General features: G+C 39.8%; 1 protein-coding gene across 3 annotated transcripts; it reads right to left on the bottom strand.

The window, feature by feature from the left end:
* Positions 1-45,808: 45,808 nt before the first annotated feature.
* Positions 45,809-270,706, bottom strand: pcdh7b (protocadherin 7b). 3 transcript variants are annotated; one of them, XM_062993266.1, is made up of 3 exons: positions 267,391-270,706; positions 163,097-163,313; positions 45,809-46,245 (listed from the first exon to the last, which is right to left on the bottom strand). In XM_062993266.1, the coding sequence occupies exons 1-3, from the start codon at positions 270,475-270,477 to the stop codon at positions 45,809-45,811; spliced, it is 3,741 nt and encodes a 1,246-aa protein (XP_062849336.1). In that variant the 5' UTR covers positions 270,478-270,706. The 3 variants fall into 3 exon arrangements, with proteins under 3 accessions (XP_062849336.1, XP_062849337.1, XP_062849338.1); XM_062993267.1 differs by having other exon boundaries at positions 163,121-163,313; XM_062993268.1 differs by lacking the exons at positions 45,809-46,245; positions 163,097-163,313 and adding an exon at positions 255,346-255,503.
* Positions 270,707-288,358: the final 17,652 nt, after the last annotated feature.

The following is a 288,358-nucleotide window of genomic DNA, read 5'->3' as shown; positions in this document are numbered from 1 at the left end:
ATCAGCTCCACTTACCATATAGAAGCACTTTGTGTTATGAGGTGGGGAGGAAGGACCCAAGGATGCGGAGGTTTAACTGAAAAGGGTTTTATTTATTAAATCATAAACATAATATACATAAAATAAAAGGAATAACAATAACAAAAAACACTTCGGGGAATCCCGAAGGCAGCCGGACGTCGGGGGCTGAAAAGGAACAAAAAAAGCATACAAAAGAAAAGGGGAAGCGCGAGGCGCGAACCCAGGACTCTTGCCTCCCGACCGGGAGCTTTAACAGCCTGCCACAGCGGCGCTAGTGGCAGACTCGCTCCCGGCGCTATTGAAGCAAAGAGTGGGTTCGCGAGATGGAACACCTCGCGCTGTTGGCCGACGAAGGGGGGGTAACACCGATAATAGCTGCGTGGCATGGCGCTTTCCAGCAACTTATGCTGGCTAGAGCCATGCCAGCTACCGGGTGTGATTGATTTGCGGGTTTCAAAAGTTAAAGGCAAAGGCGCTGTCACCAGCCAGGGTGGCTGGGAAGTGGCCATTTGCTCATGCGCTCCAGAGGGCGGAACGTGACGCTGTCACCAGCGGTAGCTGGGAGGGGGTCACGTTCCTCTGGGCGCAATAATGGGGTCTCTAGGTGGCGGCGGCACGGCGGCTCGACGGCTCGGCGGCAGCGGCCCGACGGCGACCTGAGGGCGGTGGCCAGGCGGCGGCGGCGGCACGACAGCGGCGGCACTATGGCGGCAGCTTGGCGGCGGCGGCGGCCTGGTGGCGCCCACTAGCGGTGGCCCGGCGGCGGCGGCACGGCGGCGGCGGCACAGTGCGGCGGCACAACCTAAAGATAAAAAACAACAAACATAAAAGGACACCGCAGTGCCAAACAAACTCAAAGAAAGAAAAAAAAATCAGCCAACAAGAGCAGAAGGTGCGACGGCTACAGCTCTGCACCTATCCCTTAAATAAGGGAAGGCACAGGTGCAGCCAATTCGCCCTAACGAGCTGGCCAGGTAATTAAAGGCACAGCTCGTTTCTGCTCTGTAAGGCCTGTGGCGTCAGGGAGAGATGGTACATTCCCCTGATGCCACAGAGCCTAACACTTTGTAGTTCAATAATTACTGACTGTAGTCCATCTGTTTCTCTACATACATTTTTAGCCTGCTTTTACCCTGTTCTTCAATGGTCGGGACCCCACACAGAGCAAGTATTATTTGGGCGGTGGATTATTCTCAACACTGTAGTGACAATGACGTGGTGGTGGTGTGTTAGCGTGTGTTGTGCTGGTATGAGTGGATAAGACACAGCAGCACTGCTGGAGCTCTGTTAGACACTCCTTTCTAGTTGGTCCACCTTGTAGATGTAAAATCAGAGACGATCGCTCATCTATTGCCGCTGTTTGAGTTGCATGTCAGTGTCACTGCACCACCCAAATAATACCTACTCTGTAGTGGTCCTGGGAGAGTCCTGACCACTAGTCAGAGGGGGCTAACAAAGCATGCAGAGAATACAGTGAGTGCAGAAACAAGGAGGTGGTTTTAATGTTATGGCTGATCGGTGTATGTTTGCAAGTTTGGGTCACCTTGGATCAGATTTGTTTGTCTAGCACATCCCACTGATGCACGATTGGCTTGAGATCTGAGAGATTTGTAGACCAAGTAAAAAAGAAAATGAACTTTTTGCCATGTTTCTTAAACCATACCTGAACATTTTTCAGTGTGCATTGTCCTATTAAAGGAGGCCACTGCCAGTCTTCTCATAGTGCATACTGGTGCCATCTCTTCTCCAGTTAAACGACACACACACACCCGGCCACATAATGTGAAAAAAAACATGATTCATCAAACCAGGCCACGTTATTCCACTGGTCCATGGTCCAAATCTGTTGCCAGATTTTATTGTTTTATCTTATTTTGTACAATTTGTTGTGTAGTGTGTATTTGACTTTAAATGGATATAACTTCTTACCCACTTCATTCTTACCCACTAATCTACACCTAACTAAGCATACTGTCAAAATGAAAACATGGTTTAAGAAGTTTCAAAATGTAAATTAAACTGAAAATCTCTTTTAAAATAAAATGAATTTATAATAGTTAATACTTATAATACAGCTGCAACTCTCTCTAATCTGGATTTAAGCAGTTTATCCCATTCTTCTTGGCAGATCTGCTCAAGGTCTGTCAGGTTGGATGGCAAGAATCTGTCAACTGGTGTCTTCCTTTCTCTCCACAGATGTTCAGTGGGGTTTAAGTCTAGACTTTGACTAGGCCACCCAAGGGCATTCACAGTTTATTATCATATTGAAAGTTGAACTGTCGTATGTCTAAGTTTGCATGCACTATGGAGGAGTAAGTTTCTGTATTTGGCTTCATTCATCTGTCTTAGCCAGGAGATGTGCAGTGCCTGGTTTGCACCAAACATATGACTTGATGCTCTACCCAAAAAATGTATGTCATTAGAGCAAAGTAACTTGTTTACCATGTATCCAGCAAAATCTTAGCAGGCTATCATATGCCTTTTACTTAACAGTGGCTTCCGTCTTGCCACTCTACCATGAAAGCCTGATTTATGCAGTGCTGCAGAGATAGTTCTCCTATGATTAGTCTAGACCTGCTGCTTTGTCATTTTTCAATGATTTGATTAGTTGCTTAACATCTTCTGGTTTGATTTTTTCAATCAGTACATCCAGGTCTTCCAGCACTGCTGGAATAGTACGATGATTCTGGGCTTGGTTGGTGTAGTGTTTCTGTGAAATGTTCTACCCAGCCTGCACCCTGTTCTTCTTTACTGGTTAGGATCTTGTTGTTTTTATTCGTAATGGGCACGTTGGAGTTGCTTCTTGCTCTTTGCTCATGGCACTACTTCTCTCCTTTAACAAATTTACCTTCTATTAATTAGTTTCCATAATCAGTTGGTTTTTGTTTTAGGTCCATCATTCTTTTCTGTGTTTTTTAGCGTTGTCCTGTCATTTCCTCAGCAGCATTTATCAAGACTTATTTAAAGTGTGTCCATTGATCTTCGATTGCATTGATTTACATTGAGGAAATTGATTCTAACGTTGCTTTCTTTTAATTGTTCGACTATGAAAAGACATTGTGTTTTTGAAGGTTAATCCACTATGCAACGCCTTCAGTAGTTAATGTCTGATCCAATATTGGCTCCTCTGCATGAACTTAAGTCAATAAAGTCTGATTTCCAGCGTTTATTGATACAGACATAAATTATTGGAACTCCATTGGGCAAATGCCATGTTCTTTTGTGAATATTTTTGTGATCTGATTGGTTTGAATGGCCTGAGGCTAACTGTATTAGCTTAGTAATCAAAAACTGTGGTGACATAATCACCGTAATTGCTGTCTAAGTAGTTCGTCCAAATAATCTGCTCTATGAGTTCGATGTCTTATTAGAATCCTCTCCACTTAGACAGCTGCCTAGGTAGGCCTAATCTTTATATTGCGCAACATCACTGAACATTCAGTAGAATTTCAATGACCACATGTTATCAATTTCACTGACTTCCATAACGTGTTTGACAGCATACACCATGACTCACTGTGAAATATTGCTGGAACATATGGCATCTGTAATCACTACATCAATATATTTAAAAGCCTTTACCAAACTCCAGCTGCTGCATAAAAACAGAAAGTATCACCCTGACTTCTTCCTCCTCAATACCGGTGTACGTCAAGGATGTATCCTGTCACCTTTCTTATTTCTGCTGGCTGCTGACTTTGTTATGACGAGGGCAATGATATAGAGAATGCTGGCATCCCAAAGACTCAACAGACACGACTCATAGAGCTTGACTTTGCAGACGACATTGTACTGCTGGCAGGAACAAACAAGCATATACAAGATGTCAAGAAAATTGAAAGCAAAGGTGGGTGAAATTTGTTTGACAATTATTAGCGACAAAACCAAGTCATTCTGATCAGCAACCACTCAACGACTCCTATTATGGTAGGAAACCATGGAATCACCATTGTATTTCAGTTCACTTGTCTTGCCAGCTTGCTATCACAAGATGAAAATTTAGAAGTTACCAGAAATTTATGGTTACATAAGGCTTCTTTTTTCGCAAAGTAAAGTTTTAAGTGGTATTTGTAAATGTATTGTAGTGTTTGACAAAGGTTTGCCAAGGTAACCCCTTGCCCATGTGATTTTATCAGCTATTGATGAATGATGGTTCTTGATGCATTGCTAGGAACCGATATAATGGGTGACCATCCAAGGCTTGTGCCCTTGCTCTTTAAGCACTGAAATTCCTCCAGAATCCTAGAATCATTTTAATGATATTATGCACTGTAGAGGAAAAAAAAAATTGCAAATACCTTACAATCTTTCTTTGAGGTACATTGTTTTTTAACATTTCAATAATTTTCTCATTCATTTGTTGACAAACTAGAGATCCTTTGGGAGATCTTTGCTCCCAGCCTTTCGTTTGTTTGTTTATTAGGATTTTAACATCATGTTTTACACTTTGGTTACATTCATGACAGAAGCGGTAGTTACTCATTACACAAGATTCATCAGTTCATATATTAAGGTTATATCGAACACAGTGTTGGACAATTTTGTATCTCCAATTCACCTCACTTGCATGTCTTTGGACTGTGGGAGGAAACCGGAGCACCCGGAAAGAACCCACGCAGACACAGGGAGAACATGCAAACTGAACATGAAAGGACCCGGACCGCCCCACCTGGGGATCAAACCCAGGACCTTCTTGCTGTGAGGCGAGAGTGCTACCGACTTAGCCACCGTGCCGCCCCAGCCTTTCATAGCCAATTGCTTTTGTTCCAAATCATGACAACAGTCACCTGTTGACACTACCTGCCTGAAATCCCACCATTGTTTAGGCTGCATTTTCCATAATGTCTCAACTTTTTTCTGATTTGGGGTTGTACTTCATGGCTGGAGTTTTTGGTCTACCTGTGCAGTAAAAATTATGGGCCCTTTAAATGCCCTTTAAAAGTTTGGGCCTTTCCAACTAATCAAATTAAGAGATTTCAGTTTTTGATTTTAATTAAACTCATCATTATGGACAATCAAGTGTAAATTCAAGATCAAAACAACAAGGTGTGTAAAAAGAGAAGGGGTTTCTTCATATTTAAACCATATGTCGACCGGTTTGGGGCAATAACATGTCATATCTGCACATCAGTGGTAAAACAACATAGTTTATCCAACAAATGTCAGTCTGACCATGCTTCTGTAATATTAATACATTTTCAACGAGTTACATGAAGTTACACAATCGCGGTTACAGAAACCCATGACAGAGAAAGAATTTGTGAGTTGAGAGGGAGGAAACAATGTGCTCTAACAACAGCCTAACTTGCCAGGCTGCTAAATTGACAGTTCAAATCTGACAGCTAAGATTATAGTGGGCCTCCAGCAGGAAGGCATCTTACATGACCAGCCTCTGGTGCAAAACATGGAGCTATGTTATAATTAACTCTACTGCCAAAAGATATATCATCAGCCATTCTCAGGCCAGGGGAAACACATCAGCTGTACAGAAGAAAAAAATAGCTGTGCATTGATAAGAGCATAATGAGGTCATTGTTCTGGCAACTTGGATTATGGACATGTTTCTTGTTATTTTTATGATAGGACCTGGTCATGTGTCAGCTTGATGTTCTGGTAGTTATTTGGTGTTGTGTTGTGGACTGGCATACCACATAAGTGAGTATTTATGATATTTATGATGACAACTAATCAATAATGAATGAGAAGATGTTATTCATCAAAATTCCTGTCATGAAACTACACTGAAAAAAAAACAGTGAACTTATAATTAAATTATAACAGTGAATTACCACAGTTTGCTAGCTATCAATCACTTATCACTGTTATTTGTTTCATCAAATGAGACTTGTGGTCACTGTTGCCTCACAGCAAGAAGATCCTGGGTTTGATCCCCAAGTGGGGAGGTCCAGGTCCTTTCTGTGTGGAGATTGCATGTTCTCCCTGTGTCTGTGTGGGTTTTCTTCAAGGGCTTCGGTTTCCTCCCACAGTCCAAAGACATGCACGCGAGGTGAATTGAAGATACAAAATTGTCTGTGACTGTGTTTGACATTAAACTAGTGAACTGATGAATCTTGTGTAACGAGTAACTACCATTTCTGTCATGAATGTAACGATGTAAAATATGACGTTCAAATTCTAATAAATAAATAAGACTTGAGGTGCTTCATTCTAAAAAAACAGTAGTTTCCCCAGTTTTGTCTGTGCCCCCTGTACTGCCCACAACTTATACCATCTTAACATCGACAAAAAGTGGATACACCATATATCTGACAAAAAAATTTGAACATTACTCCCTACATTTTTTTATTAAAATTCATATTCTAAAAACCAAATCAAATCAAGGCTATATGCAATACAGTGGTACCTTGAAACTCGACGTCAATAGGTTCTGGGAGTGGCGTCCAGTTTAAAAGTGTTTTTTTTTTTAACATAAGGATGTATGGGAAACCTGTTAATGCGTTTCATGGTCCTGTGGAACTGCATATATTTTAGTTTAATGTAAAATAATGTGGTTGTTTTTGACACTTATACACTAAAAATAACACAAATATAATATAAAAAACACAAAAAATACAATAAAATCTGCACTTTACCTTTACTTCTTTATTGCTCCCTTATGCTTCTTAATCATGGAGATGCTTGGTCTTGAAATACCGAATTCAATAAAGGTGCATTCACATGAGAAGCTTCAAAATCGCTTTAGTGCTGACTGTGCCGTTGTTCCCCGTGGAGTGTGTTGGCACACAATTGTACTAAAGAAAGAAAGAAAGAAAGAAAGATATCCTTTATTTGTCATATATACATATACAGGTGTACAGTACAATGAAATTCTTTCTTCGCATATCCCAGCTGGTGTTGGAAGCTGGGGTCAGAGCGCAGGGTCAGCCAACTTACGGCGCCCCTGGAGCAGACAGGGTTTAGGGCCTTGCTCAAGGACCCAGCAGTGGCTACATAGCAGAGCCTGAATTTGAACCGCCAATCTTCCATAAATCTATAAAAACAGCGAGCAATGAATTTCATTCAACTTATGAGCAGTAATAATTAACAGAGGTTTCGTGTTCCTGTGTCGTTCTTTAATACATTTAGTCACAGAGCTTTTTTTTTTCTCTCGGAAAAGCTGATTCTTACCATTTTTCAGAACCCTGAGTTATAAAACAAGTTTAAAAGTGAAACAAAATGAAAATCCAGCTAAACACAAATACATGTGGAGCTTTCAGAGTGGATTTGACAGTTATTCCACACAAATGCAGATTTGTCTCATATTGATGACGTTTTACGAATACGAATACGAATCCTTTATTGTCATTGCACATGTACTTGTACACTTACACAACGAAATTAAAATACAACCCCCCCCCGTGCAAGAAAACAACAACAGCAAACAATAGTACTACTATATACAAATATAAATATAAAAAAGCACTTAAACAAAACCGAAGCAGGAAAAGAAGCTATTGCACATGTCCAATAAATGTCCAATTTAAAATATAATTTTAAGTTGCACATGTCCCATTAAAGTGAAATGAAATTGCAATTGCACAATACCCGTTGAATGACACATGTTGTGTCACATGTTTGTGTTTAACAGGACTATGGCCCTGTTGTAAAAACTGTCTCTCAGTCTATTAGTCCTCGTTTTGATTTGCCTGTACCGTCTACCTGAGGGCAGCAGTTCAAACGGTAGAAAGCAGTCAGCAGTTCTTTCCTCAGGTTGAGCCTCCTGATGATCCTCAGAAAGTGGAGGCGCTGCTGGGCCCTCTTCACTACCGCCGAGGTGTTAGAGCTCCATTGGAGGTCTGCGTTCATATGCACCCCCAGAAACTTGATGCTGGGTACCCTCTCCACACACTCCCCGTTAATCCAAATTGGATGCAGTTCAGACTTATTCCTCCTGAAGTCTACAATCAGTTCTTTGGTCTTGGAGGTGTTGATGACCAAGTTGTTGTCTGCACACCACCCCACTAGCCTTTGGACCTCCTCCTTATTACTGCACTGCTCCAGCCATGTGCTGGACAAAACGGCAGTTGCACACATATTAAGTTTAAGGTAAACATCGGGTTTACGGGTACAAATTTCTCTATGAAAGGCATCAAGTTTCGAGTTTAGTGGACGTCAAGTTACAAAGGAACCACAGTATTTAAATAAACAATTTGCCTGGCACTTGTGAGTACAAGTTTAATCACCTGCTCTGTTCAGTTGACGTGAGAATTTTGGCATGTTGATTTTTGTTGTTGTTGACTTTCCTCTTGGTATTCTGGTAAATAGGGAGTAAGTAGGAAGATTTTCTGCTCTTAGACTTAGTCTACTGTAATGGAGCAGGTCACACATGCACAATCGACATCGTCACGAATAAGGCATTTGACATGGGAATTTTTGGTGGTGGTTATTCAAAGCTTTTGGCTTACTGGTGTACCTATAGTGTATGCATACTTATGAATCTATTTGTCCAGCCTGCCTTGCCCAGCTGATAAAAATGTTTAAAAGCCAATGCCTTATGGAAACTGTGCTCACACAACATTATTGTTGACAAAACAAGAAAAAATAATATATCTAGCACTATCTGGCATCTGGTCATACAACCTGCTTTACTGTGTTAGGAAATAATTAAAGGACTACAACTGCTCATAACACCAGAAAAAAAGAAAAGTTTTTTTTTTTTCTATTTTAGTAGCTCTATAACAAACTGTGATCAACTCACTTGTGCATTCCAGTATATCTGATTAGATTAGAAGTAAAATATTTGTATTCACCTCTGAATCTCCTCCAGCATCTTCGTCCACCAGGTTGTCTGCCCTAATGTGTTCACATCACCCTATTTTCCTCTTTTGACCAATTAGCCAGGTGTGAACACATATCTTCTTGTCTTTTGCCTCCATGTTTAATGCAGCTGTTCTTGCTTTAGCCAAATTACCTGCCATTTTAAAATGAAAAAATAAAAAATAAATGAAATCAGCCCTGTTTACCACTCAGTGTGAATAATGAATTTGACAAATGGGATTGCTCAGGAGTAATGGTATGACTGGCTTTGAGCCTTGTTTCGTTAGGCTTGGCTGAGTTTTTTAATTATGTTTTCTCCCACTTTTCCTTCCTCTTTCATTCTTTCTGTTTGGATTATTAAAAATCACACTACATTTGAAATGTATTCATTTAAAATACGACACATTTTTATATTGAATACATTACTTGTCGTTGGCAATTTCACGTCTGCCATAAATAAGCTAAAAGCTCAGAGTGTGAAAACGGTGCATAAATAAAGATGTTGGTTTGGGTTTATGTTGGAATAATTCATCTGAATTATCTTGAAATTGGTTAAAAAATGTATACGAAGCAGTGCATCAGAAACGGATCTCCTTGTCATCTAGAAATTGTAGGTTCAAGCCTTATGATTAAAGGTCTGAGGCAAAACTTGTCTTCCGCTTTGTATGCTAATGATGGTCTTCCTGTCTACATTAATTGTATCTGCCACCATGATGTCTTAATTTATTTATTTATTCATTTATTTACTTCACTGTACGAGTGTTTTGAATCTTCCAGCTCAATAGATTTCGGAAAAACTTACCCTGCAAGATGTTGGCCTCAGTAGTACCTGGAAATTGTACTAGCAGTTGAATTTCCTCAGCTTTTTGTATTAAACTGCCATATGAGCCTAAAGGTATCATTTTCCCAGCATGTACAAAGCTAAACTTCAAATTGGATAAGAATGGATAATAAATAAAAAGAATCAGTGATTTGTTAATGTTTATTAAGCTTTTTGTAAACTTTATTTACCGCACAAAAGTACAAAGAAGTGTTTTGTCTTCCCAGTAAAAGATGGGACAGATAACATAGGATGGTTTAATACAGGTCTTTTACCATCTATCATGTCAGTTTAGGCAAGATCAGAATCCATTGTTGAATGTGCATGACTTTCAAACTGGATTTCTATTGGGCAAGTCATAGCCTAGTGGTTAAGGTACTGGACAAGTAATCAGAAGGTCACTGGTTCAAGCCCCACCCCTGCCAGGTTGCTGCTGTTGTGCCCTCAAGCAAGGCCTTTAACCCTCATTTGCTCAGACTGTATACTGTAACTGTACTGTAAGTCGCTTAGGATAAAGACGTCTGCTAAAAGCTGAAAATGTAAGTATTATGCAACGAGAGACAATCATGGTAAAGGAAGTTTCTAAACAATGAAAATATTATTTATAAAGATACAACAAACACCCAACAGCACCAGTAAACCTGCCAGTTCAACAGCACACAAGATTTCAGTGACTTCAAGACACGTTATATGGTGACCTACAAACAGCAGGACCAATAAGTACCCAATGAACAGTAAGAAACATAATGCACTACAATCATCACTGTTCCCACACCACAAGACACTTTCTTCTGTTGCATCAGTACCAAAAACACCATATTCAGAGTGGTTTTTCTGTTTTTCTTCAAATAAGAATTAAAACACCATCAAATGTAGCATAGTGTATATAAAAGACATAACGAAGGACAGTTTATTATCCTCAAGCAAGAAAATAAATCAGGATGACAACAACCCAAGCCATTTAAGATCGTACTTCAAAAATGTAAAGGTGTTTGCATAGCCTATCTCTTCATCTTTAGCCTGATCAAAATTCAAAGGACATAAAAATCTACCTTTGGAAATTTAAGACAGTTTGCCAAGATAGTACAATTTTGCAAAAAGTGAATTATTATTATTATTATTTATTATAAAAAGGAGAAAAAAATCAATAGCAACAAAAAGTAGTTGAATTTGTGTTTAGCTTAACTGCATGTATTTGTTAAATGTATTTATCAATGGCTGCTCTGGTGGCACAGTGGTGAAAACACACACTGGAACCAGAGCTGGATCTCGAATACATCGTATCGAATCTCAGCTCTGCCTGCCGGTTAAGGCTGAGCAGCCACATGAACAATGATTGGCTTATTGTTCAGATATGGGCGGGACTAAGTCGGATGGTGTCTCTCTCCCATGACTGGTGCAATTACGACCTCTGCTGGCTGATTGATGGCTCTGCACAGAGATGAGAAAAGAGTGCTCTCAGGGTGTGTCTGTCTGTACACAACACTGAGCTGCACTGCACTCGTCAAAGTGCAGGTGATAAGATGCATACGGCATGCTGCCCACGTGTAGGAGGGGGCGTGGGTTAGCTTGGTTCTCCGCAACTGGAACAGGGATCGGCATTGGTAAAGAGGAAGCGTGATGCAATCGGGCAATTGGACGCGCTAAAAGGGAGGAAAAAGGGAGGATTTATCAATCATCCAATACTCTCACTCACTTTCTTAACTGCTTATCCAATTATAGTCGGGGGAGGGGCTGTCCCAGCTTTTCAATGGGCGCAAGGCACACAGTAATACCCAGGGCGGGGCGCCAGTCTATCACAGGGCAGACACACACACACACACACACATACACACCCATTCACCTGTAGGGCAATTCAGTGTCTCCAGTTAACCTTATGTTTTTGGACTGTGGGAGGAAACCGGAGCCTCCGGAGGAAACCCACACAGACACGGGGAGAACATGCGAACTCCACACAGAAATGACCCGGACCGCCCCGCCTGGGGATCAAACCCAGGACCTTCTTGCTGTGAGGCGACAGTGCTACCCACCGAGCCACCGTACTCATCCAATACTTAAAAATAAAAACAGATGAAAGAGCAGTGATATTAATAATAAAATTAATATTTGAGTACGATAGTGTTAACCATTCTGATTATTAATAATGTCTTTACATACACAAATTTTGCGTATTGTGAAAGTAGGACATTACCATATACTTACTGTGACTTTTTATTTTTGATTTATTATTTTTTTTGTAATGATGGGTGTAGATGATTGACTGTGAGCCAAAGCTCCAACTTATCATTTTAATTATAACGCATACTTGCTAACAAACATAAATAAATAAATAAATACTCACTAAAATTCATGGAGTAGGTGGGGTGTGATTTCAGAATGAGATGTAGCAGGGAGAAACCTTGAGGTGGAGTACTGATGGCTAATTAGTGAGTGGGCACCCCTGAAGGTGTAATTAACATTTTTACATGCCAAAAGACTTCAGCACCAGAAACAATGCCTGTCCTACACCTAAGGCAACGCCCCCCAGGGCTAGGAAAAAAAATGGACGGGTGACTGAAGGGAAAAGTGCCCCCGAATGGAAAAACCACCCTACCTGCTGCAATTCATTTAACACTTTTATATATTGTCAAAATACTGAGTATTGCATTATGGTAAGTATTATGGTATGTAAATCACAGGTTCATGGATGTGGTAAAGAGCGACAGGCATGTGTTTGGTGTAACAGAAGAGGATGTTCAGGACAGGGCAAGATAGAGATGAACTATCAGCTCTGGTGATCTGGTGAAGACACTGCACCACTACATGGTACCAATAAACTTGCCAGCTAGCTACCAAACACAAAGTGACCAGCAAAGCGGTCACTAAACTCCTCTTTGGGTAACTCAGTTATGGATTAGGATGTTTTAGGATTATTTTCCCTCAATGCATGACCTACACTTGACTTTAATAAGTTGATACATAAATTAAAACATGTGGGGCAGAACTGTAAGATCCAGCCACAATATGAAAGTTGTGAGGTATAGAGCTGGGCGGTTCCTGAATCACCAGGGTTAATGATTCGAATCTTCGTACTGAATCAGGAATCACGAGTCCGAAAACTCAATTACCCCGGATCCTATGAGTCCTCTGACTGGCTGCCGCTAAGTACACAAGGCGAGTGAGCAGGCTCACCGAAACACTCAGATGATTTGGCTGAACCGACTTTACTCCAGTCCGTGAATCTAAGTAATAAGTTAAATATTCCAATAAACAAGCAGTTAAACACACTGGTGTTTGTTATGGGGCTGATTTTATGCACATGCTATTATTATTATTATTATCAGTAGTCAAGGTATAGATTAGTAATACAGCATATTTTCTTGTAAGCAAAACAACAACAAAATATAGTTATATTATAATTAAAATGCAAATGCTTACAGGCTACTTTAGTATTGTACCACTTAAGGAGTATCATAGCCCCCATGGTAATTTTAAACCCTTGACCCATTAATATACCCATCTGATTGGTAGGTGAGTCCACCCCCCTCTCCCGCATGATCAAGATTCCACTTAGAAAAAAGTGTCAACTTGTCACTGACAAGAGAAGTGTGAGGTGCCAGGAGAATTGAGAGAGAAGGATTTATTTACAGAAGATGAGTGCATGGAAGACAAGTGATATTTGAATGCATTTTCATGCAGTAAATCAATCGCAATCAGAATGTCAGTACAAGTGACTCAACTGATCCAAGTGAACCAGATCACATTACTGAGTGACTCAGATTAACCAGAGTTCATAAAATGAACCGAATTTACCACCACTAGTGAGGTATGGGATTCTTTTACAGAGTGACTTTTGCAAAGTGCTTAATAAAATTTGGCAAAGACTAGGACAGCCTGCTTAATATGAAGCGTGAATCATGCTTTAATTACCTACATTGTTAATTTTGATAGGTGTGATTGTGTATCACCTTGTCCACTCTAAATGCAACAGTTTTTTTTCCAGCACAGAATGAAGATCTTCTGTCATTCACCCTTGGGTGTTAGTGGTCTTTTTATCTCTTCCTGTGTGTCCTCACCCTTTGCACTTGAGGTCAAGCAGAGCAGTTTATTTCAATCTGTCCCACCGTCCTTCTCTTGTCCTCTTTTGCTCCCCACTGGCCCTTGAAGACATCTGCTCACTGCAAAATCAGTGCTCGTCCCTCCCGCCATGCTCTGATGACTTACTCAGGTGCTCTCTGATCACCCCTCGCAGAGATCCTGTCACTTCAGTGTCCACTACCCGGCAGGATATGCCATCAGACACAGGACCTGTACTGCTAACAACCCAATTAGCCAAATTAGATTTTTTTTTTCCAATTCCCCTCTCCAAACTGAATCTAATGGATCTGATGATCTTCATAATACAAGACTGACACAGGCAGAGTGGTTATCAGGTAATTTATCTGTGCTGAATTTTTATCATTAATAGAAGCAGACAGTCATGAATGAGGTATGACTTTTACTTCAGTCAGCCAACTGCACACAATTATGCTACAGATATTTTCTGAGATATAATGTCTAGGCTGTATTTGATAGTGGAAGATCATGCTGTTGTGATGATAAGGTGATTTATTGATAAGACAATTCTATAATTTTGTAAAACATGCCCAAACTTAAAAATTGCTTGGCCATGAAAAAAGCGCTCTATATTCAAGCACAAACGGAAGGGGTAGAAGTTAAACAGTTGATAATTTATAGATGATTTATTACTGGGTTGTCAAGAAGGGTGTGGCGGACTGTGATTTCTGGTGCTGTTTCCTGTATATCTTTTCTAGTAAATACTTTTACTATAAAATACATAATGTCAGTAGTGCACTGGTTTGACATACAGCAAATTTCTAATATATTTTAATAAGTATATTTCAATATTAATTAATTTAAATTCATTACTTTAAAGTATTTTTTCAGCTTTTTATGAACGGTCAATGATAGGTATTATGATATTGTGCTAAGGACAAAAATTAACAATGCATTCAGTTCAATCTGGGTGTCACAAATCAAGCCTCTTTGTGCCACGCTCATCTCTCCAGGAGCACATGTTGGAGGTCATTTGTCTAGGTTTTTTAAACCAACGCCTCCTCTTTTGATTGGTCAATGAAGCTAATGATCCACAGCTGCTCCTCATTGCAGGTAATGCTCAGGGCGTTTAAGGGAGTAGCTGTGGATCCTTCAGTGGAGACTATTTTTGACTTGTCATGATTTTGGAGTGGTGTGCACGCCCCTGTCATGTTTGGGTTTCATGTTCATGTTTGGTTTTCGTAGTCATGTAATGGTTTGTCAGGGTTTCATGCTCTAGTTCTTGCTCATGCTTCTTGTTTACATTTACATTTACATTTTCAGCATTTAGCAGACGCTTTTATCCAAAGCGACTTACACACTTTGTTTAAGTCTTGTTTAGTCTTGTTCATGTGTTGTGCTAGTCAGTTCATGTTCAGCATTGTTAGCTTAGGTTCAGGAGAGTCATGTTATGTGTTTAGATTAGCGTTAGTGGTTATAGCTTAGCTTTAGCATTGTTCATGTGTGTTTAGATTAGCATTTAGCTTAGGTCGTGTGCTTGTGTCTGGTCTTGTGTTCCCCTGTTTTGTGTCTTTTGTTATTTTTAAATACGTTTTGTTAGAACATCTCTGCGTGTGTGTCCGCCTCTCTTGTCACATCTTAGCCCAAATCGTTACAAAATAGTCTCCGCTGAAGGATTTACTGCTGTTCCCAATAAATGCCCTAAGCATTACCTGCAATGAGGAGCAGCTGTGGATCATTAGCTTCATTGACCAATCTGAAGAGGAGGTGTAGCTTTGAAAAACCTAAACAAACCACCTCCAACATGTGCTCCTGGAGAGAGGGGTGTGGCACATAAACATGGCTCCAGGAGCACAAAGAGGCTTGATTTGTGACATAATTAATAAATGGATGAATTAATGAATTTGAAGTATGGGATAGTTCAATCATTTTATCAGCTTTTTACAAACGGTCAATGGTACGTATTATGATCATGTGCTAAACAATAAAACAATCAAACAATGTATTCAGTGCAATCTGGGTGATTTTGATGAGCCCCAGAATTCAATAACAAATGTAATGTAAGATAATCCAATACCATTGTATCACTGTTTAGACCGAAAAAAGCATCAGTCAAATAAATGAATAAATATTTGTAACAAAAACGGATAGTTATATTCATGCTGAGTTTTAAACTGATTAATAAAACACTATAACATATTAACTACAAAGTTGTTACAAAAAATCTATTTTTCAGCAGATCATTCTGGTCTTTTTATTAATTAACTAGCAAGACCGCTTTGAACCGATCATCATTTTACAGCCTTTAATGACTTCTCAAATAAGAACGGTTCTTTTATCCATTCAAACAGCATGATAAAAGAGCTGAGGGTACAAGGTCATGGACAGAACCATCTTCTCTGACCTTTCCACTTCTGATATTAGTCTATGTTTTATGAGCACCCCTGCAGAGAACATAGAGCAAAAATGATCTGGAGCACAGTTTCTATGTATGTATGTATGCATGGCTTCCTCCTGCTCCTCTGCTGCATTTCCTAGTACTAATTAGTTATTAAGAGGGGCTTGGAGTGGACGTATCTAGCTGTTATAACCAGATGTTAGTCTTGTGTTTACCCCCAGGGATGCCTTTTGTTTACTACAAAACAAGAACACCATGGTATCCTCACTTCAGTTTGATGGCTTATTTATATGTAAAGCCGTTTATTTTATTTTGACTAAGGATGTTTAACCAGACATACATAAACTGATCAGCCATAACATTAAAACCACCTCCTTGTTTCTACATTCACTGTCCATTTTATCATCTCCACTTACCATATAGAAACACTTTGTAAATCCACAATTACTGACTGTAGTCCATCTGTTTCTCTACATGCTTTGTTTCATGCTGTTTTCCAATGGTCAGGACTCTCCCAGGACCACTACAGAGTAGGTATTATTTGGGTGGTGGATCATTCTCAGCACTGCAGTGACAATGACATGGTGGTGGTGTGTTAGTGTGTGTTGTGCTGGTATGAGTGGAACAGACACAGCAGCGCTGCTGGAGTTTTTAAACACCTCACTGTCACTGCTGGACTGAGAATAGTCCACCAACCAAAAACATCCAGCCAACAGCAACCCGTGGGCAGCATCCTGTGACCACTGATGAAGGTCTTTTGTTTGACCAACTCAAACAAGCTGACGAGAGTTCAGGAGTGCCATCGGGATGCGCCAACTCGGGAACAGGAGCGCCATCGGGATGCGCCAACTCGGGAACAGGAGCGCCATCGGGATGCGCCAACTCGGGAACAGGAGCGCCATCGGGATGCGCCAACTCGGGAACAGGAGCGCCATCGGGATGCGCCAACTCGGGAACAGGAGCGCCATCGGGATGCGCCAACTCGGGAACAGGAGCGCCATCGGGATGCGCCAACTCGGGAACAGAAGCCAGCTGCGTGGAGCCTGGCGAAGAGGCTTCGGGAGTCAGCTGCGTGGAGCCTGGCGAAGAGGCTTCGGGAGTCAGCTGCGTGGACCCTTGAGAAGAGGCGTCCGGAGTCAGCTGCGAGGACCCTGGCGAGGAGGCGTCCGGAGTCAGCTGCGTGGACCCTTGAGAAGAGGCGTCCGGAGTCAGCTGCGTGGACCCTTGAGAAGAGGCGTCCGGAGTCAGCTGCGTGGACCCTTGAGAAGAGGCGTCCGGAGTCAGCTGCGAGGACCCTTGAGAAGAGGCGTCCGGAGTCAATTGTGAAAATCCTTGAGAAACATCATTAACCAGCTGCGAGGACCCTAGAGAGGCGTCCGAAGTCAGCTGCGAAACACTGGAGAAACGTCATTAATCAGCTGTACAAATCCTTGAGAATCTCCTTGAGTCAGCTGCGAAAACACTGGAGAAATATCGCTCAGCTGCGAGGACCTTGGAGAGCTGTCCAAAATCACTTGCGAAAACACTGGAGAAACATCATTCAGCTGCGAGGACCCTGGAGAGGCGTCCGAACTCACTTGAGAAAACACTGGAGAAACCTCACTCTGCTGTGAGGACCCTGGAGAGGCGTCCGAACTCACTTGAGAAAACACTGGAGAAACGTCATTCAGCTGCAAAGACCCTGGAGAGGCGTCTGAAGTCAGCTGCAAAAACACTGGAGAAACCTCACTCTGCTGTGAGGACCCTGGAGAGGCGTCCGAACTCACTTGAGAAAACACTGGAGAAACGTCATTCAGCTGCTTGGACCCTGGATATGCGTCAAAAGTCAGCTGTTTGGACCCTGGAGAAACTGGACTCAGCTGCAAAAACACTGGAGAGGCGTCCGAAATCAGCTGCTTGGACCCTGGAGATGCGTCAGAAGTCAGCTGTTTGGACCCTGGAGAGACTGGATTCAGCTGTGAAAACACTGGAGAGGCATCCGAAATCAGCTGCTTGGACCCTGGAGATGCGTCAGAAGTCAGCTGTCTGGACCCTGGAGAAACTGGGCTCGGCTGCGAAAACACTGGAGAGGACTCAGAACTGGTTGACCGACACAGGCAAACATGAACACAACCGAACTGGCAGGATACAATCATAGACTTTCCTAACCAAAGAATTAGACTGACTACGAGCCAAGGAAACAGACGGACTTGGCAAAGGACTCACTCGAACCCGAGTACCTGAAAATGGAGGCGGCAAACAAACAAAAGGACCCCTGGAGCCCTTGGGGTCAGTACGAGGCACAGGACTATACAAACTATCCTGAGTGGCTCCTAACAAGAACTTGGGACGGTCACGAGCAATATGAGCAGGCACTGGCACCCGGACCACATCTGCAGTGGGCACCGGGGAAAATTGAGGTTCCCCAGCAGGCACTGGATGCCGGGCATTAGCTACAGTGGGCGCTTTGCTGCGTGGAGCGTCACCAATGTGTACAGGAGGTTGGGAAAACCTCCCTACACCAAACCCGTAAGGGTTTCTACCAGAAAATTTGACTCTCATGAGGCCCTCAAACTCTTTAACCGTGTTCAGCTCAGATCCCCTTTCAGACCAAAGCTTTCTAGCCCACTCAAGAGCCTCACCACTCAGCCGAGACATCATAAACATTACCTTTTGTGTTTCAGTGGGCTGAGGGTCCAAAAGGTGCTGCAGATAGAGATAGCACTGCATCAGAAAGCTATCACCACTAGAGTCCTTTCCATCATAAGGATCTGGCCTACAGATAGGGATGGTTTGAGGAAACCTCAAGGAGTCAAATTCTGGGAACGACATCTCGCTGTGTCCCTTTTTAGGAGAACTATTATGTAACGAGGGGGTCTAGGGACAAGACAATAGGGGTGGACACAAACGCAGAGATGTAAAAACTAACAAAGGATATTTATTAATAACAAAAGACAAGACCAATAAAGCAGGGCTAAACAAAACTAAACACAGCTAACTAAACATAAACTAAGCACACGGCTAGTAACATAAACTAAGTACACGGCTAGTAACACAAACTAAGTACACGGCTAGTAACATAAGCTAAACACAAAGCTAAACACACGGCTAGTAACCTAAGCTAAACACAAAGCTAAACACACGGCTAGTAACATAAGCTAAACACAAAGCTAAACACACGGCTAGTAACATAAACTAAGTACACGGCTAGTAACCTAAGCTAAACACAGAGACCAAAACAGAGTTCCACACCATAACCCAGTTCAGAAGAATAGTTCTCAGTGTCTTTCGAGAAGCTGCCTCCCTTTATTAGGAGCAGCTGGAGCTAATTAGCCCAGAAGATCCAATCAGGAACGGGGCGTGGCAGGAGACAGTGTGCTCATGGAGAGGGGGGCGTGGCACCTCAGGAGCACAAGAGCACACAGAGGCTGTCAGCGTTACACTGATCAGTGTATGTTTCTGTACATTAACACTTTCCTCTAGAATAAGCCAATTTAAACAGTAATAAATGCTCACCTTTACCTTGTTAAGCAACATTTTAATGTGCTAGAATTTGATGAAATACATCAAATACATCAAACAAGCTGCTATTCGTGCTACTACTGACCACATAGACATGTCACTGCTGCACCAACAGATAGTTTGTTTTATTAATGATTAATTATTTTCTCACATGACCTTACATGTAATCTATGTTAATGAATGCCTGGCACAGGAGGAAAGGAAGAGGGGGTAAACATGCTTACATTTATGTGGTATGAATTGTGGTCTCAAAACATTGGCATCTCTGTCTTAATAATTAAAATTTTGGGTCGATTGTTCTAATATCAAGCGAAGACGTACACTACCAACTTGATAATGCTGAGGGAAGATCACTCCACTCTGCCAGTGATCCACTGTGTGATTTATTGGTTAGTGCTCTATCTTAGATCAGCTGAAGTGAAGTCAATGAAGTCATTAATGAAGAACAGTCCCATGGCTTCCAGACAGAGATGGAAAAAAAGATGGATCTAGCAAAAACTGGTTTGTCTTCCTATAATTTTATATAGAAGTTAGTTAAACTTTTTTTAAAAGTTTTTTTTTTTAATTTTCTTTAGTTAAATTTATTTTTTTTCTCTCCTTTCCTCCAATTATTTCTCCCAATTTTCTCCCCTAATCTAGTTGTATCCAATTACCCTGATTGTGTTACGCCTCACCTCTACCGATGCTACCCTCCACTGCTGACTAAGGAGCTTTGCAACACCCTAATCAGCATTACTCCCCAACGCTGCGCAGGTGCCATCAATCAACCTGCAGAAGTCATAATTGCACCAGTTATGAGGAACCCTGGTTCGGGTTGTCCCACCCTGTGAATGATAGCCAATCGTTGTTCATGTAGCTACCCAGCCCAGCCGGATGGCAGAGCTGAGATTTGATACAATGTATTAGAAATCCCATATTTTAATATAAGAGATGTAGTAAGGTCCAACTGTCACTCAGTGAGCCAGTCCTTTTAGTGGCTTAGTACACAATGTCCCAGCATAGGCATAGTGAAGAGCTATTGTACAACGTGATCACTGTTGGTGGAAACAGAGCTGCATGTCTGTTGGTGAAGGTACTGCAGTGTCTGACCATTATGTCATGGAAAGGGTGTGATGTGTTTTCCAGAATTCACCACCACCTCAAAACCATCCAGAGAGCAGCCCAAGACTGAGTCAGCTATTCTGATCTGTATGATAAACTCTAACATATTAAAATCAAGCTTAATGAGCTAAAGAAAATGATTTTATGAGTGGTGAGAATTTCTTTAGGAGACAATTTATATACAAGTTGCACAAAACAACATTGATTTACAGCACTTTCCATTTAAAACAGTAACTGATTTGTAATTGTACAATTTGTGCTTGTTAAGTCAAGCTTTAAATCCATGTGAAACAGAATCTTAAGAGTTTTCTATTCAAAACTTCACAAACTAGTTCATTCATGTGGCTTGTTCCTGCTAAACCAAGCATTTTAACTTTCTGTAATTAAACCAGACCCAAATATATTCATTTTTCTTCTTCCTTTCTCTCTTTTCCTTCTGTTCTATTTCCATATCAGCGGCAGATTATTTATCTAAAGACCGTAGTCTCCAAGTGCTTTCTGTGGCCTCGCAGCTATTTTCCACTCCGGCAACCGTGAAGTCATATTGGCACTAAACATATGGTGAGTTCTGTGTGGAGATACACTTGCAGAATCCGACAGTGTTTCAATTCAAAAGAGTGAATAACATGGTGGAATCAGTGGTGGATTTATGCCTGTGGGTATGAATTAATGCTTCCATTCTTTCTATTTGACCAGTGGAAATGTGATGGTTCGGCTACACTATTAAGAATGGAACTGAATGAGAAGGTGAAATATTTGTTTACAACTAGACCATAAAGATGATCAAATAATGTTATATAAAACAATCATGTATATTATTATGCTGTGATTTTTAGGTGTTACTGTGATGCAGCTGGTACCACAAATCAGAAAATTTAAAATGATTGAGTCCAGTGTGGTCCTGGGAACTTTCAAAGCCTTAGATATTGTTGAATATCCAAATCCTGATCTAAGCCTTGCCACAGCTGGATCATGGAGATCTGAAGACAGTTCCTTGTACAAGACTAATTACATTTACTTTTATTACATTTACTACAAACAAATTTGAAATGTAATGCCTGCAACACAATCAAAATAGCTACCTTTACTCTTTACTCTAAATTACTCTTGACTATTTAGGAACTGGCGACACTAATTGTTGCAGTATAGCGCAGAATTTTTGCCCATTCTTGCTTGATCCAAAAATGCAACTGTTTAACATTCTGTAGTTGCCGTTGTCTGATTCTCCTTTCCTCTTGATGCACTATACCAGAAAAGTCTGGACTGCAGACAGGCCAGTCAAGCACTCGTACTCTTTGTTTACAAGACATGCTGTTGTAATGTGTGCAGAAAAAGGAGTGAGAGTGTCTTGCTGAAATTACCATGGTCTATCCTGGAAAATATGTCACCTTGAAGAAAGCATATGTGTCTCTAAATTTGCATCAAGGTTACCTTCACACATTTGCAAGTTACCCATTATGTGGGTGTTGTTGCACCCCATACCATAACAGACATTGGCTTTTGCACATTTTGCTGATAACAATTTGAATGGTCTTTTTTGTATTTGGCATGGAGAACTTAATGTCTGTTTTCCCTACAAAACATGCTGAAACATGGATTCAGTTTAACCACAGCATGTTTCCACTGTGTCCCAATCCATTTGAGAACTTGTAGTGTTTCTGCATAGAAGTATGTTTTCTCCTTGCATAGTGTTAGGTTGCCTTTTTTTATGCCTACAAGTAGTGGCAAAACTTTTTTCATGCAATGCTGTATAATTGGCCTTACATGGATTGAGATTTCTTATGACACTTGAAACTTTTTACAAAATAATGTTCAGTAAATGGCGAAAGATCTTAAATATTTGCAGTCTTTCACTGGGGACTGTTTCCTTTTGATTGATAAAACTGATGATTTTTTTTAAATTTAATTGGTGAGAAACAACCCTCCCATCCATGTTTGCACAGATTGAGCCTTAAATGGATCCTCTTTTCATTTACATTTTAAACATTTAGCAGACACTTTTATCCAAAGCGACTTACAGTACTGTGACAGTATGTTGACTAAGCAATTGAGGGTTAAAGGCCTTGCTCAAGGGCCCAACAGTGACAACCTGGCACTGGTGCACCTTGAACCAGTGACATTTTAATTGCTAGTCCAGTACCCTAACCACTAGGCCACAACTGCTTTTTATATTTTATTATGATACCCTAAACTATTCTTACTTTACTTGCTTACTGTGCTTACTTGCTTACTTATTATTTATTTATTTTTATTTATTTATTTGCATTTATATTAATTTAAACAATTTAAGAATTAGGAAATCATATTTTTTATTGTATTTCACAAAATGTCCCGTGTTGCAACAATAATTTATTAATGTATTTATTTATTTTTAAGGCTCTAGCATTGCACAAGATGACAGCTTCCCTTATTTCTGAAATGACAAGATCACTACCTTTTCATTTATTTATTTATTTATTTATCCAGAAGTTAGGTAGTTTATGTGAGACTTTAGGCTTGTTTATTCAGCTTCATTTCATATGCTTTGCTTCTATTTGAGGAAAGCTCAGTGTATATAATTATAAATATGTGAACTGACACCAAACAAAACTTAATGTAAGAACAGATGATCCTCTTCTCCCAACATCTGCTGCTCATGAGCTAAGCAACAGAAGTCATGAAGTCAGAAGCCTGCATATGTTTAAAATCACACTGGGGACTTAAAGTAACTCAACAGCAAACTAGTAGGTAGGTTATTTACATTGGAACATGACAATAGGATGCTCTAGGTGACTTTATGCAATTAGATTCAGTGACCGCTGAACTAATTATGCCAGCGAAAGGAAACAGTGAGAAACATTTTGCATGAATCAGCGTGGAAAGGTGAAGGAGAGAACAGGGAGGCAGATGGATTGAATTGAATCCAAAGTTGGAGGTCCTAGTCATTGTCCTCCGAGGTATTCTGCTGTGCTCCTGGACGTTACAGCAAAGTCACACAGTGGAGGGAAGAAGAGTTTGGACCTGGAAGGTGGGAATATGTAAGCAGTTGGCAGTAAGTAAAGTTCACTTCAACAATCTGCCTTGGTTTTGGGTAGACAGGACTGTTTTTAAGTAAATACACTATATATACACCAATCAGCCATAACATTAAAACCACCGCCTTGTTTCTACACTCACTGTCCATTTTATCAGCTCCACTTACCATATAGAAGCACTTTGTAGTTATACAATTACTGACTGTAGTCCATCTGTTTTTATACATGCTTTGTTAGCCCCCTTTCATGCTGTTCTTCTTCCCCCACAGGACCACCACAGAGCAGGTATTATTTGGGTGGTGGATCATTCTCAGAACTGCAGTGACACTGACATGGTGGTGGTGTGTTAGTGTGTGTTGTGCTGGCATGAGTGGATAAGATACATAAATGCTGATGGAGTTTTTAAACACCTCACTGTCACCGCTGGACTGAGAATAGTCCACCAACCAAAAATATCCAGCCAACAGAGACCTGTGGGCAGCATCCTGTGACCACTGATGAAGGTCTAGAAGATGACCAACTCAAACAGCAGCAATAGATGAGCGATCGTCTCTGACTTTACGTCCACAAGGTGGACCAACTAGGTAGGAGTGTCTAATAGAGTGGACAGTGAGTGGACACGATATTTAACAACTCCAGCAGCGCTGCTGTGTCTGATCCACTCATACCAAAACAACACACACTAACACACCACCACCATGTCATTGTCACTGCAGTGCTGAGAATGATCCACCACGCAAATAATACCTACTCTGTGGTGGTCCTGTGGGGGTCCTGACCATTGAAGAACAGGGTAAAAGCAGGCTAAAAAAAGCATGCAGAGAAACAGATGGGTTACAGTCAGTAATTGTAGAACTACAAAGTGCTTCTATATGGTAAGTGGAGCTGATAAAATGAACAGTGAGTGTAGAAACAAGGAGGTGGTTTTAATGTTATGGCTGATTTACGTATAACCTGATCTTGTTGTGAGTCTAAAATGCTAATCCTACCTTGACATGGATTTGTGAGTGCAGCAATGTTCAGCTTGGTCATCTGCAGCTGGCCTGACAGGATGCACACACTGATTAGTGTGCAATACCAATTGTGGTAATTAATGTCCAGGTTATATGGAGGGGACGGGACAGGCATATGGGTCATTCATCACTCCCTGTGCTTGTTTGTTCTCAGCCCATTGAACCAGCACTCTGGCCTTGATGAGCTGAATTCTAATGGCTGCCAATGAAAAATCTAGCGGTGTGTTTGGTTTAAAATATTGAATGTGAGACCTTAAGGGATTGTCTTTGTTTTTCTCATTTCTTTTAAAAATATTAATACTTTGCTTCTGATGTTGTAGAAAATGTAGAATTTCTTTTATTTATTTATTTATTTATTTATTTATTTATTTATTTATTGACATATGTGATGTGGATATGCATGCATGTTCATTTCCACCTCACAGACACTTAATCCTCTAGGTTACACTCAGTTGGAGTCTCATGAGATTATCCACCTCCTGGTGTAAGCACTCATACTACCACTCTGATCCTACTGCTCATCTCATGCAAGAAATACTGTATTTATCTGCTTCCTTGTGTATTAACTAAAGATTACAAGGTAAAAAGATTAATTGTTGCAAGTTATGCGACCCCAATTTAAAACTGTTGGAACGCATCTTTTTTGGGGGGCAGTTTGGTGAAGCAGTGTTGAGTACTGGGTTAGGATTTACCTATTTATCATATCCATTAAGTGTGGAGTGTATGTAATATTCTCTCTGTACACTTTCTCCTACACATTCCAAAAAACTTAGGATGGGGCAATTTAAGGCCAGTAATAAGGAAAAAAACTAAAAAATAATAATGATGTGATTTCAAACAGGTGATGGGCAGAGGATCTCCAGTTTGTCAACAAATGCGTGAAAATTATTGACTTTTTAAAAAAAACTATGCGTACCTTCTACAGTGCATAATATCATTGAATGATTCAAGGAATCTGGAGAAATTACATTGCATAAAGGGCAAAGGCACAAGCCTAAGGGGAACAACCAAGATCTCTGATCTCTCAGACAGCACTGCATCAGTATCCGTCATTCTTTTACATTTTCAGCATTTAGCAGACATTTTTATCCAAAGCGACTTACAGTACAGTAACAGTATATTGTCTAAGCAATTGAGGGTTAAGAGCCTTGCTCAAGGGCCCAACAGTGGCAACCTGGCAGTGGTGGGGCTTGAACCAGCAACCTTTGGATTACTAGTTCAGTACCTTAACCACTAGGCCACAACTGTCCCTTTAATAGCTGATATAACCACATGGTCAAGGGATCACTTTTGCAAATCTTTGTCAAGCTCTACAATACGGAGTTACATGCACAAATGCATCTTAAAACTTTACTAAGTTAATAGAAGGCTTCTACAAAAAAGAAGGTTAATGTTAACCATGTCCAGAAACGTCGTTAAGTTTTCTGGGCTCAGTGGCATTTGGGATGGGCCATCACACTTTGGAAATGTGCACTATGGTCAGACAAATCAGTTATACAGATCTTTTTCGTAAGAAATGGATGCCTTGTGCTCTGGACCAAAGTGGAATATCCATATTGTCCAAAATTCAGGGGTCTGCCATGGTATGGGGTTGTGTCAGTGCCCGTTGGCAAAAAAGATTTACGCTTCTGTCATGGCAGCATTAATGCAGAAAAGTACATTGATATTTTAGAGCAACATATTCTGCCTTCAAGACATCATCTTGAGGTCCAGCAAGTAGATTAGTTTTGATAAAGTGCTTAGGGCTAAAGAAAAATCATAGGAAACAACTACACCCAGAGAGAGTAAGACAGAGAGAAAGAGAGAGAGAGAGGGAAGGAGGGATGAGTCGTTTTTGCAAACAGCTAATTGAAAACATAAATGTCAACACAGAGGCGAGACAGGATGTATTGAGCAGAGAGGGACTTCGGTAATACCAATGAAGGTTCTCATTATTACCAATGTATTTACCCAGCCAATTAAGACTGAACTTGTGTGTGAGTGTTTGTTTGTTTGTGTGTGTGTGTTTGTCAAAAATACAATTGTGGTAATATATATACACCACAATATCGAAACCATTTGAAACCATGCTAAAAAAATTTCTTTTTTTTTTGTAAAAATAAGTAAATAAATAAAAAATAAAATAATTATTTATTAAAAAACATAAATAAATAAACAAATAAAACATTGGATTTCACTAAAATTAGAAAAATGTACATTATAGTTATACCTTGTGTTCATTAAAGTGTACAAGTTTGAAGAGAAATTCTGGATCATAATCTTAGTCACAAGTAGGGCCTCTGCTCCTGGAGTTTGTATGTGTGCCATGCCCCTCTCTCCAGGAGCACATGATTGAGAAGGTTTTTGTTTGTCTACTCCGCCTCATAAGGATTGGTCAATGATGCTAATGATCCACAGCAGTGGATCAGTCAGCGGAGACTATTTTGCTTTTGGCTCCTGTTGGTTGGCTCCTGTCCGTTTTATGTTCTGAAGTCTTGCTGAGTCTGGGTCCTGTTTGTTAGTCTAAATTCCTGTTTAGCTTTAGCGTTCTTTGCTTAGGGTCTAGTGTAGTTTAGTTAGCTTTAGCATTGTCTGTGTATTTAGATTATTATTACACTTTGCAAAACATCTCTGCGTGTTTATCTGCCCCTCTCTTCTTTAGTTAGCCAATACGTTACAATCTTGTATGTAAATAACTTTAACTGACTAAATACTCATATGTTTTCATTCCCTGAAAGATTTGTGTACCAGTCTTCAAATAAAACATGATTATTCAGGAAAAACTGAAGACATTTCTTTTATTTTAATGAGATATATTTTAAACCATCATTAAACACAGTAATATGGAGTAAACAGAGATGGTACTCCTTAAAAGTGTGTATACCCATCATTTTTAGTGTTGTGTATGCTGCCCTTTATTTTTTGGGATGGTAAACCTCCCCATTCTTCTTGGCAAAAGCCTCCACATCTCGTAAATTGTTGGGTTGCCCTGCATGAATTGTACGTTTGAGAGCTCCCCAAAGTGGCTTAATAATATTGAAGTGTGAAGACCATGATGACCACTCTAAAACCTTTGCTCTTCTCTACTGTAGCAAGGTTTAAATCGGCCTGGTGTATCGGATTTTGCTTAGTTTCCAGGCTTACAAAATTTCCTTGTGCCACTGGAGTTTACACACCTCCAAAACAACAGAGATTCACTACATTGCTTCAAGAAGTCTCAATTAACAGAGAAAAATATTTATTAATTTAATCTATTTTTATAACATAGGTTGACAATTTTGTGTTGAAATTAAAACTTCTAGTTCTCCTGACAAATGGCAATGAGCGTTGTTATTCAACCCCTAGTTCCAGTACTTGGTGGAACATCTTTGGCCTTGATAACCTCTAATAAGTGATTTCGGTAAGAACTAATAAAGTTCAGACACTGAACAAAGAACCAAAAGAACCCTAAGAAAAGAACCAATGGAAGAGGACAAAAACTAAGTCACCACAAATTCTAGCTGCTAAATGCTAAATCCACCAGTAAAGGGACTCATGCTCTCAAGAAAAAAAGAACAAAGGCGGACTGCCACTCCTAAGCCTGACCCTACCTGCACTCAGGAGGGATCTTGTGTGGCAGCCCACTTCAATGACAATATGCCATTGGCTGATTTTACAAAAAAACAATTAAGCCTACAATAAATCCTGGTGCCACCTCTTCCGCAGTTAAACGTTGCACACATGCCTGGCTGTTCACATGATCCATCGAACCAGTTGACCTTCTATTGCACCAGTGTCCAGTTCTAATACCTGCATGCCCATTCTAGTTGCTTTCAATGGTGGATAAGATTAAGCATGGGCACTTTGACTGGCCTGCATCTACAGAACACTATACACAAATGCATTATAGGTTTGATGCATTGTATGATTGCATGCTGTGACAGTCACCTCGTTAGTGCAAATTTTTTCATAATATTTGATACAGTAGTTCTTCTGTTGGACCATACCATACACTACATACTTGATTTTCTCTGACATTAGTAAGACTTGGCCGCTCAACAGACTGTCATCTGTTTGTGGCTTGTCCCTCTTCAGATCAATGTCATTGGGTCCTCACTACAGCTGTCTATCAGCATTCCTTGCTGTTTCAGAGAAACTTAAACCCAGTCGTCCAGCCATAATGATCCAACCCTTATTAAAGTCATTCGGGTCTTTAAGCATGTCTATACGTACTACCTGTATAGCCTGAAAGCCTGTATAATACTTAAATGTTACAAAACAGACATTGCTATGCACATATTTGAGAAGTAGTCCCAATGTTTTGGCTCATCAGTGTATTTTGTATTGTCAGCTGCATGAATATGCATTACAATATGTAAAGGCAATTAGATTTCTGTGCATGCTTTAAGTTAGATAAAACGTTCTAATGATGTTAGAATTGAGTAATGTTCAAAGGAAATGACCAATCAGTAATATATAAAAGATGATTAGGTTATATTTCAGATCAACTATGAATGCTGATGTTCATGTTTCTTATAGAGGCTTCTACTGTATAGAGACAGTCACTGTGAAGATTTGAAGGAAGAGATGTAAGAGAATATGGCAGACTGCTGACCTTTCAGGCTGATCGTGGCAGCAAATGCAGATGACAAATAAGCCTTTAAGTCAAGCGAAAGTGCTGACAGAGAGTAATACACAACTCCCCTTTCCCTCTGATTGTCCCTTCTCTATTTTCTCTTAACTCTTTTCTTTTTTATCTCTTGCCCTGAGGAGTTCCTTCTCTATGGTAGAACTTTCTGGAACATGTTCAGGGTCACTTAGATGTATAAACCAAAAGAAGTTAATTCAAAAGACACGGAACTAACAAAACTTTAGGCTTAGATGAACTACTTGGAGATTTCAATATAATAATCATGTTCATACAGCCATAGATTCGACATGGTAATCAGACAATTTCTCTTAATTGAGCACTTTATTAATTTAGGGATCCAAATTTTGCCATGTCATGACAGTTATCCAAGAGCTAAGTCACAAAACATGCAGGAAAACAATGTGCAATGTGAATTTCTTCCATGTAAGACAAATATCGTTTCACCTGTCTGAATCCCATGACAAGGCTACATGATGTAATAAATACACAACGATTCAGATATCAAAAACCAGGAAAACAAACCCTTGTTATGTTGTGGTTTGTATCTTGGCAGACTGGTCTAATTTTTATCTACTGCTTCTTTCTGTCTCAATTCTGCAGAATGGTGCACTATTTATGAGAGATTGCTGGACATTGTATCACCATGCATTGTTTATTTATTTATATGTGTGTGTGGGGTGTGAAGGGTGGAATGGAATACAAATAGAAAAGGGGTTTCCAACTCCACCAATGTCAATGTTTGTGTCTTTCTTCAAATAAAATGTAATGTCCCATTTAGTAATGCTCCCACCACCATACTTCACTGTGCATATGGTGTACTACATGCATTTGCATCTTTCTAGTTTTTGTGTATGATGGAGATAATTGCAATGCAAACCACCTGTATTGACATAACACATAGTTTTGGTGTTTACTTTTCCTGTAAATTGATGTTTAATAACCTAATGAAACCTAAAGCAATATGTACCAGACTTGAGTAGTTGTTTTCCCTCTCCATTCTTAAGTGTATGTATGTAAGGAAATAAGTTTTGAGACCAATATATGTACAGTAGGTATTCAGCAAACTATCATTCAATAGCAAAAACTGTAGTCAAATTTAAGAACACAAGTCAACATCAACTTTATGTAGCTGTATGTACTGAATGTAAAAGAAATATACCCTACTTTAATTATATGTAGTCTATGTGTGGTGCTTACCAACTTCTGTAGATTAGAAGTTAACCAGTTCCTGTGGCTGTAAAACAAGCCCAAATCATCACGCCTCTACCATGTTGGTTCGTTCCTGATGACCAAACATCTTTACCTTTTTCTCTTCAGTCCAAAAGATACTGTTTCATAAAGTTTGTGGTTTGTTCAGAAGTCATTTTTGCAAACCCATGTCATGCTGCCACATTCTAGTAAGATAAAAACGGCATTATTATCCTAGCCATCCTTTCATTAAAGCCATACATGTTCAGTCTATTTTAATTGTGTTGTTACAAACAAACATTATAGTCCTCACAAAAGTAAGTAGGTATAGCTTTTGGGTTTTCCTTAATGTCTCTGAGCATAAAACAGCTTGATCTTGGAATGCATTTGCTGGCACGTCCACTTCTGGGAAAACTGGCAATTTGAAGGCTCTACATTGTTAACACTCTTTTCTTATGTAAAAATTTAAATTGTTTGAAGGTTGCTTAATTACCCTTCCCAGATTGATGACCGGCAACAATTGCTTTCTCTGTAGTTATGGCTGATGTCTTTTCTTCTTGTCCTTTCTTCTTGGCATGATGTAGACACATACATCTCAGTTCTCCAATACTGGCAACATGGCAATATTGTAGTGAATGCTGTTTGTTAGGAGAAACTACTGATGACATATGATTTTAATGACAGGTTTTCCAGACAAGATTCTAAATGTATGAAGGTCTGATTCTGAAAAATGTACACAGAATTTAAACACAGAGGGTTTACTCAAAGTTTTTAGACCAACACATTTAATCTGTAATGCATAATGTTTGCTGGTGACAATGTAAAATATTACTATTAACAATAATGATGGGTTGTTATAAAGATGGAAATCATGACTTGGACTTTTGGCTAAATAGTCTACATAATCTTGAAAACTATAACTATAAAAGTATGTCTAAGTATTCCTATATTCATTATCCACCCAAAACCCATAATTCCAACAGATCAATTAAAGCATTGGTAAATAAATAGGCCAATTAAACTTCTTACCCTGGTGCCCCACAGTCTCTAGAACTACCTCTGTATTTTGTGTTGTTTCATCACTGGAATGGACACTAACTCTTGCTGCCAACCACCATTTTCCACTCTAAACTGGTAAGGGGCCCTTTAGTGGCCCTGCAATTGGCACAGAGAAAATACTTCAAAATTAAACACTAATCATTAGTGTGTGTGCAAACATTAGTTCTCTTCCTATGAGACTCTCAAGCGTTCGTATTGTCTGCTTTATGGCTTTCAATGATCCTTCAGAAGCTTAATCCAGTGTGCAGAGAGCCACACCACTTCAATTAATTGATCCTTATACAGGATCCAGTGGTGTAATTAAAGGGGAAAAGAGGAAGATTTGTTCCCTTTAGACAGTTCATTGAGATTTAACTCTCCAACACAAATCAACTAATTAATTTCCTTATTAAAGCTATAGAACCTCAAGATATATGTTTACATTATAAGTTAGAAATGACTTATAGTTATGAAGTAATAGATTTACTCAGTGCACATGCTGACGGTGAGCATCTTATATGTGAAATGAGAAAATGTCAGAGCTTAGTGCATTTTTGTAGTTGCCTACAATCAGTTGTCAACAAAGATGCATTTTTAGTGTGTGTGTGTGTTAGTGCAAAATGTCTGCATTTCTTATAAACATTTCTATTGTGAATTATGGTATTTTAAAGGCCATTTCAAGATTGAACATATGGCTTTATAATGCATTCCTAGCTTTCAGAACAGTGCTTACAATAAGGTTTATAAGAATACTTTTGGAATACATTTCAAATACATTTTGTGGGAAAACCAACATCAACACCAACAAAAAAAAAAAAACCCTGTTACCTTGAGGGGGGATTGCTGTGTGTCAAACCAATTAAGACTACAATGTAGATTTTTTTTATATGTAATCTATAAACTGAAGAACAAATTCAAGTACTCCCACAAAACACAATGAGGACATTCAAAACTAAAAATAAGTAAATAAATAAATAGGGCGGCATGGTGGCTTACTGGGTAGCACTGTCACCTCACAGCAAGAAGGTCCTGGGTTTGATCCCCAGGCGGGGCGGTCCGGGTCCTTTCTGTGCGGCATTTGCATGTTCTCCCCATGTCTGCGTGGGTTTCCTCTGGGAGCTCCGGTTTCCTCCCACAGACCAAAAACGGGCAGTCAGGTTAATTGTAGACACTGAATTGCCCTATAAGTGAATGAGTGTGTGTATGTGTGTGTGTGTGTCTGCCCTGCGATGGACTGGAGTCCTGTGTGATAGGCTCCAACACCAATCCCCCCCCCTCTTTGTGGTCTGTTTAGATGTAATTTTTGCAAACCAACATAATGCTGCCACATTCTTGTAAAATAGAAGCAGCTTTATCCTAACCACATAAATGTTGTTACAAACAAACATTTATAATCCTCTCAAAGGTATGTAGGTACAGCTCTTGGGTTTTCCTTAATGTCTTTAAGCATAAAACAGCTTGACCTTGGACTAAATTTGCTGGCACGTCCACTCCTGGGAAAACTGACAACTGCCTTTAAGGCTCTACATTCTTAATACTCCTAAAATAATTAATTTAAACTTGTTTGAAGGTTGCTTAATTACCTTTCTCAGATTGATGACCGGCAACAATTGCTTCTCTGAAGTTATGGCTGATGTCCTTTCTTCTTGGCATGATGTAACATACATCTCAGCTCTCCAATATTGGCAACATGGCAGTATTACTCTTATTTCATGTGCACAGTATTAAAGATGGTATAATAAAATATAGTATTATTATAAAATGCCTGGCAATTTGTAGTGAATGCTCCTCATGTCTGAATGTATAAAGGTCCTGAAAATGTACAAAGGATATAAACACAGAGGGTTTACTTAACGTTTTTAGACCAACACATTAAATGCTGCAATGCTTAATGCTGGTCACAATTTAAAATATTACTAATAACTATAATAATGGGTTGTTATAATGATAAAAAGCATGACTTGGACTTTTGGCTAAATAGTTCACATAATCTATACATGTTGTAATTTATTATTTATAATATATTATTATTATGTATTATTTATTTAAAGTGAATCCAATAACTTGAAAACTATAACTATAAAAGTATGTCTCAGTATTCTTAAATTCATTATCCACCCATTATCCACCCATAATTGATGCTAACTGGATAAGCGGATAGGGAAATGAATAAATGAAAGAATGAATGAATGAATATATGGATATATGGTGTGCCTGCTCTCTCCTGTGCCTCCCTGTCCCTAGGTGGAGCTTTGACTAAAATGGAGTACTTAGTTGTGCTTCCTGCTGGAAACTTATAAAAGAGGAAGACAAACTCTAAGACTCCTTTTGATGACCTGAATTGTTTAACTTTCCAAGTTGAATTAAGTATAGCTTGGCTTGAACAAAAAGACTTTTGTGGATATAAATGAAGACCTGAAGACCTAAATAGATGCAATAACCACAATCACAACATTACACAAAATAAAATAATTTTAAATAACATACATTAAGTCTAAGTGTAATCTACTATGCTAACAATGCTATATTAAAAGTAAAGTTTATGCTGTATTCTAGATAAAATAAACATCTGTTACCGCCATCATTAAACAACACAGGTGGTCAATTGTACAATAACTGCAACGGCTGGGTAATTCTCACTTCCTTTCTCATTGTTTGACTCAAAATATGTCTTTGGAAAACTAAAGTCCCTGTTTTGGCTCAAATGCAAACTTTTTCCAATGATGTTATGTCACCTGTGCCTTGGCTTGTACAAAAGTCTAACCATAATGCCAGGTTGGTAAACAGAGCGGAGTACCTAACAAAAGGCAGAGAGAAGTCCTGAAATAAATCAATAGATTGGCCAATAAAGCATTTATTTATGTTAGCAGTAAGCTTAAACAAGCATATAATAAAGCTTTTAGGTCAGATATTAAAATCTGAGAAGTAAATACTAATTATACACTGATCAGCCATAACATTAAAACCAGCTCCACTTACTATACATACCTTTTTAACCTGCTTTCACCCTGTTCTTCAGTGGCCAGGAACCCCACAGGACCACCACAGAGCAGGTATTATTTAGCTGCTGATGATTCTCAGCACTGCAGGACCAATGACAAAGTGGTGGTGTGAGTGTGTGTTGTGCTGGTATGAGTGGATCAGACACAGCAGCGCTGCTGGAGTTTTAAAATACCAAGTCCACTCACTGTCCACTCTATTAGCCACTCCTTCCTAGTTGGTCCACCTTGTAGATGTCAGAGACGATCGCTCATCTATTGCTGCTGTTTGAGTTGGTCATCTTCTAGACTTTCATCAGTGGTCACAGGACGCTGCCCACAGGGCGCTGTTGGCTGGATATTTTTGGTTGGTGGACTATTCTCAGCCCAGCAGTGACAGTGAGGTGTTTAAAAACTCAATCAGCATTGCTGTGTCTTATCCACTCATACCAGCACAACACACACTAACACACCACCACCATGTCAGTGTCACTGCAGTGCTGAGAATAATCCACCACCCAAATAATACCTGCTCTGTGGTGGTCCTGGGAGAGTCCTGACCATTGAAGAACAGAGACTATTGAAAAACAGATGGACTAGCCTCTAGCCTTAGCCTAGTGGTTAAGGTACAGGACTAGTAATCCAAAGGTTGCTGGTTCAAGCCCCACCACTGCTCGGTTGCTGCTGTTGGGCCCTTGAGCAAGGCCTTTAACCCTCAGTTGCTCAGACTGTATACTGTAACAGTACTGTAAGTCACTTTGGATAAAAGCGTCTGCTAAATGCTGAAAATGTAAATGACTACAGTCAGTAATTGTAGAACTACAAAGTGCTTCTATATGGTAAGTGGAGCTGAAAAAAGGCTAGAAACAAGGAGGTGGTTTTAATGTCATGGCTGATCATGTATGTTACTGTATATGTTACTGTAATGCTCAGGCTATATAAAGTTCTTCTCTAAAGACAGTAAGGGAGGAAGGATTGATTTTTTTTCTTTTATATTTATTTATTTATACATTTTTCAACATGATCAAATGCTGCATTTTGTAATGTTGCAAGGGGTGGGTGGTGAATGTGTGATTGTATCTCACTTGTAGAAGTGTTGTCTACTCATAATTGCAAATTATAAAGGCCGCAAGCTAGCAAAGCAGCCCAAAACTATATTCTCACTTCACCATCCTTCACATGGAACATATTGGTTCAAAAACATAACATGGTCCCAAAAACACTGTGCCATTACAACTTGTTTATTTCAAAACTTAATGCATGACAGGAGCAATTTTCTGTGGTTACAGTCAGTAAACAGAATTGAATTTCTTTTTTTTTTCTGAGGCACCAGCTCATTGCAAAAAAAAAAAAAGTTCTGAATACTCTGTACTCACTATTTGTGGGCTTGTTATTACACTATGGATCAATAAACACTTTGGTCTAATGCTTTTTTTATAATTTTTTTTTTTTTTATTCCTTTACAATTGTTATAAATATATCTTAACAGCTGTGCTATAACTGCACTAATCTTAGAATCTTATTAATATATAAACAATAACAACATAATCTATTGATTAAAAATCATGGGAGGTTTTTAATGATAATCCATTTAAAAACAATGAAAATTGTAAAACTACATTACAATTGTAAAACATTTTACTTTCGTCAGACAAGTAATATTGTTTGACTAATTCTATAAATATTTGAGAATATGTAGAATAGAATGCCTTCATTTGTCATATATACACATACAGATGTACAGTACAACAAAATTCTTTCTTCGCATTTTCCAGCTTATTATTATTATTTTTTTTTTTGGAAGCTGCGGTCAGAGCGCAGGGTCAGCCATTGTACGGCGCCCCTGGAGCAGAGACTGTTAAGGGCCTCGCTCAAGCGCCCAACAGTGGCTGCATGGCAGAGCATTCAAGCTCTCAACCTTTCAGTTAATAGTCCAAAGCGCTAACCACTAGGCTACCACTGCCCCCATGTCGGATATACAAAATTATTCATTTTAATTACATTTTTACTTTCCTTTATCATTGTATCAAACACAATGTGAACTAAAGGTGCATAACTGTGTTTATCACCACTGGAGTGCCACATATCTGCACATTTAAGGGATTACCATGCTCTCATGTTAAGCTGCAGTTTGTAATGAACTGAAATGAAATACATCAAATGCCATAAAGACAAAGAGTGAGTGGAAAAAAGGGAATGAAGCAATGTGAGAGAGAAACCTGTATCTGCATGACAAAAGTGAAACCTGAAACTCTACAGTGAGAGAGAGACAGATCTTTCGCTGTCAAGAGGAAAGAAAAAAGAGCATAGCTGAAGATTTGAATCTCCTCATTGCCAGCAAGGTCAAGTGGTATATGACACTTTTAGTACATAGACACTGGCATTCAGATCATCTTCCAGAACTCGGGTTAAATTGAATGGTAGTGAATCTTATTTCATTTTCTGGCTAGACATTCCCAGTGCAACTTGACTAGACTCCTGGGGCTTGTTACAAAGTGCAGAATTTTGTATACTCTCAACATGAATGCTAAAATGCTTCTTAAGCTGGTAATACTTGGCATGAATAAATATCACAAACCCCACTGTTGAACATCTGGACATCAAAGAAAATAAATAGTGGCCGGACTATTAAAATTTCACAAAGAACACATCGACTCATCCGGGTAATCACAAAAGAAGCCAGGTGCACCTCTAAAGAACTGCACAATAGGAAAGACACTGAGCAAATTGGCATCCATGGGAGAGTAGCAGCGGTGCAAACCACTGCTGGCCAAAAAGAGCACAAAGACTCGTCTTGCATTTGCCATCTAGCTGAACCCTAAGTCTAAGAGAAGTTCAGCAGAACAATTGTTGTTGGATATAAAATGCAGCAATGCATATTAAGCTGGTCATTAATTCAGGCATGCTAATCAAGCTAAACAGGGATCTTAATTTTTATTTATATATTTTCGGGAAGATTGGCCTACATGCTGAGACACTTGGCCTATCTAGTTCTGTCTTTCCCCTGTGTCTCAATGAGAACAGTGACTGACGTCATCAAATAAGGAGGATCAACACTTGTAATAAAGTGGATCTATTTTACACACACACACATGGAATACAAAATCTTGAGTACACTGTATCCTCAGCCAATCAGTGTTCTAGCTAGATGAGTCACATGATATTTGTAATTCAGGTCATAAATGTTCAAAAACATCCCTTAAGATAGTGTGGCTATCATGGCCTGCTACAGTAGTGGAAGATGAACTAGAATCACTGCTGTGTGTTTAGCAGACATGATGCAGGGGACTTCAGTATAGTGTAGTGTGGAGATGTTTCAGTATTTGGCTGCATTTATTTGTCCTTTCATTCTTATTACTCTCACTGTCCATGCAGCTGATAAATTTGGTATAGCATGATGCTGCCACCACCACATTTTACTGTAGGAATAATAGTAGCAAGGTGATTTGCAGTGCTTTCCTTAACAGTAATTTTTACTTGATGTATGGAGTGCTGCCAAGAGTTCTTTCTGATCTTCCTGTCTGAGGTCTAATTTGACTGAACAGCCAACTCTAGGAAGGTGTAAACTTGTGCCAAGCTTCTTCCATTTCAAAATTGATACCATTGTGGTCCACCCAAAGCCTTAGATATCGTTTCACGTCTTTGCCCTGATCTATGCTTTAGACTTTGACTTGGTTTTATCCTGACAAAGCAGTATAAATTGTGAGCTTTTATAGATCAAGGTGTGTTTCTTTCAAAACTATGTTCAGTCAGTTTAAATTGTGATAGGTGGACTTTCATTATTTCAAAATAATTGAAGCAAACAATGTACCTAACCATAATTCTGAGTGCCAGAGGTTCTGAATAATTTGTGAATACGAGGTTTTACTTTTGTCATTTAGGGTGGTTAAGAGTAGATTGAAGGGTAGAAATGGCAATTTGATACAATCAAAATCAAATCCACAATACAATGAATTGTGCATGATGTCAATGAGTTTAAATACCTTATTAATTAACATTTGTTGTTTGTATAATTAAAATCTACACCATTCACAAAAATTCAGCATGTTTTGTCATTTTGTACTAGACAAACTAACATTAATATAAAAATGATAAATATGCTGATACTTTTTCTGGCATGTACTTTAACTAAGAGACTTAAAACATAGGAAAATATTTGTCATCAAAAATATAAAGAAATGTATTAATATTTGCAGATAATTCTATCAGAAACCAGATTTTAGGAATTACATGGAATGATATAGGTTTATATGGAAGTGTTAGCCCTTCTTTAATTTAACTTACTATTAGATAATGTGACTGCACATATTTAAGTGGGCCGAAACACTGACATAGACCTATTTCTGCTTAATTTTGATTGTATATATTATTGTAAAAGAAATCGAAATAGTTACACGTCATAAAGGCACGTTTTGGTGAATTACTGTTTATGTAGCTCCTACTGGTAGAACTGCTGGACAGTGAAAGTGTTTTCCTGTATTTTTGAATCATGCGTGTGCTCGATGCTTACTTTAGGATATTTTCTCCTTCTAGCTCTAATACAACATAATTTGCTGTACCAATATAATCTCCTGGGTCCTGTATCCCCTCAAATAAGCCGTGATACAATTTATATGGTCTCGATTAAATAAACAGTTATTGCAGGATTTTTTTTCATCACTGTGTTTATTTGTTCATGTCAACAGCACATAAAATTTTGATTTAATTGTCTAATCTTATAATGGAGGAAAGATTGAGAATTGGCTGTGCACACAAACACTTCAATTGACAAAGTCAATTTTTACAAAGTGGTAAAGTGGTTTTTTAAATTCAGAGAATAATGTAAGAAAACCATAAAACCTGGAACACAGAAAGCTTCAAACTCTAATGGTCTGAGGCTGTGTATTTAAGCATTCTCCAATGCTTTATTAAATTCTCAATTAACAGATGACATTAGCAGAGTTTCAGATGAGAAGGAAATTCATTTTAAAAAGTCATTGCACGGCCACTGGTTATAAAAGGTAATCAATAGGATTAGTCATTCTCTAGCATGGTTTAATTCTGCAAATTATTGACCCAATGCTTTAGCATTTTCTCTTTTTTCAGCTCATTTAATGTGTGTGTGTGTTTTGTAATAAACACTAATTAGCAGGTTGCATAACATCTTATACATGGAAAAATCCTTTGACACTCCATTGTTTATATTTTGCTAGAGTAAGTAAAGCTTTACATTAAGAATCTTTACATTGGGTGGGGATGATGACCATTTGTATCCAAAACAAAGGAAATAATGTACAAACCCAATTGGGATATTTTGTTAAAAGCAATAAAAACAAGAATCTGTGATTTCTTAATTCTCTTGACTCTATTTACACTGATCAGCCATAACATTAAAACCACCTCCTTGTTTCTATACTCGCTGTCCATTTTATTAGCTCCACTTACCATATAGAAGCACTTACTGACTGTAGTCCATCTATTTCTATACATACTTTTTTAACCTCCTTTAACTCTGTTCTTCAATGGTCAGGACCTCCACGGGGCCACCACAGAGCAGGTATTATTTAGGTGATTGATCATTCTCAGCACTGCAGTGACAATGACATGGTGGTGGTGTGTTAGTGTGTGTTGTGCTGGTATGAGTAGATTAGACACGGCAGCGCTGCTGGAGTTTTTAAATACCATGTCTAATCATTGTCCACTCTATTAGACACTCCCACCTATTTGGTCCACCTGAGACAATCGTTCAGCTATTGCTGCTGCTGTTTTAGTTGGTCATCTTCCAGACTTTCATCAGTGGTCACAGCGCCCTATGGGCAGCGTCCCGTTGGCTGGATATTTTTGTTGGTGGACTATTCTCAGTCCAGCAGTTACAGTGAGGTGTTTAAAAACTCCATCAGCGCTGCTGTGTCTTATCCACTCATACCAGCACAACACACAATAACACATCACCACCACGTCAGTGTCACTGCAGAGCTGAGAATAATCCACCACCGAAATAATACCTACTCTGTACTCTGACCATTGAAGAACAGAGTAAAAGGAAGTTTAAAAAGTCTGTAGAGAAACAGATGGATTACAGTCAGTAATTGTAGAATTACAAAATGCGTTTATATGGTAAGTGGAGCTGATCAAATGGACAGTGAGTGTAGAAACAGGGAGGTCATTTTAATGTTACGGCTGATCGGTGTATCTGACAATAGTACAATGAAAATGTGTCCAATGTTTTTACTGACCAACTTAATTGTATTTTGTCAATAAAAATACATTTTTAATTTGATGCCTCCAGCACACTAATAATTAGACTTTAATTTCCTAATAATTAGACTTTCTAATCATCTGGGAATTGAGTGAACTAATTGTTGCAGTTTTGCAAGTGGAAATTTTGTCTCTTCATGCCTAATATGCGGCTTCAGCTCCTTAACAGTCCATGGTCTCTATTGTCTGATCTTTTTCTCCATCATGAAATGCATAAAGAATGAGGCCTGTCATTATCTTGCTGCAATAACCATGGACTTTCTATGAAAAGATGCCTTGATTGCTGCAAATGCCTCTGTAAACTCTGTATATACAGGTATGCCTCAATGGTACCTTACACATATGATGGGCAAAAATTTTACTTGTCTCTGGCATCTGGCTTTGGCTGTATGGCTACATAAACAATGATTGGCTGTTGTTCAGGGTGGGATGAGCTGGACCAGGGTAACTCATAACATGAGTGCAATTACGACCTCTGTTGGCTGGCTGATGGTGCCTGCGCAGAGTTGGGGAATAATGCTGATCAGGGTGTGGGTCTATGTGCACAAAGCTGATCCGCATATGAACTCGCCTCGTACAGGTACTGGAGCCTATCCCAGCTTTTCAATGGATGCAAGGCACACAGTAATACCCTGGACGGGGCACCAGTCCATCGCAGGGCAGACACACACACACACAACCACACACACGCACACGCACACCCCCATTCACCTATAGGGCAATTCAGTGTTTCCAATTAACCTGACTGCATGTTTTTGGACTGTGGGAGGAAATCGAAGCTCCAGGAGGAAACCCACACAGACACGGGGAGAACATGCAAACTCCGCACAGAAAGGACACGGACCGCCCCGCCTGGGGAGTGAACCCAGGACCTTCTTGCTGTGAGGCGACAGTGCTACCCACCGAGCCACCCTAATAACTGTGGAACATTATTATTATAAACTTTTATTTACTGTAAAGAATTTAACTAATGATTAACTGATTAACTAATGCAAGTTTTACTTTTGCTACATCTGCTGTGCTATGATCAAATGAATGAACATCAAACCAGGCACGTTTTTATAGTTACATTTTAATTTCTGCAGAGACAAAAATGACAAGCAATCTATTTACAGAAGTACCTGTACAAAAGCAAATAATAATAATATTAATAATAATAAAATAAAACAGTTCATAAATAGAAGTGGACTTCAGCGTTCAGTACATTTTGCCAAGTTCAGCTAAGCTGCGTGCATAGTGACTCCTAAAAAATAAAAATTAAATAAAAAAGAAAGATTTATACTGATCGTCAATTCTACATCAACATCCAAGTCGCAGGACAAATAGAGTATGATTAATATTACAGATCTCTCCATTAGCAGTGAAATGTTGGACAAATTCATGTTCAAGTCCAAAGCTGGCAGTACACACACCTCAACCGTTCAGAGGGTTTTAAAATACAGACCGTCTCCTCTCAGAAACGCTGGGTGTGATCTTGTTCTGCTTCATTTGCTACTAAAGGTATAATTTTGTTTGCTAGTAATAATGACAAGAATATCTATTTCTAGGTATTGCTACCATTGCCCGTTTTTCAACCCATCATTACAAGGTTCATCATTTTCTTTTATTTCTCATTACTTGCTTGAATGTGCAAATTGAGATGATTATTTAGTGTAACTGGTGTGTGTATGGGCGAGAAAGAGAGAGAGAGAAAATGCAAGTCTCTCCATTAGTATCTGCTAGAACTGCATCTACATTTTCTCGTAGCTCGGTGTGCCCATCTAGGGCTGAAGTTCGTAGGCTTGGTGATTTCCCTAATTTAACCCATGTTCTAAACCTGAAGCTGGACTCTGACCTTTTAAGTCATCTGTGGTGGTTATCAGTCTAGATAGCGGTTAGCGATTGTGTTGAATCTATAGTAGACAATCAGTCTAGCTCTTCAATCTGCTCTGAGCGCTGAACTAATGCAGCATTTAACTCACTGATGACTTCATTATCCCTAATATAATGAGTGTGATGAGCCGTTATTAACATTATGTATATAAATCGTGGTTTGGTCAAGTAATCATGCTAAATTTGATGGACTTGTATTCTAGGAGATCATCTAAAACATGTACAGTTGTTACCTATTGATAGACTTGACAACATTTGACCGATCTTACATGAAGAAGTCACAAGATAAAAGCTTTTGTTTTTGTGTTTTTGTATCATATAAAGTTCACTGGAGACTGTAATTACCCCCAGAAAGTACTCCTGGTACTCCTCCTATTGGTTTTTATACTAGTCAAAAACGACGAGTCATACCAATAACGGTATAAAAAGGCACGGTTGCATATTTTGCATTCACTCTATAGTTTTGTTTAGATTTTTTTTTTTTTCTTTTTTTCTTACAGAAGCATTCTAAATATACAAAGTGGCACTGGAAATCGAATGATTTGTGAAAAAAAATGTGAACGAAGCAAACTAAATGTGTCTAATGATTTATATGTCGAAAAAAACAACTAGGCAGAGCTTCAGAGAATTTCATTTCGGATTATGACGTAAATAACATAAATATAAGTAATTCTTCATTGTGCCAGTAAAAAAGAAATAAAGAACAAAACTGTTTGTTTCATTGTTGAAATGAAGACTTGTGAAATGTTCGATGCTAAATAAACCAATGAATCATTATATACATATTTCATTTTCATCTTCGTTAAACCGATAATCTAAGACAAACTACATTTGTTTATAATGTCTGTTTATAACAAAAGCAAGCAGTGGACCTTATAGATCACAGGGTAAGATTTTTTTTTTTTTGTATCCATTTCTGTTTTTTTGTGTTTTTTTTTTGCCTTCATAGTATGTGAAGTAGAATCCTTTTAAACGTGCAATAGAAAGTACATTTCTGTATACAGTTAATAAGCATTAGAGCACTTCTTTTTTTAACAACGAGTGGTACACATAGACTACAGATTCAGAATTCAGGATTGAGGCTGCAGAAAAAGTGCAGTCCATCTAGACCAGCCTTTCCAATGTACAAAAAGAATAAATCAATTGCATTTAATAATAATTATTATTATTATGATATTTACTTTAAAAGGCAGAATTTGTGCCTCGTCAGCATAGGCAGCCTTAAATTAGATGTACTTGTGGTTGGTAAGCACAGGATCTCGTGTGTATGAATGTGTGAGTGTTACAAAGGACATCATTCATATATTCATTTACCATCCATCAGACTGTACAGTTTAACGTGCATATATTTCACTTAACATACAACAACCAGAAAGCTTTTCAGAGCACTGGTTTCTTTATGTGAGATTTTTTTGTCATGTTCCTCCAGGACTTTGGTTTTTCATGGCGACAAGTGCTCAATCAGGCATGTGACATCTTAAAAATATCTGTTGTGATTGTGCAAATCCTTTTAGCTGGTGGATTCACTGAACGATTTAATAATTTAGACTTGTCATTTGATGTGTGGTGTCAGTTCTAGGTAGGTTTGAGTGAAAATAAGTACTCTTCTGCCCTGTGGGTTTATTGCTCAAATTAACACTCGCACTAAGAGAATGTCAGGCAGCAGGGCCAGCCCAAGCAAGCAGTGACAACTGTTCCCATAACCACTGTCTTCCCTTTATATAGACGAGGGTTCTTCAAAAAGTTTCCGCACCTTTTTTTAAATTATATTTATTAAGAATTTCAAAAAAAATTTACATCACTTTTCTACATAATCACCTTCCTTTGTGATGCATTTTTCCCAGCGTTGTATCAACTTTTTAATGCCATCAGCAAAACGTTTTTGGTTGAGCGTGTAGCCATTGATACACCACTGCTTTCAAATCATCATCTTCCCCTTAAAGCTTCTTTGAGCGGTCCAAAAAGGTGGAAATCAGATGGCGCTAAATCCAAACTATAAGCTCTCTCTCATTCTCTCAGACATGACTGATTACTTCTCCTCCCACCCTCACCATATCCAATAAAAATATAAAAGTGCGGAAACTTTTTGAATATCCCTCGTATGTGTACAAAGGACAGGTGGGTGTCCTTTATGTGTCTAAGGTGCTATGTTTGTGTGCATGTATAAATTGTACTTATCACTAAGGGGTCAAGAGTCAAAGCAAATGTCAGCATGATACTTCTCCAGGAAACATCCCCAAAGGTTGATCATATTAATGGTACTGTATATAGTGGACAGTCTTGCTTACGTCAGCAACTCCCGTGATGCAGTGACTTACTGATGTGTTGTCGGGTGATTGACATCTACACTTGTAAAGCATGTATTTAGCATATTTTATACAGCATAACCCACATGAGAAACTGTGAGCAGTAGCGTATGCATGTATTTGTAAAGCAGGTAGGCACACAGGTAAACTTGCAGTTTAAGTTCACCGAGTACAGCATGTATGCCAAAACACCAGTTTGGACATCAATAGACCACTTGGAAAATATTAAAGTCATTAGAAATGTCCTAATACGTAGGTGAATGATCCGGACGTCTTTCCGCAGACGTTCAATGGTCCAGACGATTTCACTTTATCCCTCCATGCCTTGACAGATAAAGTTGATTCTTCTCCAGCTTTGATTAGCCAGTTTTATTGTTTTTTTGGTGTCTTTTTGAATGTCTTTTGTTGTCCACTGATCTAATCCTTGGACAGATTGCATAATTATATTATAAACAAAACTAAAGTTGTTTTAGTTTACAGCAATTAAAAGGTTATATATATATATATATATATATATATATATATAATCAGTATCTCTTGCTGTCATCTATTTACCATTTAAAAAAAAAAAGGAGCAATGGAAAGTTCTTCTTCAGAGAATAGACTACACATGCATGTTTAGCATTTTTTTTCCACACAACCAGGCAGCACTTAAAAATATATTTAAAAAAAACCAAACAAATCAGAGCACCCGAAACACTAGCAGCAAAGTAAAACAGGACTCATCCACCAGCATCCCCCTCTCTCCACATGTCCTTCCATCCTCCTCCAGATCCTTCCTTCTTACTACGAGACCCTTTATCCATTCTTTTACTTATAGATTAGAGTCTCTGAGAAATATTTCACACCCCGGATCCATTCGCTAACTTTAGCGTCCCTTAAATCTCAGTATGGAATAGTGACTCATTCGTAGACTTTCTTCACAGGTAAACCTCGCGCCTCGTGAGCGTTCCACATTGCGTGGGCTTATATTCGCCCGTAGGAGCCAACGGGATCTCTTCGACGGATCGAGACGTCTCCTCTCTGCCAGAGTACGCGGCTGAGCCGAAAGCGTCGTAGGCCGAGGAAGAGGATGAGGAGGAGGCCATCTTCTTGTTAAGTAGGTTGCGGTTGCGGTCACCGAGCAAGTGCGAAGGTTCCCCGTTGGCCATGGCGAGCGACTCGGGGCTGGAGCATGGCTCGGCTCCGCTGCAGCCAGCTGAGCTTGAGTTAAAAGTGGAGAGTTTGGGAGGGGTGGCTTTGGGCCTGCGCTCGGGTGAAGTGCGCACCGGCATCCAGCAGGCATCTGAGTGGCCGTACTCGTCACACTCGCGCGTACACTTCCCCGTCATGGCTACATCCGGCAGGGGCCGAGAATCTGCACAAACGGAGACAAACATGCTGTTATGGTGGGAAATTTTAAAAAAGGTAAATATAAATGTTATATTGAATTTTCAATATACTGTACTGTGATATGTGCCTCATGAAGCTTTTTCATTATCCCATATTACATTTAGCACAAACATAAAACCTATTTTTTTGTAGATTTTTTTTCCTCCCCTAGTTGATTTGAAGTTTGAGCTTCATTAATAACACATACCACATAACATAAAATGATACACAAACGTCAACACTAAAAAAAAGTAAAGAAATAGTGACGTGTTCCCCAAAGAACACCATGCTTTAAAAGAAATATGGGAGCAAATCAGCTATTCTATCATATCTTTTTTTTAACACAAGTGTGTGTGTATGTGTGTAGAAGTGCATTTTTGTTTTCTTTGTACATACCAGTAGGAGTGCATATTTTTCCTCAATAAATTACCTCAGTCTACAGTATAGCAAGTCAAACAATGTCATTTCCAGCGAGCATATGTTGGAAACAGCAGTTATTAAGATATGTTTTAATTGTTTTATTTAATAAATGTTGTATTTAGTCTGCTTATTATACAAAATCTTCATTTAGCCACTTCCTACAGTCTAAAACTGTAGTATATTTGTCATACTGCACCTATAAACAATGCCTTTGTTTAGATTCACAATTAATGATTCCAAAATTCTGAGAATAGCAACAAGAATCAAAGATATTTATGGCATGTACTGGACTGTGCGTTGTGCAGCCGTAGCGCATATAACAAAATAAAAACAAAATGAAACATCACGAAGTGGACAAAGTGATGAGACCAAACTATTTCATTTGGACAGGCAGCTGAATGGAAGCACACACAGAAGCTGTCTCCCATTAGCTTAGTGGTATCTAGTGCCGCAGTGCCAAAGCTTTAATGTTAAATGTGGGGTATGACACAAGCAGAAAAGGGGTGAATGCAAATCTAAAAAAAGCATGCCTGTGGCAAAAAAGAGGAAAATTAGTTTTAACCATAGCTTACTTTTATTGTTCTTTTTCTCCTGTAAAGAGAGAATGAGAGAATCACTGTTTGGTTTCTACACAGCGGTTTATGTTTGTAAGAAGCAGACTGGCTCAGTGCGTCACAGCAATTTTGATCAAGTTGATCAACTAGTATCCGGTAACTGTAGATAAACCTTAAACATACAATATACAGCATATTGTATGTGGACACTCGTTGTTACACACAAATATTAAAACTGAAGAAGGCACAACAGTATAGAATTTAACACAGTGTTAATCATTTTGCCACCTTTAAATCATATATTAAAAGTAAATTATTATTTACAAATTGCCGATTTAAAATGTTCATATATTCATGTTTTGTATTTGGTGGGCATGAATATTAATGTATTTTAAATATGAATAGCTCAGTTTTAACTGTAAGTCTATTTTGTTGAAAGGCGTACCATTAATTTGGCTCTCACTCTAGCCCACCATTGCTGAGCTCAGGGTTCAAATCTTAGTAGGTGCTATTGACCGGCTGGACACCTACACAGACATGATCGGCTATGTCTGAAGAAAGGGTATGGCCGAAGCCCCACAATGGATTGGTGACCTGTCTGGGGTGAATTTCTGCCTTGTGCCCCAAAAAATAAATATTACTACTACAACTACTAGTACCAATAATAATAATATTACTAATACTACTACTACTAATAATAACACTAATAATATTACTAATACTACTAATAATGATACTACTACTTCTACTACTACTACTACTACTACTAATAATAATAATAATAATACTAATACTACTACTAATAATACTAATAATATTACTAATACTACTAATAATAATACTATTACCACTACTACTACTACTACTACTACTAATAATAATAATAATAATAATATTAATAATACTAATACTACTACTAATAATAATATAATACTAATAATAATATAATACTAATACTACTACTACTACCAATAATAATAATATTACTACTACTAATACTAATATAATATTAATACTACTACTAATAATAATAATATCAATAATACTACTACTACTACTAATAATAATAATAATAATAAAACTAATAATACTAATAATGCAGCTAATACTACTACTACTACTTCTAATAATAATAATAATAATAATAATAATAATAATAATAAAGCCTCTTTTAAAGTAAAGCAAGAGCTACAGAAAAGTGATCAACCTTTATAGTGGCCCTAAGTGACAAAATAAACAAAAGCATAAGCACAATTTAATTTTAAATATATTTTTAAATCTTATAATAATTTTGGTTTCATTTAATATCTTTAATATTATTTTATTAATAACAGTAAGTTTTTGCTCTTCAGAATCATTGTAGTTTCTAATTCAAATTCCTTTTTTTTTCTTCACCATCCAATATTGTCACAACCAGACAAATCCATGTAGTGGAAATTACATTCTTGTTATTGCCTTGAAATGATCTCTGGTAACCTTTTTCCCCCCTTAAAAGTACCAGTTTAGGTCCCTTGCATTAACCTCCACTATCACTGAACATGTTCTCCTGACCTCACTCATTGTTTCTCACTTGTTTCTAACTTGTTCCCCTGTGAAATCCTATTAGCCCCTGATTTGTGATGGCTTGAGTTAAGGTTAGCTGGAACTGCATTTATTTCTGGAGTAGGTCATTAGAGAGTGGACCTTTTGAGGCAGCAGCGCTCATGCTGGGTGCTCATTAGGAGAGTGAGGCTGGGTGGAGGTTAGTCAGGGTAGATGGAAGATTATTAAGATGAGTCATGCTCTAATGCAGGCCTCAGTCCTGCTATGCTGTGTTTACAGTCGGTCATGTGCTAATGCAGACTTGGATCATTGTCTTGTCAATATGCCAATGTAGTGGCAATGTTTCTAAAACTACATTGTTTGATTAATTAATGGCACATATCCACATTTGATGATGAGTCTGTAATGCCAAGCCTTAATAAAACTAAATAAATTGCACATGATCAGTCAGACACTACTTCAAGACTAGACTAAAAACTATGCTAACATCCATACAGTCAATTCCCAGAGGCATGAACTGAACTAAGGTAACCAGGAGCCTGGAGCTATGCAGCACCTGCACTGCCTTGAGATATATGCATATATACACACTGATCAGCCATAACATTAAAACCACCTCCTTGTTTCTACACTCAGTCCATTTTATCAGCTCCACTTACCATATAGAAGCACTTTGTAGTTCTACAATTACTGACTGTAGTCCATCTGTTTCTCTACATACTTTTTTAAACATGTTTTCACCCTGTTCTTCAATGGTCAGGACCCCCACAGGACCAACTCAGAGCAGGTATTATTTAGGTGGTGGATCATTCTCAGCAGTGCAGTGACAATGACATGGTGGTGGTGTTAGTGTGTGTTGTGCTGGAATGAGTGAATCAGACACAGCAGCGCTACTGGAGTTTTTAAATACCGTGTCCACTTATAGACAGTGCTACCTAGTTGGTCCACCTTGTAGATGTAAAGTTAGAGATGATCACTCATCTATTGTTGCTGTTTGAATCTTCTAGACCATCAGTGGTCACAGGACGCTGCCCAGAATGTATGTATATATATATTTTTATTTTCAGTAACTCCCATATCTACACCGGATACCCTTCCTGGTGCGACCCTTCTATGTTTATCCAGGCTTGGGACTGGCACTGAGAGTGCACCTCCCAATGTCTAGGCTTTTTCTGCCACTCTGCCTTTACTCTTGTAGACACTCGACCGGCCGATAGCACTGCTTAGCTTTGTTTATTCATTTATTTATTTCTATTCATTGCTTTATCATAATTAGGATCAAAGTGTGTACAAATCCTTTCTATTTCCTAGTCGGTAACATTTCATTTAATAGTTTTTAGGGATGCTGTCTCTGCTTTAATTAAATGTCAGACATGTAGGCTGCATTCCAAACCACTTCAAACTAAATAGAAATAAGCTAGCAGCTAGATCTATGTCTTTATGTTGAAGATTTATGGATTTGTACATGGTCCCTGACAAAGTAAATAAATAATTAAATAAGTAGTGTGCCAGATTAGCACACAATGTGGTTACTATTGATTCTGCACATACTATTTAGTATGTGTAGGCAGTTTGGGACACAGCCTTATTTTAGTCACTGTGGTTAATGTTTCTGCACAAACGGAGTTAAAGAAAGATCAAGGATTAGGACGTTGTAGCCTAGAGGTTAAGGTACTGGACTAGTAATCAGAATGTCACTGGTTCAAGCCCCACCAATGCTAGGTTGCTGCTGTTGTGCCCTTGAGCAAGGCTTTTAACCCTCAATTGCTTAGACAATATACTGTCACAGTACTGTCAAGTTGCTTTGGATAAAGGTGTCTACTAAATGCCGCAAATGTAAGGATTAAATAGCCTGAATAATGTGCAGAAATCCAGATGCCTTGCTTCTAGTTTTTATGGAAAAGCCAATCGTGTCCGTGCAGACGCTTGACCGGCTGATAGCCTTGCTTTGCTTTGTTTATTCATTTTCATTGAATGCTTTATCAATGGTTATGGTCACTGTGTGTTCAAAGCCTATCCTTTTCTTAGTCTAACTATTTATTTAATAGTGTTGTAAGAATATGACGGACATTCAATCAAGTTTACATGCATAACGTAATCTGAATAATGCGCAAAACTCCAGATGCCTTCATCTAAGTTCTTATGAAAACGCTCTTTTTATATGAGCACTAATAATAATTAGAACCATTAGTTTAAATGCACTTTCTGCAGCAGTGGACGAAGCTCAATAAGATGTCACTTTCACCTCTCTGCCTTGACGCTTTGCTGTCAGATCTGTAATGACCATCAAAATAAGGGCTTGTCTTGTCTAGTCCATACCTTTGTCTCCTCCATCTCAGTCTCTCTCTCATAAACTAACACATCAGGCACCTATCCTACAATTAAGCCATCAGAGCCCTGCTGCTGTTCTCAGCCTCTACCCAGAATGCCTTGCAGGCTCTCCGGGGTGCACCAAATCGGACTAAACCGCTGGCTGTTGGTCAGGGTTCAGCTTGTGATCACATCACCTCAATCATTCAATCTGACCATCTCACCCCCCTTCCCATTCCTCCCCGCTCACTATATCCTTCTCTCACTATATCCTTCTCTCAACTTTCTGCCCCGTGGGTCTTTATTTCTGCTTTCTTTTACCAGCCAGCACTGACCACATCTGCCTCCCCGGGAAAGCAATGGTGTGTAGGTGAGTGGGAGTTTATTAGCGCTGCTTGTTGGCTGGCCATTTGATGCACAGTGAATGTGAGCGTCGGCAGGAGTATGATTAATAGCAGCCCTTTTGGTTTAATCTCAGCTAAGCAGAGCCGTTCAGTCCCTCTGATCAAAAAACAGATGAGGCCAACATAATAATTTCTCTTTTCCCCATTCGAAATGAGCACTCCGGTCACTGCGGCAAAACCAGCTGGCCGGATTGAAGCAGCAGAAAGCGAAAAGAAATTTGAATCATTAAACACAGCATTAAAAATTGCAATTAGCAACGTTCTGAATCTACACTGTATATCGGAGCCATTACTGACCAGCAAGTTTAAACAGGTGCTGGATTTTTACTATGTTTGTGGTAATGTAAACTACTTTATTGTTATAACAATTAAAGATTTGTCTAGGGCGCTCGAGTAAAGTAGTGGTATATTACGTTTACCCACTTCCACTGGGATCAAGGGTTAGAATCCCCAGCACTGCTACTAGCTTTCCGGTCGTCTATATATAGACATGATTAGCCATGTCTCAGGGAAGAGGAATGGTCAAGGCCATGTGATAGATTGGCATCCTGTCTGGGCTGTGTTCATTCATTGTGCCCATAGATTCCAGGGAAACCAGACTTAGCATGACCCTGACTTGAGTAAGACAATGGTAAAACATGAAAATAATGATGACGATGAAATATAAGATTTGCCTAGATTTCATATGAATGGTGATTTCATTTTTCTTCATCTTTAAACCGAGTACTATGATGAGCTTTGACTGAGACAACTTAGTGGCTATAGTAGGTACAAAGGATGTCAACAGAGGATGACGCTTTGTTGTTGCAGAAGGGAAATCCCATTCGATCTAACTTCCTTCAGACACAAGCCCTTTTGCTGAAGCTAAATGCCCCCATAAAAATATACACTGATCAGCCATAACATTAAAACCACCTCATTGTTTCTGCTCTCACTGTCCATTTTATCGGCTTTATTTACCATATAGAAGCACTTTGTAGTTATACAATTACTGACTGTAGTCCATCTGTTTCTCTGTATGTTTTGTTAGCCCCCTTTTATGCTGTTCTTTAATGGTCAGGACTCTCCCAAGTCCACTACAGAGCAGGTATTATTTGGGTGGTGGATCATTCACAGCACTGCAGTGACACTGACAATGGTGGTGGTGTGTTAGTGTATGTTGTCCTGGTACAAGTGGATAAGACACAGCAATGCTGATGGAGTTTTTAAACACATCACTGTCCCTGCTGGACTAAGAATAGTCCACCAACCAAAAACATCCAGCCAACAGCACCCCCTGGGCACCGTCCTGTGACCACTGATGACGGTCTAGAAGATGACCAACTCAAACAGCAGCAATAGATGAGCGATCGTCTCTGACTTTACATCTACAAGGTGAACCAACTAGGTAGGAGTGTCTAATAGAGTGGACAGTGAGTGGACACGGTATTTACAAAAACTCCAGCAGTGCTGCTGTGTCTGATCCATTCATACCAGCACAACACACACTAACACACCACCACCATGTCAGTGTCACTGCAGTGCTGAGAATGATCCACCACCCAAATAATACCAAAATAATACCTACTCTGTAACTCTGTCTTGGGTGAGTCCTGACCATTGAAGAACAGCATGAAAGGAGACTAACAAAGCATGCAGAGAAACAGATGGACTACAGTCAGTAATTGCAAAACTACAAAGTGCTTCTATATGGTAAGTGGAGCTGATAAAAGGGACAGTGTGTAGAAACAGGGATGTGGTTTTAATGTTATGGCTGATCGGTGTATAGCCTGCACACACTACAATTGCATTCTATTATTTAACATGGTGCCATGTTTGCCTGATAGAACAGCTCTATTTTAAATGCAGGTCATTCCAAGGCTATGGTGGAGCATGTAATTGTAATTTTCTTCATCTACGCTCTGTGTATGTCTATAGGACTTAAAAAAATGTAACTAATTAAATGATCTGTTCAAACATCACTGAGGTTAATTCAATCACTACTGACCTGACGTTCACTCTGAACCAGTGAATTAAGAGTAAGAATAGTACTGGGCTGATTGTACATTGGACTGTTGTACATATTATATTGTACACCACTGCAGTGTGCTAACTAGGTCAATAGAACCTCTCTAATAAACACATCTCCAGGGGTAGTCCCTGCTGACCAGCATTGTTACACTTACAAAGTATGACATTAGGCAGTCACCCCATTGAGGAAAACGCATGCATGGAGCTGACACACTTGCTTTTCATTAGGATTCCGAAATCACCCTGACCACAAACAAATGGGGTTATGCAGGGGCCGGAAATGGCAGCAGCTTTGCCGCATGTTAACTGTCATGCCACATAGCGGGCTTTGTTGCCAACAGGGGTTCAGCGCATAATGTGTGCCATTTTCCAAAGTCAGTCCCTTTGAATACACTCAAAAGAGGTATCAACTTGTGCCCGCCAGAGCGAGCGAGCGAGAATGAGGGATGAAGGATGGAGGGCAGCGGAAGAGATGGCTCTGAGCTATTCTGCGAGTTAATTACATACAGACAAAAGTGGATTCTTGGGCACAGTCGGTTTCCCGCTGATGCAGGGCTGGTGACGGAGTAACTGCCATGTTGTATGTGGGCCAAAGACCAAAGTGATTGACAGCTGGATGTGTGTGTATGTGTGTGTGGTGGTATTAAAGTTAAAGTGGATGTGCGGGTGCATTCTTGACTGTTAGATCAAGCTTGTCCAGCTGAGAACAGATTAGGTCAATATTCTTGTCTTTTCATCAGAGTTTTCTGGTGGGTAGATTTAGCCACAACGCTACTGCAGTACCGCAGGCAAATCCTGACCTCTCTATCCACTGTTCTATGTATGTGTGGAAGGAAAGTAGAGTAATTAAAATAAATAAATAAGTATGCAGAATGGTTTTCAAACTCTATTAGCTTGGCTTAACCTCATTAGTTGGTAAATGATGTTGCTGTAGGGTCGCACACATGATTTTTTTTTTATTTACAGCATAGATCGACCAAGGACCAAAGGTTGTGACCCCCTGGGTTGGTAAAACTGATAAAAAGAGCTATATTTGTCATGGGCCTTTTTGGACTGGGGAAAAGTATGCTGTTATGTGAATTGATGATGATGAATTGTAACTACAGTGGTACCAAAGCGCAAACTCAGCTTAATGTGACTTAATGTACTAAAACAACAAGTGAGGAATTTCATTAGTAAAGAGAACTTATGAGCATTAATAATTAAGAGAGGTTTAGTGTTCCTGTGTTGTTGTTATTTTAATACAGTAAGTCTTGTTGAGCTTTTTTTACGATAAGCGTTTAGATTCTCACAATTAACACAAGTTTAAAAGTGAAACTTTCAGCTAAATTCAGCTAAACTTAGAGTTAAGAGTGGATTTGACGGTTATTCCACACAAATGCAGATTCGTCTCATATTCGCATTTTGATGACGTTTTACCGCATTGCTCAAGCCAAGCACTGAACAAAGTGGCAGTCGCACACACGTCGAGTTTAAGGGAAACGTCGAGTTTAAAGGTGGAAGATTTCTCAACAAAGGGCGAAGAGTTTCAAAGATTTCGATTTTATGGGATGTCTAGTTACAAGGTACCACTGTATAATAATATACACTGATCAGGCATAACATTATGATCACCTTCCCTAATATTGTGTTGGTCCCCCATTGAGGCATGGACTCCACTAGACCCCTGAAGGTGTGCTGTGGTATCTGGCACCAAGATGTTAGCAGCAGATCCTTTAACTCCTGTAGGTTGCGAGGTGGGGCCTCCATGGATCGGACTTGTTTGTCCAGCACGTCCCACAGATGCTTGATTGGATTGAGATCTGGGGAATTAGGAGGCCAAGTCAACACCTCAAACTTGTTGTTGTGCTCCTCAAACCATTCCTGAACCATTTTTGCTGTGTGGCAGGGCACATTATCCTGCTGAAAAAGGTCACAGCCGTTAGGGAATACTGTTTCCATAAAAGGGTGTACATGGTCTGCAACAACGCTTAGGTAGGTGGTACGTGTCAAAGTAACATCCACATGGATGGCAGCACCCAAGGTTTCCCAGCAGGACATTGCCCAAAGCATCACACTGCCTCTTATTTACTTCACCTGTCAGTGGTCATAATGCTATGCCTGGTCAGTGTATAAGTACTGTATACACTGTGACTCCTGGTCATTGTATGTGAAGCTTTTGACATGTCCTTTCCACGCCCGTATAGTTTTTCTCTGTTAATTTCAGTTTGGTATACAAGATTGATTTAGTCGCCTAGTTCATACAAGTATGTTGTATGTAAGTATAACAGCATGAATGTCTAAGCACAGTGTTTGCACACTGAAACATCTAATAAGAAACAGCATGGCCACTCGAGTCAATAAAACAAACTGCAGCAAACACACAGTCTCTAATATCCTCATCCAAATAAAAATACACACAGGCAAATTTGCTTAATAGCCTGCAACAGTTTCCCATGCTCATTGCATTCCACTTTCACAAAAAAGATGCTTGTGCAATTCATTCACTGTCTATTTTCTCTGATTCTGTTTGTGCTCTGTTCATTAAATTACTGTAAGGAGATGCTTCACATGTTTTTCATTTTGTTAGAATAGAGAAACACTGTCTGAAAAAAATGGCTTACTTCAGAGAGTCGTTTCTGTTGTGCCAAAGGGACTACTGTACCTGTGTGACCATGATATTTACATGATCCCCCTATGCTACCTGTTGAAAAATGCTGTTTGCTATTGAAAGACATCAAATATTTTTGAATGATTGGCATATACTAATCCCAGTTAGCTGACTTATTCCTGGCAATAAAGTGTTGCAGTTTCTCCAAACCCTATGATGTCTAGAAGCCTCACATCATGCTAAAGAGAAATGGCTAAAAGTCCTCTACAGTCAGTGTCAGCAACAGTGACAGCAATGTATTTCACATGCTTTTAATATTATGCCGCTCTGATGTCTTTTTTTACTGTCTAATCTGTGTCTAAGTAGCACTAATATAAATCTGCTTTGCATGTAATTATCTGATACATGCAGTCTAATACCAGAAACCCAACTCTGCATAATTCATGCACAACACATTTTCATTTTATTAATGCACCATTATATGATTTAATACATTATGTAAATTATTTTTGGCTGAAGACATTTATTATGAAGGTACTAGTTTTTAATGAGCCCACTCTCATCATTCTATTCCTAATGTAAACATAAATCTTCATACTCTTTTAAAGCTTTAGAAAACTATATCAATTAGATTAGATATCTATTAGATGGATGGATGGATGGATGGAGGGATGGATAGATAGATGGATAGATAGATAGATAGATAGATAGATAGATAGATAGATAGATAGATAGATAGATAGATAGATAGATAGATAGATAGATAGATAGATAGATAGATAGATAGATAGATGGATGGAGAGATGGATGGATAGATAGATATACACAAGGGATCTTAAAGTTTCCGCACTTATTTTATACTGCTTTGGCAGCATTTTATACTTTATAATTTTATGCTGCTGAGTTTAGCAGCATTGTTTTGCTGGAAGGTAAACATCCTGCCCCTCTTCAGCTGTCTAGCAGAGGGCCACATGTTTTCCTCAATAATTTTGATGAACTTGGCATTATCCATTTTCATCTATATCCTGACCAATTGCCCAGTTTCTGCTGAAGAGAATCATCCCCATAACATAATCTATGAAGTATTTCTGGCTTACACCCATGTGACCCTGACGAATTCATTGGTTGACGAAAATGAAATGAACAAAATTAAACACTTTAACCAGAAAGCCAAACTGCTGCCCCCATCCCTTGCCAACACCTGTTATAATATGCCAAACATGCATGTATCTCACTTTACGTTAAACCACAATGCCAAGGTTTTTTGGGGCGGCACAGTGGCTCAGTGGGTAGCACTGTCGCCTTACAGCAAGAAGGTCCTGGGTTCGATCCCCAGGTGGGACGGTCCATGTCCTTTTCTGTGTGGAGTTTGCATGTTCTCCCCGTGTCTGCGTGGGTTTCCTCCAACAGTCCAAAGACATGCAGGTGAGGCGAATTGGAGACACTAAATTGTCCATGACTGTGTTTGACATTAAACTTGTGAACTGATGAATCTTGTGTAACCAGTAACTACCGTTTCAGTCATGAATGTTACCAAAGTATAAAACATGACGTTAAAATCCTAATAAACAATAATAAACAAACCAAGGTTTTTTGTAATGTAAAAGTATAAAAATGCAAAATATCCAGATCATTTTTTTATAACCATTAAACAGATCAAATGTATTTTTTATATTTTAAATAAACCTAACATGCATAGAATACTGCCTATTTCTACCAGTACAGCTACACTAATGAATAGAAAGACATAGGATAGTAGGATATCAAGACCCAAGAAGCCAGTGCTGACCTGGTTTGCTTCAGTAAGCTCAGTATCCAGCTGCATATGCTTTCACTGGCATCGCATCAGTAAGTTGGAGCAATAGCAGAAAACAAGCCATCCTAATACAATGCAGCACAACACAAGAACAAGAACTGTGTCTGACATGCTACAGTGAGCACTGGACTGACAGGACTGTATATTTCTCTTGCTATTCATTTGCCTGGGCAGTTCAAAACACCGCTTTAGAAAACCCTTTTGCACATTCCAACCAATTCGTACAATTTAAAGATGATTATTATTTAACCTGTGAGAGTTTAGAATAAGTTGTTTACTAAAAAAATGCTTCTGTTAATGTGAAACTATATCAGTTAATACAGGATATTCAGCTCAGGCAGATGCTCCAGGCTGCTGAATAGGCAGCGATGATCCTTTATGATGGTGAATAGCACTTGAGAAAATAATTAGTCTATGGCTAGACCACTCCAACTGTGATTAATTGGACAAGGATTAGCTAGCAAATTTTCATTCTGGTGAGAATGTGGCTGCCAATGACCTAACGATTCACACACATTATTATTTCCCGTGGTTGGCTTTTTTTTTTTTTTTACTATTCTACAGGTGGGTGCCATTAAAATGAACAGGAAGGGTATGCTAAAATACACCAAAGATGGCTAGGGCAAATGTGTCAGTGGCAACCATCACTTATCGACCAAGGACTTTATGGCAGAACTCCCCTATGCATGCAGCTCATGACCAAAAGCACAGGAAGGGTATGCTGGAATACACCAAAAGGAATTTGAAATTTGGATAGGCCTGCAGAGTTCAGAAGACATTGCGTCCCACAGCTTAACAAAGCCAACAGATCTCTTACCATAGGGGGCAAACACCCAGGCCTAAACTGTTCTCTTGGTGTATTCCATACATGCATTCTTTAGGCTTACAGGAAGATGGCTAGGGCAAATGTCAGTGGCAACCATCATCTATCAACCAAGGACTTCATGGCCGAACTCCCCTATGCATACAGCTCATGACCAGAAGCACAGGAAGGGTATGCTGGAATACACCAAAAGGAATTTGGAATTTGGATAGGCCTGCAGAGTTCAGAGGACATTGCGTCCCACAGCTTAACAAATTCAACAGATCCCTTACTATAGGGGGCAAACACCCAGGCCTAAACTGTTCTCTTGGTGTACGTCATGCATGTACTCTAGCTTGTCAAAAATATAGTTAAGGATGACTCATTGGACTATCAGTATTTCCCACTTCTCTGTAGGCTGGAGAGTATGGTTTTTGCACCAAACAGTCTTTGTGAGTAAAGCTTGTACCATCCATGACTTAAAATATCATTTCAAAGTCACTTACATCTATTCCTTTTGCCATCTTAATTTAAAATTAGTCAGCAGGATCTGCTCAGCATTTTCTCCACACCTCACAGAGCATGGTATGACATTAATTGCTTAACATTATCTTGCTGTACACCTGTTTGGCATCATGTTTGTTTAAAACTAGTTAGTTCAGTTAGTTTTAAACTAATTTATTCATGTTTTCTTTTATTTTTCATCAATCTGTATCTCTTTCTGTTTATCTTGAATTTCTGTTTGTGCCATGACAACCTGTCTGTATCAACCAGCCTTCAATAACCTTGACTGCCATCGACTACTGAGAAAAATACAATGCATAGCAATAAAACAGCTAATGCTTCCCCCTCACATCTATCTGCGGAAGTAGGGAAAAGAGAGAGATACACAGCTGAAATTGGAAAGATTCAACCCCCCAAAGAGAATAAGAATTTTGAACTCCAAACTTTTCTGCTGATTTTTGTCTTGTATTGGCATAAAATATATGTCTATCAATAATTCATAGAGCACATACACAAAGAAAAAGAATGATGTAGTGTTTGAGTAGCAGGATATTTTGTTAATATTGCCATGTCACAATTATTCAACCCCTGCATAAAGTAACTGATCTTCTGTATAATAAAGTTGGGTTACAACATAATTAAACCATTGGGAACTCGATAACAACACTAAATTTGCTTCAGCTGTGGTGTGTTATATAAACACCACCCAAAGATGTGTTCAAGAATTTCAATTTTGGTGAGAACTGAGAAGCTGTCACAAAAACTGAGAAATTAGATAATTTCATTGCACCAAAAAGCAATGGGTGAAATATGATTTTCAACACCTTGAATATTGCTAGAGACACAATTGGGAGTATTGTCCAGAAGTTCCATACTGATGGCACAGCAGCAAACCTGCCTGGCAATGGGAGAGGGCCACAATTTTTTTTAGAATCTATTCTGTTAATGCTAAGGCTTACAGGAAGACAGCTAGGGCAAATGTGTCAGTGGCAACCATCACTTAACAACCAAGGACTTCATGGCCAGACTCCCTTATTCTTGGCCAGAAGTACAGGAAGGGTAGACTGAAATACACCAGAAGGAATTTGGATAGGCCTGCAGAATTCCAGGACACACTATGGTGTGACAAATCAAACCTGAAACTGATTGGCAGTATGGTTTGATAGTTTGGGACAAGAATGGCAAAGCTTATAACTGGTCACACATGGAGGTGGGGCAATAAAGATGTGCTAATGAGCAATTTCCTTGCTAAAGAAACTGTCAGTCTTGACCATGTGACCTGATTCATGGATATACAGAAATACCAAGGCATTCTGGGGAGGAATTTTGAACCTTTTCTGAATTGGTCAAATTGAACCTTGGTGATAACTGGACTTTCCAGCAAGACAATAAATCTCAAGCACTCCTCCAATCGAAACAAAGCTTGGTTAACCCTTTAATGGTGTAATTAACCATTTGGTTGAGCCTACCTTGCTTCCTCTCTACTGGTGCTGAACTCCACCCCTGATTGAGAGCGAACTGACACATGCACCCTCCGACACGTGAGCAGTAGCCGAGTTCATATGCAATCAGCCCTGTGCACGGAGAGCCTCACCCTAATCAGCATTGTTCCTCTACTCTGTGCAGACGCCATCAACCAGCCAGCAGAGGTCGTAATTGCATCAGTTATGAGGGCCCTGTCCGGCTCCCTAACCCTGTATGAACAGCCGAACATTGCTTTATATATACAGTGGGGCCAAAAAGTATTTAGTCAGCCACTGATTGTGCAGGTTCTCCTACTTAGAAAGATGAGAGAGGTCTGTAATTTTCATCATAGGTACACTTCAACTATGAGAGACAAAATGAGAAAAAAAATCCAGGAAATCACATTGTAGGATTTTTAAAGAATTTATTTGTAAATGATGGTGGAAAATAAGTATTTGGTCAATAACAAAAGTTCAACTCAATACTTTGTAAAATAACCTTTGTTGGCAATGACAGAGGTCAAACGTTTCCTGTAAGTCTTCACCAGGTTTGCACACACTGTAGCTGGTATTTTGGCCCATTCCTCCATGCAGATCTCCTCTAGAGCAGTGATGTTTTGGGGCTGTCGCTGGGCAACACGGACTCCACAAATTTTCTCTGGGGTAGAGGTCTGGAGACTGGCTAGGCCACTCCAGGACCTTGAAATGCTTTTTACGGAGCCACTCCTTCGTTGCTCGAGCGGTGTGTTTGGGATCATTGTCATGCTGGAAGACCCAGCCACGTTCCATCTTCAATGCTCTCACTGATGGAAGGAGGTTTTGGCTTAAAATCTCACGATACATGGCCCCGTTCATTCTTCCCTTAACACGGATCAGTCGTCCTGTCCCCTTTGCAGAAAAACAGCCCCAAAGCATGATGTTTCCACCCCCATGCTTCACAGTAGGTATGGTGTTTACTCAGCATTCTTCTTCCTCCAAACACGACGAGTTGAGTTTTTACCAAAAAGTTCCATTTTGGTTTCATCTGACCACATGATATTCTCCCAATCCTCTTCTGGATCATCCATAAGCTCTCTGGCAAACTTCAGACGGGCCTGGACATGTACTGGCTTAAGCAGGGGGACACGTCTGGCACTGCAGGATTTGAGTCCCTCTCGGCGTAGTGTGTTACTGATGGTAGCCTTGTTACTTTGGCCCCAGCTCTCTGCAGGTCATTCATCAGGTCCCTCCGTGTAGTTCTGGGATATTTTGCTCACCGTTCTCATGATCATTTTGACCCCACGGGATCGAGGGAGATTATCAATGGTCTTGTATGTCTTCCATTTTCTTACAATTGCTCCCACAGTTGATTTATTCACACCAACCTGCTTGCCTATTGTAGATTCACTCTTCCCAGCCTGGTGCAGGTCTACAATTTTCTTCCTGGTGTCCTTCGACAGCTCTTTGGTCTTGGCCATGGTTGACTGTTTGAGGCTGTGGACAGGTGTCTTTTATACAGATAACGATGTCAAACCAGTGCCATTAATACAGGTAATGAGTGGAGGACAGAAGAGCTTCTTAAAGAAGAAGTTACAGGTCTGTGAGAGCCAGAAATCTTGCTTGTTTGTTATTGACCAAATACTTATTTTCCACCATAATTTACAAATAAATTCTTTAAAAATCCTACAATGTGATTTCCTGGATTTTTTTTCTTCTCATTTTGTCTCTCATAGTTGAAGTGTACCTATGATGAAAATTACAGACCTCTCTCATCTTTCTAAGTAGGAGAACTTGCACAATCAGTGGCTGACTAAATACTTTTTGGCCCCACTGTGTATATATATATATATATATATATATATATATATATACAGTGTATCACAAAAGTGAGTACACCCCTCACATTTCTGCAGATATTTAAGTATATCTTTTCATGGGACAACACTGACAAAATGACACTTTGACACAATTAAAAGTAGTCTGTGTGCAGCTTATATAACAGTGTAAATTTATTCTTCCCTCAAAATAACTCAATATACAGCCATTAATGTTTAAACCACCAGCAACAAAAGTGAGTACACCCCTTAGTGAAAGTTCCTGAAGTGTCAATATTTTGTGTGGCCACCATTATTTCCCAGAACTGCCTTAACTCTCCTGGGCATGGAGTTTACCAGAGCTTCACAGGTTGCCACTGGAATGCTTTTCCACTCCTCCATGACGACATCACGAAGCTGGCGGATATTCGAGACTTTGCGCTCCTCCACCTTCCGCTTGAGGATGCCCCAAAGATGTTCTATTGGATTTAGGTCTGGAGACATGCTTGGCCAGTCCATCACCTTTACCCTCAGCCTCTTCAATAAAGCAGTGGTCGTGTTAGAGGTGTGTTTGGGGTCATTATCATGCTGGAACACTGCCCTGCGACCCAGTTTCCGGAGGGAGGGGATCATGCTCTGCTTCAGTATTTCACAGTACATATTGGAGTTCATGTGTCCCTCAATGAAATGTAACTCCCCAACACCTGCTGCACTCATGCAGCCCCAGACCATGGCATTCCCACCACCATGCTTGACTGTAGGCATGACACACTTATCTTTGTACTCCTCACCTGATTGCCGCCACACATGCTTGAGACCATCTGAACCAAACAAATTAATCTTGGTCTCATCAGACCATAGGACATGGTTCCAGTAATCCATGTCCTTTGTTGACATGTCTTCAGCAAACTGTTTGCGGGCTTTCTTGTGTAGAGACTCAGAAGAGGCTTCCTTCTGGGGTGACAGCCATGCAGACCAATTTGATGTAGTGTGCGGCGTATGGTCTGAGCACTGACAGGCTGACCCCCCACCTTTTCAATCTCTGCAGCAATGCTGACAGCACTCCTGCGCCTATCTTTCAAAGACAGCAGTTGGATGTGACGCTGAGCACGTGCACTCAGCTTCTTTGGACGACCAACGCGAGGTCTGTTCTGAGTGGACCCTGCTCTTTTAAAACGCTGGATGATCTTGGCCACTGTGCTGCAGCTCAGTTTCAGGGTGTTGGCAATCTTCTTGTAGCCTTGGCCATCTTCATGTAGCGCAACAATTCGTCTTTTAAGATCCTCAGAGAGTTCTTTGCCATGAGGTGCCATGTTGGAACGTTCAGTGACCAGTATGAGAGAGTGTGAGAGCTGTACTACTAAATTGAACACACCTGCTCCCTATGCACACCTGAGACCTAGTAACACTAACGAGTCACATGACATTTTGGAGGGAAAATGACAAGCAGTGCTCAATTTGGACATTTAGGGGTGTAGTCTCTTAGGGGTGTACTCACTTTTGTTGCCAGTGGTTTAGACATTAATGGCTGTATATTGAGTTATTTTGAGGGAAGAATAAATTTACACTGTTATATAAGCTGCACACAGACTACTTTTCATTGTGTCAAAGTGTCATTTTGTCAGTGTTGTCCCATGAAAAGATATACTTAAATATCTGCAGAAATGTGAGGGGTGTACTCACTTTTGTGATACACTGTATATATATATATATATATATATATATATATATATATATATATATATATATAATTTATTTCTTTGCACTGTTACTTATTCCTGACGTTGTCCTGGATAACCAGCTGACCTTCTCTTCTCATGTAGCAAACATGACAAGATAGTGCCAGTTCCTCCTCTACAACATTAGGAGGATTCGGCCATTTCTCCTCATGGAAACCACTCAGTCTTGTCCAGTCACTTGTAATCTCTCAGCTGGACTACTGCAACTCCCTCCTGGCAGGTGCTCCAATGTCCACTATTAAACCCTTGCAACTCATGCAGCTGCCTGCCTGGTTTTTAACCAACCTAAACACTGCCACATCACCCCACTGCTGTGATTTCTTCACTGGCTTCCTGTAGCTGCACACATTCAGTATAAAACACTGATGCTCGCCTACAAAGCCAAAAATGGACCAGCTTCAAATTACCTTCGAGGTCTAATCAAACTGCGCTCTGTACCACGCAACCTCCGAGCCACTAGTCTCGCTCGACTTGATCCTCGACCCAGGACTCGAGTAAGACACGCATCAAGGCTGTTCTCTGTACTTGCACCCAAGTGGTGGAACGAGCTTCCCTTGTCTGTCTGAACATCTGAGTCTCTCGCTGTCTTCAAAAGGCGATTAAAAACCACCTTTTTATCAAGCATTCAAGCTGACATGTACTTACTAACGCTTTTAATCATTTCTTGCAAAAAACAAACAAACAAAAAAACAGGGGTTGGTTCTAACAGGGGTTTCAATAGATTTATATTATTGGACTGTTGTCTACTTAAACTAGAGTAAGGTAATGTCTACTATGGAAGCACCTCTGTAAATCGCTCTGGTTAAGAGCGTCTGCTAAATGCTAAAAATGTAAATAATTTTTTAAACATTATTTTCTTTGTGAGACCATTACAGGGTTAAGGAATCCTTTCTGGAATACCTTGGATTTAAATCCCATACAAATTCTTTCTGGGATTTAAAGAAAGCAGTTCAGCCGTTATCAGAATTGTTAGTATGTATTAATAAGTATTCTTTCTCTGTTTACTGACACTTATTGTTGTATATTTTCATTCATTTCAATACACATTACCATAATACCTTCATGGGGGGTTGAAAATTTTCAGTTGTGTATGTATGTATAGATCACAAAAGGCACTAGCATTATTTTTACATATCACATATCACATGACAAACAGATGGCAAGAACAGTATGAAGCATTCAAAATTTAAAAGACAGACATTGTGAAACAGACAAACGTGTGTAAGAAAATGGTAGGGCTTGAGCTAGGACTCTGCTGAATGATGCAGAGTGTATAAAAGTGGAAAATAGGTTCAAATTTAATGTGTGCTTGTGTGCGTATGTGTGTTTTTTTTTTTTTTTCCTGTCAGCGTTGTTTTATTTTTTCCTCACTACCGGTCTTTAGACTGCATCTCATTGGCTCAGAACTGTTTGCCTTATCGCTCGCTCCCAGACGTGCACGCACAATAGCCTATTTTACACCATTAAATGTGTATTTGTCAAAATACTATTTCAATTAAATCCCGCAACCCTACCACTGTGTGCTCTGCTCTACTTACTACTAAGAGACAGAAAAGAGGAAAAGGAAATGCTAGAATAACTCTATCTCAATACAAACATAAGGAAATAGAAACGTCAGATTGTTTGAATCATACAATAAAGTAAAATTCTAAAACTTGAGCGGGTTCTGTTCCAGTTTTACACAAGAAGAGACTATTTCAAAGGCCTGTCTGAAGCAAAATGTATTTTCATGCTAAACAAACCCATTTGTTGATATATTTATTTATTCATCTTTAGTAACCAATTTATTCTGGTCAGGTTTATAATGGGACTGGTGCCTATCCTGCTGTACAGAACTAACACTGCCTGTGGTGCAACTCCTACAAAAAGTTTAATAATAATAATAATAATAATAATAAAATGTTAATAATATAATAATAACAGTAAAACCATAACCAACAGTAATAATAAAACTACTATTGATAACAATAAGTTAATAATTGTAATATGTTAATAATATAATAACAGTAACACCAACAATAATAATAATAATAATAGTAAAATGTTAATAATATAATAATAACAGTAAAACCATAACCAACAGTAATAATAAAACTATTATTAATAACAATAAGTTAATAATTGTAATATGTTAATAATATAATAACAGTAACACCAACAACAATAATAATAATAGTGTTGGTACCAGAGAGATTTCTTTCTCTGTAAGCATGAATCGCTTATTAAATGTATTAAAGTTATTAAATTATCAATAACATCGATAATAGTAATAATAATAATAGTAATAATAATAATAGCAATAATAATAATGATAATAATAATAATAAATATAATAATAATAATAATAGTTATAATAATAATAATAATAATAATAATAATAGCAATAATGATGACAATAATAAAAAATATAATAATAATAAGAGATTTCTTTCTCTGTAAGCATGAATTATTTATTAAATGTATTAAAGTTATTAAATTATCATTATTTAAGCCATAGTGCCACAATCACTTGGGTGGTACAGTGGTAAATTATGCTAACTCACTACTGCTTGGATCCAGAGTGCTGTTGGTCATTTGGGCAAGACATTATTGGCTATGTATGAAGGGAGAGGTGGTGGCTGAAAACCAGGGATGGATTGCTGTCCTGTCTGGGTTGCATTACTTCACTGTAACCAGTAATTTCAGGGAAACCAGACCCAGAACGACCCTGACCACAATAAAGCAGCGATAAAATATGAAATTAAAATGAAATAATGCCACCATTTAATAAACGACACATCAGTTCCACATGCCTCGCTCTACATCTAATCTACCACACAATTTTTCAAAGGTCTTTGAACCTATAACCTCAAAATTACTTTGCCCGGCTACCCACGCAGCGCTGTGGTCCACCAGAGCAGCAGGTATACTAAAAGCCATGCATGAATTCCTGATGAGTGCACGGTAAGCCACAGCGTTAAATTCCCAGCATGCCCAAAGGCGTGAGATGCTAATTAAGTTCACCGGAGGGACTCACGGGTTGCTCAGGGTCTCTGACAAACAACGAAGTGTGCTGGTCCTGAGGGCCTGCTGAAATTGAGCTAAAGCCTTGTGAAAATTAGTCCCGTTCATATTTCCTAAGGATTAGAGCCTTGGGGCTCTACTAGGCTTCCGCGAGATCTTTGGTCCTGCACCTCATCAAAGTCGGCTGAACTTTTACACCCTGTTAGTTCTCAGCTGCTCCTAGGGTATGAGTAAAAAGAACTAAATCTTTGAATATTTGTCTGAACGGTCGTTCTGTGTGGAATAGTTATGAAAATTATTTTACATGTTAGGCATGCGGGTTAAACTGAGGGCGCATGAGAACCCTGCATGCTGTTTTTCATCAGGTACTCAGATGTGGGAACAGATAATTGTGAAAGCACTCCCTAGGCCAATTAAGGCTCATCATTGAGTCCTGAAAAAACTTTTCTGTGCTTCCTTTGTGAAAAGTAGAGACGCTCTTTAATTAGATTAAATCAAAGCAATGCCACATGAAATATGTTTTTTGCTGAAAGACGTTGAATGTGGTGCCAGGATTAATTTATTACATTTTAATTAAGTACAATTTGCTACACAATATTTAGGTAAAGAAGTAAAACCATCTTTGAGGAATTTCTTCTAAAGTTAACCTGTAACTATTTAGCAGCTTGAGATCATCTGTAAAGATGCCACTCACACAGGTGAAAAAAACCTTTATTTTCTCCAATTTCTCTAATTTTCCCTCCAATTTTCTCCCCTAATCTAGTCGTATCCAATTACCCTGATTGCATTACACTTCACCTCTATGAATACAACCCTACACTGCTGACTGAGGAGCTTTACAACTAACACATGCCCCCTCCGACACATGTGCAGTACCGACTGCCTCTTTTCACCTGCACGAGGCGAGTTCATATGCAGATAAGCCTTGTGCATGGAGAGCCACACCCTGATCAGCATTATTCCCCAACCCTGCGCAGGCACCATTAATCAGCCAGCAAAGGTCATAATTGCACCAGTTATGAGGAACCCTGGTCCGGCTTGTCCCACCCTCTGAACAACAATCATTGTTCATGTAGCCGCCCAACCCAGCTGGATGGCAGAGCTGAGATTCGATGCGATGTATTCGAAATCCCAGCTCTGGTGTGCTAGCGTGTTTTACCGCTGCGCCACCTGAGCCGCCACCAAAAACCTTGTATTTTAGTCATGTTTTATGGTAACTGGTTTATAGTCCTAAAAATACTGTTTACATGCTTTGTGCATGCCAGGATGCAAATCATACCCATATGCAAAATAAGAAGGACTGAAATAAAGGTTGGAAGTCCATGATTATCAATCAGTTAAATTAGTCATTGGTCATGGTTATTACATGCAGATATTGTTTACACAGCACATACAAGGGACCTCACCACAAGTGCTTTATAGTGTGTAAGCTTGGAAGTAATCTAGCTAGGTATACTTTTTGCAATTTGAAACAGAGCCCAGTTCAAATGAGCTTTGCCTTAAAGAGGCATATGTTTAAACTGATTGCAACAACCTAGTAAAATTTATTATTATTATTATTATTAATCCAAAGCAACATATAATTGTGAACCTATACTATGCAAAAATTTGAGTGTTAAGGTCCTTGCTCAAAAGCCTCACATGGGCTTGAACAAGTGACCTGATCACTAATCTACTACCTTTACTGCTGAGCCACCACTTGCCCAAAATACATCAAGCTGTTGTAATGTCACAAAAAAGGACACACTAATGCCCCTTTTTCCCTGCACAGTATGCAGTTACATGTATGGCAAATAGGAGACGCTATCTACATTTTTTAAAGCAAATTTCAAATGTAAGGGGCCCAGGTAGTGCAGCGGGATATTCCGCTAGCTCACCAGTGCTGAGATTCTGAACACCCTGGTTCGAATCTCTGCTCTGCTACCGGTCGGCTGGGCGCCATCTAGCGGGCACAATTGGCAGTGCCTCCAGCAGATAAAATTGTCCGAGTCTGCTGGGTAGGAAAAGACTGTACTAAGTGAGTGAGGTCTTCAAAAACATTGTGCAAAGTCCCTGGTTAGCAGACCTCATGTGTGAATCCACCGAGACACGAGCGAAAATGAAGGGGTTGAGAGGGGGTTTGCACGTGTCAGAGGGGGTGTGGAGCAGACAAATATACTCTCCTCTAGCACAATCAGGATCCCCAGGAGCGGAAGACTAATTGGCTACACTAAATTAGGAAAAAAGGGAAAAAATTGCATAAATTAATAAAAATAAATTAATAAATTGTGACTGGACACAATCCGAGCAATTGAGGTTTAAGGGGCTTGCTCAAGGGCCCATCAGTGGGAACCTGGCATTAGTGAGTCTTGAACCAGCAAGTCCTAATTGACGGATTAATCAGGCAGAGGCATGATTTTGCAAGTAATTGTATTTAATTTTTATTCATTGTAATTATGAAGCAATGTAGTAGAGTTTCCAAGGTAGTTAACAGCTTTTTTTTTTTCCCGTATCCCTTCGTTTACTCTAGTTAAAGTCGATTGGCTCCTAGGCCATCTTGTACACAATGGGTGCAGGACAATATTCAAAATAAGTTACTGGCAGTTTTGGACAAAACTGTCAATCAGGTCCAGCATTTATCTGTGCCTCTGCATGGCGGCTTTGCAAGTTGGGCCATCTTATCAGAGATGATTGGGCGCGTGGCAGTGTCTCTCCCCTTCACAGCAGTGGCCCGTGGCGCTAAATCAAGGCTGTCTTCATGGTGCATTGTCACTGCGGCGCTCTTCTGGGCTGGAACTAAACGATCGATAGCCTCTTTACTTCACCTGAGGCACGGCAGGGGAGGGAGTGACATGAAACACTGAGGCCACCCGCTTTACTGTGTGGTGGTACCTCGGTGTGTATGGCTTTATCTGTAAAAATAAGCCAAGATGAGCGAGTGCTCCCTTGGTACTCTGTATGCAGATGTGGCTCTGTAAAAGCATGTAGCATTTATGCACTTACATTAGCATTTTCTCACCATGAGTGTAAATGTATGCTTCACTAAACAAGGTATTTACACTTTTTCTTTATTTTAGTGTACAAAAAGGTTCTCCCTGACTTCATATATACCTACACAGGACTGCAGTTTTTGAAAATACCACTTTTTTCTGTCCAGAGCAGGAATTTTCAACCCTTTTCCAGGTCAAGGCTGACTTATCACTACTGTTCATACAGTCCCACAGCTGTCTTTTAATTTTTTGAAACAAAAGAACAAAATGAAATCATGAAGATTAAAAAATAAATAAATACATAATAATAGTAATAATAATACAAATTACTGTGTCACTAAAAAAGATAATGGTAATCATCAAATATTACTATTATTTTCATATTTTATATGACATGGGCATTGATGGCTTAATGTTTAAGGCAATTGACTAGTATTTGTAAGGCTATTGGTTTAAGCCCCACCACCAACTTGCTACTGTCGGGCCCCAGAGCAAGGGCCTTAACACTCTTGCTTGCATTGTAACTGGTTAGTGTAAGTCGCTTCGAGTAAAGGTATCTGTTTAATGCCATACATATGGGACAGTGGTAGCCTAGTGGGTAGAGCTTTGTGCTATCAATTGAAACGTTGAGAGTTAGAATCCCAGCTCTGCCTTGCAGCCATTGTTGGGCCCTCGAGCAAGGCCCTTAACACTCTTGCTTGCATTGTAACTGGTTAGTGTAAGTCTCTTCGAGTAAAGGTATCTGTTTAATGCCATACATATGGGACAGTGGTAGCCTAGTGGGTAGAGCTTTGTGCTATCAATTGAAAGGTTGAGAGTTAGAATCCCAGCTCTGCCTTGCAGCCATTGTTGGGCCCTCGAGCAAGGCCCTTAACACTCTTGCTTGCATTGTACCTAATTAGTGTGAGTCGCTTGGGATAAAGGTATCTGTTTAATGCCATACATATGGGACAGTGGTAGCCTAGTGGGTAGAGCTTTGGGCTATCAGTTGAAACGTTGAGAGTTAGAATTCCAACTCTGCTCCTCAAGTCAGCCAATTTTGGGCCCTTGAGCAAGGCCCTTAACCCTCTTGGCTCCAGGGGTGCCGTACAATGGCTGACCCTGCACTCTGACCCCAGCTTCCAAACAAGCTGGCATATGCAACAAAGAAATTTAGTTGTACTGTACTCTTGTTTTTGTATATATTACAAATACGTAAAGGCATTAATTTGTTCATTCTACTTGTAAAAGGTTTGGTCAGGTGGCACAGCTGGTAGAGTGAGTGGGATACAGCAACACAGGGAACTTGGCTAGTTTTTCCTCGCCATTGTCACCCTTAGCTTGCTCAACAGGGGTTTTTGGTCTGTTGGTCTTGGATGCTATAAAGTTGCTTTGAAACAATGTATATTGTAAAAAGCACTATACAAATAAATTTGACTTTGCTTGAATCATCACCCCTGGTCTCTGTTTGCATGTTCTATTTCCATCCTGATTGACTTTCCTCCATTTACTAATTTTTCCTCCCCAAAAAACATGCAAAAGCTTTGAACTGCACCTAGATGTAAGTGATTAATTAAATGTGTCTGTCTGTTTCCCTGAGATAAAATCAAACCCTATCCACGGTGTATTTCTGCTTCGCTCCAGCCGCTCTGGTCTGCTCATTAAGCGGTTAGTGAAAATGAATGATTTATGAGCAGTGGATGACATAAGGCCCACTGGTAATTCCTTAGTGGAGTTCTGGGGACCACTGTAGGGCGGTTTGGGATCTATTTGTGGTCTGCAGTGCTGTGCTTAAGAAAACGTGGTCTACATCAGGGCAGTTAAGCGGTACAGGCTTCTAACTGGAAAATCCCCAGTTCTGAGTCAGACTAGCGTGTAATGCTAGCTAAGCTTACAGCAGGCAGGGAAACACAGAGTGCATTATTAAACACAGGCGGGTGGCTTTTTTTTCCCATCCTCATCAGAAAGAAGAGCATGCTTTATTAAATGCACTTTCACGAGGGGTTTATGCCAGTGTCTCTGTCGCGATCAAAGCAGCGCTCTATGCCGCCTTCCTCCGCTTCACTATGATTCCTCTTGACTAAGTTATTCGATTAAATCCATCTCTCCTACACAAATAAACAGAGGAAGGAAGATTGAGAGGAAGGAAGACAGAGCAGGTCTTGTCCCCTGTCTATAATGGCTGTAGGTTATATCAGAGAACAGCAATCTTGTTTTTAGTTTGTTTATTTTTCAAAACCTAAAAGCTCAGTATATTTCAGCACTGTGCTTTTGTTTACCACCGCTGTATATCTACACTTCAATCCATTTTACATCCTTTAACCACCAATGCTGTACAACTCTGCACCACTCACTGCCAAGGCTTTTTAAAAAGTAGCCCTGGAATGGGATTCTTTCTGCAGAGAGTTTGAAAGTTACTCTCTCCTTTGACAGATTGATTTTTGACCCTCCCCTTATTGCAAGTGCACCGCTGTGTCTGAAGCTGATGGCTTGTGGGAAATATTTATCCATATTGATCGAAGAGGCTGATGAGTCTGTTATGAGAGCAGCAGTTCAAACAGTTTGGACCCCTCAAATGTTTCTAAATATCAATCAGCTAAGGGTGGCGCAGGAGCCAATACGCAAACCGTTAAGTGAATGCCAAGTGGATCTTTAAGTACATTCTAGGAAGGATGGCACATTTGTGGCAGTAGGGTTGCTTTATCTGAGATTATTGTCCAACATGAGCTTGGGATAACACTAAACCACTAAGCTAATGTTTAAAAGAAGGCAGTCTGGTTAAATATGGAAAGACCCTGACAAATAGATGCTTTACTAATATATTGGCACCCCATTTACCCCCATGATAGCAGTTTTCAAGGTAGGCTAAATCCTGAATGGCTTTTGCATTTTATGTCCATGCACTTCATTGTATATAACACAACATATTATAGCTCATAACTGGTGCTCTTTTAGCTAGAGATTTCTTTTTTGTGATTGCTGTGATGGGATGATGAACATTTATTATTGTATTAAGACCAGTTAAGCACACACATAGTGGGTCTTTCTAAAAACCGAGTGAGCTCTCTACATAGACAGCATTTTACGTCATCCTACGTGTGCTCCCGAGAAGAAGGCTGTCTAAATTCTTACATACCTTAAAATGCTGCCTACTAAGATGCCTTATTTCAAAGCTATTACCTGATTGAATAAGGCAGTAGGCAGCAAGGTAGCTCACTAGGTTTTCAGAGAGACCCTCTGTGACTGGTTGTAGAGAGTACAGAATGAAGCTTAGCATCATCTTGCTGAAATAGTCATGTACTTGACGTACATAATGTGAAGATGTTGCCTGGATGGCTGCATGTGTCTACCTAAAATTCCAATATACATCTCAGTGTGACGAGTTCACACAAGAAACAGGTAATAAAGTGTCCTCACTACACTCAGATAGAGCAGCTATATGCTTACAAAGTAAAAGAATGTATACATAGGGTTAAGCTGGCACATCTCTGACTTAAGTCTGACGTAGCCACACGATGAGTAATCTATGGGCAGAACTTAACAGCAGGATTCTACGTCAGATATGATATCCTCTATTCTGTCCTTTTTTTGCTCCAGCTCAATTACACACACACACACAGAGCACAGAGTTGATTTAAGCTTTCTGATCTCCAGCGTCATACTTCTTTAAATCTCTGGCGGAGCAGAAAAGTCAACAAAGTCGATCATCTCTTAGCAATAAAACCATCCACAAGTTCCCACTCGCGCCACTATATAAAGCACTATATAAAGCAAGGTCGTATGTAAATCTGTCTCCTCCCACTGCACTGCCTGTCACATCAGCATAATAAATAACAGTAAAAAAAAGAGCTCGAGGAATTCACAGGAGCATAACGCTCTGAAAGTTAGCTATGCCCAGGGCAATCCACTAAGTAAAAAGTGACTTTAAATCAATAGTAAAGGGACTGTGACAGTGTTGTGTGTGTGTGTGCTCTGGTTAGTGGTATAATCCGATACTAGCTGATATTTTGCTGTGACGGTGTGAAGTTGGACGGTATGGTGTTGACATGACCTGTCTCATGCAGGTAAACATAGGGCACTAAGACCATGATTTACAAAGGGCTTGACATTTGACACTAGTAAACAATGTGCGAGCTGATTTATTAACCATGGCTAAAGAAGATTGCATCTTTCAATTGAGAAAAGCTATGTTTTGCAAGTTTGTCCTAAATAATATGGATATTTTTCAATCAGTGTTATTTTATTAGGCCGGGAAAAATCTTAGAGAGTGCTTGTAAATAGTAGTGTGTGAATTAATACCTAGAAAGGGCGAGTAATAATCTGTTTCACAATCTGCACAGTGACTGCAGTTGTGTTATTAATTCGACAGTGAGAAATGAGAATACAGTCAGTCTAAATTCAAGACAGATGCCAAGAAATAACTGTTTAAAACTGCTGGAATGACAAAGGATGAATTATTGGAAACATATAACATCAATATACTATATTACATTAGGATGGTCCTTAATCATGTAGTATTAAATATTTAAGGTTAATGTGTTATTTAATTTACTTTAATTCTAACAGCTTTGCTGGATAATTGAAAAAAAGTTAATAAATAAAAAAAATAAATCACCATAGAGAAAGAAGTTATGAGCATTCCATTACAATTTGCAATTTTTCTCATTTTTCCGAGGACAAAAGAAGTCGCCCAACCCGAGATTGAATGCCACATGAATCAGAAACGTAGCTATTATGATTCCATATCTTTGGCACTGCATTATTTTCTATCAATAACAACTCCTGTCTTTCAGGACGGAGGGAACAGAACGAAATGGCATCTGTAAAATGACACACAAAAGGGGAAAGCCTGGCATTATAGAAAGCAATAGATTTCAATACAGTGGAACCTTTTGAAAATATAACTCACTGCATATTTCCCCGCATAGCAGGAGCGGCATGGAAAAAGCGATAGACGGGCTGGTAATTGGTAAAGGAATTTAATAAGACTTATACCTCTGTAATATGTAAAGGTCTGCAGGGTGCAGAAAAGAATAAAGAAAGAGAACAAACTTTATCAAAAAAAAAAAAAAGAGCTCATCTTATTTCTTCAGGGCTGAAATTCCTATTCACTATTCATATGCTGCAGCTGATTTTACCTGATGTTCTCCCAGATGTCTCTGTTTTTTTCCTGTTGGTTCAGCTTCTCAGCAGAAAGTGAACTGTTAAATATTAAAGTTGCACAAACCGCTGGTGAATTTGTGAGTACCGCATAGGTCACTCCTCGCTGTATGAAGTTCATACTTGGCCGGCTCTGTCTTCTGGTCTGTTGCACTTACTGACATTTACAACCCAGTGCTAGTGTATAAATCTTCCAGGCCATGACAGAATGTGGATTTGGGACAAGTCCATCTCAGTCAACCATCAAAACATGCTACAGTACAGCACACCTAACCAGAAGCAAGGTCCAAGTATCTACATATGATTCATGGTACAACAAAAGCTCTGTAGTAAATGGTTGCTTCAGATTTGTGGTATTCTTTTTACATTTGAGACAATTCAGTGATGTAATAGAGCTGTGGACCTATGGCAAGTCCCCAGGTCCCCGGTGTACTGTTGTACAATCCTACATGGGTTTTCTTCAACCTCCCAAAATATGCACCTTTGTCTACTCTTAGTGCCCTGTCCAGAATTTTATTCCTATTTTTTGAACCCAGTGATGTCAGACCTATGTAACACTGACCAGAACAACAACTGGTCACAATGAAAAAAATATACTTCATTAAATGCATTAGTGACTCACCAAATTTTGTGTTCAGAGTTTCAGTGTCTCAGTACTTAGACAATTATTTATATTTTCCCACTGCATTGACTTGAAAGAGAATACTGGCTGCTACCAGAAATACATACAGCGTGTTGGATTAAATATAGAAATGTATATGTTGAGAAAATGAAATGATCAGGCATTTATGCATGGTGTTCTGCTACTCGATCGGACCGATAAAATAGTTTAACTCCTTATAAAATGTAGTAAGGCTAAACGCTGTGTGTCAAAACCATCTCAAACTATATTTACATTTACAGCATTTAGCAGACGCTTTTATCCAAAGCGACTTACAGTGAGTGGAACACAATGAGCAATTGAGGGTTAAGGGCCTTGCTCAGGGATCCAACAGTGGCAACTTGGTGGTGGCGGGGCTTGAACCGGCAACCTTCTGTTTACTAGTCCAGTACCTTAACCACTGAGCTATCACTGGCCCATATATAATAAATCAGATTTCAATATAGTAGCACAACCTGATATTGCAGAGTGAGATGTGGCCCTGAGTCAACAGGGGAGGTGCTTCAATCGAAATTGTTCGACCAATCACAAACTAGCTGCTGCTATGACATCACCACATTTGCCGGGGCTAGCTAGTCCTAACTAGGTAATGAGTATGCAAGCTATCCGGCAACTGTGTTACTTTCAGTATTTGAAAGAATGTTGGAAATCATTGTTCCAAGCAAAATATTGACAGTGTGCAAGACATGAAATACATTTCTCAGATTTACCATTAGGTTAGCCAGCTAGCTTAACTACTAGCTAGCATAGCAAAAAGCTATGAGAGATTAGCCAAGCCAAGGCTAGATACAATATGTAAAATATTATTCTGTGTAAGCAAAAAAAACGGTACTACTACATGTTAAGCATGTATTATAACAAGGGGATTCAGTGCGTTTGTGGCACAGAGCTTTTTCTCTGGTTTGAGTTTAGGAAAATAGGAAAAAATAGAAAAAAAAAAAGGAGAAAGGCCCGGCAAATGTGGTGATGTCATAGCGGGCAGCTAGTTTGTGATTGGTTAAACGATTTCGATTGAAGCACCTCCCCTGTTGACCCAGGGCCACATCTCACTCTGCAATATCAGGACGTGCCAATATAGTAAGGACACAAATGGTGGTGTAGTAATTCGGTACACCATATGCAGCTGTAGTCTAGCGGTTAAGGTACTGGACTAGATCGAAAGGTCGCTGGTTTAAGCCCCTCCACTGTCAGGTTGCCACTGTTGGGCCCTTGAGCAGGACCCTTAACCCTCATTTGCTTAGACAATATACTGTCACAGTACTGTAAGTCGCTTTGGATAAAAGTGTCTGCTAAATACTTATACAATAGTAAACACAAAACACAATAGTTCATAATTCTTTACTAGTTCATATTTTCAAATGGAGAGTTTATAAGCTCTTGTTTTGGATAGTGACTACCAGGCTTTTATACCTTGTTTTTAGAAGAGGATAAAACATGCATCCAATTAAGTCATGTAATGAATCCTAATGTTGCTCAATTACCAAGTTCAATTAATAATGAAATAAACAATGAGTTTAAATATTGTACTATTCATTCATTTATTGTCAGTTTTACCACCATTTTATTCTTGTTTAGGTTCGCGTTGGGTTCGATTCACTGGGCAAAAGGCAGGACGCAGTCTGTACTCAGTCTTAGCTAATAGCTGTAAGACGTTTCGCGTCAAAGACCACTGCACAATCCCCATTTCATACTTTACAAAATTATGCATTTAAAAGTAGAACTGCAAAACCATTATTGGGATAACTTACAGCCTTGCAGACCTCACAGTCACACTTAATTAACAAATATTCTGTACGTCTTCAGTTTGCCATTACAAAGTGACGTCAGTTTAGTCAACAGCACCTAAATACACCATCTAAAGGTTCCCAACGATCACAAGTTCTAGAACATTGACCATTTTGGTTGTGTTCTAAACTGCACTGAAATGTAGTGAACTGTGTCAAATTAGAGCACTTCTAATAGCGTCATTAGTATTCTTTTTGCACTATGTATAACACAGTATGCAACTCAAGACACAGTCTTTAGATTTGAGGGCATAAACACAGGGTATAAATGATTGGGATTTTCTCCTGGTCTGTTGCACTTACTGACATTTACAACCCAGTGCTTAATGTAAATAATTAGCTTCATCAAACTCAATGACAGAGCAAATGATAAAGCTGCCACAGCACTTGTGGTTGTTAAATAACAAGTCTTCTGTACTCAGTCTTAGCTAATAGCTATGAGAAGTTTTGGAGCAAAGACCACTGCACAATGCCAAGTTATGCATAAACTGGCTTGCAATAGGTTTAGAGCTTATCTTGGAAGCAATGGGCACAAGGTGGAAGTACATTGTACAGCAGGGCGTTACACACATACTCACACCCCAGGCAATGCAGATTAGCCAGTCTACTTATTGGCATGGTTTAGAATGTGGGAGAACCCAAACTGTACTAGTAACCAGAGGCATATTGCATTACCAATACAACCTGTTGTGTTACCATGCCACCTAGTCTGATTTTTTTTTTCCTGTTTAAGCCAAGGCTTATCTATAGCAGAGGATATTGTTTTGGTGCCTCATAGCTCCAGGAACCAGGCTTTAATCCACACCTCCATTCACTTTGGCTCATCTATTTCCGACACTCTATGACCCTGACCTGGATAAATAATTTCTCACTTGTTTACATGCTAATCTCTGTTTATCACACTCCTCATCCTGGTGGAGGTAGTGAACTACTTCCCCTCACCTGACAGGTACATCTGTAGACGTGTAGAAAGAACAGTGTGGAAGAGACTATTAATGGGCTAGAAGGAGACCAAAACGCAAGCCTAAATCCTTGAACACAGAGGACCAATAGAAGACAAAATCCATTAAGTATAGAGAGGCATTTAAACTTAATTCCAGCCCTGAATTGACAATAAGGGGAGACTGACAAGCAGACCAGGCTCACAGGAATGCTAATAACTTTAGCGCAAAGACAAAGACAGTACCATGGAGGGCACTGAATAAAAAAAAAAAAATCACCACCACAATGCTTTTTACATACAGTGTATCACAAAAGTGAGTACACCCCTCACATTTCTGCAAATATTTCATTATATCTTTTCATGGGACAACACTATAGACATGAAACTTGGATATAACTTAGAGTAGTCAGTGTACAACTTGTATAGCAGTGTAGATTTACTGTCTTCTGAAAATAACTCAACACACAGCCATTAATGTCTAAATAGCTGGACACATAAGTGAGTACACCCCACAGTGAACATGTCCAAATTGTGCCCAAATGTGTCGTTGTCGCTCCCTGGTGTCATGTGTCAAGGTCCCAGGTGTAAATGGGGAGCAGGGCTTTTAAATTTGGTGTTTTGGGTACAATTCTCTCATACTGGCCACTGGATATTCAACATGGCACCTCATGGCAAAGAACTCTCTGAGGATGTGAGAAATAGAATTGTTGCTCTCCACAAAGATGGCCTGGGCTATAAGAAGATTGCTAACACCCTGAAACTGAGCTACAGCATGGTGGCGAAGGTCATACAGCGGTTTTCCAGGACAGGTTCCACTCGGAACAGGCTTCGCCAGGGTCGACCAAAGAAGTTGAGTCCACGTGTTCGGCGTCATATCCAGAGGTTGGCTTTAAAAAATAGACACATGAGTGCTGCCAGCATTGCTGCAGAGGTTGAAGACGTGGGAGGTCAGCCTGTCAGTGCTCAGACCATACACCGCACACTGCATCAACTCGGTCTGCATGGTCGTCATCCCAGAAGGAAGCTGACGCACAAGAAAGCCCGCAAACAGTTTGCTGAAGACAAGCAGTCCAAGAACATGGATTACTGGAATGCCCTGTGGTCTGACGAGACCAAGATAAACTTGTTTGGCTCAGATGGTGTCCAGCATGTGTGGCGGCGCCCTGGTGAGAAGTACCAAGACAACTGTATCTTGCCTACAGTCAAGCATGGTGGTGGTAGCATCATGGTCTTGGGCTGCATGAGTGTTGCTGGCACTGGGGAGCTGCAGTTCATTGAGGGAAACATGAATTCCAACATGTACTGTGACACTCTGAAACAGAGCATGATCCCCTCCCTTCGAAAACTGGGCCTCATGGCAGTTTTCCAACAGGATAACGACCCCAAACACAACCTCCAAGATGACAACTGCCTTGCTGAGGAAGCTGAAGGTAAAGGTGATGGACTAAACCCAGTTGAGCACCTGTGGCGCATCCTCAAGTGGAAGGTGGAGGAGTTCAAGGTGTCTAACATCCACCAGCTCCATGATGTCATCATGCAGGAGTGGAAGAGGATTCCAGTAGCAACCTGTGCAGTTCTGGTGAATTCCATGCCCAGGAGGGTTAAGGCAGTGCTGGATAATAATGGTGCTCACACAAAATATTGACACTTCGGGCACAATTTGGACATGTTCACTGTGGGGTGTACTCACTTATGTTGCCAGCCATTTAGACATTAATGGCTGTGTGTTGAGTTATTTTCAGAAGACAGTAAATCCACACTGCTATACAAGTTGTACACTGACTACTCTAAGTTATATTCAAGTTTTATTTCTATAGTGTTGTCCCATGAAAAGATATAATGAAATATTTGCAGAAATGTGAGGGGTGTACTCACTTTTGTGATACACTGTATACTTTAAATTACCACTTCATTTCGTTTTACCACTTGAACGTCTTCGTTTCATCCCGTCTGCGCCTAAGAAATAGACGGATGCAGCTCTCGATAAATGCATTCTGATCCCCCAGGGACTAAGACTAATCCATTGTTCGGTGTGAGAAGCCGGTATCGTGGGATGCATGCGTTAAAAGAGCATGGGATGTGGGTGCATTAGCATTATTAAAGGGATGATGAAAAGTGACTCCCTAGCTTGCTATTGACAAAGCGTTTGGCTGGCTTAGCGGAGTGGAATGACAGTGGCTGGAGAGAGTCCAAGTGATCCGGTGTGTGAGGTGATCTCGCAGCTTGTGAGATGTGTGGCATCCTTGCAATTTCTAATGTTATCTGGCACCAACACTTTTCCAAGGTCTATAAAATATGAAGGAAAGAGATGCAAGCACTTGCTCATTATAGCACTTTTTGTGAGGAGTGTCAAAAGAAAGAAAGCATTTTTAACATTGCAACTGCTGACTAGAAATAAATGCGAAAAAATAAATAAATAATAAATAAATAAATAATGAAAACAGAAAGCATGTGTGAATGTGTCTGCCTGAGTGTGAAGAAACATGACCCAGAAATGGATTTTGCTTCTTTATAGTGTGAGTAGAAACAGCTCTGTAGAAAGAGAGAGGGGAAAAAAAACACATTCATTTTTCTTTTCTAGTGATCCAATGGCATATTCGATGTCTAAGCAGATTGACTCTATGAGTACTACACTGACAGACCAGACCCTTTTGAAAGTGTGTGCTTACCTAGTGGTCATTATGACCTATGTGAAAATCTTTTCTATTTAATGGGTTCGGCTACCGTGTTGAAACAGGTGCACTAACAATCCTGTCAGTCTTAAATAAGAATTTATTACATCATAAGTCTAAATGGGTATTTAGTTGTGTGTTCCAGCTGCATCTTAAACTTCTTTATTTATTTATTTTTTAAGTTTCTATGATTTAATATTCTCCTGAAGCTAACCATTAGTATACGTAATATAAAGCACACTAACATTGGACTTTGAAGCAGTGGAACTATGTTCTATGCCATGTCAGGACACACTTTACCATCTGGCAGCGTGTGGCACAGTGGGTAGCACTGTCACTTCAGAGCAAGAAGGTCCTGAATTTTATTCCCAGGTGGTTTGGTCCAGGTCCTTTCTGTGCGGAGTTTGCATGTTCTACCTGTGTATGCATGGGTTTCCTCCAACAGTCCAAAGACATGTAAGTGAGGTGAATCTGAGATTTAAAAATTGTCCATCACTGTGTTTGATATAACCTTGAGAAGTGATGAACTTTGTCTAATGAGTAACTACCGTTCCTGTCATGAATGTAACCAATATACAATATATATATATATATTTCCAGTAGTGTAGAAGCTGTGCTGTTACAGCCACAAAAATGCAACCTTATCCATAGTAATAAAGGCCATGGGCAATTCCAGAAACTACATTTAACAACCAATCAGAAGGTGATGTTTACTCTGTGTCCATAAACTTTTGACCTTGAGGTGTAACATTAAAACCATTGTTTTCAGTAAAGAAATAAAGCATCTAATAAACACTGGTATTGTCCAGTGGTTATTAACAATGTGCTTATGGCCTGACTGTATTATTCCTTATATCCAGGTGGCTATGAAATTATAATGGGCAAAAATAATGAACTTACAGCTTAAGTGATGTCAGCCTCTCAAATCCCTTCGTTAATAACCAGCTCTCAAAGAAAAAGAATTACAAAATTAAGGTTCTACTACATACAATGCACACAAGGGCTATAAAATATACTGCTGTTGTCTGTGTCCATTGTAAACCATATATAGTAGACCCCCGAGTTACGAACGGTTTACCATACTAACATTTTGGGTTATGAATGATCTTTTTCAACTTAATGTACGACCAAATTTCGGATTACGAAACAATTTGACTCCAACCGTCTCTCTCTCTCTCTCTCTCTCTCTCTCTCTCTCTCTCTCTCTCTCTCTCTCTCCTCTGTCTCTCTCTCCCTCTCTCTCTCTCTCTCTCTCTCTATATATATATATATATATACATATACAAATATATCTATACCATGAGTGAACATTCGGACAGTGGGCTGTGTTTTTTTGGGGTTTTCTCTATATTTTGTAAAATGCTTTATTAAAATGGCCCCAAAGAATGTGCAGAGAAAACTTAGTGGTGAGAAAATGAACAAATCTATTACTATTTGTTGTGTTGTATAATTACTCCTGCCAGTAGATGTCACTATGTATCAGACAAGAGGGTACAGTGAGTGAGAGAGAAGAAGGAAGTTATTCTTTCGTGCAATGACACCTACAAAATACTACACTATTGAAATAAAAAGGAGATAATACATAAATTATTGTTGTTTCTGGTAAATACATTTTATAAAAAAAATGTATTATGGTGTATGGTACAGCACACGTACTGTACTGAAATGTGATTTATGTGTTTTATGTAAAGTACTACTGTGTATTGTTGTTCATTATTGTTTATTACAGTATTATCTATTCTATAATTTAAGATTTAAGGGAAAATATACTTGTATTTCAAACAAAAAAAAAAGCATTTAAGACATTAGAGAGGTTAGGTAAGGAGGTGGTTTGGGAGGTCGGGCATAGATTAATTCTATTTACATTATTTCTTATGGGAAAAATAGGTTTAAATAACGAAAATTTTGACTTAAGAACAGCCCTTTGGAACCAATTAAATTAATAAGTCAAGGGTCTACTGTACATATGGTTAGTTTGGCTGTTAGTTTGAACATTAAAAAGAGAACCCAAACTGTCACCTTATGCTAAGAGAAAAAAGTGCCAGCTGAAACGAGCATCACAACATCTTTCACAGTCAAGCAAGCTTTAAACTTCCTTGAGCTCCAAAACTGGTACATTAAAATCTGACAAAAATTTGTTGGAGATCAATGAAAAGTGTACAAAGTGGATCCATGTTCAGACAGCTTCTTATTCGTGGTGGTTCCTGGATTAGATCTGACCACCTAAACACATTTTCTTTCAGCCTAAGGTGAAATTTAGAATTTTATAATTGACCTAGGCAAAAGACGACGATTGGACATACATTTTAAAGGTGGAGTCCTGTTTATGGACATTGAGACAATACTAATTACAGTGGATCATATTGATGTACATTAAATCAGGAGGCCAAGACACAAGAAAGTGTAATTTAATTGTAGAACTTTTAACACCAACCAATGTTATTATTATTATTATTATTGATATTATTATTATTATTATTGTTATTATTATTTTAGCTAATCTAATCTTTGCCAACATTATTGCAGTTCTCTTCTTGTTTGTACCACCCCCACAATGGCTGAGGAGAGCCAAGACTATCACGTTCACCTGCCAGTGGCTAAGTCTTACAGAGAATGCCCTCAGAGAATATGCCACCACTAATTCTGGATCAACCAGACCTCAAGCAAAAAGCAGAGTTTGCAATCATACAGCAGCAACGAAACCAATTCAACCTCCCCCTCAGACACAGCCAATCCTGTCTGTTTGGGTGCCCACTCAGGTCAATAGAGAATGCCCGCCCGGATTTGTACTTAAGCTGTTTGGTTTTGTATAAACTACCATGTTAATATTTGCAGGGTAGGCTTTGCCCATGGCCATTCAGCCATAGTAATTAGCTGAGGCCAAGAACAACAGCAGTACAAAGATATAAAGATGCTTCTCATGCTTGTTAACCCCCAAGCAGTGTGCTATTAGCTGAGGAAATCTTTTACACTTCTGGTTCCAGGAAACACGGCAGTGAACAGAAAAGCCCACCTAGCTGGCATTAATAATGAAGCAGCAAGAGATTTCCTGTATGCATTAGTCCGGGATTTATTGACGGCTTTGCGCCACAGACGTGGCAGGTGCACATAGGTATTTATCAAAAAAGAAACGGGAGAGCACCCGCTGAATGCTCTGCCAGCATTGTGTGGAGGCTGGCGGAACACTCGCTAAGGTTTTTATAGCACCCTGTGTGGCAGAAAAAACACAGAGCTAAAATAGGAAGTCATATAGGAAAAAAAATATTTGTTTACTAGTATTCAGGATTATTTGAACAATTAAATAAAGATTCAAAAAAATCACATTCTAGTTTTTATTTTTTTACATTGGGCTTTGTATATTTATTATTATTATTATTATTAATTTATTTTTATTTATTTATTTATTATTTTTTTATATTTTAATGTTCTCCACCGCTGAGATGTGATAGCACTGCCAGGTTTGATGCTATTGGCTGGCCGGAAATCTACACTGATATCATATTTGGGAGGTTGATGGCTGAAGCCCTGTTATGGTTTACCAAGTTGTTACCAAGTATTCCAGCATTGAGCCCAGTGTTTCCTGGTAAAACTGAACCCACCATAACCCTGACCAGGATAAATCAGCTGATAAAATTTTAGTATATTTATTTAACTTGACTGCATGTCTTTGGACTGTGGGAGGAAACATGAGCACCTGTCGAAAACCCTTGTGGACACGAGAACATGCAAACTCCACACAGAAAGGACCCAGGCCGCTCTACCTGGGAATCAAACCCAGGACCTTCTTGCTGTGAAGCAACAGTGCTACCCACCTAGCCACTGTACCACACTACTTACTTAACCAAAAGTAATTTATGGAATGTGTTTTTATAGAGTATTTGCATAACCTATATGGACAAAAGTATTAGGACATCCCTTCTAACCTGAATTCGCGGGTTTCAGCCAATACAATTGCTAACAGGTGTAATAAATCAATTATATACATACAATTATATGAAAAATATAATTAGTAGAAACTCAAGTGGTCTACACAGAGTCCTGACCTCAGCCCCACTGAGCAGCTTTGGAATGAACTGGATCATCAACTGAGGCTTTCTTGACCAGCATCAATGCCCAGCCATACAAATGCTCTTTTGACGGAATGGTTACAAATTCCCACAAACATATGTCAAAGTCTCGTGAGAAGCCTTTTTTTTTTTTAGAAGACCACAAAGAGGTCACTTCATTTTAATATAACATTTGTGTTTGCATTTGTGTTTGATATGTCCGACAAGCTCACGGTCATGTGTCCAAATACTTTAGTCTGTATGTTTTATTTCTTTTCCTTTTATGTTTACTAAATGACATGGGCTCATTCAGGCCACTGGCCGCCCCTGCACAAGCTAATGGAGAAAAGGCACCCTTATAAATATGCCATGTTAGTGCCCGTTTCACACGCCCACGCCAGACACAACATGGATAAATCCTAGCTGCCTTACCCTGCAGGCCTGAACCATGACCGTCTATCACAACACACACGACCACACACACACACACAGGGCTTTCAGACACTTGCTCTTTTCTAACCTTCAATCAATGAAATTAAGCCCGGCTTTTTGTCAGCGTTTGTGCCTGCATTCTAAGTAAGACATCACCCCACAGGAGTAAAGAGACTGGTACAAAATTTCGTTCCTACTGCTCCATTATTAAACAAGGCTGAGTGCTTACTAAACCCAGCTATCCTCATATGACTCTGAAAGTAAAGGTAAAAACAATTCACGCAATCCTTTATCACAGTGACTACCCATGAACAAAAGCACCAGGCTGCTGTGTCAAAAGATCAATCAATTTTTTTTGAGGAGCAAATTGGCTCACAATAGCAGCTCATTTAGTTTTAATTGTTTTCTAATTCAAGAAAAAGATAAGAGTCTAAATCAGACTACAATAATAACAATCCACACGGGGGGTGGCAGTGGCGCGTTTAACGGTTGGGAGTGCAGGGGTTGTGAACGTTTCGGTCATGCATATAATAACAAGTTAGCCTGTTATTATGCTGCATGGTTTCATAATGAATAGAGGGTGGAATGTGATCACTGATGCATTCAATATTGCAGATTGAAAATGTTCCCAAGCCACAATTATATTCTTTAGACCAAGCGGAAAAATAGAAGCTAATTTGTAGTGTGCACAAAAATAGTGAGAGAGCCTAGCCATTGTGGGTGCACATATTAGTGCACTGCTAGTGCTGGTCCCAAGTCCAGGTACATAGGGTGGGTTAGACATTCAGTGTAAAAACTGTGCCAAATCATGTATGTGGATTAAACGGCAATAAATAAATAAATAGTAAGATATAACGTTTTAAAAAAATTTTTTATGGCTAATTCATGTAATTCAATTAAATTATATTCAAATGAAAGTATATGACCATTATACTGTATATGAATTATTATCTATGAATATTATTTTATATGAATAATAAAAATAAAATATTAATAAATATATTAAAAAAAATATTAAAAATATTTTTAAAATATTTAAAAAATAAATAATAAAAACATAAAAAAAATAATAATGTCTATTATTATTATTATTTTTAATTTTACAAGATTTGTGATTTATAAAGGTGGCATCGTGCCACAGCTGGTAGTCTAGGTGCTGCAAAGCAACATATGTCCTTGAAACCTTAAATTTTCACCTCTAGTGACTGTCAAAGAAGTTGGGCATGTTTCTCTCAGGTCTGACTGTTTTTTCGTTGGTATTGATTTGCCTAAGGTGGAATGTGTGTGTGTGTTGCCACGTGAATGTGTGTTAGTTTGGAGCCCGGAGTGTTTCTGGGTGGCAACAGCCTCACCTCGACCCCAACTGAGATCCTGTGAAAAAAGTGAGATCTATAGAGACAAAGGAGGGAAAACCTTGGCTTTAAGAAACTGAACAGCTTTGGAATGAATTGGAACATCAGTGTCCAGCCATACAAATGCTTTTTAGACTGAATGGGCACAAATTCCCACAGGTATACTTTAAAGGTTTGTGAGAAGCCTTCTCAGAAGAGTGACTGTTATAGCTGAACTGATCACATAGAGGTCATTTTATTTCAATGTAACATTTGTTATTAAAATAGGATGGGGTGGGATGAAAAGAGAGGTGGGCATGTTCTTCTGAGGTCTGACTGGGTTTTCCTTAGGTATTGATTTATCTAACGTGGACTGTGTGAATGTGTGTTGCCAAGTGAATGTGTGTTAGGTTGGAGCCCTGTCTACCTGCACTGGGTGTTTCCAGGTGGCAACAGCCTCACCTCGACCCCAACTGAGATGCTGTGCACAAAGCAAGGTCTATATAGACAAGGGGGAGAAAACCAAGGGGCCTGAACAGAGCCTTGACCTCAGCACCACTGAACAGCTTTGGAATTAACTGGAACATCAGTGTCCAGCTCTTTAGACTAAATGGCACAAATTCCCACATGTACATTTTAAAGGCTTTTAAGAAGCCTTCTTAGAAGACAGGCTGCTGTTGTAGCTGAAACAATCACATATAGGTCATTTTATTTTAATATATTAGTTGTTTTTGAAATGGGATGAAATAGGAGTTGTGCATGTTCTTCTCAGGTCTGACTGTTTTGTTCTTGGGTATTGATTTGCCTAAGGTGGAATGTGTGAGTGTGTGTTGCCACTTGAATGTGTGTTGGTTTGGAGCCCTGTCCACTTGCACTGAATGTTTCCAGGTGGCATCAGCCCCACCTCTATATTGCTTTATTTCATTTACATGTTTTATCACCACTTTATCCTGGTCAGGGTTGCAGTTAATCTGGTTTCTCCGGAATCATTGGGCACAGTCCAGTAGCCAATCCATCACATCCACACCAGCCATTCTATGTCAATTGTCTGTATGTAGACGGTCAACCGGCTGGGGATACGAGCCCTGGATCCTTGCAGTAGTGGGCCCCCTACAGCTTGGTATTATCATTAAAACTAAATGGCAAATGCCAATAATAAAGGCAAACCCTATACAGAAACTACAACCAGTCAGTTACACACATACTATAGAATAAATGATGACTTCCACTTCAGCTAGAGTTTTAAACAAAAGCTAAATTTTTTTTTTTAACAATCTGTCTCTTATTCAGGCATTTAATCCACCAAAGCACTACCTTTTCCAGGAGTACCTGCCAATGACCTACCTAGCAATCATATTGTGCAGATGAAAAGGGAGAACATGCTGGATTGTATTTGAAACCTCTTACATTTTCACTGCTTCGCAACTGGCTCCTAAATTAAACTGATGTACCATGAGAATTACACCCAGACTCCAATCAATGATGGCTACAAATATCCCAACAGCCTCTCCGCCCAGGAAATGAGCTGTTTGTGCAAGTTTTGTTGCCCTAGAGACAGAAAGAAGGGTGCCTGACATTCAAAGTGTTGGAACAAATGTTGTGTTGAAGCAAGACTGAGAGGAATAGGAAGAGGCAGCAACAAACTTAAAACTTGACTATTTTGCTTACCGAAATATGTTGTTCATAAGGTCACATGACATCTACCAGCTACTTTCTGAATACTCACGGTCATTCATTTTTATGCATTCATTCAACTCTTTTTAACTGCTTTATAGAAGCCTATTCTGGGAATACTGGGTGCAAGGACACACAGTCCATTGCAGGGCATCAAACATACAGTACACACTATCTTATTCACAGCTCTGGAAAATTTAACTAGTCACATGTATTTATTTATTTATTTGTTCAATTATATTTATTCATATTAAGAATTTGTGAGGTTAAAAAAAAAAAACATAGTATGAATATTGGATTGAACCCAGATCACTGGAACACCAACACTATATCCTGCACCACCATACCACCCTGACAATAAATAAAAGCCTACAAAAGCATTGAATGGTTTACTTCAACAGGTGTAATCTGTCAAAGACATTTCTCATCAATTTTCATGTCGACGTGACATAACACTGAGTCAGGTGACAGATTTTTTGTGGACATGAGGTTGTTCTGACACTTTCTGGGTGGCTTAAGCTGGAACATTATGACAACTGACAAAGGCTAAAGATGTGTAGACATCTCCAGAACTCCAGGAGAAGAATATTTCTTTCTTTATTGAAAGACACCTCAGAAAATAAACACCGCTCTGTACATTATATAGCCAATCATATTTGAACACCTGACCATGAGCTTGTTGGGCAGACTATTTAAAAAAAACAATCTTTTCTGCTATACCAACAGCCAGTTTTCTAAAAAAGACTTTTTACAATAGAGGTACAGTGGGGGAAATAAGTATTTGATCCCCTGCTGATTTTGTAAGTTTACCCCCTTACAAAGACTTGAACAGTCTATAATTTTTATGGAAGGTTTATTTTAACAGAGAGAGACAGAATATCAACAAAAAATCCAGAAAAAAAAACATTAAATAAAAGTTATAAATTAATTTGTATTTAATTAAGGGAAATAAGTATTTGATCCCCTACCAACCAGCAAGAATTCTGACCCCCACAGACCGGTTATGTGCCCATGAGGCACACAAATTAGTCCTGTCCCTGTATAAAAGACTCCTGTCACAGAATCAGTTTCTTCCGTTCAAATCTCTCGACCACCATGGGCAAGACCAAAGAGCTATCAAAGGACGTCAGGGACAAGATTGTAGACCTGCACAATGCTGGAATGGGCTACAAGACCATCAGCAAGAAGCTTGGTGAGAAAGAGACCACTGTTGGTGCGATAATTCGAAAATGGAGGAAATACAAGATCACAGTCAATCACCCTCACTCTGGAGCTCCATGCAAGATCTCACCTCATGGGGTAAGAATGATTCTGAGAAAGGTGAGGTCAGTCCAGAATTACACGGGAGGAGCTTGTCAATGATCTCAAGGGAGCTGGGAGCACAGTCACCAAGAAAACCATTAGTAACACACTTCACCGTAATGGATTGAGATCCTGCAGTGCCCGCAAAGTCCCTTTGCTCAAGAAGGCTCATGTACAGGCCTGTCTGAAGTTTGCCATTGAACACCTGAATGATTCAGAGAAAGCTTGGGAGAATGTGATATGGTCAGATGAGACCAAAATTGAGCTCTTTGGCATCAAATCCACTCGCCGTGTTTGGAGGCAAAGAAATGCCTGGTGGGGATGGTGTTCTTGGGGTCATATCCAGCATTTCTCTGCTCCCAGCTCCCTTGAGATCATTGACGAGCTCCTCCCGTGTAATTCTGGACTGACCTCACCTTTCTCAGAATCATTCTTACCCCACCAGGTGAGATCTTGCATGGAGCTCCAGAGTGAGGGTGATTGACTGTGATCTGGTATTTCTTCCATTTTCGAATTATCGCACCAACAGTGGTCTCTTTCTCACCAAGCTTCTTGCTGATGGTCTTGTAGCCCATTCCAGCCTTGTGCAGGTCTACAATCTTGTCCCTGACGTCCTTTGATAGCTCTTTGGTCTTGCCCATGGTGGTCGAGAGATTTGAACGGAAGAAACTGATTCTGTGACAGGAGTCTTTTATACAGGGACATGACTAATTTGTGTGCCTCATGGGCACATAACTGGTCTGTGGGGGTCAGAATTCTTGCTGGCTGGTAGGGGATCAAATACTTATTTCCCTTAATTAAATACAAATTAATTTATAACTTTTATTTAATGTTTTTTTTCTGGATTTTTTGTTGATATTCTGTCTCTCTCTGTTAAAATAAACCTTCCATAAAAATTATAGAGTGTTCAAGTCTTTGTAAGGGGGTAAACTTACAAAATCAGTAGGGGATCAAATACTTATTTCCCCCACTGTATGCCTGTGGGAATTTGAGCTCATTCTGTCAAAAGAGCATTTGAATGGCTAGGCACTGATGTTGGTCAAGAAAGTCTTAATTAATGTTCAATTTAATTCCAAAGCTGTTCGGTAGGACTGAGGTCAGAACTCAAACACTGGAGGTCCCCCCCCCCTTCCCCATTTTGCTCCCCTAACTGACACGCTCCCTCAGACACATGAGCAGTACCGACTGCCTCTTTTCACCTGCACAAGTTCGCAAGTTCATATGCGAATCAGCTTTGTGCATGGAAAGCCACACCCTGATCAGCATTATTCTCCAACTTCTGCGCAGGCTCCATCAATCAGCCAGCAGAGGTCGTAATTGCACCAGTTATGAGGAACTCTGTTTCGGCTCATCCCATCCCTGAACAACAGCCAATCGTTCATGTGGCCGCCCAGCCCAGATTCGAGTTTCTGGAGTTTCTTTAAACCAAACTTTTTTTTATGTCTTTATAGATTTTGCACAGGGGCAGCCATGCCATACAGAAAAGGTATTTTCCTAAACTGTTGCTGCAAATTTGGAAGCATATGATTTTATTTTATTACACCTGTTAGTAATTGTGGCTAAAACACATGAATTCAAAAATATATAAGGGGTGTCCCAATAATTTTGTCCTTCTTTTGTAGATTTATTGACATAAATGAAAATGAAAATGTGTTAAATAAATAAATGATGTTTTTCGGCTGTTCCCATTAGGGGTCGCCACAGTGAATCTTTCAAGTACATGTTAGATTTGGCACAGTTTTTACACCAGATATCCTTCCTGATGCAACTCTACTATTATTGTTGTTGTTCTTGTTATTATTATCATCATCCAGGCTTGGAACCAGCACTAAGATTGCACTGATATGTGTCCCTCCAATGGCTTGGTTCATGTAACCCATGCGTCTCCTTTGTTTATGAGCCCAGCCAGGGATTTAAACCCTTGGCACAGCTGTTACCAGCAGTGTGGCTCTTAACATTATGCCACACAAGCTCACTAATTATTGGGTTCAGTAATGACAAATATTGTGTTATTTTAATATCTTAGATAAAGATTAGACCCCATTTTAAATAATTAATCCAATTACCTATCTTTAGAAAAGACGCGATTTTTTAGATCACCATGCATAAGGAAGCTTCAGGTCTGCATTGTTAGGACTAAATTATAGCAGAAAAGACCTTGGACCCTCACCCCCCCTCTGTGGTGAAGCTATTTATGGTTCGGCTAGCTACCTGCACATCTCTGGTCCATGAGAACATCCCAGTCATGCCCCCTTTTTCACAGAAAGCAAATGAAATGAAATTACTTTCATCTGTAAACAGTTCCCTTTTATAGCTAGCTGAAGTTAGGCGGCAAAATTACATCTCTCTTTCTCATCTCTGGCCTTTCCTTCTGGCCCATCCTTTCTTTCAGTTTCCGCCTTCCACCATCCGTTACCCTTCAAGTAATGGCGCGCTGATAGAAAAAGCACAGAAAGGACGATTGCAAGGGGTGGAATGGCTGCGTGGGGGATATACAGTCAGACCTGCAGAGTTATTGTTTTTATTGATTTTCATAACTGGTGGGTGGGCAGGAACACATGATCAGAACACATCGCATTTATCAAGAGGTGGTATTAAATTCCCACCCTCGTTGGGTTAAAAGTAGAAAGAAGTGTCAAGAAGTCGGTGAAAACAAAAACCAATCTGAGTTAAATGGTGATTTGTTGATTTATTTGCAAAAGCACAAAGAAAAGATGAGACCAACCTGACTGTGTTTTTAACTGTTAAAGAATTAAACTAAATTAAATTAAACGAAATAATTAAATGCAATTAATTAAAAACAGTTAGGATACAAGCATGTTATTCACTGCTGCTGTTTAGGAACATATATTAAAATGTCTCAACTTCATTTATTTATTTGTTTATTTTTTATATGGGGTTTATTGAGCGACACGGTGACTCAATGGGTAGCACTGTCGCCTCACAGCAAGAAGGTTCTGGGTTTGATCCCTAGGTGGGGCGGTCTGGGTCCTTTCTGTGTGGAGTTTGCATGTTCTCCCTGTGTCTGCGTGGGTTTTTTCCAGGAGCTCCAGTTTCCTCCCACAGACCAAAGACATGCAAGTGAGGTTAACTGGAGACACTAAATTGTCCATGACTGTGTTTGACATTAAACTTGTGGGGCACTACGGTGGCTAATTGTCGCCTCACAGCAAGAAGGTCCTGGGTTCAATCCCCAGGTGGGGCGGTCCAGGTCCTTTCTGTGTAGAGTTTGCATGTTCTCCCTGTGTCTGCGTGGGTTTCCTCCGGGAGCTCCAGTTTCCTCCCACAGACCAAAGACGTGCAAGTGCGAGGAATTGGAGATACAAAATTGTCCATGACTGTGTTTGACAATAAGCTTGTGAACTGATGAATCTTGTGTAACGAGTAACTACCGTGTCTGTCATGAATGTAACCAAAGTGTGTAAAACATGAAGTTGAGGATGAAGATAAATATGGGGTTTGTCTATGAAAAAATTGCCCTAAATTGCCCTAGTGTTATTATGAGTGGCAGCAAGACTGGAACGCATTCTGATCTGGACATCACTATCCAGACCCACCACGATCCTAACCAGTTTGAAGCAGTTAGTGATGATGAAACGGATATGAATAAATGTGAATAAAGGAATTAATTATGTGCTAAAGTACACATCCCTGTCTTTAATCATTATACACGTTGAGGTGCGGCACTCACACCACCATTTGCACCACCATGTGACCATAATTTAATAATAATAAAAATAATAATAATAATTTGCCATAGGAAATTTATTATATGTCACCCTTGCTTTGCACTTTAGCAGTAAGTGTTGTGGAAATAAATAAATATATTAAAGTGTAGGGTAACTTTTTTTCGGATTTTTTAGTCTCTTCTTGTAAAGTGAATCTGCTTTCTGCACAGAAGAGACAGATGACTGCAGGACCCCTACTAAGATCAAATCATTACTCCCTTCTCCCTATTGCCGGCGTGTCCGAATCAGCAATATTTCACAGTGACAGAAGGACCCCGCAGCAGGCATCACACTCGGGTTCCTAAAAAATCTTTCAGTTCTTAACACATTATTTTTCCTTCTGTTGAATGAATGAAAGTGTCTTTTTTTAATTCATTTTTTTTTTCTATATATATATATATACTGTATATCTATAATTATAACCAATTTATTTACTGGAACTACAACTAAAAACATCTCAGGTATCACATAATGTAGACTGTTTTTGTTTTAGTTTAGCTCGTCCTGCTGAGGCTGCTGAATAAGGATGCTGTCTCTGGCTCGTCTATGTTAATAGGGCTATGCTTTATAAAGTGTGTGTGCAGGCCTCTAACGGATGTGTTTAAAATGCCTCACGAGTGCTGCTCTCGCTTTGCTCCCCCGTTTCTTTCCCACTTTCCCCGCTCTAGAATTTCACGCGTATTCTTTCATCTTCTTCACTCCTTCTTACCATTTACTATTCTGTGCTCAGTTCTCTTCAAATCTGTCTGACTATATGTTGCCTATTCACTTGATTGACTTCATTTTGTCTGAGCCTCCCAGTGCATCAACCCTCTATAAGATAATACCTTTATCTCCAGAGTTAGCGTGTAGCTGTACTCCAACCAGGAGGGGAGGAGGGACAAAAAAGCCCTGGCACAATTTGAATAGCTCTAATGCACTTAATTTAGTTTGATTTCATGTCAATTAGGCTATGTTCTTTTTTTTTTTTAGCTTACAGTCTTTTTTTGCTGTGTCGCATGAACACTGCATCAGCCTTAAAGAGGCATGCTCACAAAGAATACTAAGAACTCATGCACACTCTTGGACTCTGTCACCTTTTCCTCCCTCCTCCATCCCCCCCCCTGTCCTACTCTGATGAAATGAATCAGAATTAACAGGTTTGTCCTGAGCAATAACTTGAACTAAGTAATTCTGAAGACAATCGGGGCGAATAAGCGTCTGAAAGAAGTGACACGGAAGGATAGTCTCTGACACGTAGCGTGCTAAATCACTAAGCGGACAATAGGGAGATGGCTTTTTTGTTGCTCTGAGATTAGATTTCACCTTCAACAGAATGGTTACAGTCTTTGGGTGGCCAGACAGCAACACATTAAGGTTAGTTAGTGTCACTGCCTGTTTGGCTTCTGTGTCTGTGGGTGGGTGATGAGCCATATTTTAATCATGTATTTCAAATTTGCACTTGAAATGTATTTATTCAGTCATGCATTTATTTATTTATTACTTAGACATTACTTAGACCTTTATACTAATCAGGAGAGGTGGAAATACACCCTGGAAAGCACCAGTCTATTGCATGACATTTAGACGGCAATTTCCTTACAGTGTATGCACTGATCAGCCATAACATTAAAACCACCTCCTTGTTTCTACACTCACTGTCCATTTTATCAGCTCCACTTACCATATAAAAGCACTTTGTAGTTCTACGATTACTGACTGTAGTCCATCTGTTACTCTGCATGCTTTGTTAGCCCCCTTTTATGTTGTTCTTCAATGGTCAGGACTCTCCCAGGACCACCACAGAGTAGGTATTATTTGGGTGGTGGATCATTCTCAGCACTGCAGTGACACTGACATGGTGGTGGTGTGTTAGTGTGTTGTGCTGGTATGAGTGGATTAGACACAGAAATGCTGATGGAGTTTTTAAACACCTCACTGTGACTGCTGGACTGAGAATAGTCCACCAACCAAAAATATCCAGCCAACAGCGCCCCGTGGGCAGCGTCCTGTGACCACTGATGAAGGTCTAGAAGATGACCAACTCAAACAGCAGCAATAGATGAGCGATCGTCTCTGACTTTACATCTACAAGGTGGACCAACTAGGTAGGAGTGTCTAATAGAGTGGACAGTGAGTGGACACGGTATTTAAAAACTCCAGCAGCATTGCTGTGTCTGATCCACTCATACCAGCACAACACACACTAACACACCACCACCATGTCATTGTCACTGCAGTGCTGAGAATCATCCACCACCTAAATAATACCTGCTCTGTGGTGGTCATGTGGGTCCTAACCATTGAAGAACAGCTTGAAAGCAGGCTAAAAACGTATGTAGAGAAACAGATAGACTAAAGTGCTTCTATATGGTAAGTGGAGCTGATAAAATGGACAGTGAGTGTAGAAATAAGGAGGTGGTTTTAATGTTATGGCTGATTAGTGTATATCCCATTTCCCCTACAAAATGCATTTTTCTACATTTTAATTAATTATTATTATTTTATTTATTTCTTTATTCATTAATTTTTTTTAATTGATTTATTTTTATTTTTTTTTATTTTTTTTTGCATTATGGAATTAAATACATTGAATGTTTTCTGGCTACCGTGACGCTGTATTTGTGAATGTGGGATTCTAAATATTCCCAATAAGTACTTCTCCATGATGTCTTTCCAGCTTGTTTAGCAATAAGTAGCAATTGAAAAAAATATATAATAAAATAATAATAATTTTTTTTTTTTTTTTAAAGCTGCTGACTGCAAATTAAAGTCTTGTGTAATTTCAAATTTCGGCTCTGAAAAACAAACTAGTGGCTATTAAGCTTGGTTAGACCAATTAATCCTACCAATTAAATAGCATAAATGAAACAACATTTTTTGCCATAACTAGTGGTGTAACCTTTTATCCAAGTTTCTCTTTCCGAGGCGCACACATGCACCCTGCAATTAAACTATGCTAGATTTTTAGCACCATGTCTGCTGTAATCATTCACCAAGCCATGCTTGGCTTACACACATCAGAAACAAGATTCAAGCAAGACCGATGCTGTAATGTCCCACTTCTTGTAGATAATGCTGGATTTGAGACAAGGCCAGAGAAAGAAATGCACTACGGTGTCACTGTGACTGATGATTAGAGAAGGGAGAGACTGAATACGAGGCCCTAATGTTTTCATGTCTGCGAGGACAGAACAGTGTCAAGAACCATTCCCAATTAACCTATACACCAGTCACAATGCGGTAGGGAGCAGTGTTAAACGCCCAATGCGGTCAATTTCAGAAGTTTAAAGGCAGAATAGCTTCAATACAGCATTTAATTGCTTGCTTCAACCTCTCTCCATTGTTATTTTTGTATTGTGGCTCTTTATTTTCTCTCCCGGCACGATTTTTCAATATTCTGTGCTGTCAGAACTACCAGTGAGAAGCACACAAGACCAAAGTGTCAACCCTTTATCGTAAAGTGGTGCACTGGCATCTAAGCGACAGTGTGTGAATCCACTAGCAAAACCCAGCACTATGCACAACTGTGTGCAGATAACAGCTAAACTCAAACCTGCAATCCCAATACACTGACACAATAAAAAGGCTGGTAAAGTATCACCAGAAAAAAAACCAGTACTAAAGTATTATGTTTCAAGAAATAAAAGAACAGCACTCTTTGTATTATACATGCACTGATTATTTTATATGATACACTGACCAAACAGATACACCTTGTGGATATGCAATTATTAACTGTAGTCAATCAGTTGCTCTGTACACTGCCACACCAGTCACCCATTTAGCATTCATAATGGACCCTACATAAGAACCCAGTTGACAAGTGATATTTTAGTGGTGGACCATTCTCAACACTTAGATGACACTAGAATGGTGATCACACGAGTGATCTCTAGATCAGATGGTAATCCAATGTCATGTGATCACCATATTCGTGTCATCGCATTACTGAGAATGGTCCACCACTCAAATATCATCTTGTCAGACATAACATAGATAACAACTAAACTCAAGCCTGCAATCCCAATACACTGGCGCATTAAAAAACCTGGTAAGGTATCACCAGCTTCCACAACCAGTTAAAAAACCAGTACTAATGTATTATGTTCAAACTGGTGTAATTCTTCTCAAGAATTTGTCATACATTCACTGATTATTTTTTGATGATACACCTACCAAACAGACAAACCTTGTGGATATACAGTTACTGACTGTAGTCAATCAGTTGCTCTGTACACTTCGCTGCCCCAGCCACCCATTTATCATTCATAATAGATCCTACATATAACTCTACTGATGAAATGATATTTGAGTGTGGACCATTTTCAACACTAAGATGACACTTGAACGTTGATCACATGAGTGATCACTAGTGATCACTAGATCAGCTTGTGTCATTGCAATGCTAAGAATGGTCCACCATTCAAATTTTGCTTGACCTAATTCTTTTTAGGAATTTGTTATGCTTTCACTGATTATTTTTATATAATACACATACTCAACAGACAAACCTTGTGGATATACAATTACTGACTGTAGTCAATCAGTTGCTCTGTGCACTTTGCCATTCATAATAGATATAACCCCAATAACGATATTTGTGGACAATTCTCAACACTAAAATGACATTAGAATGGTGATCACTAGACCAGATTGTGATCACATGACAAGAGATTACCATCTTGGTGTCATCGCAGTGCTGAGAATGGTCCACCACTCAAATATAAAAAAAAAAGCCCGGTAAAGAATCACTAGCCTCCACAACCAGTTACAAAAACAGTACTAATGTACTTTGTGGATATACAATTACTGACTGTAGTCCTTCAGTTGCTCTATACACTTTGCCACCCCAGTCACTCATTTATCATTCATAATAGACTCTACATAGGACCCCCACCAAGCTTATCAGTGGACACTTTATTATCACTGGAAGCTATTGGAGCACTGTTCTCCTTCTAGTGTTAACATCTGGGTGTCTTTGTAAAGGTTGTGTTGGACATGGATGAGACATCCCATTGCTTTACTGAACATAGTGGTCCACATTATGTGGGTTTGGTGGGTGTATTTTTATTCTGCCCATTTTACAACGAATCTCTTATCATTCAGTGCTTCTCACTACAAGTCCTTTGGCCTTCATTCCTGACGCCTCTCCTTACCGCTGTCTCTCTGCTCGACTGATCTTAAACACGGTGTGTGGAAGCTGTTCTGACTGAGGAACATAGCACCGCTGCACATGGTTACCTTTCTGATTCACTTTTCTATCCCCAGCTTTCTCGCTCCTTCTCTTGCTCTCTCACTTTTTCTTTTCTCCTCCTACCTCTCTCTGGACCAGGAGCTTGTACCAAGCCAGTTTTTTTTCTTTCTTTCTTTTCACCATCTCTCCCTCACTCTCTCTTTCTCTCTTTCTTTCTGGCTGACAGAGCGAACACATTGCACTTGAAAACAAAAGGACAGCATTAACAGGAGAATGCACCTCCCCTCCCCAGTGCCCTACAGCTGTCAATCAAAAGGTCAGGAAACTGCTCCCTTCAAGTCCTCAACATAAAAAAAAATAGCAACAGCTCAGCAGCCACTTAGTGCCTGGCCCCACAAGTTTTTCTTTTTTTTCCTCTGTCCGGAAGTAAAACCCAGTACTGATGTCCATTTAAAGAAGCTCTTTGTCATGCATAATAAACTGGAGTAAAATAGGTAGCAGAAAGGATGAGAAAATGGTAAAAAGGACACTGACTGATAAGAGGGTCTTCATGATGTTTTCCCTGTAAGCAAAATCAGTTTACCACAGTGGCATGCATATCTAGACTTGATGATTAGAACATGGACAAGGTTTCATTAATAGCTGTTAATTTGTAACTCTGTGTAAACAATGTTTACAAGTTGAGTGGCAGTGGGATAACAGATAGCATACTTAAACCATTCATTCATTCATTCATTCATTCTTAGTAACCATTTAATGTTGTTCAGAATCACTTGATCACTGGTCACTGAGGGAATGGCTGAAGACCTGAGATGGATTGGTCACCCTGTCCAGGGTATTCCTACCTTGGGCCCATATTTCTCAACCAATTTTTTTCTGTTCAGGGTCGCAGCAGGTCCACAAAACACTGGGCACAAGGTAGGAATACCCTGGACAGGGTGAACAATCCATTGCAGGTCTTCAGGCAACCTCCAGGAGTTGTCTACCCTTTGCAGGTATAACAAAATCCACTCTTCTTATTTGTGGGAATTTGTGACCATAATGTCAGACCCTAATGTTGGATGAGTAGAACTGGCTGGCAATCGACGTTTTAATTGATCCCAAAAGTGTTTCAGATGGTTGAGATCAGGGCTCTGTGCAAGGCACTGGATTTCCTCTATTTGAGACTCAACAAACTGTCTTTATGAAACCTCACTTAGTGCATAAGGGTGTGGTCATGCTGGAAAGTTGAATGTCTTAATTTTCACTGTAAACACTGTATAACACAAGTTTAAAATAAGTTGTTTTTTCTCCTAGGCTTACATTTGCATTTTTAGCATTTTATCCAAAGCGACTTCACTGTGGCAGTATACAGTCTAAGCAATTGAGGGTTAAGGGCCTTGCTCAACAGCAGCAACCTGGCAGTGGTGGGGCTTGAACCAGCAACTTTCTGATTACTAGTCCAGTACTTTAACCATTGGGATACAACGTCCAGGCTAAGATATAAAACTGTGTACATTATATTTTTGTATACATAATATTTGTTATATTGATGCTAATTATGTAGGGCAGTAGTTGCTCAGTGGTTAGGATAATATACCTTCCAGATTCTGGCCCCACCACCATCAAATTGCCACTGTTGCGAGATCCATAACGCTTAATTTTTTTTGCACTGTATTGAGTCACAATTGCAGGTTTGCTAAATGCCATTAATGTAAACGTATCTACTAGTTATACCATAGGTAGTTAATTGCCTGTTTTACCACCACTTTATCTTATTCACAAGTCGCAGTGGGTCAGATTCACTTGGCAAAAGGTAGGAAACACCCTGGGCAGGTCCAACATAGGGCGACATTGTGCACAAATGCCAGTCTCTAATGGTCAATAATCAATAATTTATTTCCTCCCGTGCACACATTACCAACAGCTCCTCCATTTCTGAATTACTCTAGTTTCCATACGTTTCTCATATTTGTATTTTGCCTTTCTTTTCATTGTTATTGTTTTAAATCAGCAATTTATTAGAATATGTTCACAAACAAGCCATTTCTGTAATCCTCCAGGGTTTGGACTTGGTCTTGGTCTCGGTCTCATTAAATTGTTGTCTTTGTCTAAACAGTACTTCGACTCAGCATGCTAACACTTAAACACATCCTGGGAAACTTCCAAGTAAAAGGGCATGTGTGAAAGGTAGGACTGGGAAAAACAAGATAAACATTACCAAAAAACACCAACGCTAGATCAGTGCCTAATTAATGGCCATGGGAAAAAGCCTATGAAGTCATTATCTGGTACGTTGAAACCCCATGGACCTTATCACCCTTCAGAGTCTCATTCTGTTTCCCCTACGAGGATCTCCATTAAACCCAGGTGATATCAAACACACTTCATCCCTCCTCCTACATCTGTTCTTTCCTTCCTCTCTTCGTCTCGCTTACAATGTCAGAAAGAGCAAAACGAGACGTGTAGGGCAAACATAACAGCTCCAAAGGCAAACGATACGATTCCATTTCCTGTGTTCGACTGAAAAGAGGATGCATTTTCTCTCCTCAAATATCCTCCCACAGAGTCTTGCCTCTTTGTTTAACCCAAACTGACGGAAGGAGGACTAAAAGGACAAAACAACATGATACCCTGCTGTAAAGTGCCACTTAACACTATGAAATATTAATTCTTGATGATTGTGCTAAATCATGGGCCGCACTGCATGCTAGGTGAAAAACAAAACAGATTGCATGTTCTGTCTCTTCCCCCATTTATCCATTTTCCTGAAATAAGCAGATTACTATACTGCAAGACCACCTTTAAAGCCTGTAATCCGCCTCCCACATAATCCGAGCCTACAGATCGATGATCAGAGGGCTGGTGCTAAGCAGGGGCAGTGGAGGTGAGAGAACACTATTCACTCGCACAAGCCTCTCTGGATGGGGGTGGTATTTAGACCAAAAGCCCCCATGTTGAGTAAAAAAACACATAATAGCTCTGGAATTTTTGTCATTTGACTTTTACTTATTCGTCACCCAAATTCCACCAGTATATAAGACTAATTAGACACATTAGCAAGGTGTCAATTACATTTTCCCAGATTGGGCGCTTGGGTGGTGCAGCATTAAAACATACTATCACACCAGAGCTGACATCTCAAACTCATGAGTTTGAATCTCAGCTCTGCTATTGGCAGGCCGGCACCTATACAGACAATTATTGGCTCGTCTGAGGGTGGGATTGCCATAGGGGATTCATCATGACTGCTGCAATTATGCCCTCTGCTGGCTGATTGATGGAACCTGAACAGGCATAAGGGTAATGGAGAATGTGGATTGTGTGACTCCTTGATACGAATCTCCATATGAACCCATCTCATGCAGGTGAAAAAGAAGCAGTCAGCTACTGCACACATGTCAGAGGCGGGGGGCGTCTTAGTTACAGCCCTTCACAGTCAAGTCAGCAGCAATATACGAAGCGAAATGTGATCAGATAATTGGATATGACTCGATTGGGAGGATAATTGGGGGGAAAAAATGCATTAAAAATAGATTTTCCCACATTATTGTTGGACAGGGGTGTCACTTTAATAGTTAAACCAAGCTCAGCAGGAGTTCAAAACTAGAGTCAGCGCTGAAAGTCATTAAATCTGCGACACATTTAAATTGCCAGATAAGGTCATGAGGTCAGCCATCTGCACAGCTAATGTCGATAGTGACATGCTGCTGCAAATAGCATTTGACTGGAGAAAACAGACAAGTGCCGATATGTCCAATTATGATGAATCATTGCAGAAACTGATCAATTCAGCTTGTCTGACTGGTACCTTAACTCTGCTTTTCCAGCTACATGTGCAACAAGGCATCAGAAATGTTTTAAATACATACTACAATTATATTAAATATGTTACTTTTTTTTCCCCTTTTTTATTTCATTATACAATAACTTTAGTCCAATAATTATAAGTTTGTTGGTTTAAACCCCACTGCCACCAAGTTGCCACTATTGGGCCCCTGAGCAAGGCCCTTAACCACCAATTGCTCAAATTCTATTCAGTCATAATTGTAAGTTGCTTTGAATAATAGTGTATGATAAATGCCACGAATGTAAATGTAAACAGCATAAATAGTTTGAACAATCATATTAAGGCAAGCACTCAGGTGGAGCTGTGGTCTTTTACACTAGCTCACCACTGCTGAGATATGGATTGGAATCTCAGCTGTGCTACCTGCTGGCTAGGCATCTACACAGATGGTATTGGCTATGTCTGAGGGGGGGTAGCCAAAGCCCTGCGATAGATTGACTGTATTCCTGCCTTGTGCCCAGTGTTTCCTGAAGGAACCAGACCCACTGCAACCCTGACCATGATAAAGTGATTGATAAAAATGCACTACACCAATAATAATAATAGTAGTAGTAGTAGTAGTAGTAATAATAATAATAATAATAATAATAATAATAATAATAATAATAATAATTGGTAGTATGTACAGTAAGTGCTGCAAACACAGGTAATTGTACCTTCGTGCCAAGTACAATTAACTTAGGCCTAAGATATTCTGGGGTCTTATTAATGACTTTTATATGCCTCCACAATTATGTATTTAAAAAGGCACATATATAGAACTTAATTTATTATTTGTTTTTTTACATTTTTAAACAACACTTTTCCAAAAATAGCCAATACCAGTAGACATAGTGGCACAACAAGTAATTTGAGTGTCACACAGCTCCATGGATTTGAGGATCAAGGTTTAAACCTTGCCTTTCATTACCGTTTGTAATGTGAATAGTGCATAATGCCTTGTGATGAACTGGCGCCTTGTCCAAAATGTATTTTGCCTTGCGCTGAATGTTTCTGGGTAGGCTCAGGGACCTACCACAGAGCCTATGTCACTGTAGATAAAGAAGTAAGCTGTATAAAAGTGTACTACATCATTGCAGGTAACATCTATGATATAAGTTTAAGAATATAACTAGAGCAAGTGTTAAAACAACAGAGCTTTTGGCTTTGCATTGTTGTAGACCAAAGTGTCAGGTTACAGTTAATAACACAACACTATTATTCTGGGGATGATCATGAGAAAGTCTTTTTGTATGCTCAGAGTGTTTATCCCCAGTCTGTCATGGCAGGATAATCTTTCCAGAGCTAGGTTGTCATTCAAACACATTTATGACACTTTGTCAGCTGTATATACTGTATATTCTGACTTGCAAGTGAATTGACAATACAACAGTGGTGTTATAACAGTCTATGGGTATTCGTAAAAAGGCTGCAGGCTTGCATTATATTGGCTTCGCATCACAATTGCTTTTATGCACCTGAGTATGTATTGAGTATGTTTCTAACTTACACAGTAAAACCACTAATAAGCCAATAAAGATGCTAAATGTTCATTTCACCAGAAACATTCAATCATATTGGATATCAAATTATTTTTTTTTAATGCACATCTTTGGTCCTACAACAAAGAGCTTCATGGAGACCTCCTTTCTGCTTTCAGATTGCTTTCCTAATAATGGCTGGCACAGCAGCGAATGATCAAATTTGGGTTTGAATCTGTAGCGTCTTTTGTGTGCAGATGGTGGTTTCCAGCTAAGATAGATATGAAGCCTAGAGGCATGTTTGGTTTCTACTCAAAACTGTATCTAGCACCGCACGCTCACACATTGATTTCTTATACTCCTATTTCAGTGCAATCATTCTGCATGGCAAGGTCTTACAAACAACTTGGTTAACAGCAAGTACAATCTCCGCTCTCCGTTTCTCTCCTTTTTTTCTTTCTTGCTGACTCTTTCTCACTTTTTCACTCACCACGTTCCACAGTAAGGTTCTCACCACAATAAATTAGCAGACAGAGATAAGAGTAGAAAGGGATCATCAGAAAGGCTGCAGGTCACATGATGCAGGTGTCGGGTCTTTAACTTTCTGGTGTGTGTGTGTGTGTGTGTGTGTGGCCCTATAAAAATATGCACTGCAGAACTAGACACCTAGTTACATACTGTAGCTCCATATATTGCTCACACTCATCACTCATACATTCACATATGATGTAATGATTTGAATTTCCCGTATTCTCTCCTTCTCCATTCACCCAAAATGTGCAAAAACACCAACCAACACTCCTAAACACCTATCCTGCCTATAAACCGACACTCACACATGCAGCTCATTAGTCGCCATCACAAGAACTGTTAGTGGTCCTTGTGTGTTTACTTGAGTGAGAGACATAATGCACCATAAGCTAATGAGCTCACTCTTTCCACAGCCAAATCCCTTTATCCCCGTCTCACCATCACCTTCCCCCTATTGCAGTTTCCTCATCCCTCAAGAGTCTCCCGCAGAGAAGAAGCAGAAAAGAAGCTGCCTCCTTACACGGGGGCTCAACATGTACACTTCTGGTCCAATGAGACCACCTGTACTGTTTGTATGTGAGATCAGTGGGGAAATGATGACGTTAAAACAATGACATTAAAGGTTATGTGGAATATATACTATATTAGTGCATCAGTCAGGTGCAGCAGTGTTGTTGGGTTTTGTAAAAACTGCGCTGTCTTTCAGAATCACATACACTGTTAGCATTTTGTAGGTACGCTCTAAGACTAACATTTTTTTCAGCCAATCTTTCTGTAGTCTTTTCTGATCAAAATATGATGTTGGCTTCATACCTTCAATTGCATTTACAGCAGACGCACGTTTATCCAAAGCAGCTTGCAGTACTGTGGCAGTATATTGTCTAAGCAATTGAGGTTTAAGAGCTTTGCTCAAGGGCCCAGCAGTGACAGCCTGGCAGTGGTGGGGCTTGAACCAGCAATCTTTTGACTAGTCTTTTACTAAATCTTTTACTAGTCCAGTACCTTAATCACTAGGCTACAACTGGCGCTATCATTTACCAGCACTGACCAGCATTAAAATGTTTGAATATGTAATTATTTTATTTTTTATGCATTTTCCCCAATTTTTCTCCTAATCTAGTTGTATCCAACTACCCAATCATATTTCACCTCTACTGCTGTTCACCTCTACTCCTGGACTCCAGGATGGTCGTTATTAACACATGACCCCTCCGACACTAAGCAGTAACCGATTCCTTCTTTCTACCTGCACTAGACAGGTTCATACAGAGATCCGTAATATGTACAGAGGGTCACAAACGGTTCTTCCTTATCCCTCATCTCTGTGCAGGCAGCCAGCAGAGGTCAGAATTGCAGCAGTTATAAAGAATACCCTCCATCATTTGCTCCCATGGTCGAGCCTGCTTAAGAACTTGGGAGCGTGAGATGTCACCTCTGGTGTGCTAGCTGTGCCTCCTGGGTGCCCCATAGTTATTTGATATTAGATATAACCAGGGACTCATCAGATATAAATGATTAATAATTAATGAGTTTAAAAACTATTAATTATTTAAGTATGGTATGGTGCTATGATTGTATTTTAATATGTACCCATTAAGTATCTGTTACAACTACGTTATGCAATGTGTATAATAATAATAATAATAATTACAACAACAACAATATTAAAGTGTATCTAAAATAACGATAATAATAATAATAATATCAAGAGTAAAGTGTATCTGAAATAATAATAATAATAATAATAAAATCAAGAGTAAAGTGTATCTGAAATAATAATAATAATAATAATAATAATAATAAAATCAAGAGTAAAGTGTATTTGAAATAATAATAACAATAACAAAACAATAATAATAATAATAATAATAATAATAATATCAAGAGTAAAGTGTATCTGAAATAATAATAATAATAATAATAAAATCAAGAGTAAAGTGTATCTGAAATAATAATAATAATAATAATAATAATAAAATCAAGAGTAAAGTGTATTTGAAATAATAATAACAATAACAAAACAATAATAATAATAATAATAAAATCAAGAGTATAGTGTATCTGAATTAATAATAATAATAATAACAACAATAATAATAATAAAATCAAGAGTAAAGTGTAACTGAAATAATAATAACAATAATAATAAAATCAAGAGTAAAGTGTATCTGAAATAATAATAATAATCAATAATAACAATAATATAATAATAATAATAATATAAAAAAAATAATAATTTCAAGAGTAAAGTTTATCTGAAATAATAATAATAATAATAATAATAATAATAATGATAATAATAATTAATAATAATAATTATTTTAAAAGATTCTCATTTACTGACTGTAACTCTAGTTGCTTTTACTTTGTGTCATATAGTTGGGCATTTTTAATGTATAATGTTACCAGCTGTTCTAAGATTGAGTGTATTTCATGGAACATGCTTTCTTTTCTCAGTAGAGGGAAACATGTAGAAATAACTGGCCCTGGTAATCACTCTTAGATTTCTCACTACATATGTGGTTAGATAGAGATAAGTTTTAAAAAAAACGTAGTAGTATGACTTGAAGGAGTACTTGCTGGTGGTAATGTGTGGCTGGATAGATGGAGTGGTTGCGGTTGATGGATGAACGAGGTGCTCTACAAGCTGCTATAGATGTTACAGACTTCACAGAAAACACAAAGTCGCGGAGGAGGATGCTGGCTAATAACGACTTGGCATAATTCCAAAGGCATAATGGGTAATTCGCTTAAGCACAGTAAACGTGACCACACTTTGAGCCACACACCCATTAAATCACGGCCCGTGTTTGTATAGAAACACACACACATCCATCTAATCTGACACACCTATATAGTCATGCATAGTTTTCGTGTGTGTTTTGAGGGAGGGGGGGTGGTTGCTCCCTGCTGACACACATGCGCACACAAACACATTAATCCCTTAAAGGGGGCTTAAGGACTCTCAGAAGTGGGATCCCTGTAGGAAAGACTGCAGGCAAATCGACGACGCCTGTAATTAACAGTGTGCTTTTGAGAGGCACAGCCGGTTACAAAGACAGAAGGAAGCATGAGCGTCTATGAGAGAGACAGAGAGGTGGAAGAGCGAGGGATAGGCGGATGAAGGGTATCATGAGGATAAAGCTTAAAGTGAAGTGTGAGAATTATTTTAAAAAGTGGCAATGTGCTAAGTAAGTGCTCCCTAATTCCTCAATATGTGTCGGAAACTGAGAGGCTTGGAGTAATGAATGTGGCGACACAAGCAGCAGTGAGTCGATGTGAAGCAAATCTAATAAAAATCTTGCTGCCAATGGCAATCTCTTTATTTATTTTATTTCAGTTCTTTTTTTTTGGGTGGCATGGTGGATCGGTGGGTAGCACTGTCGCCTAACAGCAAAAAGGTCCTGGGTTCGATTCCCAGGTGGAGTGGTCCGGGTCCTTTCTGTATGGAGCATGTTGTCCCTGTGTCTGTGTGGGTTTCCTCCCACAGTGTGGTGGGTCTGTTTTCACTGGAATCAATGGGTACAATGCAGTAACACACCCCAAACAGGACACCAATTTATTGCGGAGCCTAGGTCACACCCGCACTCCAGGCATAGGTAATCTTGTTTGTATGTAGACGGACAACTGGCTGATAATATCGCTTGGGATTTGAAACCTGATCCCAGAGAAAGTGGACTGGCGCAATTTACCGCCGAGCCACCCAAGTGCCTATTTTATTTTTTTAATTCCCAGGTGGATCGGTCCGGGCGGTCCATTATTTAGGTGGTAGATGATCTCAGCACTGCAGTGACACTGACATGGTGGTCAGTGGTGGTCATGGTGGGGCCAGTGATAGCTCAGTGTTTAAGGTACTGGACTAGTAAACAGAAGGTTGTCGGTTAAAGCCCCGCCACCACCAAGTTGCCACTGTTGGGTCCTTGAGCAAGGCCCTTAACCCTCAATTGCTCATCGTGTTCCGCTCATTGTGTAAGTTGCTTTGGATAAAAGCGTCTGCTAAATGTTGAAGATGTAAATGTTAATGTGGTGTGTTAGTGTGTGTTGTGCTGGTATGAGTGGATAAAACACAGCAGCACTGCTGGAGTTTTTAAATACCGTGTCCACTCACTGTCCACTCTATTAGACACTTCTACCTAGTTGGTCCACCTTGTTGATGTAAAGTCAGAGACGATCGCTCATCTATTGCTGCTGTTTGAGTTGGCCATCTTCTGGACCTTCATCGGTGGTCACAGGACGCTTCCCACGGGGCACTGTTGGCTGGATATTTTTGGTTGGTGGACTATTCTCAGTCCAGCAGTGACAGTGAGGTGTTTAGAAAGTCCATCAGCATTGCTGTGTCTGATCCACTCATACCAGCACAACACACACTAACACACCACCACCACGTCAGTGTCACTGCAGTGCTGAGAATGATCCTGTGGTGGTCCTGTGGGGATCCTGACCATTGAAGAACAGCATGAAAGGGGGATAACAAAGCATGCAGAGAAACAGATGGACTACAGTCAGTAATTGTAGAACTACAAAGTGATTCTATATGGTAGGTGAAGCCGATAAAGTGGAGAGTGGTTATAATGTTATGGCTGATCGGTGTATTCATCCATTCATCTGCAGTTCATCGTCGTATTGTTATTCTAGCCGGATGATTCTGGTGTTACTAGATATTTTAGCCTATACCAATCTTTAATCCAGCACCACTTAGGCAGCAAATAGACCTCAACCAGTACCCAAAATATGTTCTGTTGAAAATATAGCAACTCATACAGACACGTCCAGGCAGTCAGTAAGTAAGCTTTGCAGCACCAACACTACCTGTTGTACCCCTTTACACCAGATCATTAGCAGTCGAAAATAACAACCTCGACATCACGAGCTCCGGGTGCAGCGCCAAGCAGGAGTCTATAAGGTGTTACTATGGAGACGACGGTAGCCATGTGAGAAAATTCAGGTGAGAAAAACTTAAGTCTATTAAAAGCCATTAGTGAAAAAAGATTGAGTTAAATGAAGTGGCTTGATTTCTTTAATCTCCTGCACAATTTAAGGGTCTTTAGTGTCTGATTACAAAGGACTCGCTTTTAATAAACTCATTCGAAAATGAATACCGGGCAAAATGAAATAATTAAAAGGTTGGCAAGATAAGATGCTTGTCTGTCTTCTTTTCTTCATTCCTTTCGAGAAAATGGATGAGACCAGCACAAGTTGCCTGTGTGACTGACAGCTGATGTGATCACATGAAGGGCTAATTTAATTAAGGCATAAAAAGACTCGCTTAATGGTACCAGGATCAAGCCAAAAAAAGAGGGCTTGATAGACAGTTACGTCTCTTTTTGCTTAAAGCTTGGCCACCTGTTCACTGGGAATAATCTAAGTGTAATGTTTAATCATTTTATGGATTATTAATAGCTTTGGGATGACGATATTTACAACCTGATCTGATACAGAATGTATAGGAACTATATAGACTTCAATTTTATTTTACTGTATTTAATACATTATATATAAAACTTTTTACAGGGGGCTTGGGTAACACAGAGGCCTATTATGCTAGCCCACTACTGCTGAGATCCTAATCAGGGTCATGATGGGTCTGGTTTCACTGGAATCAATGGGTGCAATGCAGTAACACACCCCAAACAGGATACCAATCTATTGCCTATGTCACACCCACACTCCAGGCATACATAGGTAATCTTGTTTGTATGTAGACGGCCAACTGACTGATAACACCGCTTGACCGCTTGGGATTTGAACCCTGATCCCAGAGAAAGTAGACTAGTGCAATTTACCACTGAGCCACCCAAGTGCCCTTTTTCTCTAATAACACTGTCTCAGTGGGTAGCACTGTTGCCTCACAGCAAGAAGGTCCTGAGTTTGATTCCCAGGTGGAATGGTTCAGGTCCTTTCTGTATGGAGTTTGCTTGTCCTCCCCTTGTCTGCCTGGGTTTTCTCCCACAGTCCAAAGACATTCAAGTGAGGAGAATTGTCCCTGATTGTGTTTGACATTAAACTTGAATTTTGTGTAACCAGTAACTACCTGTCCTGTCATGAATGTAACCAAAGTGTGTTAAAATGATGTTAAAATCCTAATAAATAAATAAAACTCCAGTCGTTCAGTCACAGGTAGTTACCAAAATCATTAAATTCTAAAGACTCAACTGACATAAACGTCCCTCTTTGACTTTAAATGTAATTCCTTACAATGATAAATTCAATGCGGTTCTGAAGGCTGACATAAAGACACATTCTCTATCAGACTGTCGGTGTGTTGGTGCGATGGAGCGTGACCTGCTAGCTGAAGTGTGAGGGGAGCGGGACTGATCTGAAGGAGAAGAGGACTCACATGTTGTCCACTATGACTTTCAGTCTGTCCGCCTGCTCTCTGGAGAACAGGCCTAAATAAAGTAGTGGACTTTTAGTAGCGGACAAGCAGCTGGGTTTCTCTCTCACTTACTCTGTCTCTGTCTTTGGTGAGAAGTGGGCCACAAGGTTCCTATATCCTCTACCAAAGCCCGGGAGATCTTCATACACAGAGACACATAAAACGAAACGTTTTCCTGCTTACATATGTTCCAATTGTTCTACAAACTAGAGTGGAATAGTAACACACACACACACACACATACACTTTATATACACAGTGCAGTAGATGCACTGACATTCTCACCTTTACGTAAAACACTCAGAAATATCAGGTGTGTGTGAAGGCACACACACACTCTCTCTAGCAGACAAATGGCTGCACCTGGCACAGTGTCTGTGGCTTTTTCAGCTTTACAGTACCGCTCTCTGTAACCTTTTCAACAGTGAAGGCATCATTGATTTAAACAGATGACATTGACTCGGCCCTACGTGGAGCCTCCACCTGGGGACTAAGAAAGCCCACCTGCCTTGATAACTGCAGTCTACTACTGTGACATGGACTAGCAGAAGTCACTTAAATAATGACTGCTGTTCATTTTTGTGGGAGAGACATATACAGTACAGTCCACCACATTTCTTGTAAAAATCCACACATGGAGTTTGGGCGGTGCAACGATTTAATGCGCCAGGACACGGCTTTGTAGATCTGCGTGTGAAATGTGGAAATAAACACAACTGGTCATGTTTAAGGGTGGGAAGGTTAGATGGGGATACTGTAATATGCTATTTTCAATGAGTAGCTGATTCATCAACTCTCAGTGTGCGATAAAGCTCTGTATGAGGCCTTATTATTGGTCAATGACTAAGAAATGACCAACTGCTACTGTGAACATGTTAGGAAAAAATACTGCATGATTAATGTCATCAACTAGACCACTCATCTGAGATTAAATATAAAATTTTACACTTTCAGAGGAAATGTATTTATTTATTTATTAGGATTTTAACATGTTTTACACACTTTGGTTATATTCATGACAGAAACGGTAGTTACTCGTTACACAAGTTTAATGTCAAACACAGCCATGGACAATTTTGTTTCTCCAATTTACCTCACTTTTATGTCTTTGGACTGTGGGAGGAAAACGGAGCTCCCAGAGGAAACCCACGCAGACACGGGAAGAACGTGCAAACTCCACACAGAAAGGACCCGGACCGCCCCACCTGGGGCTCAAACCCAGGACCTTCTTGCTGTGATGCAACAGTGCTACCCACTGAGTTCGGAGGGAAAAAAAGTAAAAAATGCACTGCACACCTACACTAACACCTAATCTTAACTGTGAAGTATGGTGGAGTAAGTGTCATACATTGACGGTAATTTTAATAAATATGATTTCAGCAAACGTAAGCTGAAAAGGCCAACTAACATTATGTTGTGAAATAAAGGCACTACACACCAACGACAAAACTGGCAATTGAGAAAGCAGCTTATTTACAGGGAATTTGGTAATTCATTGAAAAATAAGAGCTTTTTATGCTTTAATTGGCTTGGTTAATTTCTACATCTTAAACATCTGAGATGTTTCTGAATGTTTGTTTGTTTGTTTATTAGGATTTTAACGTGACAGAAATGGTAGTTCCTCATTACACAGGATTCATCAGTTCACAAGGTTATATCAAACACAGTCATGGACAATTTTGTATCTCCAATTCACCTCACTTGCATGTCTTTGGACTGTGGGAAGAAACCCACACGGACACGGGGAAAACATGCAAATTCCACACAGAAAGGACCTGGACCGCCCCACCTGGGGATTGAACCCAGGACCTACTTGCTGTGAGGCGACAGTGCTACCCACAGTGCTGCCGTCCTGTTTCTGAATAAGATGAAGACAAAAAATGTGACAGTTATAAATAATAATGACAAAAATTAATATTAAATACAAATAAATCGTTACTATCGTTAAAGTCTGATAAACAGCTACAGTAAACATTATTGTTGCTAAAGAGAGTTCTGTAAGTCATTAAAAAGAAGTGGGTGCATATCTTTTCCAGCCAGGACTAACAAACAGTTCAACTACCTACATGTTGTTAGTTTAGATGAAACAGACCAGATTTTATAAGATCTAAGAAAACAATAAAATTCTGAACATTTGTAAGGGATGATGAACTTTTTAAGGCAGCTACATGAGCAGATTCAAAAACATGTAGTCAGCAGCCTGAACTTCCTTAGCAAAACAAAAGGAGGCACCACAGAGCAAACATTCATAGCATCTGCATTCTTCTCTAAAACTGCACCCTCCTAACAAGTCTTCTTTCATTCCACCAGCAAAAATGACATTAGCACAAAATAACTATGTTCCAGCCCTATCTTCCTATCCACTGCGTTTTCTTACCGAATAGCCATCATCTACATCACAGACAACAGATGAATATATAAACATGAATTGATTGATTTTTATACTGAGGTAATCTAATCAGATTCTGCTGCACTCATTTTAATGCACAGGGATAAATACTGACTCAACAGAATTAGCATATGGGCTACTCTGCTAGGCTGTTGTTTTCCAAATAGGTTAATCCCATTAAGGCACCCCTGGATTGCTTAGATGTGCATTTGTTTTATCTATAAACAAACTGAGCCCCGTCCAATCCTGACCTCTCACTTGAAGCACAGATAACCAAACTAAAGGTCTTATTTTGGACACATTGTGATAAGAACTGAAAGATAATTATGATTGGAAAAGTTAAAAAGCCAAACAGAAGGGCAGAATGTTCTGAAGAAACATTATTTATATGGTCACCAGGAGTCGGAATCGACTTCAGGGCATATTAAATATTAACAAAATATTAAACTAACTCAGAGAAAAAGATTAAGAATAGGGCCAGACAGGACACCATATTTAGAGCAGTTAGGGTACTGGACTAGTGAGCAGAGGGTCAGGGGTTCAAGCCTCACCGCTGCCAAATTGGCACTCTTTGGCTCCTGTCCCTCAAAGGCCCTTAACCCTCAATTGCTTGCATTTGTGTACAGTCACAGCTTAAATAAAAGCATCTGCTAAATGCTGTAAATGTATCATCTTAGGGCATTTGTAGTCTTGCGGTTAAGGTACAAGACTAGTAATCAGAGAGTCACTGGTTCAAGCGCCACCACTGCCAGGTTGCTGCTGTTGGGCTCTTGAGCAAGGTCCCTAACCCTCAATTGTTCAGACTGTATACTGTCACACTACTGTAAGTCGCTTTGGATAAACGCGTCTGCTAAATGCAGAAAATGTAACTGTAAATATTTAGGGCCCCTACCTTACAACTGAACATTTAGGTACTAATACGGAAACGCTTGTGCTCAAACGCAGGCTAAGTATTAGCTCCAGAAACCTATGACCTGCCCTAATTCTCCGACGACTCAAATCCGATCTGACTGCAGATATTAATAACCGATGGCTGCCTTCTGCTCATAAAGCATTCACTTGATTGGTTTAAAATGAGCCACAGTTCAGACATCAAATTGAAATTGAATTCTACTGACTAGCCAGAGACCGAGAATGGACCCACATACCAATGAAGCTAGGGATTAAACTGACTGTTCTTCATAAAATCAAAATGAAAAAAAGGACGCTGAGGAGAAATGAGTCAGAAATAAAAAGAAGTGTGGGCTTATATTCAGTTTCCGCTAACCGCTTCGTCAGTGTTAGAGGGGCTGTGGGTCTAGCGTTACCCGTTTCAACAAAAAGTTTAAATTTTTTGAGCAGCAGATGCACCTTCTGTGTGTTTCAAAATGTGGAAGAAAATACCCATACAAACATGCAGACACAAGGAGACCGTGTCAAACTCCTGACATACAGTGACCAGAGGCAAGTGTTCTGGAACTATGCTAATGTGTTTCACCCACTTCTGTCAACTGTGCCAGAAAGTTGCATCTGTAGATATTTACACTATCGACATTTAGCGACGTACAGCATACAGTCTAAGCAATTGAAAGTCGGCCTTGCTCAGGGGCCCAATAGTAGCAACCTGGCAGTGGTGGGGTTTGAACCGGTGACCTTCTGCTTCTTAGTCCAGTATATATACACTGATCAGCCATAACATTAAAACCACCTCCTTGTTTCTACACTCGCTGTCCATTTTATCAGCTCCACTTACCATATAGAAGCACTTTGTAGTTCTACAATTACTGACTGTAGTCCATCTGTTTCTCTACATACTTTTTAAGCCTGCTTTCACCCTGTTCCTCAATTATCAGGACCACCACAGAGCAGGTATTATTTAGGTGGTAGATGATTCTCAGCACTGCAGTGACTGACATGGTGGTGTGTTAGTGTGTGTTGTGCTGGTATGAGTGGATAAGACACAGCAGCACTGCTGGAGTTTTTAAATACCGTGTCCACTCACTGTCCACTCTATTAGACACTCCTACCTAGTTAGTTCACCTTGTAGATGTAAAGTCAGAGACAATTGCTCATCTGTTGCTGCTGTTTGAATTGGTCATCTTCTAGTCACCCACGGCTTGCTCAATGGGGTTTTTTGGTCTGTTGGTCCTGGATTCTGTAAAGTTGCTTTGAGACATTGTCCATTATAAAAAATGCTATACAAATACATTTGACTTGACTTTACATGGCCAAGTGAAATTCAGGTGTGACCTAATTGGCTCTCACAGGTGTATGTGAACTTTGGACTTTGACTATAGCTCATGTTGCTAGATAGTGTGACACATTTTACAGTCGATGCCACGTTTCCATTCCATTTCTTGTACTGTACCAGTAGTATGATATGACTGATATAGTTTGGTGAAGACTGATAGTTCATTACTTATATTTAATATTTTTGACAGACCTAGTTCAGTCTGTACCATTAAAACAATGTGTGTGTGTGTGTGTTTGTGTGTTGAGATTCACTCTCATTACATAAAGCCCACAGTCATCATGTCTAGCTCACTAAGGTAGGCTACAATATAATGCACCTATTGATGCATGGCGAATTCTGAACCAAATGTCCTATTTACTTGTCCTAAATCCAGACAGGCATAACACAGTGAAAACCTGTTTGCTAAACCTGTTAAATGTGCACTAGCTAGCAGCCTACTTGACAATGTGATATTAATTCTTATCACTGTCTTGGAGACTATGTACACTAAGACTTAGTGTTTACAGTGGTGTGTTTGGAGCTGGGGACTGAAGGCCTGTTTAAACACTGCCAGTGTCTTCAGAAGAAAGGCCACACTGTCAGCATCTTCCAGTCTTCTCCATAGGGAGTATCTGTGTATATTAGAGAGAGAAAGACACAGAGAGAGAGGTACGCAGGCCCAAGTCCATTCTCTAGCCCTTATTGCAGACTCGTTTAGACAGTGAGTGAACGCTGAAAGCTGCCCAAGAGTCTTAACCTGCCGTTAATGCTGGGTTCAGCACATCTGTGAGTGGATCTATCTGCTAAAGTGAGCCATCAGACAGCAAGACTCCATTTTAAACATGCAGCATTGGTCTTGCTCATTCAGCTTCCTGCTGCAAATAGGGTACAGCTTTTAGAAAAGCAAAAGTTGACTCTTTATTGAGCCAAATTACACTGCATTCTTGCCCATAAAATGTTGTACTTTTAAACGTTAGCTTGTATACCTTTTATTTAAAGACTTTAAAGTTTATTTTTTAAAGCATTTTCAACAAGGACCATTCATACATATTTAAACATACAATTTATACCTATAACCTTTTTAGGCAGCGGTAGCTCAGCAGTTTAAGTTTAAGTACTAATGATCAGAAGGTCGCAGGTTCATGTCCTTACCACTAAGTTGGCACTGTTGGGCCCTTGAGCAAGGCTTTTAACCCACATTGTCTTGTACTGTATTTAGCCACAGTTAAAAGCTGCTGTGGTAAATACCATAACTGTTTGTTAAATACCATAAATGTATTAATTTTTTTAAATAAATAAATTATTATTATTATTATTATTATTATTAATAATAATAATAATAATAATAACAAATAGTAATAATAATAATAATAAATAAATAGTAATAATAAAAACAACAACAATAATAATAATAATAAATAGTAATAATAATAATAACAATAATAATAACAAATAGTAATAATATTAATAATAATAATAATAAATAAATAGTAATAATAAAAACAACAATAATAATAATAATAATAAATTGTAATAATAATAACAATAATAATAACAAATAGTAATAATAATAATACTAAATAAATAGTAATAATAAAAACAATAATAATAATAACAAATAAAAAGTAATAATAATAATAAATAAATCAATAGTACTATAGTAATAATAATAATAAATAGTAATAATAATACATAAATAGTAATAATAATAACAATAATAATAAATAGTAATAATAATAATGACTAAATAGTAATAGTAATAATAATAAATAATAATAATAATAATAATAATAAATATAAATATTTTATTTTGTGGATATACCAATAAACCAAAAATCAGGCTACATCTCAGACTTGTTTGCTTAATGTTCCAAAGTTCTATGTCAATTAGTTGTTGCTATGTAATGGAATATATATATATATATAAGGCACATTAACCAATATATGCTTTAGAATGTAGCCCTACCATGTTTATGATATAAAAAATATGACTGCTGGTTTATGAATATGTCCCCAGTGATCAATAATAAGCAGATTTCCATCTTTCATACTGTTATGTCATTTCTAACACTTGTAATCACATTGCGCCTTATAAAAGACAATCTCATTTAGAAAGATTCTAACCAGTATCCATCTATTTAGCTCCTTGGAGGTTTACATCTTCCCATTTCCCGCTCCCTCGGTCGACTCTATCACAGTGTAATGAGTGAGACGGCCGCCTCTGGCTCTGACATTGAGCGCGAGCGCCGCAAGGTTGTCCGCCCAGCTGCTATATCTGCGCTCATGCTGCATAATTCTCCGTGGCGGCTAAGAACCTTTTCCAAACAGCTCTGAATCATTCGGGAGGGAACGAGCTGGTGGAGGGAGAGCCAAGCTGAGATTATTGCTCAATACAGAAAGCAATTCGATTAGCCCCAATGGCTAACACTAGCACCTCAGAGTGGACATTTAACCCCCGCTTAGAAGTGGATTATTAATTAAAAATATATCAGGAAAAAGTGTGATGTCAGAGGTGAGAAAGTGGTACTCATTCTGACGATTTTTGCAAATTTTATTTATATTTTGTATTAATCATAAAAGAGAAGAGAAGTCTTCTCAGTTAATCAAAAAACATTCCACAGAAATAAGGAAAGGTAGAAATGCATTCAGGGTTCAAATCTCAGCAGTGTTATCAGGTGGTCAGGCTTCTGCACAGACATGTTTGCCTATTGTCTGAAGGGATGGGGGGGGGGGGTATGTTCCGAAACAGTCTATCCATTGGGAATTGCACTTTTCAGTACACTCTCAGTGCCAGTCCCAAACCCGGATAAAGTTAAAAGGAAGGGCAATCTGGTACGCGGACAATCAAAAGCTATGTAATCCTTATTGCTGCTAATGAATCCCACTTATCCTTTAATAATGGGTTAAATAAATACATTAAATTGTTTGTGTTATTTAAATATACAGATTCTGTTTCCTCATATAGGGCAGCATGGAGGCAGTGATGGTAGAGGTGGGTACCGCATAGCAATAGTGGCTCCATACACAAGGTGTGAAAACATTTGGCATGTCCACTGTGTCTGTGTTCACAAAGATTTCTTTCAGGCATTGTGTTTTTTTTCCCTTGTTTTTCTTGTTTCTTTTACAAACAAAACACTGTGAGTAGGTGGATTGGCTACTCTAAATCCCCCTGTGTGAGTGATTAACTCAATGGGTAAATGTGTGGTGCTCTTAAAAAGTAGTCAGACCCAGTCAACCTAAGCATGATGAAGCAATGGGCAAAAATGAATTAATGTTTATTATTTGACCTAAATGAAGGTCAGATTATTATCATTATTATTTCCTATTTATTTATTTAGTTAGTTAGATATTTTTTGCAAATGTACACTGCTGATAAAAGTCTTGATAAATGTTGTTGGCCACCACACTTTGCAACAGGTGTGCACACATTTGTCATTCTGTTGCTCTTGGCTGCTGTTCCTCAGCATCATCTGGCCGAGGGTTAACGGTGGGGCGGTCCAGAATGAACACAATTAAACACCTTTGAGAAATGGAGCCAGGTCCTTTCATCTCCTTACCCTCTCACACTCACCCACCCCCCTCCCCTCTCCCATTCACTTTCAATTTATTGACATGACAGCACCATGATGCAGACTCACACCTTTAGGAATACAACCTCAGGGTCAGGACATGTCAGTCACTGAGGGTCAGAAGGGGGCGCGATAGTGAGATCTATTGCCACGGCCCATCAATCAGTGCAGTGTTGGATAAATATGCAAGTTACATACGTAACACACAGGTGATATTATATAACAATACTGTTTATTTATTCAATCATATTTAGTAACTGCCTTGACCTAGTCAAAGTCTCAGTGGTACTGGAACCAAGCCTCTAGTCTTTTCTTAAGTGGATACTTAACAGAGCAACAGATGGGCTACAGTCAGTTATTGTATATCCACAACGTTCAACTGTACGGTACATAAAGGCTATAAAATATTTACTGAATATACGTTGAATCCCACCCAAGGAGGATGGGTTCTTGCTAAGTCTGGTTCCTCCTAAGGTTTCTTCTTGTAATTTTAAGGGAGGGTCGTCTTGCCAGTGCCGTCTTTGGCTTTAAAGTCACTTTGAGACAATGTCTATTATAAAAAGCGCTATACAAATAAATGTGTGTGCCTACTGTGACTTTATGAACAGCTTTATATTGATCTGAGTCACGGTGGGTCTAAAGTCTTCTTAGAGACATTAGGCACAGGGCAGGAATACACCCAGAACAGGGCACCCATGCAGGTATTCACTTAAATCTAAGAGGAAATTTAGAGTAGTCACCTTTTAGGAGCAAAAAAGGGAACCACACCATCTTAAACATAAGTTGAACAGCCCAAACACCTCTCAGGAAAGTCTGGTTCCTCTCAATGTTTCCTTTTGTAATTTTAAGGGAGGGTCGTCTTGCCAGTGCCTTCCTTGGCTTTAAAGTTACTTTGAGACAATGTCTATTATAAAAAAGCGCTATACAAATAAATTTGACTTGACAGACCAGGCAGGGGGCGGCAAGTGGGTAGCACTGTCGCCTCACAGCAAGAAGGTTCTGGGTTCGATCCCCAGGCAGGGCGGACCAGGTCCTTTCTGTGTGGAGTTTGCATGTTTTCCCTGTGTCTGCGTGGGTTTCCTCGTGGAGCTCCGGTTTCCTCCCTCAGTCCAAAAACATGCAGTCAGGTTAATTGGAGACACTGAATTGCCCTGTAGGTGAATGGGTGTGTGTATGTGTGTGTGCCCTGCAATGGGGGTATGATGCATCTATCAACTCCATATGTATACACAATGTATTTTGGATAATTAATGAGGAAACAGTAATTAGATACCACTGGTTACATTAGTACTCTGTTGGAAAGCTGTTGTTGACAATGATACTTTCTACCAGTATTCTTCTCCCTTTTTTTATTCTGAGCCAATATGTATTTTTTCCTCAGTCATGTTAGCAAAGATTGTGCTTTGCAAAAATACTGAATAATATAATTCAAATGTAAATTCATGCATTACTTTTAGGTACGGATGTGGAGCTTCCATTCTCTGCATAAACAGACTTTCAAGAAGAGCTGACACAGACCTGTGGAAAGCAGCTGAGTTCTTATTTCAAAATAACCCAAAACCTGCAGTGGAGATGCAGTGTGCACATTGTCTAACTTTATACACCCCCAACACACGCTTACACACACACACACGCACACACACACACAAACATGCCTTGAAATATGTCATGATGACAGGCTCAGAGAGCGATACAGTGTCTGCCCATAATTACAAGAGATTCTTTCCGAAATGCTCCCCTATCATGGCAGTGCTGCTTGTCGAGGGAGATTATTTCCCTGGCCTGAGTCAACGGCAGCGGCAGCTAGCGAACAGAATCAACTGTCAGCTTGTGTAATTACGCTTATAGAAGAGCACTTCATACGCAGCCGTTTTCGAGCCGCCGCCAACCCGAGACTTTATGAAAACACAGACTTAAAACTGTCGTATTAAATTTGCTTCCGTGTTCCCCCTTTAGCACTTCTCTAATGCTGACAATTAATTACTGTGTTTCATTACGAATGACTGAAGATCATTCGCTTGTGATGTGTGAGGGGTGAATATTACATTAGTGTAATGAAAGCAGTGCTCACAATCCAGCGCTGCAATAATCCAATAATGTGATATCCTATACTGCCAGCTGATCGAATACCAGACAAAACTGTGCGCCTACTGTGACTTTATGAACAGCTTCATATTGATCAGAGTCATGGTGGGTCTAAAACCTGCTTAAAGACGGTAGGCACAGGGCAGGAATACGCCCAGAACAGGGCACCATGCAGGTATTCACTTATACCTAAGGGGAAATTTAGAGTAGTCACCTTTTAGGAGCAAAAAAGGGAACCACATCATCTTAAACGTAAGGAGAACAGCCCAAACACCTCTCAGGAAAGTTACCAAAGGCAATCATAGAACCTAGTTTCCTAGGATTCATGTTGCTTTACAGGACCCCCTCTATCAGCTGTTTTGCCATTATTAATCTTCAGGAACTGGCTAATGTTGATCAAGTTCTTAGTAGGCCAGGAGCTTACGTAAATACAGAAATACACACATACATGCCGTCAATCAATCATAGGACAGTGTAGCTCCTCATTTACCCAATAAGTTACAACTAGAGGGTCATTTACAACTAGTTGGTTTAGGGAGGTAGAAGAAAACCAAAATACCCACATTGGAGCAAGATGTTGGTCCAAAAGATTTGACAACTTTCTATTTATCAAATGATTTGTTGAACCATATCACCATATGGATAGGCATTGTCATCCCTAAGTCTCTGGTTTGCATGGATCCTATCCTCTAAGGAGACAGTTTGTTAAATACATGCCAAACAATGCCCCTCATTAGCATAACAGAGCCACTAAACGTGTTGGCCAAACATTTTGGCCAGTAGTGTTCTATTAATTTATGACCTTTTTTTCAGAGCAGGCCCCACATATGGACTCACACTGAGCATTGGCTGTGCCAGTTGATAGAATAGAGTGTGGACTCAGTTACTCTGGGTTTTCTTATCTTTCTTCGTCTTCTGAGAACTGGGTTGTCCCAGATGACAATGGTGTTCCGCCTTGGTCAGGCATCTTTCACTTTGGTTTATGTTCAATTCTAGCAGGCGCAGGGCTTCACCTCGCACTTTAGTGCTGGGACACAACCCACCCTGTTACAGGTAAGATTTATTCGTGTAATTAACCACATATTCCAACAGAATTATGTAGGATTATGTAATTATGTAATACTTGGACACAGCCTTCTCTCGCAAATTTGAATCTAAGCTCTGCTATCGACTGATCAGGCATTTATGCAGACATGCAGGGCATTTATGCTGGGATTGTCCTGGGTGAAGGAGGGCTGGATTCCCTAAAATGGCAACAGTTACTTTTACTGGCTGGTTGACGGTGTCTGCTCAAAAGATTGTGCGTTACTCTCTGTACATGATACAGATCTACATATTAATCCACCTAGTGCAGGTGGAAAAGATACCCTCCTCGGTCAAAAGTAAAGGTCAGCATCATTAGACGTGAAATACGATCAGGTAATTGGATACAACTAGATTAGAAGAAAAAATGGGGGAAATGCATTAAATAGAAACACACAACTGCTAGCTAACATTTGCATGAAACTTACTAGCCTGGTCTGCACACGTGTTGTGTGTGTACGCAGAATATAATTATGTAGTGTGGTAAGCTCTTCGAAGTTGGGCACTGTTCCAAAAAGTCTGCACCCCACTGACTTACACGATGCTTACTAGTTTTACTGTTCTAATTCTGCAACATAAGCTTTTTTCTGGTGCACTTGACCTGTCTTCAGTTAATTAGATCTGTGCAGACAGGCATTCGCTTGCCCATAAGCGGCATGCATCCTCTAATGGTGGCGTTTTAGAAGAACCGGGCCGTCGGTTGGTCCTCAATGCTGCTCTTCTGATCAATGCTAACGCAATTACTAACATCACTTAAATGCTCTCTAGCATATATTTATGAGCTCAGGAGACCTGTCTTTCCTGGCACACTTTTGGCTGAGTGTGTGTTTGCTGTTGTGAGTATTTAAGAGATGTACTGAGTAAGAAACACAGAGAGATAGATATATGATTGGGTACCGTTGCAGGAGTGTAACATATTGTGTAAATGTATCGTGTGCAAAAACTAGAAATGCTGCATGTGCTAGCAGACTCCTGCAAGGTCTAATCCACTTACTGATGTAAACACACACATCTCCATTTACAGGAATGGCCTCTGATCCAATAACACCACGTTGCCACAGGGGCAGACGTCGGTGTGTCTGGCTGCGTGTGACGCTCAATGAACTGTAAATGGTTCCGCGCGCTGTTTTCAACATTGGGAATTTGTTGAAAATGGATATGTTTATGTTCCTGAGCTTTAAGTGCAAACTACAGCCAATAAATCCATTAGCTAAGGTAAAGTGGGAGCCGGCCCACTGGGAACCAGTAGAGCTCAGGGTTTTTAGTTTTAGATTTTTTCCACCAGACAAGTGAAATGGTTCTACCTTAAGGCTTCATAGGAATCAATATTCATAACTACTGTGTAGGACTCAATATTTTTCCAATAACTGTCCAATTTTCTTCCAAAATCTGAACATTCACTTTTAATTCCCTTAACGTTTTCCTACAATACCCACAATGCCAGTCAGCTACATTCTAAAGCTACCCCAGCTACTACCATAATTAACCACAATTAAACTGTCTTAGCTGCATTGTCTATGTTGTGTTAGGAAAAAGGAAAAACTAAAATGCAAACATCAACATACAGCTTGTTACACATTGTTAAAACTTAATGAGTCCTAGCTTCTTTATTTCAGCTAACATCAAAATCTAACAATTAACATTTATGCTTGTTAAGGAAAAAGTTCAACTGAATTAGCAGCACAAGTTAATTTCTGATTAAGCCAGCAATTTTCTCCTATCATATAAGAAATAGTTATTGTTATAAAAATGACATATAACAATAAACAACACATTACTGTCAGAAATGTAATTCAGAATGATAGTTCATCTTATGGGTGGCACGGTGGCTCGGTGGGTCATACTGTCGCCTCACAGCAAGTAGGTCCTGGGTTTGATCCCCAGGCGGGGCGATCTGGGTCCTTTCTGTGCGGTGTTTCCTCCGGGAGTTCTGGTTTCCTCCCACAGTCCAAAAACATGCAGTCAGGTTAATTGGAGACACTGAATTGCCCTATAGGTAAATGAGTGTGTGTGTGTGTGTGTATGTGTGTCTGCCCTGCGATGGACTGGTGCCCCTGTCCAGGGTGTTACTGTGTTCCTTGCGTCCATTGAAAAGCTGGGATAGGCTCCAGCACACATCACGACCCTAACTGGATAAGCGGTTAACAAAAGAGTGAGTGAGTTCATCTTATACTGTGCTTTAAATTATATTGGTCCACCATCTAATTGGCTATATTCAGTATATAACAGAAATAAAGCTACTGAAAAGGCAAAATAAATAAATAAATAACAATAATAATACATTTATCCACAGGAAGACACAGAAGAACTATTTCAAGCTGTTCTTTATTTTCTTCTTACATGCATAAGGTTGCTCATACATGTTGTACACCAGATTTGTGCCTTGTACAGCACCAGAATTCATAGGAACCTTGGTTTAAACCTAAACTCTGGTCCTTGTCTGTAAAGACCTTGGAAAATCCCCCCATATAGAAATAATTTTCATTCAGGTACTCTGATTTTCTTTTACCTGTGAATTGGCTACTTCAAACTGACCTCTTGAGCTCATGAGTTCGAATCTCAGCTCTGCTACTGGCAGATAGGGGCACCTATACGATGACCCAGTTTGCCGCTGACCTTTTCAAAGTGCCTCCAATAAGACAAACTGTTTGATATGACGTAGTAAAAGCAATTCAGGCAGTACAAACAACGCTTAACATAAACAAAGCTTAACATGACTTGTATTAAAACAATGAGTAAGTAATTCAATTAGTGGAGAGAACTTATGAGTAGTAATAATTAAGAGAGGTTTAGTGTTTCTGTGTGGTTCTTTGAGTACATTAAGCCACGTTAAGCTTTATTTTCTTAACAATAAGCATTTTAGACTCTTGGAAAAGCTGATTCTCAGCATTTCTCAGCACCACGAGCTATAACACAAGTTTAAAAGTGAAACAGTGAGGAAAAAACAGCTAAACGTAGATGCATTTTGATGCTTTCCGAGTGGATTTGACTGTTATTCCACACAATGATTGGCTTGTCTGTGGGTGGGGATGCAGGAGGGAATTCCTCATAACTGCTGCAATTACGACCTCTGCTGGCTGATTGACAGCGCTTGCACAGATATGGGGGATAATGAAGATCAGTGCGTGACTCTTCGTGAATGATACAGATCCCCATATGAACACACCTTGCGCAGGTGAACAAAAATGATCGGCTACCGCACACATATCAGAAGGGAGTCGTGGTGCTCCTCGGTCAGGAGTGGAGGTCAGAAAAATACATTATAAAAAAATGCATTTTCAGGGACCAAAATTTCTCCTTCTTTGTGCTATGGAAAAAAAATAATATGATGGCCATCTTCATTGAATTTCAGAGTCAGGCACGCTGACATTGCAGACATGCTAATCACTGCTTATACATCACAGTCTAACCAAAGCTTGGCTACCTGATGAGGATTTGCCAGGAGAGCATATGTAAGGTCTGATTAGTGGGCTCAGGCTCTAATTTCTCCTTTCTAGCTTGTCTGTGTGCCTTGTCCTGTAGCAGCAAATGAATCATTTATGACTTTCTGGAATCAGAGACCTTGAGCAAAAAGACAAAGGAGAGGCAGTAACTTTTGGCTAGGTTGAGAGCTATGACGGTGGCATCTGCTAAAAGCACTGGAGTACATTTCCCATGGTACACAGAGACCACCTGCATGACTGTAGTCTCTGCATTTGCAACTCTACACGCAATATCGGGCTTTTTACATGTTTTACACATGTTTTGTTTGGGCAGGTGAAAAAAATAGCATGAAAAATAGCGTGTGTGTGTGTGTGATGTAGTCGGCAGAACAACACAGGTTCTAAGACCTTGGTTTAATCCTTGCCTAACATTATTCTTTGTATAAGGTTTCTTCATGACTTCTATTTCTGCCTTGCACTCAGTGTTTCCATATGAATGAATAAATACTTTTTTTTTTTCAATAGTGTTGCCGTGTGTTGGCTCGGGATTTTTGCCTTGCCACGGGGCTCAAAGTTCACCTGAACTTTTTTTAAAAGCACCTTTAATGAGACAAACTGTTTGATATGACATAGTTAAAGCAATTCAGGCAGTACGAACATGACTTATTGTACTAAAACAATGACTAAGGAATTTCATTAGTGGAGAGAACTTATGAGCAGTGATAATTAAGAGAAGTTTAGTGTCCCTGTAAATTAAACCATGTTAAGCTTTTTTTTTTTTAATGATAAGCGTTTTAAAACTCTCTCGGAAAAGCTGATTCTCACAGTTTCTCAGCACCCCAAGCTATAACACAAGTTTGAAAGTGAAACAGTGAGGAAAATCCAGCTTAACATACATGCAGAGTGAATTTGACTGTTATTCCACACAAATGCAGATTCGTCTCATATTCGCACTTTGATGACGTTTTACCGCTCAAGCCAACAGCTAAGCAAAGCCGCAGTTTGCGCCGAGGCTCTGTTAACACTGACCATCTTCAGTTATGATCATCTGGACATTTGGAGAAATCAAAAAGAGCAGCGTGATGGGGAGAGGTAGTGTAGGTGCTGTACGGTGACACCTCGCCCTCTGTTATTTACTGTACATGATAAAGTTATAAAGATATACACTCCACTTTTTCAAGTTCCTCTATGTGTTGGTATTCGTTAACCTTTCAAAAACATGATTAAGGTAAATTGGTTGCTTTAATTGGCCCCTTGGAGTAAATAAGTAAACAAAAGTGTGGGTGTGTGATGGCATCCAATGATCTGGCATCAAAAGGAAAAAAAGATTAGATATAGAGATTAGATTAGATAAAGAGCTACAGAAATAAAGAACGCCAAAGAGAAATGGAGGAAATAAGCACTAGCAGATGGAGGTCTGTCATACCCCACACTGTTTCGGTAACATGACAGAATATGGCTTTTGCCCCCACACGATCTGCTGTCATCAATACATATGAAAAAGCCCACATGAGCCCAGAGAAAACGTGGAACCACATCCTCTTCCAGTTCACAGCCAGAAACATTCATTCTCACCAACCCCCTGCTAGTCCCCCTTACAAAATCCAAATCCCCCTGCACTTCATTCGTTCTGTCATCCCTCTCCCCTCCCCCCCCCCCCCCCCCCCCCCCCCCCCCCCACTGCTGTTAATGCTGCACCCACTAATGAACGCGCCGGAGCGCACCGTGGGACGCGGCTGCAGTTATGAATCTATTATTAGCCCGGGCGTAGAGGGGCTTCTCATAACGTCTCGCCTTGATAAATGAGAGTTCATTAATTGGATGCTGAGAAAACACCCGTTTGCCACTTCTGACACGTCTGGATCCCCGAACAGACAAGTCCAGAGGACACGCAATTAAACGATGGCAGACGGAACGAAGGCTGGTTATTCGAGGCTGCGATGCAAGCCGATTAGCGGAGGAATGATATTAAGGCCGCAGCATAAACATATGATTATGAAAGCGATGAGACCGGCTGAGCTACATGGCTAGAGAGGAGCCAGATTAGGAGAATTAACTACAAATCTCAGATTCAAAACTGAAATGAGAATGTGGATGTGCATGTTTGATAGAAGAAGCCATGCATCGATTTCAGCTCGGCTTATTATTACTCTGGCATGACCATCTTAAATAAAAAATATAGCCGCTCAGGTGGCGCACCGGTAAAAACACACGCTGGAACCAGAGCTGGGATCTCAAATACATTGTATCGAATCTCAGCTCTGCCTACCGTCTAAGGCTGAGCGGCCACATTAACAACGATTGGCCTGTTGTTCAAATTTGGGCGGGACTAAACTCTGTTGGCTGATTGATGGCACCTGCACAGAGATGAGTAAAGAGTGCTCTCAGGGTGTGTCCTCTCCGCTGAGCTGCACTGCACTTGTCAAAGTGTAGGAGATAAAATGCATACGGCATGCTGCCCACGTGTCGGAGGGGGCATGGGTTAGCTTCGTTCTCCTAGGGATAGGCATTGTTGGAGAGGAAGCATGACATAGGGCAATTGGACGCACTAAAAGGGAGAAAAAGGGGAGAAAATGCATAAACAAAATATATATAAAAAAATATATGTATAAATCTATTTATGGATTTTGTTTTGGGTTGGTTAATTATAACCAATAAAATTATCTCCATGGTTACTACTGAGTCAGTCTATAGTAGCTTATCCTTCCCAGTCAAGTGTGAGATTAGTACAATGGTACCTTGAAACCTGATGTGAATTGGTTCTGGAAATGGCGTCGAGTTTTAAAGGCGTTGATTTTCAAAATATTTTTTTCCCATAAGGATGTATGGGAAACCTGTTAATGCGTTCCACGTTCCCATGGAACTGCATATATTTTAGGCTAATGTAAATGGGGTTGTTCTTGACAGTTATGCATTAAAAATAACACATACTGTATAATATAAAATACAATTGCAGAACAGTTAAAAGTCTATAAACAAAATACAACAAAACCTGCACTTTACCTTTATTTATTTATGTTTTCTTATGTTTCTTAATCGTGGAGATGCTTGATTCCTTAGCAAGTTCAGTAAAGGCGTATTCACGTGAGAAGCGGTAATAACGTGACTTATTGTACTAAAACAATGAGCGAGAAATTTCATTAGTGGAGAGTGTTTTAGGCTCTCTCAGAAAAGCTGATTCTCACAATTTCTCAGAACCCCGAGCTATAACACAAGTTTAAAAGTGAAACAGTGAGGAAAATCCATGACGCTTTCAGGATGAAGTTTCAAGGTACCACTGTATTACTGTACCAGTAGAATGTACCAATAAATGTTTACTTTGCTGGTGCTAGCACACCACTGAGGAGAGTTTGAACTCGCAAGTTCAAATCTCAGAACCACCAAACTGGCTGGGCATGCACACAAACACAGTATGCTGTGTCTGAGGGCTGCCACCACTATATGCAATCTCCGGTGCTGCTCCGGGAATGCTCTCTAAAACCGTGGGTATTAATATGCAACTCCACCAGCCTCCTCTATCCTGGAAAGACTTTCCACAAGATTTTGAAGTGTGTTTGTGGGAATCTGCTGGTATGATCTTATTACTGCACCACCTGAAAGCCCTAATATCTGCCTGTAAGTAACACATGTTAAAATTGCCTGTTCAGGAAATAGCTGGAATACATCCTGGACAGCGCACTGATTTATCACAGGGTCACACTCACACATGCACTAAATCACAAGTCAGGACAATTTAGATTTGCTCATACATCCAAACTAGGGAACTCAACCAGACAAAGAAAGAACATGTAAAACTCTTCACAGACAGTGTATTGACCTTTCCTGTCTTTTACTGTGCATTAAACAGGCAGCACGGTGGCTCAGTGGGTAGCACTGTCGCTTCAAAGCAGGGTCCTGTGTTTGATCCCCAGGTGGGGCGGTCCGGGTCTGTGGAGTTTGCATGTTCTCCCTATGTCTTCTTGGGTTTCCTCCAACAGTCCAAAATAATACAAATGAGGTGAATTGGAGACACAAAATTCTCCATCACTGTGTGTTTGACATGTTAAACTTTTGAACTGATGAATCTTGTGTAACGAGTAAGTACCATTTATGTCATGAATGGAACCAAAGTGTGTAAAACATGATGTTAAAATCCTAATAAATAAATAAATACATAAATGTTGTGCAATAATAACCTATTTTTTAAAATATATACTTGCTGAATATCTGCTGAAAATCAAAAAACAAAATGACCATTCCCAGTGAAAGTAGTAATAGAATTTTAGAATAGAAGTAAAGGTCACAATACTTGTCTAAGCCTGTGGGCTACAGGTTGAGAACCACTGATTTAGAGGCTTTAAAATAGGTTGGAAATGTCATGTGATAATGTCGATACATAAAACCTTAGGAAAATAAACAAGGACTTAAAAAAGACAAAAAAAATCAAGAAATAGGAAAAATAGTTTTCATTCAAGATAAATGTGAAAGAGCAACAGCCAGACAGACAGTTACACTGATCAGCCATCACATTAAAACCACCTCCTTGTTTCTACACTCACTGTCCATTTTATCAGCTCCACTTCCCATAAAGAAGCACTTTGTAGTTCTACAATTACTGACTGTAGTCCATCTGTTTCTCTGCATACCTTTTTAGCCTGATTTCACTCTTTTTCAATGGTCAGGACCCTCACAGGACCACCACAGAGCAGGTATTATTTAGGTGGTGAAAGATTCTCAGCACTGCAGTGACACTGACATGGTGGTGGTGTGTTAGTGTGTGTTGTGCTGGTATCAGTGGATCAGAAACAGCAGTGCTGCTGGAGTTTTTAAATACTGTGTCTATTAGACACTCCTACCTAGTTGGGTCACCTTGTAGATGTAAAGTCAGAGACAATCGCTCATCTATGCTGCTGTTTGAGTGGGTCATCTTCTAGACCTTCATCAGTGGTCACAGGGCGCTGCCTACGGGCCGCTGTTGGCTGGATATTTTTGGTTGGTTGACTATTCTCAGTCCAGCAGTGACAGTGAGGTGATTAAAAACTCCATCAGCGCTGATGTGTCTTATCCACTCATACCAGCACAACACACACTAACACACCTCCACCATGTCAGTATCACTGCAGTGCTGAGAATGACCCACCACCCAAATAATATCTGCTCTGTAGGGGTCCTGGGAGAGTTTTGACCATTGAAGAACAGCATGAAAGGGGGCTAACAAAGCATGCAGAGAAAAAAAATGGACTACAGTCAGTAATTGTAGAACTACAAAGTGCGTCTATATGGTAAGTGAAGCCAATAAAATGGACAATCTGTGTAGAAACAAGGAGGTGGTTTTAATGTTAAGGCTGATCGATGTATAACATTTTGGGTTTTTTTTTTTATTATTTATCTCAGATCCAGGTGAAAACCAAGAACCCGTTAAGTCAGACAGAAACTGTCTCTCTCTCTCAACTAAAACAATTTCATGTTATTTGTGAGGCACAGGCAAAATTAGATTTTTTTCCTTTCTCTGAGAAGTGTGAGACAGGTAGACTGGAAAGGACACAAGGTTAGAGAGTGATGTGTGTTCCCTGCAGTCATTCAGGCAGATAAAGCAGGGCATCATGGTACATACAGTACCTGTGTGGAAAGGTTGAGACCCTCCCTCTGGTTTTGGCTGTCTGTCAAAATGGTGATAACTGTTTCCTTGATTTGATTTTCTATCTGCATTTGCATTTTATGGCTTTATTTATTTAGTTATTTATTTGAATATAGAGACACGCAAGTCTGTGTGTGTGTGTATGTGTGTGATGTTGATCTTCAGATAAGATGTACTGTAAGTTCAGATGTAATGTATGATGTTTAGATCTTTTACGTTAACCGAGCTGTTTAGGCCTGTAGCCATAGACAATTTTTTTGAGAACTGATATTTCCTTGTAAGAAAAAAATATGTGTGTGTGTGTGAGAGAGAGTGAGTGTCAAGTAAACAGTAGATTTAAAAAGCCACCTGCAGTGCACCTCTTTCTTTTTCTCATCACCTTCAACCGATAACAAGTTTAGCCTCAGGCAAGGCAAAAAATATATAAATAAATACAAATACAAATAAAAATAAATACACAGAATTTTACTTTTAAACAGAAAGACACAACCAGGCAGATTTAACAGATTACATCTATTTCGGCATGCTTGTATGCACACGATGTAAAAACGCAATCATCAGCTCTTTCTTTTCAAACTAGCCGTTCCATTTCAGCACTACAATCTTTCCAAAATAAATTATGTTTTTCAGCATTCAGTATTAAATAACATGGCATTTATATATTAAAATATCTGATTTTAAGTCCAGCTGAGCTACGCGTGTATCTGTTTTTAAAATATACATATTATTAAAGGCGCTCAGGTGGCACAGTGGTAAATTACGTTGGCTCGCTATCGCTGGAATCCAGAGTTTGGGCTATGTCTGGGGTTGGTTGAGGCCTTGCATTGGGTTGTGTTACTGGATTGTTCCCAGTGATTCCAAAAAAGCCAGACCCAACAGGTCCCAGACCATGATAAAGCAGTGTAAGAAAATGAATTGAAATATTATTAAAATGGATTCATCTATTTTTTATGTGACAATGAAAGTGATGTGTTTGACAGGTGTTAGGAAAAAGGAAAATATCTTCCAAAAAACTGCTTTTAAACTTGGCTCCTGTTTTAAATTTTAAATTTTTTGACACACAATTTAGTGAAGTAAGGTGAACTGCAGGAAATGTCATTCATATTCATATAATTTTAATCTAACATGATGTATGTAACCCAAAGCTTAAAATAATACACCCCTCAAAGCCTAAAATAATAATCTAAAGGTAGTGCTGTCAGATCGAATTTGGCACATGTCTTCAGACTCACACATCATACATTATTATGAACTGACAGCACAAGTATTAATGTTTATAAATCTGTGACTTGGAAACTGATGTTACAAAGTCAGAAAAAGGAAACATAGGGAACTCTGAAAACAAGGCGTGGATGACGAGGCATGAGCAGCACCCTGACCCCACCAACCAATGTGGATTTATAGGTGGGGTACAGCTCTGGGGCAGCTTGCTCATCCAAGACGGTTGTGTTGTGTTGCCAAAAATGTGCCAAGTAAGTTCCCAGAAAGAGATGAACGTGTGCTGGTCTCATACATCAGCAGAAATCTAGGACTGGGCTGCTCGGGTGGTGCAGCGGTAAAACACACTAGCACACCAGAGCTGGGATTTCGAATACATCGTATCGAATCTCAGCTCTGCCATCCGGCTGGGCTGGGCAGCTATATAAACAACTTTTGGCTGTTGTTCATACAGGGTTAGGAAGTCAGAGAGGGACCTCATAACTGATGAATTACGACCTCTGCTGGCTGGTTGATGGTGCACAGCGTAGAGGAATAATGCTGATCAGGGTGTGACTCTCCATGCACAGGGCTGATTCGCATATGAACTCGGCTGGTGCAGGTAAAAAAATGCAGTCTGCTACTGCACACATATCGGAGGGGACGTGTGTCAGTTTGCTCTTCTCAATCAGGGGCGGGGGTCAGCACCAGTAGAGAGGAAGCATAATGCAATTGGGTAAAAATTGGATGTGCTAAAAATCAGGAGAAAATGCAAAATACATAAATAAATGTGGACTGGACAGAGACTGGCCTCACTGGTTCCAGAGAAAAGCAGATTGCCAAACAGAGGAGCTGGCCAATCTGTAAGTGTGAAACTGTCGTATGTAGAAACACTCCCACCTGGAGCAAATTAACACTCAATGTGGCGTAGGTGATCATCAGTTTTAGAGAAACTGACAGATTAATTATCCTTGCCCACTCTGCCTGCCATAACTGGCATGGCAGATGAAGCAAGATTCTGCAACCAGGCTCATCTGGACCCTTTACAGCCATATACTGCTATACAGTACATTGTTTATACAGTTAATGCAACTTTTTATTTAGTAAATTCCTAACTCTGCCATGTAAAACTGCCTGTAGTGTTTTTAAATATTAATAAAATAACATAGCATTACTAATTGTTCTAATGTTTTTTAAGGTCAATACTGTACTTTATGTAAATACATTTACTATATGCATACAAAATAACATTGCATGTACAGTTAAAATAGCATATTAATTGCAAGTTGTCATGGTATGCATGAATAGGTTAGTCAATAAGAATATACCTAAACTTAAGGTTAGTGTCAATGTAAAGTAACCACAACAAACCAAATATGCTGTAGTTTGAGTATTACAAATAGAGGACAAAACAGGACAGCTGACATGTTAGGGCCATGAACTAGTTGAATAGTTGGTACCATTATGCAAGCACAAGACTGGTAATAAGAGTCTGGATTGAGCTTGAAACAGGTCCCATCGGGTCATGTTTCTCCAGCATTTCTTTTCAGAAAAGGCTTTAGGGTTAGAAAAATAAACATGAAAAATAAAATATATTTGCCTTTAAATGCTTAAAAAACACTTTTTTTAATTATAGTAATTATACTGCATTAATTTAATTAAAATTAATAACATTTTATGAAATGCAAAAAAGATCTTTCAGCTTGTGAGAAGTATTAGTGCACATGAAAAAATCATGGTACGCCAAAAGATATAATACAGAAGTGGCAGTACTGCTTACTATAGTATTCAGTGCTGGCGCATTTTAAGCACTGGGTATGCTACAATTTCTGTCTTACTTGAAGTCGCCATTTGAAGCTAATTAACTAGCATGTACATAGTTAGTGATGTTGTCTAATGTGTAGCCCCTTCTTCAGAATGCTAAGACAGATCCTCGAAAAACAAAAAGCTGATTGGTCAGATTTTCCTGTGATTTTGCTTATAGGGTGCGTTCGAAAACCTCGTGATCTCTCTACATAGACAGCATTTTCGTCATCCTACACGCGCTCCCGAGAAGTAGACTGTTCGAAATCCTAGATGCCTTAATATGCTCACTAGTTAGGCATCTTAAAATTTCAATGGTATTTTGACTTAAGAACGAGTGAGCATCCGATGCAGCCTTAGCGGTGAAGGCAATCCCAGCATTCAATGCGGCACAACTTTTCTCACAGAAAAATAAAAAACATGGCGGACGGTGCGGAGAAAGAAACGGAGTTATTTTCAAACGTAAATAAATTACTATTGATTTTAAATTTGTATAAATGTGTATGTGTATTTATTTGCAAGTTCAGGCTTGTCAGGGACAGTTTAACTGTTTTCAGTACACGGAGGGAGATATGCTAGCACGTTGTGCCACCTCATCCCATTGGTTTGAATGGCATGATGCTAACTGTGTTAGCTTAGTAAGCGAAACCCGATGTTATCACTAAGTAGTGCATTCGAATAACTTGCTTTATGAGTCGATGACATTAGAATTCTCTCTACTTAGGCAGCTGCCTATGTAGACAGTAAGACAGCAAGGCAGCTCACTAGGTTTTCGAACACACCCATAGATTCCTAATGTCATTCTAATGCGTAGTTTGATTGGTTAGTACCACCCTTGGACAGATATGCTTCTTATAGCAGCCTTGAAAACGGTTGTTCAAAAAGTTTCCATACTTTTTGAAAAATTCTATTTATTAATAATTTTAAAAACAAATGACTTCACTTTTCTACATAGTCACCTTCCTTTGCGATGCATTTTTTCCAGTGTCGTACCAATTTTTTTAATGCCATCAGCAAAAATGCCACTTCAGTAACAACTGATGCACTGCTGCTTTCACATCATCATCACATGCAAATCTTCTTCCCCTTAAAGCTTCCTTGAGCGGTCCAAAAAGGTGGAGATCAGATGGCGCTAAATCTGGACTATAAGCTCTCTCAGACACGACCAAGTCTCTCAGACACGACCAATCACTACTCCTCCTGTTTCCGCCCTCACTGTTTACAACCAAAATATAAATGTACTTTTTTGCATGCATCTGTTTGTTACCCCTTTTCTGCAGTGTTAGAAGGTCCTGACTGCACACTACTGATTAAATATAAGAAGGTTAATATAATACATTGCTCCACACCTAGTTATTTGACGGAGGTGGTATGAAATATACGTATTCATGCTACATAGTGCACCATAGATTATACAAACTCAAAGCAGCCTGTTTAACAATATGGGGACAGAAACAGTAGGATTACCCAGGTCTAAAATATAATAAGGAAAAAGCCACAGCAAGGAACAGATAAAACACATTATAAAAATGCAATTTCCAAACATGTAACATCTGGTGGAGGAAGATTATCCCAGGACAATTAAGATTAATATTGAAGAGGTCCCGGTATTAAAATGGCACCACTTGATTTGTAATAAAATGCAGATTTAGAGATGATTTAAGTCTCTGGAGTAACAAGGTGAAAAGGAGAACACGAGGTGGGTGAGTGTGTGTCCGTGCATTAGTGTGATTTTGTATGGGTGTGCGTTCAGGGATTAAAATGATTTATGTCTTGCTGGCATGCCTTCCTTTTCACAACACGAGAGGTAAAGACTATGTCATCAGTCATATCACTCCACCGTTTTTCAACTGCTCCAAACACACTCCATTTCACCTCAGCCTCACCTTCTAGAGTAGATTTCTGAAAGCCCACAGGGCATCCAATTCCTGGTCTACTCCCTGTTCCCCATTAGAGGCCACACTTGACCTAAAGTCTCCGTCTATAACATAATGAGAACCTGCCGGAATTTGAATGCGTTAGGAAAGGTCAGCCATGACAGGCGTGAGTGGCGGCCATGTTGTTTTAGCCTTGATTAATGTTCCCCGCAGAATACTAAAACATCAAGCTGCAGAGAATGAAAAACTGCTCTTAATTGTGGGTAAATATTTATCCACGTCTGCTCAGAGACACTTATGGTATTTTATTTGGTAATAGCTGTGACCCTGGGTGTTTAAAAACCATTTAAGCGGTGTTGTTTCAGAGACAAATGACGACTTTGTTTTTGCTAGCCAATGCCAACTGCTAATGGTGTACCAGTGCTCAGCTAGCAGTACAACAGCAATACTTGTTGGCACTGCTTAAACAGATCTGAGCTGTACATACAGAAATTCTTAGTTCTGGTTTAGCAGCGCTGGTGCAAATATAAAGAATTAGCATTGCTAGAAGGATTTTCTCACTGGCAATATTTTTGTATTTTGTTAGCAATAGCAGTGGTAGCTTTATTAAATTATAGTAGCATGTTTAGAGACAAATAAGGGTTGTGCAATTGTCACACCTGCTAATGAAGCAACCAGCTATGTCAAAGGCCGCAGAAGGATGCTGTGTGTATGCAGGTACTATGCATATTCAGTAGCAAACCAACCATTACACAAGCGCCAAAAACACAGAGAACAAAAACTGAACTCAGAATACTAATTTTAGCAATTCATTAAGTGAAAATGTAAACAGCATACACAGACATCTATTATATAAAGAAAATTATATGCATCCAGCTATGTAGCAACTGTTTAGGAAAGGCCATTTCCTACTCCAGAATGACTGTGCCACTGTGCTTGGTTTATGGGCACAAATTCCCACAATCATAATTCAAACTCCTAGAATAAGCCTTCTCAGAAGAGTGGCTGTTGTTCTAGATGAACAGATCACTCTATTTTAGAGGTCACTCTATTTTTGTACATCTGCTTTTAAAATATGATGTCCAACAAGCTTATTGTCAGGTGTCCAAATACTTTTTTATTTGTCATATATACATATACAGACGTGCAATACAACAAAATTCTTTCTTCGCATATCCCAGCTTGTTTGTAAGCTGGGGTCAGAGCGCAGGGTCAGCCATCGTATGGCACCCCTTGAGCAGATAGGGCTAAGGGCCTTGCTCAAGGGCCCAACTTTGAGCTGGGATTCAAACTCTCAATCCTTCAGTTGATAGCCCAAAGCTATACCCACTAGGCTACCACTGTGAATCTGCATATGTGTAAAACCATGCACTTATTGTGTATCAAAGTAGTAAAAGTGCTTTACATGCTATTCTAATTTGAGCCTTAGAAAATTATATCTTAAAAACAGGCAGCGAGTTTTAAAAGTGAATATTTTCCAATAAAGTGGCTCATGAGACAATAGATATGTGTCTATTGTACCTTTAGGTCTGATTTTCTCCTGCTTTAAATGCAAATGCCATATAGCAGCGGTTTATTATTCCTGCTCTTCTTCTAAGAGGAAAAAAAGAGCACGTTTTCAGTTGAGAAACATACACTGCCTGGTCAAAAAAAGGTCACCACCTGGATTTAACTAAGCAAATAGGTAAGAGCCTCCCATTGGATAATTACTGCATGTGTGATTATGTTTCAGCTGGCAACAAGTTATTTAACCCTAACTGATGCAGTGAGTAGCTTCTCATTTGTTAAACAACCATGTTGAAAGACACATCCTGTGGTCGTGGAAAAGATGTTAATCTGTTTCAGAAGGGTCAAATTATTGGCATGCATCAAGCAGAGAAAACATCTAAGGAGATTGCTGAAACTACTCAAATCGGGTTAAGAACTGTCCAACGCATTATTAAAAAGTGGAAGGACAGTGGGGAAACATCATCATCGAGGAAGGAATGTGGTCGGAAAAAAATCTTGAATGATCGTGATCGGCAATCACTTAAACGTTTGGTGAAATCAAATGGTAGAAAAACTCCAGTAGGAAATGTTTAATAGTGAAAGTAAGAGCATTTCCACACGCACAATGCGAAGGGAACTCAAGAGATTGGGACTAAACAACTGTGTAGTCTTAAGAAAACCACTTGTCAGTGAGGCTAACCGTCAAAAACGGCTTCAGTTTGCTAGGGAGCATAAAGATTGGACTCTGGAGCAATGGAAGAAGGTCATGTGGTCTGATGAGTCCAGATTTACCCTGTTCCAGAGTGATGGGCGCATCAGGGTAAGAAGAGAGGCGGCTGAAGTGATGCACCCATCATGCCTAGTGCTCACCGTACAAGCCTGTGGGGGCAGTGCTATGATCTGGGGTTGCTGCAGTTGGTCAGGTCTAGGTTCAGCAACGTTATGTGCCCAAAGAATGAGGTCAGCTGACTACCTGAATATACTGAACGACCAGGTTATTCCATCAATTGATTGACAATGCCAGGATTCATCGGGCTCAAATTGTGAAAGAGTGGTTCAGGGAGCATGAGACCTCATTTTCACACATGGATTGGCCACCACAGAGTCCAGACCTGAATCCCATTGAGAATCTTTGGGATGTGCTGGAGAAGACTTTGTGCAGTGGTCCAAATCTCCCATCATCAATACAAGATCTTGGGGAAAATTTAATGCAACTCTGGACAGAAATAAATGTTGTGACATTGCAGAAGCTTGTGGAAACAATGCCACAGTGAATGCGTGCCGTAATCAAAGCTAAAGGCCGTCCAACAAAATATTAGAGTGTGTGACCTTTTTTTTTGGCCAGGCAGTGTATAAAGTCATAATGTTACCACTAGGGCTGGGACCGATCCGATCGGTATTGGTTCAATATTGGCCCAAATCACTGGATCGGATATCGGAAGGAAAAAACGTTTAATCAGATCCAAAACTGAATTGATTTGAATTGATTTTGAAGAGGACATCTGTGGCTAAACGGGAAACGGTGTAGTTTGTTTTATTTCATAACACTAATGGATTAATCGTTGAGGATGTAAGAGATCTCCAAGCCGGGAGAAGATAGATACGTTTGTTTATTTTTTATTATTTAATTGTTTCATTTTTATTGTTAATAAATAATATTTTTTATTATTTATTTTATGTTTTTTTTTTTGCTGCCTCTTTAAGGTGTAGACTTGAGAGACATCTAGAATTTTATATTGAAATTATAATTTATTTGTTAAATACAATAAATGAAGTTTAGTTTTAGACTCAGATGGTCAAATCATTCATCAGATTTGTTTGAAAGGAGTGCAAAGCTGGTGATCGTTTTTGTGTATTATTGGGTTTATGTAAACATACTTCGTTTCAACACTTTTGCATTACTTTTACTTTATCTCAAACAGTAAAGAAATTAGTAACTGGTTAAGAAGCTAACAGGTTTGAAATCCTAAGTCACAGGTTTGGGAAGTTGTAGCCTAGTGGTTAAGGTACTGGAATAGTAATCAAAAGGCCACTGGTTCAAGCATCACCACTGCCAGGTAGTCACTGTTGGGCCCTTAAGCAAGGCCATTAAACCTCAATTGCTTGCTTAAACAGTATACTGTAGCAGTACTGTAAGATGCTTGGATAAAAGTGTCTGCTACATGCCGTAAATGTAAATAATAACTAATAATTCTCTCTTATATTGAGTGTAAGACTGTGGAACTAAATTTAGCCCATTGTTTATGTCCATGATTCCATTCTGTGTGTGTGTGTGTGTGTGTGTGTGTGTGTGTGTGTGTGTGTGTGTGTATATATGTGTAGGCATGTTTGAATGTGGGTATGTGAATATGTCCTTAGGGTGGGAAGTGAGTATTGTGAGTGGATTTGAAGGCCCATTCTGCGAATTAAGCCACGGTCTGGTTTTGTCACTTCATCTAAACCTGGTGACAGTTAAGCAGTGCGGGCGGCTTTTATCATCACACAAATGGCAGCTCCACTGCCACCCTAAAACCGCTTTTGCTAAATTGCCAACTTGGCCGAGATCAAGTCTTAGAGATGATACGCTTGCCCAGAGATGAAACAATAAGCAGATAGAGAGCGTGATGGCGAGAGAGCGAGAACATGAAGCGAAAAGCTTCAGATTAGTAAAGAATGTGCACAATTTTGGATGAGAGCATTTTATCTCATCTCACATTTAATCCGGCACCGAGGCAGAAGAGCTGGAGCATTGCTAAGCTCGTTCTACAGTGCTTTCGTTTTACCTGTAGACTTGCTATTATTCCTGTAAACACACAGACATGCATGAACACACACACACAATTAAACCTGAGAGCCGCCCCTAAACCAGGTGAATCCCTGTAGGTCTGTATTCGTAGCTAATCCTTTTCCCGGAAGGCGTAAAAAGCCCTGTTCTCTCTCATTTTGGTCAGGCTCATGTTACATTGTGGTAATTGTCTAAGAGTTAATGTGTGGTAAGCTAGCTTTTCTTTATATGACAACAACCTTTAGTCCATGTTGGCCTCTTTCATCCTCCCTTCAAATCTCAGCTCATTGTTCAGAAGAATATTTTGTGTTCTTTTGTTCTTTTCTTTTTGTGTATTTTGGAATGTGGGAGGTTACAGAGTTTAAGGAGAACAAAAACGTACATAAAAAAGTTGTTTACACTAAAACAACTCTAAAACAAGCCTGAAACACATTTTGTACCAGACATTTTAGACATTCCAGTCTGTCTGCTGTAAACCTCTCTTGTTTTTAGCATGACGTCTCAACCTCTCTCATTTGGAGGCAGAAAAGACCACAATTAGGAGCTCAGTAGGAAAAATAATGGTTGTGAGGACTGGAATGAAATGTGTCATGCCCCAGGCATATTTCACATGACATTTCAATAATTATGTGCCAATGCATATTCAACTCTCAACAGGCATTAGACAAAAAGTGACACCTGCTTTAATTTCTCATATTTTCAAGTGTTTGTTTTATTTTTAGCTGCCTCTCCCCAGACCATGCATTTTATCTTCCCACACTGACAGATGTCAAGAATACTGCTGTCAGGAGAATTCATGGTTGTTGTTTACATTTATTTGTACAGTGTTCATTGTGATGCAGATAGCCTTTTGTGTACATGTGCATGTTCCTTAAAAAGATACAACACAAGGCTACCAAATGACTCGGCATTGAAGTGTTCCCCCTGTTTATTTCTGGAAGATTTGAACTGTTTGTTCTTTAGAGATGATGATGTGGTCAGAAGTCCAAAAGAGCAGAACTGGCCTGCCCATTACTATCTTCTGTTTTAGAGTGACGTTGGCTAATATTGTGTGTATATGAGTGAAGAACAATAAGCACCCTAGGCCAAAAAAAAGTTGCTGTTCTAACATGCTGTCCTGCAATAAGGAAATTGCTGATTTAATGAGAAAATAGGGCAAAATGCCAACTTAATGCCAGGTTGACGAATTATAAATGTGTTTTAGAGTTCTGTGTTATTTTAGATGAAATCAAAAGAAATCAAATGCTTAAAATAGCATGGTCTCACATTTAAAATTTAATTTATTCATGTTAAATTCTATTAATTAATTCTATTTTCCAAATTTTTCCACAAAATCAGGTTTAAATATTATCAATCAGAGGTTGGAACAGTGGCTCAGTGGGCAGCACTGTCGCCTCACAGCAGTGGGTAGCACTGTCGGTTTAATTCCCAGGTGGACTGGTGCGGGTCCTTTCTGTGCAGTTTGCATGTTCTCCCCGTGTCTGTGTGGGTTTTCTCCACACAATCCAAAGACATGCAAGTGGATTGTCCATGACTGTGTTTGACATTAAACTGATGAATCTTGTGTAACCAGTAACTACCTGTCCTGTCATGAATGTAACCAAAGTGTGTAAAACATGACGTTAAAGTCCTAATAAATAAATATATAATAAGTCATTCGATATATATACAAGAAAATGTTTAACCTGTAGCATCACATTTCTTTGGTAATACGAGAATGTCCAGATTTTCATCCATATGCCCTAGCAATCTCATTCGCAAAAATGGATTTACAAAAATACCAAGCCATTTTTTTGGAGGAACATTACACCTTCTGTGGAAAAAAAAGAAGCTTGGCGATATCTTGCCTTTCCAGCAAGACAATGATCCCAAACACACTTCCAAGTCAACCAAAGCTTGGTTAAGGAATAATTCCTGGAATATCCTGAAGTGGCCTTTTCATTCTCCAGATTTAATCAAACCTCAATGAGCTGGAATCAAGACAAAATGATGTTCCACCAAGTACTGAGACTGGGGATTAAATAATGGTGAACATTTGATTTTCCAGTGCTTTGTAAAAATAACCTAAGTACCAGAAGAAAACTCACATAAGGACAATGTCACACAGAAAAACACTGGTGCTGGCCAATTTCCTTAAACACAATTGATAATCTAGCATTTAGCATAATAGCATTTATCATCTGTACTTGGGTTGTGATTCGTTAAATTGGTGAAAATCATTAGTTCGGTCATTCATTTATATTGAGTATCCACTTTATTATGGATGTGGTTGTGGTTAGTCCAGAAACATTAGGCACAAGGCACCCTGGACCAGCACTACTTGATGTGCTATAAATTTGCCTTCATAGTGATAATTGATCAAGCATTTACCACAGTAACCATAATCTTTGGGAGGAATGCTGGGAAGAGCTTGGTGGTGATTGGTGGAAAAGAAGGATGCTTCTGCCCATGTATGGTTCTATAAATACAAAGGAGACTCGACTACCTGTATATTTGTGTTAAATACCTTCTTTATTGGTCTATAATCTAGATGGCTTTAATAGATTTCTTCATATTCGATTAGAGGTTTACTGGGATTGAAGATATCAGAATATGAAATTTACATAAGCTTATTTAAAATCCAGCAATGACCAGCTCACTGATGTGCATGTAAACTCAAAATATATTAGGACCAGACTGTCGCTGTGCCTAATCATCTGGCTAGGAGGACTAAGTTTGAAGGCAGTTGCAGTCTGTCTTGGTCCTGCTGTGACTGACTGTTGAAAAGGTCACATAGGTCATGCTGAGTGGCATGGACTGAGCTAGGAGCAAAGCAACCCATACCGAGATGCATGTAGGGGGCTTGACCTATATGCCACTGTGCAACACTCACAAACTAACCTTAACTTTTTTTTTTTCTTCTCAAACAAGCTCTGCTGTACCAAACATCTGCTGAACATGACTTATGGAAACAGCTCATCTTTTCTTAAAGTGCAAAGATTTTAAACAAAATAAATAAGAGATAGAAAATAATGTGGGTGGGGGAGGGTCAGGAGGATATGCTATAAACACCAGTTGTATTGGGGCTAAAAAGGTACAATTCATTTTTACTCATAGTCCTAAGTGCTTATTTGTGCTTGTTGTGCACATTTGCATTTTTTTTTTTTTTTTTTTTAATGTATTTACTTATTTATTTTATAAGGACATTACATAGAGACAATGAAAAAACACTAAACCTGCTGTGAAATCGTTCCACCCAATCCCCTTCCAAACAACTAATAATCTAGTATTTAGCACATCTATCATCCTTGAGTATAGATAGTGTGTTGGGGTTGTGATTGGTAAAAATGGTGGACATTAATCATTCATACACTTACACCGATCAGCCATAACATTAAAACCACTTCCATGTTTCTACACTCACTGTCTATTCTATCAGCTCCATCAGCGCTGCTGTGTCTGATCCACTCATACCAGCACAACACACACTAACACACCACCACCATGTCATTGTCACTGCAGTGCTGAAAATGATCCACCACCTAAATAATACTTACTCTGTAGTGGTCCTGTGGGGGTCCTGACCATTAAATAACAGAGTAAACGCAGGCTAAAAAAGTATGTAGAGAAACAGATGGACTACAGTCAGTAATTGTAGAACTACAAAGTGCTTCTATATGGTAAGTGGAGCTGATAAAATGGACAGTGAGTGTAGAAACAAGGAGGTGGTTTTAATGTTATGGCTGATCAGTGTATATAGAAAGGATCTTCAAAAAGTTTCTGCACTTTTATATTTTGGTTGGAAACGGTGAAGGGGGGAAGGGGTAGTAATTGGTTGTGTCTGAAAGACTAAGAGGGAGCTTATAGTTTGAATTTAGCGCCATCTGATTTCCACCTTTTTGGATGCTCAAACAAGCTTTAAGGGGAAGAAAATTTTCATGTGATGATGTGAAAGCAGCGGTGCATCAGGGGTTATACGCTCAACCAAAAACATTTTTTGCTGATGGCATTAAAAAGTTGGTACGACACTGAGAAAAATGCATCAGAAGGTGATTATGTAGAAAAGTGATGTAATTTGTTTTTAAAATTCTTAATAAATAGAGTTTAAAAAGTGCAGAAACTTTTTGAAGAACCCCGGTATCTTAAATAACCACTTTATGACAGTCATGGTTGTGGTCAGTCAAGAAACATTGTGCACTAGGCACCCTGGACCAGATGCCAACACTCCAGGACTCCAGCGCTATCTGCTGTGCTCTAAAATTGTCCTAATAGTGATAACCAATCTAGCATTTACCAAAGAAGAAACCACAATCTGTTGAAAGAGATAGTGGGTGCTGGGTGGTGATTGTTGGGAAAAAAAGTAAGCACAGGTTTTATTTTGATCAAGGTCATGGTAGGACCAGGCCATAAAATTGAGACTTGTAAAATCTATCAGACATAGAGAGAAGGTGACAAATTCCAGACAAAAATCGCTCAAGGTCTAGAATCAATGCCTGCTCTGTATTGGACATGTAATATGAGATCGCAGATGATGTTTTAGTTGCAAGGCAGGTTTCATCTGACTTTTTGGCCTTTTGCTCTGCCTTTCAGTCTGAATCCACTATCTCTCCTTTATCCTGCTTAATTTCAGTCTTGGTAATTAAGCAAATTTGATGCCTGATGAGATTGCAGGTACTTCAAAGGCTTACCACAAACCCGATGGTGAGCATTTCATTTATCTGAAAGGTCTTGGTGCCACCTCTGCTGCCTGCCTGGGTTTCTAATAAGAGCACATTCATTTAAAGAGCCAGGCCCTACTTTATATGGAGAAACGTGCTCTTTTTGCCAAGCGGAACAAAACAACACCAGTGAAGTGCTGTTAATGTGGGCATTTTGGGTTGTAGTGAGGTGGTAATTAATTACATTTATCATTAAACAAGAAACCAAAGACAGCCATTTAATTCCACCAACAAATGCTGTTAACACATCCTATTATTAAGTGTTTTACCACTGCTGTATTCTATCCAGGGTCGTGGTGTGTCCGAATCACGGGGCGGAAGGAGGGAAACACCCTGGACAGGTCGCCAGTCCATCACATGGCTAATAAATATAATAATAACAATATATAACAATATATTTAATTTTATTTGCATGCCTTTAACACCATATTAGTCAGACTTTCCTGAAATCACTGAGTACAATGCGTTAATACACCATAGGCAAAATGCCAACCCATCATGGGGCCTCTCTCAGTCTAGCCTTCAGACATAACCATTGTCTGTTTTACCACTGCTGTATTCTATCCAGGGTCGTAGTGCGTCCAAATCACTGGGCGAAAGGCAGGAAACACCCTGGACAGGTCGCCAGTCCATCACAGGGCTATAATGTATTTAAAAATGAATAAAAACTTGGTGATATTCTTTTTTTTTTTTTTTAGCTACAAACTGGTTAAGCAAGTATGTTTTGTTTCATAGATTTGACAGCAGCTATAGATATTCCTCTGGGGCACATTCAAGCTTTAACAAGATATGTAAAGTTCATCAGCAGGTCTTTGTGATCCTGTGGGATTTAACAAACAGCCAGTGTAGGCTGAATATGACAGACCTAACAAGTACTTTAGATTTAAGGATTTGTATTTAAAACAAAATAAAACTGGAAAGCAATGCAGGTGACGAGCACTATTTTTTTTTACTGCACACCCTGGAGTGTTGAATGTAGCCGACGGTCAGCTGGAGCACCGTTATGCAGAGCAGTGAGTCATAACTCTTGAGGCATACTCTCAGTCAAAATAGTTTAGACAGCCTAGTACAGTCTGAGAGAATGTGACAACGTGGCATAAGAGTGCAAAACAACTGTTAAAAATGCCAGGGGTTAGAGCTCATACATGGCTAAAAAAAAAAAAAAGTAAAGAACATCAGCTCACCTAATATATGAGTATCACACTCTTTTTGGCATACCCTACACCCAATAAAACCCTAGTATATACACCGACCAAGCATAACATTATGACAACTGACAGGTGAAGTGAATAACACTGATTATCTCTTCATCACGGCACCTGTTAGTGGGTGGGATATATTAGGCAGCAAGTGAAAATTTTATCCTCAAAGTTGATGTGTTAGAAGTCTGACAAGTTTGACAAGTGCCAAATTGCATCTCCAAAACTGCAGCTCTTGTGGAGTGTTCCCGGTCTGGGGTCATGGGCTCATTGATGCATGAGGGGAGCAAAGCCTGGCCCGTGTGGCCCGATCCAACAGACGAGCTACTGTAGCTTAAATTGCTGAAGAAGTTAATGCTGGTTCTGATAGAAAGGTGTCAGAATACACAGTGCATCACAGTTGCAGGGCTGTTTTGGCAGCAAATGGTGGACCAACACAATATTAGGAAGGTGGTCATAATGTTATGTCTGAAGGTGTATGCTGAGTCACATGACATTCTACTTTTGCTAAAGTGTAACATTTTTAACAACCACAGTAGCATGAGGTAAAGCACTATAGGAAGGTCCCTCATGTGAGGATAATTTGCTTTAAGGTTGGCATTCCAGTCGACCCAGGGTACTTCTTAGTACTTTTAATGTTCTGGTTTCTGTAGCTACCATAATACATTATATTATATATCACAACTGTCCTTTTTTATGTGTATAAACACCCCATATTAAGACCCCTAAGTGTACCACATTCATCATAAAGCTGTAGACCCTAGGAGTATAGGCCTGTGTTAATCTTATTTTATTCGTTTTTAGTAGCCAGTTCATCCAGCTAGAGTTATAGTGGGTCAAAAATTGTAGCTAGAGTGTAGTACACACAAATCATGACCACGATAAAGAAGTGGATGAAAATGAATAAACTAATAAGTAGTTACATGTCTGAAGATTAGTTAGACTAACTGTGTTTTAATTATCTGTGACCTTTCTCATTTGGGGGATTAGAACAACCAAACCATGCCAGCTAAACATCCCTGTGACATCTGTATTGCTTACAATCTGCCTGTGTTTCTAACACACTAGCCACCTTTAAAGGCCAGTGTAAACATATTGAGTGCCAAAGCTTTGGCTGTTTTGCCATGAATGACAAAAATGCTCAAAGTTACAATGTCCAGCACCATCCTGCAGACTGCACTGTCCAACAGAAAGGTGATTATTAGGCGCTCAGGTGGCGGAGTGGTAAAACACACTAGTACATCAGAGCTGACATTTCGAACTCGTCGTTTCGAATCTCAGCTCTGCTATCCGGCAGGCTGGGCGCCTACATAAACAACGATTGGCTGTTGTTCATATAGGGTGGGAGTCGGACGGGACCTTATATCTGCTGGTTGATTGATGGTGCCTGCACAGAGACTAGGGATAATGCGTTGATCAGGGTGTGGCTCTCCGTACACAAAGATGATCTGCATATGAACTCTCCTCGTGCAGGTGAAAAGATGCAGTCGGCTACTGCATACGTGTCGGAGGGGGTGTGTGTCAGTCTCGGCTCTCCTTAACCAGGGTGGAGATCAACATCAGTAGAGAGGAAGCATAATGCAATTGGGTAATTGAATACGCTAAAGTCGGGAGAAAAAGGGGAGGTGATAGCTAGATTCTAGCTTTTCTATTTCTAGAGTTGCTAATTAATCTGCGCTTGATACCTCTGGACCCAGGTATGTAATGTATGAACAGCTTAGCAATGGGAATAATGACCAAATATTAATAACACTCCATCTGTGCAATTTGGAATAACAACAAAAATTGTAGCTAAAGTGTACTACACACTATTCTCTCTCTCTCTCTCTCTCTCTCTCTCTCTCTCTCTCTCTCTCTCTCTCTCTCTCTCTCTCTTGTTTCTGTTGTTTCATCTCTTTGGCATGCTGCTCTCTACTGTGAGCTTTTGCTTTGCACTTTAATATCCTTCAGAGAGGCACCATTTCTGTCAATATTGTATCGATTGAGGTGGGCGTGGGTGTGTGAGAGTACATGCGTGTGTGAGAACCAGTTTGTTTTAGCCCATGGGAGTTCAGAGGTGTGTCATGCATCAGCATAGCGGTGAAAAGACTGTGGTAGGAGGAACTACATTTGGCTGACACACAGCTAAATAACAAAGGCTAAAATGACAAAAAGAGAATGCTTACTAGCCGGGGCATAAAAACATGCATACAGATTAAATGTGAGGGAAATGTATTTGAATGAGGTGTTGGGTCATTAGCGAGGAATTCATCTTTTGGTGTGGATAACTTGGGATGGCACTGTCTGTAACATCTGCTAAACTCTACCATACCACTTTAAAAGTATCACTGCACTCTGGATCACACTGAACTCTGTACTATTCACAAGTGTATCATATCATCTGTATATAGCATGCGTATTTGCAAATTTGCACATGTCACTATTGCACTATTTACACCAGCACAAACAATAATGTATATATTGTATATATCTGCTATACTTATATACTTTACTTTAATTTTTCTCATTCATTACCCATTCATTTAGCCACTTTTAGTCACCTTTGATCACTCTGTAATTATTATACTAGTCTATACACTGTACAATCAGCATTATCTGTTTAATAGTCTTAATTTATGTCTCCACATTTCACTTATCTGGTCACTTCTGCACTTTAAGTGTAATATACAGTATATAAATATTATCTATGTTGCACTTCTGGTTAGATGCTACTGGATTTCATTGGCTCTGTTCTTGTACTCTGCACAATGACAATACAGTTGAATCTAATTTAATCTAATCTGTGCAAAATAGACATCCAGTGACTGCCAGGGCAATAACACACATTTCTATCACTTTCTTTAATGGTTAAAAACAAACTAAAAAAACAAAGATGAAACTGGTAGGCGATTGGGTGGTGCTGTGGTAAAGTTTGTTAGCTAACTCTAGCTGGGATCCAGGGCCAGGGTTTGAATCCCCAATAGTGCTATCAGCTGGTCTGGCATATCCATCTATACATGATTGGCTCTGTCTGAGGGTGGTAATTGTGTTAAATAGTGTTATCCAAAGCGACTTACAATTGTGATCATATAGAATCCAAGCAACTGACGGTTAAAGGCCTTGCTCAAGGGTCCAACAGTGGCAACCTGGCAGATGTGAGGCTTGAACCTGCAACCAACAAAATTAGTTTTCTAATCACTGAGCTAACACTGAGGCCCTGCAATGAATTGGTGTCAGTCCAGGGTGTTTTACTGCATTTTGTCCAGGAACTCATGTAAAGCCCAACCCACCCTGACCCTGCCCAAGATAAAGCAATAGTAAAAATGAATGAAATAGCTGGTTTAATTCTAGATTTACACAATTGTTGAAAATTGCAGTCTATAGATTTATAGATTACAGGTACAGACACTTAAATCACTAGGTACTCTCACCTCTCAACCAAGCAGAAGGTGGACTGGCTGCTTTAAATAATTCTATAAGTGAGAGATTAAATGTAAGTGAAGGGTGGTTACACACTCAGCACTGATTGTTTCATGGTGGATCCAGACCTAACACAATCATAACCAGGATGAAGCAGTTGATGAAAATGAATAATCTAATAAGTAGTCGCACTTCTGATGATTAGTCAGACTAATTGTGTTTATCAGTGACCTTCCTCATTTGGGGGATTAGTACAATCAAACCATGCCAGCAAAACATCCCTGCAACATCTGCATTTTTCTAGTCATTTATTTGTTTTATGTCATCTGCTGTAGTTCCAAAATGGCACAGTTCCCAACACACTAGCCACCTTTAAAGGCCAGTGTTAACATATCAAGTGCTAAAGCTTTGGATGTTTTGCCCCGCATGACGAAAAAAGCTCAAAGTTACAATGTTGCTATGACACTAAGCAACAAAACAACACAGATTTTCACACACTGTCTTGTGTTGCGGTAGATCCAGCTCCAGTTCTTGACATCAAGTCATAGCAGTTGTCCTGGTTTCGTAGGTTTTTTTTTTTTTTTTGGGGGGGGATTTTTCCCACTCTGACTGCCAGCCAAGTACAGACTTGTGAGCTGTGAGTTGTGTTTTTTACAGTAGCAACTGGGAAATCACTGTTTTGAAGCTCTGAATGACTCCTAATCTACAAATTTACCAATGTTTGCTTTGGGCTTGTGTGATCATGCAGGTTGCAATCGAACGGCTGCAGGTTTGCAAGGATGAAAGGTGTGCAACCGAGTGAGCAACGAAGAGCAATTAAGAAATTTTACAAGCATGCACAGGTGCAAGCGTAGTAATTTACAAGTGTGAACGGTTATATGTAGGACTTGTTTTATTTTTTATTCTGTCAGTTACACGGGTGTTTTTGGTTAATCATTAAGATCTTAAATCTAATCCTTTCTTTAGACTGGATAATGTGGGTATCATCTGGCTGGCACCGCACCCTTACAATGGTATTATAAAGGTGTTCAGTTAAGTATATGCATCAATAAAAAGAGAAAAAAATGAACAGCATATAACAGCTACTGTCTGCACCTGGGTTGTGCAGAAGATTTGGCTTATTGTATTGTGGGGCTCATGAGCTATTCAGAAATATGGATAGCTTTAATTAAACACCAATCACATTGCCATCTGGCCTCTTGGATCTGGCTCATCAAACGAACTGTCTTTTTATTATTTTTTTTTAGCTATGAAGAAGGATTAAAGCTGCTACGTAAAGCCACAATGTCATCTAAGCATGTCATAAACACTGACACTTTATGAACGTTAGACACCTGATCACTTTGATAACTGACCTCTTAGACAATTTTACAGCTACTAAATGTGTGAATACATGCACTTACTAAATGAATAAAAAATTAAAACTCACTTAGGATGCTCGGGTGACACGGTGGTCTAATATACCAGCCCACCAACCCAGATCTCAAGCTTTTAACTTAGAATCTCAGCAGTGCTATCAACATGGCTGGGCACAATTGTCTAAGCCTGAGAAAGAAGGGGTTGACAAGGATTCTCACCGCCACTGCAGACTGGCCAAGGTTCACACACAAGTCATGAATAAATCACTGAAGGAACAGCGGGACGCAAAATAGCTTTCTGTAAGAATCCACCACCAAGTTGAGAAGTTTCCAGAAAAGTTAAGACATTTTGTGATTAGTTTGCTTGAACCTCTGTTTAACTGACGATAGTACAACAACATTTTTGTTTTTCCCTAAAACATGTTTATTGGGGTAAGCACAGAGTTGTAAGACTATCTGACTGCATTTTGTTCCTATAAAGAGCGGCGCAGTGACTCAGTGGGTAGCACTGTTGCCTCACAGCAAGAAGATCCTGGGTTCCATCTTCAGGTGGAGCAATCCGGGTCCTTTCTCTGTGGAGTTTGCATGTTCTCCCCGTGTCTGTGTGTGTTTCCTCTGGGAGCTCCGGTTTCCTCCCACAGTCCAAAGACATGCAAGTGAGGTGAATTGGAGATACAAAATTGTCCATGACTGTGTTTGACATTAAAAGACTTGAACTGATGAATCTTGTGTAAGCAGTAACTACCTGTCCTGTCATGAATGTAACCAAAGTGTGTAAAACATGACGTTAAAATCCTAATAAATAAATAAATTGTTTAAAAAAAAAAAGGAAATGTGTTTATTTTGTTTGTTAATTAGGATTTTAACCTCATATTTTTTATTTTTGGTTACAAGTAGTGACTCATTACACAAGATTCATCAGTTCACAAGTTTAAAGTTAAACACCATCACTGGCAATTTTGTATCTTCAATTAACCTCACTTGCATGTCTTTGGACTTGGAGAGAAAACCCCTGAAGAAACCCACAAGGAGAACATGCAAACTCCACACAGAAAGGATTCTATGTAGTTTATCTAGTTCCATAGATAAACTTTTTTAAGATAAAATTAGGACATGGACAGACCTTGAGCTACTTTTCAGTCAGTTTGTTTGACAGCACTTTGGAAATAGCTACACTAAACTGATTATTGGTGGAAAAAAAAAATAATTAGAGATTATTTGTCCTTTAATCATCAATGTGTCAATACAATACTTACAATACAATACTAGTAAAGTTCATTCACAGTTGAGGAAAATTATTATTATTATAATAACTTATTATTATAAGTTCTGTCAAGTTGATTCAGGCTCGTGTGACCATATTATTATTATTATTATTAATAGTAGAAGCAGTATCAGCATTATTATTAGTATCATCATTATTATAATGTCTCTCAAGTTGATTCAGACTTGTGTGACCATATTATTATTATTATTATTATTATTAATAGTAGTAGTAGTATCAGCATTATTATTAGTATCATCATTATTATAATGTCTCTCAAGCTGATTCAGACTTGTGTGACCATATTATTATTAGTAGTAGTAGCAAAAGTAGTAATAGTAGTAGTATCAGCATTATTAGTATTATTATTATAAATTCTGTCAAGTTGATTCAGACTCGTGTGACCATATTATTATTATTATTAGTAGTAGTAGTAGGATTATTATATGTTTTGTCCAGTTAATTCAGACTCATGTGAACATATTATTATTATATTTAGTAGTGGTACTAGTAGTAGTAGTAGGATTATTATATGTTCTGTCTAGTTGATTCAGACTAATGTAAACATATTATTATTATTATTAGTAGTAGTAGTAGTAGAAGTAGGATTATTATATGTTCTGTCAAGTCGATTCAAACTCATGTGACTATATGGATAGTGTTCCTCCAGAACATCCTGTCTTTCATTCACATCTTTAAGCTTGGTCTTATACATATCTAACTTTATCCTTTCAACTCTCCATGACATCTGACATGTTGCATTTCCTAGTGAAACTTAGCCTCAGGTGAAGCAAAGTGAGCAGTGGCCAGAGACGACAAAGGTTCTGAGTTCACACCGTGGTGAAGGATCTTGTTTTGTGTTACTGTACCCTTGAGGAAGGTTATGCTTCTCAGCACCAGATGCTTGGCCAGGCAACTCCAATCCCCTATTGAATCCCCTACAGATTTTTTTTCTCTCTTTTTTTCTTGTTAGTGTGAAAAGTTGAAGGAGAATAAGTGCCTCTTCTCACCAAAGATTGGTTTATACTTGTTAGAAGTGTGTCTGAGAATGGGCCAAAATAAACTTTGAGAAACCTGGCACACTTTGATAGGGATTAGAATGTTGCAGGGGGTTTGTGAAAGGTAATCGCAGTATTTTGGCAGTGTTAGGGAAGCTTCTGAGTGCTAAGAGTATTTAAACAAAAAGCTCTGTTCATATTATAAGTTTAAGCTCCTAGAGTGCAGTAGTCATCCCTCACCTGGAGTCAAAAACTAGAATTAAACAAGCTGTTTTAGGTGGAATAAGTGACATTTGTCTCTTGTCTCATAAGTTAAGTAACACAAGCCACTGTTAGCAATCTGTGTATAGAAGTAGTATTTAACAGTCTCATCCAAGAGTGTTGATCTGCCCAATGATGTGCTATAAGCTTCCAATTAAAAACAAGGATGTGGCTGGTTTTACCATCTCAGCTAATTCGTGGGAATTTGGTGCTTGGGTGTGTGTATATGTGTGTGCTTGCATGCTGTCCACAGCAGGCTTCGCCATAAGAGAGATGGCCTTTTCCTGCCCTGCCCTGAGTCCTGCCTTACTAGCTAAATCCCACTCTCACACCCCATCTGGGCCGCCACACATCCTACACACACATAATTCACATGCATTACAGAATCCAGCTTTAAAGTGTTGACATTTCTACTATCAGCAAGGGTGTGTGTGTGTGTATCTGGGTTGTCAGGACTCTATGCAGCATGCTGCAGTTTTCGACTAATGTTTTTATTCATTATTAAAGCACATTCTGCTAAAGAAATATTACTCTGCTGACTTTCGGGCTATTAAAAATGCTACATCAGTCTTTTTCCAACAATTAAATGCTCCTAATGCTCCTCCAGTATCAGTGTATTAAAAACACAAGAGGGAAGCAAACCTACTACAAAACATACTTAATGCTATCAGATGATGAAGTAGCAGAGTATATTGTTACAGAACTAATTGTAAACACGCTTAGGCTAAAAGAATTTTCATAAAATGTTTCAAATAGGTGTGTGTAGGAAACACTAAAGCTTCTTTTAAGTGTAGCTAGCTAGTTATTAGTAGAGGTTTGTTTGCCATTAATTATATATATATATATATATATATATATATATATATATATATATATATATATATATATATATATATATATATATATATAACCATCTGGAAATCCACATATTGTAAATAGAATGGGGTGGCACAGTGGGTAACTAGGGTCCTTCCTGTGTGTAGTTTGCATGTTCTCCCTCTCTCTGCAGGGGTTTTCTCCGATGATCCAGTTTCATCCAGGTTTCAAGTCCAAAGAAATGGAGTCATGGCAATTTTAGTAGCTCCAACTAGCCTGTATCTGTGTGTGTGTGTGTGTGTCTGCCCTGTGATGGACTGGCAACCTGATGGACTAGTGTTTTCTGCCTTTCACACAGCAAATCAGACCCACTTTGGCCCTGACCACAATAAAGCAGTGGTTAGTCAGACAAATGAATTAAATGAATTGAATAAATGAATGAAGCACGAGTGAAGAACCTCAAGAAATGATCAGAATCAGACCCATCTTGACCCTAACCAAAATAAAGTGGTGGTTACACAGTGAATGAATGAATAAATGAAGCATGAGTGAAGAAACTCAAAAATTAGCAGAATCAGACCCACTTTGACTGACCCTAACCAAAATAAAGTGGTGGTTAAACAGACAAATGAATGAATTAATTAATGAAGCACGAGTGAAGAACCTCAAATAATGATCAGAATCAGACCCACCTTTACTCTAACCAAAATAAAGTGGTGGTTAAACAGTAAATGAATGAAGGAAGTATGGTAAAGAACCTCAAAATGATCAGAATCAGACCCACCTTGACCCTAACCAAAATAAAATTAAGTGGTGGTTAAACAGTGAATGAATGAATGAACCTCAAACAATTAGGAATTCTGGTAGAAAGCAAGAGTTCCCTACCCCCCCCCCCCCCCCCCCCCCCCCCATCCTTCCTTCATCCCCAGCAGCTGCACCACCACGCCGCTACAGAATTTATTCAATTCTGAAGTTAAATATTTAAGTTAAATACTTGCGTTTCCCCTCAGGTTCTCCTCTGCAGGATCCCAGATTGATGGCCGGATTACTTTCTGATCTAATCTACCTGTTTTTTATTGATTCCTCTCTATTGCTTCAAACCCACGCTGATTTGAAGGCAGCCATAATTGCTGCTGATTTGACCTGGCATTGTCTTACTGTGAGCCTTTAAAATTTCCCAGAGGACAAATCCCTACATCTAACACACAGAGTGGGTTATAGCACGACTTCTCCCGTCAAGCTTATTTAATTTACATTTAGACCAATGTTCTCCAATCACATTCTCCTTATTCCACCAACAGCTTTTATATTTCTGCACCAATGGCAGTCACTGACTGCCCTCAGGGTGACGTCTTTGCTCCTGAAAAGCCATTTACGACACTCTGACTAGACCTGAGCCAAGTCTTTTTTTTTTTTCCTTCAATCTTATACCAGCCCATTTCTGCACAACATCTGAACTACTCCCACTCACCCACTACTGCTATTATTATATTCTGTGTGTACCTGCCTGTAATTCTCTACGGAACTTAACTGGTTTAATTCCATTCTCAAAACAGAACCAAATGAGTTATTTAATCTAATAAAACAAGATCAAAATTACAGCCTAGAAGGTGTTTTTCTTCTTAAAGAATATTTGTTGGTTATTTTATTTATATCATTTAAATATAGATAGTTAATAATAATGTTCAGTGCACACTTTGCTGGATCCTGTAGGAGCCCAGTCTTAACGCACAGCTCTGATGGTTAATTTATACCAGCCATGTCTCTGAAACTATTTTAGAATGCATGTCAGATGTGCATCTCAGAAAAGCAATGCTTCCATTTTAACTAGCCTTATCCCCACCACCACAGGGTGCAGGTCATGAACCAGCCTGCTGAATTTTTCCAGTATTTAAATCTACATACTGTTTGAATAACACACATTACACAGACATGTGAATGTTTACATTCCTACTGTCACCTCAGGATATTAAGGAAGTGTCCTCCTCTGTGTTTCAATGACAATGATTAGTAGTAATCGGTCGTGTCTGATTTCCACTTTTTTGGACCGCTCAAAGAAGCTTTAAGAGGAAGAAGATTTTCATGTGATGATGATGTAAAAGCAGTGGTCCATCTGTGGCTACACGCTTAACCAAAAACGTTTTTTTTGCTGATGGCATTAAAAAAATGGCATGATGCTGGGAAAAATGCACCGGAAGGTGACTATGTAGAAAAGTGGTGTCATTTGTTTTGAAATTCTTAATAAATGGAGTTTAAAAAAGTGCAGAAACGTTTTGAAGAACCCTTGTAAATTACATTATAGCTGCAGTGCCAATTACCTAAAATGAGTCATGTTCTATACTACATCAGTGGTAAACAGTGGTCAATGCAACATGTTCAGAATGTCTCTCCTTTTTACCTTTTTTCTTAAACAAGTAGAACATCACTTGCCATGCATAACACCTTTATAGAGGAAAAATGCTATTTTCTCTCACTGCAGTTAAGTGGAGTCTGAGAGCCTCAGAAATACCAGACTACCAGACTGTTATACACTTCTGGAATTTTCTTAGATTGTGATGTAGTCTCATGTTGTTGTCATTTTTTTTTCAGGTTAACAGAACACTATTGTTCCTCCCCAGTAATAATAAGAAGAATTTTGATGAACATCTAGATGGCCAAGCTTTTATCTGTGGTACCTAAATAGTCTGCACTTTGAAGGAAACGGTAGACTGAGCGCCAACAAAAGCGACCTCTTACTGATAAAGTATTAGATGACATCAAGAGAGAGTCTGGCAACCTTTTTTGCTGCATTCCAGCCCGAGAACAGTGAACCTATTGACAAAACCTAAAAGGGTACCTACCTTGAGCTTGTTGCTCACTATATGACTAGAAGTATGTCGACTCCATTCCATTAGCTTGCTGGACATTCTACAATGTCTATGGACATTATTGTAGAGTTTTAGACCTCGTTTGCAGCTATAACAGCCTTCATTGTATATCTCGAAGGATTTTCCCAAGATTTTGGATTGTGCCAATGACAAATTGTAAATTATAAACCATAAGGCTTTGCTTGCAACCAATGCTTTAAGTCATTGCATGGTCAAAGCTCTGTGTCACTGGAGTTCCTTCACACTTTGTTTTTATTGAGGTATTAGGCTAATTAGTGTTAATACTGCATTTTGTTCAAGTAACACAAATAACCTAGAGCAATAAAATAATTATTCTAGAATTCCATATTTTAATTAAATAAATAAAGATTTAATAACTCTATAACTAATGTTTGTTTAACATACACTGATCAGGAATAACATTATGACCACTTTCCTAATATTGTGTTGGTCCCACTTTTGCTGCCAAAACAGCCCTGCAACTGTGATGCACTGTGTATTTTGACACCTTTCTATCAGAACCAGCATTAACTTCTTCAGCAATTTGAGCTACAGTAGCTCGTCTGTTGCATCAGTGAGCCTTGGCCGCCCATGACCCTGTCGCCGGTTTACCACTGTTCCTTCCTTGGACCACTTTTGATAGATACTGACCACTCCAGACCGGGAACACCCCCCAAGAGCTGCAGTTTTGGAGATGCTCTGACCCAGTCGTCTAGCCATCACAATTTGGCCCTTGTCAAACTCGTTTAAATCCTTACGCTTGCCCATTTTTCCTGCTTCTAACACATCAACTTTAAGAATAAAATGTTTACTTGCTGTCTAAAATATCCCGATACTAACAGATGCCGTGATAAAGAGATAATCAGTGTTATTCACTTCACCTGTCAGTGGTCATAATGTTATGTCTGGTCAGTGAATCAGGTGACCTGTAGGTTGAGAATCGTGGCTCCAGCTCTTCTTAATGTTTTGATTGGTTTGAGGACGTTCCTCTTACACACTCATTGGCTTTCGTTTACCTTGGGTATTGTGACTAGATTTTGGGGAACTCGAAATGCATGACTTATCACCGATAAATTATATGTTCTCTTTATACAAGCAGTCGTGTTGGGCACACTCCGAGTCTAGACACTGATTTATAGAAGCCTTGGGCACTGAACAATAAATATCATTTTATTAACTAGGTATTATTCTACAGCTTTGTTTGGCCAAGGCCCATTGATGGATTCTTTCTGGGATGTGTTACTGCAATGCGTGCAGTGATTCCTGGGAAATCAGACCTACTGCAACATTAAAATAAATTGAAATAAACAATTTAATCAGAATAATCAAATCTAAATTAAATTCATATGTGATTAAAGGTGAGTAATCCTTCAATTTATTCATTCAATAGAAAATCAATACTTACGTAAACTGCATCTGATTAAATCTTTGGTCAGAATTAGTGTTTATGTTGATTTGTCTGTGTAAATGTATTTAGGTCTTAATGCATGTACAACACATGATAAACCCAAATAGCATCTTTCAAAAGATTTAAAATATAAGAGAGCACTATTGGCTTCACTCTGCTATAGGTACTGTCGAAGCTATAAACCAAACTGCTGCAATTCTAACAGTAAACAAACAGAAGTAATGTATGCACATTTTGATACCGTTTCTAAATCTGTCCTAAGGTATGTGTTTTCATTTTTGCTGAGGAGTGTAAATCTAAACAGGCTTTTGCTGAACTCAAATAGAGTATAGCTTAACTATGGGTTAAAAACTTTGTGTTGAATTTATTTATTTAACCTTTTTTTAATTACTTTTTAAATTATTTATATTGTTTTGAGACCTAAATAAAACATTAATAACATGATGAATTTATCACATCTATTTTAATTAGAATAACATACGCTCCAATCTATTAATATTAAGAATATAATATTTATATTTATGTACCTCAATATATTTCAGAAAAATTCAAATGAAAGATTTAACACTGTTTCGACAACAGTATTGTGACACGACAACTGTTGAATTATATGGGCAGTTGTAGCCTAGCGGTTAAGGCACTGGACTAGAAATCAAAAGGTCGCTGGTTTAAGCCCCACCACTGCCAGGTTGCCACTGCTGGGCCCTTGAGCAAGGTCCTTAACCCTTAATTGCTTAGACAATATACTGTCATAGTACTGTAAGTCGCTTTGGATAAAAAGCGTCTGCTAAATATGCTTGCAGCAAATTTGTTGCAACAGTTTAGGGAAGGCCTCTGTGCACAAAGCAAGCTTTTTAAAGAAACAAAGAAAAGCTTGGTTTAAAGAAACTCCAGTGGCCTGGACAGTGGATATGTATTCCCACAGACAGTGGTAGCGTAGTGGGTAGAGCCTTGGCCTATCAATCGGCTCCAGGGGCACCATACAATGAGCTGGGATATGCGAATAAAAAAAAAAATAATTGTACTGTACACCTGTGTATGTACAGTGTATCACAAAAGTGAGTACACCCCTCACATTTCTGCAGATATTTAAGTATATCTTTTCATGGGACAACACTGACAAAATGACACTTTGGCACAATGAAAAGTAGTCTGTGTGCAGCTTATATAACAGTGTAAATTTATTCTTCCCTCAAAATAACTCAATATACAGCCATTAATGTCTAAACCACCGGCAACAAAAGTGAGTACACCCCTTAGTGAAAGTTCCTGAAGTGTCAATATTTTGTGTGGCCACCATTATTTCCCAGAACTGCCTTAACTCTCCTGGGCATGGAGTTTACCAGAGCTTCACAGGTTGCCCCTGGAATGCTTTTCCACTCCTCCATGACGACATCACGGAGCTGGCAGATATTCGAGACTTTGCGCTCCTCCACCTTCCGCTTGAGGATGCCCCAAAGATGTTCTATTGGATTTAGGTCTGGAGACATGCTTGGCCAGTCCATCACTTTTACCCTCAGCCTCTTCAATAAAGCAGTGGTCGTCTTAGAGGTGTGTTTGGGGTCATTATCATGCTGGAACACTGCCCTGCGACCCAGTTTCCGGAGGGAGGGGATCATGCTCTGCTTCAGTATTTCACAGTACATATTGGAGTTCATGTGTCCCTCAATGAAATGTAACTCCCCAACACCTGCTGCACCCATGCAGCCCCAGACCATGGCATTCCCACCACCATGCTTGACTGTAGGCATGACACACTTATCTTTGTACTCCTCACCTGATTGCCGCCACACATGCTTGAGACCATCTGAACCAAACAAATTAATCTTGGTCTCATCAGACCATAGGACATGGTTCCAGTAATCCATGTCCTTTGTTGACATGTCTTCAGCAAACTGTTTGCGGGCTTTCTTGTGTAGAGACTTCAGAAGAGGCTTCCTTCTGGGGTGACAGCCATGCAGACCAATTTGATGTAGTGTGCGGCGTATGGTCTGAGCACTGACAGGCTGACCCCCCACCTTTTCAATCTCTGCAGCAATGCTGACAGCACTCCTGCGCCTATCTTTCAAAGACAGCAGTTGGATGTGACGCTGAGCACGTGCACTCAGCTTCTTTGGACGACCAACGCGAGGTCTGTTCTGAGTGGACCCTGCTCTTTTAAAACGCTGGATGATCTTGACCACTGTGCTGCAGCTCAGTTTCAGGGTGTTGGCAATCTTCTTGTAGCCTTGGCCATCTTCATGTAGCGCAACAATTCGTCTTTTAAGATCCTCAGAGAGTTCTTTGCCATGAGGTGCCATGTTGGAACTTTCAGTGACCAGTATGAGAGAGTGTGAGAGCTGTACTACTAAATTGAACACACCTGCTCCCTATGCACACCTGAGACCTAGTAACACTAACGAGTCACATGACATTTTGGAGGGAAAATGACAAGCAGTGCTCAATTTGGACATTTAGGGGTGTAGTCTCTTAGGGGTGTACTCACTTTTGTTGCCGGTGGTTTAGACATTAATGGCTGTATATTGAGTTATTTTGAGGGAAGAATAAATTTACACTGTTATATAAGCTGCACACAGACTACTTTTCATTGTGTCAAAGTGTCATTTTGTCAGTGTTGTCCCATGAAAAGATATACTTAAATATCTGCAGAAATGTGAGGGGTGTACTCACTTTTGTGATACACTGTATATATGACAAATAAAGGCATTAATATTTGGGCCCAAACTAGCTAAATTGGCACAAGTTAATTTAAAGACATACTTCAAAGTCATGTAAAAACCCATCTTAGAAGACTGGCTATTGTTATACCTGAATAGATCACATAGAGGTCACCCAATTTTAATACCATTTGTTTTGAAAATAGGATGTCCAACAAGCTTGTGGTCAGTTATTTAAACACTTTTGGCCATATAGTGTATCTCCAAAAGATTAATCTGCTTGGCAAGCACCTCAAAACAGAGTTGCTCTTTTTTACGCAAGTATTTATTATATTCATAAAGTTTTATTCTGCTCTCTCATTGGCTCATTTGTTTGTTATTGCTCATTGCTTATTACTGGGATTATTAGTTACCTGATTGATTACTGATTCTCCACATGCTCACACCACATAAGCAATCATGGTGGTTATAAACTGGGGTAAGACGCCCCAAAAAAGATAAAAATAATAAAAACATTTAGAGACTTGAACAAAGCAGCTGTTAGCTAATTTGAGCTCAGAGTTACCACACTAACTTGATGGAGTGAAAACATCAGCATGACAGCTGTTCAGACTAAAATAGGAGGTGAGACGTACAGGCGTAAAGTTCATGTATCTGGCAATTCTGAGTTCAACAGGAAGCCAAAAATTTTATTAAATAACCTGGATGAGTAACATGATCGTATTCTACAGAAATTATGATTATATTACGTTACATTGGGTTTCCTTTTAGATTTTTTTTATTTACATAGAACTCTACAGAAACACCATATTGCTGACACCAGGGTTAAAAACAGCTGTTCCAGTTGTTATAGTGTATTTATTTTATCTGCTCCCCTTTTGGTTGTTGCTTATTATTGGAATTAAAGGAAGTTACTGGGTTGATCATTGCTAATTTCCAACATGCTCACGCTACACAAGCAGTCATGATAAAAACAGCCATAACCTGATCTAAAATCTACCACAGCTAGCTAGCTCGATAACGTGCAAACCCTAGCATGGCAGGTGTTCAGACTAGCAAAGGTGTTAGCTTGCAAATAAAATGTACTAAAGCGCAACGAAACAAACAATGACACAAGTATGGACAAATGAAGCCTGATTAATTCATGTCTACAGGTATTGTACAGAAGCTCAGGTGATGTATTTCCGTGAGCTTAGCAGGCCCTAGTAAGTCTTTTGTTTATCATATCAGCGTAGCGATCTGTCATCGGACGTTTTATTTGATCCCTGTCGAAACTCAGTGTCGATGTGGTTGTGTGTGAGTGTGTGGCCACGTTCTTAAGACTTGTTGTCATCTAGAATCTGATTTGAGTTTGAATTGAATTTTGTAGCTTTTTTTAGCTTATCTTTTTGTGTTTGCCCCTACCATTTTCCATATGCTCTGCCTCACCGACACTGCCATCCGGCGTAGTCCTCTCATAGGCATCCTCGGGAAGGGGAAGGGCTCCCAGCCGGGGCCCCGTGGAGCTCTTGCTGCTCGGTGTCTCCGACTCGTCCAGGCCACTGTCATAACAGCTCTGCAGCGAGCCCTGGTGGGGGTCCTGGGGTTGGCTCACCACCGAGAACGTCACTCGGCGGAATGGCTACAAGAGAACAGAGTGCTGGGGGTCACTGGACTGTGGAGGTTTTAAGGAGGGTTTAAGATGGGACAGTTCATTTTAACTTGCTTTATCTTAACCTACAGTACTTCAGGGTCTCAAGCTCAAGTCTTGAGGGGTCAGTAAGTATGCAAATTGATTTTTTTTTCTCATAGTAAAATGCTGTCTGGCAATGTCTGACCCTTGGCGTTAAAGGACACCTTAATTTTGTGCTTAATGAAAGGTCACAGTGCACATACTGGCCCTTCAGGTCTTGAGTTTAAAACCTCTGCCCTATATAATTACATAGTAAATGGAGTTCGTAGGCTGTTTCCAGACACACCACTAGACTTTGAGAGTTCTGCGGAAGGAAGATTAATGAGTAGTTTACTGAAGTAACGGATAGTAAAGAAAAACCGACAATATTAATGACTTATGCAGTAATTGTCACCTAAAAAGGACCTGCGAATATAAATTTTAAGCCCTCAGGATTAAGTACACATGCCACACTCAGAACATGGGTGTTAAATATAGCTAGAGAGGTCTGAAGGACGCTAAGGTCTCCTTGCATGCTTTACTTTTTAACAAAAACAGGACACAGGGAGTAGACAGAATCTCAGGGGAAATATAGGATGGAACACATCGCTACGGGCAAATAAACAAGCAGTATGATTACACACAAAAAAACACACACACACACAGACAAGTGGCATGAAAAAAAAAGAAAATGTAAATGTGCAGTTATTTAAGAGTAAATACATGCATAAAATAATTGCAGATGCTTTTAGACAGGTGTACTGCATTAAGAGTAAGAGTGTCGGCAAGAACAGACTGTTGGCAGCGGAATATCAGGAAAATATATTATGGTTGCTCATTGTAAAGCTTAAATTACAAACATTAATGCACATTTGAGAGCTTAGTGAGGCAAAAACTATAGATAGAAGAAAAAGTGATTTGGTCAGATGACTCACTTTATTCTCAGCATAGAAGGGTACACAAAGAAGATGGTACAGACCTGTTGCTTGACGCCTACAGAGAAATTTTCAGGGGGAGGGGGCATTTTCTTTCATGGTTTATATACCAGAACCAGCATTAACTTATTCAGCAATTTGAGCTACAGTAGCTTGTCTGTTGGATCGGACCACACTGTCCAGCCTTCTCTCCCCACATGCATCAATGAGCCTTGGTCGCCCATGACCCTGTCGCCGGTTTACCGCTGTTCCTTGCTTGGACCACTTTTGATAGATACTGACCACTGCAGACCGGGAACATCCCACAAGAGCTGCAGTTTTGGAGATGCTCTGACCCAGTCGTCTAGCCATCACAGTTTAGCCCTCGTCAAAGTAGCTCAAATCCTTACGCTTGTCCATTTTTACTGCTTCTAACACATCGACTTTGAGGATAAAATGTTCACTTGCTGCCTAATATATCCCACCCACTAACAGGTGCCGTGATGAAGAGATAATCAGTGTTATTCACTTTACCTGTCAGTGGTCATAATGTTATGCCTGGTCGGTGTATATGTATGTATATATATTTACATTTTCGGCATTTAGCAGACGCCTTTATTCAAAGCAACTTACAGTACTGTGACAGTATACAGTCTGAGCAACTGAGGGTTAAGGGTGTTGCTCAAGGACTCCGCAGCAATCCGGCAGTGGTGGGGCTTGAACCAGCGACCTTCTGATTACTAGCCCAGTACTTTAACCTCTAGGCGACAACTGCCAACTATATATATATATATATACAGCTGGGGTCAGAGCGCAGGGTAAGCCATTGTATGACACCCCTGGAGAAGAGAGGTTTAAGGGCCTTGCTCAAGGATCCAACAGAGGCTGAATGGCAGAGCCGGGATTTCAACTCTCAGTCTTTCAGTTGATAGCCTAAAGCCCTACTCTGTACAGTACAGACTGTACAGTGGTAGCCTGGTGTATATACTGTATATACTGTATATAAGTATATACAGTGTATCACAAAAGTGAGTACACCCCTCACATTTCTGCAAATATTTTATTATATCTTTTCATGGGACAACACTATAGAAATAAAACTTGGATATAATTTAGAGTAGTCAGTGTACAGCTTGTATAGCAGTGTAGATTTACTGTCTTCTGAAAATAACTCAACACACAGCCATTAATGTCTAAATGGCTGGCAACATAAGTGAGTACACCCCACAGTGAACATGTCCAAATTGTGCCCAAAGTGTCAATATTTTGTGTGACCACCATTATTATCCAGCACTGCCTTAACCCTCCTGGGCATGGAATTCACCAGAGCTGCACAGGTTGCTACTGGAATCCTCTTCCACTCCTCCATGATGACATCACGGAGCTGGTGGATGTTAGACACCTTGAACTCCTCCACCTTCCACTTGAGGATGCGCCACAGGTGCTCAATTGGGTTTAGTCCATCACCTTTACCTTCAGCTTCCTCAGCAAGGAAGTTGTCATCTTGGAGGTTGTGTTTGGGGTCGTTATCCTGTTGGAAAACTGCCATGAGGCCCAGTTTTCGAAGGGAGGGGATCATGCTCTGTTTCAGAATGTCACAGTACATGTTGGAATTCATGTTTCCCTCAATGAACTGCAGCTCCCCAGTGCCAGCAACACTCATGCAGCCCAAGACCATGATGCTACCACCACCATGCTTGACTGTAGGCAAGATACAGTTGTCTTGGTACTTCTCACCAGGGCGCCGCCACACATGCTGGACACCATCTGAGCCAAACAAGTTTATCTTGGTCTCGTCAGACCACAGGGCATTCCAGTAATCCATGTTCTTGGACTGCTTGTCTTCAGCAAACTGTTTGCGGGCTTTCTTGTGCGTCAGCTTCCTTCTGGGATGACGACCATGCAGACCGAGTTGATGCAGTGTGCAGCGTATGGTCTGAGCACTGACAGGCTGACCTCCCACGTCTTCAACCTCTGCAGCAATGCTGGCAGCACTCATGTGTCTATTTTTTAAAGCCAACCTCTGGATATGACGCCGAACACGTGGACTCAACTTCTTTGGTCGACCCTGGCGAAGCCTGTTCCGAGTGGAACCTGTCCTGAAAAACCGCTGTATGACCTTGGCCACCATGCTGTAGCTCAGTTTCAGGGTGTTAGCAATCTTCTTATAGCCCAGGCCATCTTTGTGGAGAGCAACAATTCTATTTCTCACATCCTCAAAGAGTTCTTTGCCATGAGGTGCCATGTTGAATATCCAGTGGCCAGTATGAGATAATTGTACCCAAAACACCAAATTTAACAGCCCTGCTCCCCATTTACACCTGGGACCTTGACACATGACACCAGGGAGGGACAACGACACATTTGGGCACAATTTGGACATGTTCACTGTGGGGTGTACTCACTTATGTTGCCAGCTATTTAGACATTAATGGCTGTGTGTTGAGTTATTTTCAGAAGACAGTAAATCTACACTGCTATACAAGCTGTACACTGACTACTCTAAGTTATATCCAAGTTTCATGTCTATAGTGTTGTCCCATGAAAATATATAATCAAATATTTGCAGAAATGTGAGGGGTGTACTCACTTTTGTGATACACTGTATGTGTGTGTGTGTGTGTGTGTGTGTGTGTGTGTGTATTATACATATGTTTGTTTGTTTTTTTGGATGGAAGTGGGCATAAGGGGGAACTAAATGGTTTGCTAAGTCTGGCACTAAGTCACCCTGATGCACTTCAGATGAACCTTCAGATGGACATATGGCATTTCGAATAGCTAACAAAAAAATTTGCACAGACAAGGACAACATATAAACTGGTAGAAGAGAAGCTCTTATATACTGTTGTGACTTAGTGACTTAAAATGACATTTTATTGTTGTTTTCTAGCCTTCACTACAAAAATGCTGTATTTAAAGCTCTCCAGGTTGTCTAAATGGAAGAAATACGGCAAACAGAAGGGTAATAGAAAAGAGTAAACCATGCTAAAGCTATAGCTGTTTTCTACAAAGTAAACATGTAAGCATATATAAGAAATGTCCCTGAAAAAAGTATCCTTTTTATTTTATTGTTGTTTTCTAGCCTTCACTACAAAAATGATGTATTTAAAGTAGGGCTGTCGAAGTTAACGCGATAATAACGCATTAACGCAATCTCAATTTAACGCGATTAAAAAAAATAGTGCCGTTAACGCAAATTCTAGTTCATGTTGAGACTTGACTGGTAGAACCAACGTTTTAATGTCGGACTTGCCACCGTTGTTCATTTGCGGTTTGTTAAAATAATATAACTGAGCGTCGTAGGGATGCACTTGCATAATAAATAAATAAATACACGGTATATTCACAAGTTGTCAGGAGCAAAACACTTCATTAACTTAATCTGTTACGGCACTGAATACCGGAGTCAAGCACGCTAGTCCATGAACTATGGAAGCCCCAAAAGGGTCAAAACACACTCACTTCGTGTAGAAACATCCACTTTTCACATTTCACTTAAAAAACCTTGTTTTCTATAACATTTACACAGATTTTATTTAATGCGATTAATCGCGATTAACTATATGAAATTCTGCGATTAATCGCGATTAAAATTTTTAATCGTTTGACAGCCCTAATTTAAAGCTCTCCAGGTTGTCTAAATGGAAGAAATACGGCAAACAGAAGGGTAATAGAAAAGAGTAAACCATGCTAAAGCTATAGCTGTTTTCTACAAAGTAAACATGTAAGCATATATAAGAAATGTCCCTGAAAAAAGTATCCTTTTTATTTTATTGTTGTTTTCTAGCCTTCACTACAAAAATGCTGTATTTAAAGCTCTCCAGGTTGTCTAAATGGAAGAAATACGGCAAACAGAAGGGTAATAGAAAAGAGTAAACCATGCTAAAGCTATAGCTGTTTTCTACAAAGTAAACATGTAAGCATATATAAGAAATGTCCCTGAAAAAAGTATCCTTTTTATTTTTTCTCTTTAGCTAATAAACATAAAAAAAACCCAGACAATAATAAACTGTGACTATGTGGGTGAACGAGTTGAACAGGACGAGTGTAATAAAGCTTTGTAGTAGGTGAGGCGCCACATGGCTGGTTCCCAACAACTGACGCACCTTTTAATGATTGTACAGTGGCATTCTACAGGTCAGACCTCTCTCAGAGAAAGAGAGAGAGAGGGAGAGAGATTTGTCTGCAAGAGGAAAATTAAATTCTAATGCTTTAATGAGCATTGTGGCCTCGTAATTAAACCACTGACTCTGACACATGCTGGTAGACGACAGATAAAAAAGTGGTCCTGCTGTCCTCTGCCCCCTCTCTAAGGAACATTTGAGCCAAAATCACTGTAAGACTACTGAGACGCACACAAAATTAATTTATGATTAAAAAAATTATGGTTGGCTTTTAATTCAATTCCCAAAATATTCCTGAAAGCTCTTATTAAAAGTAAAGCTTAATTGTCTATGATTAGAAAGTACTCACACTTCTGTCTTGTATTGCTTAAAAGCCAAATTCATGCACTGTATACTTGGCGCGAATGTTGGCCGGAGCCTTACAATGGATTGGCGCCCAGTTCAGGGTGTTCTTACTTTGCACCCAGTGTTCCCCGTTGGGAACAGACCTGCCACGACTCTGTCTAGGATTAAGCAGTTGATGAAAATTAAATTCCAGCATAGACTAGTGTGATCCATGTAGTACAGGAATTCAAATAGGAAGAAACAAATAGGAATAAACTGAATAAAAATGAGGCATTTAACTAAACAGACCAGCATGCTAACAGTGTTCTCTTTAAAAGCATGAAAAAATATCAGTCCAAGAAAAGTACGATGGGAAAAATGTCTAATAAAGAAATTAATTTCATAAGACTTAGCTAATACGATATATTAATTAAATACTAATAGCCTTAAAGGCTCTTTTACTGCATTAGCCTAATTTCTCTACCCCCTCTCTTTGTGCCATGTCACCATCGCTTTCCAGAATATTAAAGAGGACAGAGTACCATCACTCACTCTAGTCGATTTTTTTCCTTTCTTTTCTTCAAACACCTTCTTTTTCCACTCACTGCACCTCTGACAGAATGCACTCATCGCTTCAAATTGTACCTCTGATTTGACATGTCACCATAGCCTTGGCATTTGTGGATTTATAAATGAGCGGGGATTGAAAGGAGCTTGTAAAGGTTAGCTGTGAACGTATGCACATAGTCTCCATCACAGAAGCTCACACTGCTGACATGCACACTCGCACGAATTAGATTTATCTCCTTACGCCCTTAAACACATGCACAGTCATGCTGTGCCATCGACAGTCTGCTTCCAAGTTCGTCAATGAACTATAACTGTTATTATGTCACCATCCCAAGATAATTATAGATCATCATGTTGGTGCTATAATCCTTCTGGTTTAAAACTTTAAAAGCATGAGTGTAATGTTGAGATATAACACCAATGTATTGCTAAATTGGTTAAGCAGACACCCTTTTCTTCCAGATGTTTAGGTGTTATTGGGAGGTGGGAAAACATTAGAGAACCCACAGGAATGTTACAGGGAAAGCATGAAAAGCTAGATACTGAAAACAAAGGCTGAATACCAGACTAGGGCAGATAAATTTGTATAATAAAAAACACTTATTAATGGTTAAATGTAAATCAGGTATTGTACACTCACTCACTTTCTTAACCGCTTCTCAAATTAGGGTTGCGGGCAGGTGCTGGAGCCTATCCAAGCTTTTCAATGGGCGCAAGGCACACAGTAACACCCTGGACGGGGTGCCAGTCCATCGCAGGGCAGAGACACATACACACACCCATTCACCTATAGAGCAATTCACTGTCTACAATCTACCGGACTGCATGTTTTTGGATTGTGGGAGGAAACCAGATCTCCCAGAGGAAACCCACGCAGACACGTGGAGAACATGCAAACTCTGCACAGAAAGGACCCGGACCGCCCCGCCTGGGGATTGAACTCGGGACCTTCTTGCTCTGAGGCGACAGGGTATTGTACACGACTTTTTAATTAAAGTTAGTTTGAGCCTCTTAACTCTAATTTATATGATAAAATATTTAACAAAACAAATTAAATACTAGTTTTATTTTTAAGTTAAAAAGTTGAAATGAAATGAATTTATATTTAACACCCACATAAGCACAAGAAAATGCATTGGGAAGTTAGTCAGCCAGTTTTCCCATAACTACCTCTACAGATCTACAGAAAAATCTAAATATGCCCAGTATCGTTATGTCACACTTGTTTATCACTCACCTAGCAATAAATCATTCATATAATTACAATTAACACTTCACAAAAATTAAATCAATAAATTATACATATTAAATAAAATCCAGTTGTTTTGGATCTTTTTCTTTTTGTTTTAAACAACCTACACTATCCACCTAATCTGCCCCCCATGTATTCTTTTTCTTTACTGTATTATTATTATTATTATTATTATTATTATTATTATTATTATTACTACTACTACTTCTACTACTTCTACTGCTTAAATGACCATACAATTTAAATATAATATACACTGATCAGCCATAACATCAAAACCACCTCCTTGTTTCTACACTCACTGTTCATTTTATCAGCTCCACTTACCATACAGGAGCACTTTGTAGTTCTACAATTACTGACTGTAGTCTATCTATTTCTGTACATACCTTTTAAGCCTGCTTTCACCCTGTTCACTCACTGTCCACTCTATTAGACACTCCTACTAGTTGGTCCACCTTGTAGATGTAAAGTCAGAGATGGTCTGTCATCTATTGCTGCTGTTTGAGTTGGTCATCTTCTAGACCTTCTTCAGTGGTCACGGGACACTGCCCACGGGGCGCTGTTGGCTGGATATTTTTGTTTGGTGGACTATTCTCAGTCCAGCAGTGACAGTGAGGTGTTTAAAAACTTGCTGTGTCTTATACACTCATACCTGCACAACACACACTAACACACCACCACCATATCAGTGTCACTGCAGTGCTGAGAATGATCCACCACCCAAATAATACCTGCTCTGTAGTGGTCCTGTGGTGGTCCTGTGGGGGTTCTGACCCTTGAAGGACAGGATGAAAGCAGACAAAAAAAAGTATGTAAAGAAACAGAGGGACTACAGTTAGTAATTGTCAGTGGAGCTGATAAAATGGACAGTGAGTGCAGAAACAAGGAGGTGGTCATAATGTTATGCCTGATTGGTGTAGAAAGTAATCTCTACTGGATGATTGATTTTGACAAGGCACGACAGCACCTGGACATGATGAAATAGAGAAAATTGACCTGAGAAAGGAAGATGGAGACATTAATTTGTCTTCATGTGGAGTATGAAAGGTTTTTTTAATGCCACATAACTGTGAAAGATTGAACATGCTATAAATATCACAGGCACAGGTATTATTTTCATTATTTAAAATGAACAGATATTGGATCAACCTTTTATAAGTGTTGTTATGGTTACAGTGGGCCCAGTCTATATCTCAGACAAGGCAGGAATACACCCTGTATTAGACACCAGTCCATGTTGGGCAATCACTTCAAATCATGTAATTTAAAGTGAAAGGGAAGGTTTGGAATTACAAAAATACAGAATTACAGTGTGTTGGTGCAGCTGGTCTGAATCACTGGGTGATTGGTTTAGTCATGTTAAAGAGATTGTCCAATAGCCACTGTCTGACCGTCTGGCTGTATGAAACACTCGGAGAGTTAAAGTCCACTAAGCTTTGTGCATAGCCTACGGTTACAAAATAGCCTAATCAACCCTAGACATAAAAGCCATTTATGGACTAAATCTAGGTTCAAAAACTGCTTTTACCCAGACAAACTGAACGCTTGATCCGAATGGCCTCAGGTCAGTCCAAAAGTACAAGCATAAAAACGCCCTAAGAAACTTTTTGATTAAAGTTTTGTCCGAGCCACCAAAGGCCAAATCCCACTGGGAGGCAAACTGCAAATACCTTAATGAGTTCACTGACTGTCTTTCTCTCTGGTAATATCGGCAGAAATGCTTTTCACTGGTGGTCTTTCCTTCACCCCCCTGCTGTGATGTGGCATGGCTCTGACCCTAAGTACAGAATGCATACCTGTCTTAAGGAAAAATAGCTTCATTAAGCGCGCTACACAAACACATCGACACAACAAGCATCCATTACCAAATCCAGCATCAGCCCAGAATCCCCTGAAGAAATGGAAGGCTCAGACAGTGTTTAGAAAATGCACGGATTTCAGTTCTATTTAGCATCTTGCTCTATCTCTCTGTGTGTGTCTCTTTCTCTAAGTGATTGAGTGCTGCTGGTATGACAGGCATGGCTGATTAAATGTCGCAGTCATTTGAGTAAAGGCTGAACGTGACCGGAGGTCTTAGGCACACTCGAGCATTAAATGCTTCGCTAAGCCTAAACAAAACCACACGCACATCCTATGGAAAAGCCTGGCTATAATTAACGTCTCCGGCTGGCCGCTAACTCGCCATACTAATGGCCATCATCTGTCTCATTTTCATATTACTAAAATGGAGGCTGTGGAATGGCTGTCAGCTAGATTTGGTCATGGCCTTGAGCTTTGAGCAGGCCCACTAGAAACTTGCAAAAGTCTTTTTGTTATCCACTAAATAAAGAAGACATCATCTTGATCGAGATCATGGTGGATCTACCACCAACCGTTAACACTAAGCAGAGCAGAATTGCAATTCCAGCTTTGAGGTAATGACTTGGGGACAGATCTTTCTCCAAAGTTCTATAAAGACTTGATTTGATGAGTTTGTTGTTGAGAAACTTCATTGGTCTGCACAGAACCCTGACCTTAACTCTACTGTACGTCTTTGGGATCGATTTCAACCAGTTGGGATTATGGAGAGCTGTAAACAAGCAAGCCAAGCTCATTTTCTCAGGCATAGGCAGGTAATATGGATGCTGTACAGCACCAGGGTTGTGAAGACCTGGTTTGGATTAGAACCTTGCATCTGCTCTTTCTCCTAGTCTGCTTGACCTATATAATTGACCCATGGTTAGCGATGGCTAAAAAATAAATAAATAAATAACTCAAAGGGCTTTATTGTAGGCTATCCGCTACAATTGGTAACGGCCTTAAGCTGCAGACCCGTTAGAAACTAGCAGAAGTCTTTTTTTGAAATCGATATGGCCAAGAGAGTGAGAGCTTGGAGATGGAGAAAAGACCTGATCAAGGTCATGGTGGGTCTACCACCACTCATTAATACTGAGCGCAAAGCAGAACTGTGCTTCCAGCTTTGAGGTAATTGTTTTGGAAGGGTCTTTGTCTGTGAGCAAAGCTAGGTTTGTAAAGACTTGGTTTGGCAAGTTTGTTGTGGAGGAATTTCATTGGTCTGCACGGAACCCTGACCTTTACTCCACTATACATCTTTGGAATCAATTTCAACCAATCCACTTTATTTGTGCTTTTAAAAGGTAGAAGAGATGTACAAGCAAGCCAAGAACAATTTTTCCAGGCATATGCAGTTAGTATGGATGCTGTACAGCACCAGGTTGTGAAGACCTGGTTTGGATTGGAACCTGGCATCTGCTCTTTCTTCTTGTCTGCTTGACCTACATAATTGACCCATGGTTAGCCATGGCTAAAAAAATAAATAAATAACTCAAATTCTTCATTTTAGTTCTTCAGCCATGCGAAGAGGAAAAGGTGGATTTAAGGCAGGAAAAGTGGAGGACTGCTTACAAATGTCTCAGTACACAAAAGACACTACACTTAAAAGGAAGAGAGCAAGTAGGAAGCAAGAAACCCAGAGAGGAAATGAAAGAAAGACAAGGGTAAAGGAAACATGAGAAGAACAGAAGGGTGTCCAGCAGACACCGGACTTCAGCAACTGCTGTCAGCGGCATAAGTAATTAACAATCCCTATTCAAAGATTCAGAAGGAACCCGAGAATGCTCCAGACAGGATTATCTGATACAGGAAATGCAACACAAGACAACAGACATTCTTGAGCAAGCAGTTTGCTTAGTTACAAGTTATGTTACTCAAGAAAACAATAATGCTGGTACAGTAAAGCTTTTCTTCGGTACAGTGCTTTTCAAACTTTTAAGACCAAGCACTACTTTTAAACAAAGCTAATTTCTATAGTACTACCTGTAAGTCCTCCTACAGGAACACTGCCAATGTGTAAAGCAGGGATGTCCAAACATTTTCTTGTTGGAGGCCAGATGAAGCAAAAAATATGTAAACATGGCCCACAGACTCTTGTAATAAAACAAATAAAAATATAATAGACATACTTAATTACTAACAATTACACTTCATTTTTATTTCAGTGATTTGCGTGACTAATTATCTTTATTTGCTGTGTTTATTTGACCAGTTTATAATCCTAATGGGAAGAAATATTATACTTCTCTAAATTAAACATAGGGCAGCACGGTGGCTAAGTCGGTAGCACTGTCGCCTCACAGCAAGAAGGCCCTGGGGTTTGATCCGGCCCGGGTCCTTTCTGTGCGGAGTTTGCATGTTCTCCCCGTGTCAGCGTGGGTTTCCTTCGGGTCAGGGGAGTCAGGTTAATTGGAGACACTGAATTGCCCCATAGGTGAATGGGTGTGTGTATGCGTGTGTGTGTCTGCCCTGCGATGGACTGGCGCTCCGTCCAGGGTGTTACTGTGTGCCTTGTGCCCATTGAAAAGCTGGGTTAGGCTCCAGCACCCCCCGCGACCCTGATTGGATAAGCGGTTTAAACAGTGAGTGAGTGAGTAAATTAAACACTTCCCACTGAGCCTAGTTTCCTTAGAGCTGCTATGTTCATCCAAAAACTCAGGAACATTAGGTGTAACAGTAATGTTTTAAGTCAGGGGAAAGAAGATGAGGAGTGTTTTAGATTTGTTTCATGCAATATCGACACCAAGAGTGCAAACAGTTCAAGTGTTATTTTTAAACCTGCTTAATAGTGGGCCAACTTCAATTTTATTTCTAAAATACGTTGCGAGCCATTTCGAAAACGGTAACAGGTCGCAAATGGCCTGCAGGTCTTAGTTTGGACATCCCTGGTGTAAAGTGAGCAGATGCATTTATGGCATTTATGTGACTTCCAATTGCAATCAACACAATGCAGTTGAGAGTCAGGGGCTCAACATGGGAGGGGTAGCAACTTGACACGGGTGGGGCTTGAACCACTGACCTTCTAATTAGTAGTCCAGTACTTTATCCACTATGCTATCACCACCCTCACTGCCTAGTCATAGAAGTGAGTCTGTTTAGGATTGTATTACTGGTTCTATGCCAGTATAAGTAAATCCCAAACCTGGATGAATTGTGTTGTACTGTCATGTAGCTATTTTTTTTCAACAGCATGTTAGCTGATGTTGAGATGAACAATATGCTTTTTATCAGGCAAAACTGGCCAGGCTTGGAAAGACATATGTTAGAATATTTGTGTCTGTTGTGTTTTCTGTTTGTTTTCTTCTTACTGCCCACATAGGTGAACTGGCTGCTAAAAATTGCCTTTAGGAATGTATTGGTTGGTTATTGCTGTGTAATATACTGGCTGTATTCAATCCAAAACTAAACACTGACTCCCAGGCTTTTCATTCAAAACATGCATGAGAATGATACATTGAGAATAGTATTATTGATGAAAATATAAACATTCAGCAAAGGAAATGAAATGATGTAGCATTTATACAGTAATGTAGCTACGAGTGTGAAATAAATCCTTAAGTTACTTGTTAGAGTGGCATGGTGGCTCCTGGGTTCCATTCCCAGTTTGCATTTTCTCCCAGTGGGATTTCTCCAGGAGCTCTGGTTTCCTCCCACAGTCCGAAGACATGTAAGTTGGGTGAACTGGAGATACAAAATTGCTGCTGACGGTGTTTGACATTGAACCGGTGCTGATAAATTATGTGTAACCTGTAACTTCCTATCCTGTCATGTAACCAAAAGTGTAAAACATGATATTAATCTTAATAAACAAATAAAAGGGTGGGGAGCAAAATGGAAGGATTTTCATCAGTGGTCTCAAACTTTTGGCCCCTCATTGTAAATACAATGTATAATGCAGTGTTCCAATATGTGTGCGGATGTGTTGTGTGACAGCACCTGTGGTGAGGCTTTGGGAGTCTTTGTTTATCCTGGAGCTCAGGGAGTCTCAGGTGTCTGCTTTGTCTTAAAGGGATGACTGGATTTGGTCAAGCTTCATTTCTCTCTGCTTTCCTGCCTATAAGGACCTCCAGATGGGCTCCAGACCCCCTGAGCCCAGATGGAGTTTAGTCAGTACGGTGAGCTTCATTCCAGGGCACCAGCTACCAAACCTCACCCCAGGCGGTAAAGATTCTGTGCTGCAGTCTACCTTGGCACGGATCTCTTAGGGTGGTTAAATGTTTGATATTTCACCCAAGGCTGCTGTGATCTAAGCTCATATCAGGTGAAGGTGGGCAGTTCAAGACCAGGCAGTGTTTGGAATGTATTTGCACAGCTTGTGTCCTTTATGGCACTTTATGGAGTTCGGTTTAAGCCTTAAGTCTTATTAATTATGGGATTTTTTCTATAAGAACTGAAACCAGGTCTGAAACGGTTTCCAAGGGTTTCACTAATCACACATGAACCTCAAGCAGGGTTGTTCAACCTTTCTGAAAAGCATTCTTTTCACACAAAAAAAGAAACACCCCTGATTACAAAGCAACACTTAGTGTTTTCTCGCTCCAGACTCGGGCCTCTGAATCAAAGTTAAAAGCTAGCTTTGCCAGACTTCAGTCGACTGGGTTTGAATGGAGGTTTTTGGAGAGCACTCAGGCAAACATCCCTCACCTGGACGGATCATTCCATCTATCCGTGTTTGCACTCCCCAGTTCCTCTGATCCTCCACTTCAGCTTTTACTTTGCACAATAATGCATCACTTCTTCCTGTTCCACTCCATTTCCATTTGGGTCAACATAACCCTCCCTTTGCCAGATGTTCGGCGAACACCGGAGATGATGGCAATCACTGTGAAAATTAGCAACAGTTATAAATTGTTGCTTAGCGACACTAAGAAGGAGGGTTCTAAGAAAGAAAGGTTCTAAGAAACAACATTTTCACCTTAAAAATAGATTGTGGGTGAAAGTTGGAACGACATCTATCATTAGTGGGCATAGCAACACAGACCTGAATTTATCTTTGACTTGAATTTATCTTTGGTTACTATGTTGAGTTACATATGTTGTATCCATTTTTTGGTAGGTTCCCTCTTAATACACCTTCCACTGCCTGTGGATAAACTGGCTGCTCTTATTCCCCCTATTTGTGAGTGACTGTCAATTCATGTGTTAGATCTTGATCCCAGTGTTACCAAGTTGGGCGCTGGATCCACAATAACCCTGAGCAGGATAAACAGACTCAGTGAATGAATAGATATTTCACACCAAAAATCTGTTGTACTTTCAGGTCTTTAAATGTTCGTTCAGTGCCACGAAAACTCCTGGGTTAAATTTAAAAGTCGTGATTTAAAATGGAAAAGAATTTATTGGCAGTCTGGGAGAAGGCTTAGGAGCAAACAGAGTCGCTCAAGTACCCTCTTTAGCCCTTTTAGGTCTTTAAATGCATGAGTTGTGTTTCTTCTTTTCCCCCATTTTATGATCTAAAGCATGCGATCGATGTGGTGCCCTTGAACTCTCTATTAATTCCTGCAATGTTGCTCCCTAGGGGATGTACTGACCCCCTTGTTGGCCTCGTTTAGCAGGGGGAAATAAATAAAGAATCATGCCTGAGTCGGTTTCAGAGTCTTAACAAATGTGTGCACACAGAACCTTCAGATATTAAGAATTTGGGCTAATCGGGTTTGACTCGCCCAGTATCTAAAGCTGAAAGAGGAAAACTTGGGAAATCAGTTTTTTTTGTGCAGTCTGCACGAAAGCAGCTTGATGACCACATACCAAAACCTAACCTATAGAACTCTATGAGGAGCATTTCTTTACATGAAGATGACTTTTTTTTATCTTTGTTATGACAACATGCAACATGCTTAATACATGCCTTACAATCGATTCATCCTATTAGACCTATAGCAATCCTTTTGAATGCAGTGACAAAAAATATGACCATCAAGTAACTCTAATTTTGTTAATAAACCATTATCTACTTCAAAAATAAATAAATAAAAATGATAATAAATGTTACATGTATAATGCACAACTGTTGCAATACACTGTCATTTTTGTGGGGTTTCCAAAATAGCTATGATTGAAACCACTACTGACAAACACCACTGGCTAGGTCTGAGGGGGGAGGGAAGGCTGAACAGCTTAGCAATTTGGGGCATGCCTGTTCCAAGCATGGACAAAATAAGAGGATTGCTTTAGGAATGACATCTGGGGTTAAAAAATAAAATAAATAAAATAAAAAATAGTTAATTAATTAGCTAATAGGGTGGGTAGCACTGTCGCCTCAGAGCAAGAAGGTCCTGGGTTCAATCCCCAGGCGGGGCGGTCCGGGTCCTTTCTGTGTGAAGTTTGCATGTTCTCCCCGTGTCTGCTTGGGTTTCCTCCGGGAGCTCCGGCTTCCTCCCACGGTCCAAAAACATGCAGTCAGGTTAATTGGAGACACTGAATTGCCCTGTAGGAGAATGGGTGTGTGTATGTGTGTGTATGTGTGTCTGCCCTGCGATGGACTGGTGCCCCATCCAAGGTGTTACTGTGTGCCTTGCAACCAATGAAAAGCTGGGACAGGCTACAGACAAACTACAGACAATAGTTTGTCTGTAATTTTACACTGATAGTAAACTTCAATGGTGGGTAAGATTATAACCTAGTTGTGGTAATCAGGTTCATCTATGTTATTTTATTAGTAATTTATATCTTTATTTGAACAAGAATCATTTTTAGACGTGCAAGTTAATAAAAATAATGAAAATAATATGAAAGCTAGTATAGTTATTTTAGTTGCAGATACATTAATTCCAACATTGCTGAACTTGTATGCATTTGATTTTGAGCTCATACTAAAATAATATGTCTTTCCAAATCCAGACGCTTTAGAATATTGGGGTCGTCTTTAAACAGGTCCTGTATATAAACATTTACTCTTGTATATAGAGCTTTTCCCCTTTTTTCTTATTGAAAACCATAAACCAGTAAACTTTATTAGCATGACCCACATGTACTGAGTAATAAATGAACTGTTAGAAAATGATATGTGCACTTTCTATTCCCTACTTTCCTTCAAATCCCAGCTAACATTTGCAATTACTCTTCAAGTCAGAGTGTCACAGAAATGCATTATTTATACATCCACAGTGTTAGCCAGACTTTGACCCTAGTAAACAATATGTAGATGTACCCTCGGGGTTTATTTTCCAGTCCCAACAATGCCTAGGTTCTGAAAAAAATATTAATAGTTGCCAGTGTAAACAAATAGCTGTGAGTAGAATGCATTATGTTACAGCTGCCTGTCAAAATATCATTATCATTATTATTTTCTGATTATACCATTATTTTAACCTGGATAATTACTCACTATAGGGACTAAAGTATTGCTAACGTGTAATAAATTAATCATATAAAGAGATGATATGCTGCTAACTTTGCAGCAACTTTTTCATGTTTCAGTATGCCTGTGCCCCTGTACACAAAGCAAGCTATATAAAGACATGAAGAAAAGTTTTGTTTACAGAAACTCCAGTGACCTGCACAGAACTCTGACCTCAGCCCCACTGACCAGCTTTGAAATGAACTGGAACAGCCCCGGTTCTGGACTGCTTTGCTTGGGGGGGCAGTAAAACCTAATGAGGGGGCATGTTGATAGTCATGTTTTTGAAGCCAGAAATATATGCAAGGCTTAATTTGTGCATGAATGATGACAGCCAAGCTATTGATACTGGCTTAAAGTGATGTATGAGGTAAAGAAATAAAAATTCATGTTTTCGAACTTAAACTTAAAACCCAATGATTAAAAAATACATGTTGATTATGTAAATGGCGAAAAAAGATTATCTAATTGTATTTCATTTTAATACGCCCCCTTAATTAAATTGCCATTACTAATAGAACAACTCTATTTCTTGAAAGGCTTTAATACAAATTTAAGTCAAAGCTGACAAATGTACCTACACACAGACTGAGAATATTCAAACGTGGAAATAGGAATGAGTGAGAATATTTATATTATTGGGAAATTAAAATATAAAGAAAACAAAAGAATACTAATTCTGTAAAAAAAAAGTGTTTACCAGTATACCTGCCTCTCGCTCACACTAACAGAACATATACTGCCGAACTGAACTGTTTGGGGCAGTCTGCCGATTTTTATATGACTCAAAGAGCCAATCAGGAATAAGCAAGGAAATATCTTCACACTGTAAAACAAAATGCATTTTTGTGATTGGTTCAGAGATAATTTTAAAAATAGCCGTTGCTTGCATTGTGCTTGGGGTGGCAAAGACACAATTTGGGGGGGCAATGCCCCCCTCAGCCCCCCCCTAGCGCCGGCCCTGAACTGGAACATCAATTGAGACTTTCTTGACAAACATCAGTGCCCAGCCATATGAATGTTTTTGATTGAATGGGCACAAATTCCCACACACTTCATACTTCACACTTCAAATCTGTGTATGAAGCCTTTTTAGAAAAGTGTTGTTAGATAGAAGTAAGATAGATCACATAAAGGTCACTCTACTTTAATACAATTTGATTTTGATATGGGATGGCCAACACACTCATGGTCCGGTGTCCAAATAATTCATTCCATATAGTGAAGTAAATGTAGTGTAACATTACTATGGCTAAATACATAAGGAAATAAACATTACAAATAGAAAATACAAGTTTTGTTATGACATTAGTTTATGCTCATTTGCCTGCGCGCATTATTCAGTAATCTGTTTATTTTTAATACGCTAATAGTTTTTTGCCAGTGAAACTCTTCCCACAGAGTTGCTTTAAAGTGCCTCATTTCAGTATTTAAGGCGATTGTGTCAGTATGTGAGTTACATAACCACATTTCTGTCATTAACCCCAATTAAGCTTATTAAAAAGAAAACAATATTAAAATTAATTATAAACAATTTTCTGCCACTTTAGTCATGATAAGCTGTAGTATTCAAGCTTTAAAAGAGGTACGCGCAATATACAACATACAAGCTGTACAGTCGGCTCTGCCTATTTAAGTCAAATTGGCTTGTGCAATTTCCTCTTATTTCTATGTATAATACAATGTCAGCATCAAGTTTAAAACAACAGTGTTTTTAAAACTGCTCATGTAAAAATGTCCAAAAAATTATATTATTAATCTGTTGGTTGGAGCCAGCAGGTCAATACACTGCATTGTAACACTAATTTATAAACACATTAATTCATATAGTTCCTAACTATACACTGATCAGCCATAATATTAAAACCACCTCCTTGTTTCTACACTCACTGTCCATTTTATCAGCTCCACTTACCATATAGAAGCACTTTGTAGATCTACAGTTACTGACTGTAGTCCATCTGTTTCTCTACATGCTTTGTTAGCCTGCTTTCACCCTGTTCTTCAATGGTCAGGACTCTCCCAGTACCACTACAGAGCAGGTATTATTTAGGTGGTGGATCATTCTCAGCACTGCAGTGACACTGACATGGTGGTGGTGTGTTAGTGTGTGTTGTGCTGGTATGAGTGGATAAGACACAGCAGCGCTGCTGGAGTTTTTAAACACCTCACTGTCACTGCTGGACTGAGAATAGTCCACCAACCAAAAATATATCCAGCCAACAGCTTCTAGTGCTCTGTGGTGGCCTTGTGGGGGTCCTGACCATTGAAGAACAGGGTGAAAGCAGGCTAAAAAGGTATGTAGAGAAATAGATGGACTACAGTCAGTAATTGTAAAACATGTTTTACTGCTGCTTTCTAGACAGTGGTAGCCTAGTGGGTACAGCTTTGGGCTATCAATCAAAAGATTGCCACTGTTGGGCCCTTGAGCAAGGCCCTTTAACCTGTTTGCTCCAGGGGTGCCGTACAATGGCTGACCCTGCACTCTGACCCCAGCTTCCAAACAAGCTGGGATATGTGAAGAAAAATGTGTTGTACTGTACACGTGTATCTGTACTGGCAGTGTTAGCTCAGTGGTTAAGATGGACTAATAATCATAAGGTTGCCACTTCCAGCTTCACCACCACCACTGTTGGGCTCCTGAGCAAGGTCCTTAACCCTCAATTGCTCAAACTGTATTCAGTCATAACTGTAAGTCGCTTTGGATAAAAGCGTCTGCTAAATGCTGAACATGTAAATGTATTTATGTCAAATAAAGGTGTTTGTTATCCTGGTCAGCGTCACGGTGGGTCCAGTTTTCTCTGGAATCACTGGACACAATGCAGCAACACAACCCAGGCAGGACACCAATTCATCACAGGGCCTTACTTCCCATCACTAGACATCCAAACATTGCCAATCATGCATGTGTGTAGGTGCCCGACCGATAGATAGCACAACTGGCGATTCGAACCCTAGATCCCAGCGGTAGTGGGCTAGTGTAATTTGCTGTGCCATCCGAGCATAATAATAATAAATGGCATTTTACTTCTGTAGCCTCACTGTTCAGTTCTAAATGAAATTTCCATCATGACTATAATTTAATTTGTATAACTCATTGTTCTTCGTGAATACTCCTCGATAATAAATAAATGTCATATAGAGTTGCTGGTGTCTAGTGTGTTGTCACTTGACTCCAGATCTCCATCAGAATCCAATCCATTAACGGCGCAACCTGATGAGCAAAGTATGCGTCCAACATGCTTAAAGCTTTCTAGGGACTTTTATGACACGATCACAAGTCACGCATGGTCAGGTTTCAACTTTCACTGTCACATTACAGCCCATTTCATACGAGCTTGCTGTCTGGAAAGCACATTCTTTGTGCTGCCAGTCAGTCACTGGCCAATAACATGTGTCACTTCTTTACACCGAGTCCAGATCCCAGCGTGACTCCGAATAGCCGAGCTGACGATTGACCCTCTAATGTCAGAAGGGTGACAGCCCTCGTCGCACCAACGGTAGTCAGAGTTGACGTAGGCCTTAGAGTCAGCAGAAGCGCTGACTGTAAACACCCTCGGGGCAGATGGGATATCACTAATCGCATAATACACTTTCCTGCCGCTCAAGCACGCAGAATCCCTGCTCTGATATGGGCCTGCGCGATTCAGGATGTAGGAGAGTGTAACACCACAACATCCACGTTAAGCTTCTAACCAAATCATTGCCAACACCTCAATCAAATCATGATCATCTCACACCCTGATAACCGCTGTTGCGAGGACGGGCGAATCTCTATATTGCCTTATTTTACCGATCTAGGTCAGACTACGGGAGAAAGCAAACAGAGTAATTCATCTTCATCTTTGCCAGGGTTTAAACGTTCCTAGATGAAATGTTACCTCTCGCTTTCAGATAGCGCAGCAGGAGCAAATTATTTCAACTGAAATCTGAGACACAGAAGCCCACCATTATCGCTCTGAGATCCCACACACGGACAGGTATTACGGAAGATGGCCGCTGTGCAGACTCTTTGGGGAGATGAAGTAAGATGAGAGTGATGTGGTGATGCTCCACCGCATCCATCATATCGTGAAAACCTTGTGGCTGCATGTTCGGACTGTGGTGAAATAAGATATAACCACAAATGGGGTAAAGGCGAAGACCTGGACGAGAATAGAGTTAGAGACAGATGGTATGTGTCTGGACTAGTCATGGAAACAAGGGTTTCCCGTTACCGCTGACCGTCAGGTACAAATGCGTCTGAATGTATTTAGGGCGGCAGTGGGTAGCACTGTCGCCTCACAGCAAGAAGGTCCTGGGTTTGATTTCCATGTGGAGCAGTTTGGGTTCTTTCTGTTTGGAGTTTGCATGTTCTCCCAGTGTCTGTGTGGGTTTCCTCCAGGAGCTCCAGTTTCCTCCCACAGTCCAAAAACATACAAGTGTGGTGAACTGGAGATACTAAATTGTCTGTGACTGTGTTTTACATTAATTAAACAAGACTTGAACTGATTATTCTTGTGTAACAAGTACCTACCTGTCCTGTCATTCCGTTAAAATCCTAATAAATAAATAACAAATATTAATGTATTCATTACATTGTCATGTCAGGTCACTATGCTGTCATTTCTTTGCAATGGTTGGCTGCCGGATGGCTCAGCTTTCTCCAGTGTCCTCTGTCTCATGTTGCTTGTAGCATACTAGCTCTTAATAATGCACTCCATGTCATGTTGTCAGTTCAGCTTATTCTTGGTCTTCCGCACACCCTGTCATAACACTGCCTTTAATGTTGTCATCTGGGTGCATCATCACATGCCCAAAGTAACGTAAGGACTTAATGTGGTATTTATTATATTATAGGTTATATCGTATATCCTGATATGAGTCATGGTGGGTCCAGAGCCTATCTAATCCATCGCTGGGATTCAGACACTCACTCACTTATTTTCTTTATGTACTTAATTTTTGATTTTGGAGGCGGCACAATGGCTCGGTGGGTAGCACTGTCGCCTTACAGCAAGACGGTACTGGGTTCGATCCCCAGGTGAAGTTTGCATGTTCTCCCCGTGTCTGCCTTGGATTCCCCCACAGTCCAAAGACATGCAAGTGAGGTGAATTGGAGATACTAAATTGTCAATGACTGTGTTTGACATTAAATACTTAAACAAATGAATCTTGTGTAACCAGTAACTCATGTCCTGTCATGAATGTAACCAAAGTGTGTAAAACATGACGTTAAAATCCTAATAAATAAATAATAATAAATAATTAGATTTATTTTTTTGAAACACAAGAAAAAAACATTGTGCTTGTGAAAGACCCCACATGGAGCATCAACACAGAAACATACCAAACTTCATAAATCTTCTTTTACCGGATCATACATATAGATCGCTGGTAAATAAATAAATAAAGATCATTCAGTCATTTTAGTAGAGTGGCATGGTGGTGCAGCTGGTAATTATTTATGTATTTTATTAGGATTTTAACGACGTGTTTTACACACTTGGTTACATTCATGACAGAAACGGTAGTTACTGGTTACACAAGATTCATCAGTTCACAAGTTTAATGTCAAACACAGTCACAGACCATTTTGTATCTTCAGTTCACCTCACTTGCATGAAACCAGAGCTCCCGGAGGAAACCCATGCGACATGGGGAGAACATGCAAACTTCACACAGAAAGGACCCGAACCGACCCACCTGGGGATCGAACCCAGGACCTTCTTGCTGTGAGGTAACAGTGCTACCCACTGAGTCAGTGTGCCGCCCCAGCTGGTAATTAACACACATCTGTATGTTAGTTATTGTTAAGTGTAGGTTAGTTAAAGGGTAGGTGTGTGTTGCCCTGTGAATGATGGGCACCTTGTTTAATGTATATATTCCTTGTGCCCAATGTTTCCAGTTAGTACCTGACTTTAGTTCACAAAAACAGATTCTTATGCTTTTTTTCCCCCATTTTACTCATGTATGCATTTTATTCTTCTCTAAGGATTGTTGAAGCATAAGACTGTGAACCCAGTGCTTTGTTTTACAATGTTTTTTTTTTCTTTTTTGCTGTATTTATTCTTATTTTCTTATTTTATTTTATTTGGATCAGGAGACCCCTCAGCTGAGTGTAGCAAAGAACCAAGTTTATCATGAATAAATCAATGTCAATGTGACAGCCCAGCAAACTCCATTTCCCGAGGCTGTGGACACATTACTCAAAGACCCCTGCCATGTCATCTTCACACACACACACACACACCTTTCATCAATACTTTACTGACTGGCTCTTATTCCCATAGCAGCGTCCCTTTATAGCTCGAAACTCAGTTAGGGAGCAAGGCCGAGACCTGGCGACAATCATGATTGCAGCGATTAGGAAAACAATTATTTCTGAGAAGTAATTACACGCTCATGTTTGAACAAACAGATGGGGGGAGGGGGGTGAAAAGAAGTGATAAGACTACTGATGAGACCCACACACACACACACACACACACGAATAAGTGCACTGTCTAATGTGTGTTCCTCTGTGAGGCACAAACACTTCAACTAATGTACAGTGTTTTAGTCATGACTGGCTTATTTAGAACCAAAATCCAGACCAGCTTAGACCTAGGCAAGGCTAACACCAATATGAAGTGACACAAAGACATGCCCAAGATCCATACTGACCAGAAACAGAACATGATCAAATCCATTCCAACAAAGACAAGATCAAGGCCAAGTATCATGTTAACACTGTCCAAAGCAAACTTAAGACCCATACTAGTCTAAGACAATACCAAAAAAGTGTAAATGCAAGATAGGGATCTTTGTACTACAAAACATTTAAGACTTATTACAGAGTAATATCTACAACGATAATCATTTATATGCTCATCCTTTAGTCACCGTTTCATCCTAATCCGAGTCACATTGGGTATAGAATCTATTCTGGAAATCTAGGATGCAAAGCAGGAATACACTCTAATAGGATTCCAATCCATTTAATCCTAAGCTATTTACAGTTTCGTTAATAACTAGAAGCAATTATGAGTCTGTTTACATAGCTGCACTGCACTAACACTTCCAGCAGCACCACTGTGCCCCCCCCCTCCCCCCCCCCCCCACACACACCCCCTTGTGTTTAGTATCGCTGTGGATCAGCAATGATATTCTTTACCTCAACCAGCCCTACCTCTAAGCCAAAAAATCAAAACATTGTAGCTACAGGAACAAGCCAAGTACAATATAGTCGGCTTTATTCTGGAACTGGGCGTTCATCTGAATAGAAAGGAATACACCATTGGGAGGAAACATCACCATACAGATGTGAATTGAAGATTAGGAATTTAGGTCAACAACATTGTTGCCATACACAGCAAAAACTGTGGGATTAGATCTCAAACCAAACATTTCAAACTCTTATCTTAACTGAACACAGTATTTTGTTTAAATAAAGGATGCAATGTGCAATTTCATCCTTCAGGTCAGCATGGTGGCTCGGTGGGTAGCACTGTTGCCTCACAGTAAAAAGGTCCTGGGTTCGATTCCCAGGTGGAGTAGTCTGTATGAAGTTTGTATTGTATTCTCGTGTCTTCAGGGGTTTCTTCTGGGAGCTACGGTTCCTCCCACAGTCCAAATACATGCAGTTAGATTGACTGGAGATACAAAATTGTCCTAGGTGTGAATGTGTGTGTGTGTGTTTGCCCTGTGATGGACTGGCAACCTGTCTGGGGTGTCTCTTAGCTTTCGCCCAGTGAATCGTACCCACCATGATCCTGAATAAGATGAATTTAAGCCTTTATTCACTTTTGTTTACTACCCAATTCTAGTATTTTATATCAGAACACCAATTTTCTACTGTTCTAATAAACTATAAATATCCTACGCTTTATGAAAGGCTGGTTCTGACCCACTTCTAACCAAGTATAATCCAGATAGGGCACTTAGTAACGCTTAGTCTGGTTATTTTCAAAGCACGAAAGAGAGGAAAAAAAACTACTACACTAAAACACAGCAATTTAATTAAAACAAGCTTAAATGCTCTTTACCAGGAAAGCATTTTCTCAATTACAAACTGAAGACGAGTTGTACAATGTAAAAGCAAATAAAACAATAATAATTTAATGAACTCAAATAATGAGGTCTGGAGAGGAAATGAAATGAATATTGGAATTTCTGTACATCTGGCTTGTGCCCAGACGAAGCCCTCCAAGTATGCTCAGACCCTGAGGCAGTTTAAAGAAAAAAATAACAAAAAATTAATATCATTCGAGAGCAAGCGGAGAGCCGCAGCTTTTACCTGACAAGGACAATTTCCTGATAGTGAGGCGATGAGAGATGGTCTGAACGGACTTTTAAATATGAGTCTACGTGAAAAACGTTGTTATTTAACGTATTCTGCTCATTCTAACGTCCTGTCTTAGGATTTGTTTTTGTCATGTACATGATGAGTGTTTTAGACTATTAATGGCACCTTCCTTGTGAGGGGTGAAGGCTAAGCTTGTACATTTTGTACATTTAGCAGATAGTAAGTACATTAAATATGCATTTTACCTATCATCATTATCATTATTATGTTTGGCTCATATATACAAGGGGTCTTCAAAAAGTTTCCGCACTTTTATATTTTGGTTGGAAACAGTGAGGGTGGGAGGAATAGTAATTGGTTGTGTCTGAGAGAGTGAGAGAGAGCTTATAGTCTGGATTTAGCACCATCTAATTTCCACCTGTTTGGACCACTCAAAGAAGCTTTAAGGGGAGGAAGATTTTCATGTGATGATGTGAAAGCAGCGGTACATCAGTGGCTACGCACTAAACCAAAAACATTTTTGCTGATGGCATTAAAAAGTTGGTATGACGCAGGGACAAATGCATCACAAAGGAAGGTGACTTTTTGAAGAACCTTCGTACATGTATGGGTTTGCTTTTACTCAGTGCTCAGGTGGCAAAGCAGTAAAGTATGATAGATCAATACCGCAAAGATAAGGGTTTTGAATCTGAGCAGTGCTATCAGCCAGTCATGATTAGTTAATGTCCGAAGTGAGGAGAGAGTGGCCACAACAGCCTAGCCATTGGTAGTTGCATTTGTCTGTGCTCTCTTCATGCCCGTCCAGAGCCTAAACAAAAATAAGAGGGCTGGCGCCCAGTTGGCACAGCAGGATATTCTGCAAGCACACCAGCGCAGAGATTCTGAACTCCTCGGTTCGAAACTCGGCGTTGCCACCGGTCGGCTGGGTGCCATCTAGCAGGAATTATTGGCAGTGCCTGCAGCAGACATGTTTCTGCTAGGCGGGATGACCGGACTGTGTGGGTGAAGTCTTCAAATGCTGTTTAAGGACCCTAAATAGCAGATAGAGAGGCGCCTGTGCAGAATGCATGGGTGAAAAATGGTTCCGCTAAGGGCTGCGTGTGGGTCGGAGGAGGCGTGAGCAGCAATATACCCACCTCGACTGCAATCAGGGATCCCACAGCAGCGGAAGACAAACTGACTATGCTAAATTGGGAGAAAATAGGGGAAAATGCATAAATAAATAGGGAAAAAAGTGCGGAAACCTAAAACTTAAAGAACCTTCGTACATGTATGGGTTTGCTTTAACTCGGTAATCTCAGCAGTGCTATCGGCCAGTCATGAGAGAAGGGGTTGGCCAAAACAGCCATGCAATTGGAAGGTGCATTTGTCTGTGCTTTCTTTGTGCACATCCCAAGCCTGGATAGTAAAAACGAGGGCTGCATCAGGAAGGGTATCTGGCGTAAAAAAAATAAAAAATGTGCCAGGTCTGATACATAGACCAGATCCACTGTGGTGACCAGTAAACCCGGGCAGTAGCCGAATTAAAAAAAGGACTTTCTTTACTTGTTACCAGCCATATCCAGTCAATCAGGCTGCGATCGAAAAATGACCAACTCTACTTAAATCAACATTCTAGAATTTCAATTACACTGCAACTATATTTCAAAAAATAAATAAATAAATAAATAAAAAAGAAGACAGTGTTGCTTGCATGTTGTTACATGTGTCATGTTGACTCAGTTGCTCCTTGCTCTAGGGCAATGGAACATCACACGATTCATTAGCTGCGTGAAAATATCCCCGGGGCTCGCTAGGCTGGGAAGAGGGAGATGACACGACACAGAACAAAGAGACCGAGATGGTAAACAGATGAAACTGCTTTGCAAAGTGCAAAGGAGAGATTTGCCAATATAATAAGTTGCAAAATGCAGATTTTAATCTTGTTTTTCCAGCACAGGTTGCTGGAAAAAAATAGCTCTTACTGTTATTTTATCGGCATGTTTTGCCAGGGCGCATTAATATTTCAGCTTGCTTTTCAGTGAGTAAATATTTTCTTAATTGTTCATGTGTAACGGTTTGTACAGCACAACACTTGAAAGACATTTTTTAATTGCTTTAATACAAATACTGTACATTTCAGAAGTTTTGCCCGCTGTCAAAACTTCTATAGACCAATTTGTTAGTGTTAGTGTAAAACAGATTCACTCATGATTAAGTTAATATAAAGTAAATAGAAAGTAATATAGCACTTGAATAGCAATTTGCATTGTAAAAAAATATTGATCTCTAATCTAAACTTGAAAAGAAAAGAGCAGCAGTAATATCAGGATGCACAGCAATATACACAATATTTAGGGAAAAGTAATGGGGCACCACTTTTAATTTTTTAATTCAAGTCTCAGCCAGAACAATTGCTATAAGGTGTAATAAATCAATTATATAAAGAAAATTAAATGCTTATAAGTTGTCAGCAACAGTTAAGGAAATCGCCTTTTCTGTTCCAGCATGACTGCCACGGTGCATGAAGCAAGGTCCATAAAGACATAAAGAATATGTTGGTGAACAGCTTTGGAATTAACTGGAACATCAGTAAAGGCTTTCTTGACCAACGTCAGTGCTCAGCCATACAAATGCTCTTTTGACTAAATGGGCCCAAATTCCCAGAGACATTTGGCCATATAGTGTATACTCACTATCTTAACCGCTTAGAACATGCAAACTCTGCACAGAAAGGACCCGGACCAGCCCGCCTGGGGATCAAACCAAGGACCTTCTTGCTGTGAGGCGACCCACCGAGCAACTGTGCTGCCCCATATAGTGTATAGGTAATAATAATATTTGCACATAAAATAAACTGTCTGGACACTCCGATGCCACAGTGGTAAATTACACTAGCCAAATACTACCAAGATCCAGGGTTCTACCTCTACAAAGTCAACAATTAGAGATGTGCTGAATATACAAGGGATCTTCAAAAAGTTTCCACACATTTATATTTTCGTTGAAAACTGTGAGGGTGGGAGGAGTAGTAATTGGTCGTGTCTGAGAGACTTAGAGAGAGCTTATAGTCCGGATTTAGCGCCATCTGATTTCCACCTTTTTGGACCCCTCAAAGAAGCTTTAAGAGGAAGAAGATTTTCATGTGATGATGATGTGAAAGCAGCGGTGCATCAGTGGCTACATGCTCAACCAAAAACATTTTTGCTGATGGCAGTAAAAAGTTGGTACGACACTGGGAAAAATGCATTTGAAGGTGACTATGTAGAAAAGTGATTTTTGAAATTCTTAATAAATAGAGTTAAAATAGTGAGGAAACTTTTTGAAGAACCCTCGTGTAAAAAAGCTCTGACCTGTCGTGATGTATTTGTATTACTAGAAGCTTCTAGAAAGGTGGATCACTTGCTACCAAATGAACTTGAACAACCTCTACCAGACAGAGATTGAGAGATAAAGCTTCATGTGCATGAATGGGAGATGTTAAGTGGTAAAACAAACCGTTAATGCATCTGTAAGCTCAGCTCTGACCACGGTTGACCAGTTTGCCCGATTTTCTTTCTTAGTGTCAGTTTTTGTTTCTCACTTCCTAATCTGAGCATCAAACCCTCCGGTGTAGGTTTTCCCTGTTTTTTTCCCCAGTTGATGCGCAGTCCAATAAGAGCAGTACACACATCGCAGTTAGCAGGTGCACAGAGAGTCGCAAGGGGCCAGATGGATCAAATGACACGCCGGCCTCACTGCTCGAGTAGGCAGGTGAGGGAGTGAGACAAAGTGAGAAAGAGATGGAAAAAGGCATAGTGATGAAGGATGGATAGAGACGGGGGGAGGGACGGGGATGGGAGGGAAAAGTCGAGGCAAACAAGGTGTTCCACCTGTTCACGGACTTCGGGTAATTACAATGCACCCATTATCGCTGCAAAACGAGACGAGCTGAAGTGATAAGTGCTTTACGCACACGGACGCATGCAGAATAAAGACATATTGTACAGGGTGCATCTGTTCCATTATCTCAATTTGATTACATAATTTGATAGTAAGCTGTTGATTAGCTGCTTGTAGCTTTACAAATATAATTTCCTAACCACATCATAGTCAAAATGACTTTTCATGCACTGTAGGGACTCCTGATATTACATAACATTAAAGTTACAGGGGGATCATTTTAAATTTGAGTATGTTATTACAATAAATAAAATAATATATGACAATCTTTAATGCTGCATCTGTTCATATTCCAAAATATGTTTTGGCAGGGGCGTAGCTACAGTACAGACAAGGCAAAGGTCCCAAGCACTGACCAGGTCCTATGAAGCCAGTGCAAAGTCAAACCTGCATGATGGTGTGATGAAAGTAGAGACACATTCAAACATTGCAGTGTAGAAATCTGACAGTACTAATAATTAATGCACATGTTTCAGATAATTCATTAATTCACTGTCTGTTTTACCACCGCTTTACTCTATTTAGAGTCATGATGGGTCCGATTCTCTGGGAGAAAAGCAGGAAACAGCCCAAATGGGTTGCCAGTCCAGTAAACTTAGGGCAATTTAAGTAGCTCGAATTGACTTGACTGCATGTCTTTGGAGTAGGAGAAAACCAGAGCTCCAAGAGGAAACCCACACAGACATGGGGACAACATGCAAACTTCAAATAGAAAGGACCCAGGCCGCTCAAACTGGGAATCGAACCCAGGACCCTCTCGCTGTTAGGTGACAGTGCTACCCACTGAGCCACCATATGGCTTCAGATCATAAAAGTACATTTTAATATTAGAATGTAATTTATTGAAGGAAAAAAATCTGTTCAGGCACTTGGTGCACGTGGTGCAGCGGTCTAATACAATTCTAACTCCAATGTCAGTGGTACTATCGGCCAGCAAAGCATCTGCACAGACATGATTGACTATGTCTTAAAGAAAGCAGAAGCCCTGTGATGGATTAATGCTGTGTACAGGGTATTGCTACCTTGTGCCCAGAGTTTCCCATTGGACCTAAATAGTCTCTGAATGTCCTTGAGTGGCCCAACCAAAGTCCAGGGACTGCAGTTCACAGACATATATCATGCAATCTTATTAAGCTTGAGAGGATATGGCATGAAGAAGGGGATAAACTGCCCAAATCCAGCAAAATATTAAGAGATGTAGACAAGAAGACTTGCAGATATAATTGCTTCCAAAGGGGCTTCTACAAAGTATTGAATAAAGGGTCTAAACACTTTTGTAAAGAAAAGATTTAAGTTTTTGATAGTTAATTTTCATAAATGGTACATCTGAACAGTTGGACAGTTAATTACCTATATTTTTTTCTTCCTTGACTGTTAAGCAAATCATATCCATTCATTCTGCAATTGCAAATATAGCTTATATTTCTCTTCTGTGTCCATCTAGTCTGTGTATCATGTTCCCTACATTACTTACTACTATCATATTCACTACCGACTGGAGAAATCTGAATACCATCTGTCTGTTCATCTCACTCTCTGTTAGTAGTATTGCTTGTGTTTTTTTCCTGAACACACAATAAAATGTAACAAGGAGAGTATATTCTGTGCCCTTGTAATGAGCTATGCATGCAGCTTCATGCAAAGACAGTATCTACCATGGTCAGGTTGATTTAACCCCTACGTAAATATTGAAAGCCAATAATCACTGATCTAATCAGCTGTATTGCCTGTTTGCAGTACAAAGTGGTCAATCGAAAGTGGCGTGACTGTTTCTTTAAAAATGACTGTTTATTTTGACATTCTAAACAAACTGGCTGGCCTCGGATCGGTGGCTTTTAAAAAGCCTTCATGTTCGATAAAAGCTAACAGTGAAGAGAGGTTGTAGAACAGAGGGCTTTCGGTTTGATTCCTCACAGCCAGACACAAAGCAGGTCAAACGTAATGAAAACTCGATACAGTAGCTAATGCAGTTTAGCTGCTTGAATGTGAAGCTCCCATCTATCTTTCTCACTCTCACAATCACATCCACACAGACCATTTACTTTAAGCACCAATACAATGGTGTTCAGCACCTGACTGTAATAATACACATTAGTCAAACATTACCATTGAAGAAAATGCTGTATTTATTAAATATGTGTGTAGCATGTTTAATAAAAAATGACACCAAATTCTAAGCAACACCATCTCGCTAGGGTTAAACATGTCCATAATTAGTCATTTTAAACCATCTATGCAGAATAGCATCTACGAGTAAGTAAGAAAAGTGAACAACGTCTTGCATTTCTGCATTGATACCCTTGTTACAAGTACCAGGAACTGTAAACTTTATTAATATGGAGATAAACATATGGAATTAGCATATGTACCTTCCTGCCCTTAAAACAATAACATGTCACCACAAGATCTTAAAATTAGAACAGCATCTACCAGTTTGTCCTGCTTATAACCTGCATTTACCTGTTACCAATTCACCTGCATATTATGGATAGGTTTAAAACACTGTAACTTTAACTTTACTTGTGTTTTGCCTCTGTCCCAACTGTTTTGGAGTGTGTTGCAGGCATTACATTCTAAATGTGTCCATATTTATTGCATTTTACATTATGTCCTAACTTTTTTAAAATAGGGTTTGTATAAATGCTAGCCAAACTTGAAGCAGTGTACCATAATAAGACAGGTAATGTCATCACGAGGCCAGCCGGCTCTGGTGTTTCTAGGGACCTACTGCAGCCGCTTTGGTCAAAGTGCTTATTAAGTCTTACTTGAAATAGAAAAATGTGACTCCAGCATGAAAGCACGAGAACTTTAATTCCAATCCAAGGTCACATGCACCTTCCTCAAATATGCATCAACTTACCAAAGAGAAAATGCCAGTAAACATTATTTTTCTGACATAGTGAATATTTTTTTGTGCATGTACTTTCTATGTTCGGTTCAGAGCGGTAAAATGAGTGAACATTCTCTGCTCTCCATAACTCATACCTCTCATACTTCACGCTGTCTGCTCTTTGTCGATGCATCAAGGTGGGTGAAAAAGCGCTGCCGCTATTAACACACAGTGCACTCAAGTAAGACACATTGCTGGAATGGAGTAATTTCATATAGATCCAGCTTTAACAAATAGGATTACATAGATTAAAATATATCTGTAATGCATGGCTGAAAGGTGTCGCTGTACGCTCCATGGGTTATACATCTAATAGGCAGTGAGAGATGGAAGACAGTAGAAAACATCTTTCACCTACAGCTCATAAAGCAGCTGTTACTATGAAATGTGAAGATGCTGTAGGAACACCTTTATTTCATAAATAACCTTGAGGTCTAGACTGTATTGCACTACCATTAAAACTGACCTATATAACTTTCCATATTTGTGTTATTTTATTAATTTATTATGGGTTGATTAAAATATACATATAACAAATAAGATTCTTTATTTGGTTGTGTGGAAAATTCTGCCTAAACTTTGTTAAACCACCAACCTTGTTAGTGGTTATGTTTGACTCAATCTATTTTCTTTTGGTGTCCATGTAAATAAGCCTATTTTACTGCACCTATTAAATGACCTACAGGCATTACAATGGGCAAGTTTTAAAATCTCTGTACAAATCTAGGGAAGCAGATTAGGGATGTCTTGGAGCCAATACTAACCATATTTTACATGTTATTTTTCAATTTATGCTTGCAGTAAAGGACAACAATTCCATTACCATTGGCATTAATACAAGCCCAAATCAGAAAAAGTTGGGACAGTATGTAAAATGCAGTGTTCATTACATTTACTTTGATTTTTATTTGATTGCAGACAGTTTGAACCCAAGATATTTCATGTTTTGTCTGCTTAACTTCATTTTATTTGTTAATATACCTCCATTCCTGCATATCAGGCCTGCAACATCTCAATGAAATAAAATTCAAAGTAAGTGTAAGAAACTCTGAGTTTTTTTTAATTATTTGCATTTTCCATGCTGTCGCAACTTTATCTGATTTGGGGTTGTATGATCCTCCTTCCTTGTTAAAGCTAGAACAGCTTCCACTCTCTTAAGAAGGCTTTTAAGATGATTTAAATCAATTTGTGAGAGTTTTTGATCTCTCAGTTAAAAGAAAAACTGTAAAGTCAAGTGCTGATGTGAAAAGAACAACAATTCGAAACAATTTACAATTTACTTTCCAATTTATTCCACAGATAAATGAGGTTGATGTCAGGCCATTAGTTTCTCCATACCAAACCTTGTTTTTCATGACCTCACTTTGTGGTTAGAAACAGTTTTCCAAAGGAAACAGGGTCTGTGACCTCCTCTGAGAGTTCTCTGAGAAAATTGCTTTACTGCGGCACTAAACTCTAGCATACCACTGTAATAGCTACACAGGCGGCACCAATCAGGGCTAATGGTATTTGAATAGTCTTGACTTGCTGTGTCTGAACAAATGTCCATTGGGTATGGGTTCTTTTAGGTAGGTTCCAGTGCATTACTTGTGATTTAGTTCTAAATGGACACTATATAGCAGTGGGCATACTGTAATTCTAACTAACGCAATATGAGCCAAGTGGTAAAACTGGTCTCAGATAAATAAGAAACAGTTAACAATTAATGCAAGTAATGAAGTAAAGTAATTGAAGCCATTTTTTAAATGGCTCCCATTTCTGTGTCAGGTTAAAGGTTCAAGCAATTAGAAACTTAGAAACAGCAGTTCTGCCTTTACTCTCCCCCCATCATTTTTACACATACCCCATTTAAAAAGAATATAGCATGCTGAAATGATTCTGAGCCCTGCAAATAGACTTTTACACTGAAACATTCAGACAGAAATAAGACAATGGTCAATTTGGGAGAGTGAGGCTGAGCAAAATGAGAGGGATGGATAAAATCCCTGCCAGAACCTCTATGAATAAGTCATGGACCAGCTGTATGATTTTTCCTAACCAAAGATGTGATGATTGAAGAAAAGTGCTCATCACAGAAAGCAATTCCCCACTGTACCATGACAAATCCCTCTGGTGGTTCCCTTAAGTATGCTACACAAAGGTTCGGAGCTTGGTAAGGACAATCTGGTATCTACAAACGGTATCTGCATCAATATACTTCCTGATATCAATCTGTGGTTATGTATTACTGTGGCATAATTGAATAAAACTTATTTATTTAATATTTTTAATTAGAACTATCAGCACCTGGCATGCTTGATTGCATATACTGCCCTTGATAAATCTTTGCTACAAAGTTATTAACAGGGCGGCATGGTGGCTCAGTGGGTAGCAATGTCGCCTCACAGCAAGAAGGTCCTGGGTTCGATTCCCAGGTGGGGCCTTTCCGGGTCCTTTCTGTGTGGAGTTTGCATGTTCCCCCCGTGTCTGCATGGGTTTACTTCCATAGCTCTGGTTTTCTCCCACAGTTCAAAGACATGCAAGTGAGGTGAATTGGAGACACTAAATTGTCCATGACTGTGTTCGATATAACCTTGTGAACTGATCGGCCTTGTGTAATAAGTAACTATCGTTCCTGTCATGAATGTAACCAAAGTGTAAAACATGACGTTAAAATCCTAATAAACAAACAAGTTATTAACAAAAGTCAATTCAGGCAGGTTAATGTTTTACATTAATCTTTTATATCTTTATTTCTATTTTGGATTACATATTGTGGGTATTTGAGCTTAAGGGCAAATGATAAAAGTATTGATGTGTGTATAAAAATACATCAGCAAGGTACGTTTGTGACTCAGCAAACACATTTAGTTAATGAAGCGTGACACATGCATTAATATAAATAAATAGAAAATTTTTCTTCTCTAGGCATGTAAAATGAAATAAATTAAGGTATTTTAGCTATACAAACAGTGTAACTTTAAACAAAAGCTTTGAGTAACCAGCAGAAGAAGGCGTGGGCTGAAGCCAGTGTAGTTTTGAGAACTACACTCCCAAGCATCCCACCACTAATCAGCAATCATTGTTGTAAGCTGTGAGGACGCTTTAAAGCCAGGCTGGTACCAGTGCTGTGCTGAATATTTGCACGTTTTATGACGGAGCCGGTAAGATAGTTGGCGGGTTTCTGCTCGCGAATGGATCAGTGTTGTCTGGGTTTTCTAAGGGCCGATCGTGTTCGCGCATAGAGGAGGAGGTTTCTTTGTTATTTTCCTTTATCTCCTGCCAGTTTAGCTCAAGCTGTAGAGTATTAGGCTCTAATGCACTACAGTGCTGGTTTCATCCTCCCCGTGGATGATCAAAATACTCAGTATTTTGTTTTTAAAATTTGATTTATGTACTGCTCTCGGGTCCAGAGTATTTGGGTGGTGAGCCTGCCTGGGTGTTTTCACCTCCAACCACAATGTGTCAGACATTTGTAAATCAAAACAGTACATTGTTATTTTGTATTCACATTTGCTATAAATAATCAAAAATCATTTTTTGCCCCAAATGTAGAGCATTTGTGAGGTCAGACACTGATGTTTAATGAGAGGACCTGGCTCACAGTATGGGTCAGGGCTCTGTGCAAGCCAGTCAAGTTCCTCTACATCAATTTCACCCAACCATGTCTAATGGATCTTGCCATTTGCACTGGGGCACAGTTATGCTGGAACAAAAAAAAGGCCTCCCAAACTGTTTTCATAAAAATGGAAGCACACAACTTGCTATGTTGATGTATTAAGATTTCCCTTCACTGGATCTAAGATGCCTAGGCCAACCCCTGAAAAACAACCCTACAGCATTATTCCTCCTCCACCAAACTTTACAGCTGGCACAATGCAGTCAGTCAGGTAACGTTCCTCTGGCATTCACCAAACCCAGTCTTATCCATCAGACTGCCAGAAGGAAAACATTTCCACAGCTTCAGAGTCCAGTGGAGGCGTGTTTTACACCACTCCATCTGATGCTTGGCATTGTGCTTGGTGATGTAAACCCATGCCATGAAGCTCCCAGAGCTAAACTTTGCGCTGATGTTAATGCCAGAGCAGGTTTGGAACTCTGCAGTTACAGAGTCAGCAGAGTACTGGCAACTTTTATGTGGCTCAGCAGGTGACCCTGCTCTGAAGCTTTATGTGGTCTGACACTTTGTGGATAAGTTCCTAAATGCTTCTACTTCACTTGCAATGGTAGCATTTTGTTACAATACCACGTTTAAATTCAGTAAGCTCTTTAAAATGACCCATTCTTTGAAAGGTTAGTAAAGGCAGACTGCTTGGGTAGGTGCTTGATTTTATACAACTGTGGCAATGGGACTGAATCAAACACCTGCATTCAATGATTTAGAGGTGTGTCCCAATACTTCTGTCCATATATACTTTTGTATATGTTGATCCAACACAGCTATTTTACAAAGGGTCTGCAGCCGTATGTGTGTGTGTGTGTGTGTGTGTTCAGGGTGACAGTATTTGGATTGGGCTTCACTGCACAGTCTCTCTCTGTCACTCTGTTTATCAGCACACCAAAGGCAGAAACCATTAGCCACATTATCCACTAGCGCAAGCCCAGTACACAGAGCATGTGCATAAAGTTTACATGATGACAACCAAACCCAAACAAACATGAGATAAGCCAGAGCAAATCGAACTCATTTGGCGTTCACATTGTATCAAATCTACAACAATTGAAACCTTGCAGATGTCTTGAAGTTTCAGACTAAACTGATTTTTGTTTTACAGAGTCCATATTTGGTTGTTTCCATGTTTTCTCAGACCTAGGGTCATACGTTCAGAAGTGTGCACAGAATGATGTATGAGGTATGCTAGAGTTCTCAGATGTGTCATCATGAAAACCTTTGCTTGAACATTTGCTTGAACTTTGTCCAATTTACAGATATCAATTCTGAAACAAACAAGTCTTTTTTGCTTGGCTGCCTCCAAGGCCTGGACAGTGTCACCTGTTTTTCAGCACTGCTGTATCCTGGACAGGGTTGCGGCAGTGTAATTCATTGGATGAAAGGAAGGAAACACACCAGTCTATCACAGGGCACACACAGACACACACACACACACACACACACACTTAGGACAGTTTGTAGTAGCTCCAATTTTGGACTTGTGGTAGGAAAACACAGTTACTGCAGACCTATTCAGTAAGTAACCTATTCAGTGTATGTGATACTGTCTCTCAGAGAGCAGTATCACATACAGAGATTCATACTAGCTATGAGTTACTGTATCTTTCATGCAGGCACCTCGATCAGCCAGAAAAAGCCACAATTTCAGATGTAGTACCCAGTCAACCCTTCCTCCCTTCAGACACAGCCAGTCATGTCTGTGTGGGCACCCTGCCTAATCTCAGCAGGCCCGTTGTAAGGCCCCCTAATTTCTAAGCAGTACAGATTCATTGTTTAAATATTACAATAGAGTCTTTGATAAATAAAACCATCTTTAATATTCTATTACTGTCTTGCTGCTTTAGTTTAGAGAAATCATGTGCATGCGTGTGATCCTTGTTTAATCTTTGATCATGGTGTGTCAGTGCCAGAATCAAAAACGGAGAATCAGAATAATGTTTTGCATACAGAAGAAGACAAAAAAGGGCTGGAGATGGAAAAAAAGAAAAAAAAACAAAAAAAAACAAATGAGGAAACAGTTCTGGTGAATAAAGATTCGCAAGAAATACTGGAGCGCATAATGAGGCCTCATTAATTAAACATGAGCAGCCGAAAGCTGTGATACCCTATTCGCAATGAAGCATAGATGTTCCTTTTAATAATTTTGATCAGATAGGGGTGGTTGTGTGTTACATGTCTTTTATATCGATTGCTATGGCCCAAACACTATAATGAGTGTTGCAACCATCTGTAAGCAGGATGCTGATCCATCCGTGTTGCCTTTCATAAATCTGGCCATGGCAATGAAAATAACTCCACAGCTCAAGGTACTGTATGTTAGGTGTGGAGTGAGGATGAATAACCTAATCAAATGTGTTAAATAAGGTAAGGAAAACGTCTTACACCGATGAGGCATAACATTATGACCACCTTCCTACTATTGTGTTGGTCCCCCTTTGCTGCCTTGGACCACTTTTAATAGATACTGCCCACTGCAGACCGGGAACATCCCACAAGAGCTGCAGTTTTGGAGATGCTCTGACCAACGTCTAACGATTACCATTTGGCCCTTGTCAAACTCGTTCAAATCCTTACGCTCGGCCATTTTTCCTGCTTCTAACACATCAACTTTGAGGATAAAATGTTCACTTCCTGCCTAATATATCCCACCCACTAACAGGTGCCGCGATGAAGAGATAATTAGTGGTATTCACTTCACCCGTCAGTGGTCATAATGTTATGTCTAGTCGGTGTATATCATAAGAAAGGATTTTGAATGAAAATCTGGCTTGATCATGGTAAGAGCTTCACAAAAAAAGTCACATGAGCACAAATCTAGCTTTCATCATGGCAATCCAAGTCCCCTAAACTAAACTCTATTTAAATAATATAAAAAGGCTTAGTGCTAGTGTTGATGATATGTATTTTTATAAGTGTGTATGATTTAGTGGGTAGAAAAGGCTAAGGTGAGCTGGCAGCTAGAAAATGACCTGGGCTGTTTCGCTTGACACTTCAGCGGCCTCAAACAAACAAGCAGGAGCTCAGAGGAGAAAGCTCTAATCCGTTCAGCCTACAAAGCAATTCTTATTATTGACTGCTGAGGAAGAGAGAGCAACTACAGGAGAGAGAAGGAAAGAAGGAAAACAGAGAAAGCATACTGGGTAAAAGAAATAAAGAAATTATGCTTATTCATCTAGGAAAAACATCCATCATGTTGTGTTGACTGCTATAGCAGGTTTTAGGTGGTTTACCCTTTGTCACTAGACTATACATAGGCTAAATGCATTATATTTATATACTGATCAGCCATAACATTAAAACCACCTCCTTGTTTCTACACACACTGTCCATTTTATCAGCTCCACTTACCATATAGGAGCAATTTGTAGTTCTACAATTACTGACTGTAGTCCATCTGTTTCTCTACATACTTTTTTAGCCTGCTTTCACCCTGTTCTTCAATGGTCAGGACCCCCACAGAGTAGGTATTATTTAGGTGGTGGATCATTCTCAGCACTGCAGTGACAATGACATGGTGGTGGTGTGTTAGTGTGTCCACTCACTGTCCACTCTTTTAGACACTGCTACCTGGTTGGTCCACCTTATAGATGTAAAATCAGAGACGATCGCTCATCTATTGCTGCTGTTTTAGTTGGTCATCTTTGAGATCTTCATCAGTGGTCACAGGGACACTGTTGGCAGGATATTTTTGGTTGGTGGACTATTCTCAGTCCAGCAGTGACAGTGAGGTGTTTAAAAACTCCATCAGTGCTGCTGTGTCTTATCCACTCATACCAGCACAACACACACTAACACACCACCACCATGTCAGTGTCACTGCAGTGCTGAGAATGATCCACCACCCAAATAATACCTACTCTGTAGTGGTCCTGTGGGGGTCCTGACCATTGAAGAACAGCATGAAAGGGGGCTAACAAAGTATGCAGAGAAACAGATGGACTACATTCAGTAATTGTAGAACTACAAAGTGCTTCTATATAGTAAGTGAAGCCGATAAAATGGACAGTGAGCGTAGAAACAAGGAGGTGGCTTTAATGTTATGGCTAATCAGTGTATGCTATATGTACAGAATATATTTATAGCCAGATTGTGAGGCAAGACTGATGTAAACCAAGGACTCACAGAGTAAACTATGACATACTATGTGTGTATTCTCCACTAGTCTAAACTGCCTACGTAAGTTCAGTCAGCCTGACTGGTGAAACGTGGCACCCACTCCAGAATATGCGTAATGGCACATGACGGTGGGCGTCTGGGCCGTAATGACAATGAGAAAATGAATCACGTCCACTGCCAAATAACTGCCAGCTTTCTGTTTTCAGTCTGTGACACGTACACACACTCCCACTCTGTATTTATTTCCATGATAAAACAGACCATGACGAGAAAAGCAACAGTCCCATCAATAGAACGATTTGTGAAATAGAAGAGCAGAAGTCATGAGGGGGTGAGGCACGATGAGACATTCATTATAGAAAAAAGTGGCAACGAAAATCATTAAGCCTCATTTTTATTCCTATGTTTCAAACAGTCACTCTTTGTCTAATAGAAATGCAAAGAACACATTTTCCCTCTTCTTTCATTCCTGCCTGTGTTTTCCCCTCTCCATGTGCCACTTTAAAGTATCACCCGTGTTCACGTTACATTGGGTAGAAGTGGAAAAAGCGCTGAGTTTTCGTGCAGCAAAAATCCAGACGGTCAGGGGTGGCTGGCAGACTGGCGCAGAGAAAATGGAGGACAGAGGGCCTCGGTTTGAGAAAGCAAGAGTGGAGGGGGGTCTCTGGGAATGTGGGAAATGATTGATATTCCACTCTCATCTTGTTTCAGTCAAATGACAAAAGTTCTTTGCAATCAAAATGCCAGAGAATACAGACTCACTTCTGCTGCCTGCTGTTTCCGCTCAGTTTGTTTAACTGAATTTTAAATATATTAATGTGCATGTATTCATATTCACATAGATGCAGACAAAATTATAAAAGATATGCTCACGAATACGTAGTCATCGAATAGAGACAGTACAACTCTTGCAGGGCAATAATTGCATGGTGCATGAGAGAAAAAAAAGACCACCTACACACCTGCCCTTTTCATATTTCTTTTCATAAGCAATGTAGTTTATTCACCTGTCTATTACAGTATGTGCAATAAGATAATGGTTTCCCTGCTGTGAAAAATAATGGAAATTATTTTTTATCCTACAGGTTTTGATTACTGTCTGGACATTCTGTCACTGTTTTAGGTAGGTACGGAGGCATTTTGAATTTCTGCTTGTCTGGGTATTACAATGTTTTACATTTTTAACTAGTAACCAGGGGCGGCACGGTGGCTAGCACTTTCGCCACACAGCAAGAAGGTCCTGGGTTCGATCCCCAGACGGGGCGGTCTGGGTCCTTTCTGTGTGGAGTTTGCATGTTCTCCACATGTCTGTGTGGGTTTCCTCCAGGAGTTCAGGTTTCCTCCCACAGTCCAGAAACATGCAGTCAGGGTAATTGGAGACACTGAAATGCCCTATAGGTGAATGGGTGCGTGTGTATGTGTGTGTGAATGTTTGTCTGCCCTGCGATGGACTGGCGCCCCATCCAGGGTGTTACTATGTGCCTTGCGCCCATTGAAAAGCTGGGACAGGCTCCAGCACTACCATCTGTAAAGCACACAGTTGTTCTACGTTATTGTTGTCTCAACTCTTTTATGAGGGTGTGACTGTGGGAATTTACATCGATCAGGCATAGCATTATGACCACCTTCCTAATATTGTGTTGGTCCCCCTTTTGCTGCCAGAACAGCCCTGCAAATGTTCTGACACCTTTCTATTGGAACAAGCATTAACTTCTTCAGCAATTTCAGCTACAGTAGTTCACCTGTTGGATCGGACCACACAGGCCAGCCTTCGCTCCCCACCTGCATCATTGAGTCTTGGCCGCCCATTACCCTGACGCCGGTTTACCACTGTTCCTTTCATTGGACCACTTTTGATTGATCCTGACCACTACACCCCACAAGAGCTGCAGTTTTGGTGATGGTCGTCTAACCATCACAATTTGGCTCTTATCAAACTCACTCAAATCCTTATGCCTGCCATTTTCCTGCTTCTAACACATCAACTTTAAGGATAAAATGTTCACTTGCGGCCTAATATATCCCACCCACTAACAGGTGTTGTGATGAAGAGATAATCAGTGTTATTCACTTTACCTGTCACTGGTCATAATGTTATGTCTAGTCGGTGTATGTCCATTCAGTTAAAGCAGCATCTGTAAGGTCAGGCACTTGTGTTGGATGAGAAGCACTGGATAGATAAATCAAAGGCTGAGTAGATGGGTGAATGTGTAGATGCATGTTTGCAGATTACCTATCAGCAGGAAACTCCTGGAATTACAAAGCACCGCCCATAATAATAATAATAATAATAATATCAAATAGAAGCATAATACTGGGTCAAATATAATAAATACAGAGATAAATACACCATCACTGGACAGCTGAATACTTTCCCTTTGGGAGGATTAAAGAAGATAAGCTTATTGTTATTTAATTTTTTTGCTCCCACCAAACCACATAGAGAAAGGTGAACAGGAAAGAAAGATAACACAAAATGTATTTGTATTTATTTTATTTGTAATATTTTAATTAGACCATGTTTGTTTTCTTTATGAGATAAGGAAAGTTATTGCTCAGATTATTCTATTATTTTGGCTGATTGAGGGCTCACAGGAAATAGCAAATGTGAAAGTAACAGTAGTGTGTGCGTGTGTGTGTCCAGGACCCATCCTAATTTCAATGTTTTGGGATCAGTGAGGGAGTACATGGGTCTCTTATTACTTGAAAGAGCACTACAGATGGTAGATCGGGTCATACACACACACACACACACACACACACACATTTAATCTTAACCTCACAATTCTATTATTTTTTAAAATAAAAATACAGGTTAAAAAAATACAAATAGATAATATTTAATAATGTGTTTTGGATCTTTGAGTATAGGGTTGGTGGTTAAACCCTTGTGTCTCCCTGTGCCAAGGTTCTAATAGACTAACATTTAAGCTGTGGATATAGCCCTTGGCTTTGACCCTCGGACTCGACCCGGTGACTTGTTCTGAGTGTATGCATGGCACAGAGCCTGGTGTTGCCAAGCGTTCTCAGTTCTCCATGTGCCAATTACCCTGAATAAGGAGCTGATGGGTTAAAGCGCCAACACATTGAGCAGTAAGTCGATCTGAGCTGTGTACATGTGCTCGGTCGGTGTGATTTATTATGTGGACTGTGGTGTGGAACTGACATTTCTGGTTTTAGTGTGGCGTTCCGGGCATACATGCTGTGTGTGGCATGAAGGCAATGAACATCAAGGAGACTGTGACTGGACAGACTGGCTACAACTTTAAGTCAGTTAACTTGCTGTGTTGATATGAAAGTTGATTTGTGTCATTAACAGAGCTCCCATCGACTGATGGAGTCAAAACATGTAGTCCATTCTACTTACTAAAATAGGGTGACCATATTCTTGGCAGGATGGCAGCATGGGTCAGACAGATTGGGTTGCACCGGGTTGAAAATTTGGTTGGGGGGGTATGGGTGGGTTGAGGCTTGGCATATAATTTCATATAATTGGTTGCACCATGACAATGTGTTTAAAGACAACTAACAAGTGCATTTATGGTCAGATAATCATATTACTTTCAATTAAGCATTTAGTCCTAAACAGTAACAACAAAAAATAAAATAGTTTAGCAGTAGAGCTATTTCAACAGAATGTGGCGCTATCACGGTGTTGACAATAACCTCTATCTTAGTATACACACTTGAAAATGCTCTTGCTGTTTCAGAATCAGGGAACTGATCTATAGCTGTTGTGATGTTCCGTGGTGTGAAATGCAAAAACTCCCTCTGCAGCAGTAGCAGGATCTTTTATGTAACCCAGTCTTTTTCAGAGGAACTCTTTCCTTTAGCTGCAGTTTTGTGTTTTGCAGAACTGGCACCTTACCTATTTGACACTGACACTTACGTCCCAGCTTCTTCGGTAATGCATTTTGCTTTCCAAGGATCCCGACAGAGACAAAAATAGTTTTTTTTCTGTAATTCAGCTGTGAATTTTCATTTGCACTTGGACATTTTTTAGAGATGTGCGAGAAGCGGGGACCTAAAGAGAAGGTTGAAACCAGTGCAAAAACATGCACACTACAAAAGCTGAATTCTGGATGTTTTTGGTGATTTAGAAATCCCGACCGGATGCATTTTTTAGATCTAAAAAAAGTGGATCTAACTAAAAGCAGTGAAATTGCACGACCTCTGAAGGGGTGTAATATTGCAGATTATGTACATACATATTGTGGAGCGAGAGATAGTAAAGAAAAGAAAGAGTACACCTCAGCACCCCCTGATCGTGAAATCTGGGACAAAATGTGGCATGCTTTCACATCACTGCTGTATATCTCTTCTACAATACAAATGTACATTAATCTTAGTTAGTTTGTGACAAGTGAGCAAGGAATATAAAGAATCTCACACACAAACCCAAATGTGTGCTAAATTTGTAAATCTGAGGGTGATTCTCTAAGACAGACACACACAATGGGAATGGGAGAGTTCTCTGTTGTGGTGCAGTTAGCAATTTAGCCATATTATAGCAATATTAGCCATTACTACATTTACATTTAAGTTTGTTTTGCTAGCTGTGTAAATTCACTTCTTAACATCTTCACATCTTTCAAAAATTCATGTAGATGTATCAAATCAAACCCTTAGTACCTGGAATTGTATTATTTATTGTTGTTTGGTAATCTACTTTATCAACAACCTCTCAATCAGCTGTCAGTGCTAGTAAGTGAAGCTAAACTGGCTTTTGTAAACAATCAAAAGCACAAAGTAAACAATAGTTACATCAGTAATTGATGACAGTCAGTAACATGTACAGTTATAAGGAATTAATAGAACAAGGTGCCATTTAGCGGGACAATATGACAGTTATCTTTCTTTACTGTGATCGCTCTCCACTGGGGGGAAAAAACAACTCAACATGTTCAGTTTGTTTTTAAAAAAAATATTTATTTAATTTCAAATTAACAATGAGCAGCAGCTCATGCAGACTAATCTGCATCTGTGTGGAATAACTGTCAAATCCACTCTGGCAGCGTTCACGTGTATCTGTGTTTAGCTGGATTTTTCTCCAGTTTCACTTTTAAACTTGTCTTATAGCTCTGGGTTCTGATAAATTGTAAGAATCAGCTTTTTTGGAGAGAGTCTAAAACGCTTATTGTTAAAAAGCAGCGCAAAAGCCCATGTGAATGCACCTTTAATGAATGGAATCTTGACTGTTTTCTATGTTTTTATATTATAATTGTGTTATTTTCAGTGTATAAGTGTCAAAAACAACCCCATAATTTTACATTAGCTTAAAATATATGCAGTTCCACAGGACCATGGGACACATTCACAGGTTTCTCATACATCCTTATGGAAAAAAAAAATCTTAAAACTCGGCGCATATTAAACTCAACGCCACTCCCAGAACCAACCGATGTTGAGTTTCAAGGTACCACTGTACACATCTGCATATCCCAGTTTGTTTGCAGGCTGGGGTCAGATTGCAGGTTCAGTCATCATATTGCTCCCCAGGTAAGGGTTAAGTACTATATACTAATAGGTGACGACTTAAAGGGAAAAACAAAATGAGTCAGACCTCTTGCTAAGTTCACAAAGTACAAAATAAATCTAACACACACACACACACACACACACTTGTGCTACATTTCTAAATGAAGGAATTCTGCTTGTGTTGGCTAGTCTCCTCAGCAACAATACCTTTACTACAAACACACACAAGCCAACACACACACTCAGAGCTCAGTCACCAATCGATTAGCACTAGGCTCTCTTTCACACTCAGAGCAGCCAATGATGAAATACAATGTTACAGTGCAAAGCAGAAATGTGCTGTGGAAATTGCTTTTCAGCAAATTACTTTACATCCAGTTAAAACTCATTCTCGTCATCACTCGGTGCTGAAGAGGAGGTTTATCTTACTCCTAATTTGACGTGGAATAAAAACACGGCATGCTGTTTCCTCTCACTATGAGCCCAGAAGAACAGAGGGAGAGAAGGCAGCCCCAGGGCAACACATTTCCACTCTTGCTCCTCCTCCTCCCTTATGCCCCGCTCGGCATCAGTATGCTGCAGTCGCGCGTTCTCTCACTCTATCTCCCTCACACACTCGCATGCACTTGCACACGGCCCATAAGTCTCTAAACACTGCAGCTTTGTGCTACACAGCCTCAATCTCTGTTACCTTCCCTCCCACTACAATCTATGCTGCTGGAGTCAATCTTTGCTAAATGATATCGTTCGTTTAAAACCAGCCTTCCTACCGGCTTTTATATCTGTGAAGTCGAGCGGAATCTCACAATTAATGCACCTAAGCATGACCCGAGGTGCAGAAATGCCAGCGGGAGAATTTTGCCATACCTGGCAAAACTAGCCCTTACATGTCTGGCCACATTGGCAGAAGGGTCACACCAACCACTTTCACTCCAGCAAACAAACTACAGCATATATAAAGCCCATATACAAGGCTTGAATGGCACTTGGAAAGATAAGTAAGGGTGTGTGTGCATATGTGAGTACATGCATGAGTAAGGCCTGCATCATAAGCCTACAGAAATTACACAAAAACAGAATTTGAAGATTTGGTTGAAGGAAGTGGGTAGCAAGGTAAAATAATATAATGATACTTTTTGGAATTCATCATTTCAGCATACTGTATTTACAAGTAGTAATTAGTGCAGCCAAAAAAGTAAGTCATCTATCCATTCAAGTTGTGAGCTCAGGTGGTGCAGCGGTAAAACACCCTAGCACATCAGAGCTGACACAAAGCTTATCCGCATGTGAACTCGCCACGTGCAGGTGAAAAGATGCAGTCGGCTACTGCGCACACGCACCGTGTGTTAGTCTCGGCTCTCCTCAACCAGGGTGGAGATCAACATCAGTAGAGAGGAAGCATAATGCAATTGCGTAATTGGATACGCTAAAGTCGGGAGAAAAAAGGAAAGAAAATGCATAAACAATATAAAAAAGTGGTGCTACATCAAATTAAATCATGTGCACAGGACAGTGACAAAAAATGCTGATATGCACATTACAGCTGCATGTCCACAGCATGACTGCGGCTGGTGTGAGGACACACCGCTTTTTGTGGGTCCTGGTTGAAAGTGATGTGGACATTGTGTGTTTGTTATGTATAGTGTGAAATGAAAACACATTGTCACACCACAGGCTATCCCAAAATAATAATAAAAAATATATAATAATAATAATACATTATAGCCTGCTACTGTATACTGTAGATGCAAATTTAAAACTTGCAGTGTAAGAGCAACTTCATGCATTTTAAGAAAGTGCTGTGCTGTGCATTATTTAGCGTAAATTTGGCAAAATCGCTCCTTGTAAAAGTTTTTTTGGGTGGTATAAGTAAGGATCTTGTTTCTGCTATGCTGCTGCATTAAAATAAGCGGGCGAATTGGGATTGGTATGATAGGAGGATCCACCAAAGCTTCAATCATTGGAAGCAAAGATAGGACATGGCTCACCACTTTGTGCCAAACTCTGTCAGAGAATTGTCAATCAGTGTGAAAAGAACAGTTCTTTAAGCAAAATTACAAATGTAGGTATGTAGGTATTTTACCATCTACTGTACATAATATTATTAAAAGAAAGCAGAAGAAATCTCAGTGTTTGTAGGCAAGGCCAGAAACCACTGTTCAAGCCCTCAGAGGGCATGAAAAACCACCATGACACTGTTTAAAATATAGCCGCATTGGCTCGGGAGTGCTTCAGAAAACCATTGTCACCTAACACGGTCTGTCGCTGCATATAGAAATGCAACCTGAACCTCTGTTCTGCAAAGAAAAAGCCATACATGTGTTTTATGCAAAACGTCACCACATGCACTGGGCCCGAGCTCATCTCAGGTGCAGTCCTGCTTCATGTTCAGCAGCAACCTTAGCTCTTAAGATATTTTACGTAAATCAACTTCAGTCATAATAGTTTGTAGTTTTTGTCTTCTGTTTCTCTTTACTGTTCAAATAATCTACCCAAACTTTACACACTTTAATCATAATGATACCATGTCACAATGTAGTTACTTGATCTGAGCCAAAAAAAAAAAGACGAAGACAATGGACTGGGGGTCAACAGGTCAGCTGTAGTGAATCACCCACTAACATGATCCCACATGCTTTTACCTGCCTTTCAGCTCAGATAAAAGTGTCCGGAAGAAGATGGAAAAGGAGGGATACAAAAGAAAGCAAAATGATTCTAAATGTTAAGAGTACACCAAACCTTAAACATAACAGAGGGATTTAAGTCAGAAATTAAAAAGAATAACTGACATTCAAAGTAAAATGTTAAATAAAATACAAAAGATACAGGCAGGTGCGAGCCATTGATGTAATTGTTTTGTATGGTACACATAAATGCACAATAATCCATGCCCTGGTATTCATGTCTATATGTGTTTATACACCGATCAGCCATAACATTAAAACCATCCTGGTTTCTACACACACTGTCCATTTTATCAGCTCCACTTACCATATAGAAGCACTTTGTAGTTCTACAATTACTCTACATACCTTTTTAGCCTTTCACCTTGTTCTTCAATGGTCAGGACGCCCACAGGACCACTACAGAGCAGATATTATTTAGGTGGTGGATCATTCTCAGCACTGCAGTGACAATGACATGGTGGTGGTGTGTTAGTGTGTGTTGTGCTGGTATGAGTGGATCAGACACAGCAGCGCTGCTGGAGTTTTTAAATATTGTGTCCACTCACTGTCCACTCTATTAAACACTCCTACCTAGTTGGTCCACCTTGTAGATGTAAAGTCAGAGACAATCGCTCATCTATTACTGCTGATTGAGTTGGTCATCTTCTAGACCTTCATCAGTGGTTACAGGACGCTGCCCACGGGGTGCTGTTGGCTGGATATATTTTTGGTTGGTGGACTATTCTCAGTCCAGTAGGGACAGTGAGATGTTGAAAAACTCCAGAAGCACTGCTGTGTCTTATCCACTCATACCAGCGCAATGGACTACAATCAGTAATTGTAGAACTACAAAGTGCTTCTATATGGTAACTGGAACTGATAAAATGGACAGTGAGTGTAGAAACAAGGAGGTGGTCATAATGCTATGCCTGATTGGTGTATAATGCTGATCTTCTAATACAGTATAGCCCATCCTAATAACTTTGTTTAGACAATCTGTTAATCCTTAAAACACTCACAGCTCAGTCAATAAAGGTGTTTTTCTTTATTTATGTTAATATATTGACCCTAAATTATATAATAATTTATAAGTTTCAGAGCATAGTAGGTATACTTGCTGTATGTCTAACAACTATTATTAGACTTCATAGGATTTCATGGCCAGACTCCACAATGCATGCTACTCTTCACCAAGTAGCTCATAAAGGGTAGAATGGAATATACCAGAATAAATTTAAATAGGCCTTTAAATAGTTCTAGGACACAGTTCTATAGAGTGACAAATCACAACTGGAACTGTTTGGATGTAGATCAGTTGTTTGTCTGATTCTAGAAAAGTAAGGCTTGTGACCAAAAGGAACATGCTCAGGTGGCTCAGTAGTGTGAGAATGTTTTTTTCTTTTCTGTTGGCAGTTTTAACCATGTGACTGGCATCATGGATTCACAAGAATGCCAAGGCAATTTTGAGGAGGAATGTCATGCCTTCTGTGGTGAAATTGTGCCTCTGTGATATTTGGACTTTCTAGCAAGATGATGATTCCAAGCACACTTCTGAGTCAAATAAAGCTTAGTTAGGGAATCAGTTCTGGAATATTTTTAGACTGTATTCTCAGTCTTCGGATTTAAGTTCTATACAAAATCTTGGGTGGGATTTACAGTAGTTGTGTTTTTGCACTAGGACAAGAGAGTTGTTTTAAGCATGTTAGCACTTACCGAAATCTTTTTATTACAAGTTATATAGGCAAAATAATGTTCCACCAAGTATTAAGGCTGGGGTGTCCATAATAGTGCACATGGACTAATTATTATTATTTTTTAATAACTTAAAATTATCAACTTTTCACAATTGCTTGTATGAATCAATAAATAGTTTGTTTTAATAATACTTAAATTAAATGGTTAAAGTTTTAGTAAAGTGCCAGCAAGAGGGGTTTGGGTTCGATTTCCTGGCCAGACGGCAAGTGTTCTTTCTGTGTAGAGTTTGCACTACAGAGCAGGTATTATTTAGGTGGTGGATCATTCTCAGCACTGCAGTGACAATGACATGGTGGTGGTGTGTTAGTGTGTGTTGTGCTGGTATGAGTGGATCAGACACAGCAGTGCTGCTGGAGTTTTTTAAATACCGTGTCCACTCACTTTCCACTCTATTAGACACTCCTACCTAGTTGATCCACCTTGTAGATGTAAAGTCAGAGACGATCGCTCATCTATTGCGTCTGTTTGAGTTGGTCATCTTCTAGACCTTCATCAAGGGTCACAGGACACTACCTACGGGGCGCTGTTGGCTGGATATATTTTTGGTTGGTGGACTTTTCTCAGTCCAGCAGTGACAGTGAGGTATTTAAAAACTCCATCAGTGCTGCTGTGTCTTATCCACTCATACCAGCACAACACATACTAACACACCACCACCATGTCAGTGTCACTGCAGTGCTGAGAATGATCCACCACCCAAATAATACCTGCTTGTGGTGGTCCTGTGGGGGTCCTGACCATTGAAGAACAGGGTGAAAGCAGGCTAAAAAGGTATGTAGAGAAACAGATGGACTTCTATACAAAGTGCTTCTATATGGTAAGTGGAGCTGATAAAATGGACAGTGAGTGTAGAAACAAGGAGGTGGTCATAATGTTATGCCTGATTGGTGTATACAATGCTTTTATTTGTCATATATACATATACAGGTGTACAGTACAACAAAATTATTATTTCGCGTATACCAGTTCGTTTGGAAGCTGGAGTCTTTTGCTTAATGAATCAGACCCACCGCGACCCTGACAAGAATAAAGCAGTGGTAAACCAGGCATCATGGGATTACAGATTTGTAATTATACAGTGCTGACACACTGTCAGTAGACTACCAATATGTTGGCCTTATATAACAGTCATTATGTAATTTATTCTGTAAAATGTAATCATGCCGTTGTATAGTTGACAGTTATGAAGCTTTGGTGTGGTTCACAGTAATGATGCTGTGGTATGATAAGCATGAGTGTTTGCCTGAGGCAAAGGGTGTTGCTCCTCTACCATTGATTTGAGGTCAATTTGGAGGCTTTCCTATTAACAGAAAAGGCTGGTAAGTCAGTAAATGAAAGCTGCTTCTACAGTAGATCAATGTGTTTCTGTCAAATTGAGGAATATTACTGTGAATTAAGGGAAAGATGACAAGTCTATTGTTCTTAAGCTTGGCGAGAGGATGAATGATGATTGCATGGAAAAAAAAGGCAGGAAAATGGCCAATCACATTCAACGAGTCATAATGTGTAAAAGTGCCCGGTGTTAAGCTATTTGCTTACAGGAGATAATTCAAAGCAAGATGGAGAGAGAGACGCAGCAGCATTGTTCGAAAGGGTACAAATGAAATACTAATGCAAAACGAGAAAAAGGAAACAATGAATAATGAAAAGAGCGAGCAGAACAAAGTGAGCAATAACATGACTCTAGCCAATTCTCTAACACACTTAAAATGCTTTCAATTCATTTCAGTCTTTAAGGAACCACTTTTCTAACCTTCTAAAGAGATACCAGTTGCTTGATTAACCAAACCGCATGTTGTCAGAACCATCCGGCCCTCCAGCAATATGTTAAGTGCTTAGTTAATAAACATTTGGAGTGTAAATAGCGGTGCTACCACCTTAGCACCAGCTTGATCATGTGTTTTTGCTTGAAGCACATTTACTGCTTGGCTGAGATAGCTGAAGTGTCAGGAAGTTTAACTTAAGACCAGGTGAATGATTTAAAGCTGTGACCAAGCCACTAGATCAAATTAGAGGTACGTGTCTGTACATAGAGGGACCTTGAATAACCCCAAAAAGGTGCTAGAAAGGGATGGATAACAAGCTACAGTTCAGTGCTTAATGCATTGGGTATGGATCACACTGATGCCCTTAACAATTTAATAAGTACACTTATCAGCCATAACATTAAAACCACCTCCTTGTTTCTACACTCACTGTCCATTTTATCAGCTCCACTTACCATACAGGAGCACTTTGTAGTTCTACAATTACTGACTGTAGTCCATCTGTTTCTCGGCATGCTTTGTTAGCCCCCTTTCATGCTGTACTTTAATGGTCAGGACTCTCCCCGGACCACTACAGAGCATTGGTCATCTTCTAGACCTTCATCAGTGGTCACAGGATGCTGCCCAGGGGGCGCTGATGGCTGGATGTTTTTGGTTGGTGGACTTTTCTCAGTCCAGCAGGGACAGTGAGGTGTTTAAAAACTCCATCAGCGCTGCTGTGTCTTATCCACTCATACCAGCACAACACACACTAACACACCACCACCATGTCAGTGTCACTGTAATGCTGAGAATCATCCACCACCTAAATAATACCTGCTTTGCGGTGGTCCTGTGGGGGTCCTGACCATTGAAGAACAGGGTGAATGCAGTCTAAAAAAAGTATGCAGAGAAACAGATGTACTACAGTCAGTAATTGTAGAGCTGCAAAGTGCTTCTATATGGTAAGTGGAGCTGATAAAATGGACAATGAGTGTAGAAACAAGGAGGTGGTTTTAATGATATGGTTGATCAGTGTATATTACACTATTTTTAACCAAAGTAGTCTTACAATTTAGAATTAACCACTGTTACATGTGGATTTCGGGGCAGTTCGAGTCGGCACAACATATTAGAGGCAAATAAACATCTTAAATTTATTGTCTGTCAAACATGATTAAATACATCATATAAATATAGTTGAAAACATAAATCCTGGAGTAGCAATAAATTTGCAGCCTATCCTAGGCTCAGGGCAAAACTACAGTATATCCTAGATGAAGCACACATTCATTGCAGGGAAGCTCATTTGTGTTTGCTTTTTACAAATGACACTGTCTCAAGGCAACTTCACAGATTCCAGGACCAAAACCCCCTGATGAGCAAGCTGCCTAAATATTACAATGAAGAAACCTGGAGAGGAACCAATCCCAACAGGGACCCATCCTCCTTGAGCGCCCTACATGATAATTTGGATTCATTAGAATTAGAGTATATAAACTAGATCTGGGGATCCATGGTTCAAAGCTCATCAGCGCTATCAGCTGGTCGGGCACTATTGGGAGCGGGATGACAAAGACAAAAAAGGAGTGTTATCAGCAAAAGCCAATAACTGTCATGTTATGGGTCCATGGCATGTGTGACTTGCATATGTGAAAGTACCCTTGATGCAAAGCTGTATATTTCAATTTTAGAGAGACGTTTTGCTATGAATGCGACATCTTTTTCTGGGGAAGTTTGTGGTTATTTCAACAAGACAATGCCAGGCTTTATTCTGTACGTGCTGCAACAGCGTGGCTTCATAGACATAGAGTGTGTGTGCTTAAATGGCCTGCTAGCAGTCCAGATCTGTTTCCTATTGAAAATGTATGCCCAGGTGGCACAGCGTGATATTCCACTAGCACACCAGAGCTGAGATTCTGATCTCCTCGGTTCGAAACTCGGCGTTGCCACCGGTCGGCTGGGCGGCGTCTAGCAAGCATAATTGGCAGTGCCTGCAGCAGACATGTTTCTGCTAGGGCGGGATGACCAGACTATGTGGGTGGGGTCTTCATACGCTGTGTAAGGACCCTGGTTAGCAGATAGAGAGGTGCCTGTGCAGAATGCATGGGTAAAAAAAGGTTCCGCTAATGGCTGCGTGCGGGTCGGAGGAGGCGTGAGCAGCAATATACCCACCTCGACTGTAATCAGGAATTCCCCAGCAGCGGAAGATAAATCGACTACACTAAATTGGGAGAAAATGGGAGAAAATGCATAAATAAAATAGGAAAAATAAGAAAATGTATGGTGCATCATGAAGATGAGAATCAGACGAAGGCTGTTGAGCAGCTGAAGTCTCGTATCAAGCAAGAATAAAGAAACAATTCTACTTGCAAAACTGCAATAATAAGTGTCCATGACTCCCAAACCATTAAATACACACCTCTGTCCCAACTTTTTTGAGTGTGATGAAGACATCAAATTCTAAATGCATTTATATTTACAAAATACAATGATTAGTGAAAACACTTTTACTTTTCTGGGGGTTTGTATACATTTTAGCCATATTATTTAAGCCACAAAAGTATTATGCTGTTATACATAAAGGTTCAGTATTATTTATTTTTCAAGAGGTTATTATATCCTTGTGTGGAATTAGCTGTGTGTGTTTGTGTCTGTTACAAAATGATTCCACTTCTTGGTTCTTAGTTCTTCCATATAAGGTCAAGCAAAGAAACCTATCTGAGATTTCCAGCCGTCCTCACTTGTAAACTATTCCTGATATCTACTGACATTGCCAAGTTCAAGAGTATGTTGAACTGAGATACTGTTCTGTTTACAGAAAATGACTTTAATCCAAACGCCGCTAGTTCTAGCACCTGTATATGTACATGAACTCGAGAACTGCTTTGAATCAAAGAACTTGTATTAAAATTATCAGTACATCAGACACAAACTCCCACCAGAAGGTCAACCCTTGGTTTGGAATGTGCATCTTTGGCAGATGGTGGCCCATAACTCACGTATGTTTCAAGGGTCCCTTAAAAGACATCCAAACAAGAGAATTCCTGACAGAAGGTGTAATACCTTATTTAGTATTAAATGTACATTGTACAGGTGTGTAAATATAATGGCCCATTTTCCCCTGCCAAAATTTTCTTAGTTCTGAAGCCAAGATAAATCCTTTGCTCAAACATACGCTCTTACAGACACACTGATGATGGAAGAGCGAAATACTGGTTTATTATGAATTATTCATAGTAACGGCAGGGATCATTTCTGTCAACAATTCACTGTTAAAACTGTAACCCCCGTTTGTCAAACATACTGATCAGCCATAACATTAAAACCACCTCCTTGTGAACTCGACTTACCATATAGAAACACTTTGTAGTTCTACAATTACTGACTGTAGTCCATATGTTTCTCTGCATGCTTTGTTAGCCCCTTCTCATCCTGTTCTTCAATGGTCAGGACTCTCCCAGGACCACCACAGAGCAGGTATTACTTGGGTGGTGGATCATTCTCAGCACTGCAGTGACACTGACATGGTGGTGGTGTTAGTGTGTGTTGTGCTGGTATTACTGGATAAGACACAGCAGCGCTGCTGGAGTTTTTAAATATCTCACTGTCACTGCTGGACTGAGAATAGTCCACCAACTAAAAATATCCAGCCAACAGTGCTCTGTGGGCAGCGTCCTGTGACCGCTGATGAAGGTTTTAAAGATGACCAACTCAAACAACAGCAATAGATGAGCGATCGTCTCAGACTTTACATCTACAAGGTGGACCAACTAGGTAGGAGTGTCTAATAGAGTGGACAGTGAGTGGACACGGTATTTAAAAACTCTAGCAGCGCTGCTGTGTCTGATCCACTCATACCAGCACAACACACAGTAACACACCGCCACCAGTGCTGAGAATGTAAAAATTAAATGTGTGTTAATATATATATATATACAGTATATACAGTATATTCACATATGGTTCCTTATAGTTATTCTTTACCATAAATAATAATAATAATCATTACTATTATTGATCTATTTATTTTTAATTGTATTTTCGTCAGCAGCTTTATCCTTGTTAGGGTTATGGCATGTTTCACCGGAAAACACTGCGCAAGGCAGGAACACCCTGTAAGGGCTTTGCCCTTTTCCCCCAGAATAATCCAGTCATGTGACACCTGACTGACTGGTGCTTAGCTATTATGTTAGCAAAATGCCTTCTTAAATAATTAATTCATTCAATAAGGTAATTCAGTTGTTTACAGACTTGTAACTTGACATTTATAGAACGTGTGTGCTCTCCTAATACATTTTCTTATTGCTTCAATAGAATTTTGTGCTATTTCAAGGCTGTAGGCTTTAGTGTGTATTTGTTAATACATGTGTGTGTGTGTGTGCATGCATTGTGTCTATAGCTGTACATTCAGGCTGCAGTATTGTGTGTTTTGGACACGGCTGCAGATTCTGTGATTTTCAGCAGTGCCTTGTCTAAATCAATTTTTCGCTCCACAGATGAAGTGCTATCTCTCCTGTGCGGATTTAAAATACAATGTGTGTGCATGTGTGTACGTGCCTATATGTGTATGTGTTGTTCTTTCCTAGATTTATCAGCTGGAGCACCACTATCTCCCTTCACTTGGCATTTGTCCTTGGTAATATGTCCCCAGCAGGCGTGAGAGAGGGGGAAAGTATATCAGAAAAAAATGAAGTGTAACATTGATGGAATTCTTGGTGTTGCCAGTGAGTAGCTTCAAGATGACTTCTGAAATTACCAGAAGAACATTAAATTGGAGATAAGCTGTGCCTTTCTGACCTCGCAATTCTTTGTACGGTTTGATTCCACTGGGCTTTTTTGTCCTCGAATGTTATTTTCTTACTGTATGCCTTATTTTATTTGGGTTAAGGATTGTATGTAGACGTAAATGAGCATATGTGCACATAACAAAATGTATTCCTGCGTGTGCCGATCAAAATTTTTATATTGCACCAGTCCAGTGGTGTGTGTCGGGCTGATGAAAAGAAGGGGAATGACTGTAATTAACTGTAATTTGTTCTGGAGATGTTATAAAACTGATCAGCACCATGCTGAGAGAGAAAGGGGGAGACAGTGAAAGAAAGCCAAAGACAATGAAAGAAAGCCAATAAGTAATAAAAAGCTAAATGAAAAGCTAAATGAGAGATAAAATGAACAATACAACTGTATACAAACATATATTACGTGTCAATATACTGTATGTCAAATCCCTACAATCGTGAATCAAAACTCAAAATAGAAAACAAAATGCATTAGTTCTCATTAGTTATAATGAACGTGAATGTTACAAGGGGGTAGAACTGTTGCCTCACAGTAAGTAGGTCCTGGGTTTGATTCCCAGGCGTGGTCTAGATTTTTTTTGTGAGGTGAATTGGAGATACTAAACTTCCCTGTCTATGAATATATTAATGTGTTTGCCTTGCAATGAACTGTCGACCTGTCCAGAATGTTCCTTCCTTCCAGCCATCCATCCATCCATTCAGCCATCCATCCATTCTTCCATCTATTCATCTATCCATCCATTCATCCATACATCCATCCTTCCATCTATTCATCTATCCATCCATTCATCCATCCATCCATCCTTCCATCCATCCATTCATCTATCCATCCATCCTTCCATCTATTCATCTATCCATACATTCATCCATCCATCCATCCATCCTTCCATCTATTCATCTATCCATACATTCATCCATCCATCCATCCATCCTTCCATCTATTCATCTATCCATCCATTCATCCATCCATCCATCCATTCATCTATCCATCCATCCTTCCATCTATTCATCTATCCATCCATTCATCCATCCATCCATCCTTCCATCTATTCATCTATCCATCCATTCATCCTTCCATCCATCCATTCATCTATCCATCCATCCTTCCATCTATTCATCTATCCATACATTCATCCATCCATCCATCCTTCCATCTATTCATCTATCCATACATTCATCCATCCATCCATCCATCCTTCCATCTATTCATCTATCCATACATTCATCCATCCATCCATCCATCCTTCCATCTATTCATCTATCCATCCATTCATCCATCCATCCATCCTTCCATCCATCCATTCATCTATCCATCCATCCTTCCATCTATTCATCTATCCATCCATTCATCCATCCTTCCATCTATTCATCTATCCATCCATTCATCCTTCCATCCATCCATTCATCTATCCATCCATCCTTCCATCTATTCATCTATCCATACATTCATACATTCATCCATCCATCCTTCCATCTATTCATCTATCCATCCTTCCATCCATCCACCCTTCCATCTATTCATCTATCCATCCATTCATCCATCCTTCCATCCTTCCATCCATCCATCCATTCATCCATCCATCCATCCATCCATCCATCCATTCATCTATCCATCCATCCATCTATCTATCTACATAGTGGGTATCACAGTTGTCTCACAGCAAAAAGATCCTGGGTTTGATCCCCAGGTGGGGTGGTCCGGGCCCTTTCTGTGTGGAGTTTGCATGTTCTCCCCATGTCTGCATGGGTTTCCTCCGAGAGCTCCGGTTTCCTCCCACAGTCAGGTGAATTGAAGATACTAAACTTCCCTATCTATGAATATGTTAGTGTGTTTGCTCTGCGATGAACTGGCGACCTGTCCAGGATGTTCCTTTCTTCCTTCCTCCCTCCCTTTCTCCCTTCCTCCCTCCCTTTCTTCCTCCCTCCCTGCCTCCCTTTCTCCCTCCCTCCCTCCCTCCCTCCCTTCCTTCCTTCCTTCCTTCCTCCCTCCCTCCCTTCCATTCATCCATCCATCTAGTGGGTAGCACTGTTGCCTCACAGCAAGAAGGTTCTGAGTTTGAATCCCAGGTGGAGCGGTCCGGGTCCTTTCTGTGTGGAGTTTGCATGTTCTCCCCATGTCTATGTGGGTTTCCTTCGGGAGCTCTGGTTTCCTCCCACAGTCTAAAGACATGCAAGTGAGGTGAATTGGAGATACTAAACTTCCCTATCTATGAATATATTAGTGTGTTTGCCCTGCTATGAACTGGCGACCTGTCCAGGATGTTCCTTCCTTTCTTCCTTCCTCGCTTCCTCCCTCCCTTCCTTCCTTCCTTCCATCCATCCATCCATCTAGTGGGTAGCACTGTCGCCTCACAGCAAGAAGGTCCTGGGTTCGATCCCCAGATGGTGCGGTCCAGGTCCTTTCTGTTTGGAGTTTGCTTGTTCTCCCGTGTCTCTGTGGGTTTCCTAAAAGTGCTCTGGTTTCCTCCCACAGTCCAAAGACATGCAAGTGAGGTGAATTAGAGACACAAAATTGTCCATGACTGTGTTTGACATTAAAAACTTAAACTGTTGAGTCTTGTGTAACCGGTAACTACCTGTTCTGTCATGAATGTAACCAAAGTGTGTAAAACATGACGATAAAATCCTAATAAATAAATAAATCCATCTATCTAACATGACATATGATGTAAATAACAACACAGGGCACAACTTAAAATAGTTTCTTTCACCCTCCACAAAATCCACCAGTAAGAGCTCCAGGTAAGCTAATGACCTTTTGTAAACCTGTCTGGCAAGAATTGTAAGTGCGCACACTGATTTATTGTGCTAAATCTTGTTAAATCCTTTTTTATTCAAGGTGGCTTAGCAACTGCATACTTTCTTTAATCTCGAACCATGACTGAGGTTTCTGCCACCTGGTGAGATCTTCCTCACAAGCTGCACTACTGCAGCTTTCCTCAATGGCGTCTAATTAAATAATGTGTTAAAGCAGGAAAAAAAAGTCTCATTAAAAGCTGGGTCCAGGATTAAAATGCTGAGTTATCTAGATTTTCCTGAAAAATGTATGTGTAGTAATAAACAGAAAATGAGATTTTCTGCGATGAGAGGCAATTTGTTGCACGGACACCGACTGTGTTTGTGCAGCAGAATGAAAAAGTGAAATTACTTTTGCCGTGTTTGGCGAGAGTTTGTGTGTGTGTGGCATACGGATGTGTGTGGGCAAGGGTTTTTTAGTGATTTGTGATGTTTGTTAGGGAGGTAGACATGGAAAGACACTGTCAATCAGCATGTTTGTGAATTAAGCTGTCTTTGTGTTTGACCAGATGACCAACAGGCAGTAGGCCTTTGGTGTGTGTGGTTTCATTAGCACCATATATCGTGTTTTCTTTTAGGCTACCTGTCTGAGACTGAAAGCATCATGTGAAAATACAGAAACATAGAGGATGAAAGAGAGGGAGAGATGAGAAAAAATGAGGGAAAAGGGTGAAATAGTGAAAGAATTTGAGCATGAACAAGAAAAAGCCTCAGGCTGAGAGAACAGATGCTCTCCTCCATTCCATCCGTGCTCCTCGTGATCTTTCAGAACATAGGCCGAGGCTAGATCCTCAGGTTAAATTACAGATCAAGCCAATATGTGTGTTCACACTGTAGGCTGAGACAGACACGGCTGTCCCTTGATACTATCATGCCAAGCTAAGCCTGTTGTACTTGCATTAGTTTGCACTGTTAGGGCGGGAAGGTTGGCGGAGTTGTTGATTATTTTAAATCTAATGGAAATAATGCAAAATGCAACATGTTACTTTTTTGCATATGAAAATATTAAATTTGAGCTTACAGCACATATCGTATTACTGTAATATAATACTATTAGCCATTATTAACACTTAGTTTTAAAAGCACCCCATTGTGGTGTAGCATTAACACAACTACTTGTCATGTCGCACACCAGTGAGCTGATTTTGAGTCATTATGGATGACTCCATTATCAATTTATAGTAATGAAAAGCCATTAAACAGTGGTGCAGTGGGGTATTCCGCTAGCACACCAGCGCCAAGATTCTGAACACCCCGGTTCGAGTCCTGACTCTGCTACTGGTCGTCTGGGCGACATCTAGCAGGCACAGCTGGGTGTCTGCAGCAGACACAAATTGACCACGGACTAAGTGGGTGGGGTCTTCAAACGCTGTGCAGGGACCCTGGTTAGTGGAAAGACACGCCTGTGCAGAAGTACAGGCGTAAAGAGGGGGTCTGCTATGACTGTGCACACGTTGGAGGGCACGTGAGCAGCAATATACCCTTCTTGAACACAATCAGGGATCAACAGCAGGGGAAGACAAATTGACTACGCTAAATCGGGAAAAAAGGGAGAAAAGGCATAAATAAATAGAAAAAAAAATTAAAATATGCGCCCAGGTGGCACAGCACGATATTCCGCACAATTGGCAGAGCCTGCAGCAGACACGAATTGGCCACTATGTCTGCTGGGTGGGGAAATTTACATTTACATTTACATTACCAGACTAAGTGGGGTGGGGTCTTCAAACGCTGTGCAAGGACCCTGGTTAGTGGAAAGAGCGCCTGTGCAGAAGGGGTCCGCTAAGATTGTGCACACGTCGGAGGGCACGTGAACAGCATTATACCCTTCTCGAACGCAATCAGGGATCCACAGCAGCGGAAGACAGATAGACTACGGTGAATTGGGAGAAAAAGGGAGAAAATGCATAAATAAATAGAATTTTTTTTTTTTAATACGCACCCAGGTGGCACAGCACGATATTCCACTAGCACACCAGAGCCAAGATTCTGAACTCCTAGGTTCGAAACTCGGCGTTGCCACCAGTTGGCTGGGCGCCGTCTAGCAGGCATAATTGGCAGTGCCTGCAGTATGAATGGGGTCTTCAAACGCTGTGTAAGGACCCTGGTTAGCAGATAGAGAGGCACCTGTGCAGAATGCATGGGTGGAAAAGGGGTACACACGGGCTACACGCAGGTCGGAGGGCACGTGAGCAGCAATATACCCTCCTCGAACACAATCAGGGATCCACACCAGTGGAAGACAAAATAAATACATCTTGCTCAATTTACATGAGATTTACCTAGTAGTAGCCTGATTTACCTGACTTTTAGGAATACTGACTGGGAAATAATGCTAAATCTGTCAACTAAAAGTAGACATTTAGGTTGTGGGATGTTAAGTTGTAACATAATGAATAGTAAGCTATTTATTTTATTTACTTAGAAATTGCATTATTGTTTTGTGAGAACTCGTCTTGTTAGCACCTCTTTTCAATGTATGGGGCTGATCTCCCCCAAAATGTTCAAAAAGAGGCAGTGCCTTCACATATCCCTAGCCCTTTTACATAGATTTGTTACTGTTGTCTGAGAAACTCTGGGAAAGACTCAGGTAATAAAGTTGAAAAAATAAGGTAAAGTCTTTAATCTTCCTGATCGACTGCTGTATAAGGATGTTTCCACATAACCATGACAACAATTTGTACGTATTAATGTGAATTTAGAATGACCACCTCAGATTCTGGCAAAACTACAATGTTCTTTTAATCAGAAACGAGAACAATCCTCTGTAAATATGCAACATGTTTTGGACATTTGCAGCTTTTATTTGCAAATCAGGCTTTGCAAATTACTCCATGGTGAATGATGCCATGTCAGGCTTTCACAGTGCTGGATTCCTGTCAGCTATGTTATTCTAATCAAGCCCTCTGATGTGAAATGGATTATAGATTTAGTGATTTAGAGGGGGAAAAAACATTTCTGACAGCACAAGACCATCAAAAGCACACTAGCCAGGACAGATTCAACATGCTAGACGTTTGGGTCGACAGATTCGCTAGACAGCTAGACATTTGAATGAGAAAATGGACTTGTCAGATGAAAGTTAATTGAATTAGTTTTCTTTAGCTAACACACACAAAGAAAAACTGACAAAACAAAGAAATATTGTACCCTGTTCATCGATACATCGATGACCTTTGGTTGGTAGCAGTGTTGTGAAGGATTATTGACAAAGGTGAGGGGGGTTGGTGAGAAACAAACCTCAGAGGAAGAGAAAATTGTGGTTGTTGAAATAATTGCACATAGTATAACCAGTATAACAGGTTGGATATGTCTGAGGTAATATATTCTCATAAAACCAGTAGTTCATTGCAATCGATCACACGGTTCAAGCGCTGGATGTAATCACTGTTAGATGTTATTGAATTTTCATCTTCACTTTAATTTCCAGCGTATAAGGTTTTAATCAATATGTGGGTTTGTGTAAGTGTGCGTTGTTTTTATTACTCTGCCAACTGCATTCAGACTTTTACTCACTTTAGTTTCTGTTAAAGCTGAGACGCGCTTGCTATTTCGCTCTAGTGTGAGCGCTCTAAAGTGAAGGAATGCTCGCTATTGGCAGTTTACAATCTGACATGAGATGTTGCTCATTGCTTTGCTTTAAGAGCCTTGATAAGACACCATAGCTCATACCCAGACATTCCTGCATACCACGGAAAATACTTTAAACACTTGCAGCCTGTAGTCACAAGGATGTTTTTAGAACCCACACTTTTGCTATCAAATTCAAACAAGCAGTGGCCAAATTTCATGACATTAATGATGCATTAACATTAATATTATTTTATCAGTTTTTTTTTTTTTTTTATTCATATATTTATATTTGAATATTATAATTTATAAGTTTCCTCACTTTTATATTTTCATTGGAAACAGTGAGGAGTAGTAATTGGTTGTGTCTGAGAGACTGAGAGAGAGCTTATAGTCTGGATTTAGCGCCACCCGATTTCCACCTTTTGGGACCGCTCAAAGAAGCTTTAAGGGGAAGAAGATTTTCATGTGATGATGATGTGAAAGCAGCAGTGCATCAGTGGCTACACGCTCAACCAAAAGTTGACCGTCCCTTCTAATTATTACATTTAGCTGGTTTAGCATCAGGTGTCACCTATTGCCATCAGGTGTACCAACTCAATTACATAAACATGCAGCAGCAGTTTGAAGAAGATATTTTTTGTTCCAGTGTTACTCTACCTCTGTGCCTGAAATGAATTACAACATAAAACCGTGCTGGGTTCCAGGCACACAGTGGAATACGTGGAAATGAAAAGGCTGATAAATTAGCCAGAAAGATAATGCAAAATACAACAAACACAAAAATCTCTGCTACAGATATCAAGCCGTCAATAAATATGTACATTAAGGAAAAATGGCAAACTGAGTGGGACACACAGACAACAAACAAACAACACGAGATACATCAAAATATAAGCAATAAGCCAAGAATGCACCAAGAAAGAAGCGTGGATCAAGTTATATACACAAGATGTAGAATAGGTCATACAAAAACCACTCACCAATACTTAATAAAAGAAGACATCCCCCAACATGTGAAAGATGCCGAACACAGCTCACAGTAAAACATATTCTAATCGAATGCCCCACATACACCAGAGAGAGACAACAGCTACACATACCTGGTACTGTTAAAGAAACCCTCAACCAAGAAAACACAAGAACAATCCTAAACTTCCTGACAGGAACAAAAATGAAAACAAAAATATAAATGGACAAATAGAAACAAGAGAAAATGACCTAAACTTAAACACCGATGCCATAAATAACACAATCAAGTGTATAAAATGGCGTAAAAAATTCAAATAAATAAATAAATAAAATTAAAAAAGTCCACAGAGACCCGGTATGACGAGGTACTGAACTCCAGTCGCCTGACCTCATTCTACCTGAACCGCTTTGGAATAAATTGGAATGTCAGTTGCGCGCCAAGCCTTCTCATCCAACATCAGTGCTTCACCATAATTGCTCCTTTGACCAAATGGGAACAAATTCCAATAGACACACTTGTTGGGTGAGAGTTCTTGTGGGGTGGGGAAGAAGGGACACTTAACAGTGTGCCAGGAATTAATATGAAAGGAACACTATCTGGAACACGGTTCAGACCCACCATGGCTACTGATGGTGCAGCAAGTGGTCTGCGGTTCTGTATAAAGATTGCCATGTTCTTGCAGTGTATTTTTTGGGTTTCCCTTCAAGAAATCTGAATTTCTGATAACCTTCCCACCCCTTTCCCCTTTCCAAAAAAAAAAAAAAAAAAACTCTATACAGGGTCCATTACTGTTATGGCATCCAGAATGTCTGGGATACGCGACCAGGACCAAGCAAATCCAATAAATAAAGTCAAGCAAATGTCAAATAATTGAATGAAGCATAGAATAGAAGATTTTAAAAAATATATATAAATATATATATAATGCTGCATCCTTCATAACAAGGTACTCACTCACTTTCTTAACTGCTTATCCAGTTAGGGTTGTGGGGGGTGCTAAAGCCTATCCCAGCCTTTAAATGGGCGCAAGGCACACAGTAACACCCTGGACAGGGCGCCAGTCCATCGCAGGGCAGACACACATACACACCCACACCCATTCACCTATAGGGCAATTCAGTATCTCTAATTACCCTGACTGCATGTTTTTGGACTGTGGGAGGAAACCAGAGCTACCGGAGGAAACTCACGCAGACACTGGCAGAACATGGAAACTCTGCACAGAAAGGACCCGGATCGCCACACTTGGGGATCGAACCCAGGACCTCCTTGCTATGAGGTGACAGTGCTACCCACCGAGCCACCGTGCCGCCCAGGTACTCTATACTGTATATATTTAATATATTTGTACTCTATGATTCTGTTTGAAACACAGCAAACGAAACATACTACGAATGACAGATTAGTACAAATAATACTATTTTAATAAGTAAGCACATCCTCACCATCTGATACAGGACGAGCATGTAGAGATCTACTAAAGCTGAACCATATGTGGTGTGTAATAAAAATACACTGGCAGAAGATTAAATGGATCTGGTGGGGGTTCTGGCCTCTCAGTGTTGATCCTGGACACTCAGTGTGTGTTTTGACTACTTTCCAGTGGGCTTGCATGTTCACAAATAGCCCTCACAGTTGTCCTACTTCTAGTCACAATATCAGTTCAATGATACACACAGAGTGATCAAAACAAACCTTTAGTTTTATTTATTTTCTCTTTTTTACCTTTTGAAACATTCAAGTCTGTCTGTAATTATTTTCTGACAGCTTTTATGCTTTCGTTTTGAAGTTTACCCAAGACCTCCTCCACGTTAGTGTGAATACATCTGAAGACATTTTTATGTCAACATTTGTGTGCACTGTCAATCATTTAAACCAATTTCAGAATATTTTCGCCTACGTAGATTTAACAAAGTGTATTCCACCAAAGATTGCTAAGATCGTTCATTCACTTTCACGAACTGATCATGATTGGTCCTCCTCATTTCGCCATGCTGAGTGCAAGGCAGAAATAAACCCTTGATATTGTCCCAAACCATTATAGAACACTGCACTCAAATTATTTATTCACTTATGTGTAGCAAGGGGCAGTTCCAGAAATAGTCAATCCACTTTTTGCATGTTTTAGGAGGTAGACGGTACCCAGAAGGAAGCAGACAAGGAAGCAGACAAGGAAGCAGAGGAGAGCACATGCAACTGCCTTACTGACATTGACCAAGGGTGAACATTGAATCTAGATTTCTCAGGACTTATACTGTGTAGCATCCATTCTATTACTGTGCTATTGCTAAGCTGAAAAACTAGTCAGTTGCTACAGTGGTTTGGTTGGATGACATACAGCTACTAAACAAACAATAAGAACAAAGACAACACACTTGGCATAACAAATACAGGCAAATATTTAATTTGTAACCTGAGCCAATGCCAGAGCAAATGCTAGAGCATAACTTCTTGAACTCTCAGTATTTTGTGTGTGGGGGATGGATGGTATTCTTGTGTACATCAATTACTATTCTCAGACATACACCAACCAGGCATAACATTATGACCACTGACAGGTAAAGTGAATAACACTGATTATCTCCTCATCACGGCACCTGTTAGTGGGTGAGATATATTAGGCAGCAAGTGAACATTTTATCCTCAAAGTTGATGTGTTAGAAGCAGGAAAAATGGGTAAGCGTAAGGATTTGAATGAGTTTCACAAGGGCCAAATTGTGATGCTAGACGACTGGGTCAGAGCATCTCCAAAACTGCAGCTCTTGTGGGGTGTTCCCGGTCTACAGTGGTCAGTATCTATCAAAAGTGGTCCAGCAAAAGAAACAGTGGTAAACCGGCAACAGGGTCATGAGCGGCTAAGGCTCATTAATGCACGTGGGGAGCAAAGGCTGGCCCGTGTGGTTCGATCCAACAGACGAGCTACTGTACCTCAAACTGCTGAAGAGGTTAATGCTGGTTCTGATTGAAAGGTGTCAGAATACACAGTGCATCGCAGTTTGTTGCGTATGGGGCTGCATAGCCGCAGACCAGTCAGTTAGAAAGGTGGTCATAATGTTACGCCTCATCGGTGTATGTGAGCTTAGGTGCACAAATTGGAGCAGTTTGTGCCCTTCAAGCCCACTGAACTGCCCAGGGGCATTGCATGAGCTCAGTTTAAAAAGAAGAGGTGGCTAGCTTAATGCATCTCAAAGGAAGCACATGTCAACTCCGAGGTTTGTATCTGCCCTGTGATAGGAGACATTAATCTAGCTAAAATTAATAAGGAAACTGAAAGTCATTTAATAAATGAATAAATGTGCTAAATGAAAAAATTTATTAGTTTTTACAGAGCAGTAAAGCACTTGTCAGCTAGTGAAAAGAAACATTTTGGATCAGTTTAAGGTAGAATAAAATCCGGAACCTATCATAGTAATCATCCATCATACAACTTGAAAAAAGGCATAATGCTCCAGCCTTGAAGCCCTTTTCTTTTTTATAAATTAATTTCAGTAATTGAAAGCACTGAAAACATGATGTGTAGGGCCAAAACTTAAAAAGAAAAAAAAGAGCAAAAATATTTTTAATAAAATGAATGTCATTGACTTTTAAAGAAGCTAACTGTTTTAATGGCTGCATCCGAAATCGCATACTTCCACACTGAACAGTGCGCAAAAGCAGTACGCGAGAGTGGGTAGTGTGTCAGTTTGTTTGTTTGTTTATTAGGATTTTAACGTCATGTTTTACACTTTGGTTACATTCATGGCAGCACAGATAGTTACTCATTACACAAGATTAATCAGTTTACACAAGGTTATATCGAACACAGTCATGGACAATTTTGTATCTCCAATTCACCTCACTTACATGTCTTTGGACTGTGGAAGGAACACAGAGCACCCGCAGGAAACCCACACGGACACGGGGAGAACATGCAAACTCCACACAGAAAGAGCCCAGAGCGCCCCACCTGGAGATCAAACCCAGGACCTTCTTGCTGTGAGGCGACAGTGCTCCCCACTTAGCCACCATGTCGGGCAGTGTGTCCGAATGCCTAGTATTCATTAAACAGTATACGAAAAGTACCCCACAGACGTACGTCCAAAGACATGCAAGTGAGGTGAATTGGAGATACAAAATTGTCCATGACTGTGTTCGATATAACCTTGTGAACTGATTAATCTTGTGTAATGAGTAACTACCGTTCCTGTCATGAATGTGACCAAAAGTGTAAAACATGACATTGGAATCCTGATAAGCAAAGCAAAGAAACCTACTGCATTGACAGCCATTTTTGAGTATGCAAACGATGCACACTTACAAAAATCCGATAATCTATCCCATAATGCAACTGGAGCTGCAAAGGTGTTCGTAGTGAAGAAGAAAGATGCCAAAAAGTGGAGTACAACTAACATTAAAATTGTTCTGATAAAGTACAACCCTGAATAATGTTATGAGTAGCTTTGTGCAGAATGACAGAATTAAATTAAAGTTGGGCCCTTTAGCAAGGCCCTTAACCCTCTCTGCGCTCTGACGCCAGCTTCCAAACAAGCTGGGATACGCGAAGAAAGAATTTTGTTCTACTGTACACCTGTATATGCATATATGACAAATAAAGGCATTCTATTCCTCTTCTACTTAATTTGGTCTGATTTTAAAACTGTTATAACTGTGGCGATATTACGTCATGCATCATGTGACTTAATACGTCTGAAGTTGCATACTGAAAGAGCGTACTGCTTTACCGGCCGAGCAGTGCGCACTTCTTCCAATTTACTACATAGTGTTTAAGTATGCGATTTCGGACACAGCCAATGAGTCTTTAATTCTTCCTCTTTAGTCAGGGTTGGGGAGGAGTAAGAGGGTTAATAAGTGAGTCGGGACACCTGTGGTGCTAATTATTGCCTTAATATAACCCCTGTGTTTTTCCCTCCTTTGTTTCTTGGTAAAAAGATGTACGGGTAGAAGCGCCAGAAGGTGACGGAACATTCTGGAAAGCAGGGTCCTTTAGACCAGGGGTTTTCAACCTTTTTGGACACGCGCCCCCTTTCGTGTGCCGTACTTGAACTTGCGCCCCCCTCCCATCAACCCTCGCACAGAAACTATTGCAAAAGCTTGTGACAATAATATAATTAGTGTTGTGCACATCATACATACGATGCAATTCTGCTAATTGAAATATTAAAAGCCAGATCTTATTCAATGCGACGGCTGAACATATTCTGCGAGCACATCATAGAAATTTGTGGTTTAATTTCAGTTACAGCCTGTCGTAAATAGTAAGTGTAACTTGCTTTTGATGTAGATGAGAGCAGAAAACGTTACTTCACAGAGCCAAGTAGAGGCAAAAGTACATCAATTGCTAAGTTAGCTGGTTCAGGATACTCTGCTTTGACTGACAGAAAACTCAGGTAAGCTAACTTTTAGCTCCACCGGCAGAACGACTCTGATTTGGCTACCGCTCTGTGGTAATAGCCAGTTTAATTAAGACTTCCACCTGTAAGAAAAGCGAGTCACACAAAATGTTCCATAGCAGCCGGTGTTGATTTGGAACCGCAGCATTCATTAACAGTAAAAACGAATTAACTCCTGAATCACTTATAGCGATATAGTGAACAGAGCATCTCCCACTATACACCTCTCTTAAAGACACACACCCATGTCGTATAACAGCAGTCATCGCTTTTGTCACTGATTTATCTTCACTGTTAGCCCTGTTTTTAAGTTTTGCTTGCCAACGGTCCTTATTTCAGACTGAGCTGGATAACATTAAATTTGCGAGTGTTTGTCACGTAATGACACTGGTACCCCCCCCTTCCCGAGCCCCACAGGTTGAAAACCCCTGCTTTAAACTATGCTGAAAAGTTGTACACTCTTTCCTTTATCCTAAAATATTTAAGTCTGATAGATTATACTGACTGTGACTAAACAGCAAAATAGAAGCCAAATGTGCTCTGAGTTTCCTGAGTTCAACTTGAACTTGATTTTTATTTGTGTTGGGTGCTACCCACATTAAATCAGGACTTTGCCTGTAACCAAATTAAATGTCTGTAGCTTTCCTGCAGAATGTTTTTCTTTTGATAAAAGGTAGAATTAATTGGGATTGTTGTTTAATGGCTGTTTCTCTTTTTTCTGTCTCCTAATGAGGCTCCATTTGTTGTGGGTTAGTAATTAGTGATTTCAGATATGCAAGGAAAAACTTGTTTTTGTTCTTTTTTTTTCACTTATATCCGCCTCCTTGGGGCCAAACACGGGGTGATTACGGTGCCTATGTTGGCCCAAGACAAAAGTTTTATGAATGTATGTTTCATCTTTTATTTATTTATTTTAGCCTGAAAACTGTGCCAACAGGCATTTTGTAAGATTTATATCAGTCTAAAAAATGTAGCAGTATTGAAGGAAATATGCATGCGCACACATACACACACGCACTTGTATTCCTGGTATCTTTGTGGGATATTTTCTTATTTATTACTGTTGCAAAACAATAATGCTGCAATGCTGAAAAGTAAAGCATTAACTCTGTTGTTGGGTTCAAATTCTGATGATGCCATAGCTGTCTGTTGCCGGATGTTCAAGACAATAATTGCTGCTGCTGTCATAATGTGTAACATTCCAGCACTAGCTCATTATAGGCATCACATAAAGCAGCATTTGCTTTGCCTTAAGCTATATTCAGATGTCATGTGACTTTGCATGAATGTTAAAAGAATCATGTTAACTGTTGCGTAGTGGATGGTGTGAACTGATCCAACAAGTTGTTCTCGAATTGGAGTAAATAAGCAGGTACATGTTATAACTACACTTGCACATAAATCTAAAACAGGACTGCAAAGCAGGGGTTAAAGTCCGGTAAAATTGAGTGATTTTTCTGCTTTGGTACACACGGTAATTAACTAAAAAGCAATTTACTGCTAGTTATACCATGTTCACAAAAAGAGCAGTTGTAGCCTAGTGGTTAAGATACTGGACTAGTAATTAAAAGGTCGCTGCTTCAAACCCCACCACTGCCGGGTTGTCACTGTTGGGCCCTTGAGCAAGGCCCTTAACCCTCAATTGCTTAGACAATATACTGTCACATGACTGTAAGTTGTTTTGGATAAAAGCGTCTTCTAAATGTCGAAAATGTACCACCAGCTAATATCCAAAGTAACCGCTGTGTGCAGCACGGACAGCAGCTAGACGGGCTGGGAGTGACTCAATAAGACCCTGGTAGGTTGTCACAGGTATCTGGAGCCATGCTGACTGCAGTGCATTCCACAGCTGCTAGAGGGTGCATCGGGGAGGATCCATAGAGATCTGGTCCCACAGATGCTCAATTGAGTTCAAGTATGGGGAATTAGGGGGCAGGGGTAGTACTTGGAAGTCTTGGTCATGCTCTTCCAACCAATGCTGGACATTTCTAGCCGTGTGACATGTCACATTGTGTTGCTAGAAGATCCTATCCGCCCCAGGGAAGACAGTTTTACCCATGGTACTTTTACCCATGACAGCAAAGAGGGATATACACTCATTAGGCATATCATTATGACCACCTTCCTAATGTTGTGTTGGTCCCCGTTTTGCTGCCAAAACAGCCCTGACCTGTCGAGGCATGGAGTTTGACACCGTTCTATGAGAACCAGCATTAAATTCTTCAGCAATCTGAGCTACAGTAGCTCGTCTGCTGGATCAGACCACACTGGCCAGTCTTCACTCCCCACGTGCGTCAATGAGCCTTGGCCGCATAATGACCCTGTCGCTGGTTTACCACTGTTCCTTCATTGGACCATTTTTGATAGATACTGACCACTGCAGACCGGGAACACCCCACAAGAGCTGCAGTTTTGGAGATGCTCTGACCCAGTCGTCTAGCCATCACAATTTGGACATTTTTCCTGCTTCTAACACATCAACTTTGAGGATAAAATGTTAGTGATAATCATTGTTATTCACTTCACCTGTCATAATGTCATAATGTTATGCCTCGTGGGTGTATGTGCAGACAGCCTATCACACACCTTATATACCCACCAAGCCAGCTGTGTATAAGCATTATGTGACAAATAAACTTTTTAAATTCAATCAGGTGTGTCTATGTAGGACATTAGCAAAAATACTAAAGACTGATTCCAATCAGCCAGTCCCCAGAAAAAGCAAAATACACGTTCACTTTCATACACACGTCTGTGGTTTGAAACATTGCGGTCTTGCAGTTCTGAACATTGTTTGTCTAGGAGTTAGTGTACAAGCTCTACATTCCCATATGGAATTTATTTCATGCAGCCATTGTAAAAACATAAGATTATGATCTTTTCCACCTATTCCACGAGCTATGTAATGTAAATCATATGCATGTTTGAATATGACAATTTTAAAGTTAACTTTAATTCACCACAGAACGATAATATTTATATTCTAGAATTCCTATGCACCCAAGTATAAATTTTTTTTATTATTATTAATTTTGACTTATGTTGACTGCATTAGTGTTTTTTGAAATTCTATTTTGAATAAAGAGCACAATTTTGGATCAAACTTGATTATTTTGTAGGTCTATAAAAGAGTATACACCGAAATGGAATATTGTGTTGGTCCCCCTTTTGCTGCCAAAATAGCCCTGACCCATAGAGGCATGGACTCCACTAAACCCCTGAAGGTGTGCTGTGGTATCTGGCACCAAGATGTTAGCAGCAGATCCTTTAACTCCTGTAAGTTGTGAGGTGGGGCCTCCATGGATCGGACTTGTTTGTCCAGCACATCCCACAGATGCTCAATTGGATTGAGATTTGGGAAATTTGGAGCCTATCATCTCAAACTCGTTGTTGTGCTCCTCAAACCATTCCTGAACCATTTTTGCTTTGTGGCAGGGTGCATTATCCTGCTGAAAGAGGCCACAGCCATCAGGGAATACCTTTTCCATGAAAGGGTGTACAGTAAATGGTCTGCAACAATGCTTAGGTAGGTGGTACGTGTCAAAGTAACATCTACATGGATGGCAGGACCCAAGGTTTCCCAGCAGAACATTGCCCAAAGCATCACACTGCCTCCACCGGCTTGCTTTCTTCCTATAGTGCATCCTGGTGCCATGTGTTCCCCAGGTAAGCGACGCACAAGCACCCGGCCATCCACAGGATGTAAAAGAAAACATGATTCATCAGACCAGGCCACCTTCTTCCATTGCTTCTTGTTCCAGGTCTGATGCTCAAGTGTCCATTGTTGTCACTTTCAATGGTGGACATGGGTCAGCATGGGCACCCTTAGAATATTATTTCCTTTCAAAAATTTTATAATGTGCAAAACCTTATTGTGATGTGCAACTTTTTGACCACACACAGTCAAATCAAATTCAAATTAAAATACTTTGGTGTCATTTAAATTTAAATCTAATTTAATGTTGCATGTTATGTAGTAAAGCATTTACATTTATGACATTTGGCAGATGCTTTCATCCAATGTGGCTCACAACTGGGATTGAATACGAGCCGAGCAATGTCAACCTGGCAGTGGGGGGTCTACTGCCAGCCAGAAACACTAAATACAAGTCAGGAACACAATCTAAACTGGACATTGTTTAATTGTCAGGCATCACAAACACACACACATTTGATCACACCTAATGGATATGAAAAGCAACCTATCTACCTTCTGCATCTTTCAGAGATGTTGGAGGAAATCCATTTTCTGTTTTCTGTTCACCTCCCATGCAGAAGGTGAACTGGCTGCACTAAATTGCTCCCAGAAGTGAGAGATTTGGTGCAGTACAGTACACTGCAGTGGGTTTAACATGTGTACATGTGACCACTGAAGTGCAGAAACAGAACAGGGTTGATGTTTGACCAGCACAGTGATTTTAATGCCTGGGCCTGGACACTCAGAACTGATTCATACAGGAGTGAACCAGCGGGAACTTACACACAATGTATGCGGCAGCAATGCAATCATCCACCACCTTATCAGCTCTTGCTCTCTCGCTTTCTCTATCCCTACACCTGGAGTGCTTACTTATCCTCCTGCATTTATTTTTCTGCAGTAGTTTCCCTTTTTCAGGCAAAAAATAATATAAGGTTATAGATTTTTACAGAATTTCCATGTTAAATATTAGTTTTATGTCTTTATTTAATCATAAAAAGAATCTGCTCTCTGCTTTAGACACTTTTCTGCCTTTTCCCATCACTCAACCTCGGTGGATAGCACTGTCGCCCCACAGCAGAAGGTCCGGGGTTTGATTCCCAGGTGGAGCAGTCCAGGTCCTTTCTGTGTAGAGTTTGCATGTTCATCTTGTTTCTGCGTGGGTTTCCTCCCACAATCCAAAGACATACAAGTAAGATTAATTGGAGATGCGAAACTGTGTTCAACATTAAACTTGTGAACTGATGAATCTTGTGTAACCAATAATTATCTGTCTTGTTCATAAATGTAACCAAAGTGTAAAACATGACGTTAAAATCCTAATAAAATAAAACAAACTGCACATGCTGGGGGAACATGGTGTCCCAGGTTTCTCTGCTGCTCCTCTCCCTCTCTTACCTATTCACTTTATTCGCTTGCTATGGAAGAAAAAGGAGATAAGCTGCACTGAGCATAGACGTCTGGGCCGGCTGGACCTGGATTGGCACAGTTCCCATGAAAGTGAACTTTATCAGAGAACAGAGAAGGAAAAATGAACAGATACTGAATTTGACTTTCTTCTGGTGGCTTAGGCCCACAGAACATTGCAGGGATAGATAAAGCTGAATTCAAGTGTTTGGAGAATAAGTAAGTGGTGGAAATGTTTGTGTGTGTGGTGTGTGTGTGAGAGAGAGAGAGAGAGAGAATGATAGGAAGAGAGTGTTGAACATGTGAGTTCACGCATCATCATCAAACTGCCTGGCACATCTTCCACTATTTCTGCATCTCGCCGCATACTAACACGTAACCCCACACCTATCCGCTTGCTTACACAGCTCCCAAAAATAACTAATTACAAAAGAAATCAAGTAAATATAACAAGTTTCTGTATTTTATTGTACATTTAAACAGATGGTAAATGGAGGTTTATTTTAACTGGAGTTTTTTGAGACCACAGAGTTCTCTAAATGCCATTTTTACCATCAATTAAAGACATAAAACTGGCATTTTGCAATATGTTTTTTCTTGAACCCAAAAATGTAAGTGATCTCTGTCTGAAAAAGAAAGGAAGAGGAATTTAAAAAATCAGTAGAAAACTGGGGTTCCAGATGTTCCACATCAGCAGGGCTTCAGACTTACAGACATTACAGTGCTTATATAAATGCAAAATATTTAATTGGCGACGTTTATAAAATCAATGAAATATCACCATGGTTCGTTGCTGTGCTTTTTAGAATAGATTATACACATCATGTTGGATTTGAAGCCAGCTGGAAACCCTTGACACATCCTAGATAAGGCACCAATCAATTGTAGGGCATTGCACACTTACCCAGTGACTCATCTACTTAAATCTGAGGCAGTTTCTAGTACCCAGTTCACCTTTTTAAGCATAGTTCTTTTTTTACTCATTTTTAGTAGTTTATCATTGTAATACCATTAGTTTCTTCTGTATATTCATTAATTCATTCATTGTCTGTTTTACAGTTGGTCTGAATCACTGGGCGAAAGGCAGGAAACACCACAGACCGGTTGCCAGTCCATCACAAGGAAAACACACACACTCTGGGTTTTTAGTCATCCTTTGAAGCTGCTTGAACAAACTGTAGCTGTAGTCTGTGAGGTATATGGTTAGGAATTGAGCTTGTTAAGTTCTCTGGGCTAGACTGGGGCTGGTCTGTTTTTGCTGTGTAGGAAAGCATCATTATAATTAACCAAATACAGGCAGCTACAGGAGGCCAGTACAGAGAACACAGCAGTTGAGTAATGAGTGTTTGGGTTACTGGCTGCATTTTGAATCAGTTGTAGGGGTCTGATGGTGGACATGGTGAGATCTGTCAGGAGGGAGATATAGTAGTTCAGCCTTGAAATGAGGAATGGTTGAATTTTTTTCTGATGTTGTAGAGGAGGAATCAGCATGATCTTGTCAGGTTAGCAACATGAGCTGAGAAGGACAGCTGGCTATCCAGCAACACCAAGATTTTGTATATTTTCAGATTATCATTAGAGTCATTAGACAAATCTTCGAGAATATACAGTATATCACCTTAGTCTTACTGGGGTTAAGTTTAGATGATAAGCTGACTTCCATAATGAAATACTGGCCAGACATGCTGAGATGTAAGACTTGGATGTCTGAAGAAGGAAATGACAGAATGAACCACCATCAGCATAGGAATGGTAAGAGATGCCATGGAAGGATATGACTTAAGCACATTTTTATCTATTAATTCTTTTTTCTTTATTATTTAAATATATTTATTAGGATTTTAACGTCATTTTTTGCACACTTTGGTTACATTTATGACAGAACAGGTAAGTACTGGTTACACTAGGTTCATCAATTCACAAGTTTAATGTCACAGTCATGGAACATTTTACATCTCCAATTTTGGACTTTGGACTGTGGGAGGAAACTGGAGCTCCCAGAGGAAACCCACGCAGACACTGAGAGAACATGCAAAATCCACACAGAAAGGACCCGGACCCCACCTGGGGATCAAACCCAGGACCTTCTTGCTGTTAGGCAACAGTGCTACCCTACTTTATTAAGGACAGAAAACTTGTATTTAACAAGGCAATTCTGTAAAAATCTATAACCTAATATTAATTTCTCCCTGAAAAGGGAAACTTGGAAAAAAAAAAGCAGGCAAGTAAGTAAGCGCTCCAGGTGTCTCACATCAGCAAAGCTTTAAACTTGGACACATTCTTTTGTTTACGTAACAGTAAAATATATAGGGTGAGAGGTGCATAAAATCAATACTGAAAGTCATTAGGGGCGTTGTGATGAAGAGGAAAGGCACAGACAGGTGCAGGCCATTAAAGGAAATCCATACACGACCGCTCATTACGAGTATCCTTAAAAGCGGACAGGCCCTCCAGGAAAATTTCATTTTGTTTACCTATAGCAGAGCAGGACACAAGAATGTTGGAATGGAAGGTGTGAAGAAACTGACTGATACATTTAAAGAGAGTGAGATCAGTTTCTGGCTAACATTTAACAGTTAAAATATACTCCACAGGGAAAAAACACTAGGTGGAAGATAAAATCAACAACAGGTCAACTTCATATGAATTACACCTAGAAATTGATTCGTAATTAATTTACTCAACATGCAATAATGGTAAACTAGTTAAAGAATTGTAACAAACAGGTTAAAGAATGATAACTTTTAGATTATAGTTGACTTTCATTGTCTTTTCTGTTAGTTTTTTTTAGTTACCTTTTATATTTCCATTCCATTGCTTTTTAACTTAAGGTTTATTAGTGTACTGTATTTACTCACTCACTCACTTTCTTAACTGCTTATTTAATCAGGGTTGCCGTCGGGGGCTGTGTGAGGGGGTGCTGGAGCCTATCCCAGCTTTTCAATGGGCGCAAGGCACACAGTAACACCCTGGATGGGACTGCAGGGCAGACACTCACATACCCGTACACTCACCCATTCACCTATAGGGCAATTCAGTGTCTCCTGACTGCATGTTTTTGGACTGTGGAAGGAAACCGGAGCTCCCGGAGGAAACCCAAGCAGACATGGGGAGAACATGCAAACTCTGCACAGAAAGGACCCAGACTGCCCCACCTGGGAATCGAACCCAGGACCTTTTTGCTGTGAGGCGACAGTGCTACACACTTAGCCACCGTGCCGCCCTGTACTGTATTTATGTTTAGATAAATGTCTATGTTTATGTAATGTACCTTTTTCTATATTGTTTTACTAGAGCTACTGTAAATGTTGACACCTGCACCAAGAGAAATTCCTTGTACACCTGGTACTTGGCGAATAAATAAAGATTCTGATTCTGATCAGGCGGGCCTGATTCTCTGGATTAAAGGCAGAATACACCCCAAAATAAAAGGTGCCAGTCAATCACAGGGCAGACACACTTGTAGGAGGAAACCGGAGCACCTAGAGTAAACCCACACAGACACAGGGTGAACATACTGCACACGCTCCTGAAGCTTCTTGTTGTGAGGCGTCAGTGCTGCCCACTATGTTGCCTCATATAATAAAACTTCTTTATTAAAGTCATAATCGCAGCAGGTAAACACAACAGGAAACACTAGCTGAAAGGAAGGAATAACCTGGACACGGTGCCATTCTATTGCAAAAAAGAAAAAAAAAACATAGTCGGTGATGTCTGTGTAGATGCCTGGCCCACCAGTAGCTGTGCCAATCCTATTTATTTTATATTTACTGAGACCTCTTGTATACTTTCATTCAGTATTAAACACATAACCGTAATACTGGTGAGGAGGTCGGAATATTTTCAACTGCATCTGAACATATAAACTGTCAGCTTTGTGTATAGCTTGAAGCAAAAAGCCAGGAATAAGCAGAGTAGAAAAGGAACAAATTATTAGCCAAGTAGCACGCTAATGCTAAAGAGGTAAAGTGAGGTTAGGGGGAAAGATGGAAAGTGGCGTGAGAACCGAAGATTAAAAGTAAATGTCACAGTGTAATAATGCTCTTTGGGCCAGTGCAAGCGGCCCTGTATGATTAGAACAGGAATGGTTCTAAATGGAAATCAACATCTACACACACACAAAGGTGAGCTCCAGAAAGGCTCTGGGTTAGTAAGTTGTACTTAGAGAGGTGGGAAATGTGACCTTACCATCACATTCAGACCTAGAAGCAGGACTACAGAGACTCATCAACATGACCCTAATTTTGCTCGCTCTCACCTAGCGCTAATTAATTTAATATAAAAGTGTGGCTTGGTGTGCCTCTAACATTTAAGTGTCTAAAATAGAAACTGGCTGCGTCAAAAAGAAAGTTCTGTACAAGAACATATCATTCTTTGAGATATCAACAGCATAAGTGTACCATTAAAGGCCTGAAAGTGGCCCTTAAGGTTCAATTATGTAACATATGTAAAGATTTTCCATGCTTCTCTTACAGAACAAACAAAAATACACTTGAGACAATGTGTGAGCTATAAAACTTCAGTTAAGTGCAGATGTATAACAGTGCAGGGTACAATCTCAACAAATAATAGAATGCTCTCAATTGCAAGACGAGATCTATCTGGCCTCTCGATGCTGGAATGAGTTTCCCCCTCCTGTCCAAAAAGTTTAGTGTCGTATTACTTTCACAAAGGTCAAAAGACATACCACTTTAGTCAATATCTCAAATTACGCCTGCATTTCTCTGCACTGGCATTATATACTTATAATTCATTTTATATGTAAAACGAATGCTAACATAAACAGAAAAATAAATAAAAATCAAACCTCTGCTGCACTTAAAACTGTTAATGCAGGAAAACTGAGGATTGCGCAGCTGCTACCAGAAACATGTCTGCCAGGGGTTATTGACCTTTTCTAGAAAGCCACTTTAGCCCATGTTAAAATGCATGCTTTGGGTAGTTTCTGTTTCAGTTAATTGTGGAAGGGGCACCATCTGATCATCTAATATTTACTTTGTATTTTTAAATGTAGCATAATTATTTTCCATACATTTTATCATTATATAGCCTATCCTATGTAATAAGAAAATATTAGCACTATTATTGCATCTCATTGACCATATCGTGACCGCCAGGTTAAGAATTATTGGATGGATGGATGGATGGATGGATGGATAGATAGATAGGCCTTAAAAACAACTTGTATCTTATAAAACAACATTAAATCCTTCATAGTGTCATATATTTCAGTCTCTTTTTTATTTGTGTTCTTGTATAACTGGCATGCAAAACTGTTATGTCAACCCTATATACTGCATAATTCAGAATAACACTTGATCATACAATACCAGTAGTAGTCAAAACACAATATATTCCTTTTGGTCTGCACTTAACTCTATATACTACATGATCGAGAATAACACTTGTTTATACAGTACCAGTAGTGGTCAAAACACAATATATTCCTTTTGGTCTGCACTTAACTCTATATACTACATGATCCAGAATAACACTTGTTTATACAGTACCAGTAGTGGTCAAAACACAATATATTCCTTTAGGTCTGCACTTAACCCTTTATTTCAACGTCAACCCTATATACTACATAATCCAGAATAACACTTGATCATACAGTACCAGTAGTGGTCAAAACACAATATATTCCTTTAGGTCTGCACTTAACCCTTTATTTCAACGTCAACCCCATATACTACATAATCCAGAATAACACTTGATCATACAGTACCAGTAGTGGTAAAACCACAATACATTCCTTTAGGTCTGCACTTAACCCTATATACTACATAATCCAGAAGAACACTTGACCATACAGTACCAGTAGTGGTAAAACCACAATACATTCCTTTAGATCTGCACTTAACCCTATATACTACATAATCCAGAAGAACACTTGACCATACAGTACCAGTAGTGGTAAAACCACAATACATTCCTTTAGATCTGCACTTAACCCTATATACTACATAATCCAGAAGAACACTTGATCATACAGTACCAGTAGTGGTCAAAACACAATATATTCCTTTAGGTCTGCACTTAACCCTATATGTTAACGTCAACCCTATATACTACATAATCCAGAATAACACTGGATCATACAGTACCAGTAGTGGTAAAACCACAATACATTCCTTTAGATCTGCACTTAACCCTATATACTACATAATCCAGAATAACACTGGATCATACAGTACCAATAGTGGTCAAAACACAATATATTCCTTTAGGTCTGTACTTAACGCTTCTCCCACATGCATTTACCTGAGAATTTATACATATAGGGGCTAAGTATAACATTTTCCCAAAGTTAAGATTCTTGGTTGATTATTATCTATTAATTTTGTCAGTGCATATCATTCTTATTACTTCTACACTTTCAGGTGGTGATATAGTATAAAAGCACTATGAAATACAATTAAAACTTAAGAGAGAAAGCAGAGACAGGATTGGGAAAATGATCCCATAGTGGAAACTCAGAATCTATGATGGAAAGTAGAATTACTACTTCTCATTAATGTTCTAGTTTTGAGTGTGAAAGAGGCTTAGGGTTTTGAAGGACTCATTTGTGTAGACGCTGTAGAACCTGTACAAACCTGCATTAGTATTTGGTCTTTCAGATTATAATACCTCACAGTTTCTACAACTGTTTTGTATCATTTTGCCTTTAGCTCTTCCAGGTTTCTGTAAATCCTGTAATATAAATGAATTTAAAATGCGTTTCTCACTACTCACTCATTCACTTATTACAACCTCAATCCTAGTTTCCACTTCACACCCACACCCACACAATCCAAAAAGCTCCCAAGGGGCACTTACATAACTTCAGCAATCCTCGTTCCACAAGTTATCCGAACGTCCCCAAGACACTTCACGCAAGATTACGCATTATAAAGCTTTTTTCCTTCTCTTCCTTTCATTCACGCCCTCTCTATATTTCTCATATTTTCCAACCATTATTGTGGATCAAATGTATATTTTGATACATGGATTTTAATTAAAAAAGCAGCATCAGCATTAAAAATGCAGGACTAGAACGTTGCCTCTGGTGGCTCACTGTTTCTCATCCGGATGAAATTTTTTCATCCATCCCCTCACTTCCTATGCTTTTAATACACAGAATCATTGTTGAAACATGAGTGGAGGCCTTCTTTTATGGTTAATTAGGATTCCATGTTTTGTACAAAAGAGCTTTATTCGATCTGCTTAGAGGGATGAACTAGTTAGGAGAGACAACAAAAACAAAAAACACAAAGAAGGGAAGGACACAAGTAGAAAGGACAACAGCAGACGGCGGAGCGTGTGTGATCTTGTTTTGTTTATCACCCACCAGACCTCAGGGCAGGCTAAAGTGTTCATGTAAAAGAGAGTGTTTGGGGTCAGGAAAAGAATGCAAGGCGTGGCTCTCGAATTTCATTAAAAGGTGGCCACAATCTTCGAATACAATTGACCACCTAAACCCCCACCCAGCCCCACAATCCCCCCATACCTTAAAGAAGAGAGAGGGAGACGGAACATAAACAAAGGAAAATAAACCCTAGATAATGGACCAGACATTCTGTATATAACTTATATTATTGTTATATAGAAATGTATTATTGTAAGCAACATACAAAAAATTGGAAAGTGAACTCATACTGGGTGGCAATCTTTAATGACTCTAACTGGTGCAAGAGGAGGACGCAGAGCCTTTAGTACCCATGAAAGACAATCAATCGTGCAGTGGTACTATTTGATATGCAAATTTGCACTTGGTACAGTTTTATTTGCACAGTGTACAACTGCACCTTTTAGGCTTACCCCTTTAGTTTTTTGTTGTTGTTGTTTGTTAAATGTTCTTATATTCTTATTTTTCATATTATTATATTTTTATATTTTTTATATATTTTATTTTCTTGCACTACATTGACGTGTCGTTGTATGATGCTTGTGATAATTGTGAATTGCTGCTGTAACTGCAATTTCCCTTCAAATTCCCAAGTAAAAAAGCTGGGAATTTGTGCCTGTACACATCAGTGTGGTGATAGCAGCTAAACTGTGGTCTCAATTGCTGAAATATGGTTAAGCATTTATTGTTTGATTTTTAAATGAGTCACAAATAAGCCTATATTTACTTCCCACTTTGCAGCCTGGTGTACAGAAGGTGTTAGTCATTCAGCACTAGTTACAATGTACCTCCACATACTGCTTAAACCATCAGTGTTGCCTTCATTGTTTGTTTGCAAGCTTAAGATTTAATGTACAATCAAAGCTAGAACTGGGGCATGGTGGCACAGCCAGTATAGTGATAAACATAGGGACAGTGGTAGCCTAATGGGTAGAGCTTTGGGCTATCAACTGACAGGTTGAGAGTTTAAATTCCAGCTCTGCCATGCAGCCACAGTTGAGCCATTGAGCAAGGTCCTTAACTCTGTCTGCTCCAGGGGTGCAGTATGATGGCTGACCCTGCGCTCTGACCCCAGAATTTCGTTGTACACCTGTATATGTAAAAATGACAAATAAAACCCTTCTATTCTATAGAGCAACGTGGGTCCTCAGGACCTTAATGTAATCCCTGCCTTCTCTTGTTCTGAGATGAGAATTGCATCAACTGTATCTGGTCTTTCTGGTTTCTATTCAAAACAGTTGGAGTTCTGGCTACTGTAAAATGCCCCTAGGTGTGAGCGAAATAGTAAATTTGTAAGTATCACACGCACTTTAATGGGTTGGCACGGTCTCAAAAATGTGTTTCTACCCTGTGCTCAGTGTTTCTGGACCCAGCGTGACCCCTGATCCGAATATAGCAACCATGAAACTATAACTTTCCCTACAAAATCCCATCATACTGTCTAAGTTTGCCAATATGAGTCCAGTATGGTCTGCATTGTTACCAAACATCAAACCAATACAAGCAAGTCAAACATTCGAGAAGCCGGGATAAGAAAACAAAAACAATCCAACCCACAACTACACCTCCGGCATGCTGAACAGCTTCTCTGAGACAAAGATGGTAAACAGTAAGACAGCCGAAGGAAGAGAGGACAAAACAACGTACACAAACAATACCCAAAGACGTGAACAAGGCTAGCGACGACAGTGTTGACAGTTCTGGTATTACAGGCTTTTGACTCTTCCTCACCCACGTGCTTCATACTGCTACTGGAAAGGTGCAAGCCCTGAGGAGGCCTCCAGCAGCCCTGTGTTTCTACTTTTCAAACCTGTCACTCCCTAATACACACACTCGCATACACATGCTCACCTGCAGCCCTTGCGTGCCATAGTACATGTAATTTTTCTAATTATGTAAGAGGAGACAATGCATGATGGATATATTTTCCTTATGGAGATCTACTTTGAGGCACAGGATATAAACGGTCTTGAAGATAAACGTACACATAAACACATAAACATGCACAAATACTTCAATAAAGGTGTTTACTCACTTATAGATTGCAAGAAAAGCAAAACCTATTTGTAGTGAAACAATAGTTTAGGTATGAACACACAGAGATGTTAAGTTAAAAGGTATTATTAAATTACAATAATATCTAGTGACAATTACAATAATATCTACTTGAATAAAGCTGTAGCTGTGCTAGGTTTTTGTTAGTAAAATTTACCACGTGTTTCTCATGTAAATACAGTTTATATGTAAAGTTAAAAACATTTGTTAATGTACAGGGGGACAAACTAGGTGGAATAGGTGCTGCACAGCTCAAGGTTCATACGAAGGATCTTCAAAAAGTTTCCGCACTTTTATATTTTGGCTGGAAATAGTGAGGGCGTGAGGAGTAGTAATTGGTCGTGTCTGAGAGACTGAGAGAGAGCTTCTAGTCCGGATTTAGCGGCATCTGATTTCCACCTTTTTGGACCCCTCAAAGAGGCTTTAAGGGGAAGAAGATTTTATGTGATGATGATGTGAAAGCAGCAGTGCATCAGGGGCTACACGCTCAACCAAAAACATTTTTTTTGCTGATGGCACTTAAAAGTTGGTATGATGCTGGGAAAAATGCATCAAAAGGTGACTATGTAGAAAAGTGATGTCATTTGTTTTTAAACTTCTTAATAAATAGAGTTTTTAAAAAGTGCGGAAACTTTTTGAAGAACCCTCATATGTTACCCTGATTAGTATGTTTCACATATTCACTTTGTGTTTGTATATATTATCTTTCTTCTCACCTCCAAAAAATGGACAAAAAATAATCTAAATTATCTGTAGGTATAAGTAATTAAGTAACTGTGTCTTGCCCTGAGAAGGTCCTGGGTTCGATCCCCATTTATATGTTCTCCCTGTGTCTGTGTGGGTGTCCTCTGGGAGCTCCGGTTTCCTCCCACAGTCCAAAAACATGCAGGTTAATTGGAGACAATGAATTGTCTTATAGGTGAATGGGTGTGTGAGTGTGTGTGTGTATGTGTGTGTGTCTGACCTGCGATGGACTGGCGCCCCGTCCAGGGTGTTACTGTGTGCCTTGCGCCCATTGAAATGCTGGGATAGGCTCCAGGACCAACCCCCCCGAGACCTAATTGGATAAGCGGTTAAGAAAGTGAGTGAGTGAGTGAGTGTCTTGCCCTGTGTTTGGTGCCCTTTTCAGTGTCTTTTCCTGCATAGTGCACCAATTTTATGGGTAAGGCTGTTTATTATTTAAATCTCAAAAACAACTAACAAACCCGTACAGTGCTACCTTAACAATAATTGATAATTAAATTATGGTAAATTTACTCTCCAGTTTTATATCACATTTTCTTTCCCCCTCCCTCTTTTAACCACATTCATTCTTTCAAAACCCCACATGATCTTTATAACTATGATACTATTGTTCATGACAGTAGAGAAACATCAGGAGCAGCCTGCGGTGCTCATTTTTTATTTTACTCCAACACCCTGCCTCCCTCCGGCTCCGACTGGAGGTCGTAATCAAACCACCTCCACTGCCGCAACTGTCAGAGCAGCTCAGAAGAGAACTGAGGGGTATGAAGAGGCTCATGGAGAGGGGAAAAAGTTGAAAAAGAGAAAAAGTGATGAGAGAAAATGTGGCGTGAAGGTTTTTATCAATAAAAGGTTGGAAAAAGCAGGGGGTCTGTGGGATGAGCAGCTCAATTGCTGGATTACAACAGAGAGGAAGCAGCTCAGCTTCTCATTATTCGGTTTATAAGCAGAGACTGACTGAGAATGCAATCACTGAATAGTACACATGCACCTGCACGCTGATCAACAGGTTTTCTACACACACACACACACACACACACACACACACACACACACACACACACACACACTCAGATTTTTTACTGTTAATAGAAAACGATGTGTAAACTTTAATACACACACATTTTACTCGATGACAGCCGCTTTGAGCTTATCCAAAATAAATGCAACATTCTTCACATTCAGTCAGTCCAACAGTCAGGTGATGTGTAGTTGGCAAAACTGTTGTTTTCTTTTGTGCTTTTTACTGTTAAAACCTCAGCTAGCCGGCTTGCAACCTTCCAAGATTGTCAACAAAATACAAAAGTATTAAATAAATAAAAAGCTTTTCTTCCTGTTTGGTTTCTTTCTTGTGATACATGTAGTATACAGTATACTTGTGATACAGATAGTATGTAAACGTATCCACCCCACCCACCCCAACTATAGACAAAGGCGCAGAGCTTGGGGGTTCTAGGTCATAGAAACTTGTGGTGATCAGGGATGTTGGGTTGCTGTTCCTCTTCCTCTCTTGTCCGATCACTAAGGTTTGATGACGGTGGCTCTCCCGTTTACTCACTCACTTTCTTAACCACTTATCCAATTAGGGTCACAGGGGTGTGCTGGAGTCCAAAAACATGCAGCCAGGCTAATTGGAGACACTGAATTGTCACTAGGATGCATAAACCAGTGCATTGTAGTGCCGGTCCCAAGCCCGGATAAATAGGGAGGGTTGTGTCAGGAAGGGCATCCGGCATAAAAACTGTGCCAAATCAATAATGCGGATCACGATCCACCGGCGACCCCTAACGGGAGCAGCCGAGGAAATAGACAGTGGTGTAGCTGGTTGATTATATGCCACAATGTAAAATGTATTATTTTTCCTTTATTTCCTGAAAATATTACCTCAGGATCTGATTATAGGTGCACATGCATGACAAAATTGGCTACTGAAATAAAAGACCACCAAAGATTATGCAGCATACATGAGCATTGGATCCAAAATAAGAACCTAGGTTATATAAATGTTTAAGCATTTACTGTCAGCCGAGCAGTTCGTTTTAAAAGCCACAGTACTGACCAGATCTACAAAACACTTGTTGATTTATAGAACATGGTGTAAAGTTGCCACACCTCTCTTACGGCTAATTAAATCCGCTGAATGGAGCAATCTCTAAAGCAGACACACACATCACTATACTCCTAGAGACGATTAAAAAAGAAAAACAACAGACCAAATGTATCCCCAGAGAAGCATCTCACAAATTAAGCCAATCTGTTCCGAAATGACGGCTGTGCCATTTCAAGCACAGGATACTAAAGGTACAAATGAGTAACGACTTAGGGGGAAGAACCTGTATAAGTAAGTGGAGAAACAATAATTGCAGATGCCGTGTGGGTATTTTGGGGCATTTTTTCAACCCATTTTTTCTTTTAGAAGAACAACCTTATTCCAACTGAACACCTGATTAATTTGGTGGACAATTAATTTTCTGATGGAAGTAGTATCAGGGTGTTTCAGTATTAAAATCCCTAAAACAAGGCGCCCAGGTGGCACAGTGGGATATTCCGCTAGCACACCAGCGCCGAGATTCTGATTCTGAACTCCTCGGCATTGCCACCAGTCGGCTGGGCCCATCTGGCAGGCATTATTGACAGTGCCTGCAGCAGATACTAATTGGCCACCGTATCTGCTAGGGCGGGACGACTGGGGCGAGAAGAGGAGGGCTGTGCACGTGTCTGAGGAGGAGTGTACAGCTATGTGCTCTTCTCGGATGCAATCGGGTATCCCTCAGCAGCGGAAGACAAATTGGGAAGGAAGTCGGGAGGAAAATGGGGAGAAAATGCATTTTAAAAAATCCCTAAAACAAGCCCTGCTACAGCCAGTTTTTTTTTATTTTATGTTATTTTTTTCTTTCTAAAACCTGTTTCATCCATAAAACACCAATGCAACGTTTTCAGGTTTACTTAAAATTAAAAATTTAAAAAAATTAAACATTTTGCTCTGTTCTCTTTCAAGGTACCGCCAGACTTTATCATACCATTTCTTATACATAACAGAACATCATTTAGAACCATTATTTTTCCTCTTGTGCCATGTACAGAGATTTCTTCTAACACTAGAGTGAAGTCTGTTTTAACAGTTTCTGCACTAAAAAAAGATGCCTTCTCACTTTCAGGACACACTTTACTGACATGAGGCATCACATATGATGATGAGGTATGCAAACTTACCTCTATGTCATGACTGATGGTCAATATTTACACAGGTGATTTTCTGGTTGCGACCTAAGCTGCATCCTATATGTCGCATAGTTTGCAAATATTCAAAGCATACTGTTAAATCTAGTAGTGTGTGATATAAGATGTAGCTTGGTTCAACTGCTTTTTAAGCTCCCCCTTAAGACAGTATATGCTGGCTTAAAAATCCAAAATGAGATTGGTCCTTTTCTATTAAAACTTTCTCCCAGTCATCTTTAGGTTAAATGACGTTACTGCAAGCATAGACTTCTGGTTAGAAAAGACATCAGACCTTGTGAGACTTCTTTTAGAATGGCTGTGCTCCTATGCTCCTAAGTATAAAAATGGTGTAAATTATCACTCACTGTCACTAAAACGTAAACCACTACTACTGGAAACTGGACTGACATGTTAGACAACACTCCACCACCATCAACAAAATATCCGGTATGGTAATATGTTTTGAAAGAACAGTGTTCCACCTCGGGCGGCATGGTAGCTTGCTGGGTAGCACTGTCCCTTCACAGCAAGAAGGTCCTGGGTTCGATCCCTAGGCGGGGTGGTCTGTGTCCTTTCTGTGCGGAGTTAGCATATCCTCCCTGTGTCTGCATGTTTTTGGACTGTGGGAGGAAACCCACGCAGTCAGGTTAATTGGAGACACTGAATTGCCCTATAGGTGAATGGGTGTGTGTGTGTATGTGTGTCTGCCCTGCGATGGACTGGCCCCCCGTACAGGGTGTTACTGTGTGCCTTGCGCCCATTGAAAAGCTGGGATAGGCTCCAGCAACGTACCCCCCCAACCCTAATTGGATAAGCGGGTAAGAAAGTGAGCGAGTGAGTGAGTGTTCCATCTCTACAGTACAGGTCAAGATACACACTGAATCTAAGTAAAAGTTTTCTGATAGCTTTTTTATGTGTAGATTTTATTTTTATTTATTTATTTTACATCTTTGACTAAATTAGCGAATGTTCATCTACCATTTTTGGAAGTGCTAAATGAGAAACACTTGTCAGCCAGCTTAACAGAATATTTAACATCCAAGTTTCTCACTGCCAAAGTGATAAAAAAAACAAAGTCTTTTTAAAAAAAGACAGAAGGTGAAAAAGTCATTACCATAGAGACAAAACTGCTGTTCATTCCCACCCAAGATTCCTATGTAAGACGACAGAAGTCATTCTGAATGCACAAGGTTCCCTATTCAGCCTGAATCATGCTAGTAAAGATGTGGCTTTTGTTTTAAAAATAAATTGCAAGGTCGCTGACGGTAATGTCATGTCCTCAATTCGAACGCCGCTAGGGGAAAGACAAAGAGAGGGCACGGGAAATGTAAATTGCTCAGGATTTAATAGAATTAACACAAGACGGCGTGTCTTAGCAAGAGGAGATTGCAAACAGCAGTTACCTAAATGTGCACCATGGGCTGGGATTTCTAATCACACCTCCTAAAACACACACAAAGCACAACAGGAGGTGCCATCGTCTGAAGCTCTGTTCCCTTTGTTAACTCGAATCTTAAATTTTGTCAGCTCCATACTGGCATGCTAGCACTTAAACTTTAACCACCAGTCAGAGGTTTTTAAAGATACTGTTCTATTGTGATCGTAATGAACGTCATAGTGAATTATTATTACACAACTATTATTTGGTGCTCCCATTTTTATGACCACTTGAAGAAGCACATTACAGAGACCACAACATAATAACTAGTGTCATTATGCCTTTAGTTGATGTGGTTAAATAATTATGTTTAGTTTTTTTAATCAAACTCTTCTAGGTGTTCTCCTTGGCTAGGTTCATTTAGGTTGACTTTAAGGACTAAAATCAACTGCTTGTAAAAGATAATCTTGGTCCACTTCCAATCAAACCACAACTTGAGGAAACTGCAGTCAGCTAGGTTTTACTTAAACTGTTCCTATTGACTAAAAGCATTAGGGGGACATGGTTGCATCAGCAGGTCTTGCTTGCTGATATTAAATAAGCTGTTGGTAAGGTAGGCAGCTGTAGCCTAGAGGTTAAGATACTGACGTGTAAACAGAAGGTCGCTGGTTCAAGCCCCACCACTGCCAGGTTGCTGCTGTTGGGCCCTTGAGCAAGGTCCATAACCCTCAATTGCTCAGAATGTTTACTATCACAGTACTGTAAGTAACTTTGGATAAAGGCATCTGCTTAATGCTGAAAATGTAAATGTAAATTGTAAACCAAAATGTGCTCCAAATGCTGTGAGATTGCAATATAACCATAGAAATTTGACAAGGGCTGCTAGTTTTTGACATTCAGGTTAGCTACTAATAGTGAAACGGTGGTTAACAAATATGTAAATGTAAACTGACATGTTTATTCACTTCATTTACTTTATTCATTGTCAATAATTGCTTCCTCCTGGTAGAGCCTACTGTAGTTTCTGAAGCCTATTCCAGAAACACCAGGCACAATGCTATGATAGTCCATTTTAATACATTGTAATGCATCAAACACTTATTTATTTACACTTAGATCTGGAAAAACATTAGCCAGCCCATCTACTGGCAAGCTTTAGAATACCAGAGTATCCACAAAATGGTATCGACCCAAATCCATAAGGACATGGGGCAACGAGGCAAACTTTACAAAGACAGCCATGAATGTCAAAGAACAAGCTGCCAAAACTTACATTGAATATAAAATAATTCATTAATTAAATTAATAAATAAATAAAAGTGATGGATTAAAATAAAAAATAATTAAGTAGGTAAGTAAAAATACAAAAAACCATACAAAAATAAAGAAAGGAAGAAAACTAATTGAATACAAAATGGCATAATAATAGTAATAATAACAGTTCAAAGGTGTCTAAAAGTGTTGTTGCTCTTTAAAAAAGGTCATTTTTTATCTGCATTAAAGGGCTTTCCTTTGGCCTCCAGGTATTCCCAGGCCGGCCTAAGTCGGCTCTGTAATTTACAACCGGCTCCTGAGATTGTGTGTTACTTTGACCCTGACCTCTAGAGGAAATTAACTGGAGCAAAGTTGCTGACAAACCCCAGATCATTAACCCATCCTTCCTCCAACCACCTTTAAACTTTCAAATTCTCCAGTTCTGGACCTGAGTGTGACATCCTGACATAATTAAACCTGGTCGGTATTGAATTTAGTTTATGAGAAAGAACATGGATCACCGATTACTTAATTCTTCATCAGTTTCACACACAGTCTGTACACATCTTACGTAGCCGACTACAACACACTTTGTATTCTCACTTGACCTGCTGCACAGACAGTCCAGGTAGACTCTATAAATCTGTTAGCTGGTGAAAATTAAATGGCTATGGGCCTATATAGGGAGAAAAGGTTTTCTGCCCTCAAAATACTTTAATGGAAGGAAATTCTCAGACTTTTCCATCTCACTTCTCACTGAGATGGATCCACTCACCTATAATTCAGACAAGCAATCCGGAATGCATAGGCTGATGTGTAAGATTGCCTTCAACCTCCACACCGCTTTGTCCAATTCAGGATTGCAGTGGGTCCAATTCACTGGGTGAAATGTACGAAACACCATTGACTGCATGTTTTTTGGACTGCGAGAGGAAACCGGAGCTCCCGGAGGACCCGGACTGCTCCTAATGGAGTCAAACCCAGGACCTTCTTGCTGTGAGGTGACAGTGCTACCCACCAGGCCACCATGTCACCCTCAATATACAGTAGGTCTTCCACAGCTAAATCCAAGTTTTAAAAACTATATTCAATGTGTCTTAGTATGTTGTTAAATGTGACAGTTTTATCGTACATTATTATTATTTTTAATTATTAATAATCTTTAATAAACAAATATATAAATATTGTGACTAGGGTAGCAGGGGTGGAAGGAAACTGAAGTACCTGGAGGAAATGACACTAGCAGAAGAGAACATACCAAACTCCACACAAACAGTGACCAGAGGCTAATCAAATCCAGCTCTGTACTATATGTTGTGTCAATGTGCTGCCCTTTTTATTATGAGTAGTGTAGTAGGGTAGTAAAAATAGTACTTAGTATCACTGTAGGTTTCATTGTTGCTGTTGTTGCTGTCCATACTATCAATTAATTATATTTTGTTCACAATACTGTGTAATTGTGAATGATAATTGTTGTTCTATATAATTAGGTGTTAAATTGAGTTTTTCTAATACAATGAAATATGTTTGCGCCACCCAAAACCGGTCAAAACCAGGTCATGATATTTAAATGCAGAAAATACATGCTCAATAATTTAATCATTTTTAATAAAGCACACAAAAAATAAATAAATACATTAAAAACAATGTTTTTCCATGCACTCTAGGTGAATACTGTGTGTAATACTCTTTGATGACATGGGACATGTGATAGGCTCTAAAACACCTCTGAGCTTGACCAGTAGAAGCAGTAAATGAAAAATAATGAATCAATAAACAAAGCATGTGTCCTTTTGGAGTTCTACAATTACATTATACACTGTGCTGTAAGTATTTAAAGTGCACAGGAAGTCATTTGATTTATAAAACTTTCTATCTATATTGTAGGTAAAACACTGATCTGAAACTGTGAAGTTTATTTCAGGACATTAAAAAGTGGTGGAGTTTGAAATATACTAGTGTAATTTTACATTCCTAGGTCACTCTGTTGTAAGAAAAAATGATTTGTTTTTATGATCACCTGCAGTGTTATAATAGCTGTATATTACTGCTCTTAGATCAGATCAGCCCAGTGTTTATAAATCTCTATGCTAAATCAAGTAGGTAATCCCCAAACTTCATTTAATTTAAAGATGTCTATATTTCAGTGTTAAATTTACATTTGGGATTAGCAAGGAGAGCCGAGAGACTTCATAATTCAACTCATTTTATAACAGACCCTCATGAATTCCATCCCCTGACCTTCATTTTTCACAGGCCGGCCTGCGCTCTGCCATCTGACAGGATATATCAGCCCACGCTAATAGCTCGGGCTCTCTCAGGTGGCCTCTCATCGATATGGGGCTTCCCAGCTAGCGCGTAAGCCATGTGCTAATGAATAATTCCACTTCAACAGGTTTGATTCTGCTCCGCAGTACTTATGTTCTGGATCTCTGCTGAAGGTGTACAGTAGAGAGGAGCATAAAAATACTCTAAAATAGGGTTCTTGCAAGCAGGGTTGTTTTTATTTACAAATACGGGTTTGACATTCAATTAAGACAGTTTTTTGTAATGTTTGGTGAAGTTCTCCTCTCCTTCCGGCTGCTGTCAATAAAATATTTCCTCAGAGGTAAAACTCCAGTCTCTGTGGCGGCCCAGGTTCTGTAAAAACAAAATGATGTGGACCATTAACATCCGACCAATGAGGACAAGGAGGCGGCTGTACTCGCCTGTCAATCACATTTTGCATACACAGGTGTGCATGTGCTCAGGAGAGGAAATAATGAAGGTTAGGGCAGTACGTGTTAGAGTTTTAGGTTTCAGAACATCTAGCTTTGGCAAAATTGCACCGAGATGCTTAGTATAACTTTGAAGGTTAGTTAATATGCCTAATATTAGTTCTGAAGATCCACTACAAAAACTGTTTTAATTTGATTAGGCATGATTAAAATAATTTTGACGAATGAATATAGTACAATAAAGTAATATAAAATGTAAGTACATAAAAACAAAGTAAATAAATGAAAAAGCATTAAGCATGCATTACAACATACTGTGCATTATAACAAGCATGCATTACAACATACTGTATATATACAAGAACAGACCACAATGTTTAATGTACATAATTTATTTCATATAATTGATTTGTTGCCACTTGTTAAAGATTGGTGTGGCTGAAACACCTGAATCATTTAAACAGGGTGTCCTTATAATTTTTGGCCATGTGGTCTATACATGTATGTATACAGTATATACTTTATTCATTAAATTAACACAATACAACAGTATACACAAAATATACCATATAAAACAATGCACAGGTTATGACCACAACAATGAGCAATGCCTATGGTTTATATATGTTTAGGTATGACGTATTCACACACTTTTCAACCCTCAACACACACACGCACACACACACAAACACCTGGCTGAATTTATTTATGCATGTAGTGTTGTGTCAGTGGTTCTGCAACAGATAGATCAGCTGAAGCATAGAAAGCTCTTTTGCTACACACACACACGCATACACACATGCACACATGCTCGTGGCCTTGCTCTTGCCCCTTTTGTTCCAGCATACACAGCAACCCCAGAGCTTGATGAATGGCAGCTAAACTCGCCACACACACACCACAAACCACCCACACATATAATCCTTTTTATAGCTTTATAGAATTGGACCATGTCATACAAAAAGTGCAAATAATCAAGCCTAGTACAGTTTGGGCTTAATTTAAATGTTTCAGATTTGTATTTAGTTTTTAGCAAAGAGAGATTAAGGATAAAAGGCTTTCTGTCTTATAGCAATAAGCCAGATTTGCATGGATGTAGTGTTTGAACCTCACTTATGTACTTATGTGATAAGAAATCACATTTAATATTTCAAACTGCCTTCATTGGCATATCCTGTACATTTAACAACAGGGCTGAAGGGGACATTCTTCAAAATGCTTTGAAGACAAATGCCTTTGTACTTTTTTCTAACAACACTGCATACCTACTAGATAAGCGGTTAAAATTTAAGGTGAACTAATATTTATCAGGAAAGCTGCAGAAATGACAAAAGCTTGTGACAGATTAAATAATGGCTTATTCTGAACATTTAAACTTGCAAAGCTTTAAATTAAAACTAAAGATAAAACATTGTTTTTAGAACAAATTACTCAGTATGAAAGGTAATTTAAGAAGTGACTTAAGGCAACACAGACATTTCTTTTTAACTGTTCTTCTTTGTCTGTATGTTCATTTTTGGCTGTATAACATGTATGTATGTTTGCATGTATGGTGGACAAATACATGTTTTAAACGATATAACAATGTGATTTACATGTTATATTGATTGCTAATGTGAATCAAATAAAACCACTCATACCAAACAATCTCTATTGACAAACAACAGAAGTAGAATCTGTCGGAATAAAAGTTTTATGACTTTATCTAGAGCTGCAATGGTAAACTTTCATTTATTGGGCAGATTAACATTTGGAGAAATGCACTGATTGCCCAGTTCTCGACACAGGAGCTCCCAAATGTCATGGATTGGCTACAGTTGCTTTGATTGTTGGAGGAAAGACGAATGACACCTACTGCACCTACTAAGAAGGACCAATTACACTCTTTTGGACTTGGATAGCTGTGCATCAAGCAACAGCTCTATCTGACATTTTGTTAACTGTTGGCATCAAATAAAATAACTCATACCAAACAAATGACCGAAGTAGAATCTGTCAGAATAAAACATTTAAGACTTTTATTGCAATGCTTTTCATATTCAGTCTGTCAATTTTTTGCCCGTCTAGAGCTGCAATGGTAAACTTTCATTTATTACCAAACAATCTCTACTGACAAACAACACTAGTAGAATCTGTCAGAATAAAACTTTTAAGACTTTTAATGCAACGCTTTTTACATTCAGTCTGTGAAGTTTTGCCCGTCTAGAGCTGCAATGGTAAACTTTCATTTATTGGACAGATTAACATTTGGAGAAGGGCACTGATTGCCAACTTTCCGACACATAAGCTCACAAATGTCATGGATTGGCTACAGTTGCTTTGATTGTTGGAGGAAAGACTAATGACATCTACTGCACCTGTAAGGAGCACTTACACTCTTTTGGACTTGGATGGCTGTGCATCAAGCAACAGCTCTATCTGACATTTTGTTAACTGTTGGCATCAAGTAAAATAACTCATACCAAACAATCTCTATGGACAAACAACACTAGTAGAATCTGTCAGAATAAAACCTTTAAGACTTTTAATGCAACTTTTTAATCTTTGCCGTTCTGGAGCTGCAATGGTAAACTTTCATTTATTGGGCAGATTAACATTTGGAGAAGGGCACTGATTGCCACACTTCCCGACACATGAGCTCCTAAATGTCATGGATTGGCTACAGAGGAAAGACCTAATAAGAAGGACCAATTTCACTCTTTTGGACTTGAATGGCTGTGCACCAAGCAAAAGCCCTATTTGACATTTTTAAGTATTGGTGATCCTCCTCAGTTTCCTTAAAGAGGGCAATTTTTATGTTGAATAAACTGTAAATAAAAGAGTTAGTGTGGCTTATCATAGCTGGGTAGAGAAGATCTACACATTGCTATAGAAACAACACAAATCTTTAGGTAATAGGCATATATAAAGATGTTTTTAATTATTTAACTTTAGTATTATTATTATTTTGTTTACAAATAAAAAGAATGTAATAATATCAGAGTAGGTAGACATAGTCTAAAATCATTTTAAATGTAACGTAAAGCATCTATACATGTTTGAAAAACAATGGCTGCCTGATTCATTTTCATATTATGACTAGAATTTCACACACCTTCAGGGACACTATTTTTTTTTAACATAAAATAATAAAATTGCTTCAAATGCAAAGCATATGTATTGATATAAGGAATATGTCTGAGCTACTTTATTTTGTTGGACACACACACACACACACACACACACACACACACACATACACCTGCTTACTCTGCCAAGTAAGCTGCCAGTCATATTTTGTGCCTATAATTTCAGCCCATAAACACACATCCATCCAGCTAACAAGTGTTTTGATTGGACGATTGTACCTGTAGGTGACAGAGGAAGTAAGTCATGAAAAGGGTTGTCACTTGTTTATTGCTTAGCTGTTTTTCCTCAAGAAGAACAAGTGCAATTTTATCAGAGAAATGGACTAGAGAGACAATCTTTGTCTTCTGTATCTGTTTTCTTTCCCATACATTAATGTCCTTCCTTCCCTTAGACCACTTCTCGTGGCATTACTAGTGTCAAAAACGATATAGTCTGTATGGTCTGTTCAGGGGTTAAAATAGACTTTCAATCCGATGCACAGACATATTAAGATGTAAGATATCATTTGTTCTAGAGCAAGGTTTTCAAACTAGGGTCCTACAAAATTCCACCCATAAATGTGTTGGTAATTAGATAGTGGATTAAATTAAGTGTGTATAATAGGGTAAAATGAACAATTATGCAGTGCTGTCAATGTGTAGGAGTGAAGTCTGACACATCTGACCTACAGTCTTTATATAACTTAATCAAGCCGCCTCAGCAGAACCATGTGGCTCAACTCAAGATATTAAGCAACAATTGAAACTCAGAGCACTGGTGCCATAATAATATGCAATATAGTAAAAATTGCATGGTATATGGTACATTCCTACTAATACACTAGCACACAGGTATCATACATTTTGCCACATACGCAAAAGTAGAGTAGCATGATTACTGCTCTCACTCCTGTACACTTTTAGATTTCTATAATTAACTAGAGTCACTATAACAGTAGGGGATAAAGGAATGGCCTCCCACCAATCGTCCAGTGGGTGGTCCAGTGGTGCTCTTTTGGGCACTAAGTATCATAATGCTATGATACTGTCAGGATTCAAATTTGCAATGTCCTGATGATAGGTTGTGTCACTCAGGAGTGTAAACAGTGATCCGAATGCATTCTAACCTAGACACAATGCTGCACAAATAATGCTCTTGATTTTTCTTTATTATTAAATCTGCCATGTGCTGTTTTCATTAATTATACTTATGCTAGTATAATAGAATTGAGAAATGAAGAGTTGACCACAAAGCTTTGGAATCGATTCATAAAACTGTGGATTGTATAGATGCTGTACCAATGTGTCCTTTATTTATTTATTATTTTTTGGCCCTCTGCACAGTCCTGGTCACCCTGGGATAACTAATATGAACTGTGATAAAGTGTATAAATGCTTGAAATGTGAATACGCCATGACACAAACACAGTGTCACAAACAAACAGGTGACATAGACCCTATAAAATGCCTGACACGGCTAAAGTTTCATTTTAAAAAACAATTCTATTCGTTTAGCTGCTTTTATGTGTTTACAGCATATTTGTATGACTCTACAACTATACCAAGTGATGTTTAATTTAGACCCAAACAGTTCAACCCAACCGAACACTTCAAAGTGAACACACCACACATATGTGTATATGCAATTATTATTACAGCATGCCCCAAAATCACATACCAAGCAGAATGCTATGAGTCTCCTATCACTATCCCTTCTGTGCTGATGCTGCTCAGATGGTGCACTGGATTTACTCATTTTCCTTTCAAAATAAACAGCTTATTTCTTCTAGTCTGTATACCGCTGCGCTGTGCAAAATGAAATCCTGGATTGTGACAGCACTGAAATTGCATTTAAAGTGTGGAGAGTGTGAAGCAATAGATGCCGACAGTGCCACTTACAATCAACATGTAATCCACCAATCAAGTGGTACCAGTCACTCACTTAATGATCATCAGCTTATAATAATCGCATGGATTCCACTGTCGTTTTAGATTCAATCACTACAGTTTAGGCAAAACAAAGTAAAGAATATGTCAATGACCCAGAAAAAAGAGTAAAAAAGGTGTTTAGGCTTACTTAGTCAATACTGTCAACAGAAATGATGGGCAAAGTATGCTAAAAAAAGAATTACAGATTAAGTACTAAATATGCCTTCCATTGTTGTATGTTGTAACTAGTTAAAACAATGACGTCTCTTAAAATATATAAAATAAGTATCATTACAATTTATTCAAAACACATATTCAAGTACAACTTCGTTTTACAGCACCTAACACTGCAGATTCAGTGTTATTACGTCTCAAAATACCACTGCAACAGTTTTGTTACTGTTTTGCCAGTTAAAACCTTCTACAATTCAATTAAACCCCGAATATGTCAGGCTTTTAGGAGTTTATTTTGTATAATTGGATAGTTCTAAAGAGCACTTCTAAAGAGGCATAAACCAGACAATGAGGATCTCAAGAAGAAAAGAGGCTGAATTCTTATTTACACCATATATTTATCAATTTAATTTCAATAGCCACTTCAACCTGGGTCTATAAACGCAATACTAATCCATCACGGAGTAACAAGCAAGTACACATTATTTACTCACATCTACAGGCCTATCTGCATGTTTTAAAAGCGACCAAGAAGGGGTCGAGGATCAAACCCAGGTCCCCTAGGATGTTGCTGTGAGGCAACCACTCCACCAGCTATAATTAGATAGCTATAATTTGATTTGTGCTCATTTACTCTGTCCTGTGCTTGAGGTTTGAACAGGTCAGTTTAATCAAAAGGTGTGGGAGTTTGTTACAGGAGTAAGTGAATGTTTGCATATGCTGATTTTAAGACTCTGATATCTGCCTCCTCTTTGTCAGTCATGCTGAGCCTTTGTTTCTGAACGCTTGTCTCCCCTGTGTGTGTTTGTGGAAGTTCTGCCTCCTCAATCCGACGCCGCATGTAGCGCCTACTGGGATCATTTGGGTATTCATTACTTTCATCTGGCTGACATGCACTCTTTTTGAACCTTTTCTCTCTCTTGATCTCTTAATTTCTTTTTAACCCCTTTTCCTGGCTGTCAATATTTACAAACCTAATGATTTTAGCAGCTTTTTAGCTTAATTTTTTTGTAACAGTGTGAACATTTTAGCCATTGCTGCTAGACACAGATGTCCCCTGACAAACTCTGATTAATAACATAGTAATGGAGCCAGCAGGTGATGTAATTTGTGTGTTTTCGCTGTGTCTCACTCGGACGATGACAAATTCTGCAGTTCCTTCACAGCTCAGACCTGGTCTGTCTGCAAAATGTAATGTAAAAATGCCAGCTCAGCCAGAAAATGATTTTTTTCTTGTATGTCCTTCAATAGGATATTAAAACTGTGGATATATAGGACATTTGTGCCTAGATATTAAACATTATATATGTTTTTATAGTATACTCAATTACTTAATGACTGGGAACTTGTTTATTATTCATTTACTCATATACTGTCTGTTTAACCACCACTTTATCCTCATTAGGGTAGCCGTGGGTCTGATTCATTGGGTGAAAGACAGCGAACACCGTGGACAGGTCGCCAGTCCTGTCGACACTCACATACATTCACAGACGCACACACTTTTTCTAGCAGCTCTAATTCGCCTGACTGCAAGTTTTTAGACTTGTGGGAGGAAACCAGAGCTCTCAAAGAAAACCCACATGAACACAGGAAGAACATGCAAACTCCACACAGAAAGGAACCTGGTCCCCTGCCCTGGGGAACTGAATCAGGCCCTTCTTGCTGTGAGGCAACAGCACTACCCACTGTGTCACCACAGTTATTATCATACTTAGCCGAATTAATGATTATTTATTACATATGCTGAATACTTTATTTCATTATCATATCTATTTTTTGATGCCACCTAAAAACAGTGCAAAGCAGAATTACACCTTGTTCATAGTGTATTCACACTGTGAGCACCGTGTTATACAAAACTGCAATGTAAAAATATATATAATTAATATCCTATATTTTGTCAATGACATGCATATGTTTTACACTTTACCCAGACTAGTGTCTTCCTAGTCTCTGTGGTCAACACTTGCAGCTGATTCGAGGCAAATTAGCGTACCTGATTTGCATTGAGTTCTCCCCACGGTAAGAAAACAAAGGTGCAAATGAAAACTTGCTGTAACAACACAAGTGCTACATGACTACACACACACTCACACACACAAACACACACTTATTTTCTGTGGGTTAGCCAAATTTGGGTGTGCCCGTTTTATATGTTTGTTCAAGTGCAAACTGGCGTGCTCGCTAAACAAAGTGAGAATGCTTGCCACCAAGAAGCCGTGTGTGAAACCACAGTCACAGCAGGGTTTCGTGTTTTATTGCCCCGTCTGACGCTTGGCAACATCTGCAGCCCGAATTTTGCTTGTCCTATGATAATGAATTTAATTACAGAATAATTACATAGAATGCATTTAATATTCATGGTAGTTAGTCTTGCTCTTTAGAGACCAAAGGATGATCTGAATGTCTAGTGTAGCAGTGTTACTTAGGATAATAATAATAAATACCTGAAATTAAAAGGTATCTAATTAAAAAATACAAGTGTTCCAAAACAAATGGCCAGATAATAAAAGGAAAATGATTTATTCACTTCCACTAGAGCCAAAATATCAAAAAGATCATCAGTCGAACTCCCACATGTAAAATGACAGCTGGAACCAAAGTACCCACCTGCACTGGGTTAAGTTAATGACCTCTTAAATGTCATATGTGTGAGGGACACGGCATGGCTATGCACTATCAATTGCTTGGTTACCTGTCTGAATCTAACAGCATGGATCTGAGTGCGTGTGTGTGTGTGTGGACTAAAGGAGGGCCCATGACCTCTCCTTCAGTCCACACACACACACTCAACAGTAGAGACCTTTCTCAATCCAGTTAACAGGGCCCCCTTTCTTGTCCCTAGAGGCCTTTGTTCATACACCAGACAGAAAGCCAGACAGAGAATGAGAGAAATTATCTCGGATGTCGTACAAGAGTATCTGAAATCAAATACGACCCGAAAGACCACAGAATCACTCTGCGGATCAGCGTGCAATTTTAGGGATCATTTACTACAAGAGCACCATTCAGGATACAAAGAGTAAAAATATGTTTGACTGACCGTGGACATGCACAAAAGTTAGAAACAGCACATACACACTGAGCAGATCCAAGCACAGGGAAGGATAGAAACACCATCGAAGAATAGTTATGGTTAATATTACTTAGTATTTGTGTCTTGAAACAGTGTTAATACAGTAATGCAATATATCGGCATTTAGCAGATGCTTTTATCCAGTACTCTGACGGTGTATTGTCTAAGCATTTGAAGGCCTTGCTCAAGGGCCCAACAGTGGCAACCTGACAGTGGTGGGGTTTGAACCAGCAACCCTTCGATTACTATTCCAGTACTTTAACCACTAGGCTACAACTGCCCTATATATAAGTATGAAGTGACAGAAAATGAATTACTGTAACATTAGTTAAAAGCAAGAAAATAAACCCCACTTGGAAACACATAGGCACAAGGCTAGAATACATGCTGTGCCAGTCGGTCGCAGGTCAACACACAATCCTGCTATTTATTATTTACTTACATCAGGGAGCAAAAGACAAAGCAGAAAGTTCACTTATTGGCATGTTTTAGAGGATGAGAGGGAATTAGAGTACCTAGAGAAAACCCATGGACAAAAGACAGTAACCATATGTGAGGTTTAAGACCTGAACCCAGATTTCCAGGATCCCTCAAACTACGCGGACCACACCGTCCTGCACTGTTTGAAAACAAAGTCTGGGTCTGGTGCCACCTGGATAAACAGTGCAAAAGCCAGAAAAATACACTCGATAGTATGCCAGGCCATAACATGGCAATATACACACACATTTACTCTCCCACTCACTCACATCTAGGGTCAGTTTGGAGTTGGCGGTTTACTTTTTGTATGTTTTTGGGAGGTAGAAAGAAGGCAAAGTACCCGGAGAAAACCATGTGGGAGACATGAATGCAAATGAATGTTGAATGTAAAACTTCTCACACACAGCGACTAGCGCAGCGACTAGCGGCAAGGATCGAAGTCAGGTTACCAGGAACTGTTTTTGTGCTGCATTTTCTCTATAAGTTGTTTAAACATGCCCTTCAGCAATAAGTAAATAGTAAAAATAATATGAATTACCGGTACTTAAATAACACGAATCCAATTCGGTTTAGGTGTCACGTCTCCCAATTAATATGGCACAGAAATAACTTGGGCCCTCTTCAGTTCATAAAAAAAAAAAAAATCTAATATTCTCCATAAGCATTTTATGACCTTCTGGGTGAGGAGGGGCAGCTAATCAATAAAATGACAGTATTGGGATTTTCTTATTTAGCCTATAAGAATGTTCTCATCTCATCCCCAGGTGCCATTTTCAGTAGGAAAAATCATTAATAAATAATTCAATGAGAAACCAGTCAGTTAATTTTATAAATGGTGCATGAAAAGATCCGTGGCTTCGTTTCGAGTAAATTCTTGGTTGTGAGAGTAAAAAAGAGAAAATGAGCAAATGTAAAAGAGAGCGTGAGAGAGAGAAATTAGCTCCCTTTTAACATCGGCGCAAATGTCAACACAAGAGAAGTCCAATTTCACAGACAAAAGCCAGCAGAGAATGAACGAGGCTCACAGCAGTCGATTGCAAAAATTAAATCCTAATGACTTCTCCTTACAATGAATTAGATATAGACTATTATGCTTTGCAGCAAACTTAATGGGTTTTGCAGGGGCGGCGGCGGCGTTGGCTGGTCCTTCTGGTGTTCAATAAAACATCAAGGGAGCCCCTGTTAAACTGTCATCAGGGATAACCTGGACAAGCCCGACCTGACCTCTTTGGGTTTAAGATATAATAATTGTAATAATGGTACTGCACAGCCTATCAATGCATATCAATGTTCTCAACAAACACACTGCAGTGCTGAAATATACAATTATATCCACCCAGGGTACGGACACACAATATACGTGCTATGGAAGAACACAGAGTGCATGTTTAATTATGTATGAGACATCCGTTAGAAACATAAGCAATTGCACTTCTCCTGCAAGCCAGCACTCATGCCTCTACAAGGTACATTAAAGCCTGGGAGAGACAAAGAGCGAGAAATGAAAAGCCGAGAGTGATTTGTTGATGGATGGAGAAACCACTAAAGATAAAAACAAGATAAAACAAGAAGGATTTTATTCATTCGTAGATCTTCACCAAGCGCTTTGTTCTATTCAGGGTCGCGGTGGGTCAGGTATCACCCGGAAACACTGGGAGCCAAGACATAGCGGGGCAACACATTCGCTCACTCACTTTTTCACAACTAGGAGCAATTAGGTGCCAACACTTCACCCTCTGCATGTTTTTGAAAGGTAGGAGGAAAGTAAAGTATCCGGTGGATAAGGAAAACATGCAAATCTCCTCACAGATAGTGAATTAAAGTGGGGAAAGTGTTATTGTGCGATAACAAATCTGCCAGCTGCTCCATCGAAATAAGCATATTAAAAGAATAAAGAATACAAATGTGAGGATATTAGTATTAGGCAAAAGTTAGATGAGGGGGAAATTAAGCATTGTTTAACTTATTTTTTTAATAATGCGATTGTGAAAAAAGCCACGCTGTATAAAGAAAATACTATAAAGAGGGGAAAAAAAGAGAAAAAAAGAAAGATAACTCTTGTTAGAGAGGTATTTACAGAGCAGCTGCTTCTTTCATGGCATCAGTGTTAGAGAATGATCAATAATGTAACAGGCTGCTATAGAAAACACTCGCAACATCAGGCCAAGTGTTCATTTCCCTATTAATTACACAATAAATGGCCGACTTCATCATGCATTAACCTCGTCTCCTTCCTCTACGCTGCAAACGACAGAAAACAATAATGATATGAACCGATAAATTGTCGAGCGCGACTCGGAATTTCAATGCCCTGTCGAGCCTAGAGAACCAAAGTCTTTCACATTTTAAATGGTGGAATGAACAAAAAGGAAAAGAGTGAAAAGCCAAGAAGAGAAAATTTAAATGAGAGGACTTTCATGGCAAGAAAGACAGAGAGAGAAAGAGATGGGGGATTTCATGGCTGGGTCGGTGAATTGGTTCAGACATACAAGTACACAGGAATGTTAAAGGGGACCTCTTGCCCACCTGTTCCTACTCAGCCTCAAGGAGCAATATAAAATACGACACCACCACTGACATTCCACCGTTTTCAATCTCTTTTTTCTATCACCTCTCTCTTAGCTCAGCTAGGAAACACGGCTGGGATGTCTTAACCTGGCGTTAGCGCCGACTGAACACCCACTACTGTGACGAGAGAGCGGCAAACCAGAGACACGTGTGATCCCATCCGCTCCACTGACACACAGCTGGACAGAGGTCAGGCACGCTGACGCCTCGTCTGCACTCTGAACACAGCCTCAAAGGAGCACAACGAATCCGTAGCAAAGCCGACTCGGATAGCCCTGAATAAACTATGCCCTCCTGATACTTTCAGTAATGCACTTAACGGCACCGTAAAGCAAGACAGGTCAATACAGGGAAACAGTTTAGCTAAAAATACATAAAGCAGCATGATGCTAAGACATAAGATCCTGGCAGGTTAAAACAGTCAAATAAAAAATACCCTGTTATTATTGACATAAACTAAGATATTTTCTTACCTGTTTGTTGTACTTGTTGAGGGTTTGGCTGCTGTACTCGGAGCAGTGGTCAGATCCAATGGATATGTTATCCCCGGTGCCTACAAAGGTATTGGCTGGGGGCAGATCCTGAACAGCCTGGTGCTTTTTACCTGCCGTTGGTGATTGAGGATGAAGCTGGACCGTAGGCAGAGGTGAGCTGGACTTATAGTGGCGAGCGAGGTCAGGGCTTCCAGGCCCCCCATTAACGGAACGATAGTGGCCCATTCCAGGGCTCTCAGAGAGTTGTTCATTGACGCCATCATAGCGCTGTCCATTAGGCTTTGATGCCTCAACGGTGACAATACTGCTGTAAAGAGGCTGCTTGGACTTCTTTTTGTTCTTATCTTTCTTGGGTTTCTTGTTTTTGTCATGTTGCTGCGGGGTGAAAAAATCCTCGTGATCTTTCTTTCCTGCTTCATAGCCATTCTTGGTCTTAGGACCACAGTAGCGGGCCAGGACCACGATAAGGATGATGAGGATGACTGCCATGATGCCAGATATCACTCCAACAGCAATGCTTAAACGTTGCTTGCTCAGGTCATAGTTGGGGTCTCCGGCAATGTCAGCATTAAGTGGTGTCCCAAGGCTCTTGGCGATCCTGGATTCCACTATGGTGGAGTTGGAGAGTGTTTCATTGACATAAACATGCACTAGTGTGGTGGTGCTCTGCGAAGGAACCCCACTGTCGTTAACTTGTACTACCAGACGGTGAAGGCCATAATGTTTCTGTTCAAGCTTACTAATTAATGAAATGACACCAGTGGCAGGATCAATATCAAACAGCTTGAATGGATTGCCTCCGATTATGCTATAGCTGAGATCAGCGTTGACACCTGTGTCACTATCCGTAGCTATGACAGTCCGGACTACTGTTCGCATATTGCTGGATGGAGGTAACAGAGTGTAGGAGCTGTTAAGAGGAAAAGTGACTGTTGGTGGATTATCATTTTCATCCATCACAAAAAGTGACACAGTAGCCGTAGCTGACCTAGGTGGGTCCCCACTATCCACAGCCTTGACACGAAATGAGTAGGTGGTCTTTTGCTCACGATCAAACGCTACAGTGGAAAAAATAGTCCCTGTGTTGTTTTCGATTGAGAACATTTCTTCCTCTTCTTCGATATAGAGGCTCATTTCAGCATTATGTCCTTTATCTGCATCCATCACTGTTACCATGCCTACAGGGCTGTTGGGCTGCAGGTTCTCCTTCACATAGAATGTAAATACATCCTGCATAAACTTTGGCTCATTGTCGTTTCTGTCTGCCACTAATACCACCACTGTGGCTGAGCCCTGTTGAACAGGGATACCTTTGTCTTTGGCGATCACCTTGAACTCATAGCGCTCTGTTTGTTCTCGATCAAGTATAGTGTTAACCCGAACATCGCCACTGTCCGGATCAATGGAAAATATTCCATTTACAGAGGAGTCCAGGGAGTATGCAATTTCAGCATTTTTCCCACTATCTGCATCTAAGGCCACCACTGTGAGCACACGCTCACCAAACGCATTATTCTCCGGGAATAAAACTTCCATCATACTCTTGCTGAAGATAGGTGGGTTGTCATTTATGTCCCCGACTTTTACAATAAGAGAGTTATTACTGGACAGGCTAGGGCTGCCTGAATCCACAGCGACTATGACAACGTTGTACTCCTGCACAGCTTCGTAATCGAGTGATGCTGACGTGTGCAGAAAGTATTTCTTTTTGTTCATGTCACCTTCTATTTCGCTTGCAGGCTTCAGCTGGAAGGGAACATCACCCACAACGGTGCACGTCACCACACCATTTTGTCCTTTATCACGATCGGACACTTGAACCAGTGCAATCGGGGTGTCCACCACAACATCCTCCGCTACATTGGCTACTCCATCTTTGAGATAAATACGCCCTATTTTTCTTATATCAATATTCGGGACATTGTCATTCTCATCTTTGATATTAATGACCATGGTCGCTCTGTCCATCTTAGGAGGCTGACCACGGTCACGCGCCACGACTGTGAACCTCAGCTGGCCTACTTCTTCACGGTCAATCCTGTGTAATACGCTAAGCCAGCCTGTGCTTTCGTCCAACCGCAGAAGTCGGCGCACGGATTCAGTGGCTGCCCCGAACACATACTCGATCTGGCCGTTGACCCCAACGTCAGCGTCTACTGCTTTAAGCTGAAGGATTGGAGCACCAGGGGAGCTGTTTTCAGGCAGGTCTGTTTCATATACACTCTTCTCAAATCGAGGACTATTGTCATTCACGTCAGTGATCATTACTCTGAGAATGGCTTGAGAGGACCGAGGGGGGTCGCCTCCATCCCTGACTCGCAATGTCAACTCATAGGAGTCTCGCTGCTCTCTATCAAGTGCGCCTTTAATAATTAGTTGGGGTTGCTTCTCACCATCTGTTGTATCAGCTACTTGAAGCTCGAACACACTGCTACGACTGGCGCTATCGTCGAACCTTCTTTTACCGTTATGGGAGTCAGAATTACCTGCTGAGGATATCCTGCGTCCGGAGCTCTCCATGCTGTCCTGGATCAGCTCGTACCTTTCAATCCCGTTCCTTCCAAAATCCCGGTCAGTGGCAGTGGGTAGGAGGTAAAGAGTGCCGATTGGCCTGTTCTCCTCTACCGAAAGAGTAAGCACGGGTGATGGGAAAGACGGCGTGTTGTCGTTTACGTCCATAATGATGACCATGCCCTCGAACAAGTCCACCCAGCTCTGCGCGGGTCCGATCACTGAAACCTCGAAATCAATAAAGCACTCGTTTTCATCGAAGATCATCTGGCACTGTTGCAGCTTTTCACGGTCTATCCGCCTCTCATTGGTGCTCAGGTCCCCGGTAATGTTGTCGATCTTGAAGTATTCGGATCCTGACTCTAAGGTAAACGTCACCTCACCAGATCCGGCTTTGATGCCCAAGTCGTGGGCTACATTGCCCACCCGGACGTCTGCGGGACCTTCCTCAGCCAGGTGGTAGCGCAGGACTTGCTTGGCAGCTGGCTGACTCAGCAGCTGCAGCAGAAGGAAACAGTAGCAGAGGCAGTCCGTCGTGCCTGTACTCCTCCTCATCGTGCTTAGATCCGATCACCTTCTTGAAACAGAAAGAGAACAATAAAGGAAAGTTCTTTTCATCAACAGTTTGCAGAATTGTGTCTTTCCTGGCGCAAATTGTCCTCTCCGCGTTGGCTTCTCTGCGCGTTTTAACTGCAGTGGATTTGCGTTGTGCAGATCTCTCCTGCTTTCCACACATAAAGATTCGGCATGAATGAATGAAAACGGCTTTCCCGCAGTCACAAGCACTGAACTGCTCAGGCTATACACAATCCATGAAGAAAAAGCGCATATAAACTAAGCGCCGCCAGTTTTGATTGGTTTAGGGTGGCAAAAAGAATGAAAAAAGAAGCTCCAGGATATAAATAGGTTAAAAATCCAGTCTGGTTTGATCCCGCATATTCCCACAAGATGCGCAGTAATACCGCTGAAACTTGACGCACTTAAGATCTCCGTCCGCTTTTCCCGCACCATCAGCAACACGCATCCGCTTCGTTTATAGTTTTCTCTCAGTCAGCCGCACGCACTGAAGAATAAAGAGTTTTACTACCAAGCTCCAAAAAAAAAAAAAACAACAGAGCAGAAATGTAGCAAGAAAAGAACTCAAATTAAATCCCGGAGGAGCTGGACTGAAGTGTGGAGGAGATCCGGTAGCAGGATCGTTCCCGTGTCCTGTCTGTGCGCCCGTGTTGTGCGAATAAGTGAGTGTGAATGCAGCGCGGGTATCTGCGGCACTCTGCGAAGCTCTCGCATATGATATTGCAGCCTGCCTCTCTCTCTCTCTCTCTCTCTCTCTTTCTCTCTCTCCACCCCTTTTGCGCGACTCACCCAGCGGCTCGGTTCGAGCACTTAGTTTAAATGGAACTGCTTGTGCCCATGGTGCCGCACGTTATCCCGCTTTTGGATCATAAACGGAAATACGATCAGTCCATATTCTCCTCCTACAATCATTAATGCTTTAAAACGAAGCTTTTTTTGCTGTCCTGTATTGGCATTCCACTAGCTATTCCCTATAAACTGTACACTAAGGGATCCGCATCACCTATCGTTTGGTTTCTTGCGTATTTTTTATTTTAAAAGCGCACAGAGCACGCACACTACACTATGTGTACTGACATTATTGTAATAGGTTTTTCATTTGATAATACCACTGATAAAACTTACAGCCTAGTGTGTTTTACTCATACATCGTACTCGTTAAGGGTGCTTTGTGTGTGTCCCCATTCACTTTAAAATCAACGTAATGCATGCAGGATGCGCAAACATTTCACACCATGACTACAGTCACTTATTAAACTGACTATTTAATTAATGACCAATTATGTATTGTTTTATCCCCGACGATTAATTAGTTGTCCTGGAGTGCGTTTGCTTGTTACAAACAGTGCTTTGCATTATGGCACTGAAGTGCGACCGCACATTTGCGCGTCTGTAATGTTAAATGTGCGCAGTGCATTATACTTCATGTGTGCTGACATTCGTTGTTTCCCATTCATGTATTGCATACACTGTTTAATAATACACTATTATGTGAAGTTTTTTGACAGGATGGGGGAGTTAATTTAGTCCCGTAGTGTTAATAAGCTGTAGTAGGTTAATAGACAGTAGTGCCGACTCAGCAACCGACTCAGCAACTTCACAGGTCCGATCACCTGTTCCTTTGCCCCTAGTGTCCTATTGTGAAGTTTGTCAGTAAACGGCTTGGACAGAAAAAGCTATAGACTGTCTAAGCCGGTTGGACTGGCAGGTGCTCCAATGTCCACTATTAAACCCTTGCAGCTCATTCAAAATGCAGCTGCTGGCCTGGTTTTTAACCAACCCAAACACTGCCACATCACCCCACTTCTGCGTTCTCTTCACTGGCTTCCTGTAACTGCACGCATTCAGTTTAAAACACTGATGCTCGCCTACAAAGCCAAAAATGGACCAGCCCCAAGCTACCTTCATGGTCTAATCAAACCCCGCTCTGTACCACGCAACCTCCGAGCCACTAGTCTTGCTCGACTTGATCCTCCACCCAGGACTCGAGGAAGACAAGCATCAAGGCTCTTCTCTCTACTGGCACCCAAATGGTGGAATGAACTTCCTCTGTCTGTCCGAACATTTGAGTCTCTTGCTATCTTTAAAAAATGATTAAAAACCCACCTTTTCACTAAGCACTTAAGCTGACTTGTACTTGTAAAAAAAACACGTACAGGTTTTAGCAGATTTGTGTTTTTGGACTGTTGTCTTAAACTAGAGTAATGAAATGTTTACTATGGAAGCACTTCTGTAAGTCGCTTTGGATAAGAGCGTCTGCCAAATGCCTAAAATGTAAATGTAAAATTAAGAAGAAATATTAATAATAATAATTCAATAACACAAATAAGCTGCCTGTAGAGTAATATGCAGAGGACTGCAACCATAGGTCGGCTGAGATTTCAAAAAGAGTCGATTCCTTGTTTAAACAAAAGACAACTCTAAACAAGAGGCAAATCCAAAGCTTCGGAGTCTACGATACTGATTCGATGCAAAGTCTGCGTCGCGTTGTACCAACTCAGAAGTCTGAATAAAGCGGTGCCGCGCGTTGTGTTTATTACAGTAACCCTAATCCGCTTCATAATGTACTGCCTACATGTAGTAAATATGTCTTTGAATCTGTTTTGTCAAAGTTTTAATGCAAATCTGTGCTTTTTCCTATGTGGCGGAATCAGTTTTATGAGCTTGGAGCGCTCATTTACGCGCGCCCTATGAATAAGTGCGCATTTCTCAGTGCGCTCGTCCTGTATTCCACATTCACTGCTTTGCATGTTTTTTTGTTGTTTTTTTGTGTTTGTGCTTTGTACTTACTTAGTATTTAGGTAATTATGTGTTTATTTGACTTTGTAGAAGGTTAAATGGGCACCACGGACAGCTCCGGTTTACACTAAGTACAGAAAGAGCGCAGAGGAATGCGTGTGCCAGGGTGAGCGACAGCATCTGTGTGTGTGCGCGCGTGTGTGTGTGCGCTGTAGAATCTACTGTATCTCTCACTGCATAGACTATTGCAAACAGCAGTAATGCATTGTGCATGCTTGGGGTACTATATGCGATTCTTAATTTAACAGTGCAATGCGAACCATGTTCTAAAAGCTAGGACTGACTGTATATAGTTAACACCTCGTTTTATATTATGTATGGTCATTTCTGATCAACATCGCATAATTCACACTGTATTCAAGCGAATTTATTTCTTTCCCTATGGAAATCACGATTTGGACATTGCTGCTCTTATTTGTTCATTTATTTTAATATTCGATCATGCATTATAGTAATCAGAGTTAATTTAAGCAAATGCATTGACTTATGTTACTGGTTTATTAGTCGGTATCATTTATACTGTAGTGTTATAATGAAACTCACCAGTGCTGCATTATGCAGTATTCCGGCTCATGAAAGGGGAGCAGCGACCTCTGTTGGCGAATCTTATGTCAACTCATTTTTTATAAACCTCTACCTTAGATACACCGGGTAAATAGGTATGTATTTACTTCAGTTTTTTTGTGGTAAGAATAGACGTGTTTAAAACATGCTTCTTTAAAGAATTAGAGTTATTAATTCTGCAAATAAAAACAAAACAAAACATTACAAAATATGTTTCCATTGGTTGGGAATATTTTGCACAGTGAGCAAAAATAAAGGTGGATGTGAAGAATGTTATCAGGGACATAATAATTAAACAACACATCAATTAGAAAAGGCTACAGAGCCATTAAACATATGTATGTACAACTGGTTTAATCATTTAATTGAATTTAAATTTTGCACCAGGCTTGCAGGGCTCCTTACACCCTGTTAATAATCATTTTAGTTCCCTGCTGTTCCTTTTAAAAGGGAAGAGCACTAATTAGCACAGTAATGATATTTGTAATAAGTGTTTTTATAAAGGTACAAGATCAGGTCACTTTTAACAGATGAATGGCAAACTGTGGCATTTATTTTTGGGAACCACTCAGGGCAGTTTATGTGTAGTATAACTGTCACTTTTTGCATTGTGGATTACATGAGGCCTCTATCAATTTATGTATTAATTCTAAATCTAAAACACTTACTCACTCACTTTCTTAACAGCTTATCCAATAAGGGTTGTGGGGGACACACAAACACACACACACACACACACATTTACAAATAGGGCAATTCAGTGTCTCCAATTAACCTGACTGCATTTTTTATTTTTGGACTGTGGGAGGAAACCGGAGCTCCCGAAGGAAACCCACGCAGACACGGGGAAAACATGCAAACTCCAAACAAAAAGAACCCAAACCGGTCCATTTAGGGATCAAACCCAGGACCTTCTTGCTGTGAGGCGACAGTGCTACCCAGCAAGTCACCGTGCTGCCCTAAATCTAAAACAGTGTTACAAATATGCAAAATAGAAGCAATCACAAAATGGGCATAATATTTTTACATGGCACTAGACAAGAGCCATTATTTTAGTATTAGGTGGAAGACATGATTGATCTATGTTGTAAATAAGATTCTGAGTCTACTATGTAATAAACTACAGTTTAGTATAATGCTATTTTCTCATATGCTACGATTTATTTATTACGATTTTAACGTCATGTTTTACACACTTTGGTTACATTCATACATTCATGGTAGTTACTGGTTACACAATATTCATCAGTGTAAGTTTTTAATGTGAAACACAGTCATGGACAATTTTGTATCTCCAATTCACCTCCTTTGCATGTCTTTGGACTGTGGGAGGAAACCGGAGCTGACACAGGGAGAACATGCAAACTTCACACAGAAAAGACCAAGACCGCTCCACCTGGGACCTTCTTGCTGTGAGGCAACAGTGCTACCCACTGAGCCACCGTGCCTCCCAAATAAAGTATAAGAGCCACTGTCTTGTTTAATACATTAAATGTAGAAGTCACTGGTGTGTCCATTATATTGAGTGTAAATGCCATTGTATTGGGCATTAATTATACTGTAAAGCATTACTCTACAGTATAAAGCTTTACTTATTGCCCATCAGACATGCCCAGTTATGTCTGTGTAGATGCCCGGCCAGCTGATAGCACACTGAGATTCTAACCTGGGCTAGCATGATTGACTGATGTGCCACACAAGCGCCTTCAAGTTTACACTAAATCTACATAAACCCATTCATTCAATAATTTATTTATGTCAGGATCAGTGTGAGTAACCTACTGACAACAGTTCAAACAAGTATTTATGTGTACCATTTGGCTTCTAATTTCAAGGAGTTTAATTACATGATTTCTTTATGTAAAAAACCTTTCAGATCTGCAGCTGGAGTTCTGGCTCTGCAGATGGCCTGGAAATCCTAGAGAGAGAGGGGGGAGAGACTACGAGCATGAGAGCAAAAAAAAGTTTCAGCATAAGATCAGTGTCAGTCTGGGTGCAAGCAAGAACAGTTTTGCGAGTGAGCAGTAGAAATGTTTTGAGCCTGCACATACATTCACGTGAGAGCAGATTTGTTTTGAGCACTGCAATTTTGTGGGTCGTCTGCAAGCAAGGTGAATTCATTTTTTAGAATTGAGAAAATCTGTCTGAGAATACAAGGGATCCTGCTCACAGATAAACAAGTCATGCTTGGGACAGTGGTAGCCTAGTGGGTAGAGCTTTGGGCTATCAACTAAAAGGTTGAGGGTTCGGATCCCAGCTCTGTATGATGGCCTCTTGAGCAAGGCCCTTAACCCTCCATGCTCCAGGGGCACCATATGATGGTTAACCCTGTGCTCTGACCACAGCTCCCAGACAAGCTGGGATATGAGAAGAAATAATTTAATTGTACTGTACATCTGACATTATGTATATATGACAAATAAAGGCATTCTATCTGCATTCTTTTAACTGTGGCATGAAAATAATGCAACAGACTGGTGCTGCAGAGATGGTTGTCCATCCAACATGTTCTATCATTTCTGCACAGGAATTTTGGAGCTCTTTGACTGTGAGGTTCTTTTTTACCTCCATGATCAAGGCCCCTACCTAGGATGGTTTATGATTGTGCCAAACTTCTTTCATTTCCAAATTGTAAGTATTTTATTAATTGTTTGCTGTGGCACTCAATTATCCTCAAGCTTTGTCTAAATTAACTTGAACTAAATTGGAAAGCAGCTGTTGGCCATTGAATTGATTGCACATAGTCACACACTTGAGTCTTTAATGGCCCACAATTTACACTGCGTTGCATCAGGACAAAATTCAAATCAAGGAACTGTCTGTCGATCTCTGTGGTCAAACTCAGGGAAGGCATTGATCATTACAAGGAGATAAATCAGTATATACTCAGGATCAAAGTTATCTTATTTATTTTAAAATAGAAGAAACTAGGCACAACCTGAATCATCCTTCCATAGAGTTGATGATCTGGGCTAGGCCTTGGTCAGGTGAAGAACACAATCATTCAGTATAAAAGAGCTGCAATAGCTCTGAGCAGATATAGGGGAACCTGTGTGATGGACAACCCACTTGGAGTTTGCTTAATGATATGTAAGGGACTCCACCACATTGTCTGATAAGAGGACAGCTGAACTCTTTGGGCAGAACAGCAAGCACTATGACTGAGTAAAAACAGGTACTGCATATTATTTGTATATTCATTTATTGATTAGGATTTTAACATCATGTTTTACACTTTGGTTACATTTATGACAGAAACAGTAGTTACTCACTTCACAAGATTCATTAGTTTACAAGTTTAATATCAAACACAGTCATCGAAAATGTATGTATCTCTAATTCACCTCACTTGCATGTCTTTGAATGTGGGAGGAAACCCATGCAGGACAAAGGGAGAACATGCAAACTCCAGACAGAAAGGGCCTGGACCACCCCACCTGGGGATCAAACCCAGGACTTTCTTGCTGTAAGGCTACATTGCTACCCACTGAGCCACCGTTCCACCCCTATTATTTGTATAATGCAAACCCTATGGTTAAACATTGTGGTTGCAGCATCATAAGGTTTGGGGGTGTTTTTAGTGGCAGTGTCAGGTAGACTGGTGAAAAGAATTAGGACAGATAAGTGTAAACCAAATACAAAAGCATTCTTTAAGAAAACATTAAGCATGTGACTAAGCACAAACTTAGACTAGGGGCAACAGTTCACTTCTCAGCATTTAAATTCACCCAAAGCATACAGCCAAAACAACACAGATGGGAAGGAACATCTCAAAATATTGGGGAAAATGATGTACTCAAATATGATAGAAACAAGTCAGGTGTCCATAATACAGCATAACCCTTTTTAAAACAACATAACACAAAGAGAGAACCAAAACTGACCACTGCCATAAGGACTCTATGGAGAAGCTGTGCCCAGTGTGCCCAACTTCCACACCAACATAAAACCCGGATGGTTTTATGTAAGAAGCAGAGTGACAGATACCTGACATTTCAGGTCACTGCATAACTTCATGACCATGAATCACAAGCTTTGCACCTTTTTCTAGAGCAGGAGAGCACAACCTGACCCGGGGGGACATGATTCAGCGCAGTGAGAAGATCTAAGACATTGCTTGATTACTGGGCCAGAAGGCATGACAAAGAATAAGATTCACCAGAATGCATCAGAAACCGCGAAACAATACTGTGCTTCCCTCATCTAAAAAGTGTATTCAAAAGCCTGAGTAAATAAGTATGTTTTTAATCAAGACTTTAATATTGGGAGTCAGTCTGAATCCCAAAAGGAGCTGAGGAGAATATTCATCAGCTGTGGAGCTAATTTTGGGAGCTTAAAAAGTCCCGGATCTTGTAACAGAGCATGTTGTGTTGTAGTGCTCAATAAGGTCATTCAGATACTGAGAAGCCTGGCCATGTCAGACTTTACATGCTAGTGAGGGGGGCGGCACGGTGGCTCAGTGGGTAGCACTGTCAACTTACAGCAAGAAGGTCCTGGGTTTGATTCCCAGGTAAAACGATCTGGGTCCTTTCTGTGTGGAGTTTGCATGTTCTCCCCGTGTCTTTACTTTCCTAGTCATTGTGCAAACGAATGTATTTTCTGTACCAGTTAAAAGCTTAAACTGATACGTTTTGTTTTCATTGCAAAACAAAAGCGTGCGATAAATAACGGCACAGCAGCCAAAATCCAAAACACAGCAAAAAAATCATAACCACTGCTTACCTTAGCTTATGTTCTTCCAGATGCTATTACATTTATAACCGTGTGTTGTCCCATTAGGAATATAATCCATTATTTTGTAAATGTGTGCTTATAATCAAAAACCTTTTCCCGGCTGTCAAGTAAAACACTCGTTAGAAAGCCAATGAAGCGTTTCATTGACACATAATCTGTGTGACGCAAACTGAATAAATGCAAATAACAGCATTTCTTACTAAAAATTTAAATCAGAGGGTCTGATTGGTTCAGAAAGCGGTCTTTCAACCATTAGCGCCAATTCTGTAGGAGCGTTCCATTCACCCTAGTTGTTCATGTGAAGTGCACTATGTAGGGTATTCCACCTTTTTAAGTGAGATTCCAATCCAAAGGTAACAAAAATGTTCAAATGAAGTGAACTTCAAACTGTGTAGGGAGTAGGGAGCGATGTTTCATCACTACGCCAGAAGGCTGTAACATTTACCCATTGCGTGCGTTGCGGGTTAAGGTGGCTGGAGCATTATATATATTATATATAATCGTCACACGTAACTAACGTTAACACATGCAGACGAGTCATTTTTTTGCGAGTCATGAGTCGAGTCCGAGTCGTTTGAAACGAGTCCGAGTCAAGTCTGAAGTCGCTGTGTGTGCGACTTACGTGTGACCCATCTCTGGACCAATGTGATCAAAACCTCTTACCTCTTAAGAATTTTTTACTGAATAGGCACAATCCTCCACAGACGCACTTACAAATCTTGTAGAAAAGCTTCCCAGGAGAGTTGAGGTTATTACAGCTGAAACAGGGGTGTAAAGGGCCAACTGCAGGTTAATCTTATGGTTTTGGAATGGGATGTCCAACAAGCACAGGGGCACAGTGTCCACAGACCTTTGGTCATATAGTGTGTACATAATTTGAATTATTCATTTTTCAATTTACCTTCAGTTATTTTGGTCAGGGTGACAGCCATTCAAGAGCCTATCCTGGAAACACCAAGCATAGGGTTGGAGTACACACTGGGCAGGCAGGGCACTAGTTCATCATTTATACACACACACACACACGCACACACACTCACACTCACTCATTTACTGTAATAACTGTTAGCCTTGTAATTATTAGTAAGTACACTATAAAAATTGATTCTTGTATATGGGATTAAAATCAATTAGACACATGCTGATGGTGCACAAATCTTAAGGCCTGCTTTTTCATTTTTCAACAACAATATTTCTGTCAATAGAAATAGCATGAGGGAAACCAATTTTCTTGGCTACAGAGAAAAATGAACACATTTAATTAAGTTAAATTCAATACATGAGAACTTTTACTGAATATAAAAGCCTGAAAAAGTTAAGAGATCATTTTCGAGCACTATGCAGGTGAAAGTGAGTAAGAAAGATAATTTAACTCCTTTTAAATGCATCCAAAGGTGTCAATGCAGCGTCAAGCGACACCGCTGTTAAAGATGAATGTGTTGGAAATGTGTTGGAAACTCCAGAGCGGAGGCATCCAACAATCCCAAATCCTTTAGCTATGTTGGAGTGAGGCAACGTGAATAAGATGTTTGGGACTAAGGGTGTCGCAGTCGATCAATTATCTTCCTGCATTGCAGCCTCACTACATTCCTATGAGGGCAATCATCATTTCCATATCTAGTCAACATGCTGGCATCGTCAACATGCCACAATGATTTTCTTATTTTGGAAGAAAGTTAACATACTATACAATCCATATGAGATTTAAAGTCATTAAAACTAAGAGTGGATGATTGATTGTTTAAGGGGAAAATGTTTTGTGGGTATATTGTCCATGGTCCATCTACACCGATCAGCCATAAGATTAAAACCACCTCCTTGTTTCTACACACATTGTCCATTTTATCAGCTCCACTTACCATATAGAAGCACTTTGTAGTTCTACAATTACTGACAGTAGTCCATCTGTTTCTCTGCATGCTTTGTTAGCCCCCTTGCATGCTGTTCTTCAATAGTCAGGACTCTCCCACGACCACTACAGAGTAGGTGTTATTTGGGAGGTGGATCATTCTCAGTGACACTGACATGGTGGTGGTGTGTTAGTGTGTGTTGTGCTGGTATGAGTGGATAAGACACAGCAGCGCTGCTGGAGTTTTTAAACACCTCACTGCCACTGCTGGACTGAGAATAGTACACCAACCAAAAATATTCAGCCAACAGCGCACCATGGGCAGCGTCTTGTGACCACTGATGAAGGTCTAGAAGATGACCAACTCAAACATCAGCAATAGATGAGCGATCGTCTCTGACTTTACATCTACAAGATGGACCAACTAGGTAGGAGTGTCTAATAGACACCACCACCATGTCATTGTCACTGCAGTGCTGAGAATGACCCACTACCTAAATAATACCTGCTCTGTAGTGGTCCTGACCATTAAAGAACAGAGTAACAGCAGGTCATAAAGTATGTAGAGAAACAGATGGACTACAGTCAGTAATTGTAGAACTACAAAGTACTTCTATATAAAAATATATGCAGCTTCACAGGACCATGGAATGAAATTAACAGGGAAAAATACATAAAAACTTGATGCCTTTTAAACTCATATCTTTTTTTATTTTGCAATGTCAATGTTAAACCTTATAAAGAAAACATGAAGAATTATTATAAATAATGTATACAATTGATTGAAATGATTTACATGGTGGTGCAAGAGTGCAGTAGTTGTCTATGTATAAAATACATCATAATACCAAAAATAATAAAGCAATGTCATGTACCTAGTAGCATTATCAGGCATTTACTCAGTTAAATCTGGATTCTCTTTCGTTTAAAAATAAACGAAGAGTGAGATGAATGATTCACACAGAAAATGTATGAACCACGATTTTGCTCTAACAAACAGTTCAACAGATAAACAGACCATTAGAGGGTTATTCCTGCTCCAATAGATGCCTTGCTCTCTCATCATATGTGCAGGTGGTTTTCAACCATTCTTACCATCCACATAAATTCAACTTTTTGTGACGGCAGTAGGTGCCCACTAAAGCCTGTCGATAATGAGCAGGCCCAGCTGACGCATCTCTTACCAAGAGGAACACTGTGCAGAGCTGATCAAAATCTTCAGTCCTAACATTTTTGTGTCTCAAACCTAGAGAGAAAAAAACACATCCAAGACTTTTTTCCACTTTAACAGTGTGAAGATGTAGAGTGGTTATTAGCAGTCGTAGTACTTTGTGCACTCAGAGATTGTGCTGACAGCATTGCTCACATACACATAAACACAATACATTCATATGTCTTGTATAATGTATTTTGCATTACTCATGCATATACGCTTGTTTTAGATGTCTTATGAAAACCTAGACAATATACACCAATCAGCCATAACATTAAAACCCCCTCCTTGTTTCTACACACACTGTCCATTTTATCAGCTCCACTTACCATATAGAAGCACTTTGTAGTTCTACAATTGCTGACTGTAGTCCATCTGTGTCTCTACATACCTTTTTTTTGCCTGCTTTTACTCTGTTCTTCAATGGTCACAGGACCACCACAGAGCAGGTATTATTTAGGTGGTGGATGATTCTCAGCACTGCAGTGACAATGACATGGTGGTGGTGTGTTAGTGTGTGTTGTGCTGGTATGAGTGGATCAGACACAGCAGCGCTGCTGGAGTTTTTAAATACTGTGTCCACTTACTGTCCACACTCCTACCTAGTTGGTCCACCTTGTAGATGTAAAGTCAGAGACGATCGCGCATCTATTGCTGCTGTTTAAGTTGGTCATCTTCTAGACCTTCATTAGTGGTCACAGGGCGCTGCCAACGGGGTGCTGTTGGCTGGATATTTTTCTTTGGTGGACTGTTCTCAGTCCAGCAGGGACAGTGAGGTGTTTAAAAAATCCATCAGCACGGCTGTGTCTTATCCACTCATACCAGCACAACACACACTAACACACCACCACCATGTCAATGTCACTGCAGTGCTGAGAATGACCCACCACCCAAATAATACCTGCTCTGTAGTGGTCCTGTGGGGGTCCTGACCATTGAAGAACAGCATGAAAGGGGGCTAACAAAGCATGCAGAGAAACAGATGGACTACAGTCAGTAATTGTAGAACTACAAAGTGCTTCTATATGGTAAGTGTATCCGATAAAATGGACAGTGAGTGTAGAAACAAGTTTTTGCCCCTTTCCCTGAATCATAATGGCACCGAAAGGCTCTTCGTTTTTTTGGCCTGTGTCTCCAATCCCCCCCACCGACCCACCCATCCCAAACTTCCCCCTCCCAGCAGCCACTGCTATTTATATCTCACCATGTTCTCTTACTTTTTCCCTTAGCCTCTATCAGGTCCCAGCGGAGAAGCAGAAGAATCCTGCCGCACACACTCGCACATAGAAGCTTTTGAAATATACATGTGGTTTTATATTGACTTACAGCTGTGAGAGGCCTTAGGAAATCTTGACATTTGAGTATCCTGGCACACATGAATGGCTTATTTTGTACCCAGTCCCAGGGAACATGTCACACTGTATGTATGAGTTTAGTCATAACATGGGAGAGTGGGAGAAACTGGCATAGCATAGGAAAACTCATGGGAAAAATGTGTACAGCTTTTTTTGAGGAATAAACATAGGTTCTCAGGACCCATGTCGATGTGCATTAATCACACTACCATTTATTTATTTATTTATAATTTTATTAAATGCATTTTCTTCCCCTTTGCCTGTCCAATTGCCCAATTTGCATCACACATCCTCTCTGCCTCTGACTATCCCTGCCCTGACCGAGGAGATCGAAGCTAACCCACATCCCCTCCGACACGTGAGCAGCAAGCCGTATGTATCTTGCCACCCACACATTGACAAGTGTGGCGCCACCTAGCGTTGCGTGCGGAAAGACACACCCTAAGAGCGCTCCTTCCTCATCTCCATGTAGGCGCCTCTAATCAGCCAGCAGAGGTCGTAACTGCACCATTCTGACAGAGAGAGACCCACTTCCGACCTTAGTCCCACCCATCTGAACAACAGGCCAATCATTGTTCGTGTTGCCGCTCAGCCTCGATCGGTAAGGCAGAGCTGGATTCGATACAAAGTGCTCGAGAACCAGCTCCACTTGCAGCGTGTGTTTTTACCGCTGCGCCACCTGAGTGGCCCTACCATTTATTTTTAATAACTGCTTTGTTCTTAGGATTTTGCTGGCTTTGTTGCCTTATAGACAGATTATTGGACCCAGGTATCAATCCATGTTGCTGCCCGGCACCTACTTGTTTTGCACAGGGCAGCACGGTGGCTCAGTGGGTAGCGCTGTCCCCTCACAGCAAGAAGGTCCTGGGTGGGTTTCCTCCAGGAGCTCCGGTTTCCTCCCACAGTCCAAAGACATGCAAGTGAGGTGAATTGGAAATACAAAATTGTCCATGACTGTGTATGATATGTATTAAGCTTGTTAACTGATGAGTCTTGTGTAACAAATAACTACCGTTTCTGTCATAAATGTAACCAAAGTGTGTAAAACATGATGGTAAAATTCTAATAAATAAATACATGTTTTGCACAACAGTTTCAAGAGTTAATTAAAATGGTGCAATAAAAAACATCCAATAAGCAGCAGTTTTGCAGAAAGAAACACTGTATTGATGATAAGTCAACAGAGAATGGCCTAGTTCAAGTTCAAGCTAGCAAAAAGGCTATGGTAACGGAGGAGGATGGACTACAACAGCAGAAGACTTTGTCGAGTTCCGTATGTCTGTCAGCCAAGAACAAAAAGAACAGCCAAGAAAAAAAAACACTGACTGGCCAAAAATGGACAGTTGTTCGAAATCCTAGATGCCTTAATATCCTCACTAGTTAGGCATCTTAACATTTTAATGTTATTTTGACCCAAGAACGAGGGAGCATCAGAAGCGCCCTTAGTGATCAAGGCAATCCCAGCATTCAGTGCGGCAGCTCTTCTCTCACAGAAAAATAAAAAAAACATGGCTGACGGGGCGGAGAAACGAACAGAGTTATTTTCAAACGTAAATAAATTATTACTGATTTTTAACTTGTATAAACTTGCACGAGTGTTTTTATTTGCAAGCTCGGGCTTGTCAGCGAATCTAACCATTTTCGGTACACAGAGGGAGATAGGGAGAAGAGAGTTAGTGGACATGCTAGCGTGTTGTGCCACCCCATCCCATGGGTTTGAATGACAAAATGCTAAATGCGAAACCCGATGGAATCGCTGTCTAAGTAGCACGTTCGAATAACCTGACTTATAAATCAATGACTTATTAAAATCCTCTCTACTAAGGCAGCTGCCTATGTAGGCAGTAAGACAGCAAGGCAGCTCCCTAGGTTTTTGAACACACCCTAGGTCACAAAGAATTAAGGCTGTTATGAGAGCAAAGTCGCTCCATGGTGGCATCAATGTGTTCATTCAATCATTTTACTAACTCTTTGTCCAGGTCAGGGTTGCATTGTTTTCAGTCCCAATCAGAAACTCTGGGAGCAAGGCCTACACACAACCTCTACTGGAGTCCAATCAATTGCAGTGTCAATCGCCCATTTATTTACTCATTCATTCCTAGGGGCAAATATCGAGCAGTCAGTATACCTACTGGCACATTTTGGAAGATGGGGGAAAATTGAAGTGCCTGGAGACAACAGACAGCACTCCCATCTGTGTCAGTTCAGTAATAATTCATTCATTATTCATTTTTACTTACTGCTTAATCCTGGTCAGTTGTTGCAGTGCTGCCCAGAAACACTGGTCTCAAGTCAGAAACACAGCCTGGACGTGGCTCCAATTCACCACAAAGCAACACACTCACTCACTCACTCACTCACTCATACCCCTTTTCCACTGACATGGATCCGGCTTCGTTCCGGTTCACGAACTTGATTTTAAACCAGTTCTGCATGTTTCCACCGAAAAAAAGAGGTTCCTGACAGCAAACTAGCGTTCTAATCTGGTACCACAGAATACTTGGTTTTTCAGCACAAACCGTGACGTCATCTGTGGGCGTGTCAGAGTGTAGAAGTTTGAGAAGCTGCTAAACCGCGTTTGTGCTGCACTTTCATCTTTTAAAGTTCACCTGATTCAATTTTGAGTCAGTTTGCCGCTGATATTTTCAAAGAGATGAACTTGGGCAGTACAGAGCACCTATAACCAGTAATAACGGAGAGAAATTTAGTGTTCCTATGTCATACTTTTAGTACATTAAGCCACGTTACGTTTTATTTTTACGTAAAGCATTTTCGACTCTCCCGAGAAGCGGACTCAGAACCTCGAGCTGCATAAACACCACACATGGCATAAATACAGCTAAACACAGATACATGTTGAGCTTTTAGAGTGGATTTGATGGTTGTTTCACACAGATGGATGTTCGTGTCGTGGAACTTTAGTGATGTTTTATCACTCAAGCCGAGCGCTGAGCAAATTGGTTATTTGCGCTGAGGGTCGCGGTGAGAGTGAAGTGCAAAATGCTTCTCACGTCAATGAACTAAAGAAAACAACAACTGTGACAAACACGTCTACGTCTTCTTATTACCAATAGTTGATCAATGCTTTTTGCATAAAAATGAACATCTGGCCGCTCAGGTGGCACAGCAGTAAAGTACGCTAGTGCACCAGAGTTGGGGTTCTAAATGCATCGCATCGACTGTTGTTCAGGGTTAGAGGGTAGAGAGTCGGATCATAGGTCCTCATAACTGGTACAACTGCGGCCCCTGCTGACTGACTGATGGCGCCTGCACAGGGCTGAGGAATAATGCTGATGGGGGTGTGACCCTCTGTACACAGCATCCATTAGTGTTGAGAGGCGTCCTCAGTCAGCGGTGAAGGGTCGAACCAGTATAGAGGACGCAATCAGGGTAATTGGACACGACTAGAATAGGGGAGAAAAACTGGGGGGAAAAAGTGGGGAAAAATAGATAATAAAAAAAAAATGAACATCTGTAACAACAGCACAAATGCTCGCAGACAATCTACACGCTCCGCCATCACATCACTATTCTTTACTTTCGTTGTGTAATGCCCACCCTTGATAACGCATGCCTGGTTCTCAAAAACTGGAGTAAACGCGGGTCGGGTTCTCTACAAAACACGGTTCGAAGAAACCCGAACAGAACCAGTTCAAGAACCAGAGTTCTTTTGGTGGAAAAGTGCTATCAGAGAACCAGAGGTGATAGAGAACCAGAGGTGAGAGAGAACTAGAGTACACTGAGGGAATTTAATTTCATTATAATCATTTAATCATTGTTATCCTGTTCAGGGTCACGGCAGGTCCGGTTCCACTGGAAAATGATGGGTCTGGGAAAAGCAAGGCAGGAATTCCCTGGACAGAGCAACGATCTGTTAGGGCATCAGCCATCTCTTCGCCAGACATGGCTGATTGTGTTTGTGTGGAGGCCTGGCTGGCTGGCTGATTTCAACCCAAGCATAACAGACCACTGCACCACCCAGGTACCATGTATTTCAGAAAACTTACACATAAAACAAAGGGAACATGATACATGATAGTAGGACATGCAATCAAACAAACAACTTCAGGAACCATGTTGCTGCGCAGCCCCCACTCTAACACCCACTTAATAATAATGTCATTAAATAATGAAATATTAAATATTGCAAGGACGGTCAGAGAGTGAGTGATTGAGTAAGAAAGTGAGAAAGGAGGGAAAAATCTATGCATAATGAAGTGACAAAGGAACTCTGTGTGTGTGTCTGTGTGTGTGTAGATGTCTATATTAAAGGGCGGAAACACATGGGGGGATTTTTCTCCTATTGCACTCTGTAGCTGCTGTCAGAAAAAGCGAGAAGGAAGTTGGAGGAATGTGCAAAAAAGCAGGGAATGGCCTGAAGGTGTTTTTACTCCCTGTCTCTCTCCAGCTTTTGCATGCGGCAGGTGTGAAACTTCAAACATCGCTCCTCTCTTCGCTCGCCACTGCACCCAGTAAAGATTTGCCCTGTCAGAATAGAGCGGGGTGTAAAATACTACCTCATACTCATGCTCCTAGCCTCCACACGCACCCTCTCACCAATGACATACAAATCCTTACCACATACTCACACGTCCTAGCACATGCCAACACAAGTTAATAGATAATCTAAAAATGTATACAGTGCATATTTTGAATTTAATTAAGTGATAAATATATAGATCAATGGCATATTATACATTCTGGCTCTTTATTAGCAGTTTATTATTGATGTGAAGTAATTCCACCTTTATATCAAGCACATTAATTAATTTAGATAAAATACATGCTTTACATTTTCAACATTTAGCAGACACCTTTTATCCAATGTGACTTACAGTACTGGGACAGTATATTGTCTAAGCAATTGAGGCCTAAGGGCCTTGCTCAAGGGCACAACAGTTTGCAACCTGGAAGTGGTGGGGCTTAAACCAGCAACCTTTGGATTACTAGTCCAGTATCCTAACCACTAGGCTACAACTGTCCTTTATTCTTATAAGGGTGGCAGTGAGTCCGGCACTACCTGTAAACGCTATGTGCAGAGTAAGAGTACATCCTGGACCAATTCACCATAGTGCAGCATCAATGACATACTTGCAATTTCAATCAATCACAACCAGGGGTCAATTTCAATTAGCCAGTAACTCTGCATCCAAAATCCAGTAAAGAAAACCAGAATACCTGAAGAAAACTCAAGCAGACACATGCCAAACTTCTCATAGACAATGACTGGAGGGAATGTTGGAAATTAGGTCAGCAAAACCCTGGTGATATGCAGCACCCACATTACCTGCTGTGCAACTGTAACATAACATATCCAATGTCCCATTTAAGGCCACAGCATCGCAG

Source organism: Trichomycterus rosablanca, chromosome 4 (genome assembly GCF_030014385.1).
Source record: "Trichomycterus rosablanca isolate fTriRos1 chromosome 4, fTriRos1.hap1, whole genome shotgun sequence".
Lineage (NCBI taxonomy): Eukaryota > Metazoa > Chordata > Actinopteri > Siluriformes > Trichomycteridae > Trichomycterus > Trichomycterus rosablanca.
Note: the sequence above shows the minus strand (reverse complement) of the source record. Positions and strands in the feature narration are given on the sequence as shown.

Coding starts and splice junctions, on each gene's coding strand:
- pcdh7b (XM_062993266.1), bottom strand. CDS start 270,477: ATGAGGAGGAGTACAGGCACGACGGACTGCCTCTGCTACTGTTTCCTT. Junction 163,314..267,390: donor TCAACAAGTACAACAAACAG/GTAAGAAAATAT, acceptor GTTCTCTTGTAG/CCATTCCGCCGAGTGACGTT. Junction 46,246..163,096: donor GGCAGAGCATATGGAAAATG/GTAGGGGCAAAC, acceptor CCGTTTGTGCAG/ATTCTCGGCCCCTGCCGGAT.